The sequence below is a fragment of the Lepus europaeus genome, chromosome 4 (genome assembly GCF_033115175.1).
Source record: "Lepus europaeus isolate LE1 chromosome 4, mLepTim1.pri, whole genome shotgun sequence".
NCBI classification, from domain to species: domain Eukaryota; kingdom Metazoa; phylum Chordata; class Mammalia; order Lagomorpha; family Leporidae; genus Lepus; species Lepus europaeus.
This window is the reverse complement of record NC_084830.1, coordinates 6,892,638-7,180,995: the sequence shown is the minus strand read 5'-3', so window position 1 is coordinate 7,180,995 and position 288,358 is coordinate 6,892,638.

Sequence of the window (288,358 nt, the reverse complement as noted above, 5' to 3'; positions counted from 1 at the left end):
AATGGACGATGGCCCAAGTTCTTGGGAGTCTATCCCTTTGGATGGAGTTCTAGGCTCCTGGCTGTGGCCTGGCTTGGTCCAGCCTTGGCAGTTGCAGACATTTGAGGAGTGAAAGAGTAGGAGGAAGATCTCTCTTGCCCTCTGTTTCTTTCTGCACTGCTGAGTTTTCCAAATAACTAAAACGAATAGTTTTTTAAAAAGCAAAAATAGAGCTAATAACACCAGCAATCATGCCAAAAAAAGGAAAGCAGAAGAAAAATACTAATAAGTATAGAAGCAGAAATTAATGAGTTGAAAAAGAAGAAAAATAATTCAAAAGATTAAAACAATGATAGGGAAGAATCTATTTCAGTATAAATGGTGGTAATATTAAGTGGAAATACACAACATTTAAAATATTTATTGCACTTAATTTAAAGGCAGCAAAAGTGAGGGAGAGGGAGAGACAGAAGAGATCTTGCATCTGCTGGTTATCCCCCAAAATGGCCTCAAAGGTTGGGGCTGAGCCTGACCAAAGCCAGGAGTTCCATCTGGGTTCCCACATACAGGGGCCCCAGGACTTGTGGCATCTTCTGCTACTTTCCCAGCATCATTAGCAGGGGCATGGATTGGAAGTAGAGCAGCTGGCACCCATATGAGATGCAAGCATTCAATAGCTTAACTGCTGTGCCACAATGCAGGCCCCAGTAGACAACATTTTAAAGGAGTAGGCATAACAACAGAAAGAGAAGAAATTAGAATGATAGAAGCATGTGTTTCCCAATTCTGTGCAAATACAACGAAGACCTTGGGAAAGATTTTACTTTTTCAGAAAAACACACATTCTCAAAGTTGACATAAAAGAAAAAAAAATTATATAGAAGACACACATTATTGTTGGAAGACAACATTTTCCACAAATAAAACTCCAAATCTAGAGGATTTCACAGGGGACTTTTTCAAAGATTTAAAGAGCAGTAGTTTCAATGCTATCCAAATATTTCCATAGTATTAATAAAGAGGAAAACTTCTAAGTTTTTTTTTATCATGAAATAGCACTGATTCCAAAACATAAAAAATATTGCATAGAAATGAAACTACAGAAAACCACATTTATGGTGATAATACAAAATACTAAATAAAATATTAACAAGCAAGTCAATATCACATTAAGGAAAGCTCAGCACGAATATGTGGCATTTATTTTAATAATTCAGGAGTGTTCCATTATAATGCAATATGTCTAAATCATTGTGTTTATACATCTAAGGAGAGCAATCTTATGATAATCTTCATAGATGCTGAAGAGGCATCAGGCAAAATTGAATATCCACTCTTGATTCAAAAAAGCTCAATAAAACATGAATTCATATTTTCCTAACTTGATGAATGATCTTTTGTTCCAAAGGCATTCTCAGCATATATGAGGAAGTGCTGGAAACTTCTGCTAAATTCAGGAAAAAGACAAGTATGTGCATGCATCACTACTACAGCTCACCATTATATTAGATGTGCTGGTCAGAAAACACATATTCTAAAATTTGGAAGTAGGAGGTGAAATTATCATGAGTTTAAATATCTGACAGATTCATGGTGAATTACTGAAAATGAGGAAAAAAATACAATTCAGTAGAATGATTTAAAATAAATACACATAAAGCAGAGTCAATTGCAAATGTACACATTAACTGCTATATAATGTGAACTATTCCTTTATGATACATGATGGAAGAAAACAATCAGTGAACTGTGGCAATCTAGTGGCCCCTTCCATGTCTCCGAGCATGCACCTTCTACTCCTTTACTGCAGACCACGTTTTCAGGGAGAGTACCCCAGATCCCCTTCAGATGAAACTACATCCTCCCTGGCTGTGGCTCTGTATGTGCATGGTAGTAGAAACTTCAGAGCCAGAAAGAGTCCGCTTCCCACTTGTCAGAGCAAGCATGAAGGACTTGGAATGTCACAGGGAGTGCCTGGGCTGAGGGTATTGAGTTACTGAGACAGCAACGGGGAAGCCTGTAGATAGTCTGAGGTACTTGTAGAACAGTCCAACTGAGAGCTGCTGGGGTGCTGATTTTACAGGGTGGAGAACAGAAAGATTAAAAAAATACTAATGCAGTGAAATTGGTTATATTTGGGGTAATTTTTAAAGTTTATTTGAAAGGCAGAGAGACAGAAGGAGAAAGATCTTCCATTAACTGGTTCAGACTCCTCAAATGGTCACAATGGTAGGACTGGGCCAGGCTGAAGCCAGGAGCTTCATCCAGGTTTCCCACAAGGGTGGCAGGGGCCCAGGGACATAGACCATCTTCTGCTGCTTTCCCAAGTGCATTGGTAGGGAGCTGGATCAGAAGTGGAGCAGCCAAGGCTCAAACCAGTGCCCATATGAGATGCCAGTGCAGATGGTAGCTTAACCTTGTACACCACAGTGATGATGCCTGGGATAATAGTTTGTTTGAAGGTCATGGAGATCTAATTGATGTTATGTCTTTGATATTTGTCCTAACAGTATTATGTTTTTTTTTTTTTTGAAATTTCATCTACCCTTTATTTTTTTAACTTGTACTTTGGAAATTTATATTTATTAAATCAAACACATGGAATATAGTAGCTTTCCTCCACCCATAACCTCCCTCCCACCTACAACCTCCCTCCCACCCACAACCCTCCCATCTCCACACTCTCTCCCATCCCATTCACATCAATATTCGTTTTCAATTATCTTTATATACAGAAGATCAATTTAGTATATACTAAGTTAAGATTTCAAGTTTTCCCCCCACACAAAAACACAAAGTATAAAGTACTGTTTGAGTACTAGTTATACCATTAATTCACATAGTACAACACGTTAAGGACAGAGATCCTATATGGGGAGCAAGTGCACAGTGACTCCAGTTGTTGATTTAACAATTGACACTCATGTTTATGGCATTAGTAATCACCCGAGTCTCTTGTCATGAGCTGCCAAGGCTATGGAAGCCTCTTGAGTTCACCAACTCCTATCTTATTTAGACAAAGCCATAGTCAAAGTGGACGTTCTCTCCTCCCTTCAGAGAAAGGTACCTTCTTCTTTGATGGCCCATTCTTTCTGCTGGGATCTCACTCATACTGAGGACTGCACAGATCCTTTGTGGGGCCCTTGGGACAGAACAGACAAATATTATACCCACTGGGGCTAGTGCTCAGGCACTGATTGCCATCAAGGAAAAGAGCTCAGCTAAGCAAAATTACTTCCCTTCTGAAAAAAAAGAGGGAGAGAAGATTTACCACGCCAAACCTGGGTGTGTCACCTTTGGCCTACCCTTAACCCTGAAGAACTGTACAGAGCTCTCTCATCACACCTACCACAAGCCTCTAGAGACTCACCAAAGCAGACAGTCCACTTAATCTAGAGTCATAGTATAATGAGAAAAGCCATGACAGCAAGGAGAAAAATAAACCAAAGAATATCTCCACAACGCCAAGTAACAAACGCAGAAACTGAGGAAACAAGAACAAGGAAGACATCATGATGCTCCCAAATGAACATGACACTCCAATACAAGATTATGAAGATGACAAGAAAGTATTATGTTTTAGTAATTATTTTGACAAATAAGAGAAAGAGACTGGTGCTGATTTTGATAATCATAAGAATGATTCACCTGCTACCCTAAGTTGCTATGTTTCCTATCTCTGTTGCTGTTGCATTTACTTGTGATAGTTAGTGCTGTATATATTTAAAGATTTTACAAATATAAAAGAATATAGGTGATGCATCCCAAAGGTACAGTTCCAAGAAGACAATCACACTTCCCTCACTCCTCTGTATACCTCATGCCTCTCTTTCCCTCTATTGATCAGTTTGTGCAAAGCCATACCTTTAATACATTCTAATTTCATAAGCTTTATCTACTCCACTACTGAACATAATATTCCACAAGTAAGAAGGAAGACCACAGTTACACAGGAGTATAAGCAAAGGCTTAAAACAACAATCATATCTAAGTGACTATTTTATTCCCACACATTTTTTATTATATATTAACTTCCATATAAGAGAAAACATAGGATATTTGCCTTTTTGAGAATGGTTTATTTCACTAAGACTAGTAGTCTCTTGTTGCATCCATTTTATTGCAATAGATAAGACTCCATTCTTTTTTATGGCCTAGTAGTATCTCTTAGTTTATGTATACAACATCTTCCTTATCCAGTCATCAGTTGATGGAAATCTGAGTTAATGCCATGTCTTAGCTATTGTGATTTGAGCTGCAATAAACATGGGATACAAATATCTTTCATATGCTGATTTCATTTTTTTGGATAAATTCCCAGGAGTGGGATGCTGGATCACATGGTAGATTTTTTTTTTTCAGATTTCTAAGGGATCTCCAAACTGCTGTGTATAATGGTTGAACTATTTTACATCCCTAGCAATATTGTGTAAGGGATCTTTCCCCACAGATCCTCACCAGCATTTATTTTTGATTTTTGGATGTTGGCCATCCTAACTGGGGTGGGGTGATACCTCATAATGGCTTTTACTTATATTTCCCCGATGTCTAGTGATCCTGAGAATTTTTTTAATGTCTTTTGGCCATTTGTATTTCATCCTTTGAAAATTGCCTGTTTATGTCTTTGCCCATTTCTTAACAGGATTGTTTGTTGTTGAGTGTCTTGAGCTCTATAGATCCTGGGTACTAATCCTTTATCAGTTGCTTAGATTGGAAATACTTTCTCTCATTCTTTTGGTTGCCTCTTCACTTTGCTGAGTGTTTCCTTCACAATGCAGAAGCTTCTTAGATTGATGTAATCTCACTTGGCTGTTTTTGTCTTTATTGCCTGTGCTTCTGTATTCTTTTCCAAGAAGTATTTGCGTATGCCAAAGTTTTGCAGAGTTTCCCCAATGACTCAGTGATTTTCTCTAGTAATTTGCTGATATGGGTGTGTAGACTTTGATCATTGAATCATTTTGGATTCATATATGTATAAGGTGTAAGGTATGGGCCTTGTTTAATACTTTGTATAGATCCAGTTTTCTCAGCACCATTTATTGAAGATGTTATCCTTTCTCTAGGGATTGATTTCAGGTCCCTTGTCAACGATTATTGGGTGTATATGTATGGATTAATTTCTGGATTTTTTTTTTACTGTGTTCCATTGGTTTACATGTCTATTTTTGTGCCAATATCAGATTGTTTTAGTTATAACTGCCCTATAGTATGTCTTGAGTTCTGGTACTGTGATGTCTCCAGCTTTGCTTTTGTTGTTTAAGTTGCTTTAGCTATTCAGGGTCTCTATTGATTATCTCAATAGATGCTTTCTCTGCATCCATTGAGGTAATCATATAGCTTTTATTCTTCAATATTATCTTTACATTTATTGATTTGCATGATTTTTTTTCTAGATCTGAGTAGAATGTCACCAGTATGTTGATTGTGAATGTGTTGAATATGTAAATTGCCTTCAGTAGTATGGACATTTTGAAATTCTTCCAGCCAACAAACATGGATGGTTTTTCAGTTATTTCTGGTGTTCCTACTTTTTCTGAAATTTTCATTATAGCAATTTTTTACCACTTCATAAAATTTATTCCAAGTTATGTACATCTTGCTTTTTTTATTGTAGCTATTGTGGATGGGACTGATCTTACAAGTTCTTTATCAATCATGGCATTATCTGTGTATACAAAGGATATTTATTTTTTGTGTTGATTTTATATCTTACAAGTTTACCAAACTCTTATGAGTTCCAATAGTCTTTTAGTGGAGTCTTTTCATTTTTATATATAGAATCATGTTATCTGCAAACGGGTAATTTGACTTCCTTCTTTCTAATTGTATGCTTTTGATTTCCTTTTCTTGCCTAATGACTCTGGCTAAAAGTTCCAAAATTATATTGAATAAAAATGGTGAAGGCATGCATCCTCATTTGGTTCTGAATATGAGTGGCAGTGCTTTCAACTCTTCCCTATTCTATATGATGCTGGTTGTGAGTTTGTGACATATTGCCTTGTTTGTGTTGAGGAATGTTTCTTCTATATCCAATTTGCTGAAGGTTTTTATCATGAAAAGATGTTGTATTTTTATTGAACGCTTTCTCTTCATCTTGAAATAAAATGTTTTTTTTTCTTCAATTTGCTTGTTAATGTGATGTATTACGTTTACCGACCTGTGAATGTTGAATCATCCCTGCATACCGGGAATATATCCCACTTGGTTTGGATGAATGATCATTCTTATGTATTGTTGGATTTGATTAGTTTTTTGTTGAGGATTTTTGAATCTATGTTCATCAAGGATATTGGTCTATGGTTCTTTCTGTCATATCTTTTTATGGTTTTAGAATTAAGGCGATACTGACGTCATGGAAGGAGTTTTGGAGGATTTACTCCCTTTCAATTGTTTGAGTAGTTTGAGAAGAATTGGGATTAGTTCTTTTAAAATCTGGTAGAATTCAGCAGTGAAGCCATCCAGTCCTGGGTTTTCTTTTTTGGGAGGGTGCTTATTATTGATCCAACCTACGTCTTGGTTATTGGTCTATTTCTTTTCTGTGTCTTCTTGATTCGATTTTGGCAGGTTGTATGAATGCAGAAATTTATCCTGTTCTAAATTTTCCAATTTGTTGGAATATAGCTCTTTGTAGTTATTCCTGGTGATTATTTTTATTTCTGTGGTATCTGTTAACATCCCTTTTTCATTTCTGATTTCATTGATTTGGGTCTTCTCCCTTTTTTTCTGGTTAGTTGGGCCAATGGTGTATAAATTTTATTTTTATCTAAAATGTAGTTCTTCATCTAACTGATCTTTTGTATCTTTCTTGGTTTCAAGTTCTCTAATTTTTATTTATTTCCTCCTACTAATTTTGGATGTGGTTGATCTGATTTTTCTTTTTCTAGGACCTTGAGATGAACTGTTAGATCCTTTTATTTGATGCTTTTCCAATTTATTGATGTAGGCACTAATTGCTATAAACTTCCCTGTTAACAATACTGCTTTTGCAGTATTCCATAGGTTTTATATATTGTGTTGTCATCTTCATTTGTTTCCAGGAATTTTTAAGTTTCCCTTTTAATTTCTTCTATGAACCACTGTGAACATTCAGGAACATGTTGTTCAATCTCCAGGTGATTTCATATTTTCTAGAATTTCTTAAATTGTTAATTTTCAGCTTCATTTCATTTTTTCAGATAAGATACATGGTATGATTTCAATTTTTTTTAAAAAAAGATTTATTTATTTGAAAGAGCTAGAGAGAGAGGTCTTCCATCTGCTGGTTCACTCACCAGATGGCCACAATGGCCAGAGCTGTGCCAATCCGAAGACAGGGCCAGGAGCCTCTTTCGGGTCTCCCATGTGGGTGCAGGGGCCCAAACTCTTGGGCCATCTTCCACTGCTTTCCCAGGTCATAGCAGAGAGTTGGATTGGAAGAGGGGCAGCTGGGACTAGAACCGATGCCTATATGGGATGCAAGCACTGCAGGCCTGGGATTTAACCCACTGTGCCACAGCGCTGGCTCCGTGATTTCAATTTTTAAAAATTTTTGAAACTTGTGTAGTGTCATAGCATATGGTCTTTCCTGGAGAAATTTCCATGCACAAATGAGAAGAATGTGTATTCAACTGTGGGAGGAAATGTTCCATAGATAGCAGTTAGGTCCATGTGGTCCAAGGGGGTAGATTAGCTCTGTTTTTTCTTTGACATTTTTGTCTAGCTGATCTGTCCATTGATGAAAATTGGGTGTTGAAGTCCCTCATTACTATTGTGTTGGAGTCTGTCTCCCTTTAGATCCATTAACATTTGTTTTAAATAGCCAGGTACCCTGGCATTGGGTACATATATATTTATAGTCAAATCTTCCTGTTGACTTGATCCCTTAATCATTTTATAATGCTCTTCTTTGTCTCTTGGCAATATTTTGTGTTAAGATCTATTTTTTTCTGATATTAGGATGGCTGTGCCTGATCATTTTCACTTTATGTTAGCATGGGATATCCTTTTCCATCCTTTCACTTTCAGTCTATGTGTATCTTTGAGATGTGTTTCTTATAGGCTGCAAATGGATGGGTCTTGTTTTTTAATCCATTCAGCAAATCTGTATCTTTTATTTGGAGAATTTAGGCCACTTACATTCAAGGTTTTGAATGTTTAATAAGTAATTTTGAATTATTGATAAGTAATGACTTGTTCCTACCATTTTTTCCATAAATATTCTTACTGTTGGGATTTCATTTGTACTTTTACTGGAAGGTTTTCTGCCTTCACATTTTTTTTTCCATAATGATGACTATTCTCTGTTTCTGTTTATAGCACATCCTTAAGAATCATTTGTAAGAGTGGACAAGTGGTGACAAATTCCTTCAATTTCTGTTCATTTTGGAATGCCTTTATTCACCTTTACTTATAAATTAATGCTGGGTATGGTATTCTGGGTTGCCAATTTGTTTTTTATCGTAAGACTTGGTCTCTGTCTCTCCTGTCTCTCTAGCTTCTAAGGTTTCTGATGAAAAATCATCCATGAGTCTAATTGGGGATCATCTGAAGGTAATCAGACATTTATCTCATGCACATTTTAGGATCTTTGATTTATGTTTTACTATTGAAAGTTTGTCCATAGTGTGTCACAGTGAAGATGTTTTTCTGGTCATGTCTATTAGGAGTTCTATATTCTTCCTGTACTTGGATGTCCCTTTCTTTCTCCGAATACAGGAAGTTTACTGCTACTTCACTGAATAGACCTTCTAATCCATTCTCTCTCCATGCCTCCAGGACCTCCTAAGATGTGTATATTTGGTTATTTGCTAGTATCTCATAAATATCAAACAGTATTTTCAGTTTTTCTAAGTTTTTTTCTTCTTTTTTGATGACTGAGATATTTCCAAGGACTTATCTTCTAGCTTGGATATCCTTTCTTCTGCCTCACCATGTCTATTGTTGAGATCATCCATTGTATCTTCTACTTGACACACTGAATTCCTTTTTTCCTAATATTTCAATTTGATTTCTCTTCCATATCTCTCTTGGCAATTTTTTTTCATCCATATCCTGTATGGATTTCTTTATCTCATGAATTTGTTTCTCTGTGCTTCTGAGTAATCTTATGATCAATCTTTTGAATTCCTTTTTAGGCATTTCATCAATTTTTTCAGTTGTTGATTTTCTCCTCTGATGGCTTTTATCTTTGAACTCCTCCTCTTTGGCTTAGTGGAGTGTCTTCTCTTTCATTGGATACCCACAGGCATGTGCTGGGTGGGGTCAGGGAGCTCTGGTTAGTGCTCAAGTGTGAGGCCAGAGTCCAGGATGACACCTAGTTGGGTTCAGTAGCTCTCCTCTATTGTCAGTAGGAGGGGAGGATATGATCACCTCTCTTGTTGTAATCACAGCCTTACCTCCCCTCTTCCAAGGTGATTGATGTCAAGTTTAGCCCACAGTGGCTATAATGCCCACTCATTCAGGCACACGAACCACAGAAAGGATTTGTATGGTTCTCAGTGTCATCACAGAACCCTTTGCAATGACCCACCCCAGGCTGTTGGGTGCTCTGAGTCTCTCAGGCCAAATGCAGGGATTTCCCAGAAACCCAGCTATATCCACACCCTATCTTGCAATCACAGAATTACCACAGTGGTAGCTTGCAAGGCTCTCATAGTCAAGGGGTACAGAGGATCTGCTTTCAACCCTGCATGCCTATCCTGTCTATGGGGAGAGCAGATACATTCTCGGAGCCAGCTGCATGTGGATGATCTGCCATGGTAGTTTGAGTCCCAGGGCTTGTGATTGGATGGGGGAATGGGAACATCTCACAGTCTAAGTGGGTACCCAACCCACTGCCAACCCTTCAGGCCAGACTCAAAGTCAATGGGAACACAGATTTTTCCTTCTGATAAAACTCCCTAGTCTCATGTACCTCCGCATTTACTGGCATCAGATGGGCACATGATGCCATCAGGGACAAAATACCTTCTTGTGTGATGGGGTGAAAGAAATGTGCTTTTTTCTCACAGGGCCCCACTCCAGGCCAGACTCAAAGTCAGTGTGGTCTGCAAGGTTCTCCTTCAGGCAATATCACCAGTGACGGGGGCTCCCATGGTCTTTTCTCACCTGGCTCTCAGAAGCTGTCATCTCTTCCAGTCTCCATCTGCAGGAGTCCTGGGTAGTGTCCCTGCTCGCTGCTTATGTTCGTATCATCTGTGCTGCTCCACGGCACTTCTCTTATTCCTGTAAAATTTCCACTGCAAACTTTTTCTCCAACTGTCCCCTGGGAATGCATTTCCTCCACTTTTCTTCTATTAACTTTCCTTGGTCAAAATCAACATGTCTTTTCCCTATTCAACTGTCTTGGAATCCTTGCATGCTGGATATTATTCTAATTCTTGTTTCTAGCATGTGTCATGTCTTAAGTTGTTGATAGAATAAAAAATCGGGAGACAAAAAATCAAAAGTGAGTTCTTGGTTAGAAACTGATGTACTATATCTGGAAAGAAGGATGGAGAAGGAGAATTTTGATGAATTGCACCAGATTATGACCCACTCGTCTTATCAGTCCTTGCTAGTATGATCTGTTAACGTGCTTTGATGGTAGTGTTTTCTCTTTCATGAGCATATGCAACAGCTAAATTACTTTGAGGAATAAGAAAAGCAATGGCAGGTACATCCTCATGCGTGTTTGCATAAGAGTGCACTTTGCACTTGTGAATGAAGTTTTATGAGTAATTGCCCAAACATCAATGCCTGAACTTATTTTTGCCAAATGAGCCAGTCAAGATGGAAACTACAATTTAGAGGAACATAGATGGAGATGATTCTTGGGAAAGTCTTAGTTAAAACAGCACATCAAGAGAAATGTTCATTTGGGAAAGCAGAGTTTCAAAAATTGGGAGATCATAACCTTTCAGAGTCCTTAACATCCCAATCTTCTATGTTTTTCAGTATAGTTTTACTACCAAGCACAAACTGGCAGTGTAGTTTATCATCACTGAACTCTGCCACCTGGCTTAATTTCCTATTTAGCTTGGCTTGGTAATATCTGCCTAATGGAATCCCATCTAGTGATGCCTGCATTTCACAATGGATGAAGGTAATCGTGTTTTCAAGAGTCTAAGTATTACAGTGACATAAAAAGGTTCATTATGTCTCAGTCAGGAATATTAAACATCTGTGACCTGAGAGAAGAAATGGGCAGAGATGGAGTTTGATGTCTGAGTGAAAACTGGGTGATAAAAACAATTAGGACATTAATAAAGGAAGATTCTGCGTTCTTTAGTATCGCTGACCTTTCCAATCCCCATTGCCTGTCTTTGCACCATCTTTTTGATTGCTAAGCCTTCTGAGAGGTGAAAAGGATAATTCAAGAGAATGGATGAAAATTCATACAATTTCTTTGGCCAAGGAGCACCATCGCTCCACCTCATTACCTGGGAGACACGACGTCTGGTTTCCTAATCAGTGAACTACTGAATCATTGGCACTTATCTCTATGGTGTGAGACTAAGAGGACTGCAGAATTTGAATGACCAGTCTGACTCTTAACCCCCTCCAATGAAATCCCTTGCATCGTATCACAGACCAAGCTGCAGGGGCAGAAGGATCAGCTGTTGACAGTGAGATGGGGTCAGGCGCAGCCCTCTTTCCTTATTTGCTGGTTGCCGGTATGACCTGCTGCTGCAAGTTGCTTAACCTCTTGGAGCCACATTTACTCTCTGTAAGGAGGAGGTAATAAAATCATAAGTTGTGAGATCAAATGAGATTGGTAAACAAAGCATACAGAATAGCCCTAAGGGCAGTGGCAATTTAGTCAGCTTGAACTTTGCCTGGGAAATGCTCTTTCTGTATGAGGATATTGGCTCACTTTCTATTTCCCCCACATTTACACAGCATTGTTTGCTAGGTTCAGGAATGTATGCCAGGGATTCTAGGATAATTCAAATACATATTGTCTTCAATCTAATGAAGTTAATTCAAATCCATGAATGGAGATAATAAGGTTAAGTTCATAACTTTGATCCAAAGATGAGCCAGTTTTTCTATATTCTTAGTTTCTGCTATAATTATTTAAATTAACTTTTGTTATCTTAAACATATCAGTTATTTTTAAATGTGATTTTTGTTTTTTCTTTAAAATTTTCTGATTACATACACAGGTTCATGAAAGTTATAAAATCTAAAAATACATTTGAAAACAAGAGTAATTTTCTTGCAAAGACCATTACCTAAAGATATCTACTGTTAGAAGTCAGGTGTATAGCTTTCCAGAAATCTGAGACTTTTTTTCTGCAATATATCCATAATCATGTAGCTCTAGCTTATGTATGTGTATTTGTTAGAAAATGCAAAATTTTGGAAACAGAATCACACATTACTAACACAAAGCATTTTTTGCTCGATAGTATATCATGAATTTCTTCATAGTATGTTGTTTATAATTCTTATACTATATGAAACTTCGCAGCAAATAGTTTTATACATACTTCCTTGTACTTAGAAAATGATTTCCTTAAGATCAATGCAACTAGAATTCCTAGGCTAATCTTTTGTAGATGTTTTGTTTCCCAGAAGAAACTCCATGCAAACTTGCATACTTCCCAGCAGAGTATGTGCCTGTTTCTCTTCAATTTTAACGATGTTTGTTTAATGAAAGTCAAGAGAGAGTTCTTTCATCTACTATTCATTCCCCAAGGGTAGGCCACTCCAAAGTCAGGAGCCTTGAACTCAATCTGTCTTCCACTTAGGTGGCAGTGACTCGGCAATCTGAACCATCACTTCCTGCCTCCCCAGATGCATGTTGGTAGGAAGCTGGAGTGGAAGTGGTGCTGAATCTCAAATCGGGCACTCTTATATCGGATGCAGGCTTTCCAAGCAACATCTTTTTTTTTTTTGACAGGCAGAGTGGACAGTGAGAGAGAGACGGAGAGAAAGGTCTTCCTTTGCTGTTGGTTCACCCTCCAATGGCCGCTGCGGCCGGTGCACCACGCTGATCCGAAGGCAGGAGCCAGGTGCTTCTCCTGGTCTCCCATGGGGTGCAGGGCCCAAGGACCTGGGCCATCCTCCACTGCCTTCCCTGGCCACAGCAGAGAGCTGGCCTGGAAGAGGGGCAACCGGGACAGAATCCGGAGCCCCGACCGGGACTAGAACCTGGTGTGCCGGTGCCGCTAGGCGGAGGATTAGCCTGTTGAGCCACGGCGCCGGCCAAGCAACATCTTAACCACTGTACTAAATACCCACCCCTTACTCACAATTCTATTTTTTATCCATTCTAATTTCTGAAGATACTTAATTTTATTTGTTTACTATACGGCTAGATCATTTATTGGCCATTTATATTAACTCGGCCAATTCTGAAAATAATAAAGTTTGAAATCATTTTCTCAGTTTTCAAATAAGAAAATTGGTGTATTAGATGTTAGCATGAGTTAACTCAGATTTGTGTGACTGGTATGTGTTAGGTCTGGATTCATAATCGTGTCTCTTGCTGCAGTTTCTAATTTTCTGCTACAACTTACCCCTACACATCTGCTCAGGATGCCAGTTCCCAAAGCCATGATGGGTATCAGAGGGACTAAAGACCTTTATAATTAACATTTTCTCCTATATTTAAGAGAAAGAAAGCATCTGCCACTTTGAGTCCAGAATAAAGTGCTTGACCATGGAGATTATTTATTTATTTAGATATACTTATTTGAAAGGCAGAGAGAGAGAGAGAGATTGATCTTTGTTGGTTCACTTCCTAAACGCTCATGATACCCTGGGTGGGGTTAGGCCAAAGTCAGGAGCCTGGAACTTCATCCAGTTCTCTGATGTGGGTGGTAAGGGCCCAAGTGTGTGAGCCATCATCTGTGTGTGCATTAACAGATAGCAAGGTGGAACTTGGTCCCGGGCACTCTGACATGGGTGCAGCTGTCCCCAGTGGTGGCCTAACCTAGTGTACTACAATCCCCACTCCTGTACTTTGATGAATCTGTTTATCTTTTCTCCTATTAACCTATTGTCTGTTTCAGTGGATTCCGTTATAAGGTCAGGGAATTTCAAACCTCTGCAGAGCCAACCACAAGATATTGTCTTTTGGTTATTACTTGAGCTTTGGTTTCATATTTTGTGCTGTATTTTGTTTGTTATCCTCTGACTTCTTCGCTGGCCACACAGGAAGTGTTGGTGAGACTTGGCTGTGATCCCTGTGATCCAGGGACCTGTGATTGTGGTTTCATGCTATTCTTCTTACACTGGGTGATCTTCAGTAAAATTGTCTCAGAAAATGAAATAAAAACACCCTGTGGGTGGCATGGACCCAAGTACTTGGGCCATCATCTGCCATCCTCCCAGGGGGATTAAGTGGCAGATGGTCTCTTACATTTCCTCCTCTTATAAAAACAATAATCCTGTCAGATCAGAGCCTACCCCATGACTTCATTAACTTTCATGCCCTGCTTAAAAATCCTATCACAAAATATTGTCACATTAGGGATTAAAGTTTTGGAAGAAAATCTATATTCAATCTGTAACAATAAATTAATAGCAATGTGATCTTGGAAATGTTACTTCTTTGAATTCTGGCTTTGTGAATTATCACAGGAGAAAATGCATAGGAAGGCATTTTTTTTTTTGCAAAGTGATAACCCAAATCTTCAGAACAAGTTGTGAAATGTTCATTCAAATAGTGAAATAGTTTACATGTAGGGTGTTGACATTAGCATCTTAGAGATGAAAAGTAAAGGCTTGTAGTTATTTGACTAATTCACCTGATAATTTCTTCTTTCCCTACTGATAACTTAGTATGTTTTATTTCCACAAATTTGTGAACTTATCAATTTCCTTCTGTTTTTATTTTTTAAATTTTTATTTTTTATTTTTATTTTTTTATTTAGTAAATATAAATTTCCAAAGTACAGTTTATGGATTACAATGGCTCCCCCCCCCCATAACTTCTCTCCCACCTGCACCCCTCCCATCTCCTGCTCCCTCTCCCATTCCATTCACATCAAGATTCATTTTCAATTATCTTTATATACAGAAGATCGATTTAATATATATTAAGTAAAGATTGCATCAGTTTGCACCCACACAGAAACATAAAGTGTAAAATACTGTTTCAGTACTAGTTATAGCATTACTTCACATTGGACAACACATTAAGGACAGATCCCACATGAGGAGTAAGTACACAGTGACTCCTGTTGTTCACTTAACAATTTGACACTCTTGTTTATGGCACAATGAATCGTAGTTGGGTAAGGATTAGAACTATTATTGACAGCTCTGCCTCAGCTCTATTTCTGTGAAAAAAGTTATTTTTTTTTAGAGAGGACTTATTTGAAAGTTCGAGTTAAAGGGAGATTTTCCATCTGCTGGTTCACTCCCCAGGTGGCCACAGTGGCTGGGGCCGGGGTGGATTGAAGCCAGGAGCTTGCACCCAAACCTAGACCTCTCTCATGGGTGGCAGGGGCCCAAGCACTTGAGTCATCTTCTGTTTTATTCAGGTGCATTGGTAGAGAGATGGATTGAAGTGGAGCAATCAGGACTCAAACTAGCTCTCACGGGATGCTGGCATTGCAGGTGGCAGCTTACCCTCTGTGCCAGTGTGCTGCCCTCACCTTCCCTGCCAAAAAAGTGAGTTTTAATAGTGAATCTCTCTCAAGCTGTGGTGTGAGACTTAGCAGCATGAAGCACATAAGGGATTTAGACCAGTACATAGCATACATTAAAGGGTCAATAATACTAGCTACCATTTTTAACTTTCTGTGCTTCTTCAGTGGCAGTTACTATTGATTGCTTTCTTTCCTGTGTGTAGGGCTGTGTTATTCCATTTCTTTGCAAGTGTTGTAATGAGTCTTATTGTTAAACCGTAGGTTTTTATAATGTATCATCTGGAGATCAGAGTTTCCCATTCCTAGAACTTGTAGCTGATGTTTATTTCCATTGTTTGTCTATGAAGTGACTTTTCTGGGCAGAATCTGAAGTCTGTCCCTTTTCACATGAAGTTGCCGGATGCTGTTCCCAGCTAGCTTAGCAGTTAGCTAAGGAGTGGGTACAGATTTCCTTGGAGTCCTTGGGCAGAGAAGCCTTTCACCCTTTGCTGAGCCACTCTTCCTGTGCACCTGTTGTGGAGCACTTTCAGTACTGGAACTCTGCCTTTGCCTTTATTTCCTGTTTGCACAGAGCTGCAAGGTCAATCAGAAGTTGGAGATTAAGGACCTTCCTGGTCTGTCTTAGCCATGTGCACCTTCCTGCATATACACATAGCCTTCTGCATGCCCAGAAATATGTTGAAGTTTCTCAGGTTTCCTCACAAACACCTCAGTGACCACATTGTCCTTTCATGTTTTTTGGCTAGCCTCCACCTCCTGACCCCATCTGCTCCACAAACACTGGTGTCACTGCCACAGGCTGCTGAAATATTACACAGATTGTTTTTGATGAACATTTTGAGGACAGAATTTTTCTAAGTGAATACTGAGTTCGGCCAAATGAGCAGCCATATGAAGGGAGCTTTTGCAGGGAATTACCAGATAGGCCAAACAGGTTAATACTGGAATTGGACTTGTTGATGAACCCAATCCATGTTGATCCTTTGTGGATTTGATAGGCTCTTGTTTTCACAGTTACTGAGGTCAGAGATGGAAACAGGCAAGTTAAAACATCACAAAGCTCCCTATTCCAAAATTCAATTGTAACTGAATAATACCTCTTGAATTATTGCAAGTTATTTCTTAAGGTTTGAAAATGTTTATTTCACTGTATTTTTGGCACTGTTCTTGCTCCTCTCACTGTCCTGCTTGTGCTGTTACAGAAATGTCAGTCCTTTGTGGCATGTGGTCATACAGTATTTTCCAAATGTTGTGTGATACTAAAAGATATTTCATTTGATGAGGTTTCTATTCTAGAGTTAGAGATAACATGTAAATAGATGTTTTCCCACCTAAGTCACGTACTTTTGCCTCAACATTAATTTCAATGGTCTTGGTGGAAATTCCATGCCTGCTGAAGGTCCTACGTCTTGCTTTGTATCTCGTGGTATCTCCCGACTCTTCTAGTCTCATAATGTCATCCTAACCTGCAGCAGATCTCTTGGCCTATGGAAGGGTGCACAGATACAGGACAGAGTCAATATGCCTGGCTTCTCAACCGTCAAGCATTGGAGATTAGAGGTGTTACTTGCAGTAGCAAATCGGAAGCATTCAGTAGTTCAGCCGAAGATCCCTGTGGAGATCAGTCCCCAGGTGACTAGGCTGGTAACCAGCTCAGCAACATACATTTATTGGCTTTTCCTCCATCCCTGTCTCACCATCCCTTTTCTCCTGCTTCCTGTTTTAACTTTTGAGCTATTTTTTTTCACATATTTGTGTTTTAAACTTTGCTTCTAGAATAATGTAAACTAAGAAACCACCATGGTTTTAGGAAAAGCTTAATAGTTCCTCTTTACAACAGTTCTCAGTTTTATCTATTTGGGATGATATTTACTTAACAGAATTTATATTTTGGCCATTTAACCTTTTATTTTATCATTTGAAGGCATGTGGAATATGAACATGCTATTGAAGTATTAGTTTAGCAAGTAGAGATGTCTATCAGGGCATAGGGTATGCTTTTAGATGCCAACGGTCCAGAGAAACGTTCGGGTTTGAAGACAGTCTTAAGATATTAAAATGCTTTGGGGATTAGACAAAAACAAAACATTGTGATCCATTGATTCCATGTATATTTTTATAACATCAGAACTCATGTGCTAATCAAGGCATCATGATTGGCAAGGCTCAATCTGCTGTAGAAATGATAAATCTCTCCATGAGTTATTAGTTTATATTTTGATTTTTTTTTCATTTGAAATATGTGTAATGTTCATTCTATAGCACAATAGTAACATTGTGATTTTAATGCTTTTAAATGTCCCATGTTTTACAGTTCAAAATATTTTATCTTTGGGATGTTGGAATTATGTCCTAAAGTTGGCTTGTATGCATGTAGGGGTTTTCAGAAAAAATTCATGGAAAATGTATATTAAAATTATGCATGGGTTTCAAAACTTTTGCTTCATAATAAACATTATGTAATTCAATTTTCCATGAACTTTTGAGGTCCCCTCATGTTATATGCAGTAGTGACAACTTCTGGTCAGTGTCGCATAGTTTGGTAAGACCCCTTCCCCTTCCACCTGATTTTGGTAATGCTTCACTCTTCTAGATGATTGGTTGACTTTATTGCTTTTTTTTTCAGGCCGTGGGAGACCTTATCTGGACTTTTCCAGGCTGACATTAGATGAGTTGTCATGTTTTCTTTTTAGTTGAAAGTTGTAAGCGTGTTGGCCTGGGGCTGATAGTTGTTGGCTGGTTTTCCTGCCATGTGGAGAAGGCTTGACTGCAATGTGGTAGAATAAAGCCAGTTTCCCAAGAGAACTCGAGATGAACATATTTGGACAGAAAGACAGACTATTGCTGTCATTATCTGAGCTCTTACAGAGAGCTATGCCTGAGGCCAGCTTTGTCCCAGGACTTTCTGGTTGCTGGAGTTAATAATTTCCCTGTATTGCAACTTGTTGAAGCAATAAGCCTTACAATTCTATCACTTCTGAGTAAAATTCCTAACTTAGAGTGGGTTATAATCTGCAGTGTATGGTAACTACTGTGCTTGGTTCCGGCTCCCTTTGTAACTCCCATTCTTCTGTCTCTTACAGTGGAGAAAGTGTTAGGGGGTCAGGAAAACCTGAGGTTATGATCTGGTGCTCATGAAAAGTTGATAAGAGAAGTCTCCTGGGGTGCGAGCATGAGTGTGCACATGGAGTTACTCAAACCTGGGATTTTAATCCTGGCTATGTGATTTTCTAATTTTGTATCATTGAGCAAATTGCATGATCTCTTGGAACAATTTTCTCCGTGTAATATCCAAATTATACCCCTTAACTTTTTGAATTACTTTGACAATTAGAAATAGTTTGCTTTATAAGCTTTCCATATAACAGTATTTTGAATACCTCTTCAATTTCTCTTCCTTAAAAGTAGTCTCTCAATAATTACTCCTAAGTGTTCTTTAAAAATTTCTATTTGAAAAACAAACCAATAGACGAAACTAAAAGATTGTATCTGAGAATCTTTATCAGTTGATAGGAGATCCAGCAAGCAGAGGTCACAGGATGTTTTGCCTGGGGCATACACAATACCATTTCCATTTTTTGAACTCCCCGAAAAAGGACTAAATAGTGAATGGTAACATTTCTTGATCGTGACTTTATCATCTTACAAACCTGAAAGTTTCCTATTTGCAAGAGTCTGGGTGGATGCTGGTCTTTTTTCCTTCCCAAAAAAACAGAAAAAAGAAAAACAAAACTACATCCCCTTCACAGCCTCATTCTGTGGCTTAATCCTCAGTATCAAAGGTGGATCCAAATACTCCCACTCATGAGAGGGAAGCCATATTGCTGGGAACAGACTGCCAGCTCTTCTGTTTTTCCCCTTTTCCAATTAACAACCTCAGCAACCCTGGAGCTGCAAAGAGCACCTTTCCTCTTATAGTGCCTCTTCTACGCCCTCTGATGGCAAGTTAAAAGTGGGAAAATATTTACAGAGTTCATCTTGCTGGCTTGCTCACTCTCACTTTTTTCCAGAGCTGCCATTGAAGGATTAATTTATAGTTAAGAGGTAATTGATAGGCTGGCACCGAGGCTCACTAGGCTAATCCTCCGCTTGCGGCGCTGGTACTCCAAGTTCTAGTCCCAGTTGGGGTGCCAGTTCTGTCCCCATTGTTCCTCTTCCAGTCCAGCCCTCTGCTGTGGCCTGGGAAGGCAGTGGAGGATGGCTCAAGTACTTGGGCCCTGCACCCGCATGGGAGACCAGGAGGAAGCTCCTGGCTTCGGATAGGCACAGCGTGCTGGCCGTAGTGGCCATTTGGGGGGTGAACCAATGGAAGGAAGACCTTTCTCTGTCTCTCACTGTCTAACTCTGCCTATCAAAAAAAAAAAAAAAAAGGTAATTGATAACTGATATTTAAAAGTCACAAGATGTACCCCCTGTAAGTGAAAAAAATTAGTAAGACAACAGAAAGCAATTTACTCTGAAAAGTTGTCATTTTAAGTTGTATAGAAAGAGAATGCTGGATTTTTAATTTAGAAACATGAAATCAGAAAAATTTGAAGTGTATTTTCCTTACAATGAATCGTAGTTGGGTAAGGATTAGAACTGTTATTGACAGCTCTGTGCCTCAGCTCTATTTCTGTGAAAAAAGTTATTTTTTTTAGAGAGGACTTATTTGAAAGTTCGAGTTAAAGGGAGATTTTCCATCTGCTGGTTCACTCCCCAGGTGGCCACAGTGGCTGGGGCCGGGGTGGATTGAAGCCAGGAGCTTGCACCCAAACCTAGACCTCTCTCATGGGTGGCAGGGGCCCAAGCACTTGAGTCATCTTCTGTTTTATTCAGGTGCATTGGTAGAGAGATGGATTGAAGTGGAGCAATCAGGACTCAAACTAGCTCTCACGGGATGCTGGCATTGCAGGTGGCAGCTTACCCTCTGTGCCAGTGTGCTGCCCTCACCTTCCCTGCCAAAAAAGTGAGTTTTAATAGTGAATCTCTCTCAAGCTGTGGTGTGAGACTTAGCAGCATGAAGCACATAAGGGATTTAGACCAGTACATAGCATACATTAAAGGGTCAATAATACTAGCTACCATTTTTAACTTTCTAGAATATATATAGAGGTTAAATATTTTTGCTTTATAAAATCGTATTGTAATGTAATAATTTTATCATATGTATTGTACTCCTACATGTACTCCTGTAGATATTTAAGTCTTTATACACTTTTATCAATGAGTCATTGCTGTTAAAACTGTAAACCTCCATTCCATCTTCCATGTCCCTGACCTCGCCTTCTTTCTACCCTCTTATGGAAGGCATTAATGGACTGAAGAATCCTTTAGACTTGATGGTGCCTGGTTTGAAAACCACCATGGAAGAGGTTGGGATGCCACTGAGGGCTTTGGGGCAGCAGAGTGCATGAGAGCCGTGCTTCAGAAGTACCATGCTGGCGTCATGTAATGATGGCTCTATAGGTGGAGGAAATCAAGCTGGGAGACCGTAGAATTGTTTCCGTGTTCACTGCAACTAAGTTCAGACTTGAGGCTGATACAGGCATTTTGCAATACATCTGGGCTGTGGTAGGAGGAATGTCTGTTATATGTTATCTGAAGGGTAGGAGCTCTATAGCTGTTTACCAATCAATTGGCATCTAGACAAAAGCTCATGGTATGGCTTGGTGTTCTGTTTAGATTGAAAGGAGGATGTTCCCCTCACACACTCCCCCCGGTCACCCTGTACCATGCCTAACGTAGCAATGAAAAATCTCAGCTGATTCCTGGCCATAGGAGCAAGATATGGGTGAGAGCAGTGGCTGTGCCAATTCAACTGGGTTCTGTGAGTAAATGCCAAACCCAAAGCTGAACAAGCAGGACCTCAATACCCTCTGTGTAAAAGCTGTTAATATGATCACTCTGTGGTCAGAAAGCTATGACAATTTCAAACTCATGGACAGAGACTCCAGTGTTAGGAGAACTAAAATATAAAAGCCAAAATGAAAGCAGTAACCACCTCATATTTACCTGAGGATAGTAGCTGCCATTTATGGAACTCCCATGAGGGACCCTGTGCTTTGCTTATGTCATCTTTATTCCTTACAAGCACCTGCTTGGTCTAGTTATGTCAGTCCTCAGAATTCTTTAACATCTAGCTCATGCTACTTCCTCCAGGAAGCCCACTCTTATCCTTCAGCAGTCACTACTCTAACCTTTGCCAGGAAGGGCTTTCACTGAGTACTTCTCATCGCATTTAGCACTTCATTTAGGAAGTACTATTAATTTTTGGCAGTTATTACTTCCCTTCTGGAATATTTGTTGTTGGTAGCATATATGCTTGATGCATTTGTCTTCATGAGCATTGCATTCCTAAAACACCTAGCATTCACTTAATCTTTCAAGGGATCTGAAAGGTGCCAGAGGTACAAAGAGTAAGCACTGTGGAGTTAGTTTCCACTCATAGAGTAAGTAGGCATTTAACTCTTTTTTTTTTTTAAACCAAGAGTAATCCTAAACATTGAAGCTGAATAATGGAGAGTAAAAACATAGACAAAGATTTGGGGTACTGAGGTCAACATTGTGTTTGCATTTGGGCTTCCAATTGCTTGTTGGATGGTTGGACTGTAGGGCAGAGGATAGAAAGTGTTAGGTTAGGGGCCCAGAGGCTAATTTGAAAGGTCGTACTTAGCTACTGCCAGTGAACGCCTATGACATAATAGTTACTCAAGTGTCTGTTGACTGTCCTACTTTCCCTCACAACATGGCATTTCTTACTAAGCCCTTTGATACCTCCTGTGTGATATTTCAGCTCAAAATTTTGTGGAATGTAGGAATAGAATAAGAAAGCAATGTTTTTGAAGACCCATGTTGGGGATTTGATTTCCTCCCCTTGCCTGGCCTTTTCAGCTTTTGTTCTAACCATGAAGGCCTCCTTGAAGTTGACAAAGTTTGGGTTCTTGGTGGGACATAAGTTCAGGGCCTTACACACTCTATTTTTAATAGACAGGCATGGTTGGGTTTTTGTAAATGAAAAAAAATCAATAAAACTTTGATATGAAGACTTTGCTTTTTATATTTTTCCTCTTTTTTTTCTTGTACCTAAAGTCACTCTGTACCAAAAAAATTATGCCTGCAGATGAAATACGCTTTCACTGATGTTTTCTGATCTGTTCGATGCATCCCAGGTGCTTTCAGGGACTATCCTGCTGGCACTGGGGCAGGCATGTGGAAACTGAATTTGTGCATCTGTTGGCATTTTTGTGGACTCTGATTATTTTAAGGTATCTGTTGGAAATCAAAGTTTTTATGGTTTATTAAATTTAGAAATAGAGCTCATCAGATGAAAGAAGTCTCCCACCTATAGGACAAGAGCTCTCCCCCTAGTCCTGGTATCTGCCAGTTGTCGTTCACTTGGTGTCAAACTCTGATGGGTGAGTAGTTGTCTTTCCTGGAAAACCTTTGGTAGGTAGTCACTGTGTGCAGGACAAAGCCCAGGTTGCTCAGACTCCCTTCACGGCATCAACTAGAAGGTTTTGGCTTAGAACTGACAGATTGTTGCCGTGGATTCGTTCTGAGAGGAGGAGCGCAGTGGGGGCAAGAGGTGCAGAGTCACCACACAGACACCAGGAGTTGGGTGAAAGCGGGCTGGGTGCAAGCAGCCCTCAGACTTGTTTATTTCTGTTGGTACAGCAGCTTATATAGCCAAGGCAGCCAATCCGGTCAAGGGGTGGTTTATGCCCTAACCAGTCACAGCCTGTTGCCAGGCAGACTCTGTTGCCAGGTGGTTTTCCAGGTGGTTTCCAAAGCCATTGCTGGGTTACTGATGCTCGCTTGCTAGCAGCCATCTTGGCATGGCCTTCTCATTTCACCACAACAGATGGAGGGTGGAGATGCAGTGCAGGTGTTGACCGGTCAAGTGACCATGGATGAGTTTGACTGGTCAACTGACTATGGATGGGTCTCAAAGCTTCCCTGGATTGTAGAGTCCCCACTAAACAGTTTTGCTGGGCAAAAATATCTCTGAGCTCTTTTTGATTCCTTTTGGTTGAACGCATTTTGTATCTGAAATTTTCAAACTTATCTCTCAACAATACTTATTGGATGTCTACTATGTGCCAAGATATTCCAATACATTATACCTTTTGCTTTTCATATAGTAATAACAATTGTGTGTTGGTGGATGGGGAGCAGAGATCCACAGGCATACAGCTGAGGCACTGAAGAACAATGGCAGAGTGAGGGCTCTGATGACGTCCTAAGAAATAGTGCCCTCTTTTGCTGTCCAGCATCCAGTATTGTGAATGTTACCAAGCTGATGTGACTTAAGCAAAAGCAAGCCGAAAGGCTTCAATGCCGTAATTTGATGAGAAATGATGCTAGTGTTCGTTGAAGACAAGGAAACTTGTAGGTTTATTTTTTTGAAGAGACATAAAAATAAATATGCAAGGACAGTTTGGTTCAGTAGACAAAGTAGTGGCCACAAGGCAGAGATTTATCTGTTTTATTGCTCAGTATGCATTGAATAGATGCTATTTAAACAGGGATTCAGAAGCCTTGGATGTCATTTCTATTTCCCTCATAATTTATTATGATATTTATTATCACCTTATTACGTGGAAATAATTTCTAGGATCATAGTTTTCTCATTAATAAAATGAGATGGTTAGACAGCAGATAACTGTTTCTCATTCTAGATTCTAGGATCCAATGGGAGAATACTGTATTAGTAAAAGTTACAAATATTGGATCTGAAAGGCTGAGAGATAATATTTGATTATCTAGAATAGCCTCATTGTCTGAGGAGGCTGAGGGCTAAGGGAAACTGTCAATTAGCTCCAAAGCAAAGCTCATCCAACTCCCAGCTAACAGGAGGAGAACTTACGTTCTCTCTCCACACAAGGCTTTTATTTTGTCAATTATGGGTTGTTCTTGTGTTTTCAAATTCTCTTTCCACTTGGTTCTTTCCTTCAGTCAATTAATGTTTAAGTTTTTACACCTTTTAAAATAGCTCACTGATTTGAACTGACGTTCCCGCTAGTTACTTCCTTTCCTCTTACCTGTTTGTATCTGCTCTTTCTTTTCTTCACCTAATGGTCTCTCTGAAATCTGGCATGCATAGGCTCTAGCCCTCAGCCTTCCACTGACACAGCATTTGTCAGAGTTGTCTCTATTGATTATTCCACTGGGTCCTTCCTGGAGTTCCTCTTAGCATGGCTGCTGTATCCCCCAGGCTTCTCTTCTTTGATGCCCTCTGTCTCTTGATGTATCTCCTTCCACTTCTCAGGTGTTTGGGGCTGTACTTTCTCCTCTCAATATTAATATTCCACAGTGCTAAGCTTTCTATCTTCTCATTTAGACGTATTGAGCCTGGGTGATTGCATCTTCCCAGGAGCTCCAGCCCATGACACCAACATCTCTACCTCTGAATTTTAGGCTCTTACCCAACAGCCTTCTGTAGATGAGTACCTCTGTCATCACGTGACTGAAGCAGCCGAGACTCCCCTTCCCTTGGACCTCTGCTCTCCACCTTACACCTTGGTGAAAGGGACATTTGTCCCTCCATTGCCTGAGCCAAGACTGAGGCCCCATCTCAGGTGACTGGAATAATTGTTCCCCAGTTTAGTTGTTCACGACATGTATGACTCAAAGCCAAACTCTTTGTATGAAGAATTCAATGTAAAAGTCACAACCATTTGATTATGGCATTTTTGTTTTTCTGTTATGGACAATGTTCTTTTGACCCTTTGCAGTGACACTTCCATCAAGTTTCACTCTTAGCTACTTATGTCTCTGCCTGGAAAGTGCAGGGATTGAACTAGCTGACTCCTGCTGTCCCTTCTTACTCTAATACTCATCTTTGACTCCAAGGGGGAATAAAAGGCCCCTCCTCCCTGCTCAGGAGCATCCTAATAGTTCCTTCTCCATATACGCATGATGTTCTGTAACCATTTCTCCCTTTCTTGTGAGTACCCCACAAGGTACAGGAATATTCTCTGCTGCTGCACAGTTTATCCTTAGCATCAAGCACAGTATCTGGTATGTTCACCATAACTGTTTGTTGAATAAATAATTATATCCTTATTTTAACATCCCTTACATTTTATTGACTTTGACTCAGCCTATTTAAGTTGGAAGGAATTACCCACTAGTTTGTAAAACTAAACATTCACTTATCCTACAGTCTAGTAGTTTATACTCCTAGATATACACTGATGAGAAACACTTACACATGTACAGTAGAAGACATGTCCAATGATGTTAGTAGCAGCACTTCTATCTTTTTGTAATCCCACATAATTACCAATCATCCAAATTGTCACTGAAGAGGAGTAGATAAGGACATGCTGGTGTAGTCACAGAATGGAACATTATACAACAGTGAAAGTGAACAGATCATGGTCAATCTTAAAAACAAAATTTGGTTAAAAAAAAAAACGAGACCTATGAATGACCTGCAGTAAGATCAATTTTTATAAAGCTAAGATAAAACCAAAACTATGTACTATTTAAATAAAAGTACAAAACCCACAAAATTTGAAGTAATCATTATCTCTTAGGAAGTGGAGACAAGGGAACTGGATGAGGGAAATCTGATCAATGCACGTTCTTATTCATGGTTTGCGTGATGGCTATATGAAAGATCTCTGCATGACTAAATTATAAATGAAACAAATAGACATGGACAACTGATAGTGCTGTTGAACCAGCAATTATAATTAAACTACTTCTAAGTGGTTAGTCTTCACAATATTTACAGAATAAATATTATAAAAGTAAAATTCTGATTTTTCTGTTTTCCTATAACTCACATGACAGTACATCCTCTCTGTTACTCACCTCCCACCTTAATTTGTATCATCATGGTGCTTGTATTTAAAGAGACATGAATAGTCCCTAATGATCTATGGACTATTTAATAAGGAAAATATTGTATCTGTCTTTGTAACTATCTGTCCATCTATCCATCCACCCAACATGTCCTTTGCCTTTTAATCTTAGGCAACTGATGGATTTAAAACTTTTTATAAATTACTTGAGGGCAGGGATCACAACCTGTTTTTGTCTTTGTAGTAACTACAAATGCTTTTATTACATGAAGAATGGAAAATATGTAAGTATATGCATAAACTGCTTAAAAACACACATATACTTGTCAAATGATGGAATCTTAACAATTTGTTCTTAAAATGGTATTATAAATGCTACTGTTCATCCTTTTCTTATCCAGGTAAGAAAATTGAGGCTCAGACAATGTAATGAACCAAATCATGAACCCACAGTGAATTAAGAGCAGGTCTTGGAGGCAGCATCCATTGTTGCTAGCCCAGTAGTTCTCCATCCTGCCTGCATATTATAACTGTAAGGATCTTTAATTGCTGTGGGGTGGGTCCTAGAGATAGGTGATGAGGTCCCCAGGTGATTTAAATGTACAGGGACTTACTCAAGTCCATATTTTACTTATTAATCCTCTGGTGAGCCAGATTATCCACAGACACAACTAACATTCGACAGAGAATTGCTTCAGGTTTCCATGAGAGTACCAGTGTGGAGTGTGGAGTCTCTCCTACCTTGACCCCAAGCATGGCAGGACTCAGAAGAGGCAGAGTTACTGAAGCTGCAGGAGAAAGAATGGATTTCACAGGTGCAAGAAAAGAAACAGAGTCGTCTTGTACATGATGGCATTTTGGAGACTAACTTCTGACTTCTATGCTGTGCTATGGTTAAGTTAAAAAGAGAGTCTTCATAGATCTTCCATGCTTCAGTCAAGCAAAATTCCTGGGATGAGGAAACACTAAAGACTATTGTGCTTTGAAAATAAACCAGGCCTGCCTGCCTGCCTGCCTTCATTCTCTTCATAAGTCAGCCATTGAGTAGTTACTCCGTGCTAGGCTGTTGCTCTTCTAAGAGAGTCACAGATATGGAGTGCTGAAAAATACATGCTTGCTACCTCAAATGCATCTGAAATGAGTAAATTGAGAAGAGACACTCTTGTGTTGTCTCACAGAGAACACCAGAGAGGATCAATCAGCTTGGGTATGATTTCAAAGCAGGTCTCTAGCCGTGTAGTCACATGGTGTGTGTTTCAGCAAAATCACAAAATTCATATATTAAAGTAGTCTCCCAAATTATATGCTTTTGCTCTATGAAGCACACTTGTGCCACCGTAACTTTTCCCCACCGTTCTTTTCCTTCAGCATTGCTGAATGCCTGTTTTCTGATGCCCTCAGTGCTTGGAGGGTGGTGATTTGACACAGGGGTAGCACACAGGGCAAGTAACCCAGGGCTGATGGAGGAGACTAGATGGGATGTTTTGCTCAGTATAGTCCCATCTTGAGAGCCATCACCAATACATGAGTATTTTAAGTGCTCTTAGAAGTAATGAAATTGGAACAGTTCTGTTAAAACCTGCTTTTCTGGACTTATTTAATGCAGGATTAGTAAATACATTTTTTCCATCTTGATATTGAACGTATCAACAGTCCCATGAGCTAGTGTTCTGTAGAACACATGTTGAGGAGTCCTGAGCTAGGAAATGCATCTTGTCTGGCTTGGCAGAACCTGCTGCTGTTGGAGGGAACAGACAGTAGTGCCTGCATCAATTATTCAGGGACTGCTGTGGAGATACATTGTGGGTTGGGTTCTGAACGAGGTGCTGGGGATTCAGCAGGAAGCAGAAACAGCTGTTCTGCTTTCAAGGGGCTTACAGAAAAGATAGATAGGTGTCAGATAAAAGCAGAGAGATCTAGGGAGACACTTATAAAGGGGGCTGGGACGTAGTTTTGGCAGATTAAGAAAATTTCCTTGGAGAATGACAAATGAGGTACAATGTGATGAATACATAGGATTTCATCAGATGACGGGTTAGACTGAGGGGCAGCAAGAGAACTCGGGCAGGGGAATGGTGCATGCAACCACGCTGTGCATGCAGGACATAGTTGGAGACTGATGTGGGCTGAGAACCATTCTGTCGCTGGAGCATCTTAAGGATGTGATTATTCGTTCCCCTCTATGGATTACTCAGTCTCTCCATTCTGCTGACCTGAAGGCAGTTGAGAACTTGAGCGATGTGTTGCTTCTATGCCAACTGCTGGGCTCACCAGGCAAGGACCACATGCTCCTTAGAAAGCCTAGGTGCCCACTCTGCTCTTCATACCTGAATCGAGGAAGGACTTCCTTCCTTTAGTTTATTACCTATGTTCCACTGGAGGAGTACAAAATGTTGCTTTTTTTTTTTTTACTTAAAAATGTGATCTCATATAAAAAAAGCTGATAGTGGGAAATGAAAGAAATGCTCTATGCAGCAGAACATAGTGCAGTCCTTGGCACATAGGAGATACCCGTCACATACTTAGTTCTGAGGGACACATGGAGGAGAAGAGCCGGATTAGAACGAGGCGGGCCAGGTGGGGAAGGCGGGAAGCCAGGACACACTTAGATCCCCTGTAGTGCTCTGTGCCTTGCTCAGAAGCCTGGGACTTACCACAAAAGGGGCTAAGCTTCTGACACTGTACCCTTTCCTGCCTCAAGTATGGCACTTCCTGGTGTTACACTTGGGGGAAATCTTAGTGTCTCTATCTGGGCTCACCAGGGACCACAGCCCTCCTCTCAGTCTATCTCCTCTCGGTGTAGTTCCCCTCCCCTGTGATACCTTCCTATTTCCCATTCTTCTAGATGTTTCTTTGCAGACTGCCAAGCAGATGACATCACATAGACGCTCCCCAGAAGCAGTGAGCCAATGGGATCCCCACCCATGATATGCAGAAGACATTTCTATCTCAACACGCAGAGAATTGCCCTCTGCCTACTTTTGTTGTATTAGAGCGTTCTGATGTGAAGCTCTGACAGGGATCTGCCTCTGGCAACAAAGAAATGATGTACAAAGCCACGCAAACGCAAGCATGCAGTGTGGCCGATTTGGAATTACCTGGCTCCCCTTCTGCAGTTGTAGGGAGGACAGAACTGGGAACAGAAAACGGGGCTCCTTTTGCCTGAGCTCAGGCTCCTTCACAGTCCCACTGGAATCTGTGGGAAAACCCTGCTCTGCTGATTCTGAATCCTTGCATAGTTAAATGCATTGTACCATAGAGACTTCCCACAACCTGGGCCGTTCTACCCTGAATAATGTCTAATTATCTATTTCCATGGTTACTCTGAGAGATAATAACGTGTCCCCCAGCCCCCTAAACCATCATGAGGACTTAGGAAGCTTGTTGAAGGGAGAGCAAAACAAAACCACACAATTACCATATTCAAGCAAATAATCAGAGGCGAAATTGGCTACTGAGCCATATTATCTCTCACTAATTATCATTTTAAATGATGAAAAACTCTAAATGAATGGAACGTTCCCCACCCCTGTGCCGCACAGAGCACTGCTTTCCCCAACTCCAGGAACCAAGGGCCTAATTATTTGTACTTAACAGTTCAGCTCCATCTCCTTGGCACACATTCCATTTGTTGCTGTAAATGGGGGCTGCGCTTCTCACAGAAAGTGCGGTTGTTAAAAATAAAGCCCTCGCTCTCCCTGTCTCCCCGTCCCACTCCGAGCATGAAGAATAGCTGTAATTAAGAACAGCCCAATTAGTGGCCATAGCTCAAGCCCTAAACCTGGCAGGAGCGCCCCCTCTTTGCTTTGACTTCTCTGGGACTGGCATCCCACTCATCCAGAAATGCACCCCAAGTCACTCCGGGCTTAATAAAGCTTTATTTGTAACACGCCATGCATTTCCAAAGGGAATTTACATTCACGTGGTCAGGCATCCTCCTCAAAGGACTCCGAGTTGTTATTTGGATGGAAATGAAGACTGGGTTGTTTTAATCATATTTTATGATTTGATGCCTCACTTGGGCGGAGCATGGTCTTGGCACCTGTTGTAGACTAAGCTTCGTGCTAGGAGGTGGCTTTCCTGAGAAGCAATCAATATAATGTCTGTCTGACTTCTCACCGTTAGGCAGGGGGAGGTCGATTCATAAGCAATTGGGAGTAGAGTGTAGTAAATGCAGTAAGAACTGGGTGTTTATTGGTTTTTTTTAGGTTTATTTTGAAAGTTAAAGAAAAGACATACATACACATACACACACACACAGATCTTCTATCTGCTGGTTCACTCCCCAGATAGCTGCAATGGCCAGTTCTAGGCCTGGTTGAAGCCAGGAGTTAGGGGCTTCATACGGGATGCAGGAAGCAGTTTTTACCCATTGTGCCATAATGCTGACCCCAGAGCTGGGTAGTTTCTGTAGTGCGTGTGTGTGTGTGTGTGTGTGGAGATAAATAGGGGTAACTTTGGAGAACGTCGTAAAATAAGAACACTTTCCTATGCCCACCTCTGGAAAATTATGTCTGGCTTTCAACAGAGGAAGTACAGAATTGCTGTTGAACTCACGAGGCTGAGCATCGGACAAAGAATTTGAGATGTTTCTTGCTTGGCATTGGCTGTGCCAGGTGCTCCGTGTTTCCCAAGTGCCGCCAGAAACCCCTTCCACCTGTATGTCCACAGTCCTTGACCAACTTTGCAAGTCCGTTGTGCGTGGTCTTAGAGGAATATGGAGAGAGTCCCTGCTCCAGTGCTGGCTTTGCCAGTGACTAGCTGTGTGCAAGTTCCTCTCTGAGCCCAGTTCTGCTCCTATGTACGAAAGCAGTGAAATGACCCTTGCCTCAAAGATCCGTGCAAGGATTAAGTGAGCAATACCTGAGACTCAGGAGTGCAGACCTGCGGGGGTGCTTTCTTCTCTGCTATGGGGAGGGAAACTGCAGTAAATTAAATTAAGGAATCATACAGAGTGTGAGTTGTGTCAACAACATGATAGAAACGTGATCGAAACGTATTTTTGTGGCCCAAGGTTGAAGTCCCAGAGCTTTCCAGAAGGTGCGGAGGTCCAGGAAGGGAGAAAGACCAACTGCATACATGAAGCAGACCTGCCTGATGGGATGTTGGACTGCGAGCAACCTGAGGGCGGGTCCCTTGTCTTTGAATGTCCAGTGATGAGCATGGTACTTCTCGTTGAAAGAAACTGCAAATGGCTGAGTGGTCTGAGTAAATCAATATGAAAGGGCTTAAAAGGTCATGGTCAATATGCGATATTTCTAATTACATTTTTCCATAAACCTTTTGAAGCCCCCTCATAGGCGGTATTTTGGCACCTTCCATGGAAACTAAAGAATGTGGTCAATAAAGGATTGTTATCTGTTTGAATTAGTGTAGGGACGACTTGCATTATGTGTTATAGGCACTTTGTAATTGAGAGGTTTGTAGGGGTTATTTGGAGTCAGAACAGGTTTTTCATGTTAGATATCTCTACACTTAGTCTCTGTGTGGTCTTAGTGAGCCAAACATCAGTAACTACCCCAAGACTGGGACTAGTGGAGGCCCCGCACAGTGCTCCCTTGTAGGCTTTGGCATGGACATCCAGCGTCGCTACTGTTACCTCTGCTCCCTACCATCAAGTCGCCACTTTGAAGTTGGTTGCTTAGGTAAAACCACACATGGAGAGGCTTTTTTGTGTGCTTCCGTTGAGTTTTAGAGAATGAGTAGGGATTAACCAAAAGTGTCAGGGGAGAGGAAACCATGGTTCGGAGATCCTGGCTCATTCAGGGAGTTGGGAGAGGTATGCTGATAAAAAGATGGCAGTGGGGCTGGGAAGGTGGGTTGTGAAGGTACAAGGACAGCTGAGAGGACTGAAGACACATAGGTAAAGCTCGGGCATGACAGGTCTTGTGAGATACTAAGGGACCTTGGTTCAGACTGGGGCAAATAAACCTGTCTAAGGGAGCTCTGCTGTGTGCCAGGCAGTGTGCTCACCACTGGGGAGCAGTGGAGGGAGAAGATGTGGTTCCTTGTGCTTGGAGCACATGACCCCTTTTGGAACCGGCAGACAAGGAACAGAAAATTTCAGTGATGTGACTGCAGCAAGGGAGGCAGTTGTAGCACAGCACAGCAGAATTCTCACCAATGCATTGTGATGTGGCTACAACCACAGCCAGTTTCACAGCTGGAGACACAAGCTTTGTTGGACTTCCAACCTTGGGCTCTTTCTACTGCACAAACTATGCCAGATAAAACGCCCCCAGCTGTCTTCCAAACTGTGCTTCTGGTGTGGAATCTCTTGCTTCCAGGCCATGGAAATGCATACTCCCCTTCAGGTTGTCTGAGCTGTGGGGGAGTGGAGGTGGGGAAGTGTTATCTCTGCATGTCCGGCAGTGGCCAGGCCTTGGTGCCTTTTTGCCTCTGTCTCTCTTTGCCCCTGACAAACTGCCAGGCGTTGCTTAGCAACATCTCCAACCAGTCTGCATCCCAGCATAAATTGCTGTTATGCACTGAGAGATTTCTCCCTCCTCTCTTTGCTGCATTTTAAGCAAAGAGACATCCTAAAATAGGACATTCTTTTCAATTTCTTTTTTTTTTTTGACAGACAACTTCTGTGTAAATGTTGAAATCTGTGTTGTCTGTCAAGAGCAGTCAATCTGAAAACTGTGCAGATGAGAATGTATATTTAGCAACGGGTGACAAAGAGAGGAAGACATTGAGATGTCAATTATTCTGGTGAGTTAATACAAAAGCTGGGTATTTAAATCAAGTGGTTTAGGGGAGTGAAAAGGAAAAGAGACGGGCTCAGCACAGATCTTTCAGACAGTGCAGAGCTCTGTTTGGTTTGAATCCATCTGTTGCTAAGGATGTCCACAGTGTCAGCCTAACCCTGAACATTTCAACAAATGGATGTTCGCTCTGGATCCTGTAGGAAAAAGTCCTAGGCTTTTAAGAATACAGGATGGACTTAAGCTCCAGCTCTATGGATTTTTATATTTAGATCTTGGTAGTTTCATGTTAAAATATGGACAATTTCCTTTTTAAAATATTTTTAAAGATTTATTTATTTATTTGAAAGTCAGAGTTAGAGAGGAGGAGAGGCAGAGAGAGAGAGGACTTCCATCTGCTGGCCTACTCCCCAACTGGCCACAACAGCCTGAGCTATGCCAATCCAAAGCCAGGAGCCAGGAGCTTCCTCTGGGTCTCCCACAGGGGTGCAGAGGCCCAGGGACTTGGGCCATCTTCTGCTTTCCCAGGCCACAGCAGAGAGCTGGATGGGAAGTGGAGCAGCCGGGACTAGAACCGGTACCTGTGTGGGATGCCAGAGCCCCAGGCCAGGGCTTTATCCTGCTGCGCCACAGCACTGGCCCCTTTTTTAAAATTAAAAATTTAAAGCATTTATTTGAGAGAGAGTGTACTTTTGCCTGACAGCTTATTTCTCAGATGCCTACAGGAGCTGCAGTGAGTTAGGCTGAAACAGGGAGCCAGGAACTGAATCCAGGCCAACCACAAGGGGAGCAGGGAACCAACCACCTGAGCCATCACTTATTGCCTTCCAGGGTTTGTATTAGGAGAAGCTGGAACTGGGAGCAGAGCTGAGATGCACACCCAGGGATTATAATAGGGGATGTGAATGTTTCAGCCAGCACCTGAACTGCAAGACCAATTGCCATACCTTAATGAAAAAGAATTGGTATTTGAAAGGCAAGGAGACAATGAGAGAGAGTTCTTTCATCTTCTGGTTCACTCCCCAAATACTTACAATAAGCCAGGGCTAGGCTGGGACTGAAGCCAGGAGCCAGAGACTCAATTTGGATTGGTATATCATTTCATGTCAGATTTACTCTGCATATCAACTAGGATTCAAAAGTAGTTCCTATGTGACTGTGTGAATGTGGGCATTAAGGATCTTAACTAGCCTCTTGGCCACAGTTCTGCATTGGTCTACAGTTTGTGGATGCCCTTAGAATTTGAAAGGTGTATCTAGATGAGATTAGCGGTTGAATCCAACCCGTGAAGAGTCTGGAAAGATCAAATGGTGGAGGAAGGAAGAATCATCCCCTTTGCCTGAATGCTTGAGCTAGACCATAACCTTCCCTGCCCTTGGACTGGGCCTTACAGCCTCCACTGTCCTGGTACCTGCGGCTTTGGGCTTGGACTGGAACTGTGCCACCAGCTCTGCTGCCCTCCAGATTGCAGAGAGCAGAGCATGGCCATTCTTAGCCTCAACAAGCATGTGAGCCAATTCCTTACACTAAAGCTCTCCTTGTATCTTTCTCTCTTTTTCTCTGATTCCATTTCTCTGGAGAGCCCTAAGACATTTCCTCAAAGCCTTGAGGAAGAAGCAGCTGCCTAACACTTCCTTCAGACTTCTGATTTGCAGCACAATGAGAGGGTCCATTTCTGCTGTTTGAAGCCACCCAGTTAATTTGAGGCCACAGCTCCAGGGCAATGAGACATCCTGAACGCTTCCTCAGACTGTGTCATTGACCTGCAGCCTGTCCAGATCTGACTCATGCCCTGACTCTGCTCCCATTGGACCTATTGCACCTAACTGGCCAGTGAGTCCTGCCAATCCTCCCCACTCTGTGCCCCATTGCCACTATCCATTTGAGGTCTCAAAGATGGCTGCTCGGTGTACTGCAGCTGATTGCTCCCACCCCAACTTGTTCCCATGCCTGGCCAGGCCACCTCTACCCTCCTTCTTTGAATACAAAGCTGATCATATTCTGCTTAAAACCCTTCGTCAAGTCTCCTAACAATCACAAAAACCATATAAACTCTGTAGCATTCATCTCTTTCTTGAGTGTCCTATTTTTTGTTATTTCTAAAAAGCATTTAACTTGTCCCTATAATTCACTAATCCTTGTGCTTGGCCCTGGAATACATGGATGCATGAAACTGGATGTGGTTCCTGCCTCCATGAAGCCTATACCTGAGTTGAGGAGAAATAAATTATCATCCCCACAGAGAAAGTGAAGGAGGACAAGTTATTGATGGTCTGAGCATGATGGACGGGAAGTGATATTTCTATGTTGCTAACTTAGTTTAGAGACAGAATTTTCTCTGAGATAGTAGCACCTTCGCTGACAGGAAGCAATAGGAGGACTGAGGAGGGAGGAAGGTCTGGACCAGGACCAAGCTGACATGGAGGCAGCAGAGCACATCTGAGAGCCAGGTGGAGGTGGGCGAAGCTACAGAGATCCAGGAGGAGAGAGATGATGGAGGATGAAGGGCCAACCATATAGTATCCTGGGGGCCTGGGTTTTATTTTAAATGAAATGAGAAGCTATTGAAGGGTTTCACATGGGAGGTAAATCAATCAGATGTGTCATTAAATTCCACTTTGGCTGCTTTATGGAAGTGGACTGGAGGACGGTGAGCCTTAGAAGGCTCCCAGTGTCATGAGATGATATCAGCTCAGCCTGGAGTGAGGATCTGGAAGTGAAAATGGCAGGACCTGGTGGCAGGTGGTGGCTGAGGGGCTACAAAAAAGAACACCAGGAGATGGTCCAGTTTCTAGCTGAGATATGGAGTGGTTGGCCCTGTTTTTGGAGACACAGATGAGGGAGGGACAGGAGCAGGGTGAGGAATCGGCAAGGTTTGGTGTGAGCTTGCTTCTCCCTCTGGCTTTCCTCCTAGCTCTTCTCATCTTGTGTGATTGTAGAACAATTTGCATTTGTGAAACCTAGGCCCTCTTGCCTTCAGCACTTTCCACCTGTTGCCCTTTCTTCCTGGAAAACTTAGGTGGTGGTGTTGCTCTCTTGATGTGACCTTCCTCTGGAAAGCTTGCCTGGTTAGTCCCTCTTGCCTCTGCCTGGAGCACTGTGAACCTGCTTCCTCTCCAGGACATGCTTCTTGGAGCTGCGCTGCCCTCTCCCTTCATCCTCAGCAAGGCTATGTGTCCTTGCTATGAAGTCACTTCTCGGGAACAAATGCACCCCATGCAAATGAGTGGGAGGATCTATATCAGGGAATGATTTCCCAACACCCGCCCTGCACATCTGGGTATACATCATACCCAATCTGAACCCCAGCTACAACTACACACAAAATGATACAGTCCTGCCTGCCAATACCAATGGTTGCCAGGAAAGTGTGGTACAATGATGGGTGTGAAATGTTGGTGATTTGTAAGGCGCTGCAGGAAACAATAGGGTCCTAACAGTCCTGACTTTATTATTGCTGGAAAGCAGCATTCAGTTCATGAGTGTTTGAGAGAGAGACCTTTTATTAACTTATTGCATTGCCTAAGTTCATCCTTTACATCATGAAATAGCACAGGAGGGCTCTGGTGGACATGATTATCAGAGCAAAGTTTCTCAAATACTTTCATATGGACCAAGACTAGTAATGTAATGAAATTTTTACCTGTGTAAAAATTTGTGTGGCAAAACTGTCAATGTAATGTTGCCAACTTACCTGTTTTGGGAAGAAGAATCTTTACAAAATTTTTTTCTTATGATATGTGCTAGTAGAATACTAATTTGGTGTTTTCACCTCTATTGTTAGTATTAGAAAATCTTAGATACAAAAGTCGGGTCTATTTTTTTATGGTTTTCTTCATTTTTTGGAGATTTTTTAAATCAATTTTTTGTAAGTCCTGAAGAAAACCTAAGGGAAATAAATTGATCTAGAAGTGTGGATCTATTTGTTCTGGAAATCTGTGGAGCCTGGGAGTAGAGTGAGAAACTGTGATTTATGAGACTTTAGCTGGAACAGACCTTACAAGTTATCAATTTCCACATCCTCCCTAAGAGATGCTGCCATACCCTCAATAGTATCTCTAAAGTGTGTGGTCCATTTCAGTGACCAAATACTCATCAGCTTCTGAGGGCCACGGTTGTCCTTAAACTGGGCCCAAATCCTCCTTTAGCTCCTCCCACAGATTGACCTGATCAATCATGGAACCTCGGACTTTGTAAGCTTCTTCCTCATGGGAATTGCTCAAATACTGGAATTCATGCATCTCGCATCTTTTCCAAGGCCATTCCAGGAAATATATGTGAATGAGTTTAGCTCATACCTTCTCCTGTAGGTAGTTCTCTTCCATCGCAGCCTGTTTCCTCCCTCAGGGTCACTGGCAGCCCAGTGAGGATCTGTGGGAGGATGCACTGGCCCCTCAGGTCACAATGCTACATGCTCTGTCTGGAGTCCCTCCCTCCTGTTTCAGGTATCTTGCCAGATTTCTGTCTCTATTCCCGTTGTCTGAGGTTCTACTTATGATCTGTTCACTCTGAGGCCCGGCTCTTCGGATGCTGAGTGAGTTCAGCTCCTGTGGATTCCCTGAGATGAGAATTGATGTCATGATTAATAAAGGGGGTGCTTTCAAGGGAGCCCAGATAGAAGCAGGGTCAGCAGCATTGGGCCAGTCCCAGCTGAAGGGCTGAGCTGTGCTGGACACTGTAGGAAGCTCTGGAGTCAGACCTGGCCCCACCTTGAGACAGGCAGCTTTCTTTTCTTTCTTTCTTTCTTTCTTTTTTTTTTTTTAAAGATTTATTTATTTACTTGAAAAGCAGAGTCACAGAGGCAGAAGCAGATAGAAGAGAGGTCCTCCAACCAGTGGTTCACTCCCCAAATGGCTGTGAACACTGGAGCTGAGGTTCTTGTAGGTTTCTCACATGGGTGCGGGGGCACAAGGATGGGAGCCATCCTCCACGGCCCTACCAAGCCACAGCAGAGAGCTGGACAGGACCCGAACTGGCACCCACATAGAATGCTGGCTCTGCAGATGGTGGCCCTACCCTCTGCCACAGCACCAGCCTTGACAGGGAGCTTTCATACCCACCCAGTAGTCAGCAGGCAAAGGGCTTTCAGCTCTGTTTGTCCATGTGAGATGGCTCCGTTGGCAGAAGGGCAGTAGTTTCAAATGTGAGTCCTTGAGAGCAAAGCATCTCAGAAATCTGGGGAAGGGGCCAGAGGGACTGGGCAGAGCACCGTGAGCCCCTACCGCAACTCCTACTCACCCACTTGTCGCACCCACTCACTGCAGATCCAAACAGACCAGTCGGAGTGTACCCCTGGCTGTTTCTGGAGCCGTGCATTGCATGTGTGGAGCATGCTCCCATGTGCTGATGGCTTTCCCTAAACATACGGTTCTTAAGCCTGAACTGGACTCAGGTCAAGTACACTCTGACCTGATGAGCGCAGCTCATGATAATCACACCCTCTTCCTCCATCCATCAGTGCACTTGTGATGGAACTGTGTGTTTTTTCCCTTTGGAAAGGGATGTTTTGATTGCCTCTTATTCACCCCACGGGTGAGGGAGAGATCACCTGCCCTGAACAATACATGATGGCCAAAGCCAGAGCGCCTGACAGTGGACACACGAGACAGCAGGTTATTTGTCGTGCACTGTATGCAGAGCCCGAGGGAGGAGCACAAATACCTCCTACCACACAGAGTTTGCCCTTGTGGGAGACAGGCTGCGCAGGAGCTAGATGATGGGGTGACCCTTGGCTCCCGTGGGAGGAGGCGATTGGCTTGTATGAAGAGTTCCTCCTCTGACAGGGAGGGGAGACCTGTAAAGGTGGGGCTGGGCGAGGTGAAGCTGGCCTGGCTGAGACAGGAGCTCACACTCTCGGGTGGCAGTGGATAGGGAGCTCGCAGCAAGGCCACTGGGGGCCTGGGAGGCTCGGAGGTATGAGGTCAGCTGTACCTGAAGCTTCAGGCCTTCCAACACAGGGAGAGCAGCCGCATTTTGAACTTCCTGTGGACTAAAACATCTGCGTACCTTATCGCAGGTGGTGCGCTGATGACTCCTTGGCTGTGCCCTGGGCGGGGGGCGGAGGGGGACACTGAGGCACTTGCTGAAGTCCTGTGGGGAGCAGCAGTGAACCGAACCCAGGGCTCCAAGCTGGAGGCTGTGGGAAAGGGACCGGCAGACAGAACAGAAGAAACAAGAGGCTTGGATCCAGGCGAACGTCCCGCCGGAATGAGCATTGCTGTCAGCCACTTCAGTCCCTGCCTTCTATTACGGTTGTCAGGCCTGTGGCTGGCCTTTCCCATGGACCCAGGAAGAGAATGGGCAGCCCCAAAGGCACCGAGGCGGAGGAGCTGCTGCTCGGTTGTCTGTGTACAAAAGTCCATTTATATCTATAAAACAGTCCTGTAAGCACAATGCAAATTCCATTACTGGTGCACGAGGCTGGCTGGAATGCCTGGATGAGTCCTTAAGGAACACACTGTTATTATGCCGGATTTGTGATTTCACAGCCACGGAGGGCAGTGGCAGGGAGCCAGATTGGTTTTCTCAACATTAGCATGAGGCAAAAAAAAAAAAAAAAAAAAAAAAAAAAAACAACCTCACAAAACACATCATTGTCTTGTGTATGTATTTTTTTTAGTGCACAATATAGTATGTTTGGAAAACCTCAGTCTGCAGGAGACATGAACCTGAAGAGAAATAAATTCTGGCCCCTGCCAGGAGGCTCATACGCAGCCTGGTTAACGAGCTCTGCCCTGCACACATGTCAGGGAGCCGTGAAATGCTGACACAGAGGGAAACACAGGGAGCAAGCAGTGGACTTCATTTGTTTTTTCCCAGTGTGATTCTCCAAGGCTTGCTTGTTTGCTTTTAGTTCCAAATAGTCCCTTGAAATCGCCATAGGAAACTGTTTGTGATGAGAAATTCACCTGTTTTTATTTTTATTTATTTATTTTTTTTGTTAGAAGCCCAAGGACCTGGTTTAGATTGTTAACGGAATTGATTGGGCCTAAATATGAAGAAAAAAATCTGGCTTTGAGAATGATGAACTTGACTTTGGAGCTGTAGCCACCACACGGTACCTGTGGGTCAGGAAAAGAACAGCGTGCTATCAGACTGTTGGAACTGGACTCTGGCTCCCTTTCCTACCAAGCTGGTGGCACTGGGAAAGGTGCTTCCCTTCTGGGATCCTCATGTCTCCCTGTTTGCAACCATAAATAGGGTAATGGGAAGAGCCATACACAGGGTGGGGGATGAACAATAAATCAGAGTGGATGTGAACACACAAATGGAAAAGCTTGATGCAAAGGTCACTTACCATTACCATATCTGGGCCTCAGTCCCCACCTGCCAGGTGCAAGTTAGACCCAATTCTGAGGTGCTTCCGTGTCTAAGTTGGCCAGGTTAGTGAGAGGGTACATTGCTGTTTTATCCAACACACACGTGATGTCCTCCGTAGCTTGCGATGCATTGCTTTGAGGAGTGAAGCACCAAGAAGATGACGATAAAGTGCTTTCAAAGTGGCTTGAAACATAGCAGTTGGCCAAAGAGATAAGTAAATAGATCCCTGCAGGAAACGAAGGCCAAAAGGTCAGGAGGTTGGAGGTGTGCGATACGAGAATAGGGAGAGCAGGATGAATCTGAAGCTGCCTCTTTCCGTGTGGGAATCGGCACTGAGGCTTTGACCTCGTATCTGATTGGGCTGTGGGGTTCTGGAGGTCCAGTTATTGGACCCCCTCTTGGTGGCTTGGTCAGATATAGGCATGCCACATCAGAGATGGAGGCCTGTGTCCCCACGCTGGGTGACACCCTTGCTCAGCCTCCCAGGCGGGAGGGCAGGTTAGGCGTCCAAAGTGCAAGGATCAGTGTGTGTGTTTGAGTTAGGAAAGCGGATTTTTTTACACAGCACCTCATCACTACTGGGAGTAGGAGCTCTGGGGTGAGAGGTGGTTTATTACTAGGAATCTGTCTTTTATGAACCTTCTCCTCCTCTTCATCCTTTTGTGCAGGCTCAAAGTCTTAGCTGTGCCCCAGATCAAGGGAGATTTTCACAACCCCAGCCTGTGCCCCTGACCAATTAGGTGAGATTTTTGAGGGTGGCACTGGAGTATCAGCATTCTGAAAGCTCCTCTGGTGAGTCCAACACGCAGCCAGGGCTGAGAATACAGATGGAATACTCGCCTTCAGCTCCTGCATCCTCTGTTATGAGTCATAGGCTCCCTGTCGATAGCCTAAAGGCTCGATTCTGGAATCAGTGTTGACTAAGGCAAGTTCATCCCAGAGACCCAGTCCAGAATGGGTCTCGTTGCCCAATCTAATACCTCGGCTATCCATGCTCACCTCTCTGACATCATGTCCTGAGTTTATCTGCTAACTTACTCTGCTCCAGCCCTCTGGCCACCTTCTCATTCATTCAACACAAAAAACCTCTCACTTAAATCGCTCCTCCCTTTGGGTGGAGGTCTCTTCCCTCTGATGGTTGAATGGTGGCTGCTTTCATTACTCTGGTACTCAGATCACAAACTTGATGCCTCTTCACTCGCCCTCACACCCACACCCACCCCCAGGTACCCTTAATCATAATTACCTGACATCATTTTTTTTAAGATTTATTTATTTGAAAGGGTTACACAGAGAAGGAGAGGCAGAGAGAGAGGTGTCTTCCATACTCTGGTTCACTCCCCAGTTGACCACAATGGCTGGAGCTGAGCAGATCCAATGTCAGGAGCCAGGAACTTCTTCTGGGTCTCCTACATGGGTGCAGCGGCCCAAGGAGTTGGGCCATCTTCTACTGCTTTTCCAGGCCATAGCAGAGAGCTGGCCTGGAAGTGGAGCAACCAGGACTTGAACTGGCGTGCGAATGGGATGCCGGCACTACAGGTGGCAGCTTTACCTGCTATGCCACAGCGCTGGCCCTCTGACTTCCTTCTTGCCATAATAGCATTTGCTGTGTGAAATGACTCACTCACTTGCTGATGGTGCATCCCATTCCACAGTGGTGTGTGCTGGGAGTCAGGTCTTGTTCTCAGGGTCGTGGGCTAACTCTGGGGTGAGGGCACAGCCTCTCACAGAGATTCGTGAATATGTAGGAACTGGTGGATTGCTCCTGCTAGTCACTCAGGCTGTGAGTCTTGCAGGCACCTCCATCTCCTTTCTCACATCCTCTTCTCCCCACGGTGAGAATTCTGCCGCTTGAATCTAGGACGTTGTCAGGCACTCAGAGAGGCACCGGGAGTGTTAGAAATGCACTCTTCCCCACAGGAAACACATATCTCCTGGAAACATTTTCTTTTCCTCCTCCTGCATTGTCACTGCATCTGGGGGAAAACTCCAGACCAAAATGTTTCAATTATGAGCCGTTTGTCGGTTCTGCTGTATTTCCTTCCTTGAGGGATTCATTGACTTAAAATGGAAAGTCTCCCTTCCTGACAAGTCTTTAAAGGTGTTTGAAAAGCATGCCGGACCGTGGTGTGCAGATCACCCATTGCTCAGCGCTGCCTTGTCTCTCCATTTACCTGGCCCTGGGGCCTTCACCTTGGGCTCATGAGTGAGGTGTTCTCTAGAGCTCTGCACCTGAACTTAATGCTTGCGGCATGCTGGTCACAAATGAGGCAGAAAAAGAAAAGGAGCTAAAAGGAATGTTTCAAGCCTTAAGCCTTGACAAGGCAGAACCACCCCAGGCTGGACCAGAGCACGGGAGATGATATAATGACGCATAAAATCAATTCCAGCCACCTTCCCTGGACACACTCCACTATGCAGATGCAGCCAAACTCCACAGATTTCTCTTGCAGCTGTTTAGTTATTTGCATAACTCACTCTTACATCCTTCTCTCACAAGACCCCGAGAAAGTCCCTGAGCATTTTGTGCCTTGGGATAAGGAAACCACCAAGACTCGGAGCGCACAAGTGACCTGTCTATGGTCACCCAGGTGAAGGGTGTACAAAGCTATGGCTCTGATCTGCCCCAGTAGCAGCGCTGAGATGGACACGTGCTTTGAGCATATGTGCATGGGTGCCCGCATTTGGCAAAGGAAAGCAGCGTTGAAGGACTGAGATTCACAGCTGCAAGGTCCAAATCCCACCTGTGTCTCACCAGGTGGGTGGCCCAGAGCAAGTCCCTCCCCTTTCTCACTAGCAGCACCTTGAGCTGCAAGACGAAGCAGTCAGAAGTGTGGACATCTGCCGGCGCCACGGCTTACTAGGCTAATCCTCCACCTTGCGGCGCCAGCACACCGGGTTCTAGTCCCGGTCGGGGCGCCGGATTCTGTCCCGGTTGCCCCTCTTCCAGGCCAGCTCTCTGCTGTGGCCAGGGAGTGCAGTGGAGGATGGCCCAAGTGCTTGGGCCCTGCACCCCATGGGAGACCAGGAGAAGCTCCTGGCTCCTGCCATTGGATCAGCGCGGCGCGCCGGCCGCGGCGGCCATTGGAGGGTGAACTAACGGCAAAGGAAGACCTTTCTCTCTCTCTCTCACTGTCCACTCTGTCAAAAAAAATAAAAAATAAAAAAAGTGTGGACATCTGAGAGTCTTTCCTCTTGTTCTATTTTGTGTGTCTCTGAGTATACTGTTCTCCACCATTATTGTGGGGTCTTATGATTGGTATTACTTTGAAGGATAAAAGAATTAAATAAGAATGCCTAAACTGTGGTCAATTTTTGTAAGATTCTCCCTAGGTTAGGGGCTACAGTTTGCTGGGACTCATGATGTTTTATTTTTAAAGGGGAAATGGAAAGCAGTGTCGGAAGCCTTGGGTGCTACTCTTGCCAGCCAACGACCTCTCACAGCTTCTGTTTCCTCAACTGTGAGTTGTGTATTAATGGTCTTTTTTAATAGAAAGCTTTTATTTAATATAAATTTTGTAAGTATCAATGGTCTTAATATTGCCTACCCAGGTTTGTAAAATGACCAAATGAAATAATAAGCACACAAGTATTAGCACAGTGATGTCACTGCATGGAGGAAATGCAGGAAGGGTCTGGTACTGGGAGGGTTCCCTGCTCCTCCAAACTTCCATGTTGGGGATCTCGCTGGATGTGACACTCTTTGTTCTCCTCTTACTCTGCCCAGGCACAGCAGGGGTCTCTGTGTTTGGGGGATTGACAGCTCAGCCTGGACCTCACTTTCCCATCAGTAATTTGCTGGCTGAGGACACTTGCAGGACGCTCACTCTCTGTGTGGGGCAGGAAGCTGCTCACATCACTGTTGATCAGAACCAGGGGGGAAATGTCGGCACCATTCTGCAGCTTATTTAACAAGCTCATTTGGCTATACTCTAAGCCATGCCCACTAATTTAGAATTTTATTAAAAAGTGATATTTTGACCGCTCTCAGCTTTGCTGTTCACCTGACCTCTGTTGAGAACAGGAAATGTAGTTCATTGCTCCCCTGCTCTGAGACCCCAGCCCCAATCCCACTTGACCAGGTGTGAGTTGTTCCCCAACATCTGACTTTGAGAGACTTTCCTCCTCCTTTCTGGTGGTCTCCAGGGACAGCAGACGACGCGGCCTCATCATTCACTTACTCTGCAGTTCCATACTCTCCCTGACACACGCTCCTCCTGGAGCTAACCCACATTCCATAACCACCATTTATTAAGCTCATTCCCTCCAGGCTCATGGCACCGGCCTCTTTCAGAGGAAGATGAATACCTTGCTCACAATCACATTCTCCTTTTGTACAAAGTCACCCCTTTGTTATCGTTTGTTATTTAGAGTGATCTCCAGTAAGGCAGCTTTTGTTGGGCTTTCCCAGGTATGTTGGGATCTCAGATTCGTAGGCTTCTAGATTTAGATAGCAGGCCAGCCACCCTCTCTGAATGGACTTGGTGTTCCTCTAGGTTCTATGCATTTGAAGATGATGCAGGTATCCCTTGCCTGGCATGGCCAGGAGAACATACACACTGTCTACCTATTAGAGATGCACACACTTTAGATCCCTTTGTTGATAAACCAAGCCTTCCTAGACTTGAGCTCATCAACCATATCACAGAGCATTCCAGGACTGGAGATGGCTGGGGAATGAGAATCTGCATGTATGTTCTAGAGATGTTCCAGGGACCATCAACCTTCTGAGATGGGGCCTGCAGTAAATTCAGTTGTAGAACTGGGTTCCGTTAGTTCTTGTCACCAGAACGCTTTGCTTTTGTGGTGGATTACCCTGTCTTCCCTCAACGTAGCTCCGTTAGGAGAGGCCAGGTTGTGTTGTAGTAGCACCCATATTCCATTCTCAGTGCATAGGCACAGGCCCACAGGGAAAGGCTCTGCTTGGCAATAGTCATCCAAGGCCCAGAGTGATGACGCAGCCACGGTCTCAGGTATTTGAGATGTCACAGAGAAAGAGTGGGATGACTGTGCACAGGTCATTCCTTGAACCTTATGACTGAAAGTGACACATGCCACTTCTCACATTTCATGGACCAAAACAAGTCACATGGGCGTAGCTAAATTTATCAGGCTTGGAAACAGCCATCTCACAACATATCTGCAAGCCAAGAACCAGAATTATTTGATAAATAGAACTAGTGATTTCCCTCTCACTTAGCTCTTTCTATGCCCCGATAGAAATTCTTGATTTTCTATAAACCTTCCATTAAGATGAGGAAACTATCCAAGCATGAATTCTAATTTATTCAATTTAAAGAGACAAACTTTGACTTAAAGAGGGAAAAGAGTGTTCCAAGGTCACCCAGTGAGTCAATAGCAATTTATTACTAAAAACCAAGTCTTCTGGCAATTTTTTTCCCATTTGGTTCACAATGCCATGTCGACATACTGCTTTGTTGATTTAGCTTTGTATCCATTTGGGTTTCTGAATCAATACAGTTGTTAGTAATTTTAGCATGAATGGCTAGGGGGAAGTGATACTATGGTTGACTATTAGCATGAGAACTATTTAATTTAACAGCCCCCAGGGCTTGTACAATGGAAAAAAATGTTTTTCTTCATAGAGACAAGTGTCTACATCTCACAGCAATGCTATTGAAATGGCTAGTCTCAGAGCTTGACCCTCACACAAACCAGATACCTGTCCATCTAGCACAGAAGTGGGCACTTAAATTGGATATTCAATTGGATAATTTAATTGAACAATAATAGCAATGACATTGAAAGACCATGTGCTGTGTCAGTAATATTTTCATCCACCCTTTTAATCCTTGTGCTAATTTGGCAGATAGGTTTTGTTTGCCATAACTCATTGTTCCCAACATTGATGGTCACAAAGGCCAAATAACTAGCTTATTAGTGCTAGCTAATAGAAAGAGTGTACTTTATCACGGTATTCATTTCCTGAACTGAGGAACCCGGATTGAAGTTACAGTAGCTATTGACCTATTATTGTAGGTCAGTCTTCTGCACTGGTGGTGTGTAGATTCTGCAAGTAGAGAGATCTTGTCTGTGTTCTCACCACCATATCCATGGCTCTGGTCACTGTACCAGCTATATTACAAGTATTGCATAAGCAAGTATTTCTGTAGATCTGGGGGCCTGGGTCCCAGTCAGTGATGTGAATTTAACCTTCTTGGTTTAGTTACTTTGCTTTGGAAGCTAGGTTTGAGCATTGCTATTTCCTTTCCTCCATAATGCTATCTATTTTATTGTAGAATCCTTGTCTTCTGAACAAAATGTCTTAATTTGAATACTTTCACCTCTCTCTGTACCTTATTCTTGCCTTCTCTTGCTGTGTTCTTTTCTATCCTTGCTTATTCTCACTTTTACTCTTCATGTTTTTAATGATTAAGATACAGAAAGACCAACTCCTCAACTTGCATCTGTAGAGTGGCACCTTCCTGAGTGGTTTAATTCTGAAATGAAAACACACACCTCAAATGCAGAAAAGAATCCAGGCTTTGATGTGCTGTCTTGCAATCTCATTTGGTATATCTGCTCATTAGTGCACTGAAATTTCCTTTAATTATTTCATTCATCCAATTTTAATTTTGTAACTTAACTGTGGAATAGAATAATTAGGTTTACCCTTTCCAGTCCCTACCGAAAACGGATGCTGTTCACAATAGACGTTTTGCTTTGGAATGTCCAGTAACTTGCCTGCAGAGTAAGCATACCATCAATTAGTTAATTTGTCAAGTGTGTTTCGAGTATCTGCTGTGTGCCAGACGTTGTGCTGATGATGGTAATGCAATGAGTAAGATGCAATGTCTTCCTGAAAAACAGTCACCCCTTAGTAGGAGAGAAAGATACATCAACAGAAAATCATCATTCTTAGGTAACAATGATAAAGTGACAGTTGTGCCTGGGAGCACTGTTGGCTGTGATGGATGGACTGAGGATGGCTCCTAATTATCCCCTTCTGTACTCATGCCCTTGCTTAAGTGCCTTCCCAAAAGAACCTGGAACTTCCTTTTCACCAGCAGGAGACAGCAAAAGTGGCTGATGTCACTTGTGTATTTATCATACGTCTGAGTGTGATGTCCACCTTGCTAGTTGATTTTCCCTTGCTAGCTTTGAGGATGCAAGCGGCCATGTTGCAGGATGTTCTATAGAGAGGTTCCCAGGGTAAATAACTGAGGGTGGCCTTGAAATAGCAGCCAGCAAGAAAGTGAGGCTTTTAGTTCAACAGCTACAAGGAAATGGTTTCTTCCTGCAGCCACATGAGCTTGGAAACAGATCCTCGCCTGGTTACCCATATGATGAGAACCCACATAGGGCCAACACCTCGACTGCAGTTGTGAAGAAACCCAGCTAAGTCCTCACCCATAGAAACTGTGAGATGAGAACTATATATTGGTTCATGCCACCCAGTTTGTAATATATGGTTATGCAGCAGTCCATGGCAATACAATGTTCAGTGGAATCTCCTGGAGGAAGTGATGTGTGCATGCTATGTTTCAGGGAACATAGGTAGGAGTTAACTGAGCCCTCTAGAGAGGGAAGGAAGTATGTCAGGGAGAAGGACGTTTGAAACGGGCAGATCCTGGATGAAGGTTTTGGGCGAATAGAGCACTAGGATATCAGATGGCTTATTGGGCTGAACTATGTGTGACTGCTGATATTTGACAAGTTTTGGCTTTCAAATGTGCCCACTTCATGAAATCTGACCTAAGTCCAGTACTGCTGAATCTTAAATTTTGAGATTAATGAGGCCCTCTCAATACTCACCTTCACGCATCTAATGTATTTTTTTTTTGTCTCAAAAAATAAAGTAGAATGGTCTGCCTTCATGAAATCTTCTTCATTCCCTTGAATCAATTTAAAATGTTAGAATTCCTGTAGGCATGTTTGAGCTGCATGCACCTGCATTTCAAATGGTCACAGTGAAGGAGAGCGTCAAGCATCACAGTGTGCCCTCATCCTGAGCTTATTTCAAGCTGGAAATGTGGGCATCGTGCACATTTCAAAGGGGCTCACCATTGTTTAGGGAACTTAATACCCAGAGATCCTCTCCTGTGGGCCTACCTGGAAACTCACCCACATTCCACGCCCTGACCACCTTTTCCCGTGGGAGCCTACTCATTTTCCTCCTGCATAAGGCCAGCCCTTTGCCTGCATGTGACCCCAGGTCTGCTGCGTGTTCTCAACGTGGCTCACCATCACTTTCTCTCAGGTATCTTTGACCTTTTCCTACTCTTGGTATATGTCCTTTTCGTCTGAAAGATGGTTACCCATTTCTGGTTCTGTTGCTCCTGTATTTTGCAGACTTTTGAGCTTTCCCCCTTCCTCTTGTTCATCTCACTGGTGGTTTGGAAATGAGTGGTTAATTCTCCCTGGTTCTGTTCCCCATGTCCTCCTCTCTGGTCCCTCCCTTGGTGCCTCATGGTCTAGTGCTGGTTTCTGTGCCCCATGACCTCTGAGATTCGCTGATGCTGTCCATCCGGGTTATGCCACCCTTGCTGTGGGTGCCGTGGCCAATCACATTGCAGCTGCCTTTGCCCTTGGCTCCCACTCTGTCCAGCTTCCCCATTCTCCTTCTTTCCTGATTGGCCGCCTCTTTCTCCTGCTTCTGTCCCTCTTTCTCCTTACTCTGCTCTGTCTCTTGTCAAATGTGGCTATCCCTCCTCTGAGCAGTCTTTCTTGAGCAGTGTGCTAGGTGGGTCCTCCCCTCTCCTCTCCTGGATTTGGCCTCCACTGTAACAGATGACTACCCAGTGTGTGTCCAGTCCTGACCTCTGTAGACTCCCCACTTCAGGCTCATCTCCCAATGTGCCCCACGTACAGCAAGTTCTATCTCTAAAGAAACAACTTTCCACAGACACTGCATGCTGGGGCGCTCTCTGTCTTAAGTTCTTGCCCTTGCATGAACTATCCTTGCCCATCCCCTCCTCCTTACCTTGTTCTTTCCCTCTCATCCTTCAGGTGACTGCAATCAGGCATGGAATCCTCCTAGAAGCCTCCCTGGGCTCCTCGCCTGGGCTAGATAACTTCCTCCTTCCCACTCACATTTCCAGTTGGTGACATTGACTTTTTGTGTCTCCCTCTTGTTGCCTATTTGTCTGGAAGCTTCTGGCAGGCACAGGCTTTCCTGGATTTTGCTCTTGGATATTTGGAGACTATCACCACGCCTGCCATCCATCCATCATCCATCCATTCCTCCACATTTCTGCCCATCCATCTAGTAATGGTCTGACACCTACTCTTCACTTGATAATTTCCTAGACATTGAGAATTTATAGTGAATGAGGGATCCTGTTTCCAGAGCTCACTATGTAAAATTTCCCACGAGCTGGGAGTTGTGCTTGGTATAGGCAGACATGAGACTTTGGAGAAGTTCAGACAAGGTGGTCAGGGAAGACTTTCTAAAGCTGAGATAGAAATAAACTCTGTCAGGCCCTTAGGGTAGGGTAGGGGCTGAGAGTTCCAGGGAGAAGAACCAGCTATGCAAAAGCACAGAGCATGACTTGGTGGACAAAATTAAAGTGGCTGCAAAGTCTGATCTGATGTTTGAAATGGGATCTGTGGAGACCAGAGGCAGGAGAGCTCTTATGGCTATGCTGGTAGCCACTTGGAACAGATGAGGGGGCTCAGAGTGTACTTACGGGAGCCCCTTCTGCATCAGCCCTAGTGAGAGGTGATGGCACATGGTAGCTTCTGATTAAAAGCGCATGGACTGTTTTTTTCCACCTAGAAACCTTTTATTTAAGGTATACAAACTTCGTGCATTTCATATATATAAATTTAAGGACATAGTGATTTTTCCCACCCTACCCTCTCGCCTGCCCACACTCACACGCTTCTACCTTCTCCGTCTCCTGTTCGAATTCTTAATCTTTTAAAAGATTTATTTATTTTACTTGAAATGCAGAGTTACAGAGAGGGAGAGGCAGACACACAGATCTTCCATCTGCTGGTTCACTTCCCAAATGACTGCAACAGCTGGAGCTGGGCCAGTCTGAAGCCAGGTTCCAGGAGCTTCTACTGGATCTCCCACATGGGTGCAGGGCCCAAAGGACTTGGAGCATCTTCCACTGCTTTCCCAGGCACATTAGCAGGGAGCTGGATCAGAAGTGGAGCAACTAGGACTTGAGCCAGGGCCCATATGGGATGTTGGCACTGCATATGGGAGCTTAACCCGCTACACCACAGCACTGGCCCCTCATTTTTATTTTTTTACAACGATATAGTTATAAGATGGAATCAAACCGGATGTCCATTAACTGAAGATTGGATAAAGAAATTATGCAAAATGTACACTATGTAATTCCACACTGCCATAAAAAACGAAATCTTGGAAGGTGCCGTGGCTCACTAGGCTAATCCTCCTGCGGCGCTGGTATCCCGGGTTCTAGTCCTTGTTGGGGTGCCAGATTCTGTCCCAGTTGCTCCTCTTCCAGTCCAGCTCTCAGCTGTGGCCCGGGAAGGCAGTGGAGGATGGCCCAGGTGCTTGGGCCCTGCACCTGCATGGGAGACCAGGAGGAAGCACCTGGCTCCTGGCTTTGGATTGGCGCAGCGTGCTGACCGTGGCGGCCATTTGGGAGGTGAACCAACAGAGGGAAGACCTTTCTCTCTCTCTCTCTCTCTCTCTCTCTCTCACTCTCTCACTCTCTCACTCTCTCACTCTCTCACTGACTAACTCTGCCTGTCAAAAAAAATCGTGCTGTTTGCAATATATATATATATATATATATATATATATATATATATAACTGGAAGCTGTTATACTTAATGAAATAAACCAGTCTCAAAAAGATAAATGCCATATGTTCGCCATGATCTATGGTAACTAATAAAGAACTTATAAAAGTAATCTATAGAAGTGAAATTGACACTTTGAGATAGAATAATTTTGAACATCCCTTGTCTTGACTATAACAGTGTTTTTTTTTTTTTTCCTTACTATTTGTTGAACTCTTTACTTCATGTAGGGTTAATCTTATGAGTATAAAGTTAACTGAAAAAGCTCATGGATTTGAACAAAAATACCCGTCAGTGGTATGGTGGATGACAAGGGGCAAAGATAGACGTTGAACTCAGACCTCTAATTAACCCACAAGGTTAGGATGCTGGACTAGTAACACTGCTTTTCATAGATGTTTGTAACTTGAACATGGATATCTCTTTCAGACTGAAGTCAGCATGTGGTTTCCTTTTTTCACACACACAAAAGTAATCAGCTGTCAGTTCTTTTAAAAACTTTTAAAATTAATTTATTTCATTTGAGAGGCAGAGGGAGAGAGAGGGACACACACACATACCTCCCTTTCATGTGCTGGCATACTCCCCAAATGCCTGGGAACCTGGAATGCAATCCAGGTCTCCCACATATATGACAGAGACCCAACCGCGTCAGCCAGCTGGAAGCTGGAATTGGGAGCAGAGTTGTGGCTCAAAACTCAGATACTCCAGGATGCCTATTCCATCTGCCACCCTTCCCCCAGCAAACCCGTGTTCCTGCCCCTCACCTCACTCCACGTAGTTCCCTTCCTAACAGGAGGTGGGGTGAAGCTCGAGTTCGTAGTTTTGCTGCTGTGTTTCGTGCCTTTGGGATGTACTTTTGTGTTGGTTTGGAGTGACCACACTGACAGCAGGTTTCTGCTAGCTTAAAGTGACAGAAAGAGAACAGATGTCCCTGATTCACTTTTCTCAGTTTGCCCTGATCAGAAGCAATCAAGGTGATGGGGCTGCTGCTGAGATCTGTGGGGAAATCAGGCTTCCGCTGGCCTTGGCGCTGTCTGAGCCGGGAAGCCAGAGCATGCCTGAAGGCAGCCTGCGTCCCAGCTGGCCCGGATGCAGCTTCCGAAGACTGGTAATGAAGGCTGACTCAGCAGGGTGATTCAGAGGTAAATTTGTCTGTCTCTGGAAGTATGGGAAAGAATGAAGAGAAATGATATTTATGTTAGAGGTTATGTTCCTTGTGATTTTTTTTTTTGCCAAAAGTTCCGATGAAGTCTTTGTGTGTAGCTGCCTGGGGATGCCTTTCCAGCCCGTTTCCCTCAGCACAGGGTGACTTTGTGGGTTGGTATCCAATACAGCGACGTGGAGGTGGGGCCGCAGACAGGGAGGGCATGACATTTCTCCCTTTCTGCAGAGAAAATCCTTGCATTCACCCCTGTCCTCTGCTCACCTCTCTGACACGGCCACTTTTATCCTCCTGGTTCCCTGATTATGGACAGTTCACCTCCCTCGGGGCCTTTACACCTGCTGCTCCTTCTGCTTAGAGTGCTTTTCTTCTAGATCTTTGTATGGGGCCTCTTATTCTCTCATCACACCACAAATGGACTTCTCTTTAAAGACACAAGCTTTTCCTGTCTGAGGTGTCATTCTCTTCCTAGTCTGGTTGCTCAGCTCAGTCATTGACCTATTTTCATGGCACAAGGACTTGTTACCATCTGCAAGTCTCTTGTCTATTTCTCTGCTTGTTTATTCAATGCCTCTCTCCCAGGCTGGATGGTAAGGAGTTTATTTCCTGTGGATGCCCTAAGCCCAAAACCTAATTCACAGTAGTGCTTTTTATAATAGCTCTCAAATGAAAGCAATCCAATGGCCCATCAATTGATGAATGGATAAACCGAGTGAGATCTGCTCATGCAATGGAATATTATTCAGGCGTTAATAGGAATGAAGTACTGATACATGTTAAAATGTAGACACCCAAAGCTTTGTGTTAACTGAAACAAACCACACATAAAAATCACTTATTGAATGATTACATTTAAATGAAATTTCCAGAATAGGTGAATCTAGAGACAGAATTCAGATTAGTGGTGTCTCAAAGATTGGGGTACAAGGAGAAGGAATGGAAAGTGACTTAACAGATTCAAGATTTCATTTTTGGGATTATGTGAATGTTCTTGAATTAAAGAGTATAATTGTACAACATAGAAAATGCACTAGATGCCATTGTATTATATACTTTGAAAGAGCTAAAATGGTGAATTTTATGCTGTCTGACAAACAGCATTTGAGTGGACATAGCATTATTCCTGAGCAGAAAGATCAAATGATTTACTTGGAGACCCATGGATGACAAGAGTCAGGAATGCAATCCCAGTCTTTTGAGCAGAGCTGTTTTTTTTAATCTGTCTGTATATGGCCAGTCTTGCTGCATTACTTCTGACTCAATTTGCTATTGCACTTGCTGGGAAGGTTTTGTTGTCTCCTTCCTGGGTTCCAGTCTTTGGCTTTCACTCACTATTCTGCCCTGCACTGATTACCTTTACTAAGAAAGCAGCTCTTTACTATGTTACTTCCCCCTCTGTCTTCATGGCTCCCCAATGCACCTTTTGCTGTTTCTTAAAGATTTTATTTTTGTTTATTTGAAAAAGCATAATGAGAGAGAGAGAGAGAGAGAGGGAGAGAGAGAGAAAGAGAGAGAGAGAGAGGGAGGGAGGGAGGGAGAGAAAGGTCTTCCTTTACCGTTGGTTCACCCTCCAGTGGCTGCTGCGGCTGGTGCACCACACTGATCCGAAGCCAGGAGCCAGGAGCTTCTCCTGGTCTCCCATGCGGGTGCAGGGCCCAAGCACTTGGGCCATCCTCCATTGCACTCCCAGGCCACAGCAGAGAGCTGGACTGGAAGAGGGGCAACTGGGACAGAATCCAGCGCCCCGATTGGGACTAGAACCTGGTGTGCCGTCACCGCAGGTGGAGGATTAGCCTATTGAGCCATGGCGCCGGCCATATTCTTTTTTTTTTTTTTTTTAAGATTTATTTATTTGAAAGATAGAGTTAGAGAGAGAGGTAGAGACAGAGAGGTCTTCCATCTGCTGGTTCACTCCCCAGATGGATGCAATGGCTGGAGCTGTGCTGATCTAAAGTCAGGAGCCAGGATCTTCTTCTGGCTCTCCCATGTGGGTGCAGGGGCCCAAGGACTGGGCCATCTTCTACTGCTTTCCCAGGTCATAGCAGAGAGGTGAATCAGAAGTGGAGCAGCCAGGACTAGAACTGGTGCCCACATGGGATGTTAGTGCTTCAGGCCAGGGCTTTAATCCACTGCACCACAGCGCTGGTCCCAGCAGGCTATTCTTTAAATTGAAAATTTTGTGTTATCTGCAAATGAGGCTGACTATACCCAATGGGCCCAAAGTGCAGGTAACTTTCTTGAGTAGTTGTAAAGATTAAACAGAGTAATTCTGTATAACACTCAATGCAGTGCTGAAAACAACACTTTACATATTTCCTTGTCTTATTGTCCATGGATGGCACTGTGTGTGGATAGCCTGTGATAGCCAGGGCCATGCACACCTGGGTAGGGGAGAGCCTGTAGAGGCAAAGAGGGGCCTCAGCTCTGGCCCTGTGGTAGCCCCCTCCACAGTAGGGGATGAGGAGTTAGGGAAAGACTTTACAATAAATGATGAAGAGGTCCTACTTGTAAGAGGGAAGCATCGTCCTGGCTGTAGGAGGAGACTACCAGAGGGTGAGGTGAACAGTTTGTCAGTGCTGGTAGCATTAGGCGGGTCAGCCTCAAGTGTGCGGCCATGTCATCCGTGGAGAAGTTGACCCTGTGGAAACAGTGGCCCAGGCCCTACAGGCACATGAGGAAGGGGGTTCCTGGCTTATTGGTTTCAGTGTTCAGGGGGTGTGCTGGCAATATTGACTGTAGAGAGGGAGATGGCGTAATCTGGGGTGTGGACGTGTCGGATTGGTAGTGCCAAGGAAGTACTCAGGAGAAGGGTTGAGGATCTCCTGTTCAGGACGGTATCAGTATGTATTCAGTTCTCCCAGTGTGCGGGTCAGGAAGCTGGGCTCCCCACACAGTTAGGGAACTGACCATCCTTCTTCAAGGTAGTGGGACCATGATAAGCCACCAGACTGGTAGCTCAGATCTTTTATTGGGGTCCACGTGGCCTTTTGGTGAGGTCTTATCATCTGACTGCTATTTCTTCCCTTGTTCCCAGGTCATTGCTTATGCCTTTCTATTGGTCTAGGGATTCCCAGCTTGGGATTGCAGTAGAGAGAGATCCATGTCTTACACATTCTGGGCTTGGAAGGTGGCGTGAGGGGACATTGCACAGACATAGCCCAGATCAAATTGTCATGATTACCAGTCTCCCCAGGAGCAGGTGGAAAGCAGTTAGTGGACCTCCCTGTGTCTTTCAGGAGGCCAAAGCTACTGGCCTTGACTCAATGCACAGTCCAGCTTGACCTTGAAGGAAAGGCCTGATGGAAAGTTCTGAGATCAACCTTGAGCCAGAATGGCCTTCAGCTGCCCTTGGATTTGTGGCTCGTTCAGAGAGGGGCCTTGATTTTCTCATTTAACAGACATAGACAGTTATGTGCTTTACCTCTTCAGTGGCACTAAGGATTAAATGAGACAATACACATTAAAGGCTCAGCACTGTGTTCAGGACCCAGTGCATCCTCAAGTAGTGCTAGCAGGTGTTATTGTTAGTCTAGGACTTCACAGGAAAATGTTGGCGAGATTGTGCAAGTTGTAGGAAACTTGAGAAGTGAGAACCATGGTGGGACACCTGTCCAGCCCAGGGAGGCACTAGGTGTGCATGCAAGAGTGAGACTTGATATCGCAGAGTCCCTGAGAGGACAGAGCCAGCTGTGGGGAATGGGAAGCAGGGCACTGTTGGGTTCCAACCATGGGAGGAAGCTCTTCCTGCAGGTGGCATCTTTGTCAGATGGAGCAGTCACGAGCAGTCCGTCACGTGTGGAGAAGCAGAGCAGGAACACAGCATTTGGACTCCTTTTACCTTTGAAGGCATCTTGCTGAGTGACCACAGTGGTCCTGGCCAGCTCAGAATCAACACTTCGAGATACTTTTTCAGCAGGGAAGTGGTTATCAAAGCCTATTTTGTGGGAAAGAAGTCTGGAGAGAGCAAGGAATAAAAGGAATTGCAGGAATGGAATGAAAAATTTTATTTGGTGGTTTTCCTTGGACCAAAAACTCTTCTCGTTCAGCTCTTGTTTGTTCTACAAGAGAGGCAGCACTATTTTTTTTTTTTTTTGAGACAATCCTATTTATTCTGGATGATGTTCAATTATACACATACTTCAGGGGTGACACATTCTTAAGAACATCCAAAAATGTTATATTATGAAACTAACATGGCAGCACCATCTTAAAAGCCCTTTGCTTTCTGTTGCAAACCTAGTGGCAGACCACCAGCCTCTAGGAGGAGAGAGTAGGACCTGCGACTAACAAGCTAAAGCCCTCACTGCATTCCATGGCCTGTTTCAGTGATGATGCCAGAGTTCAAGTATCTGCTCCTCACAACTGGCCTTCCAGAGAGAATGTGTTGTTCTTGCCATTTGCTAATTAGCTCACTGAGGCTTGGAGCAGTTAGTAACTAGTTCTACGTTACCAGCTGGTAAGCGGGAACTCTAAGCTCCCAATGGGTTAGGGTGACTTAAGTGTCCACTGTTAACTATATTTCTGTGTTGGCCTGAAGAAAGATTTCTTAGCTCTTGTCCCCATCTAAGGGTGGGAAGAATAAAGAGAGTGGAGGGCTCAGATGGCTCCTGCAGAGTAGGGGCTTGGCTGGGGTCTTGTTGAAGGGGCAGCAGAAGGCCTTCTAGGTCACAGTGACTCTACTTTTCCAGGTTTAGGTGAGAGGAAGTTTCCTCACCCTTCGTTGAGCAGAGGAACATGAAGAATTTTTTTTTTTTTTTTAGATTTTTAGTTACTGCCTCATGTGCTACAGGAGGATGTGTAACTTAGGGTGGATGAAAAGGAGAGAAAAAATGGATTATAAAGAACAGGACAGAACTGGGAGTAGGCCTCAGGAGCACTGTAAGTCTGAGTTGTGATAACAGCAAGCAATGGCCTTTTAGGGCCATGGGATGAAGGCCTTGTACGCTCTAGTAGCATGACTTCTAGAACATTCTACCCTAAGGAACTTCTTATTTTTCTGCATCCCCCAGGCCTCCAACAAGTCCAAGGTGGCCAGTTGCATGTAAGGCTTACACAGCAAGAGCGTATCCTGCATAGTATCCTAAGGGGTTGACTTACATGAAGCGGGGATCATGACCAAGGACAGGCCAGAGATTGGTCACACCCATGTGCTGGTTCATGGGTGTGAGTTGCAGAGAGGTATGGGAGCCTGGCTTTTATCATGTTCCTTCTGTTGCCACTGGAAAAGCTCCAACCACAAGGACAAAGTAGAAAAGGGACTTTAGGGTTTGGGTAGACATGAGTTGTGAACTCCAATCAGCTATTCAAATCTGTCTCCAGTGCTGTGTCCCTCTGTATCTTCACTTTGCTCACTTTGTGAATCGGAAAAACAGGCATCCATGGCTTCAGGGTGAATTGATTGTGTGGTCAGTGTTCTGGGAGGAGGGGGGAGCGTACTGCCCAGTAGCTTAGGCAAAAGTTCCCAAGAGTGTTCTGATTGGTTTGATCATGTGTCCATCACTTTTGCCATTCATAGTGTCCATCAGATGGTACCCTCTGGTTAAGCAAATGTCACATGCCTATCTCTGAGGTCAGAAGAGCATAGCTACACACAAAGCATGTAGACAGATCAGTATTCCACTGAACGCATCAGGATGAGTCTTCAAGAGGAGATACGCTGTCCGTTTCTAACATGTAACATGCTTTTGATCTGCATTTTGGGTTTAAGTAGATTAATCTGGCTTGGTGTTCATTTGGCAGAGCACTGATGCTGAAAGCTACTCTAACATGAAGAACCCAGCTCCTTGGGCATAGCCCTGCTACTGTGAACATCTCTGCTAGCCTCTCGGCATGACTAAACAAGTGGTAGGGGTGAGACAGGAGAGTGTTCCTGTGGGTGGCAAATGACTATTTCAACTCGAATAAGAGAAGTAGGAGGGATGAAGTTGAGATCAGTGTAACTCTATTTATGAAGTGGATATAAAGGTAAAAAAGACTATTAATTGATCTCCTATTGGATGCTTACTGCTACTGTGTTTCATTTTGCTCACCCCTAAGAGACTGTCTTGACTATTAAGTGGTATGGTAACTATGCAGCCTGTCTTGGCACACTGCCCTACCTATTTGGACTGCTGTAAAATACCCTAGACTGGGTGGCTTATAAAGAACTGATCTTTATTTCTCACAGTCTTAGAGGCTGGATGCCCAAGATCAAGGTTCCAGAAGATTCAGTGACTAATGGAGACCTGCGTTCTGCTTCATAGAAGTTTATAGTGGTGTCCTTGCTTGGTGAAAGGGAGAAAACTCTGGTCTCTTCAGAACCTTACATGAGCACTAGTCCCATTCATGAGGTCTCCACCTTCATGCTTAGTTATCACTCAAAGATTCCATCAGACTGATGGTTAAGTTTCAAAAAATAAAATATGGGAGAACATTCACAAATCACATGCTAAATGTTGGAGGTAACATTCGTTTCTTTTTCTTGATGCTCTCTTCTGTGGTGAGAGGCATTCGTTACTCTAATGCTCCTGGCTTCTCTCCTACCAGACTGGCAATCTTGGGACAAGGAGCTTTGCAGCATTAGTTCTTGCTCTGTCTGTTTTGGGGGTGATGTCATTGATAAGGAGAGCTCTGTGACTCTGGGATGAAAATGTTATAGGAATAGGATATGAATGGAGGGGCTGGAGAAGTCTTTTTTAAAAGATTTATTTATTTACTTGAAAGAGTTACACAGAGAAGAGGAAGTGGAGAGAGAGAGAGAGATCTTCCATCCGCTGGCTCACTCCCAAGTTGGCTGCACCTATCCGAAACCAGGAGCCAGGAGCTTCTTCCCGGTCTCCCATGCAGATGCAGAGGCCCAAGGACTTCCATTTCTTTCCCAGTCCACAGCAGAGAGCTGTATTGGAAGCAGAGCAGCCAAGACACGAGCCACGCCCATATGGGATGCTGGCACTGCAGGTGGAGGCTCTATCTGCTATGCCACAGTGCCAGCCCCTGGACAAGTCTTTCTAATCCCTAAGTTTGGAATCAGAGACTTTTGTACTTGCAAAAAAAAAAAAAAGCTCATGGAAAATAAAATGAAAAGATTGTTTTGTTGAGGGAAAAATGGAAATCAATGCATAGCTTTTTCATGATCCATAATTTCCATGAACTTTTTGAAGATCTTCCACAGCCACAGAATCAATGATCAACTTTTGTTAGGAAACGAAAGTGGCATGGTGATCACCGTCTCTTTTATTGGTTAAAAAAACCTCTTAATTTATTCTAAAATTGGATGGCAAATGGAAGAGCTATAAAAAACCTTACAAGCTTTTATTTATTTATTTTTTCATTTCCTCCTCCAAACTGTTTGAAAGGAAGAGAAACCAAGAGAAAGAGAGAAACAGAATTCTGATCTGCTGGTGCATTCCCCAAATATCTATAAGAGTTGGGGCTGGGCTGGTTTGAAGCCAGGAGCTGGGAATTCAATTCAGGTTTCCCCTGTGCGTGGTAGGGTCCCAAGTACTGAACCATCGCTGCTGCCTCTAGAGCTCTGTGTTGTCAGGAAGCTGTAACTGGAGTGGTGTACTCGGGCACTCAGTTGGGGGATGCTGGCCTCATAACCACTAAGCCAAGTGCTGTCCCCTAAAGTTTTTGTTGAAGTGCAATTCTCCAGGATGGGTTTTTAATCCTATCGAAAGGAGCTGCACCTGTAGAACACACAGTCCTTATGTGATCCAACATATCTGTTCCCACTTCACCACATTTAGCCACACATGGTTTTAATTCCAGATCACACCAGAACTCAAGCTGTCTGTGGGAATCCCGACACACTCCTCTAGGTTCCCCAGTCTATCCCATCGCCTACCATTGCACACTTGTTGGAAGGACTTGGTCACAGGACGAGTTGGATTTTTTCAATTCAGTATTTCCCCCTCAGCCTCAGTCCTGATTCTCTTCCTTCTTTCTCTTCAGATCCAAAAATCAGCACTTTCCTCCTATTTAGCTCCCATCCTGTGGTGACAGCCACACTGGCAGGGCCAAACTCGCCCAAACTTCCTTCACTCATGACAAGCTGGCCTTCTTTTTTCTTCCTAAGACCTGAAGTGATTCCACCAACCTTGAGTGTGACACAGTCTGCACATGTGGACAGGGACTGCTTCAAACACTCTGACATCTGCAGTGAGGTGACCCGTCCATGTGAGTCTTGATATCTGCCAGGAAATTGCAGAGCACCTGCAAGCCAGCGGGGCTTCTCGGGTCTCTAATACTCGTGGTGTCAGCTGGGATCTGGGGCAGTGGAAGGAAGCAACACAAGTGGCCAGTGCTCAGCAGCTCGTGAACAACTGCGCACACTGTCCCTGAAGCCTAGTGGGCCACTTTAAATCTACACCTAATTTGACTTTATAATTGAAGTGGCAAGTGTTATTGTTAATATTACACTGAACCTCAGTGGTATGCAAAGAATGATGCTTTGGAACACTTCCCCTGACATCACTGGTGGGTTTGAGGGTGCTTACCGGAATGCAGATTGCTGGCACTGGTGTTTGACCTAAATGATAAGATACCTGTGTTCCACATCACATATCAGAGTACCTGGGTTTGAGTCCCAGTCCTACTTCCACCTCAAGTTTCCTACTAATGTTCATATTGTGAGGCAGCCGAGGATGGCTCAAGTAGTTAGCCAACCATATGGGAATTCTGGGTTGAATTGCTAGCTCTCCTGGCTATTTGGGATTTAGGGGAGTGAAGCAGTAGATGGGAGTTCTATGTCTGTCTATTTGTGTCTCTTTGCCTCTCAAATAATAAAATGCAGATTTCTGAGAATCTTTCTAGAACTAAGCAGAATTTCTGAGAGTAAAGAGTAGGGAGCCCAGGATATTATCTTTCTAACAAGTGTTCTAGTATTACTATGTAAATTAGTTTCAGAAATGCTATATTTACTTTTTTTTTTTTTTGACAGGCAGAGTGGACAGTGAGAGAGAGAGAGAAAGGTCTTCCTTTTGCCGTTGGTTCACCCTCCAATGGCCGCCGCGGTAGGCGCACTGTGGCCGGCGCACTGCGCTGATCCGATGGCAGGAGCCAGGGGCTTCTCCTGGTCTCCCATGGGGTGCAGGGCCCAAGCACTTGGGCCATCCTCCACTGCACTCCCTGGCCACAGCAGAGAACTGGCCTGGAAGAGGGGCAACCGGGACAGGATCCGGCGCCCTGACCGGGACTAGAACCCAGTGTGCCGGCGCCGCAAGGCAGAGGATTAGCCTAGTGAGCCGCAGCGCCGGCTCTATATTTACTTTTTTAATCCCTATTTGGGTCACAGAAATAATAGCAGTTTTTTTTTCTTTTAAAGGCGAGAACCTTGGGTTTTAGAGAAGAAAATTAATAGTGAATTCTTCAAGGCCATGCAGCCACTAAATGCAGGATCATGACATCTGCGTATCTTCCCAAAGTGCTTGCCCTGATCTCCCCATTTGGAGTGTTCTGTGTACTTAGGACTGTGTAAAACTCAGAGGCCTAGAAGTATAAAAAGGGTTTCTTTGAAAAATTTTTTAAGGTCAACAAATTTCATGTATTTCATGTATTTCATATATACAGATTCAGGAGCATAGTGATACTTCCTACCCTATCCCCCCTCCTTCCCCTTTTATTCTTTCCATTTTTATGGTGATCTCCATTCAGTTTATTTTACAATCACAAGATTAACCCTACAGCCCTACACTAAGAATCCCACAAATAGTAAGAACAAAACACTGTTCCTCAAGAGTAGTGACAAGGGCTACAAACAGTCATCCAATCTCAAAATGTCAATTTTGTTCATACATATTACTTTTTTTTTATACTCTGTTACCACAGATCAGGGAAAACATTGTCTTTTTGGGACTGGCTTACTTCAATAAGTAAAATGGTTCCATATTGCATCCATTTTGTTGGGAAAAAACACAGGATTTCATTCTTTTTCTGGCTGAGTAGTATTCCATGGTGTACATACCACATTTTCTTTTTCCAATCATTGGTTGATATACATCTGGGTTGATTACCTATTTTAGCTATTATAAATTGAGCTTCAATAAATATGGGGTATAGATAGCTCTCATATGCTGATTTCATTTCCTTTGGGTAAATTCCTAAAAACTAGGTTGCTGGGTCATATTGTAAATCTATTTTCAGATTACTCGGGTATCTCCACAATGTCTTTTACAATGGCTGTACTAGTTTATACTCTTACCAACAGTGGATTAGGGTACCTTTCTCCCTTATATTGTCACCAGAATTTATTGTTTATTGATTTCAGTAGGAGATCAATTCTAATAGGGGTGAGGTGAAACCTCATTGTGGTTTTGGTTTGCATTTCCATGATAGCTAGTGATCCTGAGCATTTTTATGTGTGTATTGGCCATTTGAATTTCCTTTTGCAAAATGCCTGTACAAGTTCTTTGATCACTTAACTGGATTGTTCTGTTGTGTTGTTGAGTTTCTTGAGCTCTTTGTAAATTCTGGATATCCTTTATCAGTTGCATGATTTGCAAATATTTTATCCCCATTTTGTGAGTTGCCTCTTCACTTTGCTGAGTATTTCCTTTGCAGTGTAGAAACTTCTTAGCTTGATGTCATCCCATTTCTGTTTCATTTTATTGCCTTTGCTTCTGGCTTTTTTCCTAAGAAGTCTTCACTTATACCAGTGTTCTCCTCTAGTAATTTGTTGGTATCAGGTCATAGATTGGGTTCATTGATCAATTTTGAGTTAATGTTTCTACAAGGTGTAAGGTAGGGGTCTAATTTCATTCTTCTGCACATGGAGATCCAATTTTCTCAGCACCATTTGTTGAAGAGACTCTCCTTTCTCCAGGGACTGATTTTAGATTCTTTGTCAAAGATTGGTCTGTTGAAGATATGTGGATGATTTCTGGGGATTATATTCTATTCCATTGGTCTATGTATTTATCTGTGTGCCAGTATCAGGCTGTTTTGATTATAACTGCCCTGCGATATGTCTTGAGATCTGTTATTGTGATGCCTCTGGTTTTGTTTTTGTTGTTTATAATTGCTTTAGCTATTTGCAGTCTCTTGTGTTTCCATATGAATTTTAGCATCATTTTTTCTAGATCTGAGAAGAATGGCCTTGGTATTTTGATTATGATTGAATTGTATCTGTAAATTGCTTTTGATAATATGAACACTTTGAAAAAATCATGTTCATGGATCAGAATATCTTTGTGTCTGCTAATTCTTTAATATCTTTTAATTTTCATCATAGAGATATTTCACCTCCTTCTTTAAATGTATTCCAAGATATTGAATTTTTTATAGCTATCATGAGTTGGATTGATCTTACAAGCTTTTTGTCAGTTATGGCACTATCTGTGTATACAAAGCTACTGATTTTTGTGTCCTGCGAGTTTATCAAACTCTTTTATTAGTTCCAATCATCTCTTAGTGGAGTCTTTTGATTGCCCTACTATAGAATCATTTCATCTGCAAATAGGGATAATTTCACTTCCACGTTTTCCAATTTGTTTCCCTTTTATTTGTTTTTCTTGTCTAATGTCTCAGGCTAAAACTTCCAGGACTATATTGAGTAGCAGTATTGAAAGTGGACAACCTTGTCTGGTTCTGTATCTTAGTGGAAATACTTCCAGTTTTCCCCATTCAATATGATGCTGGCTATGGGTTACTTATAATTTTTCTTGATTATGTTGAGGAATGTTCTTTGTATACACAATTTGCTGAAGCCTTTTATCATGAAAAGATGTTGAAATTTTTTTGACAGGCAGAGTTAGAGAAAGACAGAGAGAAAGGTCTTCCTTCCTTTGGTTCACACCCAAATGGCTGCTGTGGCCATGTGCTGCGCCAATCTGAAGCCAGGAGCCACACGCTTCCTCATGGTCTCCCATGCAAGTGCAGGGCCCAACCACTTAGGCCATCCTCCACTGCCTTCCTGGGCCACAGGATAGAGCTGGAAAGAAAGAGGAGCAACCGAGACAGAACCCAGTGCCCCAATTGGGACTAGAACCTAGGGTACTGGCGCCACAGGTAGAGGATTAGCCAAGCGAGCCGCAGCGCCAGCCAAGATGTTGAATTTTATCATATGCTTTCCTGCATCTATTGAGATAATAATATGGTATCTATTCTACAGTTTGTTAATGTTATGTATCACATTTATTGACTTGCTAATGTTGAACCATCCCTGCATACCAGGGATAAATCCCACTTGGTCTGGGTCAGTAATCTTTTTGATGTATTATTGGATTTGATTAGCTAGTAGTTTGTTGAGATTTTTGTTTCTACATTCATCAGTGTTATTGGTCTGTAGTTCTCTTTCTTTGTTGTATCTTTTTCTGGTTTTAGAATTAAGGTGATGCTGACCTCATAGAAGGAGTTTGAGAGGAGTCTATCTCTTTCAAATGTTTTGAATAGCTTGTGAAGAAATGGAATTAGTTCTTCTTTAAAAGTCTGGTTGAGGGGCTGGTGCTTTGGCACAGTAGGTTAATCCTCTGCCTATGGTGCCAGCATCCCATATGGGTGCTGGTTCTAGTCTCGGCTGCCCCTTTTCCAATCCAGCTCTCTGCTATGGCCTGGAAAAGCAGTTGAAGTTGGCCCAAGTGCTTGGGCCCCTGTACCCGCATGGGAGACCGGGAAGAAGCACCTGGCTCCTGGCTTCAGATTGGTACAGCTCTGGGCATTGTAGTCATCTGGGGAGTGAACCAATGGAAGGAAGACCTTTCTGTCTTATCTCTCCCTTTCGCTGTCTGTAACTCTACCTCTCAAAAAAATAAATAAAATCTTAAAAAAAAATCTGGTGGAAATCAGGAGTGAAGTCCTGGGTTTTATTTTGTTATTTTGGAGCATCTTTATTACTGATTCAATCTCTGCCTTGGCTATTGGTCTGTTTAGGTTTTCTGTCTATTCATGACTCAATTTTAGTAGATTGTTTGTGTTTAGCAATCTAATAATTTTTTCTGGATTTTCCAATTTGTTGGCATATAGTTCTTTGTAATAATTCCAGATTATTCCTTTTATTTCTGTGGTATCTGTTGATACATATACTTTTTTTTCATCTCTGAATTTATTTGGGTCTTCTCCCTCCTTTTTTTGTTTTCTGTTTTTGGTTAGTTGGGCCAGTAGTATATCAATTTTGCTTAGTTTTTCAAAAAAAAAAAAAACCAGCTCTTCATTTCACTGATATTTCCCTTTTTTGATTTCAGTTTTGTTTATTCTGTAATTTTAATTATTTCTTTCCTCCTCCTACTTTGGGTTTGAGTTGTTGTTGATCTAGGTCCTTGAGATTCATTGATAGCTCATTTATTTGATGCCATTACAATTTCTTAATGTAGGCACCAATTGCAATAAACTTTCCTCTTAACATTGAAACTTACAAGCTAGGGGATAATGGAGAGACACTGTCCAAGTCTTAAAAAAAACTGTTGGGTCTGGCATTGTGGCATAGTGGGTAAAACCACCACCTACAATTCTGGCATCCCATATGGCTTTGATTAGTATCCTGTCTGCTCCATCTCCAATCCAGCTCTCTGCTAATGTGCTGGAAAAAGCAGAGTATGGGCCACGTGCTGGGGACCTTGATATCCAAATGGGAGACCTGGAAGAGGCTCCTGGCTTCTGCCTGACCCAGCCCCAGCCATTGTGACCACTTTGGGAGTGAATCAGCAGATGCAAGACCTCTCTGTCTCTCCCTCTCTCTCTGACTTTTAAATAAGCAAATCTTTAAAACAAGAAGAAAACAAACTGTCAACCCAGAATACTGTATCCTGAAAAGTCCTCATTTATGAATGAAGGTGAAATAAAGGCCTTTCATAACAACCAGAAATTGAAGGAATTTGTTACCACTTGTCCAGCCTTACAAATGATTCTTAAAAGGTTGTATTACATACAGAAACACAGAAAATGGTTTCTGAACTCACATTATTTGTAATTGAATTGGGGATATTGGAGACATAGACATGAAAGGGAAGCAAAGAATTCGAGTGCTTGGTTTGAAGAAACCTTACTCCAGAATACCAGTAAACACAGTGAAGACTTCGTTTAGAACAATAATAACAGGTGTAGGGGCCACAGTGTTGGGCTTTTGCTGTAGGGGAGAGAGATTGGGCTAAACTCCCAACACAGCATGGGCAAGTGGGAAGTTGAAGCCGAGGAGCAGAGTGGAGCTCAGGGATGGAAAATGACTGGCACCCGAGTGAATGGGATGAATGAGAAATCCACCTATCGTGGAACCTGACTAAAGACAAGCTCAGGAGAGCATCACCTGGGGGGCCATGGAAGATGTTGGAAGATGGAAACCCTGTTCTGACATCGGAGGTGATCAGATGCTCATGAGTGGGGGGTTCTTGCTATATTGACTTATCTGGGTTCATTGCTGAAATTGGATTTTACAAGGAAGTGCAGAGATGGGCTTAGGAGAAGATTCTAGAAGTTTGGTTAAAGGCCAAGCAAAGAATCTTTGTCAGACACAAGTTCACAGATAAGGGGAATACATTGGGAGTCTCTGGAACTTGGAGGAAGGCAAAGTGACCTGGATACAATGGATAAAATTCCAGGTAGACCAAATTCTAAAAAAGGTGGGATTTGAGATTGACACTCTAGAACAAGTCAGATTAGTAGAGATAAGAAGCAGTGGGGAAGAATATTCCAGATGGGAGGTAGAGGATTATTAGCAAGTTTTAAAGCCTTGCAGCCAGACCACATCAGTCACACAGCTGGCAGACTGTAATAACTTGGGCCTGGCTTATTAAGCACATTTGAAAATTGGGTGAATTGCTTGATTTGGTAAAAAATTACATGGTACATTTAATCAGGCCTCCTTTAAGGAACAAATGTCATTAAACACCACTTAATTACCTGCCCCTGCAGCCTGACTGGGTGAAAATTATATCCTTGGCAAACTACAAAACATTTTTAAGGTCAAATATGGGGAATAAAAATACCACTGGATGCCCTCTGGTAATAGGCCCATAAAAGCTTGCCTCATTTTCATTCATTGAAAAGATTCATCCTGTTTGCAGCGAATCAGAACCTGATGGGTCTTCTGTGGAGTAGAATCTTAAGACCCAGGGTCATTATGCTGAAGGAGTGAGAAGTAAAATAACCAGAAAAACACATTCACATTCAATAATACACTTGTTTATCAGCCTGCTGATTTGTAATGGGAATACACATGTCTATTTGCTTTGTTAACCCAGCATACTGTGGCACATCCTAGCAATCCAACCTCTGGCTATGCCCGAGACAGAGGAGGCAAATCCAAGAATATTAAGGAGATAAAGTGCACAGAGTCATCATTTACTGCATTTTTTTGGAAAACTGAAAATTTCTAAGTGATGTATAATAGCCACACAGAAATTGCACAACTTAACACATGTTCATAAACCAAAACCACCTCAAAACCTGCTCCACCAGATAAAGAAACAAAGCATTAATTAACAAGGGGCCTGCTTGCCCTTGTAATCCTCTCTTCCCCTCATTCCCTGAACTCCCTACCCTGTGGATAATTGCCATTCTGTCTCTCCTGTGGAAAGATTGAGTTTCCATGCATCCATATTTTATGTGAGTGGCATTGCTCGGTTTGAGATCCTTGGTGTCTGTTGGTGAGATTCATCCATGTTGCTGTGTGGTTATAATTTGCTCACTACTATTGCTATTGAGTGTCCACTGGGTAGATATTTCATAACTTATGTACAGAATGTTAATGGGTATTTGCACAGTTTTTCTTTTGTAGTTATTATGAGTAATATTGCTATGAACATACCTATGATGAGTGCATGTTTGTTTATTGGGGGTTTATCTGCATGAGGTTCCTGTGGCTGAGAGTCTGCACATATTCCAGTGGAGAACACATTATTTCTCTCTCTCTCTCCCTCCCCCTCCCTCCCTCCCTCCCTCCCTCCCTCCCTCCCCCTCCCTCCCTCTCTCTCTCTCTCTCTCTCCCTGTCACACACACACACACACACATCCACCCAAAGGAGTTTCTCTTAGTTCATGGAAATGTGTATTCCAGAACTATGCATATATTTCTTTTGTACCAAAAATAACATAATTTAATTCTTTGTATTTAAACTTTTGAAGTGTGTGTGTATGTGTGTGTAAGAGCACTATGATACATGTATCAGTGTATGCATACTGATAGATGCACATGTAGTGTGTCTTTGCATATGTATGTGAACTATTATTACACTACTACCTCTTGGAGTGCATATTCTAGCTTAGGTTTACTAAAGGCAAGGGAAAATATGTATCAGCACAGAAAAATTTCTGTGTATCAGCTTAACAAAGGAAAGAATACTGAGCTCAGGGGGGCCTGGATTCCAGCCATTTAGGCTGTCTGGGCCTCAGTTTCTTCAAGGGGAAGCTTTGTTGATTCAAGACTATTGACCCAGAGAATTCGGCTTTCTTTAGAGCCTCACCCTACAGTTACTTTTTTTTTCTTTTTTTTTTTTTATTTAGTGAATATAAATTTCCAAAGTACAGCTCATGGATTACAAAGGCTTCCCCCCACACAACTTCCCCCCCACCCGCAACCCTCCCCCCTCCCACTCGCTCTCCCCTTCCATTCCCATCAAGATTCATTTTCAACTCTCTCCATACATAGAAAATCAGTTTAGCATATATATAGATTTCAACAGTTTGTCCTCCCATAGCAACACAAAGTGAAAAAATACTGTTGGAGTACTAGTTATAGCATTAAATAACAGTGTACAGCACATTAATGACAGAGATTCTGCAAGATATTTTTTTAAAAAAAGATTGATTATTTTTCTATGTAATATCCAATTTAAAACCAAGGATATTTTTTTTCATTTTCAATTATCTTTATATACAGAAGATCGCTTCAGTATATACTAAGCAAAGATTTCATCAGTTTGCACCCACACATAACCACAAAGTGTAAAAATACTGTTTCAGTACTAGCTATATCATTACTTCACCTTTGACAACCTATTAAGGACAGGTCCCACATGGGACGCAAGTACACAGTGACTCCTGATGTTGATTTAACAATTTAACACTCTTGTTTATGGCATCAGTAATCTCCCTAGGCTCTAGCCATGAGTTGCTGAGGCTATGGAAGCCTTTAGGGTTCGCCGACTTCGATCCTATTCCGACAAGGCCATAGTCAAAGTGGAAGTTCTCTCCTCCCTTCAGAGAAAGTTACCTCCTACTTTGATGGCCCCGTTCTTTCCACTGGGATCACACTCGCTGAGATCCTTCATTTAGGTCTTCTTCTTCTTCATCATCTTTTTTTTTTTTCCCCCCAGCGTGTCTTGGCTTTCCATGCCTAAAATACTCTCATAGGCTCTTCAGCCAGATCCAATTGCCTTAAGGGCTGATTCTGAGGCCAGAGTGCTATTTAGGACATCTGTCATTCTATGAGTCTGCTGTGTATCCTGCTTCCCATGTTGGATCCTTCTCTCCCCCTTTTTTTATCAGTTAGTATTAGCAGACATTAATCTTGTTTGTGTGATTCCTTTGACTCTTAGGCCTATCAGTGTGATCAGCTGTGAACTGAAATTGATCACCTGGGCTGGTGAGATGGCATTGGTACATGCCTCCTTGATGGGATTGTATCGGAATCCCCTGGAACTTCTCTAACTTCATCATTTGGGGCAAATCCAATTGAGCATGTCCCCTATTATACATCTCCTCCCTCTCCTTTTCTCGCTCCTATATTTAACCGGGATCATCCTTCAGTTAAGATTTAGACACCTCAGAATAATTATGTGTTAATTACAAAGTTTACATAAAAAATACTAAAATGGATAAAGTGTTACATTGTACATCAACAGTCAGCACCATAGCTGTCAAGTCACTACTTCTCATAGTGTCCATTACACTCCCACAGGTTACCCTTTGGTGCTCAGTTAGTTGTCGCCAATCAGGAAAAACAAATGATATTTGTTTCTTTGGGACTGGCTTAATTCACTTAGCATGATGCTTTCCAGATTGCTCCATTTTGTTGCATATGACTGGGTTTCATTGTTTTTGACTGCTGTATAGTATTCCATAGAGTACATGTCCCATAGTTTCTTTATCCAGTCTACTGTTGATGGGCATTTGGGTTGGTTCCAGGTCTTAGCTATTGTGAATTGAGCTGCAATAAACATTAATGTGCAGATGGCTTTTTTGTTTGCCAATTTAATTTCCTTTGGGTAAATTCCAAGGAGTGGGATGGCTTGGTTGTATGGTAGGGTTATATTCAGGTTTCTGAGGTATCTCCAGACTGACTTTCATAGTGGCTTAACCAGTTTACATTCCCACCAACAGTGGGTTAGTGTCCCTTTTTCCCCACATCCTCTCCAGCATCTATTGTTGGTTGATTTCTGAATGTGGGCCATTCTAACGGGGGTGAGGTGAAACCTCATTGTGGTTTTGATTTGCATTTCCCTGATTGCTAGTGATCCTGAACATTTTTTCATGTGTCTGTTGGCCAATTACTTTAACTATGTAGGAAGCAGTCAAGTTTTTTTATCCAACATTTTATTAAAGACAGTGTCTACTTAACCTAGAATAGGATTCTCTTTTTTAATAGTATAATTTGCTCTTTTATTGCCTTTTCTTTTATCTACCAACAAAGACACTAACAAAAACTTAGCACCAAGATTAATGCAAATAAAAGCAGTTGTCACTCATCAATGGAGTAAACTCAGCTATCAAATCGTACAGATTATCCCAAAACAACTTCAGCATAAAATACTAACAGTAGTAATATGTTGCTTAACCAAGTGCCACTGCCAACAATTTTTTCCAATCACATAAGCTTACAAACCTTTTACTCCTTTGCAATTAAAAGCCCTGTTTCCTAGGCCACTGCTTCAAATTTAGGCCTGAAGCAGAGAACTACATTGTCTCATACATCCATAAAACCAAATTTAATTACATCACCATTAGAAGAAAGGTTTCAAGGGATTCCAACAGAAAAAAAAATGAAGGTGGCTTAACATCACTGACCAAAGCAAATTCACTACCTTATTGAATATATTATCTGGTATAATTCTATTATGTTTGCTCTTATAGCTGTAAGACCTATCTTAATACTATAATGTAGTCTACTTGTCATTCATTTAAAGTTATTTATCAGTGTATTAACTTCAAGATTCTTGGAAAATAATTTTCCACGGCTGAAAAGTTAACCTAGATTTTCACATTACTTTTAGCACCAATATTAGTTTTAGCACCAATTTCTCCAAACCATTTTTTCAGAGCCAGCTATATATATTTAATATATATATATATATAATATTAAAGTATAGTTTAATTTCTCTATAAAAACAAGCATGTTATACCCAAGGACAAAGAAGGGTTGGCTGGCTTGAACTACAAATACAGTATAGCATGCCTTGCTATTACCCAGATTCGTGATACATCTACATTGCACAAGTCATCCTACTCTCCCGGCACTGCTTATAAAGTTAATAACAATTCTAAGCCCATGCTCACACTACCCACCAAACAGAAAATTAAAAGTCTTTACTCTCCTTGTGGGAACCTGTCTAAGACCTAAGATACCTCCAGGTAGCATGTTTTGCATGAATAGAATAAGGTTCTGACATGATACTCCTCCACAAAGAAAATGTACTAATTGCAATCAGCAAAACCCAGCCATTAAATATTTGCACATTTTTATGTTAATGCAAAAAGTGTTTGCCATCTCTTCTGGCCATTGCCTCCCTGTCTCATGTCTCTTCCTTCATAAAAATCCCTGGTGGGTATGTGTGCATATTTTGCTTCAGTTTTGAGTGAGTTGACTAAGTCTGGACTTCTGTATACTTCATAAACTCTAATCCAAATGATACAAACTAGAAAATTTCAACACTAATTTTCCTTTTAGAAAGTCAAGAAGATTTCAAATGATTTGCTCATGTGTTTGATTCTTCTGCCCTGTTTGAAAAATGTGGAAAATAGGACTTCCCTGGGAAGGTTATTCTATGAGTCAGATCACAAAATATCTGCAAAGAGTTGGGGTCAGGGACTTCATGTAAGAGATTGCAATCACTTGATCACTTTTGAGGTTAATCCCTTTCATAATCAGAGTTGACTTTTTTTTTTAAATCATAATCTGGCTCAATCTCACTGAGTAGATCAATCCTTTTTCTGGACTTTATAGTTCTTATCTATAAAATGTGGTTTTGGAGTAAAATTATTTCTACCTCTAACTTTATTTTTTCAAATATTTATTTGAAATGCAGAATTAGACACACACACACACACACATATGCAGAGAGAAAGCTTCCATCTGCTGGTTCACTCCCCAAGTACTGCAACAGCCAGGGCTGGGCCAATCTGAAGCCAGGAGCTAGGAGCTTCATCCAGGTCTCCCACGTGGGTGCAGGGCCCCAATCACATGGGCTATGTTCTGCTGCTTTCCCAGGCGCATTAGTAGGTAGGTGGATTGAAGTAGAGCAGCCAGATGTTGAACTGGCGCCCATGTGGGATGCTGACCTTGCTGGAGGTGGCTTTACCTGCTATACCACAATGCTGGTCCCCAGCTCTAAACTTTATTTCTCAAACTTGGAAATAATTTTAAAAAATTCAGTGAAGGATGTGATAGATGACAGAAGGATTCTGATTGCAATATTTTCTTGACTTTTGTTAGCCTTTGTCATAACTTGCATAAGAAGATGATGCTCTTGGACTTGACCACTACACTTTCAGTCCTGGATCTGTGGATGAGCAAATACACAGCAGGACATCTCTAGCTTCCCCAGTAAACTGTGGGCCTGGGGAGAAGAGCTTACTGCCACACTGCTGAGCCATGCCCGCAGTGGTATATATCATTTTTTCACCAAAATTGACAGTGGCTAAACATATCCTTGCCCTGGAAGGTGAGACAAGGTGCAAGAGATAAATGTAACATAGAAGAAAAATGTCATGGGTAATCATAAACATTGCTAACATCCTGCATCAAAACTTCCTGTAGGGCTGGATACTTATACTATTTCTTTTTTTTTTTCTTTAGAAAATGTGGGGAAATTAGTTACATGATGGTGCCCAGGGGAAGTAAGGTGGGCGGAATCCAAAGTTGTTTACCACTAAAACTGATTGGCTTGCAACATCAGGGGAGGTAACAAAACTAGTAACAAGTGTATAGACATATGGCTAGTCCTATAGAAATCCCCCCGTAAGGTGATTTTTTAAGTGATTGGTTGGTCCTTAGCCCTGCCCCAATGACTCTGCAGTTTTGTGCTATAAAAGGTTCTGTTTCTCAGGAAGTAAATGAGTTCTTGCTAGACTTGGGTCTTAGTCCACCCGTACAAGGATGGACTGGGTCCGAGGAAAGGTAAGTGCGCCGCTCGCCCGTTCCCCAGCCTCCCTATCCCGGAGACAATTAGACGCAATGGGGAGCCAAGTCTAGCAAGGACTCATTTACTTCCTAGCTTCCTAGCTAGGTTGAGATATAGACAGATGTGATATAAACAACTTGGAAGCTTGGCCCTTAAGACACCTTGCAGGACGCAATGGCCTTCTCTTTTCCTCTCTCTGGTCTCCTTGGAAACCACGTGTTACAGGTGGTATAGGTGAAATATGGAAGGCACTGTGACCCCATGTCACCACTTAAAACAGTACAACTAAGAGCTACCTGACCCTCATAAGACCATGGCATGAGTGAGGCACAAACTTTTATGTTAACCCACTGAAATGTAGCTTATACTTATTGTTTCAGCATAGCCTGTCCTATACTGTTTTATATAAAGCAAGTGCTTTGCTTTTTTTTTTTAAGGATTTATTTATTTACTCAAAAGTTAGTTACACAGAGAGAGGAGAGGCAGAAAGAGAGAGAGGTCTTCCATCCTCTGGTTCACTCCCCAGATGGCCACAATGGCTGGAGTTGCACTGATCTGAAGCCAGGAGCCAGGAGCTTCTTCCAGGTCTCCCATATCAGTGCAGGGGCCCAAGGACTTGGGCCATCTTCTAGTGCTCTCCCAGGCCATAGCAGAGAGCTGGATTGGATGAGGAGCAGCTGGGACTAGAACCAGTGCCCATAGTGGATGACGGTGCCTCAGGCCAGGGCTTTAACCCGCTGTGCCACAGCGACAGCGCAGTGCTTTGCTTTCCTATCAGAGTGGATGCCACACATATTCTGGTGTCTTTTGAAAACAATTTAAAATGAATGATGTCCAACATGACATTTCCAGGATTCTATGGTCTCTCTGCACATCAGTTTAGAGGCATATCTGTGCTAAATGCTTATACCCCTTGGAAAATAGTAGATGTATATTAAATTAAAAACAAAATTGTAAGATGAATGAATGAAAGAAAGCTAGAGTGATGGAAAGGTACTTAGAAGATATTTGGGGTTGTGATAGAACATGGGACGTCCTTGTTTCCTGGCCAGAATGAAAAGAATTTTGTCTTCTCTCTTGACTTTCATGTCCGTGACCTCCAGATACGAGTTGTTGGAGTGGACAAGAGTCCAGGTCTTTACATGCTTCATCGTCAATCAGTGACTTGGAGAGAATTTTTTTTTTAAAAGAAAATAGATATATTTATATAGAATATATAAAGCACAAAAATTAGTAGTTTTACATTTGCTCTCCCCGGGGGGTGGGGGAGAGGGGAGGGTTCTCACCTCCAGCCGGCTCCCCCGTGCCCCACACGACTATGTACAACCCCATGTATAAATAGATAAATACCCCCCACCCTCCCCGCGCTGACACTAAGCTCCCCACCCCGCACCATCACCCCTTCCCACCAGACCAGCAGCAGTTTGGTGACCTTAGGGTTCCTAGCTCCGCTGAATTCAGCAAGAGGTGCCTCTTGATAATACTGTTCTTCAAGGCTTTGATTTCAAACATTACAACCATTCGGGAACTGTGTCAGGAGAGCTCTTAATGAATCAAGACCCATTTGAAATAAGCCTATTGTTGCTTTTTGAATCCTTTTCTTTTTGATGCCCTTTCATTCTGGAGAGGTAAACTATAGAGTGTTTATAATTAATTCCTCACATATCTTGTTCACTGAAAATTTATTAAGAGTACCTGAGGACAGCATTTTTGTTGTCTACTGGGAAGAAAACTAGGACTGACGTTTAAGCAGTCTTGGCTGTGGGAGGGAGAGGAGTTGGCAGAGACAGGGGTTGTGTGACTCAAGGGTGTTCTGGAGCATGTGGGGCTAAAAGTACTTCCTTTGCAAAATCAGCTCTCAGAGACTGTGTACACAGAAAATTCTACTTTGAAGAGTTGAAGGAAGAGGATACTGGTTTCTCAATAAGAATGGGAAGAACAAGCGTAGGTTCTCTGATCTTAGACTATAGATTTGTAGTAAGATGTATAGAGTAAGGTGTATACTTTTATAATATTTTCCATCTTCAAATCTTGTCATGACATGGCTGCATATAATGTGCACAACAAACCTAGGAGATAGGACTTTCCAGCCTCAATTTGCAGATGAAGCTGAGGAGTGTCTGCCCTCATTGGATGGGAATCCTAAGCTCGTTCTAGTAATATATTTAATCATGGTTCGAGACTTTCCCTTTCACACCATCACCATAAACAAATACCATAAATAACACCACCACCACCATTACCGTAACCATCTCCACCATTACTACCATTGTTATGCTCTCATTATACTGTCATTACATACTACAACCAACACTGTCATCACTACCACTAATCACCATTTTGTTACTATCCCTATCATCACCAACCAACACCACCACCATCTCCACCATCAACACCAGTACTACCAATATGACTCCACTAACACTATGATTAACACTGCTATGCTCATAATCCTTACTACCAAGACTAGGAGCACTACTATTTACTACTATACTGCTACCATTACCACTACACCAACATCACCATCACCTCTGTCACCACCACCACAACCATCACTAAACTAGACATCAAGAATTCTATTATCTTGGGGCTTACAGGTGTGTTGATAACTCTGGTGATAATAGTGATGATTTTTGTACTTGCAATAGGTTGTCTGAAGACAGAAATGTTCTAGTTGGACTCCAACAGTCTATAGGAGAAATGCTGTACATTACTTTTCAAAGGGAATATTTATGAGAAAACCTCAAGAAGGAGAGTGTGATGGGGTGGCTAACTTTGTGTGTCAACTTGACTGGGCTACAGGGTGCCCAGTTATTTAGTTATCCATTATTTATGGATGTATCAATAAGGGTGGTTCTGGGTAAGATTTGAATCACTTTTGAATCAATAGACTAAACAGAACAAATTGCTCCCCCAAGTTGGATGAACCTCATGTAATCCATGAGAAGCCTGAATAGAATAAAAGACTGAATGAGAAAAAGTTCTTTCTCCTTGGCTACTGAGCTAGGACATCAGTTTTCTCCTGCCTTTGGACTTGGACTTGGACTGGAATTTATAGCATTGGCTTTCCCAGATCACTGACTCAGATTTGGACCACAGGTATCCCTTTGGCTATCCTGGTCCTCTAGCCTTTATACTGGATTGGTTTTAGGCCATCAGCTCTTTGTGATCTGGCTAGCTGTCTGCAGGCTTTGGACTTCTCAGTCTCTAAAATTATGTGAGTTGACTCTGTGTGTGTGTGTGTGTCTGTGTGTCTGTGTCTACTAATCACTTATTGGTTCTGTTCTTGGAAGATCCTAGACTAATCCTACAAAGTTAGCATAGCTCCCTGTGCACTGATGTTAACTTACCTGAAGGCGACTCAATATCCATGTAAATCTTGTGTACTGGCACAGATGATTCCCATCTGCAGGGATTCTGAGCTATGTACACACATTTATTCATCTCTATCTCTCAGATCTGTCTTATCCTCAATTCTGTTTTCTTCTAATTTAACTTCTCAATTGCCTTCTGTCAATCTTTTTTAAAAGATTTATTTATTTGGGCCAAAGCACCTGGCAATCAACAAGGAGGAAATGCCACCTTAATAAGGTAAATATAGGCAGTTGTAGCCTTCATTCAACTGGGGGATTTTATTGGAGGGATAAATCCATGGTCTCCAAAGACTTTGAGTTTGGCCTGCAGGGTTGGCAGGGAAAAAGCTGCCCCCTTAGGCCCATGTACCAAATCCCTCTCCTCACTCTATCAAGGTATCTGTTGGCTGTGAGGCCACTGTGGATTTGCCCTGGGCAGTTGGTTTGCTTTGGCAGAGAAGGGCTGGGGTTGTACTCACACAACATGCCATGGCAGAACACTAACCAACTTCTATCAGGCAGGCAGCTGGCTATGGGAGTGTTGCAGCTCTCGCCATGGATGAGGAAAGCTTGCAGAGCTGAGAGAGGATCCCTGATCTCTGTTACTGTGGGAATTCTGTGAGTGCAAAGGAGTATGTGGTATAACTGGGGATTTAGATAATCACTGTGTCTGGCTTCAGAGGCTCAGAGATCTCTGAGTACATGGGGTGGGGCATCACAGAGGGTTCTATGTCACATTGAGAAGCACACAGATCCTTTGTGCAGTTCATGCAGCTGCGTTGGGTGGGGTGTGTGGCCACTGTGGGCTAGCCCTGGGCAGTCGGTTTGCTTTGGCAGAGAGGGGCTGGGACTGTACTCACACAAGCCTTACGTGATCATATCCTCCCACCTTCTGAAGATGGAGGAGATCTTCCATGCACAACTGAGATGTTGCTGTAGACTCTTGCCCACCTTTGACCACTGGCTAGTGTTCCCTGGCTCCTCCCTACACACACCTCTGGATATCCACTGAAGGAGAAGACACTCCACTAAGCCAAAGAGGTATATTTCAAAGCCAAAAGACTTCAGAAGAGAAAAACCAAGTGTTTCCATAAATGCCAAAAAATAAAAATACAAGAAATATGTACAAGGAAGATAATATCTCTCCCAAAGGAACACAACAGTGCTTCAATATTAAAATCTGAAGACACAGAGGTTGATGAAATGCCTGAAAAGGAGTTCAAAAGAATGACCATAAGATTACTCAAAAACAAAGAAGCAAATACATCAATTAAGAAATCCATACATGACATGGATGAGAAATTTTGTCTAGAGATAGAGATATCAGAAAGAAATCAAATAGAACTCTTGGAAATGAAGAATTCAAAGTGTCAAAAATACAGTAGAAAACCTTAACAGACTCAATGAAACCAAAGAAATTTAAATCTTCAGAAATATCTCAGGTGAAAAAAAACAAAATAGAAAAACAGTGTTCAAGATGTAGGGGATACTATCAAATGACATTAAAACATACATATCTTAGGAGTTCCTGAATGTGTGGAAAGCAAGAATTAAATAGATCACCTATACAGTAAAATAATAGCAGAAAATTTCCCTAATTTCGAGAAAAATTGGGGCATCCAAGTATAGGAAGCACATAGAACTAATAGATATTATAGGAAAAAAATCTTCACCACGCCATATTATAAGTCAAACTTTCAAAAGTAAAACAAAGTTACTAAAGTATGCTGTAGAGAAACACCAGATTACCTTCAAGTGACCTCTATTTAGATTGGCAGTTGATTTCTTCCATCAGAAACCATACTGACTAGGAGAGAGTAAAGAGACAGTCCAAATCCTAAGAGAAAAAAAGTCAACCCAGAATGATGTACCCAGCAAAGCTCTCATTTATAAATGAAGGTGAAATAAAGACATTCCCAAACAAATTAAAATAATTTCACTATTCCAGCCTTACAAATGGTACTTAAGGTTGTGTTACACACAGAAATAGAGAAAGATAAATAGCATCATGAAAGAATGAAGGCAGAAAATCTAGTAAAACTACAAAAAATCTAAAACAATAGGAACATTTATCAAAAAATTGCAGGATCAAGTCTTTATCAATGCTAACCTTGAATGTAAAGCACCTAAATTATCCAATTAAAAGACACAGCCTGACTGAATGGAGTAAAAAAAAAAAAGATTATTTGCTGCCTCTATGAAACACATCTCACCAACAAAAAATACACACAGACTGAAACTGAAAGGATGGGAAAAGATATTCCATGCTAACAGCGAAAAAGAGTGTATCCATCCTAATATTAGAGAAAACTGACACACTGTTAAAGACATTCTGTAACAATTAAGGGATCTGTTCAACAGCAAGATGTGACTATCGTAAATGTATATTTACCCAATGTTAGGGCACCTGACTGTTTAAAACAAATGTTGATGGATTTAAAGGGAGACATAGATTCTAATAAAATAATAATTGGGTACTTCACTGTATTTTCATCAATGGATAGATCAACTAGACAAAAAATCAACAAACAACAGTTGATCTATACTATATGGATCTAATTGATATCTACAGAACATTTCATCCTACAGCTACAGAATACACATTCTTTTCTTCAGTGCATGAATCTTTCTCTAGGAACGACCATATGCTAGACCATAAAAAAACAAATTCAAAAACATTGAAATCATACTATCTCTTCTGAGCACAATGGAATGAAGCTGGAAATTAACAGTTTAAGAAACTCTAGAAAGTATGGAAGCAAATGGAGACTGAACAACATGCTCCTGAATTAACAGTGGTTCATGGAATAAATAAAAAAGGAAGCAAAAAAAAAATTCTAGAAATGAATGAAGATGGGGCCAGCACTGTGGCATAGCAGGTGAAGCCGTTGCCTGCAGTGCATGTATCACATAATGGCACCGGTTTGAGTCCTGGCTGGTCCACTTCTGATTCAGATCTCTGCTATGGCCTGGGACAGCAGTGGAGGATGGCCTGGGTCCTTGGACCACTGGTGCTTGTGTGGGAGACTGGGAGGAAGCTCCTGGCTCCTGGCTTCAGACTGGTGTAGCTCCGGCCGTTGTGGCCAGTTGGGGAGTGAACAAGCAGATGGAAGATGTCTCTCTCTCTGCCTCTCCTTCTCTCTCTGTGTAACACTGACTTTAAATCTTTAAAAAAATAAAGATGACAACACAACATATCAAAAGCTACAGAAACAGCAAAGGCTATGTTAACAGTTTACAGCAATTAGTGCCTAGATCAAGAAATTGGAAAAATATCAAATAAATGATGTAATGATGCATTTCAAGAATCCAGAAAACCAAGAACAAACCAAACTTCTAATCAGTAGTAGGAAGAAAATAATTAAAATCACAGAATAAATAAAATTGAAACAAAAATACAAAAGATCAGTGAAATGAGAAGCTTTTTTGTAGAAAGTAGATATATCATTGGCCCAACTATCCAACAAAAAGCTTAAATTAATAAAATCAGACATGAAAAAGATGTAATTATGGATACTATAGAAAGAAAAGGAATTGTCTGGAATTACTACAAATAGTTATATGCCAAAAAATTAGAAAATTTAGATGAAATAGATTTCTGGACATATAAAATCTAGCAAAATTGACCCATCAAAACAAAACATAAATAGACTAATAACCAAAATGGAGATTAAATCAATAATAAAGAGCTTCCCAAGAAAGAAAATTCCAAGACCAAATGGCTTAACACCTGAATGCTACCAAACTTAAAGACCTAAATCCAATTCTTAAACTATTTAAAACAACTAAAAGGGAGAGAATTATCCAGAACTACTACTCTGAGGCCAGTATCACGTTAATTTTAAAACCAGACAAAACATACAAAAAGAGAACTATACACCTATATCTCTGATGAACATAGATGCAGAGGCTGGTGCTGTGGCGTAGTGGGTAAAGCCATCACCTGTGGTGCTGGCATCCCATATGGGTGCCAGTTTGAGACCTGGCTGCTCCACTTCCAACCCGGCTCTCTGCTATGGCTTGGGAAAGCAGTGGATGTTGGCCCAAGTCCTTGGGCCCCTGCGCCCATGTGGGAGACACAGAAGAATCTCCTGGCTTTGGATTGGCACAGCCCCAGCCATTGCAGCCATCTGGGGAGTGAACCAGCAGATGGAAGATCAATCTCTCTCTTCTCTCTCTCTCTCTCTCTCTCTCTCTCTCTCTCTCTCTCTCTCTCTCTCTGCCTCTCCTCTCTTCTCTCTGAGTAACTGAATTTTTAAAAAATTTATTTTATTTTTTTTGACAGAGTTAGAGAGGTCTTCCTTTTCCATTGGTTCACCCCCCAAATGGCTGCTACGGCTGGCCCACTGTGGCTGGCGCACTGCACCGATCTGAAACCAGGAGCCAGGTGCTTTCTCCTGGTCTCCCATGTGGGTGCAGGGACCAAGCACTTGGGTCATCCTCCACTGCCTTCCTGAGCCACAGCAGAGAACTGGATTGGAAGAGGAGCAACCTGGACAGAATCTGGCGCCCCAACCGGGACTAGAACCCAGGGTGCCGGCGCTGCAGGTGGAGGATTAGCCAAGTGAGCCGTGGCACCAGTGATGTGTAACTGACTTTCAAGTAAAATAAATCTTTAAAAATTATTTTAAAAAGAACATAGATGCAAGCATCCTGAAAAAAGTACCAGCTAATTGAATCCATGAGCACATCAGAAAGATCATTCACCCAGACTAAGTGTGATTTATCACTGTTATGCAGGAATGGTTCAACGTTAGTAAACCTATAAATGTGATATATCACATTAAAAACAGAAGAATAAAAACTTTGCAATTAGTAGGTATGGAGAAAGCATTTGATAAAATACAATATCCTTTCATGATAAAAGCCTTAAGCAAATTGGGTATAGAAGGAACATACCTCAACACAATCAAGGTAATATATGACAAACCCAAAGCCATCATCATATTGAATGTGGAAAAGCTAGAAACAATTCTTCTAGGATCTAGAACCAGACAAGGATGCCCACTTTTACTATTCAATAAATCTTGAAAGTTTTAGTGATAGACAGTACAAGAGAAAAAGACATCAAAGGGATACAAATGGAAAATGAGGAAGTCAAATTATGATGTTATGGTCCTATACTTAGAGAAACCAGACTCCACTGAGAGATTATTGGAACTCATAAGTGTGTGGTAAAGCTGCAGGATATAAAATCAGCATGAAAAAATCGATAGCCTTAGTATACACAGTGCCATGGCTGAGAGAGAACTTGTAAGATCAGTCCCTTAACAATAGTTACAAAAAATATAAATATCTTGGGATAAAATTAAACAAGGATGTGAAAGTTCTCTGAAAAGTTCTCTACAATGAAAATCGGAAATCATTAAGGAACAAAATAGAAGACACACAGAAAAAATGGAAAAATCTTCCATGTTCATGGATTGTAAGAATATCATCAACATTTCCATACTATCTAAAGCATTCTGCAGACTAAAGGAAATCCCAATCAAAATAGCAAAGATGTTCCTCTCAGATCTTGAAAATGACTCTGAAATTCAAATGTAATCACAAGAGACCTTAAATAGTCAATGCAATCCTAAACAACAAAAAAAAAAGCTGTAATCCTAAACAATAAAAATACCCGACTACAAGATATATTACAGGGCAGTTATTATCAAAACAGCTTGGCTCTGGCACCAGAACAGACATGCCAACCAATGGAACGAACAGAAACCCCAGAAATTAATCTATACATCTACAATCAATGACTCTTTGACAAACTAAAGTCACTCTGGAGGAAGGACAGTTTCTTCAACAAACGATGTTGGGAAAACTGGATCTCCGCGTGCAGAAGTATGAAACAAGACCCCCCCCCCCTTTTTTTTTTTGACTTGCAGAGTTAGACAGTGAGAGAGAGATAGAAAGGACCCCTATCTTTACACAGTTTGCAAAAATAAACTCACAATGTACATGCATCTAATCTTAAGATCTGAAGCCTTCAGATTTCTAAAGGAACACAGAAGGGAATCTCAGCAAGACATTGGCATAGGCAAAAACTTCTTGGCTAAGATCCCAGAAGCACAAGTAATAAAGGCAAATGTATAATATGGAATTATATTAAGCTAAGAAGCTTCTGTTCTGCAAAGGAAACAATAAGTAAAGACAACTGGCAGAATGGGAGAAAATATTTGCAAATTATATAACTGATAAAGGATTTACAACCAGGATATATAAGATATAAGGAGCTCAAGAAACTAAACAACAACAAAATAAGCTATCGGATCATGAAGTGGTCTAAGGATATGAACAGGCATTTTTCAAAGGATGAAATACAAATTGCCAATAGACACATGAGATGCTCAGGGTCACTGTCAGGGAAATGCAAATCAAAGCCATAGTGAGGTTTTACCTCCATCCAGTTAGAATGGCTTTCATACAGAAATCAAACAACAAATGCTGGCAAGGATGTGGGGAAATGGTACCCTAATCCACTGTTGGTGGGAATGTAAACTAGTACAGCCATTGTGGAAGACAGTATGGAGATTCCCCAGAAATCTGAAAATAGATTTTTCCATTTGACCCAACCATTCTACTCCTAGGAATTTACCCAAAGGAAATGAAATCAGTATATGAAAAAGTTATCTGTACCCCCATGTTTGTAGCAGTTGAACTCAAGACATACATTCAATAGAGATGTTAAACTGATGAGTAGATAAAGAAATTATGGTATATGTACACTATGGAATACTACTCAGGCCTAAAGAAGGATGAAATCCTCTTTGGCAACAATATGAATGCAAGTGGAAACTATTATGCATAGAGAAATAAGCCAGTCCTCAAAAGACAAATACCATATATTTTCCCTGATTTGTGGTAACTAATATGAAAAGTACAAAAAATGTGATGTATATGAGCTAAATTAATGTTTTGAGATATGATTGTTTATAGAACTTGTCAATACTCTTGAGAAATAGTGGTTTTTCTATTTACGGCTTGTTGAATTCTTTTTTTCGTGGAGGCTTAAGCTTAGGTTTATAAAGAGAATTGAAAGTATGGCATGAAAACCAAAATAAAAAGAAGGGAGGGCAGGAAGTATCATTATGTTCTTAAAACTATATATATGAAATACGTGAAATCTGTTTCCTTTATATATAGATAAAAATGTTTGAAAGGCAAAATGACACAGAGAAGGAGAGGGGAGACACAGAGATATCTTCCATGTGCTGTTTCATACCCCAAATGCTCCCAATGGCCAGGACTGCTTCAGGAGCCTAGAACTCCATCCAATTTTCCCACATGGGAAGCTGAAACCCAAGTACTTGAGCCATAATCTGCTGTCTCCTAGGTGTGTTAGTAGGAAACTAGATCCGAAGTGGAGGTGAGATTTGATCCCCTGCACTCTGATATGTGATGTTGGAGTCCTCAGTGGTGGCTTTTCCCCCTGGGCGATAGCATTGTCTCCATTCTCTCCTTTTTTCTTCTCCAACCCAGCCAGGGTGCAGGGTGGGAAAACTTGCTTTTCAGGCACTGAGACTCCACTCAGCAGGGAGAGATTGTGTTCCTTTTTTTGTTGTTGTTTCTTTTCTATCTGTGGCATTGTTGCTTTAGTGAGGTAATACACGTGGAGAGTAGTTCATTTCTAATTGAGGTAGGTTATTTAGGACAGCAGCTGTTGCTATCAGAAGTACACCAAGGCTTACACTACAGAATCAGGATTTACTTTGTAATCAGATCCTTTGAGATTCCTCAGCATGAAATTTGAAAAGCATGGCTCTAGGTACCTGAATGGTGGAAGACAAATGGTGAAAATGCCACAAAAAGCTTTGAATAAACCTAGAATTTCAAAAATATTTGCTGCATAGACAAGAGAATTTAGGCTCTGAGGGGGCAATCATGTGCTTCATATCCTGCCCTATGGGGAATGATGCAGCAAAATGAGACCCTGGACTTCTGCCACCAAACCTTGAGTTCTTTTCATTATAGTTTCTGCTTGCCACTGCCCAGGCCAGACATGGGTCCTGTGCTCTAGAATCTACGGCTTTTAGGACACTTTTGCAGGCAGGAAATTTCACAGAGCATCCAGACCCTGAATTCCAATTCCAGTGCAAAGCATAATAGTTATGGGGTGTTAAGATCAGAGAATTCTTCAGCATCATCACTCCCATCTGTTTCCTCTTTTTCACAGCATCCTAGTTATTTCATTGCTGGCTTGAATCACTGTCTCACATTATTGTATTTGATTGCTTTCTTCTTCCTCATGGCTTCTCCACTAGAATGTGATTTCATGGGGCCATGTACCTTTTTATCTGTTGCTATGTCCTCAGCATTATCACACAGAATATGCCTAATATTCATTTGTAGAACAAATAAAATTAAAGTTCTAAAAGTGAACATAATTTATTAACATCATTTGTTCAAGTCACAGAGGCAGGAAATTGTCTTCCAGGTACACCTGAGATACTGTATATGCACAGTCCCTTATGGTGGGATTTGTTTTTTTCTATATTTCCTAAAAGGTTGGTTCCCAAAGGATAGGGATAGTTAAGAGCCCTAACAAAGGATCTTTCCACAAAAGTGAGCTGGTCTCCCTACCAAGCTGGATATATTGATACTTGCATGACCTTTCATTTTATTATTTTTAAATATTTATTTTAGAGCCAGAGAGATAAGTCCCATCTTCTGGTTCACTCCCAAAATGCCCACAGTGGCTGGGGCTTGATCAGGCTAAAGCCAGGAGCCAGGAACTCAATCTAGGTTTGTTTGTTTATTTATTTATTTCTACTTTTTAGATGCAAGGAGAAACAAAACAGGAAGAGAGGAAGAATTTATTCATTTATATTGAGCATCAATTTAAGGATAGACATCTTTCTACCCAAAATCATTGCACAGAATCCATATAATTACCTCAAGGTTTTACTGAATAGTCAAATGGCAAAGAATTCTCATCTAGAAAGTAGCTTATACGTGTTCTGAAATCAAAATGTGTTTATTCCAAACTACATTATTTGTCATATGCCACTGTGTCTTCTCATTTCTTCTTATTAAAAGAATGGATCCCTATTATGGAATGCTCAACAAAATCTCCATATGTTTTGCTTGAAGTTTCACCAAAAGAAAAATAATCAGAAAGCTGACTTCAGGTCATTTTAATGACCTTTATGTTTTACCTTGGGCCTCCCTCTGCTCAAACTCTGGTACCTTATCTTTCTCCTGCCCCAGGTACTTGATCCCTAACCCTGGTTGGATCTTCACCATGAAGAGAGCCACTGTCACCTCGACTCTTGGCTTCTCCAGCAACAGAGGTCATTTTTTTCTGCTGCAGAAAGACTTCTAATGGGAACTGATGTTGAGTTGAGTTTCTGGTGGACAATGGGTTCAATCTGAGGTTTATATTTGGATAGACATGGGTCTGCTTATCAGCTCAGTCTTGCCTTAGCTGTGACATCTTGAGTAATCAGGTTATTATTGCAATTCTCAGATTTTCCTCTGCAAAATGGTAGAAATACTTGTGTAGTAACCTGGATTGAATGGTTTCCTCAGGTATAAGTGGTCTGCCGTGCCAGTCCCCCTCCCAAGCCCATGCTCCATGAGACTCGCCATTGACATTTCCCTAGGATTTCACAGTCTTGGGGAAAAAGACCAGATACTCCCTGAAGTTTCCATTGTGTTCTGAATAGAGAGGATGCCAATTATGGAGAGCTAGAGAATAAAGGCTTTTGCCTGCTGCTTTGTATGATGGGATTTGTTTGGATGAAGGATGTTTGAAGGAAAAGAAAACAGTCACCCTATTCTTAAAAGGAGTTAGTTTTCTTTGCTATGCAAGTAAAAGAGAAGGATGGTATCTTTTGGGGCATGTGGACAGTAAATATAATAAGCCTGTAGAAGAAGCAACCATGACAGGACCTAGAGGACTTAACGAAAGGAGTGTTTTCAGGAACTAGAGCAAAACAAGGTGGAGAGAAACAACTCAAACTTCAATCCTGTTGAAATAGAGGGTATGTTACTTATTTGAACACAGGTTTTCTATTTAAGATGTAAAATCTTATTTTTGCTAAATAGATAAGAACTAATTTAGAGCCTCCTAAAGATTACTTAAGACACAAGAGTTGTTAAACAGAATATATAACATCAAAACTGTAGTGATGATTGTGGAAACAAACATTAAAATATTTTCAAAAGACTCCCAAATTATTGACAATTTCATTTGCAAATAATTGCTGTGCATAATATGAACAGAAAATTATATTTTCTTAAATTAGATCTAAAAATAATGGCAAATAATTTTTATGTAAAGTTAATTTCTTCTTTTGATTTCAAATATGCATGCGGATTCAAATGAAGCTTTTCTAGTCTACTTCCAATTACCTCGTGTTCTTGGAAGTACAGGCAGCACATTTCCATGCTTATAGATGGGAAATTTGCACTTCTTACTAACTTGGACTGTTTTCCCCTGGGCAGTCTCAATTAATGAAGTTTTACTCGACTTGTCGTATAGTGGCGGATTTATCCACTGGAAAATTAACAGAAAGACAACCTGAGGCCTTTTAGGAGTAATTAATGTGTTTGGAATGGCTGTGGCACTCTAACTGCTGCTTATAAAATGTACAGTCTTGTTGCTTCATTACTGGACTGATGCGGCTTTGGTCTGGGTGTTGGGCGAAGGGCAAGGGGAGAATGGATGCTGATTAATAATTTCTCTATCCGGGCAGACCCTTTCACGCCAGCCCTGCTGATTTGTCTCCTGATGCTGTGCTCAAGTCTGCTTAGGATCTACAGCAGATTTATTTTGGCTCTGCTGATATGAGCAACGTCACTGGGCTCAATGAATAAGCATTCATGATTGGCTATAAATTACTTCCTTTCCTTTCTCTAGATAATAATAGATTATTTCACCACCACTTCTGGGGGTGAATTATGAAGGAAAAGTTACTTCTTTAATCGGTAGCACATCTCAGCATGAAGAGGTTTGCACATCTAATTCTCACGTTTCATAAAAAGGAAGGATGGTTTTTGATTTTGATTTTTTTTTCTTTTTTTGATATGGTAAACTTGAATGATTGAGTTGTCTGGGCCTGGTGGAAAAAACAACCTGGGGTGCTTGTTAGAAAATCTGGGAGTTTGCCAGGGTTGCTCCTCACTGCCAATAAGCTGTGAGAATGGCTAGAAATCTGATTTTACTGAGCCTGTTTCCGGATTTTTCAGTCAAGAGCAGTATATTTGCTTATACCTTAAGTTATTTTGAGAATCAATGAAGACAGTAATAATACCTCATAAGAGAAAAATTGGAATTATGTAATTGCATGCATTTATGTGTGTATGTATATGTGTGTTTAGATAAGTATACACATTTTTTTTCCTTGAAAGTATCCATACAGGAGTATCTCTGGAACATCTACTTGAAAAAGACATAGGGAATTGAAAAAATTTGCAGTTATCTCTTAGTGATAATAGTTACTATTAATTAGCCCTAACTGTGTGCAAAGAACTGTTAAGTGCTTTTCAAAGATTAGCTCTCTTGCTTCTTAGAATGCCTGGGTCATTTGTTATTTTAATTGCCCCCATTTTACAGAGGAGGAAATTGAGGCTGAGTTTGCGTGCACATAACAACACATAGCAAGACTGTGACATAGTAGGTTGAAACTAAGGGTGTTGGGTCACCCCCTGAGCTCTCATCCCATGTAGTAGACCACATCTACATGAGTACTATACAGGAGCAGGCACTCTGTTTATAGTTCCTTGCAAATTTCACACATTCATGCCTTCTATGGTCATCTATTGTTTCCTATTAATACAAATTGCTTAAACAGATAAGTGAGGAATCAGTACATTGCGATCTATTCAATGTAGAGAATCATATTTGTTAGGGTGCAAAGAGACATCAGTGTTAACCTGGTCTCAGTAGTTCAGGCACAGAAGGCATTGGGGGGAAAGAATATATTGACTGAGTTAATGGGGACGTTCAGGGAATATATCATTTTCAGGCATGGGTGGATCTGAGGAGGCAAATGACATCACCAGGACACTTCTACAGTCCCCTGTTGGCCCCACTTTCCCATGCATTCAAAGGGAGTAACATGATTTCTCCTCCAATATTGAAATGTTCTTCCTTGAGGACATTGATCTGTTTTCTGTTAGCCATTTTCCCATGTCCGAGACAATAGAAACAACTTCTTGTCTTGGCAGAGGGGAGCAAGTGTACAGATTCTAGATTGGAGGACTGTCAAGGGTGAATTGACAATAGAAGGAAAGCATGGGGGCTGACATCGTGGTATAGCAGGTAAAGCCCCACCTGCAATGCAAGGATCCCATATGGGTGCCGGTTTGTGTCCCAGCTGCTCCACTTTCAGTGCAGGTCCCTGCTATGGTGCTTGGAAAAGCTGTGAAAGCTGGCCCCCGTATTTTGGCCCCTTCCACCCACTTGGAAGATTTGGACAAAACTCCTGCCTTAGACCTGGCTCAGCCCTGGTTGTTACAGCCATTTACGGGGTGCACTAGTGGATGGAATCAATCTCTCTCTCTCTCTCTCTCTCTCTCTCTCTCTCTCTCGCTTTCAAATTAAGTCAATCCTTAACAAAAGAAAAATCACCTTCTGTTCATCAAATAATGGAAGCTGAGAAGGGAGAAGAGATTAGGCTCGGCAAGGAGAAGGTACCTTTGGCAGTTTCTCTCACATCCAATGTGCAGCAGTGAGATAATTTTCTGTAAGTGTTTGTGTTAACATCTGTGCTAACAACTGCCACTCACCTGATGGATGGGGCGACCCGAGAAGGAGTCAGCTCAGGAAGAAAGACATCGATCTATCCTGGAATACATTTTTTCTCATGCGAAGACACTAACACTCTAAGTGGATGTGAGTTCATTACTCATGTCTGAAACCTGGAAAATCCATGCCAACAAAGGGTACCACTGATGGGCCTGGAACAGGCACAGGGTCTAAGATGAGAAAAATCTGCCAGGGTTGCTGCTGTTTATTTTGTAATGTGAAAGAACCTTGCAAATATGAGACCTTAGTGGTTTGCTGAGACCACTGACTGGAAGGGTCAACCTACTTGAAGGTGATACGCATGGTTGGAGAACTCTCACCTAAAGAACCAAGTGAGAGTGAACTGCGCAGGTGGGACTGAACTTGAATGGGCAGCCCGTCGCTTGTATCACAAGTGCAGCCCACTTGGGATTCTAGGACTAATTTTGTATTTGGGAAGTTTGCCTTTCACCTTTGCAACCATTATCTTATAAGCAGGTCTCCGTGGCAGGAGTTTCCCAGCTGGACTCCCAGTTTCCTGTCTTGCCCTGTTCCTGGGGTAAAGGTCAAGGGTGCCTCAAAAAGGGATCTTTAAAATAGCGGATAACAGGAGAAGTGGGCCAGGTAGAAGCTCATTGCTGATTTGAACAGACTAAAGTTAGATGTATATGGAGGACATGCGGATGAAGCCCCCAGCAGCTCTAACACTTAGAGGCTTGTAGCTTAGGGGAGAGGTGATGTTGCAGGAGTGACTAAGAAGCTAGGGGGGAGGCCGGCACTGTGGCATAGCGGTTAAAGCTGCCGCCTGCAGTGCCTGCATCCATATGGGCATTGGTTCGAGGCCTGGCTGCTTCACTTCCCATCCAGGTCCCTGTTAATGGTCTTGGAAAAGCAGCAGAAGATGACCTAAGTCCTTGGGCCCCTGAATCCATCTGGGAGACCCGGATGAAGCTCCTGGCTCCAGACTGGCCCAGCTGTGGCTGCTGCAGTCATTTGGGAGCTGAACCAGAAGATGGAAGACCTCTTAGTCTGTCTCTAACTCTGCCTTTCAAATAAATACATTGTGTCAGGGCCAGCGCTGTGGTGAAGTGTGTAAGCCACTGCCTGTAATGCCAGCATCCCATATGGGTGCCGGTTCAAGTCCTGGCTGCTCCACTTATGATCCAGCTCTCTGCGATGGCCTGGGAAAGCAGTGGAAGATGGGCTAAGTCCTTGGGCCTCTGCACCCATGTGGGAGACCAAGAAGAAGCTCCTGGCTTTGGATCAGCCCAGCTCCAGCCATTGCGGCCATTTGGGGAGTGAACCAGTGGGTGGAAGGCAGACTCTCTCTCTCTCTCTGCCCCCCCCACCTCCCTCCTAGCCACTGCCTCTCTGTAATTCTGCATTTCAAATCTTCTTTTAATAAGCTATCAGTGTTTAGATGGTACCAAGGCAATTATAAGGGTCTTCAAACAATTTGTGGAATAAGTATATTATGAAGAAACTCTGCATGAACTTCAGAATTATTTTGTAACGATACACATTCGGCTTTTAACTCCATTTTCCCATGAACTTTTAAGCACCCTTGTATGTCTGTGAGAAGGTTAGGGAGCTGACATAAAATGGAAAGGGAGGTGTTGGGTGGATGCCTAGCAAATATGAACCACTGAGTTAATGCAAGGACCAAGGAGAAGTAGCTGAGGATTGGATGGAGGGCACCAAGACAGAACAGCCTCCCACAATCTGGGGCTGGAAAGGACGTCTGAAAGGGGACATCGCAAACAGTTTCCAATGCCTGGGAGGGCTTGGGCTGGAACTTAGCAAACAGGAATGACAGTCTCAGTGAAAGCAATTCCCCGTGGCCAGCTGCAGGACCTAGGGAGGGCTACTCCTCTCTGAGCAGATTGCAGCTTACTGAGCCCCTTACTCTGCCTGTGACATGAGAAGACAGTTATTGGGGGAGGGGGAGGTACACATTCTGTAACCCTGCTCTTTCTAAAGGCATAGTCAAACCTGGAAGGGTAGTCCTTCAATTCCTGATTTCCTGTGCCCAGAAGCTCATCACTTGGCCACCCTGGCCGTCAGAGATTCACTCTGTGATTGACTTCCTAACCGCCTACAGTAGCCAAGGCTTGCTAGGCTGAAAACCTCAGAGGGAGGAACAGATTCCGAGTCTCCCACATAGTGGCTCATACCCATCACTTGCTGCTTCACATAATGGGCATTATATAGAAGCTGGAATCAGAAGAGGAGTTGGGAACCAAACCCAGGCACTCCAGTTTGGGATGTGGGAGTCCCGAGAGACAACTACTGTGCCAAATGTCTGCTCCCAGATCCATGTTTTCACCAAATTGACCTGCGTAGATCCAAATACCTGCTCCATCATTTTTGAATTGTGAGAACTTGCGTGTTTTTTTGTTGTTGCTTTGTGTTGTTTTTTGTTGCATCATTTTTATTTGTAGAGCAGAGTGGTTAGTGCGTTTTACTAACCTCGTATGGATTTTTTAATGATTTGTTTATTTACCTGAAAGAGTTACGCAGAGAGAAAAAGAGAGGTCTTCCATCCGATTGTTCACTCCCCAGATGGCAGCAATGGCTGAAGCTGCGCCGATCTGAAGGCAGGAGCCAGGAGCTTCTTCCAGGTCTCCCACGTGGGTGCAGGGGCCCAAGGACTTGAGCCATCCTCTACTGCTATCCCGGGCCATAGCAGAGAGCTGGACAGGAAGTGGAGCAGCCGGGTCTCGAACTGGCGCCCATATGGGATACTGTTGCTTCAGGCCAGGGCATTAACCCACTGCACCACAGCGCCAGCCCCCCTCATATGGATTTGTTACAAGGTTCAAATAACCTAAAATCTCTTATTCCAAGGCCTAGCATAGAGCTCCTTATTATTAGTTATCAATAATTACTATTATACACTTTGAAAATTTTATTAATACTTAAATTATTATTATTAAAAATTTACTCTGTTAGAATCTGTATAAGTTGTTGAAGGTATAGTTTTGCCTTTGTTCAATTCTACAGTTTCTGACAGAATATAGAATGATGATGGAGAGGAAATATAAACCACTAAACACAGTTACATGTTATAGGCACTCTGCTGAAAATGAGTAGGCAGTTTTTCTTCATGGAATTATTAACATAAAATAGGGGTCTTGTTACTGTTTACGTAGTTGTAGTAATTATACTTCTTAGCCATAGTTACTCTACCATTGTTAACATTGAGTGTGCTGCTGGAGAGGCACAGAGGGAATGCACAAACTCGGCACTGAAAAAGTTTCTTCTTGCTCAAGAAAACATGTGCAAAGGAAGGGCTTTCTTGAGGGTTCTGGTTTCTTGATCACCCTGTCATTCAATATCTTGTCACCTGGAAGCTGATGGTGGTTGTTTTTAACAGGTATAAATACTGTTTCCAATTGGCTTCTGGTCACTTGTAACTGGATATTTTTTTTTTCAGCACTCTAACATCCATTTTCATTTTAGAGGAGGGCATGTTAAGAATGCCTGGGCTATTAGAATTTCAGTCAGTATCAGCTGGATTTTTTAAAAAGATTTATTTATTTGAAAGAGTTACAGAGAGAGGAGGAGAGGCAGAGAGAGAGAAGTCGTCCATCTGCTGGTTCACTCCCCAGTTGGCTGCAATGGCCGGAGCTGCACTGATCTGAAGCCTCTGGATCTGGAGCCAGGAGCCTCTTCCAGGTCTCCCATGCGGATGCAGGGGCCCAAGGACTTGGGTATCCTCTACTGCTTTCCCAGGCCACAGCAGAGAGCCGGATCAGAAGCGGAACAGCCAGGTTTCAAACTAGCACCCAAATGGGATGCCAGCACTGCAGGCAGCAGCTTCACCTGGTACACCACAGTGTCGACCCCTGGATATTCTTCCTTAACCTCAACTTCATTCACATCTTCAAGATTCAAATATTATTGATTGATTACTCACTATCCCTCTATTTCTCCTGAATCAAATATTTTATTTGCTTTTCATTTTTGTTTTAAAAATAATTAAGCATGTATCTAGTGAGTTGAAGCCAGCATAAACATGAAAATATTATTAGCAATTATTGATTTGATTGCTCTCATAATATGAAAAACACAGTTTATAAACCATGATTTAGAATCTTGTTTGTCAGCTTTTTTCAGGAAAATATCATAAATGTTAGATGCAGCAAATAGTTAAGTGAATAAATAAAGAAAATATTTTGCGGGGAATGAAGTCAGGTTTCAAGCTTGGAGTCATCTTGATTCTGAATCCTGAAATTTTGTTCTCCATCACGACAAACCCAGCTTTCAGAACTGTTTTGCTAGTGTCCTTTCTACTGCACAAAAGGGCCTCTCTTGCGGAGTTGGGCTACGTATGACCTCTCCCGAGCACTGCAATATTTCTGCACTTGTACTTATCTCGTAGTTGTGCAGCATGATCAAGTTGATGAAGTCATTTTATGTTTACAACCAGCATGCATACAAAGAGATTTCTTTCCAGAGGGTAAATCGAGCCTTTGCTGAAAACCCTCAGGCCTATATGTAGTGAGAGAAGCAAGGCAAACCCATTCTTGTAACTTAAAAAGTAAGTTCTTGTCTGCCAACTAGAAATGGTCTTCTAATGTGCCACATCCCACATGCATTTGGATTTAATTTGTTTGCTTTTTCTTAGTGATTGCTCCTTAATTATTGCAATGTTGAAACCACTTGTTCTGTCTGCAAAAATATGCTGCAGTAGGTGGGGGAAGAAGAGTGGGTGAATACACCGCCTGGGACACTTGGGGAACAGCTGCAAGAGGAGGGTCCAAGTGCTTGGGAAGCACTGAGTCCGGGCAGTTTAACCCCACAGCTTTACCTTCCCAAGGACATAGGACTGGTGCCCAAAGATGACTTCCTTTATCTATGATCTTTTGAAAAATGGTGAGGTCATTTTTTACAAAGATATGATGAAATAATTTGGGTTAAACTGATTAGAATTTATCAGCAGAAGCAAGAAGATGCAAATTCCACTTCATCCAAAATCAAGCATGATCTCATTCTTGCTTCACTCACCCATTTCAGTTTTCTTGAGATGAAGTGGTGGGACCTTGAGCTCACACTACCGATTCAGTTTCTCTGTTAGTGCTGTGAGACAGTTTCAGAGGATCCAAACAGCATGCAGTCTCTAATCCCCAAATCCAAAATTTGAGACTTTTTGCCTGCTTATATGCTCAAGAAGCTTTGGGTTTTAAAACATTTTGGATTTTTGGATTAAGAGTGTTCAATAAAGTCTACACAAATATTTTAAAATCAGAAAAATGAAACCCAAATTTGAAATATTTCCAGTCCTGAGCATTATGGATAAGGGGCACTCAGATAGATTCCACTGGAGCTTCGGCCTTTCCTTCATGGACAGCAATGATGAATGACAAGGGTAATAGCTGAAAGTAAGTTTACACATATTTCGAATGGATTGGTCACACCCATTTGTATGGGGGGGGGCAAGTTCAGTAATTTCTCCAAGGTTATACAGCTTGGAATTAAATTTAATGTATGACTTCTTTCATCAAAACACGTAATATTGCAGGTTGGGTTTACAACTACAATGAGCTTGGTGGGAGAATGCTCATAAGAACAGCATCTCCAAAGGAGCAAGGGAGGCAGGATTAAACAAAGAAGTGGAACGTGAAACAGTTGCAACTGCCAATCCCTGGGGGAGTTTTTGAGGTAGAATTGTCCTTGGCAATGTCCGGGATTCAAGGGGCCAATTTCTGATATCGAGTTATCCTTGGGGAAGATGAGGCAGCTCCTTCTGGCTGAGGGCAGTACTTGAAGAGACATTCAGTTGAAGACACTAGATGCAATGCTCCTGCAGCTGGGGGATGGGTATCTTGGTCCTAATTGGAGTGGTGGGTGGGTGAGATTTGGAAATTGCTCCATAGCATCTGCTATAGTCTATCTTTCACAGCACTAATTTCTTTGTGTAGTTTACTCACCTTATCTGGGAACATTTCCTTGTGGGTTCTTGTGCTATTTTTGACTTGGGAACGTTATGAAAAGATTAACAGGACACAGCATAGTACCCTAACAGTGCCTACCTGATGCAGCTGGTCTTGCAGTTGTAACTGGTACTCATTACTTTCCATGTCTGTTGGTGATGCTAGTCTTTCACCTTCAGTTAGCACACCTGCTCGTCTAAGGGACTAACAATGCTCTGACCCAGACCTCATCCCTGATCCTTTATGTTACCATGATTTTTGATGATGTGGATGCTATATTCCTCTCTGTTTGACAAGTCCAGTGTCTTCTAGGGATAGTAAATCTTGTAAGACAAGTGACTCTTCCTCATCTGCTGGATTTTCAGCACATGGAACTTGAAGATATTCTGGCTGCAGTAGTAGCTTAAAATTTACTGGGAGTCTTGCTGTATTCTTGATGTAAATGTTTGTTTTTTGTTTTTTCCTGTGAGAACTTGACTCTCTAGAATGACAGTGCCTAGCATTTGGGAGTTGGAAACAATGAAACAACACTGAGAATGATGGTAGGAAAGGCTGTTCTACTTCTACCTGTTGATTCCTGGATCTATGCATATTATTACATTGCTTTAGTTGTATTTATCCACATACCAAATTATCACATTCCTAGTATGTAAACAACATCCATTTTTAAAATTTTATTTGAAAATGTTACAGGGAGAAAGAGAAACAGATTTTCCATTTGCTAGTTTGCTCCCCAGAGGGCTTCAATGGCTGGGGCTGGGCCAGACTAAAGCCAGGAACTTTTTCCAGGTCTCCCATGTGGATGCAGGGGCTTCCTGCATACTCTACTGCTTTCCCAGGTGCATTATCAGGGAATTGGATTGGAAGTGGGGTAGCTGGGGCATGAACCAGCACCCATATGGGATGTCAGCATTGTAGGCAGTCACTTTACCCACTGCACCACAACACTGGGCCTGACAAGATTCCTTTATCTCACAGCTTCATAGGTTAGAAATCTTACTGGACAGAGTTGATTCTTTGCTATAGATCTCACAATGCTGGAGTGAAGATGAATGGCAGACTGGCCTCTTACATGGAAGTTCTAGAGAGATTCTTCCAAACTCATTCAATAGTGTTTACAAAATTCAATTCCTTAGAGTTGTAGGGCAATGCTAATCTTTAACCGTTTCTGTAGCTATCTTCAGGTCATTCTGACGTTGTTTCTCCCAACAACAATAGTGCCTACCTTACTCCTTAATGACTAAACGTCACCATTTGACATCCGTTCTACCCAGACTATCACTTGCATACCCAGTGTGACAGAATTTGGAGTTGTATCTCCTATTGTCAGTGTTAGGCCATAGAAATGGTGGGGGTGCTTATTTCCTTCTCATCAGTCTATTTATTTATTGAAAAGGTTTATCATTTATTTCTGGAAGACAGAGTTAGAGATACAGGGAGAGAGGTCTTCCATCTGCTGATTCACTTCCTAAGTAGCCACAATGGTAGGGCTGAGCCAGGCCAAAGCTGGGGGCCTCATAAGTGTCTCTAACATGGCAAGGGCCTGAGCACTTGAACCATCTTATGCTGCCTTTCCTGACAATTAGAAGGGAACTTGATCAGAAGTGGAGCAGCTAGAACACAAAGTAGTACCCATATGGGATGCTGGTGTCACAGGTGGGGCTTTACCAACTCTGTCATAATGCCTGGCTCTCATTTATATAGTACTTATCATTTTGATCAGTAGCCTATCCTCCACTGAAATATAGAACCAGGGCTAGTTGGTGTCTTGTCCAAGAGGATATGTAAATTCAAATAGTCTCACTCCATTGAATATTTTGGTCTATCGCAGGATCAAACTACCACAGTATTCCTTCCATCATCTTACAGTTAGTTTCAACACTTATTTCATCATCTTAAAATGTTGTCTTAGTGTGTAGGTATGATTTCCTTCCCAGATTATTGATATCTTGTGCTATAATATTTAACATACACATGAACATTTTCTTATCCAACTCTATGGTCACCCCTCCCAACTTGATCCAGCAGCTTCAGAATCCAGTCCTAAATGTACATACTCATGGCCTTGATATTCCTTCAACATGTGTTATCTTTACTGTTTTAGCCCTTCATCCTTTCCTTATCTGGACTTGCTATTGATCTGTAGACTGAGAAGAAGTGGGGGTCGACCTTGAAAGGATCCATCCTGTTGCCTATCAGAGGCCTCTGCACCTCATTCAATAATGAGGAGATGCTTGTAGGATGAAGCGAGTCAGTTTGCAGGCCCTGAGAGTTCAGCAGAATCTTAGGAATTCAAGATTTTCAAGATCATCAACTGAGCTTGCAATCATATCTCAGAGTCCCACTCCCAGTTAGGACCTGACCTCGACATAGCAAACATTTTGGGTTTGAGAATTCAACCCTCTGTGGAGCTCCTCTACCCTTGGAAATAAATTCTCTGTCTTGAGGAGGTGAAAATAACTTCAAATGACGTCAAGATGGTCTTCTAGCTTCTCCACTTTCAAAAATTGGTGATTGGTCATCCTCAACTCATTATCTTGTTCCAGTGCCTCAACAAATAGGCCTCAGCAATAGTGATCAATTACCCAAATCCTTAGAATTGCTATGGTCTCTGGAAACTCCTAAACACCTGAGCAATTGTGCAAGATATTTCACTCCCTTTTACAATCATCCTACTTCCCACTTTCACTGTAGAATAAAGTAAATTGAAATTATGTTTTTGTAAAAATTCAAAAAACGAAGGAGAAGGCTTGAGGAAAGGAGAGAGGAAGGAAGGAAAGTATGCTTATCTTCTTAGAATTGTATCTATGAAACACTTGAAATCTGTTCTTTTTATATCAATAAAATGTTAAAAAAATTGCACTGGTACAGAATACAAAATTATCTTGCTCTACCTACCACCAGGCATGGAATCTTTGCTGCCTACCAGCTAGTGAATGATTTGCTCCTGAATCTCATTTTAGAATCTGTTTCATAGAGCCACTCCAGGCAACAACTGTCTTTGATAAAACTCACTGGGAAAAGACTCTTGAGCCAGATTTGGGTGCAGAAAGTCTATTGAGAAGAGCTCTCAAGAATAATTTCTAGAATGAGTAGGACATAGAGTGGTGAGAGGTTAACCAGTGATACTATTGCAACCAGAGTTCAGTGGATCTTATGGGAGATTTTGGAGCTGAGATTTGAGGCACGGGGTTCAGGACTTTGTAGCTACATGTTCAACTGTCATTGTATGATGGCTACTGCCAAGAAAGGAACTTGGTTTTGGATAAGGTGATTCCTTTTAGTCCTTGCCAGGGTTTCAGCTGTTAGAAAGCAGCTTTGGTCATGAAGTTGGTATCTGAACAGAATGTTATGCTAGGTGCTACATCCTATGAATTCAGTTCCCAGATATGCCATGGAACAAGACCTTCAGTAGATCAGTTCTTTCTGTATCTCAGGTTCCTCTGTATTAAGCTGTGTGTTTGCAAAGTTGGAGTAGATAATATTTAAGTAAGTAACTTTCCCCCAAATATAACTGAATAATTTTAACTTTATGGTTTAACTTCTAGGGACAAATTATAAAGTGGGAAAAATTGATGTGGCAGACTCTTATAAAGGTTCTTTTGAGTCACTCAGTATCTTTGGGACTTTGATCACATTTCACAAATTCTGCCTCACTGTTACCATCTATAAAGTGAGTAAAATGATATTGAGTTTACGAGGGTATCACAAGATATAATTGAGATTAATTCCTCACACTATTCTATCTTCCTCACTTTCAACAATACTAAGTAAAAATTTTGGTTTGTAATTGTTTGCTTTATTTTAACACATGTGAATTTTCTTTATCCAGTAGGTAGAGTAGATGTTTTAATACGTGTATGACTTGCACTGCCATCTCCCCGTCTGAGGCAGGTTATCTAGCCACTGCACCTCCCTCTTGGTGATGAATTACCTGACACAATTGCCATGGGAACATTTCCCTGATAGTGTATCGCTCTGGTATTATGCTTGGATGATTTTGTTTGATGAAACACAGACCAATGGCACGTCTTCAGAGGGAAGCACTCAGGTGGGACCAGGACTCGACTTCCACAGAAGAGCAGGGCAGAGAACCAAGGTGGGAGAGGAAATGGGCTGAAGGACAGACTATGCTGCTTTAGGGGTAAGAAAAGCACGCATGTAGTGATATTCACAGAAGTGACCTTTCTCGAGGCAGAAGTCTAGGCAGCTGCCACAATGGAAGGAAGATGATCAGGCATCCCAGAAGGGAATCCTAGACCTAGACAGGATTTTGATTTCAGCTCTTCCCCATAGCTGTAGCTATTCTGTGCCCCATCTGAGAGTGCATACCTGACCCTACACTCTCTCTGAACTAAGGACTGGGTCTGTGAATTACTTAGAGAATTTACAAACTCAATGCATTGGAAGGAATACTTCCTTTAAAAATAATTTTTTGTTTATTTATTTGAAAGGGAGAAAGAGAAGGAGAGAGAGATTGCTTATTTACTGGTTCCCTCCCCAAATACCTGCAATAGCTGGGGATGGGCTGGGCTGAAACCAGAAGCTAGGAGCTCTATCTGGGTTTTCCACATGGATGGTAGGAATCTGAATACTTAAGCTATTATTGCTTCTTCCCAGGGTATAAATTGACATTCTGATATGGGATGCAGGCATCCCAAACAGCATCTTTTTTTTTTAAGATTTATTTATTTATTTGAAGGCAGAATTACAGAAAGAAAGAGAATCTTCCATCCACTGGTGAACTTCCCAAATGGCTGAATCAGCTAGGGCTGGGCCATGCTGAAGACAGGAGACAGGGGTTTCATCCAGGTCTCCTTGGTGGGTGCAGAGGCCTGAGGATGTGGACCATATTTGGCTATTTTCCCAGGTGTATTAGGAGGAAACTGGATCAGAAATGGAGCATCTCGAACTCTAACCGGTGCCCATATGGGATGCTGGCACTATAGGCAGCAGCTTAAGCCACTGTGGCACAGTGTCAACCAACCACCATCTGCTTTTAAAAAAAAAAAAATCCAAAATAGCATCTTAACTACTGTACCAAATTGCCACCATGAGATCACTTACTTTGGCATGAAATAGAAACAACTTTCCTATGCTGATAATTTAGCAAAAAGTTTTCAACTCTTTTGGACCTCAGTATCTATGGATGGTAGAGATGATAATACATACTGTGGGAGCCAGTGCTATGGTGCAGTGGGTTAACGCCCTGACCTGCAGTGCCGAAATCCCATATGGGTGCTGATTTGAGACCCAGCTGCTCCACTTCCAATCCAGCTCTCGGCTATGGCCTGGGAAAGCAGTAGAAGATGGCCCAACTCCTTGGGCCCCTGCACCTGCATGGGAGACCTGGAAGAATCTCCTGGCTTCGGATTGGAGCGGCTCTGGCTGTGGCAGCCAGTTGGGGAGTGATGGAAGACCTCCCTCTCTCTGTGTAACTCTGAATTTCAAACAAAAAAATAAATCTTTAAAAAATATGTACTGTGAAGAGATACTGTCAGAGTTACATTATATCAAAACATAATACACCTAGAAAATTGTATATGGTCCATAAGCTATCTTCTATTATTAAATCACTGGCCACTTCCTCCAGATCCTTATCCTCGGAGACCTTTTATAATAACATTTTAGCCTTTGAACAGTTCTCCTAAGTTATTGGATCTGATTCCTGTCAGTGAATTTGGTTCAGACTTGCTTTCCCACCCCCTTACAAAGCTTGTTTCTGAACCTTCAAGTGTCCAGACGTCTCTCTCTGACATGCCTGTAGACCTGGCTTTGTGTACAACCTAGCGAAGACGTCTCCTGCAAAACGGAAATATTGCACCACTTGTCTCATATGGTCCATTGCTTCCCTTTATTGTAAATGTAACTACGATAGCTGCTCTCTGCCTTGCTCTGTACATGGCACTACATCTGGAATGGTAGAATTAGTTCTTCAGAACTATCTATCAGCCTCAAAGGGCAGGTGGAATTCCATATAATTGCCTTTTCTTCCAGCTTAGAAAAATGATCAACATGGATCATAGAATAAGACATATATTCAGAGCTAGATTTTACTATTATTTCTTTGTAAGTCATTTTACACCAGCTTACATTGTTGTTAGGGTTAAATGTGATGGAAATAACAAGGCAATTTTTCTTGAGCTCTTTTTTAACTTTTATTTAATAAATATAAATTTCCAAAGTACAGCTTATGGATTACAGTGGCTTTTTTCCTCCCATAACCTCCCTCCTGCCCACAACCATCTCATCTCCTGCTCCCTCTCCCATTCCATTCACATTGAGATTCATTTTCAATTATCTTTATATACAGAAGATCCATTTAGTATATACTAAGTAAAGATTTCATCAGTTTGCACCCACACAGAAACACAAAGTGTAAAGTACTGTTTGAGTACTAGTTATATCGTTAATTCATGTAGTGCAACACATTAAGGACAGAGATCCTACATGGGGAGTAAGTGCACAGATTTAACAATTGACACTCTTGTTTATGGCGTAGGTAATCACCCAAGGCTCTTGTCATAAGTTGCCAAGGCTATGGAAGCCTCTTGAGTTCACCAACTCTGACCTTATTTAGACAAGGTGATAATCAAAGTGGAAGCCTTTTGAGTTTGCCAACCCCAACCTTACTTAGACAAGGTCATAGTCAAAGTGGAAGTTCTCTCCTCCCTTCAGAGAAAGGTACCTCCTTCTTTGATGGCCCGTTCTTTCCACTGGGATCCTGGGATCTCACTTTCAGAGATCTTTCATTTAGGGTTTTTTTTTTTTTTTTTTTTTTTTTTTTTTTTTTTTTTTTGCCAGAATGTCTTGGCTTTCCATGCCTGAAATACTCTCATGGCTTTTTAGTTGCCACCAATCAGGGAGAACAAATGATATTTGTGCCTTTGGGACTGGTTTATTTCACTCAGCATGATGTGTTCCAGATTCCTCCATTTTGTTGAAAATGATCATATTTCCTTTTTTTTTTTAACTGATGTATTCTATAGAGTACATATCTCATAATTTCTTTTATCCAGTCTACTGTTGATGGGTATTTGGGTTGATTACAGGTCTTAGCTATTGTGAATTGAGCTGTAATAAACATTAAAGCGCAGACCACTTTTTTGTTTGCCAGTTTTATTTCCTTTGGGTAAATTCTAAGGAGTGAGATGGCTTGGTTGTATGGTAGGGTTATATTCAGGTTTCTGAGGAATCTCCAGACTGACTTCCATAGTGGCTTTACCAGTTTGCATTCCCACCAACAGTGGGTCAGTGTCCCTTTTTCCCCACGTCCTCTCCAGCGTCTATTGTTGGTAGATTTCTGTATGTGAGCCATTCTAATGGGGGTGAGGTGAAACCTCATTGTGGTTTTGATTTGCATTTCCCTGATTGCTAGTGATTCTGAACATTTTTTCATGTGTCTGTTGACCATTTGGATTTCCTCTTTTGAAAAATGTCTATTGAGGCCTTTGGCCCATCTCTTAAGTGGGTTGTTTGTTTTGATGTTGTGGAGTTTCTTGATCTCTTTGTAGATTCTGGTTATTAATCCTTTATTGGTTGCATAGATTGCAAATATTTTTTCCCATTCTGTTGGTTTTTTCTTCACTTTCCTGTTTCTTGAGCTCTTTCTTACGGTTTACCAGCCATTGTAGTAAACTCATCACACAAATTATTTATTTTAAACCTCATAAAATCCTAATACTCCCAATAGGTAACATCTCTATTATTCCTATTTTACAGATGAGAAAGAGTAAAAGTGAGAACTGAGAGATAGAAACACAGATGTCAGAAAAAGGAATTTGTAAGGAGGGGAAAGAAAAAGCTTGAATAGAAGGACCTGAGATGAGAAGCCATGGGCAAGCATTGTGGTGTTGCAGGTTAGACCACTGCTTGACACTCCTTCATTGCATATTGGAGTGCCTGGTATGAGCTGAGTGTTGTTCATGTATGAAGAACTTAAGCTTTAACTTCATCTTTTGTCTGGGGTGGACAGTTAGGACTGTAGAATCAGTCATAAGTACAAGTGATTTCACTTTGTAAAACTCTTTTTCCCTTGATTCCAAGTCCACCAAATAAAGTGTTTAGCTTAGTGGCAGATTGACACAACCTGCATGGATCAGCTGGAATCATCCACAGTGTTTATTAGTAGTCATATGTAACCAGATCCTCATCCATGAAAGCGAAACCAGTATGTTCAGACTTACAACACGAAGATATTGTGTTACTAATGTACTTTGTAAATTATACAGTGTCTGGAAACACACACACACTCAAGCATTTTTTTGGGAAAAGAGCCTTATATTTTATAAAATGTATGTAGTGCACTATTTAACAGTTACAATAATCTTTATAAATAGCTATGTTTCCCCCGGTTCGTAGATGAGGAAACCAATTCAGAGAGAGAAGTGGTGTGAATAAGATGACACAGTTTAATAGATACAGGAAGCAGAACACAAATATAGGCATTGGAAACTCAGGCTCCAAGTCCCAAGTTTCAAAATCTCGGCTCCCTTTTTAAATCTCCTATTCAGCCTTGATGATTGGTCATCTTTCATGCAGATGGGGAACATGCTGAAAAATGACTTGTAATTCTTGACATGTTATCAGGAGAAAGAGTGGCAATGTGGCCCCTCATTTGCAGCCCCTCCAGGTGCTGTGAGCAGACATGGTCCCCACCTCTGCACTCTTTCCATAGTGCTCAGCATTTTGATCAAACACACCCGCTGGGAGTATACACTGGGAGGCAATTTTGCCAAATATCCTTTTTAGCAAATGATTTATTTACTGCCGCTGGAGCAGCATTTTCCCCTAATCTTTCTCTGGCCCTCTTTGTTGCTTCCTGTCTTTCTTGTTCATTTCTCGCCAGGAAGTCTTTATCTTTGCTGATTTGGGGCCAGTACATCTTCTTCCCACAGAAAATCTGAAGCTAATGGGCACCCAGCAGAAAAGCAAAGCTTAGGGATACTTAGCACAACTGTCTCACACTGTAATAAATGTTATTTTCCCCTTCAAATTCCTAAATGGGATGCCCCCTAATGACTTCTCTTCCTCTCACAGAACACACTTTTTCTCATATATATATATATCTTTCTCCTAACTAAGCATAATTCAATAAAACTTGGATGATTTTGGAAATAGGAAATGATTTTGGTAATAATCATCAGTGTGTTTTGGTATTTCCATAGTGCCCTTGGTACAATCAGCTCTCCAAATTAGCAGTTTCCAGGTCTATGGATTCAATCAGCTGTGGGTGAAAGATACTAAAAAAAATCATGTCTGTACTGAGTATGTACTTGTCATTATTCCCCCAAACAATACAATGTAGCAAGTATTACATAGCATTTACATTCTATGAGGTTTTACTACAACCTAGAGATGACTTAAGGTACACAGGAGGGTGCATGCAGGTGCACTGCAAAGGCTAAGAATTTTCAATAAAGGAATTGAGCATCTTCAGCTTTTGATATCTGCGGGGGACCTGGGACCATTTCCTGCAAATACTGAGGGATGATTGTTTACCTATCTGAGAAGCTGCATTTGTGAGAAAAGAGGCCACATTAGAGGCTTATGAAAAAGAGACCGAGAGCACTGAGCCACCTTGTATTTTGGGCTCAAACATTGAACATTACATCTTATTTTTATACATTCATAGGATGATTTGGCTAGTCAACTGTGAAGGTAGGACTAAAGTCTATTGAAAACCTTGGATATTTTCCTTTCTATAATATTGCTTAACAGGTTGGGAGTATGGTCTTGTTTATAAGGTCTGGTGATGACTAAGTAGTTGGACAAGAAGATACTGTGCAATAAATAGAACAATACCTGCCTCACCCTGGAATATTTTTCTTTCCTGTGTTCATGGCTCAACACTCACACCCTTCAGTTCATTGCTCCAGAACCATGTTCCCACCAAATACATCTCTGTTCAAATTGCCTCTCCAGTGCTCAGTATCCCTTTCCTGGTGACATTTCTCTGAAATATTTATCAATATCTGATGCTTTATATTTTATATTTATTTTTTACCCGCTCTCTTCATTTCTAAAGTGTAAGCCCCACGAATGACTTTTCAATTTTGTTTGTTCACTACGGCATTCCCTATGCCCAGAACAGTGACTGGAACAGGGTGGATTTACTGTGACTAGTTGACAAATGAATTAATGGATAGCCGGCGCTGCGGCTCAACAGGCTAATCCTCCGCCTTGCGGCCCCTGCACAATGGGTTCTAGTCCCAGTCAGGGCGCCGGATTCTGTCCCGGTTGCCCCTCTTCCAGGCCAGCTCTCTGCTATGGCCAGGGAGTGCAGTGGAGGATGGCCCAGGTCTTTGGGCCCTGCACCCGCATGGGAGACCAGGAGAAGCACCTGGCTCCTGTCTTCGCTTCAACGCGGTGCGCTGGCCACGGCGGCCACTGGAGGGTGAACCAACGGCAAAGGAAGACCTTTCTCTCTGTCTCTCTCTCTCACTGTCCACTCTGCCTGTCAAAAAAAAAAAAAAAAAAAAATTAATGGATGGATGGGACCCAGAGCTCTGTCCTAGGTTCTGACTGCGTCAGTGTTAAGCACAGAACACAGGAATACACACAGATAGGTTTGCATGTGAACAGCTACTGAACTAACTCTCCTGAGTCTGGATGATTCTTGTTGAATATTTGACATAACGGCGGAAACTATAGTCATTCTGTGAAATCTTGCCTTTTTGACTTTTATGTCTGCAATTATTTTGTATCTGGCTTTTTGACCTCAAATGCTAGATATTTTTGTCATCTCACCTTCCCTTCAGAACGCCCATCCCTTAGCCTGGTGCTCTGAGTCTCCAGCTTTTTATCCTGTTTTTCGTTTTCTCCATGTCAAGCTATCATCTAGCCTTCAATAAACCTTATGCCAAAGGCTATACAATTATAAAGCAAAACTCATTTTAGTTAAGTGTCCTGAAGAACACCTCTTCCTTTACTTTCTTAAGATTTGAAAGGCAAAATATCAGAGAGAGATAGAGACAGATACAGAGACAGACACAAAGAGAGATCATGTGTCCATTGGGTCACTCTCAAATTGGCTACAATAATCAGTGCTGGGCCAGGCGGAAAAAAAGAGCCAAGAACTTTATCTGGGTCTCCCATGTGGCTTGCAGAGGTCCAGCCACTGCCTTCCCAGACACATTAGCGGGAAGCTGAATTGCAACAGGACAATCAGGTCTTTTTTTTTTTTTTTTACAGAAGATCAGTTTAGTATATATTAAGTAAAGATTTCAACAGTCTGCCCCCACATAGCAACACAAAGTGAAAAATACTGTTGGAGTACTAGTTATAGCATTAAATAACAATGTACAGCACATTAAGGACAGAGATCCTACATGATATTTTTTAAAAATTAATTTTCTATGCAATTTCCAATTTAACACCAAGTTTTTTTTTCATTTTCAATTGTCTTTATATACAGAAGATTGATTCAGTATATACTAAGTAAAGATTTCATTAGTTTGCACCCACACAGAAACACAAAGTGTAAAAATACTGTTTTAGTACTAGTTATAGCATTACTTCACATTGGATAACACATTAAGGACAGATCCCACATGAGACATAAGTACACAGTGACTCCTGTTGTTGGACAATCAGGTCTTGAACCCACACTCTGATATGAGATGCCCGTGTTGTGGGCAGTGGTTTAAACTGCTGTCATGGAGAACAGGTCTTTCACATCAGTTTTCTGTTTTTACTAACATTCATTTCTTTTGTTTGTGATACACAGAAAGCCAATTTTCATAAGTTTATAGACCAATTTATTTGTTCAGGTCTACTAGATTTGTATTGTTTTATAGTATGTTTTATAAACCTCAATAAGTTTTAAAGAAGAAAAGACCTACTCTCAAAGATTTGCATAGTAAATTAATTTCCATCTCCTTCTCAGTATCCTTTGGGCTTATCTCCACACCTCCTGAGAATGAGACACTTGTTTGTCACACCTTAGTCTTGCAAAATGATCACATTGTGAATAGTGCTGTAATAAACATGAGGAAGCAGGTATCTGTTTGATATGCTGATTTCATTTGGACATAAACCCAGGAATGGGATAACTAGACAATTTGGTACATTTTATGTTTTTTGAGGCATCTCCATTATTTCACAATATCTGTATTTATTTGTATTACTATCAGTAGTGTATAAGAGTTTCTCTGTTTACTAACATGTTTTTTTTTTTTTTATCTTTCTGATGATAGTTATTCTGTCATGAGATGCGTTTGTATTTCTCACCTCTTATCTTGATGACGTATTTAGCTTTCCTAGTCTGGATCATCAGCTCTTTCTTCCAGACCGCGTTTGTACTTTTCCTACATACTTGTAATCACCTTGTCTTATCTGCCTTTATTTAAACATTAAAGCTTCCCATGAACCGTTCTCCAGTGCCACCTTGACCTATAGTAGAATGTCTAAAATATAGATGGTTGTTAACCAAGGAACTATTTAGCACATATTTTTCCTTTTTGCTAAAACAAGAAAGGGAGAGAAGGGAAAAGTTAAATAAAAAAGATAATAAATAGGAATTTTTTCAAAATGTGCAAAAACCAAAACAAATGCCTTATAAAACCACCTGAGAAACCAGAACTACAATATGTTAGAAAAAGGAATCTACAAAAAATCTACTGCTAACATCATGCTAAATAGTGCAAGATTGGATACTTTCCCCTGGATATCAGAAACAATACAAGGATGTCTACTCCTGTTATTCTTGAGGTTCTAGTAATGACAAATAGCCAAGAAACAGAAAGAAAAGACATTAAGACTGGAAAGGAAGAAGTAAAACTATCTCTTTTCACAGATGACATGATTTTGTATATAGAAAGTGCTAAAGAATACATGAAAAACTATTAGAACTAATAAATGAGTTCAGTAAGGTTGCAGGATACAAGATCAATACACAAAAATCAATTGCACTTTTGTACACTTACAGTGAACTTTCCAAAAATAGAACAATTCCATTCATAATAGAAAATAAAATTAGCAACTTATACTATGAGTACTTCAATACATTGCTTAAAGAAGTCAAAGATGGAGTTCAATGGAAAAACATATTCATTGATAGGAAACTTGACTTTGTTAAGACGGCAATTCTCCACCAAATAATTTGCAGATTCAGTGACATAACGAAATTTTTGTAGAAATTGATGAGCGGATTATAACATTCATATCGAATTACAAGTGACCCAGAAAAGACTGAAACCTAAAGAAAAACAGTGAAGTAGGAGGGCTCACATGTTTCTATTTCAAAACATACCATAAAGCAGTGGTAATCAAGACAACATGGCATTAGCACAAGAATGTGGTGCATAGATCAAATGAAGTAATATTGAAGATGTCTCTTAGGAAGACTGACTGCTTTGGATAAATGTCTAGTAGTGGGATTGATGGATTCTGTAGTAGCTATATTTTAAGCTTTTTGAGGCAATACCATACTGTTTTCCATGATGACTGTACTGATTTCCATTCCATCAAGTTCACAAGGGTTGCCTTTTATCCACATGCTCACCAACATTTGTGATCTTTTACATTTCTGATAACAGACCATCTAACTGGAGTGAGAGGATATCTTCTTGTGGATTTGGTTTCCATTTCTGTGATGACCAATGATGTTGCACATTTCTTGTGTACCAGTTGACCACTTTTGTGCATTCCTTTGAGAAATATCTATTTACGTCTACTATCCATTATTTGTATATTGCTATTGAGTTGTCTGAGGGTAATAACCTCGACAGATGAGCAGCTTGCAAATACTTTCTCCTATTCTATAGGTTATTCTTCATTCTGTTGTTTCATTTGTTGGGCAGAACTTCTATAGTTTGATGAAATCACGTTTGTCTATTTTTGCTTTTCTTTTCTGTGCTTTTGGGATCTTATCCAAAAACATTTGCCACTGCAATGTGCTGAAACATTTCCTCTGTTTTCTCCTGTGGATTCAAAGTTCCAGGTTTTACATTTAGTTATATAGTCAATTTTGAGTTGATTTTATTTTGTATGTGGTGAGAAATAAAAGTCTAGTTTCTTTCTTTCCTTTTTTTTTTTTTTTTTTTTTTGCATTGCAATATCAAATGTTCCCAGCACCAAAGGCTGTTTTTCCCCCAGTGGATGTTCTTGGCATCATTTTCAAAGATCAGTTGACTGTAGATGCTTTTAGGGTCTCTTTCTGTTGGTCTATGTGTTTACTGTGTTAATATTATTGCTGTTGTATGGTAGTTTATTTTATTTTTTAAAAAAGATTTATTTATTTATTTGAAAGTCAGAGAGGCAGAGAAAGAGGTCTTCCATGCGCTGGGTTCACTCCCCAATTGGCTGCAACGGCTGGAGCTGTGCTGATCTGAAGCCAGGAGCTATGAGCTTCCTCCAGGTCTCCCACGTGGGTGCAGGGCCCCAACGACTTGGGCCATCTTCCATTGCTTTCCCAGGCCAAGCAGAGAGCTGGATTTGAAGTAGAGCAGCCAGGTCTTGAACTGGTGCCCATATAGGATGTGGGCACTGCAAGTGGCAGCTTTACCTATCACGCCACAGCTCTGGCCCCATATAGTTTTATTAAAGTCAAGGAATGGTTCCATGAATTTGTCTATTTCTTCTAGGTTATCAAATTTTTCATGTAATTGTATTTATTTGTATAAATTTGTATAAATACATATCCTTTGTATTTCTATGATGTCAATTATAATATCTTCATTTTCATCTCTGAATTTATGTACTTGAATTGTTTCTTTTTCTTAGTTTGCTGAGTTGATCATTTTTTTAAAGAATCAGTTTGTTTTATTGACTTTTTGCTTTTTTAGAAATTTATTTATTCAAAAGGCAGAGTTACAGAGAGAGGCAGAGAAGAGAGAGAAGTCTTCCATCTTCTGGATCCCTCCCCAAATGGCTGCAATTTCCAGAGCTGGGCTGGTTCAAAGCCAGGAGCCAGGAGCTTCTTCTGAGTCTCCCATGCAGGTGCAAGGGCCCAAGGACTTGGGCCATCTTCCACTGCCTTCCCAGGTCATAGCAGAGAGCTGGATCAGAAGTGGGGCAGCTGGGACTTGAACTAGCACCCATGTGGGATGCTGGCACTTCAGGCAGTCGCTTTACCAGCTATGCCACAGTGCCAGCCCCTGTTTTTTTTTTTTTTTTTGTCTCTATCACTTATGTGTACATTGATTCTAGTAAGCCCATCACACAAAGGCTAAGGTCTCTGCTTGATACTGTGGTGAATCCAGAGACTCTGTCCACAGATACTGGTCAAGGACGGGGACCGTTGTGTCTGTCCTGTGATGGCTTTCTCTGTCCAGGATGGTCCCAAGCCTCCATAACTTTGGTTCCTTATCACCTGCTCCTGGGTGGAGGAAGAAAGTAATAAAGAGAGCCCCCTTGCCACCCAAACTAGAACCAGGCTGGGTTAGACTTAGGTTTCACAGTCACTGGGTTCTACAAAATTTTGAGGATGTACATTAGGCCCACTTGATGCTCACCGTGATCTATGCCAACAAGCTGTCTCAAGGGAGTGCAGGTCTCAGCTTGATGCTGGGGAAGTCTTGGGGTTGTATCTTGGCTCATTGGCCTTCAGGGAGAAACTTTTGGGCTTTATCAGATGCTGAGCCTCATGGAGGTAGGCCTGGCTCTGAGCTCCATGGCTGGGTCCTAAGCACTCTCTCCTGGCCTACTCTATAGTGGCTGGAATTTTACTGTTACCTATCAGCAGTTGGAGGAGAGGAGTTGGATGCCATCTGGGCTATGGAAGGTGCAGATGCCCAGTCTACAGGAATGAGTTTGGGGGCAGAGCCATGGGGGTTCTGTCTGACTTTGACCTTTATTACAGTAGGCATAGAACTGGGTTTCAATTGTCTCTCCCTGGCTCAAGCAGGAGATGTCTCTTCAGTCTGTACTACATGGAGCTGGAGGAAGTTTGATACAAGCACCTCTTTCCATCCTGCTTTCTTCAATGAAACTTTCCTGATATCTCTCATCTTGTTACCATAGCTCTTTTGAAGGTGACTTGGAATATGAATAAATGTTCAAATTAAGCATCTATTTACGCTCTGGTCATTTTTAAAATCACCTTTTGCTTCATTGGAGTCAATACATTCATTAGTTTGTCTTCAAGTTCAGCAGTTCTTCTATTTTCCCTTATCTGCTATTAGCTTACCAGTTTTCTGATTTCTGGTGGTTTCCTTCTAGAATCCCAGTTTTTACTTATGTGTTGTTTCTATTTCATCATTGAGATTCCCCATGCATTCACTCACTAAGTCCATATTTTATTTTAAATCCTTAGCCATATTTTATTTCTGAATCCTTTAAAGTCTTTTCTGCTATTTTTCTCCTTCCAATGATTTCTCCTATTAGCTTCTTTTTATTAATGTCATATTTTCTTGCCTTCTCACATATATGGAGAGTTTGTTGTACGCTGGCTCCTGTGAGTGTTATATTGTGAGAAGTCTGAACTATGTCATATGCCTTTAAAGGAAATACAGCTAAACTATTGACTGCATCCCCTCCATTCTATCATACCAACTTTCTGTAAGCAGGTTTCTGTTTTATTTTTTTTATTACTAGTAAATGGCCCTTATTTTAAGAGAATTTCCCTTATTCCTAAAGTGAAGCTATTCTGGGATTTCAACTTAATATCTTGCATACTCAACGAATTCTCTGAACTCTGCTGGCCCAGAACTCTGTTATCTCCTGATAGCTCTGTGAGCTCTAGATTGCTTTAGCTTCCAGCCCTATAGCAGCCACTGTTCAAGAATGTCATCTAGTTTATTGCTCTGTATGTCCAAACCAGCTTCCTGTGTATGTCCAGGCCAGCAATGACCCCTTTTGTGTACAATTTCCTCCACTTCGTCAGACTTCCCTCAAATTCCAGGGTCCCAAAACACTTGTCTATGCCACCACAGCTCAGCTCATCCTCTTAGTTCTGCTGAAGTTCCTGAGCCCACTCCATGGTGCAGAACGCAGGAGGACAAGAATCCTTACATCCTCTGACTGAATTTTCTTTAAAAAGATGTATTTTATTAATTAGAAAGACCTATCATCTATCTATATCTATCTATCTATCTATCTATCTACCTACCTACCTATCTATCTGTCTTCCATCTGCTGGTTCACTCCCCAGATGGCCTCAATGGCTAGAGCTGAGCTGATCTGAAACTAAGAGCCTGGAGCCTCCTCTGGTTCACTCATGTGGGTACATGGGCCCAAGTACTTGGGCCGTCTTCCACTGCTTTCTCAGGCACATCAGAAGGGAGCTAGATGGGAGGTGCAGCAGCTGAACTCAAACTGGCACCCCCATGGGATAGTGGCCCTGCTGTCTGGGAATTTAACCTGCTGTGCCACAGCACTGGCCTTCTCTGATTGGATTTTAGCTTCTTATTAGGACCATAGCCTTGCTCTGCCTCTTACCTAGTTCTTTTTTATAACTTTTATTTTATGAATATAAATTTCCAAAGTACAGCTTATGGATTACAATGGCCTCCCCCCCACCCCATAACTTCCCTCCCACCCGCAACCCTCTCCTTTCCTGCTCTCTCTCCCCTTCCATTCACATCAAGACCCATTTTCAATTCTCTTTATATACAGAATATCAGTTTAGTATATATTAAGTAAAGATTTCAACAGTTTGCACCCACATAGAAACACAAAGTGAAACATACTGTTTGAGAACTAGTTATAGCATTAAATCACAATGTACAACACATTAAGGACAGAGATCCTACATGAGGAGTTAAGTGCACAGTGACTCCTGTTGTTGACTTAACAAATTGACACTCTTGTTTATGGCATCAGTAGTCACCCTAGGCTCTTGTCATGAGTTGCCCAGGCTATGGAAGCCTTTTGAGTTCGCCGACTTCGAACTTCTTCTGACAGAGTCATATTCAAAGTGGAAGTTCTCTCCTCCCTTCAGAGAAAGGTACCTCCTTCTTTGATGACCTGTTCTTTCCACTGGGATCTCACTCACAGAGATCTTTCATTTAGGTCATTTTTTTTTTCTTTTTCTTTCTTTATTTTTTTTGACAGAGTGTCCTGGTTTTCCATGCCTAAAATACTCTCATGGGCTCTTCAGCCAGATCCGAATGCCTTAAGTGCTGATTCTGAGGCCAGAGTGCTGTTTAGGACATCCGCCATTCTATGAGTCTGCTGTGTAACCCACTTCCCATGTTGGATCGTTCTCTCCCTTTTTTATTCTATAGGTTAGTATTTTCAGACACTAGTCTTGTTTATGTGATCCCTTTGATTCTTAGTCTTACCATTATGATCAATTGTGAACAGAAATTGATCACTTGGACTAGTGAGATGGCATTGGTACATACCACCTTGATGGGATTGAATTGGAATCCCCTGGTATGTTTCTAAATCTAGTTTTTAAAAACATTTATATTATTTATTATCATCAACATTTACATCTTATAGTTGTTGGTATGGCAGTAGGTATGTAAATTTCATAACAATTTCTTTCATATGCATATGATAAAGCCACCCTTTTTGAAATTCTTATTTTCTTCGAATCTATTTCACCTCTAGAAGTTTGAGTGTATTTTATATCTGCCCTTTAGTTCTTGATAATCTTTTCTTCTGTTATGGTGCCCTTTAAAAAAGAATATATCATATTCAATGATTTATAATCATTATCTCATAATTCCAGTAACTATAAACTTTGAATTAAATTTGTTCTTTTAAATTTCTGCTGATTCTCATGCATTATGGTTTGCTATCATCCATGCTCATTGGATTTAAAATTTGAGACCATATTCGATCTTTTTTATAAATATATTTTGATTCATATATTTTTATAAATACCTTTTTTTTTTTTGGACAGGCAGAGTGGACAGTGAGTGAGAGAGAGACAGAGAGAAAGGCCTTCCTTTGCCGTTGGTTCACCCTCCAATGGCTGCCGTGGCTGGCGCGCTGCAGCCGGCGCTGAGCTGATCCGAAGCCAGGAGCCAGGTGCTTCTCCTGGTCTCCCATGGGGTGCAGGGCCCAAGCACTTGGGCCATCCTCCACTGCACTCTGTGGCCACAGCAGAGAGCTGGCTTGGAAGAGGGGCAACCGAGACAGAATCCGGTGCCCCGACCAGGACTAGAACCCGGTTTATTATTTATTTTTTATTTTTTTTGACAGGCAGAGTGGACAGTGAGAGAGAGAGACAGAGAGAAAGGTCTTCCTTTTCCGTTGGTTCATCCCCCAATGGCTGCTGCGCCTAGCGTGCTGCAGCCGGTGCTGAGCTGATCCGAAGCCAGGAGCCAGGCGCTTCTCCTGGTCTCCCATGTGGGTGCAGGGCCCAAGCACTTGGGCCATCCTCCATTGCACTCCCGGGCCATAGCAGAGAGCTGGACTGGAAGTGGAGCAACCAGGACAGAAACCGGTGCCCCGACCGGGACTAGAACCCAGGGTGCCAGTGCTGCAGGTGGAGGATTAGCCTATTGAGCCACGGCGCTGGCCTATAAATACCTTTTATAAATATATACTTTTATAAATATCTTTTGATTTTTTAAAAAAATATTTTATTTATTTGAGAAATATAGTTGCAGACAGAGAGAGGGAGAGACAGAAATGTCTTCCATCCACTGGTTCACTCTGCAAATGGCCACAATATCTAGAACCAGGCTGACCTGAAGCCAGGAGCCGTGAACTACTTCCTAGTCTCCCATGCGGATAAATGGGGCCCAAGCACTTGTGCCATTTTCTTCTGCTTTTCCAGGCCATAAGCAGAAAGCTGGTTTGGAAGAGGAGCAGCCTGGTCACAAACTGGTGCCCATATGGGATACAGGCTCTGCAGGTGGAGGCTTAGCCTACTATGCCACAGCACATATTTGATCTTAATGTATTAAAGTCTGCAAGGCTAACACTGAAGAAAATTTCCTCAAAAGTGAACATTTTTCCTCTGGATTCCAGGGTTTGTGAGCAGACAGAGTTCACAACCTGACAAAGTCTTGTCTCAATTCAGGCCCCAGTGGCTTTATCACCCTCCTCAACTTTGTCCCCTAGCTCCCCTCTGAAGAGCATTCAGAGACTGGCACCTGCCAGCAGGCAGCACCAGCTTCATCTACATGCCACTTCAGCTCCCGTTCCTTTTATCCTTTCTGCAGATTAGATGAGAAAATATTCCCTACATGTTGTGAGAAAGTTGTTTCCTTAAGGGATGTGTCTTCTTCAAGATGGCTTCTGTGAGAGCATGTGTGAGGATCATTTAGTCAGCAACAGTGCTGGAAACAGACATGCTCCATTATCTATGTTCATCTGCTTTTTAATAGGATGAGGACTCATATGTCATGGTATGCTATTTGCATTTATAGAGAGCAGAATTCAAGGTTATAGCTTTGATATTTGCACACATTGGACAAATATATATATATATATATATATATACATATATAAAATATAAATATATAAAATAAGAGATCAAAAGAAAGGGACTTTGATGAGTCTCAGAATGAATGGGGAGCCAAAGGGAGAAGAACACCATTGTAAGAAGCAGATACTCACATGAAGTCTATCTTACAGCAAGACAGATAACTGGAGAGTGAACTGCTTCATCAATTTGGGCTTCACATTTGGTGTGGTGCCACATGTGTGTTTATCTGAAGCCCAAATTTATGTCCTCAGGTTAATATGTATGCAGAAGTAAATCTGCAAGTACTAAATATATCACTGGAGAACTGGGTGAGTAGAGAGTGATCCAGTTATGTTAGGCTGTTACTTGAAATAATGACAGATTAAGTATCTAAAACAATTTTTTAAATGAATGTCTATAGCCAAAAACTTACAATTACCAACAATGAGCCTAGAATTTAATTGTCTATGTGTTGTCTGAGGTTCCAGAAAGTTCCATCACAAAGAGCTCTTTCTATTGAGTGAAGGAGCAGGTGAGTAATTGATATACCTGATGTATCTCTGAATGTCTGTCTGCCTGGTTCTCCCACCTAAGTAGTCTACGACTGTCAATAAGGATGGAGTTCCCAGGGCTCAAAGTTGAGAGGAAGTCTTCATAATGAAGCAAAAAGAACACAGGGCTTGGGATCAGACAAAGATGACTTTAAACTTACTCTGTGCTCCTGAACTTGGGAAATTTGCTTGGTTACACAACTTCATTTCCCTCACCTGTATTATGTTTAGAAACATCTTCCTAGCTATAGAATGGTGGTAATAAGTAAGGTCATATACCTTAAACTGTTCTGAAAGCATTCCAAATGCTACCAAAATGAACAATAAGCAGAACATTCATTCTCCTGAATGAATGCAGTCATAGAAGCTTTAAGATGTACTAGGTCAATCTTCTTGGGATTCCTAGTTGCCAGGAAAATGGGAGAGAACAATTTTGTTTAAATTCCAAGGTAACTGAGGAGAGTCTGAATCAGAAATAGTTTAAGCATATTCTTTCTCTGTAAATTAGGTTAAGCACACAAAGTTAAAAAATTAATTCCTCATTCTGATACTTTCTGGAGGGTATTTAACTACTGGGAGTTATGATTCTAAGAGCCTCAGGCTTATGAAAAATGTGGTCATTTACATATTGGACCTCAGAAACTTCTCCTTCCAGAGCTGCTGCTTTGCGCCTTACTCATGCCCTGAGGGTTGGAAAAACCAAGTTATTCTTGGCCAAGCGAGTTGTGTTTGTTAAAAACAAAAAATATATATAAAAAGGCAAAGCAGTAAAGGACACAAAGCTGAAAGTCTGAAAATTTGATGCAAGTAGTTAGCTGAACTCTGCCTGCCAAAAGCAAGTTTGGCCTTGAGCCCGGACAAGGAACATATGTTCTGGTTGGTTGGATCTTCCTTGGCTCTTTGCTCTTTCATGTCTGAGAATGCAACACCTGGGCAAAAGGGCTTGAGCCACTTTGGCTGGCCGTGGGGCTTTTTCTACATTGCCTTCTTCCTTCCACTTTGAAAATGCTCACCTTTCCCAGGTGCCATGGATTCCATCCAACTGACCTGCAATGAGCCTCCTCTGTCTGAACCACAACTTGGAAGGATAATGTATCTTACTTTTTTGGGTCACTTTCTTCCCAAATGCTATTCTGTGATTTTCCCTTCCTGGCTTTATGCCGTAGTCTCCTAACGCATGACACTGTGTCCCAAACACCCAAACTATGTTGCTCATGCTTCTCTTGGTGGTGTTGCTAAGTCCAGTACTGCCTGGACCCAACATTGACTTTGACAGCTGGATTTCCATCTCAGTTCAAGTTCTACTTGCTTAGGAATCATCCCCAATAGCTGGCAGTTGTAAATTATCTCTCTTCTCCAAAATGCAACCACACTGTTTCTCACATATGGAACTTGAACTTTCAGCTACACCTTATCTCACAAGTCTTCTGTGAGCAAAGAAGTGTGCCTACATGATTTGTTTTCTGTATTCTCACTGGTAGTCCATGGCAGCACTTCCATCAGATGCCTCTTCAACACTACCTTCTCTAATAGAATCGGGAATAATACCTTTTCCCATTTCATACACTGAGCTCCTGCACATGTTGTATATTTCTTGAATAATCTTTCATTCATGTGTTTGGTTAATTTCTACTCATCCTTCAGATTCTAACTCAATCATTATTTACTCAAAGACGTTGTCTCTAGTACCTAGTTATCAGACCAGGATTTCTGTCTTGTATCTGTCTTTAATTACACCTGTCTTGAGGTGTTTTACCTTGCATTGCAAGCCTCTCAGCTGCACAATGAAAGGGCGTAACTGATTTGCTTATCATGCTACCTCCAGCATTTACTATGGTGCTTGGCATATAAGTTATTTTCAAAACAAATGAAATAAATGATCCACAAGTGGAAAATAAAATTTTATTGAGTCAATGAATGAATGACGAGTTCATCGAATTTATTATTTCTCTTAGTGACCGTTGCAGGGCATTTCCATCTTGGTTGCCCAAAGAGCTTTGGTTCATTTAGGAAAACGCAACCAAGAGTTGTAGAGTTTCCTAGCTCTTACAGACCTCCTGATGCCATGAAATTGCTCTCTCTACAGTGAAAACAGCAGGCATCAAGTCTACAAGCCTGCACATAAAAGGATCCATTATCCTCTGAGCCAAATGTCACTGCTGGAATGGTTTCCAAGTGTTGCCAAAAGAACATTATTAATAACAGTAATGATAATAATAGTGATCATAATAACACATATTAAATTTTAATTTATATGGAACCCAAGCTGCACCACTCTGGGAAGGAACCATTCTCACAGCAAAGGAGGAAAGAATAAAGCAACATTCTAAAGGAAAAAATATGATACAATTTGGGCCCATGGCCAGGCTTAATCTGCTTTGTGGGAGAGGAAAAAGAAAAGGACCTCAATAGGTTTTGGAGTAAGTCAGACTGGATGTGAAAATTTCTAGTTTCAGCATTATGATGGAGACCGGTAGATATGTATGCATTAATCTGATTTTAAAATAAGCATTCTTTATCATTTAAAACCAAAGTATGTGAAAGTTGGCCCTGGAAGCCATTTGAAGGAAAGAATACTGAACTGTCTCGAGGTATTCTGAGTTGATGTCTTCACAGGTTCAGCGCTCAGCAGCCCAGGCAGACAGGGGACAAACATTTGGGGAGTCAAAAAGATAGGGAAGATATTTTGGTGGTTGTTAGGACATTTGAATCATTTTCAAACATATTAGAATTCAAAGACTCTAACATGGTAAAAGCTAGAAAGAGCAATTGTTTTAATTCCCTGGGGCAACACTGTTAATGTTTATAGGATGGGCCTTCGAAGTCGGAGATTGGCTTTGGTTTGCACCTTTTCTGCTTATTGCGGGATCTTTCGTATATCATGCAATTACCTAAATATCCATTTTACATTATTAAACTGAGAGCAATAATAGAGTATATTAGGGTTCTTCACACACATAAATGCATACACACACATATAGGCACATACACTAAGATGGGAATTGGCTCATGTGATTATAGAAGTAGAGAAGTGCCACAGTCTTGCAGCTGAAAGCTGGGGATATAACTCAGGGTCCCTAGGGCTGAGAATCATGGAGGTTGATGGTATAGGTCCCAGTGTGGGTAGAAAGCGTCAAGAATCAGGCATGCCCGTGTCCAAGCAGAGGAGAAAGTGGGTGTCCTTGCTCAAGCAGAAGCAAATTCAGATTCCCTCCACTTTTTTGTTCTAATCAGACTAATAAATGATTTCCACCCACATTTGTTAAGCTGATATTTTTTTTTTCTCAACTGACTGTTTCTTCCTGAAGTGCCCCCACAGATGTGCTTGAAAATCATGCTTTACCAGCTATTTGGGTATTCCTTAGCCTAGTCAACTTCACATATAAAATTTTATTTATCTTTTATCGATTTATTTACTCATTTGAATGGCAAAGTCAGAGTCAAGGAGAGACAGAGATTGTCCATCTGCTGGTTTACTCACCAAATAGCCACAGAAGCCAGAGCTGGGCTGATCTGAATTCAGGAGCTTCATTGGAGTATCCACCTGGGTGCGGGGGCCCAAGCACTTGGGCCATCTTCCAGTGCTTGCCCAGGTGTGTTAGCAATGAGCTGGATTGAAAGTAGAGCATCTGGGACTTGAACAGGTGCCCATGTGGGATGCCTGCACCACAGGTAGTAGCTTTATCCACTATGCTCAGTGCTGGTCTGAACACATATGAATCAACTGACACATAGAGATTGACCTCCAAGGTTAAAAAGTGCTAATTGAGTATTAGTGTATCTCATTCCATAGCAGTTTGTAAAAAACTGTAAAATGGTTTACAATTGAAAAAAATTAAAAACAATTAAATAGACGTCTCTGTACAGAGATCTAAGATTAAACAAACATTTGCAAAGTAGGTCTATGTAGCCATTTTTAACTTGAATGAATGTGCTGGCAAACTGATTTTTGAAACTCCGAGCATGTAAGACAGGATTCTTCTCTGTTTTATGAGTGGTGTGGGATTTGGGGGGATATCTGGGGCAGATGATTAACTACTTTAATATTAATCATTATGTAACACTTGTTCCCAGGCCACCACCTCCCCCAGGATGAATGATAATTCAAGATGTCATTCTTGCTATCATTCCTTTCATTGAGCTAAATCTCAAATCTATGAGCACATTCTGATTGTAATCTATAATGAGTAAGGAACATGTGGATAAAAAATATACATGCATATGCCCAGATAGTAAACTATTGAAATAATATACAGTTAAATTGTCTTCCTACCTCATCAAACCTCTGATATCCCTTCTCATTAGTGGTTCATTGTACCTTGCTTATCTATCCATAGTTCTTCTTTGAAATTATCTTAAAATCCAATTTAACTGACTTGACTACAGAAACACTTTACAATCTATCAAAGTATATTATAACAGTATCTGATATTATTGAATACATATAACTTGCTGCTTTTGAAGTACTTTATATGCATTATTACATTTACTTTTTGCAATATCAACTGATTTACAAACTGTATAGCTTGAGTCAAGTTCCTTAACTTCTCTGAAGAGCAGTATCCTCCCATGATACATGGAGATAGCAGGGCTGATCCATATGGTGTCTGGCACCTATAGAGGCTCAACAAATGTAATTATGACCTCTTTCTCATGCCTTGTGTCCACCCTAGTACAAATAAGGTCCATTTCAAATTATCTTGTGTTACATGGGTAGGACGATCCTCACAATTTCAATATTTTGGGTTTTATTCTAGATGAACAATCCTTATATATATAGTATAATTTCATTTGCATTTTTATAATATAGAGCTGTTAAATTTATCATTTCAAACACTAGGTTAAAAGTTTTTTGTTATCTTTTTACTCTTTTAAAAAATCTCTAATGTTTTCAGACTTATGGGTGCTACTAAGAAAAGGACATTTTGATTTGTTTATTGATTTTTTAATTATGGTTTGTGAAAAAAAAAACTGTTTGGGGAATTCTTTTTTCCAAGCTGAGATACTAAATTTATTTTAGATTTGTTTATTTTTTACTTGAGAGACAGTTACACACAGAGAGGAGAGGTAGAGAGAGAGAGAGAGAGAGAGAGAGAGAGAGAGAGAGGTCTTCCATCCATTGGTTCACTCCCCAGATGGCCATAATGGCTGGGACTGTGCCGATCTGAAGCCAGGAGTTTCTTCTGGGTCTCCCACGTGGGTGCAGGGGCCCAAGGAATTGGGCCATGTTCCACTGCTTTCCTAGGCCATAACAGGGAGCTGGATAGGAAGTGGAGCAGCTGGGACTAGAACTGGCACCCATATGGGATGCCTGTGCTTCAGGTCAGGGCATTAACCCAGTGCGCCACAGCACCAGCCCCTGAGATACTAAATTGAGAGGTCATAGACAAACTCAAATAGCAAAACCAGCATCCCCAAGGTCTGACTTTGAAACAAGCAATCCATAACTCTGGCTAGCCTTTTGAGCTTAAATATTTGTCCCATCATTCTCAGCAAAATTGCAAACTCACCATTGATCAAGTTGTGCAAGTCCCACATTGAGACATTTGAAGTCTGTCAATAAATTAATTTCTGATTTGTGGACCCTTTGACATAAAAAGTCTGAAAAATAAGTAAAATAGGACCATTTATAAAGAATGGGACCATGAAGCAACATGCCCTCCTTTAAGAAACTCGAAGAAAATTCTCTTTGGCTCACAGGAAGCTGCTGGGGAACCCTGTATACCATTCCAAGAGGCTTGGGTTTATTTGTTAGTAATGCAGAAGGGCTGATATATTTGAAAGCAGAGAAATTATGTGATTAAATTTACATTCCACTAAAATAAGTCTTTCCAGACTTATTGAATAGATTAGATAAATATTGAAATAAGTATGATAAAATATTAAGTGAGCTAATATTGTGAAAATTAGATCCTTATTTATAAAATTAAATTGAACTAGTGGTATATTGGAAAAGAGCTGCCTGAAGCCCTAGGAGGGTTGTCATGAGGATGTTGAAAGAGTTGGTGTGAAGAATGATAAATAATTCATAGAGGTTAGTGGTAGTAAGGACAAAGCAGCAGAGGATGGGTGAGCAAATATCTTTGATGTGAGGTCCATGACTACTAATAATTAAATGATATTGAATAGAGAGGTCATTTATGGAAGTGAGGGGATAAGGCAGAGAGGTCAGAGATGGGAGGTGAAGGCTCAGACCGCATTTGTGGCCCTTAACAAGGGCACCTGGGGAAGATGGGGCCCGTGGATATGGAGAGCAGTTGAAATGAATGAGAATTTAAACACTGCTTAGAGGAGAATGCGATAAAGTGGATTGTGGAAGCATTAGAGACTGAGACCTAATATGTAATTATGGGTCCCACGTGGTTAAGAATGCATTGCATACATCTAGTCACTTAACTTTCTGTAATAAATTTGAGACAGGTCCTTTTTTTTTAATTTTTAAAGTTTATATAAGGTGAACAAATTTTATGGGTTTCATATATACAGATTCATGAGCATAGTGATGCATCACACCCTGTCCTCCCTCTTGCCTGCCCATGCACCCACTGCCCCTCTTCCTCCCTTTTTTTATTCCTTCTTTTAATTTTTACAATGACATACCTTCAGAGGTAGGACCCATTATAAAATCCACTTACAGATGAGGCGGCTAATTCATAGAGATGTTTATTATTCATTTGATGTCTCAATTCAACATCAGATTTAAGCAATCTAGCTCCAGAAGTTATACTCTTAATCACCCTACCTGCTGCTTTTCAGTATAAAGATGAAAGTGAGCACAGGCCTTGGTTGCAGTGGAATGTACATTAGCTAAATTGATCAAAAGACTACATGGAATAAACCCGCAAGATTTCTGCCCAGTAAATCATGTGTCATCAGTAACTCATTTAAGCTCCTTATTCCTCAGTTTCCCTATTTTTTGAGTAATATTGTGTTTTGAGTTTTTTCTTTAGTTTTATATTTTCTTTATTTATTTGAAAGACTGAGTAACAGAGACTTGGAGGGATAGAGATCTTCCTTCTGTTGGTTCGTTCACCCAAATACCTGTAAGAGCATGGACTGAACCAAACTGAAACCAGGAGCAAGGGAGTCCATGTGGGTCTCCTGTGTGAGTTGTGGGGACCCAATTCCTTGGGTCATTATCTGCTACCTCCAAGGCAAATCAGCAGGGAACTGGACCAGATGCAGAAGCAAGCCTTAATCTCAAACACTACAATATGGGATATGTGGGTCGAAAGCAGTGGCTTAATGCATTGTGCCACGAGGCCTGTCCCAGAATACAACCTTTTAAAAATTTTAGTGAGCCCTTAACTTTATATAGTTACTTAAAGAATAAAATTAGTGTTAATTGCAAAATGTCAAAGAACAACTAGTGGTATGATTTTTAAAATTATTTTAATTTCATTTATTAAATGCAAATTGTTATAGCTATATTGGAAGGCAGCATTGTATATTGGTCAAGATCATGGAGTTAGATGACAATTGCCTGTGGCTGGCATTGTGGCATAGTAGTTAAGCCTCTGCCTAGGGAGCCCACCCCCCACATGGGCACAGGTTCGAGTCCTGGATGCTCCATTTCCCATCTAGCTCTCTGCAGTGGAAGCAGTGGAAGATGGCCCAAATGCTTGGAACCCTGCATCCATGTGGGAGACCTGAAAGAAGCTTCTGGCTCCTTTGGATCAGCCCAGCTCCAGCCATTGTAGCCATTTGGGAAGTAAACCAGAGGATGGAAGATATTCTCTCTCTCTCTCTCTCTCTCTCTCTCTCTAACTCTGCTTGTCAAATAAATAAATAAATCTTAAAAAAAAAAGACAATTGCCCCCTTTTTAAAAAGATTTATTTATTTATTTGAAAGAGCTACACAGAGGCAGAGGCAAAAAGAGAGAGAGGTCCTCCATCTGCTGGTTCACTCCTCAGATGGCTGTATTGGCCAGAATTCTTCCGATCCAAAGCCAGGAGCCAGGACCTTCCTCCAGGTCTCCTACATGGATACAGGGGTCCAAGGACTTGGGCCATGTTCCTCTGCTTTCCCAAGCCATAGCAGAGATCAGAAGTGGAGCACCTGGGACTTGAACCTGTGCCCATAGAGAGGCCCGCACTGCAAGCAGTGGCTTTACCTGCTAGACCACAGTGCTGGCTCCAGGTTGCTTGGTTTTAAAGCTAACCAAATCCTGGAGCAAACTATGTGACTTTGGGCTAATTACTTGATCACATGGTGATAATTTTCTCTGTTTCCTTAATTGTAAAATGTTGATACAAAAAGTATATCATAGAGGAATGCAAGTACTGTATAAGTGTTTTTTAGTACTTAAAATGTGTATTTGTGTTTTTCCTTATGTTGAGTTTATCTAGGAAAAAAATCAGCTGAATCATAATGTGTCCAATATTAGTTTGCAAAATTTATGTCTAATAAACAATGGTTGAGTGCTGTTTGAAAAAAAATGCAGAAATTCTGTTAACTTTTCCATACAACTTATTTTTTTAACTTTATTTAGTAAATATAAATTTCCAAAGTACAACTTCTGGATTATAGTGACTTTTTCCCCCCATAAACACCCTCCCACCCACGACCATCTCATCTCCCACTCCCTCTCCCATCCCATTCACATCAAGATTCATTTTCAATTATCTTTCTATACAGAAGATCCATTTAGTATATACTAAGTAAAGATTTCAACAGACTGCACCCACACAGTAACACAAAGTATAAAGTACTGTTTGAGTACTAGTTATACCATTAATTCACATAGTACAACATATTAAGGACAGAGATCCTACATGGGGAGTAAATGCATAGTGACTCCTGTTGTTGATTTAACAACTGACACTCTTATTTATGACGTCAGTAATCACCCAAGGCTATTGTCATGAGCTGCCAAGGCTATGGAAGCCTCTTGATTTCGCCAACTCTGATCTTACTTAGATAAGGTCATAGTCAAAGTGGGAGTTCTTTCCTCCTTTCAGAGAAAGGTACCTCCTTCTTTGATGGCCCATTCTTTCCACTGGGATCTCACTCACAGAGATATTTCATTTAGGTTTTTTTTTTTTTTGGCCACAGTGTCTTGGCTCTCATGGGCTTTTTAGCCAGATCTGAATGCCTTAAGGGCTGATTCTGAGGCCAGAGTGCTGTTTAGGACATCTGCCATTCTATGAGTCTGCTGGCCTTACAACTTATTTTTAAAAAGCACTGATATCAGTTTCCTTGTTTTGAAATGGGTGCACTATCGAGGTTGTCATGAATTGACACATATAAAACACTTAGAGAAGTATCTGTATTTGGTACTTATTAAATACTACATCTTAATTATTACATGGAATAGTCAATGAATATCTCCTGACTTAATTTTTTCTTATAATTTTATTCCAAATGTGGAGACCATCATTTATGTTATACCAGTTTTTACTACATAGTTGACTCCTAAAATCTTTCATATAGTTTTGTGAAGAAACGTTCATTCTCTCTGTTGAGTATGGGTTATCTCAGTTATTTATCCTGATATACATCTGTACACTTAGAATCAAAATAGCTTAATATGGTTCTTCAAAATCTTTATTTCTTGTCTCTTGTGTTGGAGATAAATATTTCCAACTCTCGTATTCTGTGTTTTTCTGTTTTTGTTGTTGTGGTTTCCTCTTTTTCTGTCATCTTCTTCTTCAAATTTATTTTGAGACTAATTTTTTTGGTGCATAGAAGCTTACAGTTGTTTCATGACCTTGATGAGTTTTTCCTATCATGATTTTGCTAGTTCTTTCTACTAATTTTTGATAGATACCAGTTTTGCCACACCAACTTTTTTGATTCATATATTTTCCTGGTATATGTTTAATTTTATCATATAACTTACTCTTCAGTAAATATGCTAAGTGCGCTGCCTACTTTAAAACTCAGACTGGGCAGTTATTGTGGCCAGAGGTAAGCCACGCTTGGGGGGGTCCATGTCGGAATGAATGTCATCGAGTTCTACTTTCACTTTTGATCCAGCTTCCTGCTAAGGCACCTAGGAAGGCAGCAGAAGGCTCAAGTACTTGGGCCCCTGCCACCCAGCTGGGAGACGTGTTTGGAGTCCCTGGCTCCTGGCTTTGGCCTGGCCCAGCCCTGGCCATTTCAGGCCTTGGGGAGTTAACCAGAGGAGGGAAGACGGCCTCCTCTCTTTCCTTTTCTCTTTCGCCTTCTTTCTGTCATTCTACTTTTAAATAAATAAATAAATAAACTAAAACTTCAAAAACTCAGCTCTTTCAGACCTTTAAATCACCTCCTAAATCCAAATCCTCCCCAAACTACAAAATTCCAATATAATAGTCCGCTGGCTGCTTCTCACAAAATTCCAATATAATAGTCTGCTGGCTGCTTCTCACATTTCTCATACTTTATTTCCTACCAATCCCCTCTTCACTCTCTGTCCGTTCAACTATACTGACCTCTCTGTTGATTGGGAACATGCCAGAGAGTTTTCCTCCAGGGCTTTTACACCTGCTTTGTCCTGTGATGTGGATATTTTTCCTGTAATGTCCTTAGGCTCCTGTCTTGTGTAATTTACTCCCTTCCCACACAGTAATTCCTCTGATAGGCCATTCTTGGCATTTTTTATCTAACACCACAAGCTTTGTACTCATTTACCCAGATTTATTTTTCAAAAAGACTGCACTTTTTTTCCCTCCTGGAAAGCTGTAACAAGTGACTAGGTGGATGAAAACAATAGAAATGTATTCTTTTGTAGTTCTGAAAACCAGAAGTCCAAAATATAAGTGTCCTTAGAGACAGGATCCCTGTGAAGGCTCCAGGGAAAGAATGTTCCCTTGCCTCCCTAGCTTCAAGTGGTCAGTGGCCATCGTTGGTGTTTCCTGGCCTGTTGGCTGTCACTCCAGTCTGTCTCCCTCTTCAAGTGGCTTTCCTCCGTGTGTGTGTGTGTGTGTGTGTGTCTGTGTTTCTTCTCCTCCTCGTGAGTCACCAGTCATCAGAGTTAGCACTCATCTTAATTGAGAATGGCTTCCCCTTCATTCAACTGATTTCCTTAGTAAAGATCTTACTTGCAAATGAGTTTACATTATGAGGTTCTTGGTGGATGTAATTTTGGTGAGACATTATTCAATCTACCACAATTTTATTCACATTTAATACTGTGTATGTATTTGTTCATCTGCTGTTATTTCACCCTACTAAAATGTCAATTCTATGAGGGTAAAATTAATATCTTCTGTTTATTGGTTATCCACAGTGTTATTTGATGGATAATCAATGTCTGTTGTATTAAGACATTCTGTTTCAGGTATGAACACTGTAAGCAAGGTATTTTTTAAAAATAAACCTGGATATCAAATATTTGGTACAGTTAGGCAGATATTTGTTATTATTTCTACATCTTACCTTGCATTTATATTTTATATTTTCATTACTTTGTATCCCTCCTTTTCTCACCTTCTGCTAGAAAGACTGGATTTCATCTAAATCTATTTCCATGTTCTTTGTTGGAAGTTAAATAACATACATTGTCATCATTCCATGGCCAGTGCTGTGGCTCAACAGGCTAATCCTCCGCCTTGCGGCGCCAGCACACCGGGTTCTAGTGCCGGTTGGGGTGCCGGATTCTATCCCGGTTGCCCCTCTTCCAGGCCAGCTCTCTGCTATCGCCCGGGAAGACAGTGGAGGATGGCCCAAGTGCTTCATTCCATGGGTCTTTTCAATTGTAACAGGTGTTCTTACACAGTCTAAGTTAATACTTGTATTCTCCTTTCTCATAATACAATTTATTGTATAAGCCCCAAATTGTTTGTAAACTTATCCAAAAAAATCCTCATAATTTTTATGCTTGCAACTACTGCTTATTTAAATTTATGCTATCTGATATGGGTCACTAGGTTTTTCAAAATACATAATTTTTAGAAAAACAAGCATGTTTAGGCTAATAGACTTAAACCAAGATTCAGATATGTTCCTAAAAAGAGGGATATTAGTAGTTTATCCCCATAGAGAGAAAAAGGATGTCTGATAGACTAATACAAAAATGAATTTTCCTAAACCCTTAGTTTTACTCTTTTTATTATATTGTGCTATTGCATTCTACTCTTTCTTCTTGCCTTCAAATCCCTTTATCCTGAAATGCATTTTTAATATAGCATCATTTAGTAAGAGCTTGTGAGAATTTATCCCAGACGCCCTTCTGGGGCTGTCACTGTTGAACAGCTGCACTGAGTTGGCGCGTACTTCGTCCATGTTTGTAGGGCATCATCCATTGCACGCTGGTGTCTGTGTGGTGATGAAAAGCCACCGACTGTCTCTCAAGGGTCACACAATTTCAGCTAGATAGGATGGTTCAAGAGACCTGTTGCATACCATGGTGATTAGAGTTAATAAAATGTACAGTGTTCTTGAAAACTGTTAAGAGATTTTAAATGATCTGAACCCCAGATACGTGATGTAATGGAATATGTAATATCCTGGATTAATCTATAGGTATTTTGCTGGTTGTTTTCCTTTCATGCTCTGCAGTTATTTTGTCTATGGTGAAACTAGAATGTCTTTGTGTTTATCTTGCTAATAACACGTCATTCATCAAACTGGAGGCGCATTTTTCTTTGATGATGAAAAGCTTCTCATTCCTTTCTCTGCAAATGAGCTGCTTCAATGCTATTCTCTCCCTCTGAACACCTCTTACATGTACGTGGGACTTTCTTTACTTCCACCTCCATCTCCCCACTCCACTGTCCAGTTTTCTTAATTCATGATGATTTAACCGCGTAGTTCAGTTTAAAAGATCTTTCACACTGAAATGTATTTCAATCATGTCTAATTTAGGTTATGCCTATTCTATTTAAACTTAAATAACTGTTATTGTAAGGTTTTTTTGGAGGCATTTTCAAAGTTACTTGTTCTTAAATTGTTTTATTTTTAATATTTATTTTATTATCTATTTTTAATTTTTATTTTTATCTATCACTGTCACTTTAGGTACACTTATTTAATAGTTTTTTATTTTTAAATATCTTAATTATATATGTTTACTTATTTTTAGGTTTCTATTCTATATTTTTATTTTTATCTCAATTACTTTAATTATATTTATTTAACAGTGTCTTATTTTTGTTGCTGTTGCTGCTATTTCCAGTTCTTGAGGAATTAATTCTCATATTCATTATAGCTGATGGCCCCATCATGACAGCTTATTTCCTTATGTAGTTTTAATCTTTTTTTGAACTCTAAAAAATAGGTTTCCTTTCTTCTCTTTATTTTTTAACCTATGGAGGCTGCTATGAGGAGTATCCTAATTGCTGGATTTTCAGTGACATTAGGATAGCTTTTCATGTTAATTGTGATTTTAGTAGCACAGGTCAAGGTTTTAGTTTCCTTTGGAAAATTTTATTCACATCCAATGCCCTTGCCAGGGCTGAGCTTCTGACAGCACAGTTTTCGTGGGAGAGATGATTCGCCAGGAACAGGCTCTAAGCAAGGACTTGGCTTTCGTGGAGCTAACACCAAGTTTCCTGTATCTTCCTGGATAGCAAAACCTTGGTTCTCATCACTTATGACATACATCTTGGTCTGAAACTTGAGGCTTGTCGTGCCTGCTTTGTTTCTCTAATTACTAGTTTCTAGGAATCTCTCTTTGTGTTCACTTCTGTGTCTGTGTGTTGCATTTTCTCAGCACATCTAGAGTTTTAATAACAGGAGAGGGCATATATGTATGATTTTAAATTGTCCAGGTTGTTAAAAGTATTTTTATATTTAGGATGGTTCCAAGGATTTCACGTAATGCTTATGTAGATCTTCAGATTTCTCTCTGGAGAGCAGCAGGAGAGATGATGGCAGTCTGAGAATTCCCCCTGAAGAACAATGGACAGCACCGCTGCTGGTCAGAGGGGTCTTGTGCTGGGTATTCTATGAAGCCCTCCTGTAACCACAAGATCTTACATTTTCTTATTTACTTTCTGCATTAGCTTATTTTAAACTTATCTGAAATGAGCAGGAGTTTCTTGAAATGAGAACAGTGGCGTTAGCACAATGAACACAAGCAGCGTGCAAAGGATGATTTCCAGGGGGTTGGGAGACCTCAGTTAGCATCTCTGCCTATCAGATACGAACGTGGCACCACTCCTCTGCAATGGTTTCAAAAAGCAGCCCGTGCTTCTGCTTCCCTTCTCTCTCTACCCCCTGATCTGGGATAAGATTGGACATTTGGTTGTCCCTTGTTTCCCTTCTCAAGAGTATGTATTAACTGACAAATCTATAAGAACAAAAAGATATTTTTTGAGAATTTTCCTAAAATTTTATTTTAAGAATTTTTTATTAATATAAAGAGAACAAATTTCATGTATTTCATAGGCACAATTCTAAGAAGATAACCATACTTCCCTTGCTCAAACACTTTCCTTTTTCCATTTTTTTTTTTAATTTTTTAAGATCTATTTATTTGAGAGTCAGAGTTAGAGAGATAGGTCTTCCATCTGCTGGTTCATTCACTGAAGCCAGGAATCCGGAGCTTCTTCTGGGTCTCCCATGAGGGTGCAGGTGTCCAAGGACTTGGGCCATCTTTCGCTGCTTTCTCCGACATTAGCACTGAGCTGGATCGAAAGAGGAGGAACCAGGACTCAAACTGATGCCACAGGCAGAGGCTTAACCATCTATGCCACAGCAATGACTCCTCTACTTTAATTTTTATAAAAAAGTAACCTGAATCCGCTGGAAGAGGGGCTGTTCCTGCTGAACAAGGTGGCACAGTTGAGCAGTCTTTTCATGGTTCCCCAGAAACTGGATTTCTGCCACACCCGACTCTTCTCTGGCAAATGCCTTAGTGTCTCACCAGGACAGTAACTCTGTCCTCAACCACCTGCAGCCCAGCAGTGTCATTTGAAAGAGCATGAGTAGTTATACTAGGCATATCTGTTAATTTGATCAGAGTGAATTTTTTAAAGAAAATTCCTCCTGAAATGTGAAAAGATGTGAACTGTTTCCCATTAAACAAGAGAAGCTTTCGCTAGGTATCTGGAGAGGCCGGGAGCCAACAAGCTCCTGCACAGCTGTGCAAACAGTATTTGCGCAATCTCTTATAAAGTGGGGACAGAAATGAGGTTAAAGGACTCCACAGCATCTAATAAAAGTGGCCGGTGGGTTTCATAACACTAAGATTTTCTGTACCCAGCAAATGCTCCAACTGGTTTCCCTGAGGACAGTAAAGTGAGAACTGAGAAATTGTTCCCGATATCTGTCTCCAGCAAGACTGATATTTTACCTTACATATTTATTCTCATGTTCTTCACGTTCAACCAGCACATTTTACCTGAATGAAACGCTTCTCATTAGTTCCTCCACAAATGAACTCCTTGAATGCTATTCTCATCATTTGAACACCTCTTAGATGTATAAATATATATATTTATATGTATGCATTATATTTCCCACTCTCCCATGCATGCTTTGGGCAATGGCATGTCAACACAAGTGTTGCGTGCGAGTTGGAGGAATGTTCCCAACAGGAACATGTGTTTATTCATTTGTTTCTTTCTTGCTGGGAGATGCGATGGCTGGTCCTTGAGCAGCCACCTTGGGTTCTGAGATGGAAGCTGTGTGCTGGGTGTGATAGGGCAGCAAGGCAGAGGAACCAGGGTCCTGACAAATTTAACAGATTGCTAGTGTACTGTGTTGCCTTTCTCCATCCTTCTTTCGTAAGAATGATATGTTTTCATTTTGTTTAAGTCTATTCTGGTTAGACAGTTGAGATAGACTTATTTCAACTGATGGATGTTCTTTTAACTGCAGGTATTGTCTTGCTCCATTTCATCATTTCATAGCATTCAAAAAGAGGGCTGTCTCTTGCCCTCTGCCTCTGATAAACTCAAGAGATTGCTCTGTTGGTGGATCCTCCAGTCCAGAAAAGCAGCATTCTGTTCTTCACAGTACTGGAGTAGTTTCAACGTGAAGGCTGCAATGGGGTCATTAAGCAGTTATTGAACACAGACATTGTACATTTTTCATCTTTTTTTTTAAGAACAAAGAGCTAATTAAGTTAGAGTAACATAGATTTAAAATATACATTCCGTTAATGGGGAATAGGTCTCAATGCAAATTTTACAACTAATTTAGAAAGAATGCCATTTTGAGAACAATTTGCCACGGTTTCTACTCTCCCCCTCTATCCCACCTTGGCTTCAGACTAGGGATAACTAGCACTTTAATTACAAACTAGACAAATACAGTGCATAAAATCTTGTTTAAGAGTTCAGATATAATGAGCTTTCAGAGAGCATTGGGGAAGAAAATGATCATTTATTTATATGGGTTTTGCTCCTGGGCATTTTGTATTTGTGTTTGTTTGGTGTACTTGTCTGTTGAGTTCAAGGTACTGTTTCCAGTATAAGGCCAATTCTGTTTCCATATAAGGTGCCAAGCAGTCAGTCCTTGTGAAGTATGCTTGTAGTCCTGACCTGGATGCAGAATCCTTCACCAGCATCTGGAAGCCAGAGCAGTGCAAAAGCCACAGCCATGCCCCATCTTCTTTCTTGCCATCAAATTACAATGACTTCTTGTTGATAAAAGACAATGACTTCTTGTTGATAAAAGACGATGCGTTGCCTCATGATCATTTAGCCAGAAAGCTGACTTGTTCATGTTCCTCGCTCTGCTCATCCCTCAGTCTCACCTGCATGAATAGCCTGTTCAGTTTCTGAGTGTATTAGTTACTCTCAGGAAAAGAAAGGTAGTGGTGGGGGAATGCTTTCGTATATCGTCAGGTTGGGAGTATGGGGGCAGTTTAGGCTGTCCCATCTAATGGAGGCAGTGTGAGACACCCCAATGCACTGACATATCATCTCTCTTTTCTTTTATACGAAGATACTTTCAAAAGTTCATGGAAGGGGACAGTGTCATCTCATAGCAGGTTAAGCTGTAACTGCTATCCCATATGACCACCGGTTCGAGTCAGAGCTGCTCCACTTCTGACCCAGCTTCCTGCTAAAGTGCCTGGGAAAAGCACTGGAAGAGGGTCCAAACGTTAGGACCCCTGCCACCCATGTGGGAGACAAGGACAGTGTTCCAAGCTTATGGCTTGGCCTGGTTCTGCCCTTGCTGTTGTGATCATTTGGGGAGTAAACCAGAAGATGGGAGACCTCTCTCTCACTCTACCTTTCAAATAAGTAAACAAATATGTTTTAAAAAGTTCTTGGGAAGTGGAAATAAGAAATAAGTTTGTTTTAACCAAAACTTTGAAGTCAACACATATGAAGGGTAATGAAAACATTCACCAAAAACATGTAATGAAAAAATGATACATAGAATTAAATTTTTTCTAACTCTATTATTTGGAGCAGGATACACAGCAGACTCATAGAATGGAAGATGTCCTAAACAGCACTCTAGCCTCAGAATCAGCCCTTAAGGCATTCAGATCTGGCTAAAAAGCCCATGAGAGTATTTCAGGCATGGTAAGCCAAGACACTGAAGACACTGTGGCAAAACAAAACAAAACAAACAAACCTAAATGAAAGATCTCTGTGAGTGAGATCCCAGCGGAAAGAATGGGCCATCAAAGAAGGAGGCACCTTTCTCTGAAGGGAGGAGAGAACTCCCACTTTGACTATGACCTTGTCTAAGTAAGATCAGAGTTGTCGAACTCAGGAGGCTTCCATAGCCTTGGCAACTCATGACTAGAGCCTTGGGTGATTACTGATGCCATAAACAAGAGTGTCAATTGTTAAATCAACAACAGGAATCACTGTGCACTTACTCCCCGTATAGTATCTCTGTCCTTAATGTGTTGCACTATGTGAATTAACGGTATAACTAGTACTCAAACAGTACTTTACACTTTGTGATTCTGTGTGGGTGCAGTCTGCTGAAATATTTACTAAGTATATACTAAATGTATCTTCTGTATAGAAAGATAATTGAAAATGAATCTTGATGTGAATGGGATGGGAGAGTTGTGGGTAGGAGGGAGGTTATGGGAGGAAAAAAGCCACTGTAATCCAAAAGCTGTACTTTGGAAATTTATATTTATTAAATAAAAGTTTAAAAAAATTTAAAAAAGGAAATAAAAAAAGATTTTTTTGCATCAAAATCAACATATTTTAATTGCTTTTCCATGAACTTTTTGAAGTTCCCTTACATTATTGAAAAAGAACTACTTATTTTTTTCTTTCTTAAAAAAAGATTTATTTATTTACTTGTAAGGAAGTGGGAGGAAAAGAGAGAGGAGGAAAAGAGAGAGAAAGAGAAAGAGAAAGAGATCCATCTTCCATCTGCTGGTTCACTTCTAAAATGGCTGGAATAGCTAGTGCTGGGCCAGGCTGAAGCCAGAAATCAGGAACTCCATCCGTCTTCCATATGGGTACAGGATTCCAAGCACTTGGAGCATCCTCTGCTACTTTCACAGGTGCACAGGGAACCTGATCTACAGTAGAGCAGCTGGAACTCAAACCAGTGCCATTACAGGATGCCAGCTTTGTGGTGCAGTGGGTTAGCTGGTGTTGCAGGTGGTGCCTTAATTTGCTGTGCCACTGTGCTCGCCCCAGGAGAGAACTACCTCTGTCTTGATTGTTTTTGCATCCTCAGGTCTTAGCCTGATGACCAACACATAGCAAATATTCAATAAGTATTTGTCAAAATAACAAATCCCATATCTTAAAATGAAGTGTAGGCTTTTGTGCATGACGGTCAAGTTGCTTCAAAAATCTGATTTCAATCATTTTGCCTCATTTCCTGCTCTTGCCTGACAATTGCCAAACAACACATTGAAATCCTCAGTTTCCCAAGGAGGCATAAGCTTGTATACTCCATGCATTTACCAAGAATACCATTGCTAGAGTCATCTCTGTGCAGACTTTCCCAAATTCAGTAACTACTTGTGGAAGGAATTTAATAACAAATACTCAAGGGGTAGTTACTCTGTGCCAAGAGCTGCCCACAGTTCTGAGATAATGTTCTAGGGTTAGCAAAATTCACATCAAGAATCCCAGCTATTCAATTCTTCAAGAAGAAAGGATGAGCTTCTGAGATGGGGAACTAATAGATCCAATAGCTCCTTTCTTGGTACAGCCAAATTTCCTGATTCTTTCTTCTCCCTAATCACTTTGGGTTCTGATAACTCCGACTGCTATGAGTTTCCTGTTGAACTCATCCTGTCTCCAGCCTCTGTGCTATTACTCCCACTTTCCCCCTCTGGTTGCTATATGCCCTTTTGCCACAACTGCTTGGGCATGTTTAACTTGATCTTAAGAATTAGACAAATAATCTTCATTCTGGAAGTGTTGCTGGTCCCCTTTGTTTGATTTAAATGGCTCTCTCTGTAAATATGTCTTTTACTGCTCTCACCACACCTAATGGCCTGTTCATACGTTCAATCTCCTTTCCCTCACTGACTGTAACAAGGAAATCTACTCTGCCTTTCATTGTCTGCCCTGTGTAGCTTCTTCAACTCTGATCAGATCCATCTGATCTCACCCTTGAATTCATAGCTGCTTCTGTATTCACTTTTTAATCCTGTCTTAACTTCTGCATCCTTCCTTGCTAATTAGCTCCTGTGTCTATGGTAACATGGTAGGTAACTTATTTATTAGATTTGCTTCTCCAAACAGAATATAACCAGTGTGAACACTGGTATTCCTTGTCAATTTTGTTCAGTGATAAACTTCTACTGCAATTATCCCGAACACTGACTTGCATGCCATAGATGCGTAATAAGTATTTAGCAAATGAGTGAATTTCCTATGTGTGCTTTTACTCTTGAACTTACAAAGCAAGGGTACATTTTGCCTTTTGACTACTTTCTGCTAGACAGTCCTTCCACAATTTGGTGCACCTGCCGATCCCCTTGCTCTTTTTCTCAGATTCTGCCCATAGACCACCCTTTAGATGTACCCAGCAATGGCTCCTCTTTAGGACTTCAAATGACACCAGCCACTTTTTTTAGAATTATTTTATTTATTTTAAAGTCAGAGTTACACAGAGAGAAGGAAAGGCAGAGAGAGAGAGAGAAGGAGAGGCAGAGAGAGAGAGGGAGAGAGGGAGAGAGGTCTTCCATCCACCAGTTCACTCCCCAAATGACCGCAATGGCCAGAGCTGAGCCAATCCAAAGCCAGGAGCCTGGAGCCTCCTCCAGGTCTCCCACACGGGCACAGGGCCCAAGGAGTTGGGCCATCTTCCATCGCTTTCCCAGGCCATAGCAGAGAGCTGACACCAGCCACTTCTAATCCCTGACTATTTGAGGAAGTTTCTCTCATTGTAGAATAATACCACTTCCATGAAAGCCAAGGTTCCAGTTGCTTTGATTTATTCTAAGGCCAAGCAAGGAAACGTCTGCTTCCTACTTGGAATGCATAAGCTTCCCTGGGAAATAAAGACGTGATGGCTTAGATTCATCACCACAGAGGATGCTGGTTGCCATATCTTTCTAAATAAGTCCACATTTGGGCAAGTCAGTTAAGGCAGAATGGCTGGCTTCAAGCTTTCTGGCTTGAAGGTAAAGTAATTCTCTTTCTCTTTGACTTAGAGTGTCCAGAGACCATTGAATCTTACCAACTCTTTGTTTCTTTAAGGTGGTATCTGTACAACTTGTACACATAGAACTAGCATACACACAACTGGGCCACCTGTAGTTGGAAGATAGAAGAACTATGGCTACATTTCAGAGCTTTAGAGCCTAAAGTTTGTGATTTCCCCTACTTCTATGAGGGTGACCATTGATATGAGAATGCAGCAAATAGTTAAAGACCTTGTATTCTTGAGTCAAATAATAAGGAAAACGAATTTGATTCATGAATACATATATTCATTTTCTTGGCAACTCAAAGAATAAGAGAACTCTGCTTACAGAAGGCTCAAAAATCACTTTCATTAATTCATTCATTCATTCACTTGACAAGCATCTATAGAGTGTGGCATAGGCCAGATGATGCTTTAGATCCTGGGGTGAAAGGCTCAATGAGTCAGTCAATGTTGCTGCCAGCAAAGAATAATTGGGAAAAAGGTACAGCATTTTCTGGGCACAGCTGTTTTATGCCACATACAATAGTGCCTCTATTGAGAAAATGGGCTCAATCCCAAGTACTTTGAAATGATAATTCTACTTTTAGGGGAGTTTATCTTAGCAAAAATTACAGATTGTTCAACCATATAGCTATCAGGAATGTTTTGCGTAGCATAACTTATGTTAGTAAGAAGAGACTTGCCAAGCTGTCCAGTAACAGGGAGAAAGTTAAATAGATGGTAGCAGATTCACTGAATGCTAGATTATAGCTGCATTGTGCAGGATATACAGTGCAATCCCAATTTGATAAGAAAAAAAAATTATGGCTCTCCATAAGTAGAATAAGAACAAGTACACTAAAACATACTGGCTCCAGTTTTAGTGGTTTTCATTGTTTTGTTGGGTTAGAGTTTATACTAGGATTTAAATTATCTTTTCAAATGTATAACCTGGAGAAAATGAACTAAATAACTTAAGCTTTAGACCCAAAATAAGAATAAAGGTGAGCTTGTGGACTGTTGTGAATTTTAAATGAGATAACATATACTAAAATGTACGTGGCATAATATCTGGTTCAAAATTAGAAGTTTATAATGATGCATTCTAAGGTATCTACAATTAATATGTATTACTTCATTAATCAGAAGAAAATTCAATCAATATTTATACAGAAAGGGTAGTGTAGCAAGTCTTACAGACAGGCCTTCTGACAAGTGATACAACAAACGTCCTTGCTACGTACCTGCAATGACGTGGGCGGTCCATGTTAACATCACAAGCACACAATAGCCTTGCTATGGGAGGAGTTGTCATAAGAAGTTTTATCTTTCACTATAGGAGTCGCCAGACCTTGTCCCTGGAACCCATGAGAAAGGAGGCTCAGTGGACAAAGCTACAGCCAGTGGAGATACGTCATCTCCATTTTGGAAGGGATGCTTCTATGGAGGATGCTGCACTATGAGGTTGTGGAGTCCTCATTGACTGAAGGTAATCTCGCCATGCACGGGAGCATGTGTATCCATTAGGGCTGAGAAGAATTCTGCTGGATTGCTTCCCTCTGTTCTCGCGTTCTTGTTGTAGATCCATGAAACACCAATTTTTTGTTTTGCTTTGTTGCTTCCTAGAAACTGCAATAACCACACCTGATTCTTACCCATATTTAAAGGTAGGAGGTTTGGGACATTCTGATTCTTGCACATTCCCACTCACAGGAGCATCATAATCTCATGGTGCTCCTGCTGGCTCTGGGTATAACTCTGCCATACCAGGTGGAATTCTTCAGCAGTATTTTATTTACTATATTGCATAGAGAACAGCCTTGGTTCTGCGATGGGAGATGCTGCCTTCAGATCTTGACCATTTTACTCTAAAAAGGGACAAGCTTTGCAAATTTGGGGGGCTTGAATTCTTTATCTGTAAATATCAGTGAAAAACCATTCACTATAAGATTTTCAGGGAACTCAAATGAAGACTGACTGGGGAAATATGACAAAGTGTGGTCTGACAAACTCCTCCAGCTTCCCCTTTTCCTCTTTCATCTTCCCTTTCTTCCTGCCACCTCTCCCCAAATTTCATTTTTTGTTTCCTTGAATTTCCCTAATAACGACAGTGATCTCTTAATTTTGCCTGTATTTTTAAAATTTGTAAATATATGATGTTATACTTTTTTAGTTGATCCTTACCAAAAAATAAGTAACTATGAAGTGTAAAAGAAAAATTCATCCTGTGAAGGAGGTGGTATTGTTTCAGTTTTATGGCTGAGGAAACCAAGACCAATGGAAATGAATTCGTTTGTCTGAAGGTACAGGCAGGGCAGGAGCCAGAAACCTGGACCAATCCCACTGTTTCTAAGATTAAAGGAGATACTTGATGTCTTCACTAAATTAAAACTGTAGGAAAATATAAATATAGGGTTTTTAAAGTGGGCTGCATGTATAAATGACTGTTTTTTTTTTTTTTTTGACAGGCAGAGTGGACAGTTAGAGCAAAAGGTCTTCCTTTGCCGTTGGTTCACCCTCCAATGGCTGAACCAAAGGCAGGAGCCAGGTGCTTCTCCTGGTCTCCCATGGGGTGCAGGACCCAAGCACTTGGGCCATCCTCCACTGCACTCCTAGGCCACAGCAGAGAGCTGGACTGGAAGAGGGGCAACCAGGACAGAATCCGGCGCCCCAACTGGGACTAGAACCCAGTGTGTCAGCACCGCAGGCGGAGGATTAGCCTATTGAGCCGCGGCACTGGCCAAAATGACTAGTTTTAGAACATGGAAAATATATGTAGTAATTTTTATATTGTTGAGGAGAAAAGGCTAAGATTTAAATTTGTGAATCTTTGAGTGACAGACTGTGGCTCTATGGCCTTTTACCACTTGCTCCTCTGCTTTGCCGGCATGTTCAGTCATGTGGGCTAGTGGGGAACATCCTAGTAGGAAATGAAACAGGAGCTGGCCGGATGCTCTGGCAAAGGGTGGCGGGTAGACTTTTCAATTAAAATAAATCATGGTAATTGAGTCATCACATGAATGCAGGTCTTGATGGCAGCAGAAAGAACATGTGAATATGTTTTGAAAAGTTACCTTATTGCCTGGAGCATGAGGTCTGAAGTGATACCGTGCCGGCCCCCCATGGGTTGCAGAAATTGCATGAAATGTGCTGTGGCCATCAACAAGCTAACTGAGCCTCACGTACAGTATTGTTCATTGGGCCCCAGGCCAAGCAGCCAATTTGATTATGATTTGGCAGTTGCTGGGTCTCTGAAGCAATGTCAAATCTGCCCCAATCACAAATGAATATCCTATCATAAAACAAAAGAGCTGGAAAAACAACTATTCCAACCCCTTCACATTTTACAGATGAACCAACTGAGTTGCTTAGAAAAAAACAGGGAATTGCCATGTTGGGGTTTTCATCTGTCCACCGTTGCTCTGATGGCTTAGGCATGCCTCTTCATGTGTAAATTATTACAGCACTATCTCCTTCTCAGAGCTGAGGGAGCTAGAAACACTTAAAATACTGAAAGTAGAGGGCCTGGCACACAGCAAGAACTTCATATATAGCAGTTAAAGCAACTTGCTCAGGGACACACAGCTTGGAAATGCAAACCCAAGGTTTGGGTCGTGGCTTTTGGCTCTAAATCAGCACTATTTCTGTGACCTCCTCCTAGCTTCACAAAATCAAACATTACAAAATATTGTGGCTCAGTTTTGTGGTTTAGGTAGCCTGGGGAAAGAGTGGAGGAGGGATGTGTCTGTGGGAGGGAAGGTCATTGTAAAGCCATTGACTGTGGAGCTGAGAAGGGGCTTGCTTCAACTCTACCTAAAAAGCTCAGAAAAACAATAGTCGATTGTTAGTGCCAAGGACTCCATTCCCTTCTCAACAGATTCTGAGCCCTTCTGGACTTGCTTTCAGGGACTTGCTGACCTGGTTTTCCTCAGTGATATTCCTCACAGCTTCAGGGCAACCCCTCTTAGGGGCCTTGCTCCTGACTTTAAGCCACTAACGATGGAATCTTAGGTTTTGGCCAATTACTAGGAGAGTATTTCTGAGAACGCTGAGCTGTGTCTACACCCAATAATTAGGCCAACCTTGCTTTGTGGTTCTTGTGGCTCTTCTGACATCTCTGACACTCTCTGCTCCAATTAACCATAGTGATTCATTCATTTAGTCGCATATTCAGTTACTATATTATGGTCCTACAAGATTCTATGCATAGCTATTCACCTAAGACAGAAGTATGAAGTAAATCATCCTAGTTAAGGAGTGTGCTGCAATGTAGTGAGTACAAACCTCTATGGGCTATAGAGGCCGTGCCTGGCGCCAGGGCCCTTCTCAGGCATATGGGAGAGTGGATTAAGGGACAGGTAAGATGGGTGAAGGCTTAAAAGAGGACCTGGAAGGAAGAACAGTCTACACAGAGACAGATGCCTACAAAAAAGGTGTGAAGTTGAAAACATAATACTGTATATTTCATAATTTTTAGTCATTTCTCAGAGATATATAAGATATGCAATAGATTAAAATATTGACTCATAAGAACTTAAGAGGCAGGCAGGTTGAGTTAGGCTGTGAGCCACACCCTTGGAGTTATTCAATGTGACAATCCAAAGGCTTTCTGTTCTAGCAGAAGGATTTCTGTTCTAACATGGGGCTTTTCTCCCAATGATAAAGGTGAGAGAAATGTTCTAAATGTAGAAGTTAAGGACACAGACTCAAAGATTGGACTACCAGAGCTGTATCGTTGTTCTACTGGTGCTGGGCAAATTAACTACTCTCTGCCTTGGTTTCCTTATTTTCAAAATGGAAGTAATAAAAGTATCCCCTTCATGGGTTGGTGTGAAAATTTAATGAGCTGGGGTAGGTAAAACATTTAGTTATACTTTTCATCTCATGAGACTGTATTAGTATTGCTACCATTATTATTATTCATACACTTTTAGAAGAGAAAAGTAGGCAAATTCTAGATGATTCATCTTGTAATAATGAGGAAGATATATTGGAATGATGGGAAAAGTGGCACAGAGATTATTAATGAGAAATTGCAATCATTTGGGGAAGAGAAAACGAAGATCTAAAGCTTATCAGAGGTGCTTGAGTGGAATACAGAAGGCTAGTTAATAGTTAATGCCACCTTCATTAACTGACGTATCAAGGAACCTCTTGAACTGAGGTATATATTAGCTTTTGTTCTCCAGAGAAACAGAACTGTCTATCATTTGTCTGTCCATCCGAGAGAGATTTACTATGAGGAGTTGGCTTGTGTGCTTATAGAGGCTATGAGGTTCAAGATCTGTAGTTTGCAAGCTGAAGATCCATACAAGACAATGGTACAGTTTTAGTTAAAGTGCAAGTCCAAAGGCCTGAGAACAAGGAGAGTTGATGGTTTAAGCTCCAATTTGAATCCAAGTTCAAAGGCTGCAGCCAATGTCTCAGTTCAAAGATGATTAGGCAGATTGAAAGAACTATTTCCTTCTCGGTCTTCTATTCTATTCAGGCCTTCACTAGATTGGATGGGATCCATTCACACTCAGCAGGTGGAGGAGAGAGGAGGGATATCTGCTTTACTTAGTCCACTGACTCAACTGTTAATTTTGTCCAGAAGCACTGCCACAGACACTCCCAGAAATAATGTTTAAACAAATGTATGGGCGTCATATGGCTCAGTCAAGTTAACCCCAGGGATCAAGCTACCTCATTTCTTGGTAGTTAACACAGTAATTGCTAGCTATTTCTCATGAGTGCAGTTTGGCTAGGTCATAACTTACCTAAGATTAACTTGGCTGGGCCCTCTCATGTGTCTATGGCTCTATTAGATATTTACTGGCCCAACTGGTCTTGGTTTATGCAGCTCTGTTTCAGATATCCTTCATTCACCTCCTTGGACTTAGGCCCGGTGTATCTGAGTCCTGGAATAAGAAAGTGTACTGAAATATGAAAAGTTTCTTATTGTCTAGGCTTGAAACTAGAGCCCTGTTGATTCTGCCCATATGCCATTGGCAAAGCACAACATAGGAAAGTGTTGTCCACTCATGATGAAGTTATGCCAAGTGTAGAAAAACCAAGGACAGCTATTCAACCCACCAGATCTAAGATTTGACTTTTTTTTTTAAATTACTAAGTATAACTTAATGAGTTAGATATGGGTAGTTAAGATCTATAACAACTTCTTATCTAATTTTGAATCTTCTTTTTTTTCTATAATATATCTGCTAAATATATTTATTAAATGAATAGGGGAAGCCATGGATGATGGATTCATGATGAGTGGATGAATGAATGTATTAAGTTGTGACTGACACATATTAATTTTTCAAAGGAATGTTTAAAATAAATTTTGTTCCAAATATTTTTGGTACATAAAAATCTAAAATATTCATTTATTTATAATGTATGTATCAGGGACAATGTTACTCACTTTCAGCTAAATTATATCTTTCAATTCTTGCAGACCACATGGAAGTCAGACATTTTCACCATTTCAATGAAAAGAAAGTTCAAAGGCAGAACATTTAAGTTATTTGTCTAAAGAAAAAGAGCTAATAAATTGTAGAGCTGAGATTAAAAAAACCTCTGGGTGACACAGAGATTATGTTTTCACAATTCACAACATGTTATGACCGGTGTATATGTGATGAGAATATGATGAAAATTAATGCATATAGCTTATGAATGGGGCTTTGTTTACTTTATGCTGTTTGAGAACTTGATACCTGGAAACAGGAAGTCTTTTTCTTAGATTATATTCTCATATTAAAGTCTTCTCATCTCTCTGCATCCAATTTTCACAGCCTCCGAAAATAGGTCTTAGAGTCAGACAAGTTTCATTCTACCTTGAACATTCCATCAGTCTGTACACCGGGTGGTGTTTTGAAAGTGGGAAAAGGTGTTCAGAGCACAGAGGAAACTGGGGACACTTCAGATAAATGTTCATTAATTGAGATGGTCAATGTGCTAACTGTGGAGATGAATTGTGGACTTCTATCTTTAAAATGTGAGACTATCTATGAGATACACAGCACTATAATGTATCAGTGCTTTGAAGGACAATTCTGCAAGAGTCGTGACTTTCTTCATTGGGTATCATTACCTAGTCCCACAAATTCTTTCATATGTTCTTTTTCTCAATGTGGGAAGTTAGATTGGGCCAAATGTTATGTAATGATCCTTTCTGGCTTATCTATTTTCTGAATCTAGGTCTAAAAATGTACAGCACGATTTCTGTAGTTGGGCTTCATTTCCTGTGTGCAGTATCATTTACCTTCCTCTATTCTTGGCAAGAAGATTGGAGATAATGATGAAAAGAGCCAAGTGTACTCCCTGGGGAAGGGTTTTGGCAGCAACAGCTATGACAGTGAGCTGGTGGATCCCTAGACAGGAGGGAGCAAGATGAGAAGAGGTTCAAGACTGTCAGAAAGGCAAGGTGCTGTACCAAAAGGAATGGACAATGCCTCCTCACTGGTCCTGGGGTTCTTGGCATTTTTCTGAATAAGTACAAAGAGAGGAAGGCAGGTGTTGGGAGCCACAGTGCAAGTTGCAAAGGTGTAATGAACACTTGCTGCCTTAGAGCCTATTAATGCCAAGAGCTCATCTTGGCTGGAAGAGTGGGATACCGTTGGAGGAAAATGAACAGAATTAGACTTGGTACCATCCTTGAAAAGACCTTATGCTAGTGTCAACCAAGGAGTGAGCAACAAAGGAGTGTTGGTAATCAATGTTAAGGACAGGATATGTCATAGAACACTCAAATTTTGGGATCCATATTGGAATACTAAAATTGCAGTGTTTGTGTGGCTATTTAAAAATCTTGTATCACTCTTCCGCTCTGCATCAATATCCTGCATTATTCAGACTTACAGGAAAATAGGTTAACTTTATTTGCCACTGAATATATTTCCATAGTAATAAGTGGATTTTCACTTCTCTCCTGAAGAGGGGAGACTATTAAATGAACAATCCAGGACTGAAGCAGAAGTGATATAATCGACAAATTTGAGAAGAGAAATCAAGCATGTCCAACTTTGTCTCTGCTCTCCCCTCCTTAAAATTTGTATGCCCATGGAAAGGGTGAATTTTCCACTCAAGCATGGAGTAAGTTCATCTGGAGATACAAGGTAGGTAGGAGAATGGTGTTTTAGTCAGGGTAGGCTAGAGCATGTTGCAATAACAAATGTTCCAACAGCATTAGTGGATTATAGATGCCAAAACATTTATACATTGGAGGTCAACTGTATCTCTGTTCCACAGTGCCCAGGCGTATAGAAAGCCTCTTTCTGGAACATAGTTGGATGAATGTTGTCTCTCCAAAATTCATTTGTTGAGACTTTAACTGTCAATGTAATGGTATTTGGAGATGGGGCAGTTGGACGATAATTAAGATTAGGTTATGGGTATAGGGCTCTAGTGAAGGACTAGTGACCCTTTAAGAAGAGACTCCAGAGAATTTTCTGTCTCAATCTGTGTCTCTCTCTCCCTTTCTATATATCTGAGGCCCAATGAGTCACAATGCATGAACGGGCAACCTCACGAAAACCTGACCATGCAGGCACCATGATCTTGAACTTCCAGCCTCCAAACTGTGAGAAAATGCATTTGTGTTGCTTAAACCATACAGTTTATGGTATTTTGTTATGACAGCCTGAGCTAAGACCATGGTATTATGGAAAAGAGATGAAAATACAAGGCAAATCACTATTTTTTTAGAGCTTCCACTTAGATGTTTTTTTTCTCATTACTTTTATGTAAATATTCATCACTCCCTAAAGTCATATGGGCAAGCCTAAGGTCAAAGGGGTTGGAAATCATTATCTTTTTGCAGGCCCAAAATGTTTGTGAAAATTCATGCTGTGTATTGAAATCAGGGTGTGAGATCTTGTAGTGTCTTAACCATGCCAGTACCAGATAAATGGATCTATCTAATTGGCAAGTATAATGAGACTTCATACCTGAGTCATATCCTCTGAACCATGTCGATCAATAATTAAGTTGATATTTTGATCTGCATTGATTTTATATTTTTCAATTAGGAGAGAATGCTATGCTGATTGTCTCAAACCCAAATAATTTGGTTAGAAAAAAAAGTAGGATGAGGAAGAAATATCTCTCATTTCATTTCAACTGAGTACCTGGAAATATATCTGGGATTTTGTTTATTTTCATATAGAATCCCTATAAAATAGGTATAATTTTTAATTTCTGAAATGTGAAATAGAGGCACCAGGATTTTAGGTAAGATGCTGAAGGAATACAAGTCTGTCTGTTACTAGCTAAGCTTGCATAAGCTGGTATGTTAATCACAGGATAAGGATAAAAACAGTGAAATGCTAGAACTTAGTTATTCCACAAGATATTATTGATCTTCTATTCCAAAATCCATCCATTAATCTACCTACTTATTTAGCCAACCAATATTTATTGAGCACCAACTTTGTATCAGGCATTAAAATAAGTTCTTGGTGGATCCCTCACTCATGGCCTTGAAGACTCTTCAGAAAGATGCTGACCAAGTAATTGCAAATATAACGAATGCCACAAAGGAGAAGAGCAGGTATTGTGTAGCGAATTCATTTCATAAATCAGGAAAAGCTTCTGAGCAGTGGTATTTAAGTTGCAATCTGCTGGTGAATCACAGTGGACTGTCATGAATCCTGCAAGGATCTCTGTAGCTACTTCTTTCGTCTAGTACATTGTATTTGAGGAACTGAGGACTGGATTATTCTTGTGGATTGAAGTCTTCTTCCAGCCTTCCACATCTATCTCCCATAGGGGCACAGCAGAGCTGTCAATGGAGTGATTCTCAGATTGAGTGATGAGTGATTTCCATTCTAAATTCCTCAGTTTGTTTTTCATTAGTCAGAGACTTGAGTTGAGAGAGACAAGATCAAATAATTCATTTAAAATAGAATTAGACATTATTTCAGCCCTTAAGGTTTCCTTTGAAATATTCTTGACCATCATTTCTATCCTCTCCACATTTTCTGTGCTTGTCTAACTTCCACTTTAGGTCTCTGCTCTTCCATCCCTTCCCGCAACCTTTTTTGTCTTCAATCAAGGTTGTGTAGGGACTCTTCCAAGGCCCCACATGGAATCCAGTGCTTTGTACTGTGGCAGTACATTTCAATACTGGTAGTATAGTAATATCGCTTGAGACAATTTCAGAAATACCGAGTCCCAAGTTCCAGGTCCAGATTTACGATACTGATTATCTGGGATAGTCTCTGGATATTCAACATTTCTAAAAAGAAGCCCAAGGGATTCTTAAGTGCTTCCAGCATTTGGACACCTTGCAATCTATTTCACACCATTTTTCAAATTCCTTCTGACTTATAATTCTCCTCTGCCTTTAACCTTAAGTTACCTGAGTATAGAGCTCACAGGTTGTATGCATCTTGGACTCATAGAAGTTAACATGTCTGGGTGGGTGCCCCATATGTATCTGTTGAGGGGATGAAGGATGAAGAGTGACATGGTTCTCCAATGGCCACAATGAAATTGCTATCCAGATTTCTTGCATTGAAATCTTTGAGATTTTTCTTGAGGTTCTTCCTACTACTTTTGATATTTGTTTACATTTCTTGATATCATCTGGGATTTCAGTTTAGCTTGATCTACCCAAGGCCTCCAATCAATGTTGTATTTGGGGTATCTGCCCTATTTCCCCCTTCCAACATCCTATTCTCCAGATTTCATTTTGTAGGGTAGCTGATTAATTCATTCACATAAAGCTGAGAGCAGTCGGCAGTCTGTTGGGAGTAGGTATATGCATGTACAGGAGAACATTATTCCTGGAGTATAGAAGCTAGGTTTGAGTCCTGGCTCTACCACTTATAAAAGAGAATTGAGATATTTAATGTAAAAGAATGAAAAAATGCAAATAAACCAATGGTAGCTGAAGAATTATTCTTTACTATGTGCTCTTATTTGTTTTGTTTAGTTCCCAAGAGTGCCAAAAGAAGTAGAAATGGACATATATTCTTGGGGTGATAGATCTGAATAAGACTCCTGGCTCCGCGTGTATATTAGATTGGTTCATTCACAGTGTGTTAATTAATAAATTGCATGTTGTTCATCAACAAGGCCCTCTTCCTCCAAACCTGGATTTTCTTTTCCATCAAGTACTATTAATGCAATCCTGTATCATGTTCCTTACATGGCAGTTGACAGAGATGGTAGAGTAAGATGGTAGACTATATGGGCTCTGGAACCAGAGTATGTATTGGAGCTCAGCTTCCTCAATTACTGGCCATGTGGTTTTACCCATGTCGTTCACTTCATATTTTAGTTTCTTCATTGGTAAACAGAGATAATGTTACTCTCAGTAGCAGCAGGCTACCATAGGATTCAAAGTTGTTGATTTAGGTGAATTCTTAGCACCAAGTCAGTAAAAGTAACTGCTACAGTACATATGAGCTGTTATTATTATGCTATTCAATTGAATAACAGTTGAATTATTATTGAGATATGCTTTATCATCTACCAAGCAGTTAGAATAGAAGGTTTTGAACTGACTTTGGTTAGGATAGGCATGATCAACACATTAAAATTGGCCCAATGTGTTTATGAAGCGTAGAATGATTCATGAAACACTTCTGTAAACAATGCTCAATTGGGATAGGAAGAATCGTACTTCCTTTAACTCTCACCTATGCTCTCTACAACTCATTTGTTTGCTGGGAGACATTGACCAAGGCTTACCTGCTCAGAGCCTCACCTACAGTATGGACACATCCCTTCTTTTCCCAACACAGGATGATTCTTACAGGGATTGCAGGAGGTAACAGAGCTTGAGTTTAATAAATGCCAGTTCCTTCCTTTAAAATGAATGTGTATACAAAACATTTCTTGTATTCTAGTAAAGCATCAGATGAGATAAATCAGAAAGTCTGTTTCTCTTGGAGCATCCTTGGCTTCTCAAAAAGCCATTGTATTCACATAGCAGAGGCAGCTGCAGCTCTCTGAATAGCAGTGAATTTGGCCACAGAGGCCACAGCAGGGCAGATGAGATACAGGAGCCATGAATTAACAGGGGCATGAATGAGTTATTCAGTAATGAGTGTATTTAGGCAGCAGAGGGTCTGCACTAACTTGTTAATTTTGCCCAAAGGCTCTAGTTCCTGTTAAAGTCTTTGTGGGCCAGCCGGAACACTCAGGGCCCTGAGTAACAAAAAGGGCATTTCAAAAATTCTTTGACAAGAGAGAATGAAAGGATTTTAAGACACAAGGATAATCAGCAATCTCAAGCAACTTAGAAGTTATCCACACCAAACAGTTATTCTCAATACATATGCAAAAGAAACTGGACCTAAAGGTAGGCGACTCACACAAGGTCACACTATGTCTTAAGTCTTTATAATGCACTGAGCACATAGTCTATTACAGATTTGGGGCTGGATGTTTCTGATAAGGTGAGAAAAAACAGTCTTTATTCCTTAGAGCTGCCAGAAACAAAAAGCAAGTGGGTGATAAACAGATCATTATAGAAATGACTTCTACCATGCGAGGTACTTAAATTGAAGTGATTGTGATTTGGATCATGATCAATGTGACTGATAATGTCTCTTGGTGTTTCTAAGTTTTCTAAGTTGCTTGTTTCCCTAAGAAGCTGGCCTGTATTGATTAGTTAAAATGATTCTTGCTGAATTCAGTTGTTGGGGTGACACTCAGACATGGAGGTAAAGAAAGTGAGATCAAGATGTTTACGCTTTTCTTGTAGAGATACATCTAGGATGGGCTGCATTTTCAGACAGAAGCCCAAGGAGGCCTTTTCCATAAGACTTGGGACTATAGCAGTTATTTCTCTAATCCCTTCAGGCCTGTGGCTGGCTATAGCCCCACTGTTGCTTGACCATAGTACTACATGGTATTTGTGGTCTTCCTGTACCCAGCCTTCTATTTACCCTGTAAGAAACCCGTTACTAAACTCTCATCAGAGTCTCCTACTGTGAATGTGTCCTCTGTTTCCTGATGGGGCTCTGAGTGCCGAAATATCTGGAACATTGTCTGAAAGTGGAAAGGGAAGAAGAAAAAAAAGAGGTTGGAGATCCTGTAGTGTAGTACATTGTTGGAAATAGCATTAGTGAATTATGAGGTAGCATGGAAGAATTTGGTCAGGGCAACTCGAGTATATATGAAATAACAGGATCATTAGGATCAGATACTTTTACAGGTGAGATTTTAAGGAAGAAATAATTTGCACTATTCTCCAGAGAAAATAAAAAGGAAAAGTTATCTATTTTACGAAGGAAGTAAAATCTTGATTTTAAAAATTCAACAGATACTATCATTAAAAAGTTGTCATTGATATCTTGTAGTTTCAAGAAACAAAGTATGATAAAATAAAGTTTAAGAAGGCAAGAATGGCTAAATATCAGACAATCCTCCAAGTAAACTCATGTATGAAAAATAGATATCCAAGTGCTGGCGCCCTGACACAATAGGTTAATCCTCCATCTGTGGCACCTGAATCCCATATGGGCACCGGTTTGAGTCCCAGCAACCATCTATCCTGAAGCATTTCTTTCCTTCAACTATTGTGTATTTTTTTAAAAGATTTATTTATCTACTTGAAAGTCAGAGTTATGCTCACAGAGAGAGAGAGAGAGAGAGAGAGAGAGAGGTGTCTTCTATCTGCTGGGTTCACTCCCCAGATGGCTGCAATAGCTGGAACTGAGCTGATCTGAAGCCAGAATCCAAGAGCTTCTTCTGGGTCTTCCATGTGGGTACAGGGGCCCAAGGACTTGGGCTGTTTCCTACTGCTTTCCCAGGCCATAGCAGAGAGCTGGATTGGAAATGGAGCAGCCATATATATATATATATATATATATATATATATATATATATATATATATAATGCTTATTTTTTAATTCATTGGAGAAGCAGAGAGTGAGCTCTTACCTACTCAATGACTTCCCCAAATGCCCAGAACAGTTCATGTTAGGCTGGACTGAAACTGGGAGATGGGAATTCAATTCAGATCTCCCATGTAGGTGGCAGAAACCCCAAAACTTGAGTCAGAGCTAGGGCTGGAACTCCAACCCAGACATTCTGATTTGGGATTTTGGCTTTTCAACCATGAAGGTGGATGACTTGTGTGCTTATTTTAAATTCTTGCTCTACTGAATCTTCAACTTGAGGTGGTATATGACTTCTGGGTTCTGAGTTTGCTTTTGAGGTATTTATGGGGTTCTTGTCATCTTGAGCTAACACTACCTGGAAGCATTTTCTTCTCTGTCTGGCAGTGGGTATTGAAGAAGACTAGACCCTGCTCTTGTTCTCTGAATTCTAAGTTGAAGGAAAGGGACTAGAAAATCATCCCAAGGGGGAGACGACACGTACTTCAGACTCACCTTGAACATGTTTGCTTTCTCCATCATTGCAGACACAGTGAGGTCAGAGATTCACTTCTAAACCTGTAGGAAGAAGCAGTTTGGGGGTAGGCACCTTGGCAGTAACCCATCCATCCCAGGAGTTAGATAGGAAGGGATGGAAGAGTAAGTGCTAGAGGCTATATAGTCTGTTCATGAATTGTCAACTCCTCAGCCCAGCAGGTCTAGGGAATCACCTTGTAGTTTATTGGTCTACAATCTTATCTGAGTTGTTCAGGTAGGCTAGATTTAATTGTTCCATTGTCTGGGTTTTAGAAAGAGAACGTTGTGCATCCAATGAGTATCATGTCTCAACCAGTGGCATCTGAGGCAGCACACTTTAGTCAAATCTTATTTTGCAGTGAGACATATGAATGGTCAAGTGAAGTGGGATTAATAAAGCTATCAATGGAATTTGATTCAGGTGAGGTTTTAACATCTGAGAAGTTCAGATTAGGCCACATTTTGCCTCAAAATGTGTTATCAAATCTCTCAGATTTCAATTCTTTCTGGTTTTCGGTACAAAGTAAGCAATGTTAACCCTGAAAAAGCTAAATCTGGAGGCAGTTGCAAAACTACTTTTGTTACCCAAGCTCCCCCATCTCAGCCCGAGTGGCTGGTTAACTTACTGAATATCAGAAATGAACTCTTGCTTGTCAGATTTAGTGGCTTGTTAATCCATCTGACAGATACTTAAAAAGAGGTCCTTTTGATAAAAGTAAAGATATTCAGAATTTGCGCTTGATTTTCAGAAACACTTTGATGTAGATGAATAGGTTGTGTAGTGCAAGGAGGCTTGTGTCCTTCACCCTGCGGGATACCTTGTGCTAATGGGGGGAACCTTTTTTTTTCCAAGGCCATTTGGATATTTATAACATCATTCCTGGGTCATATAAAATTATCAGCTTGAAAATTAGCCTGCTACAGATTTATTGAATTTTGAGTCCCATCTGCTGTTGCCTTGGCAGGGCCAGACCAAATGGTTTTGAGGGCCTTATGTGGCTGTAGGCTGAATGTTCCCTACCCCTAAAGGATGCCCTGTGAGTCCTGGGTTCCCTTGATGGTACAAGAACAGAACCCTGCACCTAGAACCTTGACATTTGTCTCTCAAGTCCTTACTTCAGGAAGTGTTCACAGTCCCTGAGAAGGAAGGCAGGCCTGGCTTTTCCTCCAGCTTTCAGAACTCGTCGTAGGACTCTGTGCTGTCTTTCCCAGTGCCAGTGGTGTTCAGAGTTCCTGTCGACAGTTGCCAATTCACTAGCAGCAGAATTGAGGCAGCCCTCTGCTGGGGAGCTAGGTGCCGAGCAGGTAGTCAGGGAGCAGACCCGGAATCTGGCCAAGTGTGGACAGTATTGAGGTGACGTACATGGCAGGTTCGATCACAGAGATAGAGCCCGAGGGGCAGCATGAAGGGGGTTGGTCACCCAGTGCATGTCCCACCATCTCATCCCTGCTGCCAGTCAGGGCTGCCTGTGCGCTCCTGGTGCTGCTTTGGGCTTCAGGAGCCTAGGTCTGAGGTGGAACGTGGTGGTGTCTGTGACCGGACGGCTCCCTGTGACTACAGAAGGAATTCCAGTTCTCTCTAATAGGTGTGCTCCATTTGCTAGGAGTGCAGCTTCTAAAAAAACTCCTTTTGTACCTCGCATGTTAGAGCACTGAGGAAACTATACCACCGTGGAGTTGTGAAGCACTCAGCACTGGCCTGGCACACACCATATGCTCAGGAAACTTCCATTGTCTTTCTGTCCGCCCTTTCTCTGAAGGCATCTGGACTGGTTGGATTAAATTAAATTCAGTGTGAATATTGCATCTGCCTGGAAGCCTCCTTCCTTTCTTCCTGTGAATTGCCTGCTGCCTGGCATGTATTTACTTCCTTCTGGGGTTTTAACTTCAGCCAAATCAAAGTCATTGAGAGAAAGGATGCTGCTTGGGAGAAAATGCAGCAAGAGTCACAGCTGAGATTCTGCTTGTCCACTACAGCTGCCCGAGAAGACGGAGAAACAAAACATCTCTATTTTCTGAAATGCACACTCAGTGGAAGAAAAATAAACTGTGTGCGGCCTATATATAATAATTTTCAATTTGAGAGAGGTGCTGACCTGTAGCTGGCTAGTGTAATGGAAAAATTTGATTGTTCTGAATCTGGAGAAGAAAGAAGCCCAGAAAAGTTGCCAGAGGGTGGAGTAGGAGGGGGCAGGCTGTTCTGAGCCCCTGAGGTTGCTGTTGTCTGGTGGCAGGACAGTGTGAGTGAGTGGATGTGGAAGTGCCATGTCCAAAGCATTGCCACTGCAGAGCCCTGGCATCCTCAGAAGGAGCCTTTAGGACACAGCCACAAAGCATGAAGGGAAACCAAGGATTCAAGCAGCACAAAGCATCATGGTTGGGGGGTTGGAGCTGAAGCTTGGCAGACCAGTTTAAATTCCAACTCTGATACTTACTTTCTGGTGACCTTGAGCCAAAATTTTTACCTTTCTGAACCACAATTTCCTCAGCTGGAAAATAGAATCTGAAGTCTACCTTGCAGAATTGCTTTGAGGTTAAATGCAAGAACACAGGTAAAATAGCTTATTGCCTGGAGCGTAGAAAATGCTCAAGCAATTATCCATTTGAGAGTCTGTTCATCACAGGAGCCTGGACTCTGAGGATCAAGAAACCACAGAGTAGAGTCAGATAGCAGTCACATTCAGGTGTGCCTTGGGAACCTCCAGTTGCCTGGCAACTGAAGACCAAATGAGGTTCCTAGAGGGCACCCATTCCCTAGGGAGTATAAGGCTTATGGATGGACTTTTGTCTACCTTGCAAAAGGAGAGCAAGATTTTTGAAGGTAGAGTACATCACACACAGTTGGTAAAGGAGCAGTGGTCTTGACCTGTCTATCCCAAAGGCTGAGTTTCCAAACCCATCAGCAGGTAAATCTTCAATTAATTCAGCAAGACTGCATTGCGTATCAGAAGGAACCTGGGTCCTGAGGTTAGAAAGGCAGAGGTTTGCAGTGAGCTCCTTTTCTTCTTGTTTTTAATTTCACATACACTCATTAAGACTAGCTCAGACCAAAGTGTGAAGGGAGCTATGGCTGAGTGGATGGGGGTACAGAAACGGAACGGAGAAACCTGCACCTGCACAATATGCATAGAACATTAGGGAGAAAGAGACACAGGCAAATGCACATGAAATGAGGTGCAAGTTCAGAGATGGAGGGATCACAGGGGCTTATGGACTGTGCCAGGCCCAGCTTAGCATGTTATATTCCAGAAGGCTTCCTGAAAGAGATAATGCCTGAACACAGTCTTAAGGGATGAAGGGGATTTGGGATTGGGGGTGGAACTGTTTAAACAGTCAGACACTCTATCTTTTTGGAGCCCCATTTTCCTGCAAATGAAATGGAAATCACATCTATCAGGGTCATAGTGGGCACTGACATTCAAGTACATCAGAGATGCCATTTCACTGAACGCTAGTAGCTGTGAGCATTAACTTAAAAGGACTTTGATTATTTGAGAGATGGAATTGTATTTCAGTGTTGTTATACAAGTAGATTTTTAAAATCAGAGCGGTTAAACACTTTTCATATGCAGTAAGACCTCCTTATCTAAAATATCTGCATTCATGGATTCAACCAATCACAAAAATATCTGAAAAAAATTGTATTGAACAATTATAGACACTTTTTCTCATTTCCTACAAAATATAGCAAGTCAACTATTTACATGCAATTATATTGCATTATGTATTACAAGGGATATGAAGATGATTCAAACTATATGAGAGGCTATACATAGGCTATATGCAAATAGGATGTCTGTTTCTATAAGGCGCTTGAGAATCTGAGGATTTGGGTATCTGCAGGGGGTCCTGGAAAACCAATCCCCCGTAGGTACCCAGCGATGCTTGCAATTATTACCCATTTTTATTTTTCTTGAATTTCCTGCTTCTGCCATCAGCATCTTAAAGCTGAAGCATTAGAAGTCATTGCTGAGCAAGGAGTGACAGGTACAATATGAAGTAGGTAGGTTGGAAGGAAGCATCAATAGTTATGGACTCTGGAGAGTTACAGGGCTTACAAATCCAGGCCAGGACATACCAAACTGAATTTCTATGAAATATTGTGGCTTTCCTTAATTGGAACAGATTTCTGGGCTTGTTTTCCCCTTCACCATGAAGACGGTCTTTTTTAGCTCTGATTATCACACACTCACTCTTTAAGCATCTGCTCATGTCTCCACATAGAAGGCCTGCGGTGGCTCTGGAAACCCAGAGGTGGAAGAGGCATTGTCTGTGCCCTTATGAATCATTCTGATAGAGACGATTGACATGTGAGGAGATCCCGTTGACATAACATCTGAATTTCAAATACAGGACCGTGCCAACTATAGGAGGAGCATTAGGTATCCACTGTAGGAAGTGAGGAAGGTCTTTCTACAGAGAGTGTCAGCCTGGTCTTGACCTCACATTTGTAGCTGGAAAAGGGCTATTGTATGTTCCTCTTTCTTGTATTTATTCTTCATAATTCCTTGATCTTCGTGCAAGATTCTTTATTTTATGATTGGAATAGGAAATTCACACAAAATACTTGGGTTTTACTAATATATCCTGGATATTCAAAGCACAGTGATGGAACATGACATGGCATTTTTGCTTGCAGGAAAACCCACTGTGTGCATCTATTTTCTGTGTATGACAGAGGTAGCATGCTGCCCATCATTGGTGCATGAATCCCATCATTCAGGCACCACAAACTTATTTTAGTATGTCCTATGATTTGAACATCTCCATCAAAACTCATGTTGAAATTTTAAATGTCATTGTGACAGTTTTGAGAAATGGGGTATTTCTTTTAAAGATTTATTTATTTTAAAGTCGAAGTTAGGCAGAGAGAGAGAGAGAGAGAGAGAGAGAAGAAGAAGAAGAAGAAGAAGGAGGAGGAGGAGGAAGGGAGGGAGGGAGAGAGGGAGGAGACAGAGAGAGAGAGGTCTTTGGTCTGCTGGTTCATTCCCCAGATGGCCACAATGGCCGGAGCTGTGCTGATTTGAAGTCAGGAGCCAGGAGCTCCTTCCAGGTCTCCCACACTGGTACAGGAACCCAAGAACTTGGGTCATCTTCTACTGATTTCCCAGGCCACAGCAGACAGCCAGATCAGAAGTGGAGTGGCTGGGACTTGACTGGCATCCATATGGGATACTGATACTGGAGGCCAAGGCTTTACCTGCTACACCACAGCACCGGCCCCGAGAAATGGGATCTTTACACAGTCACTAGGTCTTGGGAGCACTGCCCTTATGATTAGATTAAGGCCAGTATTGTGGGAGTGGGTCAGTTAGAAAAGAGAGTTCAGCTTTCTCTTCCTCTCTCGCTCTCTCTTTCTCTCATATGGTCAAATATGTGAAATAAGATGGAAAATAAATTTCTAAAGTTCCATTATTTAAAATTTTTATTTATTTTACTTGAAAGGGATAAAATGAGACAGAAATGCACAAGGCTCCCAATTGCTGGTTCATTTCCCAAATGCCCTAAACATCTGAGGCTGGGCCAAATTGAAGCCTAGAACATAGAACTCAATATTTCTCACTTTGGTGACAGGGACCCAACTACTTGAGCCATCATCTGCTGCCATCCAGGGTGTAGATTTGTAAGAAGTTGCAACTGGGAGAGGAGCCAGAACTCCAACCTGAGTTCTCTCATATGAGATGTGGGCATCCCAATCAGCATCTTGATCTGGAAGCTAAATACTTATTTTATAAAATTTTTTAATTGATAAAGCTGAATGTATAACCCTATTTGACTAAGTTAAAAAAAAAGTTCTAATGAGAAGAAAAGAATGACTTTCTTGGATCCTATGATCTGAATATGTGTTATTCCCCCAAATTGCTGTTTTGGAATCTAATCCTCTATGCAATGGTATTAAGATGTAGGGCCTTTGGGAGCTTATTACGTCACTAATAAGCTCCCATGCATGAGATTAGTGTCTTTAGGGAGGCCTGAGCAACTGTTCATCCCTTCTGCATTTGCGAATGCATCAAAAAGGTGTCATCTTTAATGCAGAGAGCAAGCTTTCCTCGGTCACCCAGTCTGCTGTTGCCTTGGTCTTGAACTTACTGGCCTCTATAATTATTTATTTTTTGACAGGCAGAGTGGACAGAGAGAGAGATTGAGAGAGAGAAAGGTCTTCCTTTGCCGTTGGTTCACCCTCCAATGGCCACCATGGCCAGTGAGCTGCGGCCGGCGCACTGCGCTGATCTGAAGCCAGGAGCCAGGTGCTTCTCCTGGTCTCCCATGGGGTGCAGGGTCCAAGCACTTGGGCCATCCTCCACTGCACTCCCTGGCCACAGCAGAGAGCTGGCCTGGAAGAGGGGCAACCGGGACAGAATCCGGCACCCCGACTGGGACTAGAACCCGGTGTGCTGGCGCCGCAGGCAGAGGATTAGTCTATTGAGCCGTGGCGCCAGCCAACCTCTATAACTATTTTAACCTGAATGAACCAAGACCCTTAATTGGAGTTTAACGTTAGCATTCTAATCAAATTTATGATTATAAATGTTGACCCAAAAACAATCATTATCTTATAAATCTGTAGCAATGCAAAGTGGTATGGAGTTAGTCCATAAGACCCCAGTTCTAGACACTAGAGCGCAGGTGTGAATAATATTAATTCAGCTGCTTTTGGAGCTTGCGTACTAATTGGAGTGATAGCAAACAGGTAACTGGTCTATAGGAGTGGGGTCAAGAAGCCAGTTGAGATACTCACATTCCAAATCGGAGTACCTATATACGATACTGGGACACAGCTCCTGATTCCACCTTCATGATGTTGCAGACCCTGGGAGGCAATGGTGATGATTTAAGTGCTTGGGTTTCTACTACCCATGTAGAAGACTTGGATCAGATTCAAGACTCCTGGCTTCAGTCCTGCCTGGGGAGTAGGTGTGTGGGTGAGGGTGACTAAAGGAATTTTGGGAACAAACCAATAGGTAGGAACTCCCTATCTCTGTCTCTCAAATAAAGAAAATATGTGTAAAGGTTTTAAGAGGTACAGCACTAAAAAGACATAGAAATTACTAGTAAGCACATAAAAAGATGTTCAACATAATTTGCCACAGAGGATATATAATTTATTTATTTTTAAATTTTATAGTTCGTGGGTATTTTGTATTTTTTAAGATTTATTTAATTATTATTTGAATGGCAGAGTTACAGAGAGGCAGAGGAAGAGAGAGAGATGGAAAGAGGGAGGGAGGGAGGGTGGGAGGTCAGTCGGTCTTCCGACTGGTTCACTTCCCAGATGGCCTCAGGGCTGGACCTGTACTGATCTAAAGTCAGGAACCAGAAGCTTTCTCTGGGCTGCCCACACAGGTACAGGGGCCCAAGGACTTGAGCTATGTTCCACTGCTTTTCCAGGCCATAAAAGAGAGCTGGATCAGAAGTGGGCATCAGGGACTCGGACCGGCACACATATGGGATGCCAGCACTGTAGGCGGCAGCTTTACCCGCTATGCCACAATGCCAGCTCTGAGAATATACAATTTAAAATTCCAAGATATACCACTTCAAAGCTGTAGAATAGTTAAAAAATTTTAAAAATCAACAATTCCAAATGTTGATGAAGTTTTAAGTATCTGAAATTCATCTGGACTCATCAATAGATGGGACACAAATGAAGAAAAAAAAATAGTGATTGCGAAGATAGGTGTCAAGAGACTTCCTAAACTGAAGGGCAAAGAGAATCATGAACAAAATAGAAACAGATCAGATCATATCCATAATAGTTCCAAAATTAGATTAACTCCAATTAGATCAGTGAGAGAATAGTTAAAGAAATTGTAGTGTAGTTGCTGTTTCATCCAGTCTGGCAATCTGTTTTGTATTTTCTTTTTCATTGTATTTATTTATTTGTTTGTTTATGGAATATAATTTCATGCATTTAATATATACAAATTTGGGAATATGATGCTTCTTCCTCCCTCAACTTCCTCCTACCAATACTCCCACATTTTTTCCTCTACCCTCTTACTTTCCTACTTATTTTTTACAGAGATAAATTTTAGTTAAATTTTATACTCATAAGATAAACTCTACATTAAGTAGAGAGTTCATCAATTAGAATGAAGAAAAAAAGAAGTAAAGAACAAAAACAAGCAAGAAAATCACTGTTCCTCAATAATCAAGGCAAGGACTGTTCAAAATCATTGCATCTCAGAGTGTTAGTTTCACTCACATAGATTATCTTTTTTTTAACAGGCAGAGTTAGACAGTGAGAGAGAGAGAGAGAAAGGTCTTCCTTCTGTTGGTTCACGCCCTCAAATGGCTGCTACAGCTGGTGTGCTGCACCGATCTGAACCCAGGAGCCAGGTGCTTCTTCCTGGTCTCCCATGTGGGTACAGGGGCCCAAGCACTTGGACCATCCTCCTTTGCCATCCTGGGCCACAGCAGAGAGCTGGACTGGAAGAGGAGCAACCAGGACTAGAACCTGGTGCCCATATGAGATGCCGGCATCACAGGTGGAGGATTAACCAAGTCTGTTGTGTCTGGTTGTCCCTGTCTGTTTATGACTAGCTTATTTCACTAAGTATAATGATTTCTGTTTGAATCCATTTTGTTGCAAATGACAGGATTTAATTATTTTTTACCACTGTGTATTATTCTATAGTGTATATATACTGTAATTTCTTTTTCCAGTCTTCAGTTGATGGAAATCTGGGTTGATTCCATATCTTAGCTATTGTAAATTGACCTGAAATGAACATGGAGGTACAGATCACTCTTTCATATACTGATTTCTTTTCCTTTGTATAAATTCCTAGGAGTGGGAAGGCTGGGTCATATGGTACATCTGTATTCAGCTATCTGAGATATCCCCATACTATTTTCAACAGTGGCTGTACCAGTTTACATTCCAACCAACAGTGGATTAAGAGTCCCTTCTCCCTATACCTTCAACAGCGTCTGTTGTTTTTGATTCCTGTATGAAAGCCACTCTAACTGGGGTGAGATGAAACGTCGTTGTGGTTTTGATTTGCATTTCTCTGATGGCTAGTATTCTCAGTATTTTTTCATGTGTCTATTGGAAATTTGAATTTCCTCTATTGAAAATGTCTGTTCAGGTCCTTTGTCCATTTCTTTCTTTTTTTTTTTTTTTTTTTTTTTTGACAGGCAGAGTGGATAGTGAGAGAGAGAGACAGAGAGAAAGCTCTTCCTTTTTGCCGTTGGTTCACCCTCCAATGGCCTCTGCGGCTGGCGCATCGTGCTGATCCGAAGCCAGGAGCCAGGTGCTTCTCCTGGTCTCCCTTGCGGGTGCAGGGCCCAAGGACTTGGGCCATCTCCACTGCCTTCCCGGGCCATAGCAGAGAGCTGGCCTGGAAGAGGGGCAACTGGGATAGGATCCGGCGCCCCAACCGGGACTAGAACCTGGTGTGCTGGCGCCGCAAGGCGGAGGATTAGCCTGTTAAGCCACGGCACCGGCCTGTCCATTTCTTAATTGGATTACTTTGTTGTTGTTGAGTCTCTTGAGTTCTTTATACATTCTGGAAGTTAATCCTTTGTCACTTGCATTGTTTACAAATATTTTCTCCCATTCTGTCAGTTGCCTCTTCACTTTGCTGATTGCTTCTTTTGCAGTGCAGAATCTTCTCAGTTTGGTATAACCCCACTTATTAATTTTGGGTTTGATTGCCTGTACTCTTGGTGTCTTTTCCAAGAAGTCTTTTCCTATGCCAGTGTCTTCTAGGGTTTTCCCAATATTCTCTATTAATTTGATGGTATCACGTCACAGATTTAGGTCTCTGATCCATTTTGAGTGGATTTTTGTGTAAGATGTACTCTATAGAATACTACACAGCAGTAAAAACGATGAAATCTGGTCAATTGCAATAAAATGGAGGAATCTGGAACACATCATGCTGAGTAAATTAAGCCAGTTCCAAAGGGACAAATATCATATGTTCTCCCTGATTGGCAACAACTAACCGAACACCAAAAAGGAAACCTGGTGAAGTGAAATGGACACTATGAGAAACAGTAACTTGATCAGCCCTTGTCCCGACTGTTGATGTACAATTTAATACTTTATCCCTTTTAGCATTTTTTTGTTCTACTTAATACTATTGGTTGAACTCTGTAATTAACACATAATTATTCTTAGGTGTTTAATTTTAACTGAAAAGTGATCTCTGTTAAATATGAGTGGGAATAAGAGAGGGAGGAGATGCACAATTTCTGACATGCTTAATCTGACTTGCCCCAAATGGCAGAGTTAGAAATGTGACAGGGGGTTCCAATATAACCCCATCAAGCTGGCTTGTGCCAATGCCATCTCACTAGTCCAAGTGATCAATTTCTGTTCACAATTGATCATACTGATAGGTCTAAGAGTCAAAGGGATCACACAAACAAAACTAGTGCCTGCTAATACTAACTGATAGAATCAAAAAGGGAGAGAATGATCCAACATGGGAAGCGGGATACACAGCAGACTCATAGAATGGCAGGTGTCCTAAACAGCACTCTGGCCTCAGAATCAGCCCTTAAGGCATTCAGATCTGGCTGAAGAGCCCATGAGAGTATTTTAGGCATGGAAAACCAAGACACTCTGGCCAAAAAAATCCTAAATGAAAGATCTCTGTGAGTGAGATCCCAGTGGAAACAATGGGCCATCAAAGAAGGAGGTACCTTTCTCTGAAGGGAAGAGAGAACTTCCACTTTGACTATGACCTTGTCTAAATAAGATCGAAGTCGGCAAACTCAAAAGGCTTCCATAGCCTTGGCAACTCATGTCAAGAGCCTAGGGAGATTACTGACACCATAAACAAGAGTGTCAAATTGTTAAGTCAACAACTGGAGTCACTGTGCACTTACTCCTCATGTAGGATCTCTGTCCTTAATGCGTAGTTCAATGTGAATTAATGCAACAACTAGTACTGAAACAGTATTTTACACTTTATGTTCTGTGTGGGTGAAAACTGATGAAATATTTACTTAATATATACTAAATTGATCTGTATATAAAGAGAATTGAAAATGAATCTTGATGTGAATGGAAGGGGAGAGGGAGTGGGAGATGGGAGGGTTGCGGGTGGGAGGGAAGTTATAGGGGGGAAAAGCCATTGTAATCCATAAGCTGTACTTTGGAAATTTATATTTACTAAATAAAAGTTAAAAAAAAGATGTGAGATAGGGGTCTTTTTTCATACTTTGCATGTGAAGATCCTATTTTCCCAGCACCGTTTGTTGAAGGGACTGTGTTGGCTCCAGGAGTTGATTTTTGCTCCTTTGTCAAAGACAAAGTTGATTGTAGATGGATGGATTTATTTGTGGAGTTTCTATTCCATTTCACTGGTCTACACATCTGTTTTTGTGCCATTGCCAGACTGTTTTATTCTAACTGCCTTGTAGTATGTCTTGGAATTTGTATTGGGACATCTCTAGCTTTGTTTTTGTTGTTTATGAGTGCTTTAGCTATTTGGGGGTCTTTCTATCTGTCTTTTGTTTCTTTAAAATAGTTTTATCTCATATAATTTTGTTAAATAGATTCTCTTTATTGTCACTATTGTCTCCTCCTCCTCCTCATTCCCTTCTTTCATTTCTTCCTTTCTTCTTCTCTCTCTCTCTCTCTCTTTTTTTTTTTTTTTTGACAGGCAGAGTTAGTGAGAGAGAGAGACAGAGAGCAAGGTCTTCCTTCTGTTGGCTCACCTCCAAAATGGCCACTATGGCCGGCACGCTGCACCAATCTGAAGCCAGGAGTCAGGTGCCTCCTCGGGGTTTCCCATGTGGGTGCAGGGCCCAAACACCTGGGCCATCCTCCACTGCCCTCCCAGGCCATAGCAGAGAGCTAGACTGGAAGAGGAGCAACCGGGACAGAATCTGGTGCCCCGACCGGGACTAGAACCCGGGGTGCTGGCGCCGCAGGCAGAGGATCAGCCCAGTGAGCCACGGTGCCGGCCTCTTCTTTTTTAAAATATTTATTTAGAAGGTAGATCATACACATAGATAGAAAATGCACTTTAATCTGCTTGTCTGCTCCTCGAATCCGTGCATCAGTCAGAGCTGGACCAGACCAAAGCCAAGAGCCAGGAATTCCATCTGCATCTACATGTTGGTGGAAGGAACCCAAATGACCGAGCCTTTATCCACTACCGTCCCTGGTACATTAGCAGAAAGCTGGGTCAGAAATGGAGGAGCCAGGCCTTTATCCAAGGCATTCTGCTATGGGATGTGGGAATCCAGAGCAGTGGCATAACCAACTGCACCACAATGCCTGTCCTTTACTCTGGTTTTGTGTATAGCATTTTTGATAATTTCATTTTATCTGTTCTCATACTAAATTGATTATAATCCTTAAGCATTTGAATGATTTTGTTAGTTTACTGTATACTTTTAAAATAACCTGAGTCTATGTTTATGTAGCACTGTCCTGCTTTAAGCATGTGTGCAGGTCGCTAATTAGAGAAGATTCCCAATATATTGTCTAAGATCCCTCATAGCATTGCTGCCACTCATTTCACATATTCACAAGTACATGACATTACTACCCATCTACTGTTACTTTTATTTCATAGAGTTAAATTTTAGGTTAATTAAATGTGTAAAATTAAAGATTTAACTTTTTTTTTTCAAATTCTCTGACACTTCCTTTTTTTGTGCGTAGATACAAGTTTCAGACCTATGTAATTTGCCTTCTCTCCAACAAACTTTCTTTAATACTTCTGCTCCCCTTCTAATATTTCTAATTATTTTAAATTGTCCCACACTTCTTGGATGTTCTGTTCTCCTACTTTTACTCATGTTCTTTCTTTTCATTTCACTGTGGGAAGCTTCTGGGGACCTGTCTTCAAGATCGCTGATTCTTGCTTCATTCATGTCCTGTCTGTTGATGAATCCACCAGTTATATTCTTAATTTTTATTAATGTTTTTGATTTTAAACATTAAATTTTTGTTCATACTTAGAAAGTCTGTCAATCTGTTTACATCATTCATCTGGTTTTGCCTGTTGTCTTTCCCCCCCACTAGATTCCTTAATATGGTAATCGGTTATTTAAAATTTGCTGCATGATAATTCCAATATGTGTTTAATTTATTCGTGATGATGCTTGCTTTCACTCTTTTCACTATTATTTCTTGCCTTTTTTTTAGCTGGCCTTATAATAATTTGCTGAACATTGGACATGATATATCACCTAAAGGAAATGAGCTCAGTAACACTTTCGTGTAAGCGTTTTATGTTCATCTTTCTAGAAGTTGTGCTATGTTTAATACTTGCTGCCTCTGTTGGTACCAGAGGCTTCACTTTTCTCTGTTTTGTGTCTTACATATTTACTTTGGACTTCCCTAAGTCCTCTTCTTTAGAGAGCATTCTACCAGCTTGTGTTGAGGAAAGCAGTTTCAAAGGATTGCCTACACTCTAGTGACAGCATTGATGGAGGGTTAGGTTCCAATACTTCATCTGATTAGCTTCCAAGGGAAAGCAAGATGGAAAAATACAGTTTGGATGGAAATATGCATTTTTATAGGGAATAATGCCAGAAGAAGAGAGAGTGTGCAGCAAAATGAACAGGTGAAACCAATGCAGAACTTACAGAGAGGAGGGTGATGCAGGGAAAGAAGCAGAACTAAACTTGAAAAGACAGGAGAAAAGTAAAGTATAGGATCTTTATGTGGGAAGTAAGGGACAGAATCAATGGGAGGAACAAAGAAAAACCTGGGAGCACACATTTCAAGGTTATGGATTAGTGTAGTCCACAGGAGTCTGGTTCATGGAGAGGAAATTAAAGTAGAAAGTCCCAAGTTTTGGAGCTTTGGAGGTTAGAAAATGGTCTGTGTTGTATACTTTTCTCCATGCCTTGTCAGAGAATGAACCTCACCTGCTGTCTTTAAACAAAGATTGATGATGAATATAATTCAATTCAGCTGCTGTTTATTGATTGCCTACTAGATGGAATGCATTGTACCTAGTACTGTGGGAGCTAAGGAGATGAATGAAGCAGGGAGCCTATATACACGTGTAAATAGAATAGAACAGAAAATGAGAGCTTAACAGAGCCACCATTAGCCTGCTGTGAGTCATGCCTCAGTATGGTACTTTAGGGAAAGTTGGAACGATGTGTTACTGGATTTGTGTTAGGAAAGATGTGTCTGGAAGAAGGGGAGGGGATGGATTTCAGGCAGAGAGCCACATGAACAGACATATGAAGGCAGGAAATAGTGGGACATTCTCAGATCCCATCCATCTCTGACCTTGCCTCCACGGTCAGGTAGATGTGACTTTGCTGATGGCCTCCCCAATGACACCATCAGGTTGAGTCATTCTGTTCCTGTGTCCCCCACAGCACTCCTTCCATCAGATATTTTTCCTGTGGCAGCCCTTACAGCACAGTATGAACATTCTCCAATGATTTGATTACTTCTTCATATTCTCACTGAGAATTTTGCTTCTTGAAGCAGGGACTGCCTGGACTTCATTGACCCATTTATTCTCCAACTGACATAGTGCCTGGCACAAGCTGGAGCTTCAAGATTCTAAGGAGGATCTTGCAAGCCTCAATGGAAGAAGTTTTGTTTTGTACTAAATAGGCAATGGGAACCTTATAAGTCTGTGTGTTTATGCAAGGCATCATGGGTGGAAAGATTTGGTGCTATTTACATATTTACATGAGAGATGAGTAGGTGGAGGAAGTGTGGGGCCATTTGTCCATTATGCTGTAATCATAGAACACACCGTTGCTCTACACAACTCTGAATTTATGGTCTGGAAGCTAGTGAGATGATGGTGTCACTTGGAATGATCAGAAAGCATTAAAATGTCATGAAAATAAGCCAGCTTAAGGATAGAAGGAGGAATTTTCTTGGGATTTATTGATCAGATCAAACAGAAATAAGTTTATCTTAATAACATGACCTTTTCAACACAAGTAAGTACATTCATATAAGTAATGGATCTGTGTATGTACTATGCTCCCCATTGCTTGTTAAAAATGCTGGACTTTCTTTGTGGGCTGAGTGAGTTTTCATTTGGATGGTATGGGAATAGTAGGCTGAAAAATTATCACCCTACAGAAAACATCTCTTCTCTATTCCAGGGCACATGGTTCTCTCCTCCAGGACCCCTTCTTGCCTGTACCAGTTTTTTGGAAATGGGCCTGAAGGGAAATGGAAGATCATTTGGTGGAATCTTTATTTCAACCACATAGCTGAGACTCTTTTTAATTGACTAGCCTAAAACATCAAAGACTGTTAGTGGTAGAACTGGATATAAAATTACAACTGTATAAGGGTGAGTGTTCAGCTTAGTGGTTAAGTCAGTGATTGGGATGCCTATATTTTGTATTGGAGTGCCTGGGCTTGGGTTCTGTAACTGCTCCTGATTCTAGGTTCTGGTTAAAGTGCATTCTAAGAGGCAACAGTGATGGCTCAATTAGTAGAGCCACCCAAGAGGGAGACTGTGATTGAACTCCTGGCTTCAGGCCTTTGTGAACATTTGGAAAGTGAATCAGTAGATAGGAACTCTGTTAGTCTGTGTCTCTCCCTCTGTCTTTTAGATATATAAATATAATTTTAAAAATGCAAGTGTACAGACCCAGTTACTCAAAACATTTAGTCAAATACATCCACACTAAAAGATGATGACAATAATGTGCAGCTAACTCAAAACACAATTTGAGCCATTAAATATATAATGGTGTGTGTTATAAAATTTGTTAATATAATTCTTTATTTATATAATTGTTTTATAATTTGTGTGTCATACACTATCAGAAGGAGTAGGCATCATGCAATAGACTCCATGATTGTTATTCCCATAAAATAAAGATAATAGATGCCTTGCAATTGGTATTTTCACTTAAGAGATTTTATATATACATATAAAATATCTGTATGCATTTATATATGTTTGTAAATCACATTATATGTGAAGGGAGGAGAGGAAAAAATGGTACTGCTGTAGAATACACGGTACCCATCTCAAGTCTATGTTGAAATCCTAACCCCAAAAAGTGTTGCTTTATGAAGATGAGGCCCTTGTGAGCTAATTAGGCTTAGATAAATTTATAAAGGAGGGGTCCCCAGGAAAGCATTAATGGTTTCCTAAGAGGAGGAAGAGATTTTGCTCTCCTCAGTATTTGAGGACTCAATTATCACCGAGAGCCAAATCAGCTGATACTTAAAATCTGTACTAACTATCCTCCAGAACTGTGAGGAAATGTCTATTGTTTAAGCCACACAATCCATGGTATTCTGTTCGAACAGATCAAGCTAACTAACACAGAGACTGACATTTTTTAAAATTTATGTATTTGACTGTTAGAGTTATAGACAGAGAGAAATAAAGAAAGGTCTTCCTTCCATTGGTTCACTCCCCAAATGTCCACTACGTCTGGCACTGCGCCAATCCGAAGCCAGGAGCCAGTTGTCTCTTCCTGGTCTCCCATGTAAGTGCAGGGACCCAAGCACTTGGACCATCCTCCACTGCCCTCCTGGGCCACAGCAGAGAGCTGGACTGGGAGAGGAGCAACCAGGACTAGAACCCGGTGCCCATATGGGATTCCAGCGCCACAGGCAGATGATTAACCAAGTGAGCCATGGTGCCCGCCTGAGACTGACATTTTTGACCACCTGTCTGATACCAGAAGATTATGTTAGAAAAGTTAGCTGTCACTATATTATTAGACATTACTTACATTTTAATGTGAAGTGACTGCTTAGAAATATTAAGTAACCTTACCAAGGTCGCATATTGGCATGCTATGGGAAAACACAGGTTCATCTGATCCCCTAAGATGTTTCTCTCTCTCTCTGTCTCTCTCTCTCTCTTTCTCTCTCAGGTCAGAGCTTCTTGCAGAAGTCATTCAAATATTGAATGATAATACTTCCTCATGAGTGTCTTAAAGACGCCTCTAGAGAGGGTCACTGGCTTTGGTAGGTTCCAGGTGGTTTTATGGCCTGACTTCCCTTCTGGCCTCCCAGGCTTCCTTATCGCTCACATCTCACTGTGTTCCTGTCTATCTACAGCAACTGTAGGTTTCCTTGTAACTGGGGTGATCTGTGGGCTTGTCCTGCGAGACCCACACACTGTCGAGATGGTGGGGCAACGTCATTCTTCAACAAGAAGCACTGGAAACAGTTTTGATGAACACGTCCAATTATTAACAATCAGGCACAAGCTTTAAAAGGACAGGCAGAGAAGAACAGTTAGTTCAGGGTAGCAACACTAATTCTATAGAATAAAACAGATACTTGTGCCTCTATGCTTCTCCAATCAGCTTAAAGGTCATGTAGCCTAAGTAGCCTTCCAGGTGGTCTTTATGAGTCTGGGTTTCACCCTGGAGCTGTTTACCTAGTTTACAATCACAATGCCCTTCAACAGGAAGTAGGGGTGGGAGAAATGTGCCTGGGGCTTCTGCTGCCTGCCAGCAGTCAGATCATGTGTGGGTCCCAGTGTGCTGAGCCTCCGACCTGGGTCTTTCCTGGGAGGCTTGGTGTGCCGTGCGCTCTTTTTTTTTTTATTATTAAACTTTTATTTAATGAATATAAATTTCCAAAGCACAGCCCATGGGTTACAATGGCTTCCCCCTCCCAAATCTTCCCTCCCACCCACAACCCCCCCCCCCCCCGCTCCCTCTCCCCTTCCAATCACATCATGATTCATTTTCAGTTCTCTTTATATACAGAAGATCAGTTTAGTATATATTAGGTAACGATTTCAACAGTTTGCCCCCATATAGCAACACAAAGTGAAAAAAAATACTGTTGGAGTACTAGTTACAGCATTAAATAAGAGTGTACAGCACATTAAAGACAGAGATCCTACATAATATTTTTTTAAAAATTAATTTTCTATGCCATTTCCAATTTCACACCAGGTTTTTTTTTTTTTCATTTCCAATTATCTTTATATACAGAAGATCGATTCAGCACATAATTAGTAAAGATCTCATCAGTTTGCACCCATGCAGAAACACAAGTGTAAAAATACTGTTTCAGTACCAGTCATAGCATCACTGCACATTAGACAACACATTAAGGACAGATGCCACATGGGATGTAAGTACACAGTGACTTCTGTTGCTGACTTAACAATTTGACACTCCTGTTCATGGCGTCAGTAATCTCCCTAGGCTCTAGTCATGAGTTGCCAGGGCTATGGAAGCCTTTAGAGTTCGCTGACTTTGATCTTATTCCGATAGGGTCATAGTCAAAGTGGAAGTTCTCTCCTCCCTTCAGAGAAAGGTACCTCTTTCTTTGATGGCCCCGTTCTTTCCACTGGGATCTCACTCACAGAGATCTTTCATTTAGATCGTCTTCTTTTTTTTTTTTTTCTTTTCCATGGTATCTTGGCTTTCCATGCCTACAATACTCTCATGGGCTCTTCAGCCAGATCTGAATGCCTTAAGGGCTGATTCTGAGGCCAGAGTGTTGTTTAGGATGTCTGCCATTCTATGAGTCTGCTGTGTATCCCACTTCCCATGTTGGATCTTTCTCTCCCTTTTTGATTCTATCAGTTAGTATTAGCAGACACTTGTCTTGTTTAACCTCCTACATGGGCTAGGCAGGCAATCTCATAGCCAGGCACAGGAGCACCTATAATGATGCTCTAATATTTCTTCTTATTCTTCAATGATATAACTTTAAAACTGTTAAGTCTTGGTGTCTGTGTCTGCTGTATTCCAGAGGTTATAGGTCTGTTCCTTTTGCAATACCGCCAATGTGCTAGAGAGGTGCTCAATCACTTTCACCATAAAATCTTCAACAGATTTCTTAAAAGCACACTGTGCCTTGTCCTTCAAGCAAGTGCAGTGGGAAGGGTTTTTAAAAAATCCAAGGCTTTTGAGTTAAGAGAATGACTCAGCAATCCCCTTCTATTCCAATACAAATGGTCTCCATTATGATCCATGTCTTCTCCATGATGCCTGTTCTAGGCAAACCTGGTTAAACATTGTGAATGCCCATTTGGATTTTGAGGTTTTGATATAAATTTTTCAAGTCTTGAGGCAAAAAATATTTCTTATAGAAACAAGGAAATAAGAAGTGTGAATTATTTTGTAAATAGTTGTGTATCAAGCCCATTATTACTCTTGAAGACAAGGAGTCTGGTCATTTCATTTATAGCTCTCTCCAACTACATTTCTATAGCAATTAACTGGTGGATTAGTTGATCTTCTTTGAAGTTTTCAATGCACTTTTTTGAAGGGGGTTATTTGGAGAAATAAAGGATGATGAATTCTTGTTTACAGAAAGGTAGAATTGTCCCAGAATAGGGGTACTCACTACTGCTGAATTCAGACTGTCAATGCCATTGGGCATTTGATTGTTAAGATTTGTAGTTGCTTTTGGTATTGTGATGAATGAGATCTAAATTGAAATGAAAGGAGATTGCAGCTTGCTTGGTCTCTTGAAATTAATAATGGACCATGGCAAGATGGTAAGATGGGAAACGGTCAAGGGCTTGGGATTGTATGAGGAAAGAAAGTAGTGATCACTTGAAACTAGGAGAAGAGACCTGTTTCTTTTCTTCTAAAAACAGCACAAATCAAATTAAGAGGAACAACACGGAGCATTGGAATTGGGTTTGGAGGTAACCTGGAAGTCACCAAAGATGCTTGCTTGCCAGTAGTATTTCACAAACACTTTAGGTCCCCAACAGGTGCCTTGGAGCAATTGTAGCACAGTGGGAATGAAAAGAAACTGGGCTTCAGATATCTCCATCTGTCAACCAAGCAGGTGACTTGGAACTGTTTAATATACTTGATTCTGAGTAAGATTTTACTTCATTTAAAAGTTAGTTTCTGTTACTGAAGAAAGTTTTGGAACTAATGATTTTGTCCAAAATATCCAGAGTAGCTTTGAAACGTTATACACATTTCCTGAACTTGCAAAGTATGCTCAGTGTACATAAGAGGAGTGCTGGGAGGGGAGGGCCTATTTGATATTGAATTCTTCCAGAAACAGACCCCAAGCCTAGAATCTGAGTGTAAGCAATTTTCTACAGAAAAGCTACAAAGAACTAGTAAGAGAATGGAAGGGCAAGATAGTGAAGAGAAAGAAAGGAAGATTGTAACTTCAATGAAGTCTTAGCCTAAGTTGGACCCACAGGGAGCCATGGAGCATAAATAACTCCTCAGAATTTAGTCTGGGGCAAGGAATCTTGGTGTTTACAGCCCAGCACCATCTAAGCATTGATTACAGATTATCCCCAGTAAGAATCAGCCCCTAGACATTTGTTCCTTTTCTTGTAGGTATTTTGGCTACCATTGCCTAAGGATGATCCTCTGAAGAAGGTCACAGTAGCAGACGGAGAGGATCATAGCACACAGAAATTGAAGGGTAGGCAACACGTACTGGCAAGGGGATTCAAGGTAATTGAGTGGTACCGAAAGTGTCCACTTATGGGCTTCTTGGATTGAGTTCAATCAGGAAGAAATAACTGCCTCCCCTCTATCCATATCTATCATAGATATTTTATATCTTGTCTGCACAAATATTTTATTGAGCATTTAACTCATTCCTTTTTTATTCTTATTTAACTCAATTACCCTTTCTTGCCATTGAACTTTCTGTTTGTTTCTGTATAAGAGCAGTAGATTGGTGCTACAAGGAATTGGCTTTTGCAATTGTGAGGCTGGCCAATCAAATCTACAGTTCCTGGGCCAGGCAGTCAGAAGTTGGAAGAGAAGATGATGACCAGGAACTAAAGCCCACAGGCAGAACTGATGTTCCTTGTAGACAGGGAGGAGTCTCTGAACTCAGGGAAGATCTAAGCCCTCTTTTACCATCTCATATCCAATAGGTCAGGCATCTGAGGGCAATCTCTCTTTTGATTAACTGAAGTCAACTTATTAGGGTCTTATGCCTTTGTAACATCCCCTTCTGGAAGATAAGTCACAGCGAGAGGGGCTATGTCTGCTGAAGGATGCCTGTGGCCTCCCGACCTCCCACTCTCAGATCCTAGTCCTAACCAGAAGATATCAGAAAGTAAAATCTGGTGCCTCTACTCCAATCCAGCCAAGCTGATGCAACAGAAACTGTTGCCATTTCCTGATCTTTGAGGAGTGTGTTGCACTCCTGAAACAACATATCTCCTGATTAATGGTTTGCAGAAGTCCTCTCTAAACCCACCAGCCACCAAACTGTTCCTGAGGAATAGCTCAGAGAGGGCAGCCTAATGTTATGAGAAGGCGTGTATCAGCAGCTGAAATCTAAGTTCTTGTCCTCGGTCCTGGTGCACAGCATGAAAAGCTGAAGATTGCATGAGTTGCATATGAGAAGAATAAGTTGAAGTCAAATGGTGGTGTAGAGTGAATGCCCATCCATGAACTAAATCACTTATTAAGCAGCCATGGGCTGCCTCATTGGTTCTTCTGGACATCAGTTTCCTCCTTTGTAGAGCCGAATGATTGCATGGCATGATCTCTGAGGTCCCTTTAAGCAGAGGCAACCATTTACCTCCTCTTCTTCTTCTAGTTTCACATCACTTAGAACTGTAGACAGAGTGCTAGAGGCTTTCCAATGTATAGGATATAATTCTGAGGACTGTGGAAATAAGGGAGGTGCTAGTGAAAGAACCAACATTTGTGCTGGGATTTCACATTTGTTATTTCATTTATCCTTATAACAACTTATAAGACTGACTCCCTGTAAGCTTCTGCCATCTGTGTAGAATGCACACTTTGGAATTTATAAAATTATTTGAAATATTGCTTCAGGACCTATCTATTGTGATTGCAGAAGAATCATTGTCATCTCTTTTTTTGTAGTTAAATTTTCATTTATATAAGATGAACAGATATTATGTATTTCATATAACACATTTAAGAGCACAGTGACACTTTCTACCCTACCCTCCCTTCTGCCCATGCTCCCATCCTCCTTCCTTTCTTATTCTTTCTTTTAATTTTTACAATGACATACTTTCAGTTTATTTGATAGTCATAAGCTTAACCCTCCACTAAGAAGTTAATAAATAATAAGAAAAAGAAGAAAATAAAATATTCTTCCTAAACAGTAGAAACAAGGGCTGTAAACAGTAATAAAAATCTCAAAATGTCAATATCACTCATATATATTACATCTTTTTGTACTCTTAGTTACCACAGATCAGGGAAAACATATAGTATTTGTCTTTTGGGGGCTGGCAAATTTCACTAAGTATAATAATTTCCAGTTAAATCCATTTTGTTGCAAATGACAGGATTTCATTCTTTTTTATGGCTGAGTAGAATTCCATAGTGTATATAAACCTCATTTTCTTTATCCAGTCATCAGTTGATGGACATCTGGGTTGATTCCATAACTTAGCTATTATGAATTTAGTTGCAATAAAATAGACAATTCTTTCACATGCTGATGTAATTTTGTTTGGGTAAATTCCTAGGAGTGAGATGGCTGGATCATATGGTAGATCTATTTTCAGATTTCTGAGGATTCTCCATACTATCTTCCACAATGACTTTACCAGTTTTCATTCTCACCAACAGTGTATTAAGGTACTTTTCCCCCATGTTCTTGCTAGCATTTACTGATTTTTCTATATCTGTATGACAGCTATCTCATTGAGGTATTTATTTGCATATCATTGATGACTAGTGATCCTGAGTATTTTTTCATGTGTCTGTTGGCTATTTGAATTTCATTCTTTGAAAAATGCCTATTCATTATCTTCTTCCTAAAACTCCCTCTGCACTAATTTGCTAAACAGTTACTTGTAGATACCAGGTAGCTAGAGATCATAACTCAGATCCATTCAGCTGTTCAGAACTTGAGGGATTACCTTACAAAAATGTCAGGACAACTTGGTTCCTCATAGCAGCCTGGATGTTTTAGACAACTTGGTAATTGCTTTGACATCTTGAACATTCAGGGCAAGGCTACCATGCTTAGTATTTCTTCATTTCAAATGGGGATCCTAGCCATTGGTCCCAAGCAGTGTCCTCTGCTATGTATGGGGTACTAGAGGGCTCTGTGTCTCAGCCCCTACTCTGCGTGAAACAGTCGCCCTTACAAGCACCCAATCTCTATGTTCTGTCCAGGTCACCCCTGATATTCCATCTTTCATTCTGTCGAGTTTCTCCATGAGCACTTGTTCCATTATCTTGTGGTGGCATAATAAGTTTAAACTGAGGTTTCTTGAAAGATTTTTCCATCTCTTAATGTCAGGCTATGCATCTTATGATTTTCTTCCCTCCCAAATGGTCTTCTGCTCCTTTAAAAATTGGTCCAGGGTCCTGTATGCTGAGGCATCTAAGTGAGGGACAGATGCCATGGTGCTATGGAGGATTCTGTTTCATCCTTTTCTCCAGTCTGTGAACATCTATGTGAATATAGATCCTTACTCAATGGTATCTTCAACGCATTGCTTGCTGCTGGAGAAAAGAGATATTGGAATAATTTTTGAAGTTCTCCTCTCATGCCACATGTAGTAATTGTGAAGAAACTGACGCATAGATATAATGTTGTTCCAAATATTATTACTAACAAGTGGTAGAAGCAAAATGTGAGCTCAAGATTCTCTGAAGAAAATGTCTATGCTCTTTCTGTTACAACTTATTGCTTCTCTGGATAAAGAAAATGATGCAATATTTGGATTGCCATTGGGGAAACCATGGGTTGATTGTAGAATCAGCAACACCACCTTAAAACCTGGAAAATAAAATTAGATGGCATTCAACACTTACCACAGATCGACAAGCCCTAAGTGGTGGGACTCTAACTGTTCAGTTACAACTTCAAGGAGGACCTGGGACCCAGCTAATCCTTGAAGACGGGATAATTTGTAATAGAAAAGAACACTCAGGAGAGTCAATGCAGGTATAGTTGGTTAGAGGGTACTGCAGCCTCATAGACTATCAGACCCAGAAATGCCTTATCTCAGATCAGATAGGGTAAGAGTTGAAGTTACTTAGCTGGGTGCACAGCTAATGTCTGCCTTAGTGAAGGATTCAATAGTGCCTACCCTCTGTGTGGAACTGTCACACATCAAGTCCTATTTGATTCTCACGATTTTCTCATAGCAATTATTAACCCTGTTTTTTTCAGATGGGAGAATTGTGGCTCAAGCATGCTAATTATGCCTAATGTTTTCATAGCCTTAAATCCTTGTAGTTCATAAAGCACATTTAATTTTGCCTTTACTACATCCCTTTGAGTATTCAAAGAAGATCTTTATCCTTTCTTTTATTGGAATATGGATGTTTTTGGATCACTGACAGTGTGTTTTCTGAAGCTGGGGAGCATTAATTAGCTCCTGCAAAATTACTGATGAGTCCCTTTGCTTACTTATCAGTAAAACACACACCACCTATTGTGCTGCTGACCTGAGCATCTGGATTTTTTTTTAATGTAAACTGAGTATATCTTTTCCTGATTGGAACTTCAAGAATTTCTCCTTCTAAATGTGGATTTATGCTGGACCCTTGTTTCCCTCAACAAGTGCTATCTAAGACTGATCAACTCGAGTTTCCAGGAAGAAACAGCAAGACTGCGTTTGCTCTGTCTGTCCCAGGTGAGCAGTCTTGGTCCTGTAGGGGGAAGATAGAGCAGGGAGTTTGCTGAAGAACTGAGCGCTCTTGCTTTCACTCATTCTTAGTCAGAAAAGAAACCAGGTTGTGCTGGCTGTGGGCATGATGTAAGAAAGGGACCTTCTGTCTGAGCACCATAGTGTAGCCATCTGGTCTCAGAGGAAGGAGATTTGCATTAGTCTTGGTTGTGTGTCTCCTCCACTTGGAAGGCTACCAGCTGGGATACAGCAACCTGAGATCAGGTTAATAGTTGGTAAATCCCTTGAGCAACTTCAAAATGTGATCCATTCTTTGCTTTATTCTTTCTTATTCCTTAAACATGGATCCCATGTGACATGAAGATATTTTGGGGAGAATTTAGGGAATAGACTATGTAAAAGCTTAGAATAAACTGTGATACATTTTGTAAGAGAAACTTGAGAGTAAAATATGGCTGGGGGAAGAAAGACCTGCCAGGGTAGATTAGTAGAAACTAGAATAATCCCCAGAATGGATTAGTAGAACCTATAAACAACATTCACAAGGAATTTGTGGATGAAGAAAATCCCCCAGGAGGACGACTGCCTATTCTGTCAATCTATAGACATGGGGGTGGGCAATTTTCTAATTTGACTATTCAAGGAAATATGTCTTTAATCTGTTTCCCTACATGGTGAAGTGGAACAGACCAATAATATTTTGAGTTAGGAATAACAATAACAATGATGCTTATTGTTTCTCATAATTTTGTTTTACATTTATTAGTTCCTTTAATGCTTCTAACAGTCCTTTGAGGAAACTGAGGCATAGAGAAATTAAATGCCTGGCTGAGCGTTCTAAGTAACCAAGGCGGGAGTCACGTTCTTAGCCACTTTCCGTTTTCAGAGGCAGAGGCTGATTTCCAGCCCAAGTTAGGGTTACAGGAGGTGAGTTGGGCTGCAAGGGTTGACTGTAGTTCCTTCCTCCCTTTTAATGATGAAAGAAAGGGTTGGATGAGGCTCCTTTGATTCCTGTCATATGTCTGCTTCATTGTTTGAGCACCTGCTGCCTTGTCTGAACATCCTAGTTCCTATGACCCTCTCCATCCATGTATTCCAAACCAAACACACATGGGCATACACACACATATGTGTGCATGTGTATATGTGCATACACACATATTTGCACAAAGACATCTTCTGGTGGTAAAATGTCACTGCTTGAGCTGTGACACAGAAAGTAGGATCACATGTGTAGTGACTGATTTTTTTTTGGTTTTATAGGATTTCAAAAGGTTTGAAAGGATATTGTTGGTGACAAATAGGTATTTTTAAAATGTCAAAGTCTCTTTCAAAATGGAAGCTTCTCTTTTAATAGACTTAGACTGATGAGTTAAATGCAATGCTGCCTCCCAGCTCCCACTCTGGCCATTTCAAAAGGCTGACATGGGCTGACGTTTTCCCCAGAAACACTACTCCAGTGACAGAGTTTTCAGGTAAATTATATGGAATTATATGTTGGACAGAGGGAGAGACTCTACTACTCAGAAGTAAAACAGCCTACAAAACAAATTACAGGGTTGGTGTGGCATGGGGCCTGCAGACTGATGGATGTGCTCAAGGACCTCCGTTCTGTGCTGTCATTTAAGTCTCTGAACTCGAGTTTGCTCATCTGAGAAACATGGCACAAAATTCCTGCTTTCTGCAGATGGTATGAGGGTAATTATTTGTTCTAGATTTGTGCTGAAAATATAGCTGAAACACCAAAGATGGTGGTTGATGTTACTATGAATTCTGCTTTTTAAAATGGAATAAAGATAATAGAATACACTTGTAGGAAATTATTTGCCAAGTACCTTGAGGTTGTGATAATATTCATGTGATTTCCTAAAACTCCTATTGATTCCAGATGTTAGTCTAATTAGCATTCACTGAACATTGTGTGGGCCTCATCTTCCTGGTAACATCAAAGGAGCAATTCCCCATTTCGTGTGAAGAAACTCTGGTCACTGCCCTCATGCAGGTGCACGGAAAGTCTTGGTATTCTGAATCTCTGCCAGGTGCTGGATGGCCCAGGGTAATCCTAAGATGTGCCTTGGAAGTTCATTGGATGTCCGTGACGTTGCAGGGGAGGTGTCATTTCTGTGGATGTGAGAATCTCATAGTTTGGGTTCAAGGCAGGAGTTTTCAACCCTGTGATTCCATACCATCTGAGACATCTCTAAACTGCTGAGGCCCAGGCGGCACCTCAGTGTGAATTTCCGGACATGGCACTGCAGTGGCAGGGTTTTTAGGGCTCCCATGATATTCTCTTGTGCACCCATGCTTGACAGCAGTGAGTTTTAGATCTGTGTGATTTCCACATGCACACCTCCAAGTCTCAGGGCTTTCTCTCATGGGAGGCCATGAGAATCACCTGGGGTATTTGTTAAACGCACTGATTGCAGGGTCCTTTTCTGGGGAGTGAGATCCTTTCCATCTGGGATGTTTTGAGACTCTGAATTTTAATACTTGAAGGCAGGTGATTCTTCTGTTGGGCGTGTTGGGAACACAGCCTTGGGCTGAAGGCTTTGATGCTAATTCAACAGCAAGTACTCCTCCAGGGGAAGTTGTGCTTGGTTACCAGCAGTCTACTTGGTGGGTTGAATAACAGGATTGTGGAAGGGGCTTTGTTGATCACCTTGTCTTATACTGTCACCCTTGAGGAAACCGATGATCAAATGGAAGAGATTTCTCTGAGGTCACATCGTAAATTAGCTCCAGAACAGGCTGAGTCCAGACCTCCGTTCCCATTCTGTGCTTCCTCCCTTGAGGCCGGGCCAGCTCTGCAAACTTGAAATGATCAGGCAGCTGGAGCAGTCAGCGTTTCAGAGTAAGCCAAAATTGCTTTCCCTTAATATATCCTTATGATGTGGAGGTTGGTGCTAAATAAGGTCCCCAGAGGAGCACAAAGCAGCGTTTCCCCTCAGGGTCCCACCCGATGGACCAGGCTAATCTATTTTGGTGGACAGCTACCCTGTGCTCAAGCACCAAAAGCCTTCATCTTCATTATTAACTCATTAATCACCATAACCAGCAATGCCATTTGAAGCCACAAGGAAAGACAGCCAAGTAGGGTCACACTGGCGTTGGTTTCATGTGCTTCAGTAAAGCACCATCTCACAGCTAATTATTAAGACTATAACTCAGAGAATGTCAGCCCTGATGGCGTGTGGGTTTTCCACCAGTGCATGCTGTAGGAGGGAAGGGTTATTGTCATTAGTGCCTTTGACTGAAGAAAAGAAAGCCATGGAAAAGTGGCATGGGGAAAGGACCTGGGTATAGGAAAAGCCACTCCATTGAATCATCCTTGAAGGGGTCAAGTTATACATCTGGTGCTTCCCTCTCGGGACCTCCCTTGCTTCATTTTGGGAAATGGCGTGATTTCATGCATGTTCTTGCAGTAACTCATGGAGATGATTTGGCCAATGAGGTGAAAGCACTGAGCATGCATCTTATACAGAATCAAGAGGTTGTATAGCATTATCTTTCAAGTTGATATTCATTAGATATATCTTAGAAATTACTAAGCAATTTTTAATAAAGAAAGTGTCCCATATCGAGCAAATGTAGAAAGAGAATTATTAGTATAGTGCTAAGATTCCCTGCCAGAGCCACTGAAAATCCAGTCCCACCCAAGTCACTTTGAGCAATTAGTTCGATGGGACCCAACTATATTCTCCTGGGAATAACACTTAGTGACCATAGGCTTTTGGGTTCCTTGGGGATTGCTCAGTCCTGGATAGTTCCCTAAATATCTTATCAAACTGCTCTCAGTGGTGGTAAAATGGTTGAGATGCCACTTGTGATGGCCACATCTCCTATCAGAGTGCTTGGGTTCAAGTTCTCTACTCCTGATTCCAGTTTCATGCTAATGTATACCCTGGGAGACTGCAAGTGATGGCTCAAGTAGTTGTGTTCTTACCACTAACATGTGAGACCTGGACTGAGTTCTGGGCTGGTGACTTCAGCCTGACCTATACCTGACTGTTGAATGCATTTTGGTGTGTGGACCAGAAGAAGGCAGGTGCTTCTCTCTCTATCCTGCTCTCTTCTCTCTCTTGGTCTTGTTCTCTTTTCCTCTATCTCTCCTCCCCTCCATCCCTCAAATAGCAATAAAGAAATCTTTCTTAAAAATATGTATTTTTATCCATTTGAAAGGCACAGTTACAGAGAGAGAGAGAGAGAGAGAGAGAGAGAGAGAGAGAGAGAAACAGAGAGAGTGAGCAAGCACCATCTTCAGTTTGCTGGTTCCCTCCCCAAATGGCTGCAGTAGCCTGAGCTGGGCTGATCTGAAGCCAGGAGCCAGGAGTTTCCACCAGGTCTCCCACATGGGTACAGGGTGCAAGCAATTGGGTCATCTTCCACTGCTTTTCCATGTGTGTTAGCAGGGAGCTGGATTGGAAATGGAGCACCTGGGTCTCTAACAGGTGTCCATATGTGATACTAGTTTCACTGGTGGAGACTTAACCAGTTACACCACAATTCTGACCACAACTTTTTTTTTTTTTTTTGGTAATAAAACCTTCTTCCCACAGAATTTTATTTTCTGTTATTTTATTTACCCTTATTTCTAGTGACATTTATTCCTCCTGTAAGTTGTTAGCAGGCACTGATTGGGCTGGTCAGCCCTTAATATGGAACCAGGCATTCTATGAGTGTTAATTCTCTTTGCATTTTTATAAATTGAGGAGATCGGATACACAGAGCCCATGACCACGCACAAACACTTCCTATTACATTCCACATGGGTGTGCCTATGTCACTCCTTGCCCCCAACCTCTGAGCAAAACTTGAGCTTGTTGCCTACCCTTCTGAATATGCAGGGATCTTTAGAAACACATCAGTGGCAGCACATGCCACCTTGAGAGAAAAAAGCCCTGAGTTGTCTGTTGCCCTCTTCACAACATGTGCCGTTGTGAACAGGATTGTGCTACTCATCTCAGCTTCCACACAGAGCCCGCATGTAGTGTGTCCAAAGTTACATAGTTTTTAATGAGTAAGTATGTGTGAGTGTGTATGTGTGTGTTTACTGCTTTAAATTATTGTACAAGGGGCTGGCATTTAGTACCGTGGTTACGATGCCACATAGGATGCCTGCACCCCATATTGGAGTGTCTGGTTCAAGTCCCAACTCTGCTACTGACTACAGCTGCCTACTAACACATACCTTGGGCAGCAGAGGTGATGGCTCAAATATTTGGGTCCCTACTACCCATGTGGGAGATCTTATTGAGTTCCCCGTTCCCAGTTTCAGTCTGCCTCAATCCTGGCTATTTTCTACATTGGTGAATGAACCAGCAGAGGGGAGTATTCCCCACACCCCACTCCCCTTTTCTCTTCCTTTACAAAAACAAAAATCAATCAATGCATTATTGTTACCATGGTTTTTGTCTTTAGAATGGCTTTGTTTTCTCATTTTGAGGGACAGGTGTTTGTGTGTTAAAGTCTAAGCTTCATGGAGACAAGAAATTAAATGAACGAGTGAAATATAGGATGGCTGACATCCCATTAATATGAAGCAGCGTCTTTTGGCTTCTTGGTCAAGGACCGAACACACATCCCAAACTATTCAATGTCTTATTCTCCTTTTTCCAGAATTTGTGTATAATCAGCTAGAGAAGCAAATTTCTGTGTTTGAACTCAGGAGGAATGAGAGTTAGCTTAGGGAAATGAAAGAACAAAAGGAAGAAAGAGAATAATGGAGTCTCTATATATTTGTTCAAGGCTCTTTCCAAAAACATAATTATTTTTATTACCTGTCCTGTTTTAACTTATATACAACTTTATGGAATCAGTTTTCTTATTTGCATCACTTCTTGGCCTTTTGGCTAAGATCAAATGTAGTTTTCTTATTTGCTTCATACATTTTCAGTGTCTGTCACATGGCATGCAAATATTAATTAAATGAAAGATCCACTACTTCCTTAGGGCTTATTTTCCATGTGTCTAGTTCCATGTTGTGTGTATGTGGGGAAGGCACCCCAGCGTCTTCCTTCCCAACTGAGCACCCCATGTATGATCCAGTGTCAGTGGAGCACCCACTTCTGTCTTCCTGAGAGCCAAGTGGAGTTGAATCTCTCTGACATCACTGAGAATGGTAATTTGTTGGCAGCAAATTCTAATAGTCATCTATACACTGAGTGTGTCAACAAGAGTGGATGAAGGGGTTGGTCACATAGCAGACAAAAGTCCAGGGCCTTTCTTCTCCCCTTCTGCCAATTCCATGTGTCACCAATGACCAGCTTGGCTGGTTTGGTCACTCAGCATCCTTAGTTCTAGTAACTGTTACTTTTATGGTAGTGATTTGGATGGGACTCAACATCATTTGGGTTCAAGCACAGCAGATTATTGTTTTTCCCGGACACCTTGTCTGCTATAAGGATGACATCTGATATAATTAGAGGCACAAAAATTTGGACAAACTTCCGGAAAAGGAATTTTCTATTTGTAGTATTTGACTTGAGAAGATGCAAGACTTGAAGCTGCTGAAGCCTTCTTGTGTCCCAAGCATATTCTTGTCTGAGCAAGGTGAGCACATGCAAGGAGGCAGAGCTTGGAGATAGAGAGGAAATGAGTAGGTCCTGCCTAGTTCAAGCTGCCTGAAGATCTCCCTTGAAGAATGAATTACTTGGCAATTTCTTAAGTCAGTTTGGATCAGGATTTCTGCCATTTGCAATTGAGAGAGTCCTGATTGATATTCTAAGCAATCTACTGAGTATTATGGTGGTTTTTCTGTGTCTCAAGACTGGGAAAATAGAATATCTTGGATAAGAAACACACATATCCTGGTTGCTAAATTGGAATCTTTATCATGGGATGATATATTGTTATTCTTCTGTTAATTTAGTCAACGTCAGGCTAACACCCAAGTGGACCATATCCGAGTAGGCTGAAATATTTTTATTCAGGATCTTCAAGGCTATGAGCCATAATACAGACTGTGGTAAACTTGTTGATTCTTTCACTTGTGAGAACATCTCCTGCCTATATCTACAAAACATACAATTACATACAATAAATCAACTATCCTCATTTCCATGTTTTATATCCATTGGTTGAACCAAGAATGGGTAAAAATATTTGGAAATAGAATTCTATCTGAACTGACCACGCACAGATGTTTTCTTTTTGTCATACTCTAAACAATACAGTATAATAATTATTTACAGGGTGTATTAGTCTGCATTTCATTACTTTAACTTAGAAGAACTTCTAGGGCAAGGAAAAGTTACTTTAGCTTACAGTCTGGAGGTTACAGCTCAGGATTAGGTGGTCCCAATGGCTTGGCATCTATGGAGGCTGGTCATAATGAATAAGGAGGAATGATCACATGATAAAGCAGGGAGTTAGGACAGACCTGAACTCAAATAATCATTAACCCTCTCATGGAAACCACCCTCCAAAGGTAAGCCCCCAATGACCTAAATATGTCCCACCTTCTTGCCTCCCAGATTTCACAATTAGATGGATTCTATGCCCTTAATCCATCAATTTTAATATTAGGATATCAGAGTTTAAACAGTGCAAGTCCTACTTAACCCATAACATGTAATATTTGCATTATATTAGGTATGATACTTAATCTGGAGGTAATTTAAAGTATATAGGAAGATTGCATAGGTTTATGCAAATAGACCACAATTTTTCATAAAAGACTTGAGTGAGGATTTTGGTATCTGTGAAATAATGAGGGACAATTATATTTGAACACTTATATAGCTGGTATCCTATGCTGAGTACAGTGGACTAGTTACTTTAAATTCAACATAAATGCCTCTATTTATAGGAAAGCTTTATGGACATTATTTTGAAAGCCTGAGTTCTGTTTCATAAGCTTGTCCTCTATGACTCGGGCTGTCAGTGTTCTGCACACCTCTAAGCGACTGGTGGGGCAGCAAGCAGCAAGGAGCCCTTCTGTACCTGGAGGTGTACATCATGTAGAAAAGGGACTCAGCAAAGCTCCAACTCTCTCAGACCTGAGGAGTGTATCTTCATCCTCCTTTACACCCAAGGAACCTTCTCTCTGTCTTCCTCCTGCTGAGTGGGCAATGAACAGCCACACTGGCAGAAAGACCTCTGGCGACTGAATGTGCTTAGCGTTGAAGCATCTGTACAACAGATGAAAATCTGCTGATCTTTCAAATGATCGCCTTGATGCTGCCGATGGTCCAGATGTATTATCTGAAAACCTGGAGAAGGATGAGTGGATTTTTCCTCCTTTTAACCTGATTCTTTGGCACTTTACAAACTGTCCTAGAAAACAGAAATGAGATTGTCAGTCTCCTTAACTCCTTTTCTTCTGCCCCCAACGTCCTTATGGGTGGGTTTTCTCCTTTATTTAAATTTCTTCGTGGACTCTGAGCCCAAAAAGTGTCAAACTGAAATACTGTGAGCTAGTTTAATCCCATACTTTCCTCTGGATTTATTTGAAAGCCTTAGAATTGAAAGATCTGTAACTATCAATCAACTCAGATATGTTTCTCCATATAGATTTTCATCATTGGTGCAGCAACAGACCCAAATGGAAATCCTGTGAGCTAATTAAAATTGTATTGTCTGCACTTACACCATTTTTAAAAGCACTTATTCAACATCTCCAGTGGCTAGGAACTGTGTTAGGCCTCTCTGAGCCAAGATTCCCACTCTCAAAGACTTCATACTACTGGAGATGTGCAAAACTTAGCTTCATGTAAGGCATAATGAGATAAAGGCTTAAAAAGCATTCAGGCCAAGAGTGTGGGAGCCCAGAGGCAGAGGCTTGGAAGATCAAGGAAGGCTGTCCACGGGTGGCGATTTTGTGTTGAGACTTCAAAGATGAGAAATGAGGGAAAGTGAGGAAACCTGAAAATGCATAGGATGCTGAGGACAAAACTTGCAGACATGAACAAAGATCTTAGGTGTCAGGATAGGAGGGTGAATAATTCGGGATGAACCTAAAATTCATGTCAAGAAAGAACTCCTTAATGCTGGTGTGTGTGTTTATATTTTGACTTTTGTGTGTGTGTGTGTGTGTGTTTTGAGAGATGTCTGCACAGGACAAAGGGGAAACATTGCTGGGTTCTCCTTTCAAATGGCTCTGGCTTCCTCTTATCTCCCCATGAACCTCCTACCTGTATGTACTGTGAGTACATTCATATGTTCTCTTTTAAAATACTTAGGGGCTGGCTTTGTGGCATAGTGAGTAAAACCACCACCTGTGATGCTGGTATCCCCTATGGGTTCCAGGTCCCAGCTGTGGCACTTGTGGTCCAGCTCCCTGCTAATGACCTGTGAAAATCAGCAGAGGATGGCCCAAGTGCTTGGGCCCCTGCCACCCATGTGTCTCCTGGTTTCTGTCTAGGCTAGTCCTGGCCATTGTGGCCATTAGGGGTGAACCAATAGATGGAAGATTCATATTCTCTCTCTCTCCCTCCCTCCCACCCTCCCTCCCTCCCTCCCTCCCTCCACATCCCCAACCTGTAACTCTGCCTTTAAAATAAATGAATATATCTTTAAAAAATTCTTAGGCTTCCCTGTCCATCTGCTCTTCTTTTTGCCTGCAAGTGTTGTGTATTCTGTTCCTGCTCTCTGGAATGCTTTCTTCTTGTCCTGCCACCTGGACTACACTGTCCTCTCACACTTTACAATTCAGTTCAAGACCACCCCTTCTGGGATGGTCTACAAGCAACTTTATATTCTTCATTCTGCATATTCTCATGAATCTATATAGTCAAATCCTTCTTAATGTAAGTAGTAACAGAAATAACATAAATGTAACTCAAACTTGTATAGTTATAAAAATGTTCTAAATGTTGTAATTGTGGCAACAATGCTTGCTCTCTCTCTCTCCTTCTCTTTCCCTCTCTCTCTTTCTCTTTCCCTCTCTCTCTTTCTCTTTCCCTCTCTCCCTCTCTTTCACTCCTTCCACCTTTTGGCTCTCTTTACCCCAGCTTCAACCTCAGCAAGATTTTTGAGTGTAGAGACAAATTACTCTTGAAAATGCTAAAAATTCATAGTACTTTCAAATCAAAATCCTAAAGCAGAATGTACATAAGAATGCATGAATTTCACATTTTCACTGAAATAAACTTTTAATTCCATTTTCCATGAACTTTATGAAGTTCCCCTGTATAAAACAAGCATTATGATGAGACCTTGGCTTTCCCTGGTAGATTTATATGTCAAAAATTAAATCATGTCTGCAGTCAGGGGAACAGATTTGTTTGCTTTTTTAGTCCCTATCAAATCAGACAGAATGGATTTCCCCCAGAAAATGCGTCATTAGGAGAAAGGATGAAGGACAAATTGTATAAGCAAAAAAAGATTAAAAAAACCCTCATATTACCACTCTAACAATAACATCAACTTAATGGTTGGTTTGCCAGTGTTATCTCTTTCTGTACTATGGCCCTTGAAGGCAGAGATGGAGGCTAGTACATCCCTGTAGCAGGATACCAGATATATGTGAGTGGAGGCCCTATGAATTGTGGTCCAGTGAGTGAGTGAGTGAATAAGGAGGATAATAACAAACATGCCAGTGACAAAACGGGTCAGGTAATATCATTTTCATTGCATACTTTTATTCCATTATCTCCAGCCTGGTCTACCTCAATAGTCTTAATTAATCTCTGTATCACCAAGCTTTGCCTTCTCCAGTTTATTCTTTACATAGCAGCCAAATCAATGTGGAAAAATGCAAACGTGATCATTGTATTCCTCCTCTTAAAGCCCATCCTTGCATTTGAGTTATTGAACATTTTTTTTTTTTTTGGCAGGGACTCCAAATCCTTTATGATCTGGCTTTTGTCTGCTTACCAGCCCTGTATTTTGCTATTCTCATTACCCCTAATACTAATTCCTGCCTCCATTCATTGCCAATCACAGACTCTTGTGTACTTTACAGTCCAACCAATCTCAGTTATTTTCACTTCCTTAAAGGTTCCAGTTCTCTCTTGATCCCAAGTCTTTTCTATTCTCCTGAAGTACTCTTCCCATTCTCTTGCTCTTCCCCTGGCTGATTTCCCTGGCATGTTTCAGAGCCCAGATTATACATTGCCTCATAAGTGAGCATTTTATGCCTTCCAACCACCATTATTTCTGGGCTATCACAGAACCCCCTCTCCTTCCTATAAAGACACCTGTTATTCTCTACTGACCTGCTTATTTCCTTATCTGTACCACCTGATATCTAGACTGTATGCTATAAGCACATAGGATATGCCTGTTTTCTTCACTATTATATCACTAATACCTAGACAGGATAGAACACTGGGGATGAATGAGTGAATTCACTGAGTCTCAACTTTCTGGGCTTGAATGCTGAGAAAATGTGAAAATCTCTGTGATAAGGTGTTTAGACCAAGAGCTATGGTTAAGATAGCTTTCCCATTCATTGGGAAAGAGATCTGTTGATAGGGTTTGGCTTTGGAAAATACATTGGCACCAACATTCCAGTCTACTAAAACATGGGCTTCAAAGTATACCTTAGTGAATAATGACAGTGACCATCAAAGTTGAGTTGCAGATTGTCTGGTGCTTTGTCATGGTCTGGGTTGGATTGCAGGAGCTAATGCTCTGATCATTACTTACAAGGATTTTGGAGTTAAAAATTTTAGTCGTAGCCTGACTAGAAGGATTTGTGTGGTTGTTATTTAGGGAAAAATGTCCCTTTTCAGCACCTTGGGGGAATCGACCTTTACTGGTCTATAGCTTCTGTGGAAATCTCATATTCGTTGCCAGTATTCGGTTTACTGTGCAACCTAATTCTACTCAATGAGACATAAGAGAAAGGCCTGCAAGGGACTTCATTTCCAAATTAGAAGACAGAACTTTGAAAGTGAGAGCTCTTGGCACATCCACCCTTTTCTCTGAGAGGGTTGTAGAAGCTCTTCTCTGACATAAGCCAATAAACACGGAGAAAAAGAGGGTCAAGGCCCTGAGGACAGCTGACCAGGAGGATTAGAAAGAGTTTCAGCCTTTGCTAACCCAGTTAATCCTCCAAAGAGAAGCTCTAGACTTGTGGTTCTGAGAGATAATTTAATGTCTTCTTTATTGCTCAGAGCCTCTCTAAGTTGGGTTTTCAATTATCTGCAGACAAAAGCAATCCTAATGGATACATATGGAGCCAATGAGGTTAGAGCTGTTACATTATACCAAAAGCAAACCCAAAAAAAGACTTGCTGATTGAAGAAAACAAATGATCATACCATGATGTGTTTTTATTTTTTTATTTTTTGTGACAGGCAGAGTGGACAGAGAGAGAGAGAGACAGAGAGGAAGGTCTTCCTTTGCCGTTGGTTCACCCTCCAATGGCTGCCGTGGCCAGCGCACTGCGGCCGGCGCACTGCGCTGATCCGAAGCCAGGAGCCAGGTGCTTCTCCTGGTCTCCCATGTGGGTGCAGGGCCCATGCACTTGGGCCATCCTCCACTGCACTCCCTGGCCATAGCAGAGAGCTGGCCTGGAAGAGGGGCAACCGGGACAGAATCCGGCGCCCCGACCGGACTAGAACCCGGTGTGCTGGCGCCGCTAGGCGGAGGATTGGCCTGTTGAGCCATGGTGCCGGCCTACCGTGATGTTTTTAAATTTACTCATCTGTCAAATGGGGTAAATGCAATTGATCTTGGGAAATGTAATGGGGAAAAGTTGGCGCTAAATTTTGAGACACTAGAAGTGGTCATTTAAATCTCAGTTTTAAACATATGCATGAATGTACCATTGTTTAGTCTCTTTCATGTAGACTAATTGAAATTCAAATTTCTGGCAATGTTACACAGGGAAAAGAGCAAGGACACTGGCATTATGTTTGTGTTTGTATCCCAGATCTTTTGCATAACAGGTTGTATAGCCTTGCCTTTGTTCAGGTCTCAGAGGCTTACTTGTAAAATGGGAGTGATAAATTCTATCACTAGGGGGTTACGAAAGCAAACCAGCCAGTATAAAGTTTCAGTAAGATGGGGGATACTTCTCAGAGTTCTACTGTACAACATGGTGACTCTAGTCAACAACCATGTAGTATTGTTGAAAATCTCTGCCACTGTAGATTTTAACTGCTCATTGACAACAAGATGAAGAAGAGCAAGAATAGAAGCAGAAACACTAATTAGGAGGACACTGGAGAGAGGACGTGGTGACTTGGAACAGAATAGCGACAGTGAAGGTAATGAAAAGCAGTCAGAATATGAAAATGTATTGAAGGGAGAGCGGAGAGCATTTTCTCATAAATTCAAAGTGAAAAATAAGAACAAGAAGAGCAAGGGTGATTCCAAGGTCATCGTTTGTACTATAATTCTTTTCCCTTTAAACTGGATAACATGAGCATACTTATTTTCCCATATAGACACGTTCTTTGGCTTCCAAAACAGGCTGTACTTCTCTGGATCAAAGACTGTAGTGTCTCCCTGTGTATTAATTTTCTTATCCATAAAGCAAAGATAATAATGGAGATTTCATGGGATTTTGTGATGATGAAAATAGTGCATATAAGATAGATATTATATGCTAGATATTTTTTGATGCATACCTAAATTTTGTTCAATAATTGTTCACTATTATTTCTACTATTTTGTTTTATTATTTTATATGTAGAAAATTATTCATGTTGAATGCCAAGTGTGGAGGAGGTGGGCTCACAGCCATCTGTTCCTGATGGGGCCTCTGCCCACCTACTTCCTGGCAACCACTCTTGGCAAGGGAGGGGGAAAACATAGGATTGGTTGGAACCCAAGGTAAAAATCCAGTAACATTGGACTAGGGAGTGGGACCTGACTCCCATATGAACAGGGCCCATAGTTTTCTCTTTATTGCTCTTCTTGTGTCTGTGTGGAAAGTATATGGACTGAGGCTGGACTTGTTTGTTTGGACCATGAGCAGCCAAGATACTCTCCTGGTTGCTTGTAAATAGCAGTAGAGTTATTCAGAACCCTCCCATGCCTCAACCTCTTTGGCTGTCTGACTCAAATGCAACTATTCTGAGAAATCTTTTGGAAGACATGACCCTGGCACATGACCCTGGATCAAGTCCTCTTCTGCACACCTGGGAGCATTCACTGTCCCTTTCTTCTGCCTGCCTTGCAGAAAATTTCAAATTTGAATCAGAGCATGGTCTCTTTGACACTCAAAAGGGAAGAACAGGGCCTCATGAAAACCAGATTTGCTTTTGCCTACTTGGGTTATGTTCTTTCCATTCCTAACCACTTTCTTTAAATGATGGGTTTTGCCATCCTGGAGAGAAAAGGCGGCCCTCACCTGAGATTCAGATGAGTTTAGCCATCCTTTGCTTCTTCAATGGGAAGGCCAGGGACTCAGAGCCTATTGGGAAAGTTTAGTTGGTTGGTAGGCAAGGGAACAAAGAAAGGAGAAAAAAAGTGACTCCCCTGCTGTGATGGGACAGCATTGAATTAGTATGGCTCCACAGTGGTGGGAAGCCCACCGACTGGTTTACAGCTGGAAGATACTGGTTCTGGCTGGTATTCATGTCAGTGAAGCTCAGTAAATGCTATGTGGGTTACTTGTGGGTTGTATGGGGCAGTTGTTCAAGAGACAGCTCTCAGTAGGGCTCTGAATTAGGTGTGCTGAGGACCTTACCTGGATGAGTGGGACACAACTCCTTGCTCTTCCTCCAGAGATAACGAGCTACCCAGCAGTGAAGCTAAGGAGCATCACTGTGGAGTTCCATTCTGAGTATGTCGCTGATCTCCCTCTCACAGGATAACGGTAGCTTCAGGTTTAGTGCAATAACAGTGAAGTCCTAGTGAGATGAGCTCAGAACTGGGTTTGAACTGAAGGGAGCATTGCTCACATGGCAGAATTCATTCCTGCCTTAGGTGAACACAGTGATCATGTGTCTGACAAGGACAGTCTGGGATAAAATTGTCAAAAGACCTATCTGGCCCATAGAGTTCACCCTCTCCTCTGATTCTCTTTGATCCAATCAGCATATCTACTCTGTTTTACCCCTGGTTAGCTGCTTCTTGAATGTTCCATCAGCCTGGGAACAGTGGCATCCTGAAGGTAAGGAGCTGAGGCATTTCTGGCTGGAAGCCCTCTGTGCCTCTGGCTTGTGCTAGTCTCAGCTCAGACTCAGGGAGCCTTTGGCTGCCCTAGGTGAGTTTCACTATAGCTCTTTAACTACTCAAGTGGACAACACTGTATGGCCCCAGGCAAGTTATAGGATGGGCTTGGGATTCATAAATTCTCTGATCTCTCCCTGCTTTTACATCTTGTGAATCAAAGTCATCTTTTCTATCTTAATGCTTCCAGGCATATTGATATTTTCTACTTTCTGGCAAAAACAGACTGGGCAGAGATGCCACACTCTTCCTTAGGAGCTCCTTGTAGATTTTCAGTTACTTCTCTGAGAAAATCAAGTAGTTCTTCCTCATGTTTAATTAAGATTTCACTTGTAGGCAATTTCCTTCTGAGTAGATTTTGTGAATGTAGAGAACAATAACTAAATGCCTTTTTCATATACAGCATTTATATGCTCACATATACAAGTTAATTTTCTTTTACAACCCTATATTTAGTCCCATTTGGGCCTCATTTCCATGCATTTGCATGTTGATATTCATATTTATGTAGATACATTCCTGAATTCAATAGAAAAGAATATCCTACACAGAAGGTTGAAAATGACAATTTATTCAGAGAGCTTGATCCTCAGATTCAAAAGAGGTTCTTTGGGCAGGATTGCCAATTTAAATACCAAGATACTTTTTCTGTACTCTGTGCTTATGAACTAAACATTCTCATTTGTCTTCTGCCTAAAGGAAAGCAGAGGTAGAAGCCACACTGGGAAGATATCCCCAGGCCAGACAATTCTGATGAATGACATAGGGACTCTAAGATGGGTCAGGTGTCTGGGAGGAAATGGCACACCTGGGTGCCAGAAAAGTTTCTCCTTTGCCATGTGGATATGGATGCCTCTCCTGAAATATATTGTTCCCCAAAGCTACCATTGGTCCCTGATCTCTTCTAATGTATGGTATGGTTTCCATGTCTAGAACTTAAATGGAAAGAAGCTACATTGGTCTGTTATGAGTGTAACTTAATTCTCACAGTATATGAGTTAGGACATAAAATTGCAAGAGGTAATGCATTTTTGATGACCTACCGTGTGATAAGATATGTACCAATTCATCATATGTTGTATTTCTGTCTTTTAAAAATGGCTACATTAAGAAATGAGATTATTTTTGATTTTCAGATAGGAAACCAAGGTTCACAGAAGGTAAGTGACTTAGTTAGGCCAAGTAAATGTCAGAACCAAACATTGAAATTAGGTCTGTCTGATCTCAGATCTCATATTTATTTCTGCTTAATCAGTTCCAGTAGTTTGGAATGAAGAATATGTTGGATGCCTTTGAAGTGAAATATTTTGAATAACCTTTCTGCTTATTCTCTTTGGGTAAGCCTTCTCAAGATTCATGTTCAGACCAAGTATCAAAACATCGCATGGCATCACATAATAGCATACAATTTTTATGTCAGTTAAAAAGTAATAAACATAAGTGAAAAAAAGATTAATGTTACAACAGATTGTCATAATTTTGTTTTGTTAGAAAACAAAAGCAAGTAAAAATGGCATGTTAGACTTTATTGGGAAGTGTAATTCCAGGGTGATGACAGAGGGGGAACGGAAAGCAAACAGGAGGAGGCAGGTTACCAAGCTGGCCAATGTTGCAGGAAAACACAGCTGTATGGCTGGCACAACGGCAGCACTTCACTGCAGAGCTGGCAGCAGAGGAGAAAGGGGTGGTTGTCTCCCAGCTCCTTCCCGTCTTCTGTCTCCCCACAGGGTTCAGTTCATTTGCAATTCCCGATCTTGTTGCCTAAGCCCTCCAGGTAGCTACTGAAAAAACCAGGCCTGTCTTCTGGTGAAGTCTTGCATCTAAAGTCAGAAGTGGCAGGAATAATCAGAGCATCTGAGGGTCCCCTTGGGTTGGACCTGGATATGTGAGGTATAGTTGCAGGCCTGTCAGCGTGCTGCCAAAGCTAACCCTCAGGCAGCAGTATTAAAGGAGTGGGATGGCAAGAGCTAGTGTCCTAAGCCTGGAGTGCCGGTGGCCTAAGGGAATGAAACTAAGGTAGTATCCATGAATCCACCTGCTGTGCCACACAGATGCATTTGCCATCTTGTTATACTTGGAGTTCACCCTGGATTGCCAAAACATGTTATTTTAATGTCTTGTACTTCTTCAAGGTTGTGGTCAGTAGCAATCTCCTCAGAAGTCTTAAGTAGGATTAGGAAACCTGGTCACAGTCCCTGGTGCTGCCATAGAGCCTGGGGCCATAACTGATCTTCATCACCTCACTTCCCTGGGACACATTCAGGATCTTCCTGTTTTAGATTGCTTGCTTAGTGACCAAGATGGGCATCGGAAGGATCTGAGTCCCTAATTCCTATCCCTTGACAGGTCATGACTCCAAATGATCATTTTATGTAGTGTCCAAGAATATCAAGGACACCACAGTGAACACTTGGTATTCACATGAGCTCTTCTAGTTGTTCATTGCAGCAATCCTGAAAACCGGGGTCAGTTTCAATCAGAAGTTCAATATCTACATTCATTTCCTGCTGGTTTATTGGCATGGGGAAGCCAGAGTGTCAAGCTGTAGTCACACATTTCTATTTAGTTGTTTACTTAGAAGGGGAGATTAAACCATTAGAGTCTAAGGGTGAGAATGCAAAAGACACAAATTCCACAGGTGAATGACTGGGAGTAATGGTGGAAGGGCCACCTCTACTTTCCAATGTATGATTACTGTACCCATATATTCTATCTATTGAACCCTAAAGTGGCCATTGTTTAGCATGGGAGTATGTAATTTTTTTTCTGTAATGGGTTCAACAATAAATATTTTAGGCTTAGTGCATCATGCCATATCTATCTTAGTGACTACACATGGCCACTTTAATGGTACAGCACCATAGATAATAGAACAGAAATTGACACCACTGTTTTTCAGTACAATATTAGGCATGCAAGTTGTACTTTTGCTAACCTGTGATTTATTCAAATATCATGGAAGTCAGTGTTTAAAATCACTGTTTCCAGGTCTGCTATCTGAGTTGATAGTTCAAGTCTTCCAGCTATGATTCCATCTGGATGCCAACTTCTGAGTAATGGGATACTTGGTTAGACCAGTAGATCTATGGTCATGATTTCATTGTCAAATTTAACTTACTTAAATGTCTCTCTCGTTCTGAGGAAGTATAGGATGTGGGCCAGGCATTATGTATGACCTTGAATGGTTGTGCTGGAAGAGATACTATAGTTGAAGAAGGAAAATTAATATTTGAAGGAAGTATCAACTTCTCACCCTCATGGTGGAGCATGTCTGATATAGCCAATTCCACACATAGTGACTTACTAATCACTCTGAAGAATTATAACATTTAGGGATACTGTGCTGGTCTCTGCTGACACTTGGGCATCCAGTAATGGTAGTGGCTATTATAGGTTGAAAAAACTCATGGTGTTAAGTTTCTGTAGAAATTCCATTCATGTGGCCATATGTACTACAGTCAGGGACCCATTGAACAAATACTGCTGTAGCCAGGAAGAAAGGCTGGCCCTCATCCATGGAGTGCTTTGTTCTGTCCACTTGGTTGTTCAGTGCCTTTATGTTGTGAAAGCTCTCTGGTGAGCATTAATTTGGAAGATAAAGATTCATATCTTTGTAAACATTTCTACTGGTCTATTTCCATACATCTTTTCAAGATTATTTTCCCAGTCTTCTAGTCATATGCCTACAAAGTCCCTGACCAATTGACCAAGCCATTCATCATAGCCTAGGAGTCCACGTGTATCCATACTTTGGTCTGCTTCTCCCTAGATGCAAGGTGGAAAAGTTCCCAAAGGTCATTTATCTGCCCATCTTCCTCTTCTCTGTAATTCTCAGGGCCACCCCAAGGTAAGGTCATAGTGAAGTCTCTCGGTTGGTTATAGGAATACCCCACCAATATGCCACTAAGACACAAAGAAGAAACATCAATGTTGTCATATAACACATAGTTTATATGGCTGTCTAGGCCATCTTTGATGAAGTTTTCTCATGCTCTGTGGATCTGTTTCAGCTGGTTCTAAATATTCCTGTACACCACAAATTAATCACGATCTGCTGGTCTGTGAAAATTTATAGATGTGACACCCAGTTTGTAACAGGCTGGTCAGATGCATATGCGCTTGATTTTTCATGTTCATGTGTATTCTCTGCCAGCAGCTGATTGTCAAATGGTGGGCAATTCTCTTGGCAGAGGTGGTAGCATTGCTTCAGAATTCTAGGACTCTGCACTGGGACTTTCCAGTGTGGCTTCTCAGATACTCCACACACTGTCATTCTCTAAGGATACCACAACACCATGGGATCTGCTTCGTTATAAAGCTCAAGGGATAGAGAAGTTTGCACTCATTTCTGGACCTGCTACCGAGCTCTCTTTCTTATTCTTGGCCCCAATTAAAAGTAGAAGCCTTTGAATTACCTAATTAATGTGTCAGAACAAGATTCCTAAGGGAAATACTTGCTACCTTCAAAGGAAAAAGGAAAAAAAAAAAGCATGCCAAATACTGTGCTGCTTTTTAACTGATAGAAATTGCAAGTTGAAATAAACCTGATCTTTCATTGGTAGGAATGTTTTGGTATACCACACAAAATTGGGCCTTGGAACCTCACCAGCATGGTAGTGAAGTGAGTAGTCTGAGGCGTCTTGGATTTAACTCACATGTAGCTCATCAGGACACCTGTAGTACTTGCCATCTCTCAGTCTGATTAGCAAAAATCTTTGTTGCAATGAACCAGTTTGAAATCCGAAGGAATGTCAAGCTGATCAAGTACCCTATAGAATATTCTTGACAACTAGAGAGTTAGCAAGACCTTGAGGAAGGAAATAGTGACTTTCTATCCTTGCATGTAAAGGTAAATTTTAAATGCAGAAAACATGCTGCAGAAGCCACGTGGTCCACTTTGGAATTTACCTGTGAATGGGGATGAATGTGGCTTTTTACTACATCTGTGTAGGAAGTGATGAAAGGAGCCACAGCCATTGTGAATCGGGTTAGGCCCAACACAAGCATGGGGGCCACAATGGCTCCCATAACTGCAGCAGCACTGGAGACAGGTCTAAGGGTGGACCTCACTCCAGCTACGTTTAAGAAGGTAGGCCATAGAAGAGGGTAGTGTTATGGATTTTCAATGAGCAAGCAGCCAAGACCTAGACACTAAGTGAGGCTTAGTAAATCCTTGGGGCATGTTAACTGGATCTAGTTTGCAAGGTAATAATTAAACTAGCTTTTATGAGCTTTCTCCTCCTGTGAAAATGTCATACTGAAGCACATAGGCTGTTAGCAAGATGCTGTCACCCCTGCCTAGCAAGTGCTGCACATAGATGTGTGTCTGAACACCAATTCACTTGTCCACAGAAACTCTCTAAGAGCAGTAGCTCCTCTGCTGCCTGCAATATCACCTCTGTTTCTGCTCCCAGCCAGCCAGTAATGTGATTATTGTTTCAATAATTAACAGCACTTCCATTACCTGTTGATTTAGTCCCAAGGGTTTTAAATAAAATATAACTGTTTGAACGAGAGTATTTACCCTATAGATTTGTTGTGAATATTAAATCAGATAATGCATGGGAAGTGCTTAGCAGAGCGCTTGACACATAGCAAGAACTCTGTTTGCAGTATTAGTTACTGGCATCATCATTTAAGAAGTTACTGAAAACAGCTGTTGAAAAAGAATCTTTCCATCTTGGTACGATCTTTTCTGAAGTTTCCTGATGAGTCTTTGAAGTGTCCACAATGTTTTCTGGACAACATCTTCCAAATACTGCAAAGCATTCTCTTGACCCTATTTCCCCACACCCTGCCTGCCTCCTCTTGTGCCAGTCGCCAGCTACCATCCCCACTAGCATTTGTATGTATTCCAACGTCTGGATTACAGTGAATTCTCTTCATTTAGCAAGTTGCTACTTATTCCTGGGCTGGATTTTAGTTCTTTGAAAATCTCCTGCTTACCCTAAGGAAACTGGACTTTCCTTGTCCCTCTGGCCTTACTGAATCTTGTCCATCACCTTATTGCATATGTTTAAGTTCCATCTGCTCTAACTGTGAACTCCATAGAAGCAGGGACTTATGCCAAGATCTTCAAATTCTAAAGAAATAGTATAAGACTTCACATAAAGCAAGTTTACCTTAAATATGGAATAGAATCAAGAAGTGACTTTATGATGCTATGCACAAGTCTGTGACATCCAAGACGTTATTTTTTTTCTGCTCAAAAATAGGGAAGATAAAAGACATTGTCATAATCTGGGGCAAACCCACTCTACTTCAAAACAATGCTGACTAAATTAAAATGACAAACTGAGGCATGCAGGTCCAGTCTATAATTTAACTCTGATTTCAGGAAAAAGAAGTGGAGAGGAAGAAGTGCTATTTGTTTTTAATATAATGTTAGTTATATAGACAAAAGTTAACAAATAGTGCTAATTAAAAAGGGAAAATTGAAATAGGAATCAAATTACTATAAATGGTCTTCATTAAATTGACCCCAGCTGAAGTAATTGCTAATCAATTCACTTGAATTTGGCCTTTATACTATGAAAGTTAAAAAAATGTTAAGAATAGAGAAAAACACAAAATAGAAAAATCTTTCATGTTTGTTGATTAGAAGAAATAATATCACTAAAATGTTCATAGTACCCAAAGCAATTTACAAATTCAATGTGATCCTAAACAAGGACATTCTTCTCAACTCTAGAAAAAATGATCCTAAAATTAATAAGGAAACTCAAGAGACTCCAGTACCTAAAGCAGTGTTAAACAACAAAATCCAAGCCAGAAGCATCATAATACCATATTTCAAGCCATACTACAAAGCAATTATAGTCAAAAAAGCTTGGCACAAAAATAGACAAGTAGACCAAGGAACAGACTAGAAATCCCAGAAATTAAGCTACACATCTACAACCAGCTAATCTTTGACAAATGATCTGAAATCAATCCCTGGAGAAAAGGATTTGTCTCTTCAACAATTGGTGTTGGGAAAATTGGATCTCTGTATGCAGAAGTATGAAACAAGATTACCTATATTATACCTTATACAAAAATCAACTCAAAATAGGTGACAGACCTAAATCTTTGACCTGACACCATCAAATTACTAGAGAGGAACTTTGGGGAAGCTCTGTAGGACAGTGACATAGGCAGACTTCCTGGAAAGACTCCAGAAGTGCAGGCAATAAACGCAAATATAGACAAATGTAATTACATCAAGCTAAGAATCTTTTGCAAAGTAAAGGAGACACTCAAGAGAGTATCTTAAGTGGAAAGCAACAGACTTGAAGAAGATATTTGCAAACTATGCATCTGATCAAGGATTAATATGCAGAATATAAAAGGAGATGGGGAAATTTAACAACAAAGTAAACAATCCAGTTAAGAAATGGTCAAGGGGCATGGACAGGCGTTTTTTAAAGCATGAAATACAGGCCGGCGCTGTGGCTCACTTGGTTAATCCTCCGCCTGTGGCGCCGGCATCCCATATGGGTGCCAGGTTCTAGTCCTGGTTGCTCCTCTTCTAGTCCAGCTCTCTGCTATGGCCCGGAAGGGCAGTGGAGGATGGCCCAAGTGCTTGGGCCCCTGCACCTGCATGGGAGACCAGGAAGAAGCACTTGGCTCCTGGCTTCGGATCAGCGCAGCTCCTGCCATAGCGGCCATTTGGGGCTTGAACCAACGGAAGGAAGACCTTTCTCTCTGTCTCTCTCCTCACTGTCTATAACTCTACCTGTCAAATTAAAAAAAAAAAATTAAAGTATGAAATACAAATGGCCAACAGATACATGATAAAATGCTCAGGATCACTAGCCCTTGTGGAAATGCAAATAAAAACCAAAATGAAGTATCATTTCACTCCAGATGGAATGGCTATTATCCAGGGCCAGTGCTGTGGTGTATGTAGGCTAAGCCTCCACCATAGGATGGCATCCCTATGGGTGCTGGTTTTTGTCCCAGCTGTTCCTCTTCCGATTCAGCTCTCTACTTATGGCCTGGGAAAGCAATGGAAGATGGTCAAGTACATGGAGCCCTGTACCTGCATGGGAGACCTAGAAGAAGCCCCTGGCTCATGGCTTCAGATTAGTTCAGCTCTGGCCATTGCAGCCATTTGGGGAGTGATCAAGTGACTGGAAGAAGACCTTTCTCTGTCTCTCTCTGTCTGTTGCTACCTCTTAAATAAGATTTTAAAACAACAACAACAAAAAAAAAAAAAACACAAAAATGAGTGGCCATCATCCAAAACAATAAATGCTGGTGAGGATGTGGAGAAAAATATATCCTAACATGCTATTGTATATATATTATGAAAGACAGTATGGAGATTCCTCATAAGCCTGAAAATGGATCTGCTGTATGACCCAGTCATTCCACTCCTGGGAATTTAGCCAAAGGAAATGAAACCTGCTTGTGAATGTTATCTGTACCTCCATGTTTATAACATCTCAATTCACAATAGATAAGATATGGAATCAATTCAGTTGTCCATTGACTGGATAAAGAAAATGTGATATGTGTGTGTGCATATATATATATATATATATATATAATATGATGGATTGCTTCTCAGCCATAAAAAGAATGAAATCCTGTTTTTCACAACAAAATGGATGCAATTAGAAACAATTATTTAGTGAAATAAGCTAGTCCCCAAGAGTTGTTGGATGTGCACTGGGGTGAGGGGGCAGATTGAGGCAAAGACTCCATGCAGGGAGTATCTCAGCACAGATGTGCAGAACTGTAGAGTTTTGGAAGGAAGTTCCAGTGGTTCGTGGTTCTGTATGGAAGAGAGGTGAGATACAGTGGTGAGAGAGATGGCAGAGAGTGTCATGTAAGGAACTTTTCCCCCCTCATTATTCTAAATAGTTTGGATTTGATTCCAAGTTTAGGCCTTGGGGGCATAGCCCATGAGAGTTTCGCAGGCACGGAAAGCCAAGACACTGTGGCAAAAAAAATGACCTAACTGAAAGATCTCTGTGAGTGAGAGCCCAGTGGAAAGAATGGGCCATCAAAGAAGGAGGTACCTTTCTCTGAATGGAGGAGAGAACTTCCACTTTGAATATGTCTTTGTCTGAATAAGATCGAAGTTGGTGAACTCAAGAGGCTTCCATAGCCTTGGCAGCTCATGACAAGAGCCTCGGGTGATTACTGACGTCATAAATAAGAGTGTCAATTGTTAAATCAACAATGGAAGTCACTGTGCACCTGCTCCCCATGTAGGACCTCTGTGTTGTACTATGAAAATTAATGGTAAAACTACTACTCAGATTTTATACTTTGTGTGTCTTTGTGGGTGCAGTCTGTTGAAATCTTTACTTAGTATATACTAAGTTAATCTTATTTATATAAAGATAATTGAAAATGAGTCTTGATGTGACTGGAATGGGAGAGGAAGTGGGAGATGGGATGGTTGCAGGTGGGAGGAAGGTTATGGGGGGAAAAGCTGCTACAATTCAAAAGTTGTACTTTGGAAATTTATATTTGTTAAATAAAAGTTGAAAAGAAAACAAAGAAAAATGCTCAAAAAAAAATTCAGCAGTGTCTAAGATGTAGTAGGGAGGAGGAAACAGAGAAGTACTTAATTTGGAAATCTGTGGCTGCTAACCACTCAGTCCTCCTTCCCAATGGATTCTAATCAATTATGGAATGTACTTGAAGATCAAATGCAACATCACTTATTATTGCCCCAGCCAATTCTTATGCACCTATATTCAGGCTGTTAGACAGTGATAACTCAGGGAGGCAGCTCAAACCTAGTAACTGACCGTCTTCATACCCAGCTCCAAGCCAAAATGACCAATCACACATGGTGAAGGTATAATTCACTAGGAAGGTATGTGTCTAGTCCGTAGACTACAGCCTCTGCTTTTGTTCACTTATCCAGTGCATGGTGTGGTCAAGGGCTGAGAACGTGAGCATCAGACTTACCCCAGGGTTGGCTTATCAATGCAGTGGCCCCACCCTCAGCTCAGGAGGTCTACTACACATCAAATGGCCTGGTGTACATCAGGGGCTGAGGCCCATTATTCAAATGGGTCACCCCCTTTCCCACAGGGCAGAGCAGCAGGTGGCAAGGGGGCTGCATAATCCGGGGGTATTCATGCCAATTCTACTCTATCCTGGGGGTGAAATGGAGGTTTCATTCTTACAAAACCTGAATTATTGGGAGGGAAGAGAAAGGAGGAATAGGGGATGGCTACCAGTTCCCACCTACCAGTGTGTCCACACACACAAAGCCTAACAAGAAACACAATGCACCAACAGCATCAGAGACTATGAAGCCCTAAGCCAGGAAATGCTGCTGAATGAAGTAGGGGGCACCAAGCAAACTGCACCTCTGTATTTGCATGGAAACCTCATCCTTGGAATCTGCCTTCCTGGCTTGTGCTCCTCATGTGAGCAGCGGCAGCTCAGGTCACTGCTCTGGGCCTCGCATTCTCCATCCACAGAAGAAGCAGTTTAGGACTGATAACATGCAAAGTCCCTTTCCACAAACATGCTTCAGCTTGTTGATACTTCTTCCCTGAGCCAAACTTTCAAATTTTCTTCCATCAAAAGCTATGCCACATAAAACTTAAATGACCAGGAACCTATTAAAAAATTAGTAGCTGCAACCCCAAGGAAATGAAAAGTTTAACAGCAGTGCAGCCAGAGCTGGTGTTTAAATGGGGAGGAAGCCTTCACATAGAACCTTTAATTGGTAACTGGGGCTGCTGGAGTTAGGCAGCTAACAAGCTAAACAATTTTGATGACATAAAATTAACACCAAGACATAGGAAAAGCCTGTTTTATTTGCTATTTTATGTGTTATGTGACAATTTAATTAAACTTTGAAAGAATCCAAGCAGTTAATTCCTCAGAGAAATACCCAATAATGACATTCAAGCCTGTCTCCTATGGCCTTAGGAAAGGGAGTACTTTTTCCTTTTATAATGCTATAAATTCTACTTTTACCTTGAAATTAATAAATGTGATTGAATAGCTGTGGCCTTGCCTGGCCCCCTTCTTCTTTCTAGTCCGGGGGTTGACAAGGTCATTTGGGTCTCTGAGTGGAATATGGTGAAGCTAATTTGAATCACACTTCATGGTCTGGATAAGGGATCTTCAATATATGCTGCCCTCAAAAATCAATCAGCTGTAGAGGCTGGATGTGTGGAGGGATAATGGAGCCACTTTTAAAGATCGGGAAGCTACTCTTGGAGGAGATATGAAGAATTTATCTGTAGCACATCCATTGCATTTGCAGTTCAGACAATCAAATTGGACTTCTCAGATCATGTTGGGCGTCCTAGAACCTGGAGGTCAGGAGGAAGAATTGGCTGCACGGGCATGTGTGTGTGAATAGCAGATGGCTGATGTTATGAGAGAGAGGAGAGTCTACACAGGTGGGTTGTTCAGGTACGGAATATAAGACATAGGAGTGCTGCTTCTGCAGGAGCTTTGAGGTTGAAGGAATTGGGCTGGAAGAGTCCCTCGTTATATAGGAGTTGATGGCAAAGAGAAGATACTTCTTTCAAGATAAGAAAAGCCTGAGAATTACTTCCTGAAATTGATGAGAAAAATCCTAGCAAGTGACAAAGAGATATGTTGCACGAAAGAGAAAGAAATTTAATGTAGACCCCGTAAGTACAATGACTGGCATTGATGGTGTAGGTAGAAATGACCCCAGCTACCCTGGGTGACTGCATGAGTCAATTTTTAGTCATTACAACTAAATACCTGAACTAAGCTACTTATGAGAGTAAGATGTATTTTGGCTCCCAGTTTTGGAGAGTCACAGTCCAAGATGAGATGGGTCCCATTTGTTCAGCCACCAAGTGAGGCCAGAGGGTGGCAGTGACAAGATGTGTGGAGGGAGGACCACTTGGTAAACCAGGAAGAAGAGAGTCAGTGGGCTCAACTCAGCTTTTATAACTAAACTTCTTTCAAGAACTACCTTCTGGGGGCCTTAGGACCTCCCACTGGGTCTTCCTCCTAGATACTATAATTGAATTATATAAACATGGCTTTGGACATTAAACACCTGCATGAGTTCAGAAGCTATATCCTATTCAAACCGTACCAGTAACAAAGAGGGCTGGAAGATAGGGTGATCAATGGGAGCATTTTAGTAAGAGCTAAAATGAAGGTTAGATTGCTCAGGTCTCAGAGCCTTCATCTACTAAGGAAGGGTCTAGAACATCTGCCAACATTAATAGGCTTGGATCAGAATTAGGTTAACTTGACAACACCAAGATAAAATTTTCATCAAATTGAATTTTTTTTTTCAATTTGAATAGGGTTGTAGGTACCTGATAATGCTGAATACATACACAGCCTAAATGGAATCTAAGATCTTGTGCATGGCCAGCATTCAATAGCACTCAATGAAAATTCACAGATGATAACTGTTAGGTTTTCAACATATTTGACTTTGGCTTATCTTGTTCCTAATTTTCTCTTTTTAGTAGCTCTCAACAAAATATTAAAATAAAAAAGGGAAAGTTATTTCTGAAAGACCTACACTGTGCTACAATCTTTTATTAAATAGAGTTGTTTATTTCCTTGAGGGGCAGAGAGACAGAGACAGGCATACTTAGATCTTGGATATACTGGCTTACTCTCCAAATGCCTACAAAAGGTAGGACTTGGCCAGGCTGAAGCCAAGAGCTGGAAACTCTATCTGGGTCTCCCAAATGTGTGGCAGGAACCTAAGTATTTGACCATCACCACTTGCCCCCCAGGTCGCACAATAGTGGGAAGTTGGACTGGGGAGCAGGGCCTGGACTTGAACACAGGCACTCGGATATGGGATGCTGGCATCCTAAGCGATGTCTTAGCCACTGTGACAACACATGCCCTGCAGCTTTCATTTACATTGTCTTAGAGTCTGCAGCTGTGCTCCAGGATTTCTGGAATTCTTAGAGTCACACAGTTAGCAAGCAGCATATCCATGATTCAAACCACTCACGTGTTCTCTCCAGTTAATTTTAATGATTCACGTACTGTCTTACATAATAAAAGGTCTTTAACAGTCATTGAGTTCTTATTATCTTTAAAGGTTCTGTCTCCCTCTCTCTACATCCATTCCAACTCTAATTTTCCACATTTCCAGGAAGAACTGACCATGAATTTATTACTGGCAATAACATGTGGGTCTCTCTCAGTTCACAATAATAGTTTTTATTTCAATGCTGAGGAAATACTGGGATGGGAAAAAGAAAAGTATGGAAAAGTATGCATGAGGAAGGATTTAAGCACCATGAGCAATTCTGAAGAACAATGAAGGAAGAGTGAGTATGTGGTTAAAAGGCAAAATACATTGAGGATGAGAAGACATGGCATGGAGAGGGGCATAGAGAAGGGGCACTGAGAAACAAGGGCATGGAAAGGAGTTAAGGACAAATGAGAAGGGCAGTGAAGGATTAGAATTTCCAGCCGGGTGGCAACTTCATCCCCAGCACTGTAAATTCTTGCTATTTGGAAGTCTCAGCAGGCCCGGTCTGTGAAGATAGGGGGCAGTCTGTTGGATGTTCAATGATTTATAGCAAGTACACGAAAATGCCATTAAAAACTAATTTGTCACCGACAGGCTAAATGATTTGCAAACATCTGCTCTGCAACAGGACTGTATTAGGAGGAACATTTCTAAGGGTTGAAGAGTTCTTCTAATGTGGATATTGCATAGGGGAGTTAAAGCACAGACACTAGCATTTGGGTCACCACTTTGTCTGAAAATGATTAATTAGGGTGGTGCTAAAATGTTGTGTTTTGACCTCCCTCATTCATGAGCTGTAACTTTCTCTAGATCTGGCTACTGTCCAGCATGAAATGCAAATTAAGACATGGCTGTCCCCTACTCTAGGGAACTGGTACCCTGAGACACCTAAGTATCTTAGAAGTGGTAAGTCTCCACCTTTAAATTTGCTGGCATGACCTTCTATCAAACAGAAAATCCCAATGCAAATGAGTTCTCCATCTAAAGATGTTCATTTATTCTTACCTTGGGCTTGACAAGGGCTCCTATTCTTAGATTGGCCTTGGTTACCTTCCCCATTCTTCATGCAATTTTATTACAGATAGTCCTTAAAATTGTGATTCCAGGTAAAAACCTACATCTGTTGATGTCTTTCCCATACAATGTGCTTATCTCTAAGTTAGCCTACAGCATCATTGATATATTTCACCAAACTTATAGCTTCCATATGTTATAAGTTGATTTGTATTCCCCAAGAAGATGTCCTGATGTCCTAATCCACAAGTATCTCACAAGGTAACCTTTTTACAATTGGGGTTATTACAGATGAAATTGATTAAGAAGTCATATTGGAATAGGGGGAGGTCTCTGGTCTAATATGAATATTGTTGTTAAAAGCAGAGTACAGGGGTGCAAAGGGAGAGGAAGGGCATGTGATGATGGAGGGGAGAGATTGGCATCATGCACCTAGCAACCAAGTAATACCAAGGACTGCCAGCAAATACCAGAAGTTAAGAGAAAGAGGAAAGGATTCTCTTCTACAGAGTTTTGAGGGTGCATCAATCTGCTAACACCTTGATTGTGGAATTATAGCCCCCAGAAATGTGAGTTCATGTATTTCTATTGTCTTAAGGCACCCACTTTGTGATATTTTGTTAGTAAAGTCTTAGAGAATGACATCTTTTTTTTTTGCTTGAAAGTGTGTGTGTGTATATATATATATATATGTATGTGTATATATTACATCATATATATCATCGTATATATATATATATATATACACACATACATCAAGGGGACTTGCTTAGTTAAGTACAGACACAAATTGCAAATAGAGTGTGAGAACTCATCAATCACTGGGTGATGAGAGTCAATGGAAAAATGCTCCAACCATCCCATAATTTGGTGGGGCAAATTGGAAGTGGGTTCTACAGTTTTCAGAGGGTCCCCGGAGGGCCTGAGCTCCAGAAAGAGGAGGTGTTGGTGTGAAAAACAAGGTGGAAGCAGCTGAAGTATAGGGAAGTAGTTGGACTGTAGATTAACTTTGGAAGTAGATGCAGTACAATTTCTTGATGGCAGGTGTGAGAAACAGAGCTCACGGGAAGGGATGACACTATAATTAAATTAGCTAGGAAAAGCTGCAAGAAAGTAGCTTTGCATGTCATTCTTTGTTGAGCAAGTTTGGAATTGGTAACTTGGTTTATTTTGAGGTTGTGTTAAATTAAAAAATGCCCACAAATTTCTTGCCATTCCTTCCATCAAGAGGAGTTTAAGTCCCCTTCTGAATGGACTTTGCACTTGTGACTTGCTTTGGACAGTAGCACATCAGTAATTTTGAAACAAGCAAGGGTTTTTAAGTGCTTGTGCACTGGGACTTTCCCCATGATCACAATGAAAGGAATCTGGTATAATTTCCTGGAGGGTGAGGAGCCCCAACAAGCAGAAGCCTGATGCCCCAGCTGACTACCAGAACCAAATGTCAGACATGAAAATGAGGACAACTTGACCATTTCACCTGCACCTGAACTCCACTGACTATAACTACTTGAGTGAGTTCAGGGAAGATCAGCAGAAGAACCACTAAATAAAGCCACAGAATTTATTGACATATTGATTTGGTATTTGAAGTCATTAAGTTTTGGTGATGTGTTATGCAGTAATAGACAATTAGACAAATATCCATCAATCCTTAAGGTTCATTTCACTAGAAATCACACTGAACTTTACTCTCTGTAATCCCAGCCACAGATTCTACATTCTTGCAAGTAGCTCATACGCCTGTAGTGAAAATCTATTTTCTTCTCATTTGGATGGTACCTGTATCCCATTCAGAGATCAGCTTTTACCTCATAATATCCCTGAAGGCTTCTATAGAAAATACAGCCTACTGATGTTCCGGTAATTACTAAGATTTGGTGGAGGGCAGTGGAAATTCAGTGGGGTCAGAGCAACTAGCAGCTTTGAAATAATCACAACCAACATCCCTCATTTTACAGATGATAAAGTTGAGTCTCATAATGGCAGTGTGACATTGATCAGTGCATTACAGTATACAAAGGTCATTTACAGTTTAGATTTCTGGTCCTACTTATCCAATAGCTGTATGTCCTTGAGCAAATTTAAATTTCCTATACTTTATTAATTTTTAAAATGGCTTAATAATGTTTGCCATATGTTTGTTCCATTCTATAAGATGATGCCCTTATGATATTTAGCATAATACTTGGCAGGTGATAAATACTAAAAGATATTCCATAGTCATCTTTTTAGATCCGGGTACTAGGCTAAGTGCTGGTAATACAGAACATAAAATAGAAAAAGTCCTTCCCTCCATTTAGCTAATATTCTAGTGGGAGGCAGACTATGCATCGAGAAAGCAAATACATGCATGTATGACACAATGTTTGATAGTGATGCTAACTATGATTAAGAAAAATTAGGTGGGATGAAGAGCTAAGGAGAGGGTGTTTATTTCCATAAGTTGGTTAGAGAAAGTCTCTATGAGAAGGTCACATTCGATGACATCCAGGAGTGGGAGGCGTTATCATCACCATCCTCACCATGACCATCGCTACCATCATTATCACCACCATCTTTCTTGCCCTCTTCCTCTTCATGCTGGAATTGGACAACGGCTTTTGACGCCCTAGCTAACACTCTTTGGCAACATCATACTGCCTCCTGCTGACTGAGTATAGAAAAAAATTATAAGCAACTGGCAACCCCAGTCAGGAAAAACTACAAGAGTAGGTCAGTAAAACTCAATCCCTTTTCAAATTGTGTAACATCTCAATGTTCGGAAAAGTGACCAGTTTCGATTCTGCTAGCCTTGCAGCATGATGGTAGCTTGAAAATGCTACTCTGGATTTTTCTTCCTCCTGCCTGGGGTCCCCAAAGGGATTAATCACTGGAAACCAATCAACCAATGTGGCACAGCAGTTAGGAGCACAAGACTTGGACATAAAGAGACCTAAATTGAATCCTAGTCACATCACTTCCCAGCTGGTTGGTGTTGAGCAAGAAAATAAATGTGGCAAGTGAGGTCCATGAATGCAGGTCATGCTCATTTGGACTCCTTGGTGCTGGTCAGTATATCTGTGACTGAGTGACTACATGCTCACTTTTTGCCTTTATACTTTAATTTCCATATTCTAAAACTGGGAATGTTAATACAGACGGTTTTTGTGAATTTACAACATGGTTCTGTAATGCTTAGTACAGTGCCTGGCATATAGTAAACTATCAATGAATAAATAGGAGGGATAAAGTTAGGAAGGCCTTTGGGTATATGTACAGAATAAAATGTCTGCCACAGCCCAGAAGATTCAGTACAGGTTGTGTGAGGAAATGTCTACAATCTTTACATGAAAAATAGTTCTGAATTAATGACATTTGAGGAGCATCACTGGAATATTCCATGAGCTGTGCTTCATGTGTTGATATCTATAATTTCATCAGAGACACAATACACAATAATTATCCAATTTATAGATCTGATAGAGCTGGGGATTGAAACAGGATTTTAATCTGGAAGCTGTGGAAGTGGTATTGAGTTCTAGAACGGATCAGTTTTCACGTCAGTCTCCTAGACTGAATATCACATCCTAAGTGGAGCTGGGCCCTTGGCATGTTCACTCTTGTCTGAGTGCTTTTGTTAACAACCTACCCCTTGGTGTTCTTCCTTTGGTGGAGAAAAAGAGAATAACAATTTTATTCTACTTTCCGGAATCCTTCAGAGAGCCAAACAAAATTTTTAAAGCACTTATAAAAGCAAAGAACTACATGCAATAGTATTATTATAAAACAGAGATAATGATTCATACCTTTTGTGATTTTTAAAGTACTATTACAGGGTAATTTTTATAATGACTTTTTTCTTCCCCCAAATACATTACATATGCAGATTTTAGACTTCCTAGAATCTGACGTCCAGTTGCAAGAGGTTAAATGTCCATCAGCTATCAATAAATCCTTAACTAGGCTTTGAAATTTGTGTAGGACATTTGTATGCACTTTCTTATTTGTAATTCATAACAATGCATGAAAGGATTGCTTTGATTATTTCTAAAGCAGCTGAGGAAATCAAGATGGAAGGAGATAAAACGACTTGACCAAGGTTACACGCCTCAGGGGACAGTCAGCCCTCTGTCACAGCTGTCTCGGTTCCTGAAACCACAGCTGCCACCTCTGCGATGCCCCACTGGCCTCTCATATGCCCAAAAGGCTTAATTAGGACAATTTGTGGTAATGTCACTTTACATTATTTTGTTTGCTATACTACTCCAAACAGATTCTGAATGCAGATATGAGGAATAATGGCTTATTTTCATTTTTTGAACAAATATTTTTGCGAAAATAAAGCCATGGGCCCTTTAAGGGCATATTGATCAGAATGCATTGTGAAATTTAAGACTGTGCAAAGATGAGATTATGTTAACTGGACTCTGAAGGATTTTGAGGACTTAATCAACGGGATTAATACCTGGCAGATAAGGAATTCTTTCTTCTTGGAAGTGGGGAAGAATTGGTTTGAACAGTAAGGTAAGCTGTGCTCCCTGGGAAGCTGATGGCAAAGGGATGTTTCCACCTTTCCCTCCTACTTCAGGTGGGATTTAGCCAATGGGAAGCATCAGGAGGCAGTGGCAATGGTGAGGCAATAGAGTTGAGGATACTTATTTCCCTGTGATATAGTTGGTAGTGGAGTGCTCCTGTTTGAGGTTCCTGTCAGGGGCCCCTCGCAGAGCTATAGTGCAGTTACAGCTCCCTGTCGGTTCAGTATCTACCCTGTCTCCTCTTTCCCTATGGGCCTAGGGTGAAAATTACCCCTATAACTGTTGTCTTTAGCCCAGGATGCTTCATCACTCTTTTATTACTTTTATTTTTGCAATAGCTCTAGCATTGCAGACATTGTCATTCTTATTGGACATGGCAACTGTTTCCTTTTGGAAATAACTCATGATGGTAGAAGAGGGATGCCTCAAATGCATATGCTTTGGCCTAGCTAATCTCTCCCCTCCCCAATTAAGGTGAATAGGCAGCACAACTTAAATGCACATTACAAATAGTGGAGCTCAATCCATTTATTTGAATGCATCAGTGATGGACTGAGGTTTCCACATGAGGCAACACTTCCATCAACCAAGCTTAGTTAGACAGCAGGAAGAATGTCCACCAGGGCTGTAGTGCCCAAGTGGCTCATATCTGTCAGATACTATCAATAGTCTTGGGCCCAGAGCTCTTCAATCTAAAAGCCCAGGTTCTAAGAGAAAGTTATAAATAATCTTCAAAAGTAGAAAGGCCACCTAGGAATTGGTTAAGTAGTGACTGAAAATAGAGTAAGGGACAAAATCCATGGCCATTCCTATGTTTAAATCTTATGTATATGATTAAGTGGACATTTTCTGTTTAATAAAGTTTCTCTTGTGATTTAAACAAATATGAAAGAGAGAAAAGAGATGCTCCTTAGTTATGATGTTTTGTAGTGTGCCCACTGGATGAGTGACAATATCCAGAACACTCTTTCCTGGGTATTTCAGATAAGCCACGGGAGAGTCTCTTGTGCAAGATTTGGAGGCAAGGTAATCAGTGCTCTCAGTGTTCCCTGGACCAGGAGATTTCCTGGGCATGCAACTGGTGCTGGGCAAGCAGGGACAGTTGATCAACTTCTTGAAGGGGTGGAAGTGAACCAATAACTCACACAGGTTGTCATTTACCTGCTGGTTCACCTTGAAGGTGCCTGGTAGCATCGGAGACATTGGCTGCTTCATCTCCCTCTGCCTCTTCCTTTAGCTACTCCAACCCCTGTGCACAGAGCTCCCTGGAGGTGGACATCTCTGGATGGTGCAGCATCCAGATCTGCAGCTCACCCCTGTAGCTCAAGCATGTCCCCATTCTTGCCCACTTCTCAATCACCTTCTCTTCCTGCTCTGCGGCACTCAAGCTCCTAATTCAGATGCCAAAACAATAGAATTATCCACACCTGAGATTGCATGAAGTCAGAGTTCTACAATAAACCCAAATACTGTATATCTCTGTGCATAATCTTCTGGGGTTGTTTCTCTGATTGAACCCCAACTGATAGCTCATTTCCTGAAACTCAGGAAGTGAAACTAAGTTTGCTTAGGAAAGCCATTTGTGCCCTCACAACCATGATACACACACACACACACACCTTTCTCACCTGTTGGCAATGGCTGTAATTTCTATTTTTAACCTATAGGGCAGTAATGTATTGGATGGTCACAGTAACATTACAGCAGATGAATCTAGGAGGGCAAAGAGGGCCAGAATCCAAAATGAGTCACCTCACTGCTCAAAATATGTTCCCCAGATATCTGCAGGCCTAATTCTTTACTATGAATAGTAGGGCTCCTTCAGATCACATCCTTCCATGTTTGCAGCTCGTTATCTCTACATCTCTTATCCTCACCTCATGCCCCATGACAGATCATTCACTGTCCCTTCTATAACTGTGACTCATTCTCTCTGAGTGGCAACAAAGACACATACAAAACAAAAAATCTATAGCCCTTACTTACAGTATCAGTTATCAGTTAAAATAACCAATGTGTGACGTAGGTGGTTTTCTCTTTCAGTATTGTTTTCCCTCACTCTTGTCTACCTGCTGAACTCTTAATGGTTGTGAATTAAGCCTCCATGACTTCCCAGGCCCATTTAGGGGCTGCTTCTTCTGGGCTACTTTAGAGGAACTCTCACTTCTGTCACTGTTACTAATTAAGAGTAGTGACAAAAGTGAAATGAACTATTCCCATGTACTGGGATAAACTCCTTACATCAACTCATGTACTCTCCAAAGAAGTCCCCAAGCTGTTGAGTGACCATCACCATTTTATAGATTAGAAACATTGAGCTTCAGAGAGCTCGGAGGCTGGTGTCTATTCCTGGGATTTGAATGCTCTCCAGAGATCCAAGGGACCACCTGAGCCATCTGTTTTGCATCACACTGTGTAGTCATTACCTGTTTGCCTGTCTGCACTTCATGTGGTTGGTCAGTTTCTAGGCAGTGAGCAGGGACCACAGAAATTCATTTTCATTTCTGAAATTTGTGTTGTTGTGACTGGCACAGGGTAGGTATTTGATAAAACTATGTAGAGGAATACATGAATGGGAAGACTGATGGAGGAACAACTGGAACTGGCCTAAGAGATTGTTTTGTCCCATTGCCTGTGCCCAAGATAATGCAGCTTGGTAGGGCAGAATTGGGCTGAAAAACTACATATCTGGGCTTCCAGTCTCCTCATCTTTGATGCTGTAACATAGCCTCCTGTCACTCAACGATAAAAGGAAAGGGGAAGTTTGTATATAACATCACACCTAAACACTGCAAATAGTTACTTCTCCCAGTTAATACTTTATGGCTTCAAATGACTCTATTCTTACACAAAAATATATGCTGACTTTGATAATTAACCGACTACTTTTAGCTATGTGCTGTGTAAAAATATAAGAAGAAAACACATGCTGGGATTTTCCATTTTCTCTGTATTATTGTGCCTTACTTTTACTGAAACATGGGAATCAAATTATCTGCCTTTTCCATCAAACCACAAAACACTTGGCCAATTAATCTCTGCCCTGAAATTTGTTTTTCTTAGTCTAAATCCATGTCATTATGCATCTTTCAAAGCCTGAAAATGAAATAAAAGTGGAGACCAACATATATTTCAGTCCTCATTGATCAACAAAATGATTCTAAATATATTGGTTATAAAATAAATGCACTAATTCTGCTTACTCTTCCTTTTTTCTTCACAAAGAAAAAGCAGCGCCTCAGGGGACCTGCAATCCTGCAGCTCTCTGCACTTGGAACATGTAATGAGTTTCAGACATTACCGCATTACCCAACCAGTAAGAAAACACAGTTCCCACCCTCTGTACAGGAATGTGCATTGAGCATGTCCGTGCCAGGGACCAGGTGCCAGCCAATCAGAAGCTGGTGACAATGAGGCTGCCTTTATTGGTTTACTCTCCCAATATTGCTATTTTTAGTACTTCACTGATGTCACAGCACCTCACTAATCAACTGCTGGGCAAATTGCTGGTCATGTAGATTTTTTGGAAAAGAGCACTGTACCAACAGCCATAATAACTGTATTCCAGAATTTGCTCTGCCACAAAATAACTGGGTGACAATGAAAAAGTCATTCATCTTCAAGGCCACCCCAAGGTTGCTCTGATAATACAAGGAAATAAATACAAGTATTAAGTTTTTGTTTTTTAACCAATAAGTTCTGTTTCCCTGTAACTAGACTAGCCAAATACTTCATACCCTATGGTCTGTGGATTTCCTGAGATTTGGGAACTGATTCTTGGAGTGGTTGAGTATTTGGTGAGAATTTTAACATGTCATGTTCTTATTTAGATGAATATTTATGGAAAGCTAAAAGTATCTCATGGCATCTGTATGACTAATAACCAAGTTCTTCCTGTAATTCAGTCCCAGCACCAGCATTTGTATTAACTATGTCAAGTGAGAAATCTTAATTGTCAAAGTTTGGCTTTTATTACTCTGTTTCTCTTAGGGATCCTTAAGAGATCATAGCATGACCACCAGTGGACTGGAAAGCATGTGTCTTTCTAACATTTGCTGATTTTCTGGAGTAATTTTGCCATTCATCTATGCTTGACACATGTTTTATTGAACACCCATGGCAAGGCAGGCACTATTCTAGCCACTGGGGTAACAATAGTAAAGGAGATCCTCTATTTCCTCTGGACTCTCACTCTGGCTGGGAGATACATTTATTCTTTGAGAGTTACTGGACGTGTGATTTTCAGTTAGAACACTCTTAAGGGGCAGATGTTTAGTTTAGCTTTAAATTCCTCGCCCATTGCAGTGCTGTGTTCAGTCCCTTGGCTCTGGCTCCTCACCACAGCTTCCTGCTACTGTAGACCCTGGGAGCCAGCGGTGATGACTCAAGTAGTTGGATTCCTGCATCCCAGTGGGAGACCTGGATGGATTTTCCAGTTCCTCTCCTCAGCCTTGAACCACCCTTTGCAGTTGCAGGCATTTAGGGATGTGAAACCATAGATGCGAACTCTCTTTCTCTGTTTGCCTCTCAAATAAAGAAGAAGAAAATCATTTTTAAAACCCTTTACACTACAATTCAGTGAATCAGTCTTCCAACTTAGCATTACTTAGACGCTAGCCAACCTTTTGGCCCACTCACTCTATAGTCACAGAGACCTGTCCAGGGTCTGAGAGACATAAGCAATACCCTCACTCACGTGTGAAGACTGTCATGAGAATGAAATGGTTATTTGGAATAAAATGGTCTTGAAAATAAATGTTTATGTTTCCTTGAAGTCAGGAACAACTTCCATTCAGTATTGATATGCATTAAATTCTATTTTTCCAGAAAAGGACTTAAGGAAGTTTACAACCAAAGTCATATAGTAAAACAGAACTGATTGAACTCAGAAAGGACAGTAAAGGAAGAGCATTTGTTCAGGTTACAAGCCAACCTGGCATGGGGTATATTGCAAAGCGCCACGGCCTTGCTATCCTCTAAGCTGGATGTTATCTGAGTTCCAGTGCATCCTGTGGTGTGTTTTATGACTTCTCTGAGCCTTCGCTTCCTTCTTTGTCAGTTGATTAGTCACTTCTACTTCAGATGGCCTATTAGCATTAAACTGTATATATAAAAACCCCCAAAAGAGACTTCTGTTTTCTGATTGTGCGTGTAAGAAGACGGCATGTTGTGCAGACTGAAAATTCAACAATTCTTGGATCTGTAAGAGAGGTGAAGCACAGGGAAAAACACTGCCCCCAAGGTTGGAGATACAGGTTCAGACAGGGAGTCTTGGGTGACTAGAGTAGGAAGCAGGAGCAAAACCTGTGCAGGGAGAGGAAAACCTGAAATTAAATTGATGGATTGCTAACGGCTCAGTGGGGACGAGTCAGAGGCTTAAGAACCCTAAGGGACCCAGCTATTATGAGAGCCTGATCTTTTGTGAGTTTCATGTTCAGGAGTTGTAGTAAATATTTGAGCAAAACCCCTTCATGATTCTGCCAGGCAGAAAGGAAGAGGGACTGTGATCAGATGGGTGTTCTGTTCTTGACAAAGCCTGTCTTTAGGAGAAACGAGTTGACCAGAGCCTAACCTGCTGGGGTTAGGCTGGTGCTGACCTGGAGGAACAAAATAGGCAACCCAGCCTATGGTGGGCATCCTGTCCCACCCAAGGCAAGAAGAAAAAGCAAACGCCTATGAAGTCCACTGTCCAGGGCTGAGAGCTCACGGAGAGTCTCATCATAGGTCTGTGGAATGATCTTCCCTCTCCCATCTTACTCCTCATTACTGAATGCCAATCTACCACGGCTCATTTGAATATATTGTTTTTATAAGGATGGGGTTGAAAACATTTGTAAAAGAATAAAATGAAAAGAAAATAAGAATTTTCTGTGAACATTCAAAAATTTTTAATAAAGTTGTTTAAAAGTGCCATCCTTGTCCTTGGATGGTCTTCCTGAGTGCCCTAGTTAACATTTCCTAAAAATTGCCATATGATTCATGTTTCAGAAAATAATACTCCACTATGCAGGCAATAGCCATATGCATATTAGGTACCATGGACAAGTAGTAGCAGGAATCTTTATAAAGAAAACATTTACATGTGTGTTCACACGCATGTGCATGGGCAGACATGCACATCCATGGTATTTATGTTGCACCAAGTAGAGGCATTCTGAGAAACTGCTGAACTTTCTTTTTTTAAAAAATTTATTTATTTATTTGAAAGTCAGAGTTATGCAGAGAGAAGGAGAGGCAAGAAGAGAGAGAGGACTTCCATCCACTGGTCCACTGCCCAGTTGGCTGAAGCAGCTGCAGCTGCACCAATCCAAAGCTAGAAGCCAGGAGCTTTTTCCAGGTCTTCCACAAGGATGCAGGGGTCCAAGGGCTTGGGCCATCTTCTACTGCTTTCCAAGGCCGTAGCAGAGAGCTGGATCAGAAGTGGAGCAGCTGGGATTTGAACCGGTGCCCATATGGGATGCTGGCACTGCAGGCGGCGGCTTTACCCACTATGCCATAGTGCCAACTCCTAAATTGACTTCTAAGGTGAGGCCTAAGTCTTGAGACCTAAAAGCAGGGGAGTTTGGGAAGAGAAGGCTGATCAAAGGCCTGGAGAGGAGGGCAGGAGAAAGCTGGAGGTGGTCGCTCCTCAGAAGGCTGTGCAGCAACATTTGGGCTTCCTCAGAAGGAGAGCAGGACACGTATCAAGTGTTTTGTGTCTAGAGAGTGGCGTGATCAGATGTGTGTTTTACCAGGATGACTCTAGAGACAAAATTTCCTGAAGCAGAAAGAGAGCAGAGTGAGGGAGGACCATTATCCTTACAAGGTTGTTGTGTGTTGTTTAAAGGAGGAGAGTTTGTCTCTGAAAGGCTCTAAGAGTTCACATTACTGTGATCATTATGTGGCTCTAGGGACCCCACCTTCTACAAGAGAGGTGTGGGGGGGCTGATTGCCTATGCTAAAGCTCTGGTCAAAACTTTAGTAACAGAAGGGGTTCATTTGTGGTTTCCTTTTCTGTGATAAAGATAGGATAACAGCAGAAGAGAGGAAGAAAAAAATAGACCCCCAAATTGCCCTCCATTTTGTCCCCCTAAAATGAGGATTTTTATGTTTCTGCATTCATTTGCTGGCTTATTCAAATGTCTAAAGAATTTTAGACCATTACAGTCTCACTTTGGGGCCTCAGCACAATGATTTTTTAATGTTGCTGCAGAGCCCCTGAAAGACTATTTCTAATACCTGCCTACTATTCCCTCAGGTAGAAGCTCAGTCGTTTGAATGAGCTATTTTGTTCTTCCTAGAAATTTTTGCTGTTATAAAGTAATCCGTCCAACACATAGCATGCCCTACTTGGAGGGCTATTTTCTTAGAATAGATTTCTTCCAGTGTTAATAGTGGTTTGAAGATCAGGATGCTTGCACCTTTTGGTGCCTATTCTAATTGTCTGGAAGGGGCTTTCATTGTTCAACCTCAAAAGTCACTGGGGCTTAGGAAAAAGAATTCGCTGATTCTGAGCAAGCACCACTTAGCAGGCACTCTGTGTTCCTGAACTCACTGTGTCTTCACAACAGGTTCACCTGGTGTTGTATGTTGACACCCTACAGCATGCAGGGAACTTTGTGAAATGCAGTTAAGTTCTGTACCTCACGTAGTCATGGACTCTGCTCAGTGAGGAAGATTCTGGTATACATTTTACAGATTAGGAAAACTGAGGTACAGAAAGTTCAATAATGTCTCAAATCAAGTGCTTAGAAAACAGCAAGGCTTGTATTTGAAACCTAGAGTAGCTAACTTCATAGTCCTTTATTTTTATCACAATTCTAAGTGGTACCCTCTCCTTTCCTGTTTATCATGAGGTTCACATTTGCAGAAGAATCAAAAGACATGAGTAGTGAAGATACCCTAAAACTAGAAGAGTTTGACAGTCATCATTCCTATCTGTTACCCAGCCCAGATGTCAGGACTACTGTCTGTTGTTTATGAACTCCATTCATAGAGTAAATTCCTGGGAGGTCCACACATCTGAACAGGAGGCAATTTTGGAAGCATCTATGTGAAAGAGTCAAGCATTTCTGTAAGCCCTGGCTGCCTGTCAACCATTGATTAGTGCAGGCAATAGGGCACCAGCACATCTATTAGCTGGGAATCTCCAACCTCAGCGGCTGGTGGAGCATCAAAGCAATGCGAGAACATTTTTAGTTTGGGTGAGAATGGTGTGAAATGGCAACTCTGTGTAATTACATTGTGAGTGGAGTTTGCACTGGATTCAGAATTGGAGAATAGAAAGGGTGCTATGTAATCCATCTGTTGCTATTTAGCTTGCCAGAAAAAAAGTATGCACAGAAGGCGAGAGAAAGGAAAGCCACAGGGACTTGGTGATAAATAACCTCCTGTTGCTGTTTTGCCTGATGTCATGACACTTCCAAAAAGACTGGGCCTTTGTTAGGAAAAGACAGTAAATTTATTAATATACAAGTTTATTTGCATCTGTATCTTTCTAATTCTTTGTGATATGTAAGCTTTTCTCTCTGGTGTATTTGAAGTGTAGGGTCTTTCTTGCTTCAATCCAGTGCATGTCAACAAATTGAACACATATTCTGGGCAACAACTCTGGCATTCTGGGATACATACAGAACTGGGAGCATAGCTGGAGTTTAGGAATCTGAGGGGAACAAAATAAGGGCATAGGGGTGGCTAACCCTTCCTATGACAGCAAAGGGAGACAGAAATTAATGAACCTTCTACAAAAGTGCAGAGACAGGCTTCTTAGGCATTTGCCAGGGAAGGAAGGAGATTGTTACATGCCTATAGGAAGGCATGGTTGGGGTGAGGAATTGCAAACCCTTTAGGGGTATTAAATAATAAAATGTGCAGCAGTAACACTAGGAATCTGGAAGAGGTGAGAGGGAATTGGGAAAGAGGATGGGCTGAGAATAGGAGGGGAATAGGCAGTGTGTAGATGGACACGAGACATGGGATGACTTTTTAAGAATTTCTTTGTATCCTAGTAGCAATTACTACATACTATGACACAGCACAATGACTTAGAAGATGCATGCATTAGGAAGACAGGGTGAAGCCCAGCAAGGTAACTGTTTAGCCATTTTTTTATATTAGGCACTTTATTTCATCTCTTTGAGTCTCTGTTTTCTCATCTTTTGCTATGAACATTAGCATTTATCTTGCAAGGCTGTTCTGCCAGACAAAAACAAAGAAATCCAATGGCATAAAAGAAACCAATAGCATTCCTGGCACATAAATGTTAGTGTCTTTCCCAGAAATTCAGTTGGTGCCTAGTAAATTTGGACCACATATAATTTTATTAAATAAATACAACAAAATCAAGATTATCATAATTAAAGAGATGATGTAGAGAAATCTTTTATCACTTAAGAAAAATGTATTTTGCAAAAGGGAAGAGAATGGAAGGTGAGATATGAAACATGACAGAGGAGTGAAAGGAAGGAAGGAGAGAGGAAAAAAAAGATATTTCATGGCAGGTACTGCTGATTCAAAACAAGGGAGAGCTTTACTTGAGCATATGCTGAGGGGCCAGGCTAATAGAGACCCAATCAAGCAAATGTCCTTTGTGAAGTGACCCTGCCGGATGAGAGAGAACAAGTCAGAGCCCCTGTCACAGGTTCTTGTGTTCATTCTTTTTCTCTGTCCCCTGAGTCAGGGAGCAATAATTCTTTCTAAGCTGGCTCCTGTACATGCAGTTAATTTAGATCTATTGAGTTTGCAGGGATTACCTTGCTTCCTTTGTAGTAAATAAAGCTATAAACAGCTGGTGAAATTGATTAATGGCCCCAGGCAAGTTGCAGCATTTAATCAATGACAAAAACTGTTCATTGGGTACAGCCTAGAGTAGAGAGGAGCCCAAAAGGAATCACAGACTCTGAGGGTGGTGGGAGCTTCATCCAGCAGGTTGTAAGTAAGTTTAACTTACCCAGTCTGGGGGATGGCCTCACACATTTCCTTTATGTTTTTTTTTTTTTTACTTGACTTGAGATTATTATTTGAATTTCTGTTTTAAAAAATTATAATTGCATAGAAAACATGAAGAGAGATGCAAATAGATAAAAAGACATTCAATCTCAAAGAAAGTAGTTTGATATTGTCATTTTTGTATCTTGTCACTTGTAGTGTATGAATATTAAGTTTTTTATTTTGTTCCCTTAGGATCATAGAGGCTGAGTCAGAATGTAAATTTGGCCAGGTCCAACAAACATAGGGTGGGGTCTGCCCAACCCTCTGACTTCAACTCTTGGTTATCCTCTGCTTACATATGAAATTCCCAACCCCTCTATCTCCTGGTTGCTTATCAAATACCTACTAGGTTTTCTCTCAATGCTAGCTCAGGTCTTGTTTCATACTTTGTTTCAAATTCTCTTCCCATGTATGCAGCTGGATGATTTCATTACATCTCCAGAAGTTAAAAGCTCCTCCTTGCCCCAGTGTGGATTCTTCTTTTTTTTTTAATTTATTTTTTTATTTTATTTTTTAAACTTTTATTTAATGAATATAAATTTCCAGTGTACACCTTATGGATTACAATGGCTTCCTCCTCCCATAACTTCCCTTCCACCCGCAACCCTCCCCTCTCCCGCTCCCTCTCCCCTTCCATTGGCATCAAGATTCGTTTTCAATTCTCTTTATATACAGAAGATCAATTTAGTATAAAGATTTCAACAGTTTGCACCCACATAGAAACACAAAGTGAAACATACTGTTTGAGTACTAGTTATAGCATTAAATCAAAATGTACAGCACATTAAGGACAGAGATCCCACATGAGGAGCAAGTGCACAGTGGCTCCTGTTGTTGACCCAACAAATTGACACTCTAGTTTATGGCGCCAGTAACCACCCTAGGCTGTCGTCATGAGTTGCCAAGGCTATGGAAGCCTTCCAAGTTTGCCGACTCTGATCATATTTAGACAAGGTCATAAAAGACAGAGTGAGGATAGTAACCAATGATCCTAAGAGTGGCATTAACCAGGTTTGAACAATTATACAGCATTAAGTGGGGAAGAGGACCATCAGTACACACAGGTTGGGAGTAGAGCCATTGGTGGTAGAGTAGAGGTTATGATTACAAAGGAATGAGGCCCAAGTGCACTAGACAGGGCCTAGAACAAAGGACAGAGTCATTATTAGAGGAGCTAAGAAAGGTGCTGTCTAAGCTACAATGAAGTTTTCTGATTGAGAGGCAAATAGAACCTGATAGAAGGGGCTTGATAATAATCTGGTGGGCTTTAGGCCTTGTAAGTTAAGAGGCCCAGGCCTATCTATCTCTTCACATGGGGCATATCCTAAGGGAGGTGTGAACCTCCTAAGGGAAGGCACTCTGTTGACTTTCATTACTTGGCTGGCCTGGGAGGAGAGCTGGCCAGGTAAAGGCAGGTGGCATCTCTAACAAGAAATTGACAGTTCTGCCTGCAATGTTGCTGACCCTACTTGACCATCTCCTCAGCTGCAGTGGTCACTTTGGAAGTTGGGCTGAGTGAAGGGCTTTTCAGCTTAGAGCCAATAAGATCTGTGGCTCTGACCTGGGCATCCTTCGACTCCAGGGCAGGTCCATTTCCAGTGATCCAATTCTTGGCAGAACTGCCAGGGCTCTTCACAAGTTGACTTCTGCTGAAGCCCAGGCTTACCACATTGAAAGCCACTGCAGTAGACTGGCCTGTTGGGTCTCCTTGAGGGCAGATCACTGTACAGATCAGCCATTAATAGGCCTGCCACCCATTGCTTCTGATGCCTAGCTTTCTTTTCCTCCTGGTTTGTGTTAAAGCAGACCAGAGGATGCATGTCAAGGGAGTGCCCGTGTCCCATCTCTAATCTTCGGTGGCCTGAACTACAAGTCTATAGTCACAGGCATGTTCTGTAGTAGTTTTTCTAAGGTAGACAATGCCCATGAGGAAAATTATATTCTCACTTAAAAACTTTCTTTCCCTTTGGTCTGAAAGGGAGGTTTTTTCTACTTACTGTATACTTCGCTGATGGCGAAGTGAATCTAGCTATGAGATTAATATTTAAGTTCTTATTTTGGCTATGCTATTACAGAAAAATGTTAGCCATCTCTTTTATAAGGTCTAAAGATTAAATTGTGCGTCCTACAGATTCCTTCATAATAGAATTAGTTTCCTACCTTGAAGAGAATAGAGAAATGAAAGAACAAGTTGGGCTTAGAATAGAGAAATGAGGGAGCAAGTCCTAGATCACTTGCTGACAATAGCAATATTACATGAATACTTAGCAAACTGTTTCAACCCTTAGATAAGAACTTAATAAAACATTTACCAGAAGGTCCAATGCCTTCTATAAATTTTAAGAATCATGTATTTGAAAACACCTCTTAAATATCTAACATGGTGTAGTTTGATTCTTCTAATTAAACTACATTGAGATACTCTATAACCAGTGCAGATTCTTCTACATCTAGATACTCTATAATTCTCTACTTCCACTTTGCTGCAATGATTACAGTTTGGATGATTTTGCTCCAGGTCTTTCTTGCCCACAGACTGTAAGTTCCCTGATGGTTGAGAACATCTATTGATTCACCACTTATGTGCATTTTCGGTCCGAGTACCTGGATCATCACTGAATCATTGTGGACAACTGAATTTAATTACAGGTACATAATTTTATATTCTTCCCTTTCCAGCTAGCATGACATCATAAACAGCAGACCGCAATGATGTATTTGATTGGTTGTTTACTATTCCATCAAATAGACAGCTTGTTCTGTCATCCCCTTGTAGCTGGGCCACTGAATTTATCCTTTATTTCATGCTTGTAAACAATGTTTACCTTCTAAACACCCCATTTGAAAAACATTTCTAGGCAAATGGTTTAAATTGAATGGTGTCTTCTTTGTTAAACAGAAACATAAACATCAAAGTACTTGTCAAACAGTGTACTGAAAATTCCTGTCAGAGTAAGTGAATTTAGAGAGAGAAAACTTAGAATGTGATAGGAGGTATCCCAGGTAAACAACGTCTTTTAACCCAGTTTCCTAAATCCAATGAGTTGGGAAAAACTCAAATTCTGACTAAATGGTGAAAAGTCACTACAGATAATATAAATTTGAAAAGCTTTAGCTGTGTTCCAGTCATGGTTTACTTACCAAAGACGGGCATGCTGGGTTTAGCAATCAGGCCAACATCATCAACCTCTAGTCAAGATAATTACATCACATTCTATTTGTATAGTTCAGTGCCTGGCCCATAGAAAGCATCTAATAAAATAGTAGCTGTCGTTGAGATTATGATGATGATCATGATTGGCATCTGTCAGCCTACTGAACTTGGCCACCTGCCACCATTCTGCAATTTCCTGGATCCTGACACCTGTTATAAACTCTGGGAGCTCTTCCTGACAACACATCTTGCAAAGGATAATAAGGTCCTCAACAAAACTCAGTAACTCCCCTCTCCTTAGGTGTATTCTATTATTATGCAAACATTCTGAGAGTCCTTTGGAAATTCGAATGCTTCCAATTGGACACATTAGTTTAAAAGGTATAATTGCTTATAATTGGATTCATAGTCAATATAACACGATGCTATTAGAGCGTAATCAATAATCACCTTATGGAGCAATTCTAGCTCAATACCATCTCCTGCCCAGGCCTCTGATCAGTTAAGATTTGACTGCATATTGGATAACATCCAGCAAATGAGGTTCATGGCTTTGCACTCAGCCTGTGATTACTGTTCTATTTTTCCATCTGTTTCAGCAGAAAATTGTTAGTCACATACACCAAGAGCAGCAGCTCTGTCAGGTGTAGAAGCAGGTGAGTCAAGTCCCACCTTCTATATAGCCTTAAGGCTCCAGAGGCAAAGAATGACTTCGTTGATGAGAATACCACCTTCATACTTACTTATTTCTTAGAGTTCATGTACAGTATGGCAGAACATTGATTTTGAACCTTTGTCTGCAGTACCACAATATTAAGACTTATCCTAGTTCAGAAACTCCATGCCAAAGAAAGAGGATCTGGTTCCCTCAGCTCCATCACTCACACCCCAGCAACCTCCTCACACAGGGGTAAGGATATAGCTCCTTAGCTTTTCTACATTTATTCTTGCTCTACCATTCTCTTTTCTTTTTCCAACCTACTGTTTCTTAAACTCTTCCCAAAGAGGACTGGCACAAGGGACAGAGAAAAGAGATTGAGATCCTAGCTCTAACATTAACAAGTGCTATGAGTCATGTTCTTTTAAAATCTTATTTGTGATTGTACATATTAAAACTGTACAAAATGATGTGTTGATGTACATATATATGCATAGTGAAATGATTCTCACCATCAAATTAACATACCCATCAGATTCCACAGTTACCTTTTTTTTTTTTTTTTTGGGTGGTGGTGATACGAGCACCTAAAACCTAATCTACCAAATGTACAATACAATTTTATCAACCATAGTCCTCCTGCTGTATATTAGATTTCTAAACTTGAAAATCTTAACTAATTGCAAATTTTCACCCTTTGACCTACTTTTTCTTATTCTCCTCCCCCCCCCCCCCCCCCCGCTACTGGTAACCATTCTACTTTTTATTCTTCCAATTTTCTTTTTTGATTCTGCATGCAATTGAGATGTTGCAGTATTTTTCTTATACTGTACTATATTATTTCATTTAGTGGGATGTCTTCCAGTTTCATCTATGTTGTTGCAAATGACAGCATCTCTGTTTATAGGGCTGATTAATGTTACTAAATATGGATATATGTATAAGCACAGCAACATTGTATGTATGTATACAATGCTGCTTCATATATGGATATGTGTGTGTGTGTATAAACTTCTATTTCTTTAGCAATTCAACCATTGATGGACACTTACATTATTCACATATTTTGGTTGTGAGTAATGCTGAAATGAATATGATAGTGCAGATATCTCTTAGAGATACAGTTTTCAACTTGCTACTCAGAAGTAGAATTTGTCAGATCATACTATAGTTCTATTTTTAACTATTGTATGAATGTCCATACAATTATTCTAAAATGGCTTTATGAATTTGTATTTCTGCTAACAGTGCATCCACATTCTCATCATTATTCATTTTTTTTTCGTAATGTCCATCTTAACAGGTATGATGAGGTGATATTTCAGTGTGTTCTTGATGTCTGTTTATTATTATTATTATTATTATTTTGACAGGCAGAGTGGTCAGTGAGAGAGAGACAGAGAGAAAGGTCTTCCTTTTGCCGTTGGTTCACCCTCTATTGGCCGCCGCAGCTGGCGCACTGCAGCCGGCGCATTGTGCTGATCCGAAGCCAGGAGCCAGGTGCTTCTCCTGGTTTCCCATGGGGTGCAGGGCCCAAGCACTTGGGCCATCCTCCACTGCACTCCCGGGCCATAGCAGAGAGCTGGCAGAATCCGGTGCCCCGACCGGGACTAGAACCCGGTGTGCCGGTGCCGCTAGGCGGAGGATCAGCCTGTTGAGCCACGGCGCCGGCCCTGTTTATTATTATTATTTAACTCTAACCATAACCCTAACCCTAACATTTAGCGTTCACTCCGTGTATTTATTGTTTTAGATACCACAAGGTAGGATGGAGTCTCCAAACAGGAGCATAATTTAATTATTATTTATGTAAAGACAATAGATTTATTATTATATAAAAATAGATTCATATATATATATATAATTTTAAGCAAATACGTCTCACCTTCTTCTTCTCCATCCCTTCAATTTTCTGATAGTGATGTTGAACATTTTTTGTACACCTGTTTGCAATTTGTATGATTTTTATTTTTCTTCTTAGAAATGTCTTTTCAGGTGCTTAGTTGACTTGGGGGATTGCTTCTTTGCATGGTTATTGGGTTGTTTGGCCAGCTATGTTAATGAATGATGCCTTTATTGTGGTGTTTGGATGTTCTTTACCCACCTAAAGTGTTTTATGATTCTTCTTCATGAAATAATCTGTTTTTGAAGGCAATATTGATGCCTTTCCTGCTTTGATCAAAATTGTGTCTAATATTGGGTGGATTTGAACTTTGACGATGGGGCATTATTGAAGACAATGACTAGCATCATGGACATCTTGGGATATAAATGATTTTGTTATATAACCTACCCTTAACATAAGAGATTTTCTTATATATTTTTGATATGTTAAATGGGTCAAGGAAAGCCAATTGATGAATAAATCAAATGACATATTACTTTTAAAGCCCCTTGTATGAGTGCAATTTAATTCTTAAGGCAGTGGTAGTGGTGAAGTCAGACCAAGGATAAAACAAGGCACCAAGATCCAGCCTTAGCTTAGCACCTGATATGTTATTATTTATCAAATGAGAGAAAAAAAATAGGGAACCTACAGAGTACAATTCAAATATGCTCAGTTTTAGAATGAGATTGAAGCAGGAAAGGCCATAAAATTGCTTGTATGGTACTGACTATATGACAAATATCATGTTATGTGTCAGAACACATTAACTCATATTGTCACAACTCACTTTATATTGCAAGTTTTGTTCCATCATTCTAAATTTATAGATAAGAAGACCAAGACTCAGATAGGTCAACTAACTTTTTAAAGATTCATCATGGAAAATAACCAGCAGGATCAAAGTGAGTTACAGAAATGTATTACCCTAGTACTGTGGTCTTGGGCGGTGGCATGGGGGCTTGACCACCCAAATGTCTGTGGACCTAACAGCTAATTTTCCTGGGGGAATTTGTATGACTTTCCTAAAACCCTACCATATACCCTGGCTCCTGCCCCAACATTTTGTTTCTTCTGTCTTCTACTAGGTCTGAAATGTTCACTCTGATCTTAGTTAGTTGCTTGGGGTGTTTAAATTGCAGCCTAGATCTTGCTGGTCAAATCCCTCTGGTCCCAGCTTCTGTGTAGTATACCACCTACTCTCACATGTGGTCAACTCCTGAGGAATTGATCAAGCAGTGCTCATGGGCTTGGGGAGGAGCCCACCTCCTCCATCTCTGCTTCTCTCTTCTGTCAACTGTGTCCGATTCACCCTTCTTGCTATCAGCCTGAGGCCCACACATTTCATTGGAACCTCTACACTGAACTGTCATCCAACCAACAAGGAGGCCATCACTACAGGAAAGTTAGTTCCCTTAATTCCTAATCTATTCCAAATTTTTCCACCTGCCTTTTGGTTTTATCTAATACACATCACATCACTTGTCAGAGTAACAGTAAAGATTTTTGTGCTCTTAAAAATCACATCTTGTTTGGGGCAGTGAATAGTTCTTTGTGCCTATGGAATCCTGGGTAGAACACTTACTCTCAGCAAACTTGGTTAACCCAAATCTGCAGTGAGGATGATCCCAGATTCTTCTTCCTCCAGTGATGGTGAGCATGAGAGGTAGAGGGTAGCTGCTTATAAAATGGTGACTCTTCTGTGGTGGATGTCCTGCATTGCTCTTCGCTGGGGCTTATGTTGCTGTGGTGGTGGTGGTGCTGGTGACCTCTTTTACTCCATTTCTGTAAAGTCAGCCTCATCACCCATACTCTCCAACCTCCTAGATTTACTTGGACCCAAGGAAACAAGTCTGACATGCACATAAGTTAATTAAGAAACCTGATCAAAGGAGGCAGAGGTAGTTAGGAAAGAAAAAAAGAAAGAGATTTCGGTTGAAAGTGTAGTGGTTAATTACTTGCTCTTGATTTATAATGCCAAGAGGGTCCATCAACCAGAATATAGAATGAAGGAATGAAATAAATTAACAGTGAAACTCCGCCTTATGTTGATTCTCTGTAATAGACGAGAGTCCATGTGAGTAATTAATAGCAAGTTAAGAAGCCAATATACTCAGCAATTGAAGAAGTTTTTGTAGAAAACTTTAAAGGATAATAGTGGAGATTCTGGAGGAAGCCAGGAACTATTGTCCCAGGAGTGAATCACTGTTATTAACTCCTGGGAAAGTCATGGTTCCTTGACAAGAGTGGTTATTGTGGACTTGAGAGCAGCTCAGAACTGCAGAAGTAAGGTGAACGGAGATCTTAAGATGTGAGACAGAATCTGAATCCTCCCCTCTTTGCTCTGTGAGTTTGGAAAAGCAATTAACCTCTCTGAGCCTCATAATTTCAGGTTAACTACAGCTAACATTGTCCTTCACCTATGTAGATGAGGGGCAATGTATACCCCATCTAACCTGCAAAGCATTTGTGTGGACCAAATGGAAGAAAGTGCTATAATTTGCTAAGAGCCTTGAGTTCTCAGCAGTGTTGATGAAAATCCTGATGAGAAGCCTCCGTTGACTCCCAGATGTTACAACCTTAGGGACAATAGCAGAGCCAGTTTTTCTAAACCAAGTACCTTTCCACTGGCTCCCTGGTGCTGCAGTTTATGCTTGGTGACAGCACATCTATCATCGCTGATAGCTAATGTGGTCCCCCCCCCCCCAATTTTCATTGCATTGCTACTGCATTTCCTATTGATTAGCTGAATATTTCATTGTTTAGTGTAATCTGCTCCAGTTTCTTTTGGGTGCATGTCAGGTATTAGGTAAATGAGATCTAACACGTGTTGAGTTGTATGTAATGCCAGGAGCTGTGTCTTTCCTTTTGCACTACATCCTTAAATCAAAATCATGAGATGTCTCTCATTAATCCAATTTCATATTTCAGGAAAGTGAGGTATGTCCAGAATGATATAAATATTAAATAAAAGAGCCCAGAGTTAAGACCGTATCTATTTAATTCTGTTTGATAAATAAAGTAACACTTATGTGTTTAACCTTGTTCTGTTCAGATGAGTCATGTTTTAAACATTTTATAAGAAAGAAATGATGGCTTCTGTAAGATTATATTTCAATACCCAATGCTACAACTTGAATCTTCAGCAAAAAAAAAAAAAGTTTTATTCTATGCTAAAGGTGTATTCAGTATTATAAAGGGTTAGCCTAACCCACTCTCCATGCTTTCTATCTCAAATTAATAATCAGTGCTAGTAGAAAGATCCTGAGCTAAGCTAAATAAAATGCTACTTTGATTAACAAGTGCTGGTGGTGTATTTGCACACCTGCATGGTTCCCAGCACCCCATTGGTAAATGTGTACGGTTACTATTTTCAGTGTTGTTCACTATGTGTGAGTGTGCTTTCTGCCAGAAGAAGCTCTGGCTTTGGGAAGCAGACATCATTCTACATAGAACTGGTACAGACACTGAGGAGACCTCCTTCTCATAAAGGCCAAGACTTGAGTGTGATGTTCAAATCTGAACACACTGATGAGATAAAGCAGTGGTTTCCAGAAAGGAGAAGAAATAGAATGACTCTAACAAGCAATGCTGGATAGCTGATGCCAAAGGCAATACTTTGGCAAGCATGCAAGAATTCTGTGGTGGAAGTAAGAGATGTTGTGTGAGTATGCAATGAGGGGTCTGTATGTACATACATAAATACATACCCCTTTTCTCACTCTGTGTCTGCTCCAGTGTTCAGTGTGACATCACTGAGAAGTGCTAGAATAGGTTCCACATGTGGGCTCAGCAGGTGCAACTGATGTGTTCTCTACATTGAGGCATGTCTCATAGGCAGTGCTTAGCTTTCCTGTTTGTTACATAAATAAAAATCGGTCTATATGCTTGAAAAATGTCTTTTTCCATATCTCTTATTTAGCCATCCTTGTGAGAAACATTAGAAACTTTATTCCACAACCCTTAGTTTATGGAGAACACGCGCACGCACACACACACACACACAACATATCCCCTGGGAATGACCATTGATTTTCTTTCTAGAATATTTAATAAGCAACTACTATTTACCACACTCTGGAAGAGGCTTTGAGGTTGAAAACAAAACATGCAGTCTAACTGCTCCACTGTACTCAGCTCACCATTTGGTGTGCGTGACATAGCAAGACAGAAGCAAACGTAAGCCATTCATTTACAACCAATAGTACTAGAACAACAACAACAACAACAAATACTAAAAAGGATAAAGTATTACATTGTACATCTAAAGTCATTCATTTACAAAACACTGTGATTTAGTGCTCCAAGCGGAATAAGGGTAGGGACATGGGGAGGGTCTTCAACTTACTATATGTGAGGACATCCTACAGATGAGAAACTGGCTTCATTTAGTATGTAATTTAAAAAAGCATGAAACAATTTCAAAGACATTTCTAGCAGGATGCATGCAGTCACCATGTACTGATGGATCATGGGGTTATAAACTGTCATGTCTCCCCAAGGGAATTCTGACGAGTTTGTTCTCCCCTTTAAGCCTTGGCTTTCTTCCAATTTAGGTTTTACATCTTATGTCACATAATTAAATTACTTGTGAGTGTCTGTTGAAGTAAACTAGATTATATGCAAATATTGATTTTTCTTTAAAACATAAGTATTTTAATTGCTATAGAAGTTGTTAATAATGTAGGTATTAGTTGTTAAATAATGAGCCAATGAAGAATAAGATTTATATAACTGCCATATCTAAGCAGAAGTCCCTTTCTTTCTTCCCTAATTATCACTGTTATCAATCCATATTTGTTGTCATTATGGGTTTACTGCTAAGGTTTTAGCTAATTTCATCCTGTCTCATTTTCTTGTTTAAATAGCATTAAACACATCCTTCCTATGTTGCAGAATTTCTCAGAGTGTTCATACATTTATCAAGTTACCCCTCACCACTCTCTTTATCCCTCTTCCCACTGTCTCTGCTACATTATTCAATATGACGTCATTGAGAACTGCTGGGTGAACTTCTTGGTTATGGCTGCCTGAAGGTCTCTGGAACTGACACTTTCTATAAAAACTAAATTAGTGCAGAAATATTTGAATTGGAGATAATGCTCCGGTGTTGAGATGAAAATGTGAAGAGAACATGAAAAGGGAAGTTCTTACCATATCTTGTTCCCCAAGCTGTAAACAGTTCTCAGGAGAGCAGGGAATTTGTCAGTAATATTTGGAAACAATGATGGCTCAAGCTAGAACAAGGGTAATGTGGAAGGAATGAAAGTTCTACATGATAATAGGGGCAGGTCACTTATAGTGTGTCCTATAGAGCAAGTGCTCAGTAATCCAATTTAGTGAATGAGAATGGGATGAGTTTACAGTTCTTTAATGGTTACAATGAAATATACATATAGCACCTATGTTATTTCATAGAGACATTCCAAGAGATGGATTCCTTGCTTTGTTGATATTCTGCAGGTTTGGAAATTATTAGTGCAGAGTTGTTGCTTCACCAGCATCTCTGGGATCACCCAGCCTTCTCTGGGCATTTTAAGGCCATGGGAGTCATTCATTCATTCTTGTGAATCTATTAAGGATCATGCCATAGCTGTGCCCTGACACTTTCTCCTTCCTGACTTGCTCTAGTTACCCACCTGTTGGCAGAAGGAGACTCCGCCTTGAGTTCCCCATCTGCTTGCTGTACAGCTTGATTCTCCAGCTTGGCTCTTTCATGTCTATTCATCCAAATTATTGCACTGATGACTCTCAATTTCTTTATAGGTCTTAGTATCATGCCTTTGTGTAGCTCCTACCATGCTGCCTCTGAGCTTAGTCATCTGATCTTTTGGCTATTGGGATTAAAACCAACATGATGGCTGCCAATTTGGAATCTACCTGTGGACCCACATTTTGTTCTCATGAGACATCAACAGCACGGCTGTTGTTCCTCTTCCAGCCCTTGCTTGTCTCTAGTCTTGGCTGTTTTATTATTTCCAGGATTTATGGAGTTTGATCTGTCTGCTCTCCTAGCCCTGCTTTTGATCTCGAGGAACCATGGCTGTTTTTGTGGGGTTCTATAGACCATATCTAATAGCAAAGCCCCTGCCACATGCTACAGAGAGTGCCTCTGGGCAGGATCCTGGGCTGGCTGGAGAAAGAGCTCAGGGAACATAGTTACCTCCATGGAGTCTAGTTGATACTGCCTCTGAAGTTCAGTTGTTATGGGAAGCAGAGGGAAAACAACATCAAAACAAACTCCTTTCCTCCCATGAGCTGGGGCCATGTGAACTATGAAGCAAGGTTCCAAGCAAGGCAGAAAGGCCCAGGGGCTGTTTAATCAGGCCTGGCCCCCAGAGGCCCAGAGGTACCACCAGGGCATACTTAAGGAAGGCATGACTGACTTTGGAGACAAAAGTGGCACCTGAATTACCAAACATGAGGACAACTTGAAAATTCTAGCAGCATAAATTGAGTCATATGGTCACAAATGCTGAAATTTGGTGACACCAGCTGGAGTGATGTTTTCTGGTATCAAATATCAACCATCGAGTTGATAGTGTTTAATGTTGATTAAACATTTTAATATAATTCAAATGTAACAGAATCTGTATAGCTTTCCAGACATTCCTCCAAAGGGCAAAGAGGGAGAGATCTCAATTCAGAAACTTGTCATAAAGGTAATTCTCTGCAGAAATCTGGGTAAGATATATAAACACAAGTGTAAGCACCTAGCTTTACATTCTTTTCAAATCTGAATTCATTGTGTTTTATTTTATTTAACTTCTCTCCATGTTCGGGCCATTTAGAGACAGACCTGTGAAAAGTATGGTGCAAGCTCATTCAAATTTGAGTATCAAGTGGGCCATTTAATAGTATGTGACAATTCAATAGAAGGAATGCATTCCAGTGTTCTACAACACAATGGCGTGACTAGAGCTCATGATGAACTACTGTGTAATTTATGAAGGACTAGAGGAGAGATGTCCCATGACTCCAAACATATGGAGATGATGAGGTGGAAATGCTAATTATCATGATTTGATCACTAATTGCTGCATAAATGACTTGATATGTCATAATGTGCCCCATATACCTGTACTATTATTAAATAGGACTCAAGAAATGTATAAATTCACATGGAAAGTAAAATAAAAAACGCTAGATTATTAAAACAATATATGGCATTGTAGAAGATATGTTAGCATCGGTAACCTGATATTCTCAGAAAAATGAAGAGCAAAATTTTCTCATAGAGTGACTCCAAGGATTGAAGTAGAATTACAAAAAATAGGAATAAATACAGTGTCCACTGATATGGTGGGAGATACTTGTTACTATCACCAGCCTGGGAATTTTAAAGCAGCTTGCCACTTACCCATCCTTTACAGGAGGCACAATACAAAAAAAAAAGAAAAACAAAAATAAATAAACAAATGCAGAATTCTGACCTACTCGCCAGGCCCAGGGCTCCTCACTCTGGATGTCTATTTGTATGACTGCCATGTGGCTGACTTCTTTCTCATTTCACTTGAGTACAAGAGCTGAGATGATCAATCACATTCACCCATAACTGAGCTGAATGGTGGCGGCTTGGAGATGAATGGCTGAGGAGCATAAAGAATAGTGACATTAACATACACATATATGAGGGACACTTTAAAATTGCTTTCAGGAGAAAGGAGGGAGAGAAAAAATCAAACCCTCCTGGTGAAAATTGTAAAACATGCTGACTCTTCAGAGGCAGAAGAATCATACCCCCAGCTGATGCTATTCATAATGAATTATAGGGTGGTGATTTATTCATACCAAGGTTTTAAGAAACTTGCCAGATTGATGAAAAATGCATAGATATGCACTTTAGTCTGACGCCAGACTTAAGACAGAGAAGAAAGAACCAATTTGGAAATGTTTGGAGATGGCGGAGCTGACAGAAACCTTACAGAATAGTAGAGTGAGGAGGGACAAACATTTTACAATAGGAAACACACAGGCAGTGTAATCTACATTTCTTCTGAATTTCCTTAATCATACATTCTCAAATCATGATGAGCCATAAGGATCCCAATAGGTCTAAAGATAGACATAATGAGGAATCTGAAAGAATATAGATTTTGGATTAAAGCTGGCCTGATTCAAATCTTGGTTCCATCAGTTTCTAATGGTATGACTTTGGGAAGTTACTTAATCTTCCTGTCCCCAATTTCCTCATCTCTATAAAATATGACCTATTGGTATTTGCGTAAAATGCGTAAAAACTTAGAACATTTCAAACAGGCTTGAGCTAGAGACTTCGACATAAAAGTTAAAATCCAAACAGAGGGATTTTGGAACCCAAGTATTAGTAAAGCAATCTGAGATAAAAATCACTCAAGGGCTGACCTGTAAGAAAGGCACAGACACCATCAAAAGTGTAGGAGAGGACTTATGGATAAATTGGACTTCCAGTGCATAGTGTCACTCTCGTATTCTCTCTCTTTTGGAGATTTATGTGTGTGTATATGGATTGAAAAACTATGATACACAGTCAGCCAGTGCATTATACTCCCCTGGACCCTACCTTATCCCAGAACACTGTTCACTACCCAAGTCAAACATGGTTGACAGTTCTCATGTACTCATGTGCTTTTACATCCATAAACAAAAAATGTGATGTAGTCATAACTGAGATATAGATATAAATATATTTGTGGATATATGGATGCATATATGTTAATAGATACATTTATGAATATATCTGTAGATGTAGGTATAGGTGTAGAGGTAAAATGTAGTGGGATGTATGCATAGATGTTTCAGTGAAGATGTAATTGTAGATACAGCTTCAGCTATAGTTTTCATTGTAGATGTAGGTATAGATACTGATGTACCTGTAGGTGTGGTAGAGATATAGGTGTGATTACAGATATAGCTGTAGGTTTAGGTGTCTATATAGGATAGATGTAGACATTTCCTCACTGGCACTCCACCTTTCCATTTTCAGTTTCTTTTATATATCACTCTCATTTTTCCATAGCTTTAACTATCTGCTTTTATCTTTGGGATGTTCCACAGCACTATCAAAAGATATAATTTTATGTTCCAAAACTGAGTTCTCCATTGTTTAAGTGAACTATAATTAATTTTCAATTCCCTGCTAAAAGACAATTTTATTTATGTCTAGTTTTTATCACAAGCAAGGTCACAATGATGGCTTTTGTAGTTGCATTTTTGGAATATGTGTCTGTCAACTGATTTGATGAAGTGAAATTGTTGGGTCAAATGTTGCAAGCATTTAAAACTTCTACAGATATTGACAAAATTTAGGCCTTCATTCAAATCCCCAGTGAATGGGCTGAAAAGCACAGTACTGACATTCTGGCAACTGATGATAGTCATTGCAAAGATGGCTAGAATTCCTTTTTTTATTTTTCAGTTTATTTTTCAAAACAACTATTTATTTATTTGAAAATAAGTATTACAGAGAGGAGGAGAGTGATAGAGAGAGCTCTCTCTGCTGGTTCACTCCCTAAATGGCCGCAAGGTCCAGGCCTGGGCCAGGCTGAAGCCAGGAGCCATGAGCTTCATCCAGGTCTTGGGACAACCCCTGATGCTTTCCCAGGCACATTAGCAGGGAGCTGTATCAGAAGTGGAGCAGCAGGGGCACAAACTGGCACCCATATGTAGTCGGTGGCATAACTCACTATGCCTCAGTGCCAGTATATTGTATATTTTGATAAGTTAATACTTAGTTACCCAAAAATCTTCTGACCACAATTGTCATTGAGCTATTTATTATTTCTCTTATTTTGGAAGAGAAGGAATTAGTCCATTATTCTCAACCTTTTAGTATAATAGCTCTGTCTACATCATATTCTAAAGATTTACTATTGAAAAATATTAGCTTAATCTCAGATGAAGCTCTCTGAAAAATGCAAATATTAAATAATACAAGTGATGATTATATGTGGCTAACTTTGACAGAAATAACTACTTATGTAAATACACATTTTTCATTATTTTAGATGTGTCAGTGGTACCTGCATTGAATATATTTCTTGTACAAAACAAAATGCTTCTTTCTAAATATTCCTTTGGAAAAAAAAATCCTTTCACTGTTAGGAAATAGCTTGCAGATTTTAGACCAAATTAAACATAAAATGACAAAGTTCTTTCCGGATGGTTTAACGGTTTCTTTTTTTCTGATCAAAGGAAGCTTAGGTAGCTGGCGAGGTTGTATGGCTTCTTCGAAGTTACACTGTGTAACCTCAGGTGGCCTTAGGTGGATGTTTACTTACACTATAAGAAGTTTTGTACATGTTTTAAAATTTACATTTCACTTTGAGTCGATGCTATTCACTCCTTAAGGGGCTTAGCAAGGTTAGAAATCCAGGAGCTAGTGGTTCTCAAGATATGCTCCCCCCAACAGACAGAGCGTCGGCAGCACCTGGAGCCTTGTTAGCGTGCAGATTTCCAGTCCGACCCCAGACAGAATTCATCAGAAATCTTGAGGTAGGTCCCGGTGGTCTAAGCAGCCCTCCAGGTGAGCTCAACACACCAAAGCTTGACAGCAGCTGGAAAGATTCCAGCAAAGATTGGGGCAAAGCCTGGGCTCCTGCCTCCAACCTCAGGGCTTCTCTAAGGCAGCCCTAGAGCCTCAGATCTCCTTGGAGGTGTGTGTCTCAGCTCAGGCCTTGCTGCCTTTCACATCTTGCGAGAATATCGCTCCTCATCTGAGCACTGTCCTCAAAATTTTTCCTTTCCATCCTCCAAATGTGAGAAGATGAAGCACAAGAAAAAATAGCTACAGGAATATGTGACTTTATACAGTGATTATATTTTCCACCCAATCAGAATTATCTAATTTTTCAGTCTATTATTGAAAAAAAAAATCCCCTAAGAAGTATTTTATCTCCTTCACACTTTTAAACAGGAAATTTGGAGTTAGCCAAAAGTTAAATATGACTCCTTAGCAACACCGACAACTTTGTGGCTATATTTACAAATTGCCTTTGACACGAACGTTTCCAGACACTGTTTGTCAATGTTCTAAACGTAGATTTAAACAAGGTATTTGGACATAGATTAGAGGTGGTTTATCCACAAATGCAAATGACACAAAGATAAATGACAGGGGATTTATGCAACTCCCTTTGACATACAAGGTGTGAGGGGACAGTAAAATGTCCTCACACAGGTGTTCCTGTTGTGCTTTCTATCATATAATTTTGGAGGTGAGAGTCCAGAATCCTGTTTGCTTGAATCCTTTGTAGGAGCTACTCAGTGGCCTCCTCTAGAGGATGAAATGTAAATCCCCAGCCAACATATGAGATTCTCCAGAGTCAGCTGGTGCATTCTTGGCCTACAGCACTTTTAAGTGTCCTCTCCTCTACTCTCCCCTCCCCTCCCCTCCCCTCCCCTCCTCTCCCCTCCCCTCCCATCCTTTCTCCTCTCTTCTCTCTTCTTCTTTTTTGTCTTTTCTCTTTTTTCTTTTTTTCTCTTAATAATGTTTTCTATATTCCACCGAGTTTATACACTTTTTTTGTCGAACATATAATAATTATTAGATTAAGGCATTTATACAACTTGTACTGACCGAATCACAGTAATTAGCATTTCTGTCCCCTCCTCATTTCTCTGTGTTTGGAGCCTTGACTCCTGTTTTCTAGTTCTTCTTGAAATATGGAATAGGTTATTGTAAAGTGCAGTTTCCCCACCTTCCTGTGGTGCACTAGAACCTGCTGCTTCCATTTACCTGTGTTTTGGTACCTGTCTTCCCACCTCCTACTGAGGGAGGTGCATCCACCTTTCTGCATTGTTTGCCGGTTACTGGGAGGGACACATGCTCATACTCCTCACTTTGCCAATAGAATGGACCATCACCTGCTCTGTGAGCCTGCAATCAATTACCTGACTTTCTCCTGTTCACTTTCACCCCTGATCAGAGCTAGGAAAGATTAATCATCCCATCAGTGGTCTAGTATGACACTAGGATGGTCTAGTATTCTCAAAGTAGAAAATATCCTATTATCCATTTATGTCTCTTATTTAATATAAACACTTTTGGAAAAGGAGCTTGTCTTAATTATCATTGATTCCTCAGGAACACCATATAGCAAAAGTTCCAAATTTGTTTATTGGATATAGTAGCTTCTTGAGAATGGTAGGTAGAGAATTTAATCAGAAATCAGAGTTAATACTTAGCATTGTTCTCAAGATGATCTCTCCAACCGTCTTGTTGCTGAGAGTTCTTGTTTCATCAACAATAGAATGGGAGGTGGCCAAAAAGCTAGTTCATCAAAGCACCCAATTGTTTCTATTTTTGTTCCATTAACTGATTTGACCCATTTGGAAGCTTCTTACAGAACAAAATTAGGAGACAATTCCTGTTAGTACGTTAGCTCACTTTGTTCAGTTTGTAGCTGGGGCTTTTCACAGAGAAATGGTGAATCGTAAGTGTTGATACAGACTGGCAGAGTTTCTTTGGGGATGGTCTGGTAAGCAACTCGTGAAAGAGACTTCGGGACCAGGGGAACATTTCATTGCCATTCAGTTTAAGTAAATCCAGATGTACAGAGTTGTAGAAGTTTATAATGAAGGGTTGATAAGCACACACATACATACACACATGTCTCTATTCAGTTATGTACTCGTAACACCTAATTGAATGCACCATAAATGAAAGTATACATGATTTACATAAACTGGTGACAGTTTACTGTCCACTATGGACATCCCCTAAGTGCCTCAGAACCAGAGTACACATCACCATCACCCATACACATGAGTGACCTCCATTCATTGCCCCAATTGCATGGTGTTTTGCTGTACCCACATATATCATATTAGCAAATCTACTTGTATACCTAGAACTTCCCCACATTACTCACATCCCATGCACAGGTACTAGGTATTACTCATACAAAAGCACAATACATAAATATTTACACATCGCAACAGATGAGCCCTCACGTTTTGATCAAAACCACAAATCTCACATCCATATTGATGCCACGTAGCCAGGTGCTATACAAATAGATGCAATCTGTGCCTCTCCTCAGTCGTTACACACAGGAGGACTCACATTTATGCCCATAAACACATGCACGCTTGCTCACCCATGCTGGTGCTACGGATGTACTAGCTGTGTCATGCACAGGTAACAAGCAAGACGGATGGGCTTTTGGAGGCAATGGTTTTGGACAATCACCTACCTTGAATATGAGACATCTTTGTGACTGAATCACCTGTCTTGCAGGGGACTCTCTGCAGGTAGAAGCTCCTGAAAACACACTGATAGTCATCTTTGTTGCCACCATGATCATCACTGCCCCCTTCATTATGTATTTTAGCTCTTTGAGCATGTCAAGTGAATTATAATGTTCTGTTCTTGTAATTGTATTCAAGATGGGGATGCTGAGGGTCTGAGAAAGGAGATAACTTTGTTAGTGTGACACAGGGTCCAAGTGACCATCTGCTCCCTGGTCCTATTGGACCAGTGATTCTCAACGGGAAAGAGGAGTGATTTGCCCCCAGGGGACACTTGGCAACGTGTTATAACAATTTTGGTTGTCACAGTTTTTAGGGGAGAGGTTGGTTGCTACTGGTGTTTAGAGTGTAGAAGCCAGAGATATTTCAAACATCCCATGATGCACAGAAAAACTCCCAGAAAAACAAGCCATCTGGCCTCACATGTCAGTAGTGCTGAAATCGAGAGACCCTGAGATTGACCCCTGTGGCTTCCTAACTGGCGTGGGGAGCTGGGAGGGAGCTGCCCAGCCTGGCTTCCAAATGGGCCACCTGAGCTTGTGCCCTGGGTAAGACTGAAGGGCAGGAATCATGGTGACGCATAGATGACTCCTCCCCATCAACGTTATTTCTACACCTGCTACCCTCTAAGAAGCGGGGATTTCCTAAAAATAGGACTGAAGCCTCTTGCATGTGAGTCATGGCTGAGCTGGTGAATAACTGCTTTCCTCTGAAAGTTACAGGCTTTCCTTTCAAAAGCTATTAAAAAGCAAAACCAGGAGGAGCAAGTACCAGTTTATCCTTGCATGATATGAATCAGCCGGACAGGACTGGCAGAGCTAAAATACATCTATCGAGATCTCCCATTCAATCAATTAGCAAACAGAAGGGAGGGTAGAGGCCTACAAAATTCCTAACAGCCTTCCGCAACAAAAGAGCCCGCCATTCTGGAATCTGAGCCCTCCCCCTTATTCTTTATTTTATTATATTTCTCGGCATTGAAATCTATGGGAGTCAGAGGAACTAGACCATTTTATAGGAGAAGAAACAAAAACAAAATCTAGTTGTCATTTTGAAATTGGAATATGGCCCCTAAAATGATACTGGAATTTGGGATGCCATACAATATCACCATGTGCTCATTAGTGAATTCCCAATATTAATAATCCTATGTAGGTCCTTGCCTAATATTCAGAGAAGAATTCTGAATACCGGCATAAGTGAACGAGGCAGCGTGGCATGTTTTAAACTTTGTATTCAATGAGAGAAATGTATAGGAGAGTGAAGGCCCTATCTAAAAGGAGAGAGGATTCTGGGTTCATACCGAGTACCAGGCGCCAGCCAAGTAGAGGAGTATCTAGGCCAGGAAGCTTGGGGCAGGTGGCCCAAAGGCCACGTGTCCTGGCGCAGGGCTGCACAGACCCACACTAACAAAAGGCCAGAAAGGAAAGAAAAAAGGGCACACTGTGTCCCAGGCTTTTAGTCCACGTTCAAAGGGGAGTGGTTAATTAACCTGATTGGCAGGTGGGCACACAGGTGTGGCCAGGTAGGGCCATGAGGTCACACAGGGGCGTGGTGAAGGCATGGTCTTCCAGCTCACAAACCTAATCAATTTTACTCCATATGCCTGCCTACGGCAAGTTGTCTCACTAGAAAGTTTCTATGAATGCTCTTAGGCCTGTAGGTGAAAGAATATCCCTTCTATGATCTGCCATGGACCTGATGAGATCCACTTTGTCCAAAGATCCAGTCAGCTGTGTGTTTACTTCCAGGCAACAGGAATGCTTTGTCTCAAACCAACCACAGTTTCTTTCCTTTTGGGTCTCTTCATAACTCAGGAATCTCAACACATAGCGTGGAATAACATGCCTTACTGACCATTCATACTGTCACAGTAGTCAAATGAGGTGGCATGGATACTGTTCATGTTTTATGAGTGATAAAATCAACTGAGGCCATAAGTTTGATCTCACCCTCTCAAGTTGCAGGAGAGGAATTAGAATGCTGGTCAGGAATTTGAGGATACCTAATTTCTTATATTAATGGCACTGAATCAGAGGTTAGCAATTTATTTGTATATTAGAGTAGTGGGAAGCTTTATAAAAAATGCCTGTGTCCTACACTCAGAAGTTCTCATATATGCGTGGGGTTACAGACTGCTATCAGCATTTTAGGAAGCTCTAGATATTTCCAAAGTTCATCCATGTTCAGAAATCACTATACTAGATATTTATTTATTCAAGAGGTAGAGTTAGAGAGGGAGAGAGGCTGCGGCAGAGAGATCTTCCATCTGCTGGTTCACTCCTCAAATTGCCAAAAGGGCCAGACCTGAGCTGATCCGAAGCCAGGAGCCTCCTCCGGGTCTCCCATGTGGGTGCAGGGGCCCAAGCACTTGGGCCATCTTTCCCAGGCCATAAAAAGAGAGCTGGATCAGAAGAGGAGCAGCCAGGATGTGAACCGTTACCTGGCGCTGTAGGCAGAGGCCTAGCCCACTACATCACAGCAGTGGTGCCTATACTAGATGTATTATTTACTATATTACAAATTAAGAAAGTGGCTCTGGCCTTCCAGGAGCCATTACAATGGGACAGTCAAGATTTGAGTCCAAACCATCTGACATAAATCTCCTGGTCCTCATCCTGTATTCCCATGACGGTCTCTAGCATCTGTTGGGCACCTTGTGACTGGCATAGGACTTTCCTAGCTAACATCCATCTGATGTTCACAAACACTGCGAAGTGGGAGCAAAGTGAGTTCCTTGTCATTGTTCTGCTACTGATAAGAAAGTTTCAGTATTTTTAATTTTCTAAAAGTAGTACTGGCTTTAAATCCTATTCTTTGCACTCTTAGCTCACAAACTTCAAACCTCAGGCTGTTATCTACACAGTGCTCTGAGGAATGATCATAAGCAAAATATAACCACAGTCCATCAGATTCCCCTGACTTTGGAAGAGAAAGGAAGACAGGCACAGCTTTTCTTTGTTACCCAAGGGGGAGGGGTTGGTCATCATCAGATGAGGTATACCGGAAATGACTATATTCTGCTATTGCTGCCCTGTATGTATGGCCAGTGCTCTATCCTAAGGTGACCCAGTGATGGTACAGACTGGGCCACAGAAGGTGGAGACTGAGGGTGAGTGTCTGTTGTCCCTGGAGTGATTAGCTTCTAAAGGGAATACAGCATGTGAAAAAGAAAAAAAACAAAGGCTGTTTATTCAATTTGCTGTAAGAACATAACTAAGAGAGAATTTGAGTGACTGAGCCAACCTTCAAATTTAGAACTTCTTGAATTTTCAGATCTAGTGAGAGGCCACGCAGGCCAGAAATCACATCTCAGTGAAATAATGCAGTGCTGTGGACCTATGGGTTTTGTTGATTTGTTTTCCTTTTATTTCTCAGCCTTTTTTTCCCTTAGTAACTCTGTGTCTTTATTTGTAGTTATGGGGAGCATGGGGGAGCTGGTTATGGCAATCATGAATCCTTCTGAACCAAGCTCAGAGTGGGCATCAGACATATGTGGATGAATGTGTGTGTGTGTGTGTGTGTATATATACATCAGTCCAATATCTTTTGAAAATCCTATGTGAGGGGAGTTTAAAAAATCAGAGCCAGAAGTGATTCTCACATAAGAGTCTCAAAAGGGCAGGTGACACTTGCTGCCTGAACCAGCTGATCAGAAGAGAGTGAGAATCCAGCCACACCAGGGTGTAGAGTCACAAAACTGCACACTAATTCCCTCAAGCTACCTGGAATGAGATATAGATTAAAACAAGGCCTCATAGAGCAAGCAAGAGGACATGAGGATCATAAGGACAGGGCCTCTTCTAACTGGAATATCTAAAGAAAAAGGATCAGTCATTGCAAATATACATTTTTATCTCAAGTCAGAACAAGAAGATTAGGGACTTTCATGATTTTGATAAAAATAATCTCTTATTTTGCATAGTTTTAATCTTAAATTCATAATGGCCGTTGCCACAGCTCAATAGGCTAATTCTCTTCCTGTGGCGCCAGCACCCCGGGTTTTAGTTCTGGTCGGGGCGCCGGATTCTGTCCCAGTTGCCCCTCTTCCAGGCCAGCTCTCTGCTGTGGCCCAGGAGTGCAGTGGAGGATGGCCCAAGTGCTTGAGCCCTGCACCCCATGGGAGACCAGGAGAAACACTGGGCTCCTGGCTTCAGATCAGTGCGGTGTGCCAGCTGCAGCGGCCATTAGGGGGTGAACCAATGCAAAAAGGAAAAACTTTCTCTCTGTCTCTCTCTCTCTCACTGCCCACTCTGCCTGTCAAAAATATATATTAAGTTCACAAAAAATCAAAATCAAACTTTAATCCTAAAGGTAGCTGAATTAACACTGCTGGTAGATGTCTAACTCTAGTTGCTCAAGTGGAGGTTGGGAAATTGAACAGGAAAGAATTGAACCTCTCTTTAAAGAGTCACACAGTCACTCTCAGAGTCACATCTCCTTCCTTTTTTATTTTTATTTTATTTTTTTTACCTAGGCACCTTATTATGTCACTCTGCAGAATCATATAGGCCATATGTGAGAGGACTTTCTTTCATAGATTTATTTTTTATTGGAAAGAGTTACAGAGAGGCACAGAAGGGAAGAAAGCAGGAAGGGAAGAAGGGAGGGAGAGAGTGAGAGAGAGAAAGAGAGAGAGAGAGAGAGAGAGAGAGAGAGAGAGAGAGAGAGAGAGAGTGTCCAGCACCTAGTCCAGCACCTAGTTCACTCCCCAAATGAGCACCATGGCCAGAGGTGGGCCAGGAGAAACCCAGGAGCTTCATTCAGGTCTCTCATGTGGGTGGGAAAGGCCAAAACACTTGGGCCGTCTTCTGCTGCTTTTCTCAGAGCATTGGCAGGGAGCTGGATAGGAAGTGGAAAAGCCAGGACACTAAATGCGCTCATTGGGAACGCTGGCATAGCAGTTGGCAGCTTTACCCACTGTGACACAATGCCGGGCCCAGAAAGGATTTCCATTAGGCGCCTGGATGTCCCACTTCACTGCAGCAAATTCGACAGGAGACCGTGAGTCCTTGGCCTTCTCTTTAGTTTTTGTACCTTTGGGGCCTGAGTGCCTGGCAATCCCACATGCCCAGCGCATGCTTCTGAATAAAGGAATTCCAGGAAAATGTGATCACACGTTATGCTCTTCATTTAATCAGCACTTGTAGCCATGGCAATCAGCGTGGTGAGTTCTACTTTTTAAGACAGCAAGCACAGTCCTTGGGTTTCTGTAGTGAATGCATGCGTCCGTGTCACAGCAAAGGGCCCAGAGCAGTTGTGAAACATCTGTTTTCAGGTCCTTCAGTAAAGAGAGTGTTCACCAGCAGGGCAGTTTGAGAAGATGGTTCAGCGGGTCAGGAGATGGATTGCTGTAGCCACATTACCTTTGAAAAAACCAGAGGCGTCAGCGAGCTTTTACAATGTATGTGTGTGGTTGGAAGGCTCGGTGACATGACGGTGGTCGCTTTCACTGGCATAGCATTAGACCTTTTCTATCCATTGAGTTTGAAATTATAAAAATAATTTTACTCAACAAAATATCTTACAACTTTGTTGTTTAGGGTATGTCAGTGCTCCCTAAATGCCACATGATTATGTTAAAGACAGTCAAGATCTCAGAAGGACACTTATTTGCTTGCTCTAACTTCAACAACACCTGCCCTGGGGAACCTTCATGGAGTTCTTGGCATGATCCAGCATTATTTTACTTGTATAACTTTTATACTTTTCAAAAGCTTTATTGAAGTATACTTGATAAACAAAAATTGTACATGTTTATAATATAGGAAGGGTCTTTTAAAAGTTCATGGACAATGAGTTACAAAAATATATGCATGGATTTAAACTTTTGCACGAAAATAAATTTAATTTCATTTTCCATATACTTTGTGAAAGTACCCTAATATATCCATCAACTCCAAAAATTATTTTTTTAAAAAAAGATTTCATTTATTTTAAAGGCAGATTTTTTTTTTTAACAGAAGGTGGGGGAGAGGGAGGAAGAGAGAGAGAGAGAGCAACGTTGGTTTACTCTCCAAGTGGCCACAACAGACAGCCAGGGGAGCTAGGCCAGGCTGAAGCCAGGAGCAAGAAACTTCTTCTGGGTCTCCCACATGGATACATACCCCAAACACTTGGGCCACACTCTGCTGTCTACCCAAACCATTAGCAAGGACTCTACTGGAAACAGGTGGGACACAAACTGGTGCCCATGTGGGATGCCAGCACTGCAGGCTGAGGCTTAACAAACTGAGCCACAGGGCTGCCCCCACCAAATTATCTTGTATTTTTTGTTTATGTGTGAGATAAGAACAGAAAATTATGTTTATTTTCTCTAGACATTTTTAAGTACAGACTAATACCATGTGTTGACTTTAGGTACGATGGTATGTCCTGTAGCAGATCTACCTTCGGGCCGGGACTTTGTACTCTTTGAACAGCCACTCCCCATTTCCCTTTGCCCCCACATCTGCTTCTACCTTTTAGACTCATGTAAGTGGAACCATGAGATATTTGGCCCCTGAAATTCTGGCAACTGGAACTTTGCCTTCCAGGGAACAGATTACCAGAGGCTTTTCTAAGAAATATAACCTTGTTTGACCATAACGACCTAAATTTTTCGTCCATCTCTATGATGGAAAAATATATCACAAACTCAAAAAATAAAAACAAATATCTGTAATAAAGACTTAAATAATAATGAGACCATTATAGATTTAAAATACTACAGGAGTCATGAAATCTAAGTAGAAATTTTGGAGCGTAAGCTTGAGAGAATTTCCAGTGAAGCGAAAGGAAAATAAAGAGTTGGGGCAGAGAAGAGAAGACATAAAACAAATATGAGGATACTGCAAAAAGCTCATGGAGGGGCAGATATTTAGCTTAGGTGGTAACGGTGCCACTTAGGATGTACATGTCCCATATTGAATGATCTGGAAAATGGGTGCACTATCTGCCATGTTACTTTCTTTAAAAAGTTAGTTACTACATATAAAGGGTTTAGAAGAGTCCCTGGAGTGTTATTTAATGTTGATTATTCTCATTACTATTGTTGATGTTCTGACGCTTAAACAGCCATAAGGCCATGCTAGGATGATGTTGCATGGAAATCACACAGAGTGGAGTGGAGAGGAAACAGAATCAGAATCTAGCCCAGCTGTTAACTCTGGCTTTTGAAGATTTTAATCCTATACCAGGCATGGAGACCTACCTCTCTTCCATCAAGTGAAAAAGTTTTGACTATCACCTTTTCAAAATCATGACTGAATGCTGGATTCTCGTCAACCTGGTGCTGGGTGAGAGGGACAATAGAGTTTATATCACAGTGTTTCCATCCTAAGCTGGAGTTGTAGGTGGGGTCACAGACCTCACTGGGCATGCTGTGTAGTCTAGGTGTCACATAAGTGTTTGGGGCAAGTGACAAGAAGCTCTGTGACCATGAGATAGCATCACTTTTTGGTCATGCTGTGAACTGCTTTCATTTTAGACAGAGACAGGAATTTGTAACTTCTTAAGACTTCAGGAGTGGGGCTTCATTTTTTTCTTTTATTAAAAATAAAAAGCTCCAAGGCCAATAATATTGAACATTGGGTGTCCCTTATATGATCTGGGGGCCTTTCCAAGCCACACTGAGCAATCGTGAGCAATAAAGGAAGCAATTATGAATCTCGCCCTGTTGGATACGCTTAGGCTGTGATTTATGGCTGTCGGAAGTCTGCTTCTCTTCCTCTTGAACCCACAAGAACAGGTGCCAGAAGCCATTCTTAGTCACCCCTCCTGCCAGATTTTATGTCAGGGCATCACTCTTCATTCAAACCTGGCACCTGTACTAAAAACATTTATATTTGCCAGCCACAACAGTCCTAAAAATAACATCCCACAGGGCTCCAAAACATTAGAACTCTATAATACTGAATATTGAGCGATCCTTTATGCTAGGTTATATGCTCAGTGCCTTATAAATCACCTAGTTTGTTTCTCAGAATATCCCTAGGATAAAGTTATCATCAATTCCATTTTACATATGAAGAAACATGCTCAAAGAAACATGTTAACTGACTCACCATTAATCTCTGCTCTCTCTGTGTTAGATCACATGTTATGGACGTGTGCTAGACTTTGTGGAAGTTATGTAATGATTCTATGACTTCATTTCTTTGTCTTTAATAGCCACCTCAAAATATATAGTGAGGGTTAAGTACGATTTAATAAAACATACTTAACATATATAAATCTCCAATAACTATTATTTCTGTCCTCTCTCCCCAACCCCTCAACTTCTTCCTTCCTTCCTTTCAGCAGTGTATATGGAGCCCCTGTGACCCATACCATGTACTGGTACATACAAGACAGATCCCTCACTCTGCAAAGATGTATTCTATTCAGTCTTTACCCTGGCACAGAGAAATTCTTGCTAGCTAAATATCTGAGAAATTTAGCTGCTGCTTCTACTTGAAAAAAAAAACAGAATTGACTGCATGGAATCTAACATACAGAACTAGATTTTAATAATAGTAATGGGCTATCATGACATTTGTCCAATCAGTGCCATCACAGAACACACTGTAGACTTAGGTGATCTCCTGTCTGTATTTCTTGCAAACAAATCTGTTGTGTACCTTGGATAATTTTAGAATTAGAATTAACTTTGAATTTGTTGGCACATTACAGAAAGGAAAAAGTAAAGAAAAAAAGAGACATCAAAATTAAATTAGCTCTTGATACTGATATTCTAATCTTAATATCAGGTACACAATGTCCACACACCCACACAGCCAAGACATAATCAAATTACCAATAATAAAATATGTTCCTTCAGTTTGAAATGATTACTCATTAGTAAATGGATCTGGGTGGGAAAAATACTCTGTGTCCTAACTACATTTATGCAAATAGACGATACCAGCTGCCATACTCCACTAGCTTTAGGAAATGTTTCCTGGTAGGGAGCCTATTCTTTCTAAAGAGATACTTTGGGCCTATAAAATTATGACTAGGTTCCTTCCATTAAGGTATACATAATATTGGCCAGGAATGGGCACAAGACAGTCCCCCTCGCTGGGTCAGCATACTATATTGGAAAAATATGTAAGCTGTAACAGGAGGTCAAGAGAATGAGGGTGCATGCGTGTTTATTCTTCTTAGTGAAGGAAATGATGTTGGAAGGAAGGAGAAGAGAAGTCAATTCAGGCAGGGAGACTGTTACCACAGCTACTTCTCTAAGAACTGAGGGGAGGAATCTCAAAGGGTTTCTACTTGGTATGACAAGCCTCCCAGGATGCCCCACCTACTTCCAACAGCAGGGAAGAGAACTTTTTATTTTTTTAAGATTTGTTATTTATTTTGAAAGTCAAAGTTCCAGAGGGGGAGAGGGAGAGAGAAACTATGGATTTTCCATTGGCTGGTTCTCTTCCCAGATGACTACGATGTCCAGGGCTCGGACAGGCGGAAGCCGGGAGCTTCATCCAGGTCTCCCATATGGGCAGCAGAAGCCCAAGCATCTCCCACTGCTTTTCCCAGGCCATGAGCAAGAAGTTGGATGGGATGTGGAAGAGCTTGGATGTGAACTGGCATCCATATAGGATGTCAGTGTTAGAGAGATGTCCCAAAGAGACATTTTTTTAAAACTCTTTTCATTGCTTAAGGAACTTTGGATAAGCAAAGAATTTTCCATCTCAAACCTGTGTTTGCTTTCGTGTTGTCTGATTTTCTAGTTTCCTTGGACCTGCTCTTTTGTTCCCATCAAGAGTAGACTGGATAAAGAAATTATGGGATATGTACTCTATAGAATACTATACAGCAGTAAAAAAAATGAAATCCAGTCATTTGCAACAAAACTGAGGAATCTGGAAAACATTATGCTGAGTGAAATAAGCCAGTCCCAAAGGGACAAATATCATATATTCTCCCTGATCAGTGACAACTAATTGCGCATCTAAAAGGAATCCTGTTGAAGTGAATTGGACACTATGAGAAACAGTGACTTGATCAGCCCTTGTCCTGATTGTTGATGTACAATTTAATAGTTTATCCCTTTTAGTATTTTTTTGTTCTACTTAATACCATTGGTTGAACTCTTTAATTAACACACAATTATTCTTAGGTGTTGAAATTTAACTGAAAAGTGATCCCTGTTAAATATAAGAGTGGGAATAAGAGAGGGAGGAGATGTACAATTTGGGACATGCTCAATTGGACTTACCCTTAATGGTAGAGTTAGAAACATGCCAGGGGATTCCAATTCAATCCCATCAAGGTGGCATGTACCAATGCCATCTCACTAGTTAAAGTGATCAGTTTCAGTTCATAATTGGTCAATAATGATAAGATTAAGTGTCAAAGGGATCACATAAACAAGACCAGTGCCTGCTAATACTAACTGATAGAATTAAAAAGGGAGAGAACGATCCAACGTGGGAAGCGGGATACACAGCAGACTCATAGAATGGCAGATGTCCTAAACAGCACTCTGGCCTCAGTATCAGCTCTTAAGGCATTTGATTCAGCTAAAAAGCCCCTGAGAGTATTTTAGGCATGGAAAGCCAAGACACTCTGGCAAAAAACAAAAGGACCTAAATGAAAGATCTCTGTGAGTGAGATCCCAGTGGAAAGAACAGGGCCATCAAAGAAGGAAGTACCTTTCTCTGAAGGGAGGAGAGAACTTCCACTTTGACTATGGCCTTGTCTAAATAAGATCAGAGTTGGTGAACTCAAAAGGCTTCCACAGCCTTGGCAACTCATAACTTGAGCCTAGGGAGATTACTGACACCATAAACAAGAGTGTCAAATTGTTAAGTCAACAACAGGAGTCACTGTGTACTTACTCCTCATGTGGGATCTCTGTCCTTAATGTGTTGTCCAATGTGAAGTAATGCTATAACTAGTACTGAAACAGTATTTTATACTTTATGTTCTGTGTGGGTGCAAACTGATGAAATCTTTACTTACTATATACTAAACTGATCTTCTGTATATAAAGAGAATTGAAAATGAATCTTGATGTGAATGGAAGGGGAGAGGGAGCAGGACATGGGAGGGGTGTGGGTGGGAGGGAAAAGCCATTGTAATCAATAAACTACTTTGGAAATTTATATTTCCTAATGAAAGTTTAAAAAACAAACAAAAAACAAAAATGCAAAAAAAAAATGCTAAGGGAGCAGTTTAGTTATGGAATTTGAGAAATAGTAAGGAGTCTGATGTGCCTGAACAGAAAGAGGAGAAAAATAATAAATGAATCCATAGAATTGAAGGAAACAACACAAGTTCTGTAGGATCAGGTCCAAGATCACCTTCAACACTGAATGAGATACAAGCTTTTAGATGGACTTAAGTAGAAGAATAACTGCTGTGTTGGGAAGAGACTGAAGGGTTGGATATTTAGCCTGGAGAAGTTAAATCTCTGGTTAGGATGCTGATGACCTACATTGGAGAACTGGGTTTGACTCTGGCTCTAGCCTCTGGCTGCAGTCTCTTGCTGAAGCTCATCCTGAGACGCTCAAGTAACTGGGTCCCTGCCACCCATGTGGGAGACCCGGGTTGAATTGCCCAGCTATGGCTGCTGTGAGCACATGAGGAGTGAGCCATTTAATGGGAGCTCTCTTGCTGTTTTTCCTCCCTGTCTCTCTCTCTCTTTCTCTTTGTGTGTGTGTGTGTGTGTGTCTACCACTCAAATAAAAAAGACAACAAACCCATATTTTAAAAGAGGCTAGAGGAGAACAAGGACAGAATGATGAGAGACCCTGTCCCAGAAACACCTGTCTGATGTTTTTCACCCAGCAGGTAGGACATAGAAGGAGCTGGCCTAAAGTCAGGATCTAGCTTGAACTGTTAGGATCAAATAAGTCAAAGCAAGAGAGGAGAAGTAAGGCTTAAGTCACAAGAGAACTCAGAAACTGTGCTCTAAGAACTACTTCATAAATAGTACCAAACACAAATTTCCAAGCCAGTGCTCAGCATCAGATTTGGATGAGATGAGAAGAGATCAGGAGTTGGAAGGTGGATATCTTCTTGACAAACTCAGAAGTCATTTTTTTCCGGTTACTGGACACCCCTTACCACCATTAAGTTTAGCAAATTAACCTTTATTGCAAATTATTTTGCCTCTCTGAATTCTGATTTTTTACATATTTGGGAAAATCATTATCATTATTATTTTTTGAATGAACTATAACATTGCATTTCACACAATTCCCATGAGCTACCTTGATGCCACTCATTAATCATGACTGCTGTTATTAACATGAGCCATTTGGCCCAGGAATCTGTCACGTACAGGAAAAGTCTTACGAGGACATCTTTTTTCCTTGGGAGAAACTTCAAATCTTAGAGAATTTCTCCTATTAGTTTTTCTTAATAAATCATAAATTTTTGACAGAGAGAACTTGAATTTACTGAATTTTATCCTTGAGAACTTGGTTTTTCACTCACCCAGGAAACGTTCCATTCAGAGATGAATTTTCTAGCCCATGAGGAGCAGAGTGTGGATTTTGTGGTCCTGAAAAGGAAGCAAGGATCCTTCTTTCTGAGCTTCTGTGGCTTCCGAGTCAGTCACACCCAGTGACTCCATAGTCAGGCACAATCATATTCCAAAGGCAGTTCACAGCTTGCATTTGCAGAGGGTCCTGTGTTGTCTATACAAAACCCTGGACGCTTCTATCTGGTACTGCAAAATGGATATAGAATTTGGGGAGGAGTCAACAGGATTGAAATTCTAGCATGAAAATTGGGGTGTGATTTAGTTGTGATGCTTCCCGGCATGTGAGTCAACTTTAATTGCTCACCAGGAATCTCAGTATCTTGTGTATAAAATAATAATTTTACTTAATTAAATGATTATTGTATGCATTGAATGAATGCGCATTTAATATGTATAAAAAGAAATACCAGCATATACAGAAATATCTTCAAAAGAGTAATTTTAGATTCACTGGGACAACATAGATTATTCAGTATCAGTATATAGTGTTGGGACAATTGTTTAAGCATGTAGAATTATAAAGCTGATTTGCAAATCATAGTATAGGCTGGAAAAAATTAGGGTGGATTAAATATTTAAATATAAAAATGAAATCATAAATATAACAAAAATAAATGTTTTATTCATTCTGCAAATATTTTCTACATCTACCAAATACCTTTATGCGTTGTGGGTATTAGTGGTATCAAAAAAGATAAAAATCATATCTTATTTGTATGTAGTAATAAAGACACAAAATTAACAACAATATGCCAGTAAAGTAGGAAATTAAAGGTTATGGAGGGAAATAGAACAAGACAACTGGGTTTACTTGGGGGACATGTCACCTTTTAAATAGGTTTGTGTCACACAGGCAGGTGTTGTGCAAAATAGGTTAACTACTTTTACAAGGCCTCTTGCAAAGCCTGCCCCATCCCACATCAGAGTGCCAGTTTGAGTTCCAACTGATCTGCTTCTGATTTAGTTCCCTGCTAATGCATCTTGGGAGGATGATTCAAGTGCCTGGGCCCCTGGCAACCATGTGGGAGACCCTAATGGTGTTCCTGGCTCCTGGCTTAAGCCTGGCCCAGCTTTTGATGTTACAGGCATTTGGGGAATGAATCAATGGATGGAATCTCTCTCTGTATCACAATGTCTTTCAGGTAGATAAAAGTAAATAAATCGGTTTAGGGGCCTGTGTAGTATTTGTAGCAGGTAACACCACAACCTGTGATGTCGGGCATCCTATATGGGTGTCAGTATGCATCCCTGCTGCACCACTTCTGATCCAACTCCCTGATAATGCACCTGAGAAAAGCAGCAAGGATGGTCCAAGTGATTGGGACCCTGCTATCCATGTGGGAGACCTGGAAGAAATTCCTGGTTCTTGGCTTTGGCCTGACCCAGCCTGGTCATTGAGGCCATCTGGGGAGTGAATCAGCAGATGGAAGATTTCTTTCTTTCTCTCTCTCTTCCCCACTATAACTCTTTCAAATAAATCTTAAAAAACAAAAACAAAAAAACACAACTTAAAAAAGAGAGACGAAATAGACAATACCCACATTTAGAAGAGAATGCAGATTAAATAAAAAACAACTAAGCTTGTCACAAGTCTGTGAGGATGTGAGGAGAAGGTAAATTTAGGTCAACAAATGAAACAAGTGTCCGAAAAATCAGCTGATGGGAAGAATGCTCCATGCAGATCAAAAAGCAACTGGAAAAGTCTGAGGGTGGGAGTAGTGCCTTATAATTTTGAATGTGAGAAAACTTTTTAGCTATGACTCCAAATTCAGGAAAAATCTCTTAGTAAAAAAAAAGAAACCCACTGCAAAAAAAAAAATAAAAAAGTACAAATTAGGAATGAAGGGGAAAATCTTTAATCCATTTTGTAAAATAAAAGGAAGAATCTTTTATACAAAGAAGACATGAATAAGGAGCTTAAAAGGAACATTCTGAGACGTGTGGAAAGAGGCTTAGCCTCTCTTACAAGATGTAGAAGTTAAACGTGTGTGGAGGGCTGGCGCTGTCACGTCGTGGGCTGAGCTTCCTTCTGCAGTGCTGGAATCCCATACGGATGCCGGTTTGAGTCCTGATTGCTCCTCTTCCAAACCACCTCTCTGCTATGGCTTGGGAATGCAGTAATGGATGGCCCAGGTGCTTGGGCTCTGCACCCAGGTGGGAGACCCGGAAGAAGCTCCTGGATTCAGAACAGTCCAGCTCCAGCCATTGCAGCCATTTGGAAGTGAACCAGCAGATGGAAAATATCTGTCTATCTCTCTATTTCTCTCTCTGCCTTTCAAATAAATAAATATTTTTTAAAAAGTATATGAAGTTACTAATTTTACCTATTATATTATCAAAGGCCAAAACAGTAATTAATGCACACTGTAGTTAAAACAATTCTATGGGGAAACAGATTCTTTAGCATGTTGCTTGGAAAAATGTGGAGTATTCATTGGAATTATAAATTATTTTTTTTATCCAGAAATTCTACTTATAGGAATTTACCCTGGAGTGTTAAGTGCTCGTGTGAAGGATGATCTGTGCATATCAATATGCACTACAACATTGTTTGCAGTAACACAAATGGGAAACCACATATAGTCATGTATTTTCTTCAATAGGTCATAGTTAATTATGATCCTTTAATCACAATTTACATTGCTATAGTATAGAATAAGAATATTGTTGGGGCTGGTACTGTGGTGCAGTGGGTTAATCCTCTGTCTGTGGCACCAGCATTCCATCTGGGTGCCGGCTCTAGTTCTGGCTGCCACTCTTCCAATACAGCTCTTTGCTGTGACCTGGGAAAGCAGTAGAAGATGGCCCAACTCCTTGGGACCCTGCACCCACGTGGGAGAAAAGGAAGAAGCTCCTGGCTTCAGATTGGCACAACTCTGGTCGTTGCAGCCAACTGGGGAGTGAACCAGCGGACGGAAGATCTCTTTCTCTCTGCTGCTCCTTCTCTCTCTGTGTAACTCAGACTTTCAAATAAATAAATAAATCTTTAAAAAAAAAGAATAATGTCAATGTGAAATTATCTTTTAAATATATTAAATTTAAGAAAACATATTGTATAGTATGATATTTTCATTAACAAAAGAAGAAACATAAAATGACATATAAAATAAAGCATTTGCTCTACTATGCATCAACTCCAGAAAGATGCATAAGAAACTATATTAATAGAGGTTTTTTTGTTGAGAGAGGAACAACAAGAAAAAGAGATATTTTCCATTCTACTGTTTTACTCTTTGATTTTGAAACAAGTTAATAGATTACTTATTCAAAATTGATTAAACCATATAATTAAGTTTAAAATACAGCATTCGATTTGTAGCCACTATTATAATTATTAATATTAAAATTGAGATTAATATTATATATCTTGAGTTATAGTGGGACTCTGAAGTTAACTGTTTGGATTCTGGAAAGTTTACCAATAATTTAAACTTTTCCAACTCACAAAATGATAACTTTTGAGGCCATTTCCTCCATTAGCATCATAGTGACAAGAAAGGAGTGGATACTTGAAGAACCATGTGATATGTGCTGGTACTGGAACTGTTAAAATGAGCACCTTAGTAACATAAAATACTTTTTTTCCCCCATTTCAGAGATGAGGAGTTTGTAGGAGCTTAAATAACTTACTCATGACCTCAAATCTGTTGGATGTTGTTGACACCAAGTAGCTAGGGAACTCCTAGTTGGGCCCCTCACAGTCTCGGAAGGGTCCCTGTCTTCAGCAAAAGGCTAATATCTGGGTGGAATGTGTAGCTTATTTTTGGGAAAGGTGTGGCGACTTCCAGGAGTTAGGGATTCATTTATTTTTTCTTTGTTTATTTTTTAAAAAGATTTATTTATTTAAAAAGTGGAATTACAGATAGACAGAGGGAGAGAGAGAGCAAGGGCTTCTATCTGCTGGCTCATTCCCCAAATGGCCATAACACCCAGAGCTGGGACAATCTGAAGCCAGTAGCCAACAGCTTCCTTTGGGTTTCCTGAATGGGTTGGGGCCCCAAGCACTTGGGACATCTTCCACTGCTTTCCCAGTTCACAAGCAGAGAGCTGGATCAGAAGAGGAGTAGCCAGGATAAGAACCAGCACCCATATGGGATGCTGGTGCCACAGGTGGAGGCTTAGCCTGCTATGCCACATCTCCAGGCCCCCTTTGTTTAGTTTCACTTCCATAGACTGCCATGGCAACTGTAAACTCATGGCATGAAGAGACTGATTCTCTACTAAACTATACTCATTTTAATAAGAGTATAATTAAACCAAATGTCTGGTAGCGTTATCTGGATGTCTCCTCAGATGAAACTAATTTGAATCTGTTCCTTTGCCTGAATCTTCTTTTTTTTTTTTTTTTTCCCAGTGGGCCTCCTGATGGGTGGAGCTGGGCCTTGCTACATACTATCTCAATAGGACTAGGGCAGGGGCTTGTGCTTCCAAAGCTCCTGCTGCTACCACCATTTGAATAATAGTTTCTATTCTAAGAGATCCTGTTCAAGCCTTTGAATATAATATACATTTAAAAATGTTATGTCAAAAGTTTAAAAATAAAACAAGGAAAGAAAGGGAGATGGAGGAGAGAGAAGAAGGGAAAAGTCATAATTTTAGAATTGTATCTATCAACTACATTGAATCTGTTTTCTTTATTTTCAATTCTCATGCTAATGTGATATTAAAACAGTTAAAGTATCACATTGCAGTAGACAATTGTATGCAATCATGACTTGTCAAGCAAAAATATTAACAATAAATTATGAAAAATAAAATTTTAAAAATTTTAAAAAATTAAGAGGCAGGCACCAAGTAGAAGATAATACAATCCTAGGCTTCTTTTCTTCTTTAGCCCTGCTCATGTTGGAAAAATGAAAACTGGCAACAATAAGGATCTGACCTATTAGACCTGTGACATATTGTTGGTCAGGCCAATTTGCTGACCTTGTCCTTCAGGAGAGTAGGCCCACACTTACCACTGAACAATATACAGATATGCTTTTTCTCTCTTAAATCAAATGCCTACTGCTGACATATCGCTTAGACCTGGAGTTCAGCCCACATTGGTCCAACGTTTGCCATGATTTTTTCCAAAATTCTTTGAGTTTTGTTTATGAAGCTACAATGGGTTAGTTGGCATGCCTGATTATGAAAACCCACTGCAAAGAGAACATATTCAAGATGGAAATGGGCTATACAAGTCACTTACCTGTAGAAACCATGGTCAGAATACAATGAATGAATGTGAGATGTAGTTTATGATGGGAATGCAATGTCAGAGCGTGAAAATCAGTTCTGTGGGTTTTGAAACACACAGATCATGGTGGAGAATAAGAGCTGGAAGTAGGGATAGAAAACACAAAGAACAGAAATAAGACAGCCTGAAAAAACTCATTTTACTTTGGCATTTGCCATGATTTTAATATAGTTAGTGTAGTGCAAAGTTTCATGTTTTGAAATTAATTCCCATTGTGAGGCATTAAGAGAGTGGAATCTTAATCCAGCTATGGTGTTTAGAGGTAGATCCCTTGGGAAGTGACCTAGTTTAGATAAGGCCGTTAAGGTAGAACCTCTGTGATTGAACTTTTGACTTTTAAAAACAGAGAGGGAGACCAGACTAAGGAACATACATACACACATGTGCTACCCAGCTCTAGCTGTGTGCTGCTCTGCATTATCTGAGGATTTTGCCAGCAGGAAAACTATCACAGATGAGGACCCTTGACTTTGCATGTCCTGAGTCATGTGACTAGACAAGCCTCTTCTCTTTATATAGTTAGCCTGCCTTAAGTCTTTTATTTTAGTAGTGAAAAATGGGCTAATACACCACTGATAAAATATTATGTTCTGACATTTCTATTCCAGTGGTAAAGATTTAGAGTGGTAACCTAATTCCATATGTATCTCCCTCCTGAAATTGTCAATTCCTAATTCACTCCTATCTAGAATAAAATTCAGATATCTTCATGTCTTGCTAGCAGCTCAACATAAATGATAAGCAGGACAAGAAGGAAAAATGCAAGTTTGATTTCAGGGTTGAAATCAGTTGTAAATAAGATTGTGTGAAGAACTTCATGTTTCTTCATCAAATTGTAAGTTGTACTTTCTAAATTTATATTTAAAAAATAAAAGTTTTAAAAAATTGTAAGTCAAGGTTGACAACAAATGAACCAAACTGTAATTCCAAGGCCAATTTTCAGACTCAAAACAGCATCACATTTAGTTAGAGCAGATCTCAATAAAAAGGTTTATAATGTGCATAACACAAAGACTCATGTATGGATTTACAGTAGCTCAATGCCAAATTCACCAGTGACAACATTGGCTGCATGGGTAAAGAACAGATCCCAAATTGAACTGAGTCGTCATTTTCTTCCCTCTCGTTTATCTTCAGGTTTTATTTTTTTAAACTTTTATTTAATGAATATAAATTTCCAATGTACAGCTTATGGATTACAGTGGCTTCCCCCTCCCATAACTTCCCTCCCACCCTCAACCCTCCCCTCTCCCGCTCCCTCTCCCCTTCCATTGGCATCAAGATTCATTTTCAATTCTCTTTATATACAGAAGATCAATTTAGTATATAGATTTCAATTTAGTATATATTAAGTAAAGATTTCAACAGTTTGCACCCACATAGAAACACAAAGTGAAACATACTGTTTGAGTACTAGTTATAGCATTAAATCACAATGTACAGCACATTAAGGACAGAGATCCCACATGAGGAGCAAGTGCACAGTGGCTCCTGTTGTTGACCCAACAAATTGACACTCTAGTTTATGGCGCCAGTAACCACCCTAGGCTCTCATCATGAGTTGCCAAGGCTATGGAAGCCTACCAAGTTCACCAACTCTGATCATATTTAGACAAGGTCATAAAAGGGTGAGGATAGTAACCAATGATCCTAAGAGTGGCATTAACCAGGTCTGAACAATTATACAGCATTAAGTGGGGAAGAGGACCATCAATACACACAGGTTGGGAGTAGAGCCATTGGAGGTAGAGTAAAGGTTATGATTACGAAGGAATGAGGCCCAAGTGCACTAGACAGGGCCTAGAACAAAGGACAGAGTCATTATTAGAGGAGCTAAGAAAGGTGCTGTCTAAGCTACAATTAAGTTTTCTGATTGAGAGGCAAATAGAACTCTGACAGAAGGGGCTTGAAAATAATCTGTTTGGCTTTAGGCCTTGTAAGTTAAGAGGCCCAGACCTATCTATCTCTTCACATGGGGTATATCTGAAGGGAGGTGTGAACCTCCTAGGGGAAGGCACTCTGTTGACTTTCATTACTTGGCTGGCCTGGGAGGAGAGCTGGCCAGGTAAAGGCAGGGGGCATCTCTAACAAGAAATTTACAGTTCTGCCTGCAATGTTGCTGACCTTACTTGGCCACCTCCTCAGCTGCAGTGGTCACTTTGGAAGTTGAGCTGAGTGAAGGGCTTTTCAGCTTAGAGCCAATAAGATCTGTGGCTCTGACCTGGGCATCCTTCGACTCCAGGGCAGGTCCATTTCCAGTGATCCAATTCTTGGCAGAACTGCCAGGGCTCTTCACAAGTTGACTTCTGCTGAAGCCCAGGCTTACCACATTGAAAGCCACTGCAGTGGACTGGCCTGTTTGGTCTCCTTGAGGGCAGATCACTATACAGATCAGCCATTAATAGGCCTGCCACCCATTGCTTCTGATGCCGAGCTTTCTTTTCCTCCTGGTTTCTGTTAAAGCAGACCAGAGGATGCAAGTCAAGGGAGTGCCCGTGTCCCATCTCTAATCTTCGGTGGCCTGAACTACAAGTCTATAGTCACAGGCATGTTCTATAGTAGTTTTTCTAAGGTAGACAATGCCCATGAGGAAAATTATATTCTCACTTTAAAACTTTCTTTCCCTTTGGTCTGAAAGGGAGGTTTTTTCTACTTACTGTTTACTTCGCTGATGGAGAAGTGAATCTAGCTATGAGATTATTATTTAAGCTGTTATTTTGGCTATGCTATTATAGAAAAATGTTAGCCATCTCTTTTATAAGGTCTAAAGATTAAATTGTGTGTCCTACAGATTCCTTCATAATAGAATTAGTTTCCTGCCTTGAGGGGAATAGAGAAATGAAAGAAAAAGTTGGGGTTAGAATAGAGAAATGAGGGAGCAAGTCCTAGATCACTTGCTGACAATAGCAATATCACATGAATACATAGCTAACAGTTTCATCCATTAGATAACAACTTAAGAAAACATTTACCAGAAGGTCCAATGCCTTCTATAAATTTTAAGAATCATGTATTTGGAAACACCTCTTAAATATCTAACATGGTGTAGTTTGTTTAACCAGTAAACTTAAGCACAACCATATAAAATGCTTTTAGTTTCTTTCTACCAACAAGTTTAAAACACATGTTGCAGAGATTCAGGTCACATGAATTAAAATGTATCTTTGATTAATTTTAGTGGCTTAAATTTATGGACAATCTTATCTATAAGTCAATTAAAATAAAATTCTTAATAAAATTTTCCCATGTGGAGATACAATATGTACACACATATAACATAACATAATAGACCAATATAGCAATTTTAATAATAGCTTTTAAAATCTTTAACTCTTTTTGTCGATTGCCAATTGATTTGAATTGCTTTTTGTTTTTAGTAACCTCAGTTAACCATACTTTCTCTCAGTTGGTACTGTTAATACATTATTGGCTTCGTCTGTTTACAGAGCCATCCCAAAGTACTGAATACAATAGAAGTGGCTGGAAAAAGTCCATAGGAACCTATAGGAGGACAGCTAAACACAGAACCAACAACGCTTTAGTTTTATGAGCAGCACGTCATATATAACTATGGATGACAAAAGACTTTAAGTTGCCATGTTTAAAATTATAAACTCGTAAACCAACAAGAGGCACTTGCTTACTTCACAGTATTTTTGAAAGCACCTGTAGGATTTTACAAGTATTTAACCCTTTGGACTTCTGGGGCTTTCTCATTAAGATAACTATCATGTCTAGTAACACAAGATCATTAGACTTTTTAATTCTCAAACATTTGTATTAATAGCATGTTCCATTATAGAAACTTAAAATTTGGTACCACGGCACATCTTGACAGTACTTGACAGTATAAATAGCCTGATTAGTTGGTGTCTCTATAAGATGAGAGAGATATGTCCTTCGATTTTTTCAGTTGGGCCCAAACTGGAAAAACCAAAGTCCAAGATTTACTGGAAATTTTAGAGTCCAGATTGTTTGGAACTTTGATTTTTTGAATGCCTGTCAAGAATGCCAAGAAGGCTCAAAATCCAAAATATCTGGTTGAAATAAGATTCCTTAAAATCATGACATAACATAGACCAAATTTGATCGTTGTTACAAGGTGATTATTCAAATCTTTGAAAATAAGCACATATTTAAATAACCCTTAGCTCTTAAAAATTCAGCTGTTTTTGAACAATTAGAATTTAACAGACATCAAGAGAACATAATAGATTACATTAACACATTGCTTTAACAGAGAATAAGATTTCAATTCTATGTCAAAGAGAAATTGAGCTTCCTGTGATCTTTTGCTGTGAGGTTTCCTTCCTTTACCTTCTTTCATATTGATAACCATGTTTCTGTGTTTCTGTGTGTAACACATCTTTAAGCATCTTTTGCAGGGCAGGACGAGTGGCAACAAATTCTTTCAATTTCTGTTTGCTATGAAAAGTCTTAATTTCACCTTCATTCACAAATGAGAGCTTTGCAGGATATAATATTCTGGGCTGGCAGTTTTTCTCTCTTAGTACCTGGGCTATGTCTCGCCATTCCCTTCTAGCTTGTAGGGTTTCTGATGAGAAGTCTGCTGTGAGTCTAATTGGAGATCCTCTGAGAGTAATCTGGCGTTTCTCTCTTGCACATTTTAGAATCTTTTCTTTATGTTTCACTGTGGTGAGTTTGATTACAACATGTGGTGAGGATCTCTTTTGATCATGTTTATTAGGGGTTCTATGAGCTTCCTGTACTAGGATGTCTCTGTCCTTCTCCAAACCTGGGAAATTTTCTGCTAGTATCTCACTGAAAATGCCTTCTAATCCTTTCTCCCTCTCCATGCCTTCAGGAACTCCTAGAACCCGAATGTTAGGTTTTTTAATAGTATCCTGTAGATTCCTGACAATATTTTTTAGATTTCTAATTTCTTCTTCTTTTCTTTGATTTGACTGTTTCCTTTCCTGTTCTCTGTCTTCTAAGTCTGATATTCTCTCTTCTGCTTCACCCATTCTGTTTTTAAGGCTCTCTAATGTGTTTGTCATTTGATTTATTGAATTCTTCATTTCATTATGATTTCTCATCACTATCACAGTTTCTTGTTCTGCTAGTTGTTTCATTTCATTTTGATTCCTCCTTAATATTTCATTTTCACACAAGAGATTTTCTATCTTGTCCATTAAGGATTTCTGTAGTTCAAGAATTTTCTTTTGAGAACTTCTTAATGTTCTTATCAATTTTTTGAGATCCGCTTCTTGCATTGCTTCAATCTCATCATCTTCATAATCTTGAATTGGGGTGTCTTTCATTTGGGGACGTCATAGTGTCTTCCTTGTTCTTGTTACCTCAGTTTTTGCATTTGTTGTTTGGCATGTTGGAGATATTTGGTTTCTTCACTGTGGTGTTTTTTCTTGTTACACTATGGCTCTATATTAAGTGGACTGTCTGCTTTCGATGGAGCGTTAGAGGCTTGAGATGAGTGTGGCCTGAGAGCTCTGTTTGGTTCCTCAGGGTTGAGGGTGTGCCAAAGGTGACATTCCCAGGTTAGGCATGGTAAATCTCTCTTTCATTCTTTTTTTTTTTTTTTTGATTCAAAAGGGAAGTAATTTCACACAGCTGAATGTAATTGGAGGTAGTTAGCAGGCAAATGATATACCCACAGGAGCCAGAGATCAGAAGCTCTTTCCCAAGGACCACATAGGGAATCTCTGCTGCCCTCAGTGTGGGCTCCAATTCTCCTGCAGTCTCCCACAGGGTTGCCAAGTTAGATGCTAATCTCCTGTTATTTCACCCCTCCCCCCAGAGTCAGGTTTTTCTGCTAGGCTCAGGGCTGGTGCAGACCTGAGGTCGCCCTGTTTATGACATATGTCCAAAATGGTGCCTGCTCTTTGTCTTTCTCACCTTTGAGGGGTGAGCGGAGAGAGAGAAACTCGTGTCCATATCGGTCACATTTTTTATTTTCTCTCTCTCTCTCTCTTCTAGTAAGCCTGGTGAGCTTTTCCCCACGGAGTTTCAAGCCTCGTTCCCTCTAGCCTCCTCTTTCCGCTTGCCCGCTGGTGTCTTGGGCTATTGAGGTTCGGCTCATCTCCCGTTCCAGCACTGGTGTGTTGAGTCTGCCGCTGGTGTCCCGAACTTGGGCTCCCACGCTCTCCACGCAGGTCCACTGTGAATCACTAGTTCCAGAAGAGTTTCCTCTGCTGTTTCTTCACCTACTCTTCCTTGACCCTGCGGTATCTCCACTTTTATTAAACTGTCTCTTCCTGGACTATCAGTGTGCTCCTTCAGGTTTTCTTATTCCAGTTGGTGCTTCTCCTATCTTTTCACTCACCCTAGCAGCTAGATGGGATTTCCTGTTTGTTTCCAGCTTTTTTCTTCATTAGACATGTTCAATATATCACCACACTTACCTGTCCCTGCCTCACCTAGGCTTTTCATATTCATGCCTTTTCCATACTTATCCTCATCCCCATGCTTCTAATTCCTATAACAATACTCAGGGGAACTGCAGCAGTCTTTGGGTGGGTCTCCCCATGCCCATGTTCTTCCTTTCCCCAACTTCTGCTGGCTCATCATTAGAGGAATCCAGTTATGAGGTAGGCAATGCATGCTATGGCTACTCAATATCTTACAGCTTTTATTTAAATTTCTAAGCCTGTACATTCATACAAAGCTTTCCCATACGTATTAAGATCTTGAAAAATGCATGTTTTATGGTAAGCATATAATAGATCATAAATTGACATCATCATCTTCATCTTCTGTGTTTCCTCACTAGTCAACAAATTTTCATGTTTTACATTTAATAAAGAAAACAACAGATACATTGAATATGATTTTTAAATATTTCTATTTATTTATTTGTAAGTCAGAGTTACACAGGAGAGAAGGAGAGGCAGAGACAGAGAGAGGTTTTCCATCTGCTGGCTCAGTCCCCAACTGGCTGCAACGGCCGGAGCTGCGCTGATCCTAAGCCAGGAGCCAGAAGCTTCTTCCATGTCTCCCACATGGGTGCAGAGGCCCAAGGACTTGGGCCATCTTCTACTGCTTTCCCAGGCATAGCAGAGAGCTGGATCAGAAGTGGAGCAGCTGGGACTCAAACTGGTGCCCATATGGGATGCCAGAATGCAGGCAGCGGCTTAACCCCCTGTGCCACAGTGCTGGCCCCAGAATATGCTTTTTTAAAAATATTTATTTATTTATTTATTTGAAAGTTGGAGTTACACAGAGAGAGGAGAAGCAGAGAGAGAGAGAGAGAGAGAGAGTCAGTCTTCCATTCGCTGGTTCACTCCCCAGATGTCCGCAATGGCTGGAGCTGTGCCTATCCAAAGCCAGAAGCCAGGAGCTTCCTCTAGGTCTCCCAAGTGGGTGCATAGGCCCACGGACTTAGGCCATCTTCTTACTGCTTTCCCAGGCCATAGCAGAGAGTTGGATTGGAAGTGGAGCAGCCGGGTCTTGAACCAGTGCCCATATGGGATGCCGGTGCTTTAGGCCAGGGCGTTAACCCGCTGCACCACAGCGCTGGCCCCAGAATATGTTTTTTTTTTTTTTTTTTGGACAGGCAGAGTGGATAGTGAGAGAGAGAGAGAGAAAGGTCTTCCTTTACCATTGGTTCACCCTCCAGTGGCTGCCGCAGCTGGTGTGCTGCGGCCGGTGCACCGTGCTGATCCGAAGCCAGGAGCCAAGTGCTTCTCCTGGTCTCCCATGGAGTGCAGGGCCCAAGCACTTGGGCCATCCTCCACTGCATTCCCGGGCCACAGCAGAGAGCTGGCCTGGAAGAGGGGCAACCAGGACAGAATCCGGTGCCCCAACCGGGACTTGAACCCGGTGTGCCGGCGCCACAAGGTGGAGGATTAGCCTATCGAGCCACGGCGCCGGCCCAGAATATGCTTTTAAAAGTTATATTCTGGGGCAGCATTGTGAGGTAGTATGTAAAACTACCACCTGGGGTGCTGGCATCCTATATGTGTGTAGGTTTGTGTCCTGGCTGCTCCACTTCTGATTGAGCTCCTTGCTAATGTCCTGTAACAAACAGCCAAAGGTAGCTGAAGAGCTTGTGCCTCTGCCACCCATGTGGGAGACCCTGATAAAACTCCTGGATCCTGGTTTTGAAGAAGGCAGGCATACAGGTTAAAATTGTTAAATTTATGAACTGGAAGACCACGCCTTCACCACGCCCCTGTGTGACCTCATGCCCCTAACTGATGCCTTTGACATGCCCCTGTGTGGCCTCATTCCCCTACCTGTCCATACCTGGGTGCCCACCAGCCAATCAGGTTAATTAACCACTCCCCTTTGGAAGTGGGTTAAAAGCTGGGACACAGTGTGGCCTGGCCTGCTCTTTTTCCCTGGTGTCTTGCTAGGAAGGGGCTTGCTGTAGCCCTGTGCCTCCAGGCCTAGATGCTCATCCATGTGGCTGGTTCCTGGTGCTTGGTACAAACCCCTATTCACCTCTCTCTCTTAAACAAAGCTCTCACTCTCCTATGCAACTTTCTCACTAAATAAAAGCTTAAAACGTACCATGCTGCCTCGTTTATCTGTGCCGGTATTTAGAATTCTTCTCTAAATATTAGGCAAGAACCCTCTCGGGCTTATTAATATCAGGGATTTAGTAATAAGCCCGTGGTGAAATCGTATGGCACCCCAAATTCTGATAGCACATGTGGCACCCTGGATAGCAATTCTGGGAAACGTTAAGGGGCCACATTTCAGGGTAAATTTTAGGGGGTCTTGTCCGATTTCAGCTTCAGCATGGTCCAGTGCTGGTGACTGTGGCCATCTAGGGAGTAAACCTGTGCTTCGGAAAATTTTTCTCTGTCTTTCCCCCTGTTCATTTGATATTCAAATAAATAATAAATATATTTAAAAATTTTACTCAATTTTTTATTCTGGAGTACCATGACTCACTTCTTGGCTTTACTTCTCATGGAGAGTCATGTTCATAATATAAATGACAAGGATATATGACCTTCTGTGATTCGGTTCCATTGACCTCTTTAGCATTATCTTGGGATATTTCCTTTCTTTTCTACATGTTGCTGTACTGCAAACTTTGTAACAGTGCCTAAAGTCATTGTGATTTTGTGGCTTCATTATTTTGTCCATAATTCCTAGCTATACGCTGAGAGTCAGTTACCTGATGACAAGCCCTCATGTTAGGCCAGATCTGCCTCTTTAGTATTTTCATGAAACGCCCTGGAGATCTTTTCCATTGTCCTGATCTTATAATTATCTTTCTTTGAATCTGACTCCAAAACTTTGGCTCCAAACCCTTTGAAGGCCAGGGTCTTATGTTGACTGTCCATGTGCTCACCAGTGCTGAGCTCAGCAATTGGTGTATGGCACAGCCTGCATATGCATTTGCTGAATGGATGGCCAGAGACCGGGAGAGATATCCAGGCAACAGTCTTTTCAAAGGCTCGGAATGCAAAGACAGGTAGGTGTAGGGAAGTCGAATTCAAGGAGCTCCCACCATGCCCAGACACAAACGCTTCCCAGTGTTGTCACTGAATTCCCGCAACAGATCGATGGGTTAACCTTTCTCTTCACAAGTTCTCAGCCAAGGAATCAGTGTCAGTGAAGGTGCTGTTTTTTAAGATTATATCAGCAGAAAATGGCTGAGCTGGAATTCAAGCCCAATGTGTCTGACCTTTTTGACATATCATACATATTCTAGTCCAATACCCAGAAATACTAATTTTCCTGCCTTTTTCCTTCCATTTCCTGGTCCCTTGTCCTTTACTTGGCCATGTCCTCATGACACTTATGTGGCAAAAATCTAATTCACATCATTTTTATTTATTTATTCTTTTAGGCATGAGGCCACTGGAGTCCCAAATCCCAGGACATCTGGATGACGACTCAGTTCTAGCACTTCTGACAGACTACAGCCCCAGCTGAGGGTTTTTCTTGAGGCTGAAGTGATTAGGAGATACATGTGGTAGACCGAGATAAAAAGAAAGATATAGGCCGGTGCTGCGGCTCACTAGGTTAATCCTCTGCCTGTGGCGCCGGCACCCCAGGTTCTAGTCCTGGTCGGGGTGCCAGATTCTGTCCCGGTTGCTCCTCTTCCAGTCCAGCTCTCTGCTATGGCCCGGGAAGGCAGTGGAGGATGGCCCAAGTGCTTGGGCCCTGCACCTGCATGGGAGACCAGGAGAAGCACCTGGCTCCTGGCTTCGGGTCAGCGCGGTGCGCCAACCGCAGTGGCCATTGCGGGGTGAACCAACGGAAAAGGAAGACCTTTCTCTCTCTCTCACTGTCCACTCTGCCTGTCAAAAAAAAAAAAAAAATACAGTGGCCGGGGGCAGGCCAGAGTCTGAGAGGAACTTGGTAAGAAAAATCCTCACACTTTGAGTCCGTGTCTGGACAAGACCCATGTTTTAAGTGGCCCCCTGTTTCAAAGTCAGACAGAACATTCCAAGAGCTTAAACGATGCCTTAATTGTGTTGGGCAATTTAGATGCACTTAGAAGTGACAGCACCTGTTCAGCTGTGTTCAGCTGTGGCTGAAAGGAAAGTATCATTTATCAAACTGGCTTCCAAACTGCTCTATTTTGTGTAAGCACAGGCTACAGGTACTCATCAGTGTCCTAGCTGAATGGGGTGGAGAAAGTTTCTGAGTGTGGCCGCAAGGAAAAGCGTTTGCTTGCCTTTCAGTTGAAGCCTGGTGAATGGAAGCTCTTACATGCTGTGATCCTTTGAGGGACTGAGGCTTTTTAATCTAGGCCTCCAGTACGTTTTGGAAACCAGCGATTAATTTCCCGATTGCTGCAGGGTTGTTTTAGGATATTTTTTTTCCCATTTTAATTTTATTTTAATGCTGAGGTACTGCAAGCCTCTGTAAACAAAGTAATCGATCAATGGCTATCAGCAGTTCTTGTGAGAGGGCAGAATAATTTGATGGATTTCAGACCACAGGAAAAAAATAGAGCAAGCAAGTTGAATAAATTAATGGGCATTATTATCAGCGGAGATGGAGGCTTTCTCAGGTGCTCTTAAAGGAGCTCAGGCTCAGTCTCTCAGAGGCCATGGAGGTGACAGTGTATAGAATTTTCCCACGCAGGGCCTCTGGTTGCTCTTGGAATCTGCCTGCATTTGTATTTGGGCTCTTCCTCTGGGTTGCAGGTGGTGGATATTTGAGAAATATTTCTTCTTCTTTTATTTTTTATTTTATTTTCGCTGAGCCTGGGAATGCTAGTGCTACAAGAAGCTGTTTGGGTCTTTTTGACTCCATTCCAAGAAAGGCTAAAGGTTTTAGTTCTAGAATAACATGGTTTACTCAAGGCGGCAACTGCTTATCCTGAGAGCCAACTCTAAAGTTCTAGTTTACCACCTTGAGTCCAATGCTCTTTTCTTCCATAATAGTTGTCATGCCCAGGTTTTATTTATGGGCTTGTAGCTCTTCCACCTTCTCCCTTCTCTTTTCCCTGGCCCAAACTTCCTTTTGGTCCCTGTTTAAATTCCCCCAGACACAGTTTTTGTCCATAATAGGACTGGGCAGTACTGAGTCAAAGTTCAAAATTCTTTGATATTGGTCCATTGTTGATTAAAATACTCTCTTTGCTGTGGCATTTAAATACTGTGCATAACTTCACATGATGTGAGCCAATCCCCTACTAATCATGATGTATTCTCCGTATTCCAGGTAACACACTTTGGCTCTGTGTTGGTATGTGAGTTGGCTCATATTCTTCATCATTGATACCTTCTACCCATGTCATTTGTTAAAATTCTATTTTTCCAGACACATATTAGATGACATTTTCTGTCTGATCTCTACACACCTAGCCTTCCTGTGCACAGTCTCCCTTGCTTGTTCTGTTTCTGGAATAATCTTAGGGTCCACATATTGATGGAGGCAGAGCCATATAATAGAATAATTGTGGGTCCCTGAGTCACCACTTAATGAGACTTTTCTCTACCCAGAACAATCATTTTGGATTTTATAAAAGCGAGCAATAGAGTTCTCCTTTGATAGCCACAAAATTTGGGGATCTGTCTTGACTAACACAAAACAATAATGAACATTAGAACAATGCCAATAGCTGTGTTCATACTGTAGTAGCCAAGTCAAGAGGTTGTGACTGAGGCTCTACTATCAATAAAGTTGAGGTGACTTGTTATCTGTCTGTTTATAGAAAGGTTTGACAACCCCTACTCTTGTGTTTGACTATGGAAACAAATAAAGAAAAGAGAGGAAAAAGTAAATTTTGATGGCACTAAGAAATTTGTACTTTACCCACCATATCTGACATAAAAGGACAGTAATAGGAGCCGTTCCGTGAGATGTTCTGAGGACAACATGAGTTAATGTACAGAAAGTAGGGAGAATAGTTCCTGGGAAATCATGGGCTTCAAGAACTGTGTGTCATTAATAGTACCTTGAAAGAAAAGAATGGAAAAGTAAAATAACATATAGCAGATGTGTTTCAAACCATGTATTTACTTGAAGTTTGAAGTCTTCAGCTCCTGCCTCTACCAGGACAAGGTCTTCAGAAGTGGGGAGAGACTGTGAATAAAGCCTTTCCATGTCCCCTTTCGTTCCAAAGTAGTGTCTCAAGTGAACTTCATTTATTCACTTGAGGGTAAATAGATCAAGTTACTCTTAATAAAACATTTTGATGATATTTAGGGTATGTCTGACAACTCTGAACTAGTAAGTTACACCTGCATACTTCTTCTGTTGATACTTCCTAAAAATCACTTGTGTTTGTGACAGTTGTGCTTGTGGTATTTATACATTTAATTAACTACTATGCAAACAATGAGATATGAGTACCAGGATAGAGAGTTGTTTCTATGAAAATGAATTTCAATGATTTGGGAAAGCTTGAGTTGTTTTAAAAATATAGTTAAATAAATCAAAGATGTGATTATAAATTAAAAATCTGAAGTTCATATTCTTATTGCTTTCTAACTGTCTTTCATTTTTACTCTACTTTCAAGAAACTAATATTGGAATCAAGGACCATATATTATGAATTTGATAGATGGAAACAAGACGAGGAGGAAATGTAATCAGTCCAGGACTCATTCAAACCAAGGCTTTGGCTGTACATCTTAACCTTGGCAAATGAAAGCACATTTTTATATTGAAGTTAATATGAAATATTTACAGTGTGTATGTATCATTTTTATGAATCTCTCTTTAACTGATTCTTTTGATTAATTAACCAATTATGGTAGCCCTATTTTATTGACTACAACATATTCCAATGAATTTCATGACTCTCTTAAGCCACTGTTCCCCTATGAATTCAGCCCCGATAGATGCTCCATTTCTCTGGCCCTCCCTGGACTCCTAACCTGGGCACATCTGTAATAGAGCAGCTTCAGTACCTTTGGTCAATGTAGGATTCTTGACAGCAGGGCTACAGCTTTTAGCTTTGTTTATCAGGAGCCCAGTCCCAATGCCTGGGATGTTTTCACCCCACTACTGTGCAATTAATTCAACTGATGATCTCCACGTGGATGTGTAGTGACATTTCAATCACAGAATATCGAATGTACAATTTACACCTTCCTTAGGTTTTCTCATTTGTTAGTGACTCCAACTTTCTGGTTCTTCAAGCAAAAAGACTGCAGTCACCCTTTGTTCTTCTCTTTCCCTTACCACTCACATCCAATCTTGCAGCTTACTTTGCTAACTCCTCTGTCTTTATACTATCCAGATTTGACCACTTACCACTTTCACTGCATCATCATGGTCTAAGACCCTTTACTCAATAATTCTATAATCTGTATCATTGCAATAATCTCTTAAATTGTCCCTCTGCTTGCTAACTTGTCTTCTTACTGTCTTGCTCCCAAGACACAATCAGAATCAATTAAATATAAGTTAGAACATATTATCTCTTTCATCAAAGAGTGTCATAGCTCCTCAACTTTCTAAGAGTGAAAGGTGCTCAGTATTTTAAATGAATGAATAATAGATCCTATTACAACCATTATAGCAACTCCCATAGTAATAAATATAGCTATTATTATAACTGTAGAAGTACTTCCTGTATTTCTCAGAAGAGATAGCAGCAATGATAATATTAGAGTATAAATCACAAGTCTATTTGGCTGCCTCACATGTAGCCATGGGAGAGCCATGCGAGTACCATGCCACTGTAAGGAGCAGGGAGAGAGAGAAGTGGAAATTGAACTACCTTGGATTTCACAGCAGGAAGTTTGAATTTTCATCATGGCCAAAGTGCATATCTCCAGTCCCCATCCCATAACTTATGGAAGATAAAAAGATGATCATCTCGTTCTCCAAAGATTACTAATGAAATTAACAAAATAGAGGCCAGATAATTATTGACTAAGTGGATAAGGGAATAAATGGAATAAGTTATCTAATCATGTGATATAATAAAAAACAGTAAAATTTGCTACCTGTGAAATTTTAGCCACCTTGATAGTAGATTTTATGCCTCTTAATCCTTATCAGGTCTTAGGATGCCTAACTTTTAAAGATAGGGAAATTGAATATAATATATTCAAAGTAATTGAAGCATAGTTTCATGAAAGAGCGTGAATTTTGAAATCCACCTGTGTCTAAATCCCTGTTCTCACTTACATGCCCTTGGAAAGATTAATTATTTTTGTCTCTCTGTAAAATGATAATATCAATACTTCTGTTAATGAGTTGCCATGAGGATTGATTCATAAAATGACATAGTGTCAATCAAACCCAATGAATGGTTGGTATTGTTATTTGCTAGTTTCACCCAACTGGCATGCTAAAATTGGGCTTTGAAAACAGTTTCTTTTTAAATCTACATTAGGCTCTTGGAGAGTGTTTTGGGGCAGTTAAGATATCAATTGGGCATCATTGAGTAAAGCAGCTTGAGGGTGGGCCTGTCCAATTAGCTGAAAACCTGAATAGAAGAGAAAAACAAGCCTCTTCAAGCCAGAGGAAATTACCCAGAAGTCTCCCTTCAGACTTCATCTGGACTCTAAACTCCTGGGTTTACAGTCTCTTGGCTTTTGGGTTTGGTCTATATCACTAGCTGTTCTCCATCTGTAACTTGCTGGCCTATGGTGCTGATTTGAACTTTCTAGCTTGCATGAACGGACAATTCTTTATTTCATTATCTAAATATATTTATTATACATTATCTCAATATATAAATATTTCTATTTCTCTGGAGAACTCTATTAGGTAATACAAATTTCTTCCCCAAGCTCCAGATATTTGGGACCATGGGACCTTCAAAACTCATCCTGAACCGATCCTTCGTTCTGCTTCTCCACAACCCATAAAAGGTGTTCTAGACTTTCCAAAACCAGCCCATTAGTTCCACACATTCATGACTTTGGAGTATTCTCTTCCATCTTCCTCTTCTTTCTAAAATGGAAAATTCCAATTCATTTTGTAACACCCAATTCAGCTTCTTCCACCAAAATCTGATGAAATAGCATCCATCTCTTACTGCCTGCTTTTCCCTTCTTGGCACAGAGAATATTTCTTTTTCAAAACCAGTTCAGTTACATTCTTTGTGATAAATTTATGCATCCTTTGTACACTATCAACACACTGAGGGCAAGTGATGTGTGTTAGTCAATTTTCTTTCCACTCCTCATGGTGCCAGCTTCGTATCAGGTGCTGCCTGTTAACAAATGTCAATGATTTAGCAGAGCTTGGCACTTTAATATCTCCACTGACCCACATGTGGACATGCCCAGTGACCAGTCACCATCACTGTTGGATGTCTACTGAGCTTTTATCTCCCACTCTACCTGCTCATAATTTCAGTTGCCAGTTACACCTCTGTAGCCCCTGAAACCTGTTTCCATAATCTCCCTCAGCTCAGGAAACAGTACCACCATCCAACCAATCGTTTGGGCAAAATATTTTGTCATCACTTACCCTTCTATTTTTCTCACGATTCACATTCTGGTTGAAACCCCTCTGACTCTACCGCCCAGTTGTTCCAAATTTGAGCATGTCTTACCAAATTCTCCATCGCCACCTACCCCATCATGTCTGAGAAGGGCTGGCATCATGACCTTAGACTGCCATCTCCTTCTTACTTCTCTCCTCTGCACAACAGCAATCTGATAATTTCAGACGGAAACCTGTTCAGGGCTGTTCCCACAACACCTTCTAAGGTTCCTCCTTTTTTTCCCATAAAAATCCCAAGTTCTTACCATGGTTTAGGAAGCTCAATGTGACCTGCCTTTTGCTTTTCTCCAGGGTCATCATCCACCCTGTTTCTCCTGTCATCTATCTCCTGCCCTGCTCCTGCCAAAGACAGGCCATGGATTCTCCCCTCAGGAAGTACAGTTGCTCCCTCCCCAGCCTAAATATCCTTCTTAGAGCTTTCTATGCCTTGCTTTTGATAACTTGAAATTCAAACTCAAATACCACCTTTGTAGAAAGGCCTTTCTTGGGCTTTCTCTAACTGTTTCCCACCCGTCTTATCATTAAGACCTTTTAATTTTATGAATAGCTTTAGCTATTATCTGCCATGATATTAATTTTTGCTTATGTTTGCTCCATGCCTCAATCCCATGACCACTGGAGTAGAAGCTACATGAGATCAGATACTTTGTTTAAAAACAAACAAACAAACAAAAACAGGTACACAGTAGGTATCCAATAATTATTTGTTGAATGAGTAAATTTAAGGGATGATCTTTATTTATTGGGTTTGGATGCTTGGTTTGAGTGGCTATTTTTTTCCTCTATAAATGTGTTCAACATATTTTTGGCAAGAGAACACAAGAGAGTGAATATAAGTCAGATGATATATGGTAAAATGAGAAAATAAAATGGAGAAACTGCTGAGCTACTGAATAGTGAACCTTAAGGGGGAATTTTCTTATTTTCAATATCTTTATTTCCTGGAACAGAAATAGAATATCTTCGTTTGGAAAGAAAATCCCAGTGGAACTTGCAAAACATGAAAGAGAATTGCTTTGCCTTTTTGGGTTTTGTTTTGCATTGCATTGCTTGGGTGTAGGAAAAAAATGGTTTCTGTGCATCTTTATTAGGTCAATGTTTGCAATAACATTATGCTCAGGGCAGCAGGGAGACACCAGGAGAATTGAGAAACGGCGCTGGGCAAGGCAAAGCTACCAGTTTGTTAGAATACTCTGAGCCTAATGTTTCATATTAATTATAATAGTTGCTGAAAATAAGTGAGGAATTCTTTGTTGTCCTGCATTGCACACATCCTCTGATTTGGTCCCGTTCAATTTTCATGGCTCTGGATATGGTAATAACTTTATCATCATTTTGTAGGTGAAGAAACTGAGACCCAGACCTCTAATTTAATTTTCCAGTTCCCCCAGCTTGCAAGATTCTCTGCTTTGCATTCGCACTAGGGTGCCCTCACTGGGTGTTTCCTTCCTCCCAGGGGTTCTACAGCACTGTCTATATCTCCCTGGGTCCAGGCTCTCTTTCTCCCCATTATTCTTCAGACCATGGAGAGTCTTCATGCCACACAATGATTACTTGTGCTCACTGATTGCTTCTGTACAACCAGCAGCAGGGCATGTATTGCTGTTGGTGTCCAAAGCCCTCTAATGGTTCTGGAGTTTAGCAGAGAGAGCTTGAGCCTTTAATTAGGATGGGAAATTTGACAGAAGTATTGAGAGCTTGAGGATAGGTCTTGGGCCTTGTTCATGTTTGTATTTCCAGTGATTAATGTGGTACAAAGAAAAGAGTACATGTTTTTTGGTTTTATATTTTCCCATTAAAGCCCTATTTTCCTTTCTTTCCCAAAAATCTTTTTGTAGCTTATGTGGATTTACTGTGAACCCAGGAATGCACACTGGGAATAAACTAGTTATGGTGCACACTAGGAATGGTACATTTTCTCTCCATGGTGCTTTACTGACAATAGAAAAATTGTGTAGTGTGAGAGTTCTGGAGTCAGACTTTGTGAGGTCATTTTCCAACTCTTTCACTAAGTACCACTAAAGTCTTAGGTGTTACTTATATTCTCCAAGTTACCTCATCCATAAAATAAAATAAATTATTGATGCCAGCCTTGTTTCATAGTGGGTGAAGCTATTACCTGTGATGCTGCCATCCAATAAAGGTGCACGGGTTTATGTCCTAGCTGCTCCGCTTCTGATCCAGTTCCCTGCTAATGATCCAGGAAAAGGAGCAAAAGATAGCACAAGTGTTTGGGCCCCTGTCATCCACGAGGAAGAACTGGATGAAATTCCTGGCTCCTGGCTTCATCCTGGCCCAGTCCTGGCCATTGCAACCATCTGGGGAGAAGATTCTCTCTCTCTCTCTCTCTCTGCCTCTCCCTCTCTCAGCATGCCTCTCTCTCTTTCTCTCTCTCTCTCTCTTTCTCTAACTCTGACTTTCAAATAAATACATCTTCTAAAATGTAGTACATACTTCATGAGATTTCTTTGAATATTCAATTAGTCAATGCCTAGAATTAATTAAACAGCACCTGGAATGTAAAAAGCACTTAATAAATGTTAGCTAAACTGATTTTTGTACTTAAAAAAAACTTCTTAGCAACTCACATGCATATCCTTGTGTTATGGATGCTATTATTAAGCCACAGGAGGTTAAATAATTTATTCAGATCTCACATCTTAGAAGTAGACAACTTTGGGTTTGTACCAGCACCATTTGCTTCTAGCACTGTGGTACTCAACCTGGAGCGTTTCGTTCCCCACAGAACATTTGGCCATGCCTGGGGATACTTTTGATTGTCACAGCCAGTGGGTGCTGCTACTGGTATGTAGAGGCTTAAGATATTTCTCAGCATCCTACAATGGTCAGGACAGTCCCCATCAGAAATAATTATCCCACCAGATTGTCACTAGTGCTAAGGTTGAGGAGCCATGTTTTAACCAAGCATCCACTAGCTTGATAAACCATTGTATTAATATCATAATATAATGATAAAATGACCATGAGAAGACACTCACAGGCAGTATTTAAAACCCTGATACGCAAGGGACCTGATCAATGTCAGCTGATTGGAGTCTGGTATCATGAGCAAAGGTGATCCTAATTAGGTCCAGTGAGGGCACCAGTTTGTAGAACTTTCTCTGTAATGAAACTCCCACTAACAGTGCTGTTGTTTGGGGAGAAGGTTTCTAGTTTATTGTTGTTGTTTATTGATTGATTTGAAAGTCAGAGTGAGATGCAGAGGAAGAGAGACAGAGACAGATCCTCCAGCCACTGGTTAACTCCCCAAATGCCAATACCACTGAGGGCTGCGCCATACCAAAGCCATGAGCCAAGAATTCCATCTGAATATCCCATGTGTGTAGCAGGGCCCAGGTCCTTGGGCTATCATCTGTGGCATTCCAGGCACATTAGCAGTGAGCTGGATCAGAAGCAGAGGCAGCATTCAATCCCAGGCATTCAGATGTGGGATGCAGGAGTCCCAAGCTGTAGCTTATCCCGTGTACCAGAATACCCATTCCTCATTATGCTCTTTTTCAATTTCAAAATATCCATTATCCTTTTTTTAAACTTTTATTTAATATAAATTTCCAAAGTACAGCTTATGGATTACAATGGCTTCCTCCCACCCCACCCCATAAACTCCCTCCCACCCGCAACCCTCCCCTTTCCCGCTCCCTCTCCCCTTCCATTCACATCAAGATTCATTTTCAATTCTCTTTATATACAGAAGATCAATTTAGTATATATTAAGTAAAGATTTCAACAGTTTGCCCCCACACAGTACCACAAAGTGAAAAATACTGTTTGAGTACTAATTATACCATTAAATCACAATGTACAGCACATAAGGACAGAGATCCTACATGATATTTTTAAAAAATTGATTAATTTTCTATGCAATTTCCAATTTAACGCCAAGTTTTTTATTTTCAATTACCTTTATATACAGAAGATCGATTCAGTATATACTAAGTAAGGATTTCATCAGTTTGCACCCACACAGAAACACAAAGTGTAAAAATACTGTTTCAGTACTAGTTATAGCATTACTTCACATTGGACAACACATTAAGGACAGATCCCATATGAAACGAAAGTACACAGTGACTTCTGTTGTTGATTTAACAATTTGACACTCTTGTTTATGGCATCAGTAATCTCCCTAGGCTCTAGTCATGAGTTGCCAAGGCTATGGAAGCCTTTGGAGTTTGCCGACTTCGATCTTATTCCGACAGGGTCATAGTCAAAGTGGAAGTTCTCTCCTCCCTTTCAGAGAAAGGTACCTCCTTCTTTGATGGCCCCATTCTTTCCACTGGGATCTCACTTGCAGAGATCTTTCATTTAGGTCTTCTTCTTCTTCTTCTTCTTCTTCTTTTTTTTTTTTTACCAGAGTGTCTTGGCTTTCCATGCCTAAAATACTCTCAGGGGTTCTTCAGCCGGATCTGAATGCCTTAAGGGCTGATTCTGAGGCCAGAGTGTTGTTTAGGACATCTGCTATTCTATGGGTCTGCTGTGTCTCCCACTTCCCATGTTTGGTCGTTCTCTCCCTTTTTGATTCTATCAGTTAGTATCAGCAAACACTAGTTTTTTTGTGTGTGATCCCTTTGACTATTAGACCTATCAGTGTGATCAATTGTGAACTGAAGATGATCACTTAGACTAGTGAGATGGCATTGGTACATGCCACCTTGATGGGATTGAATTGGAATCCCCTGGCACGTTTTTAACTCCACCATTTGGGGCAAGTCCGATTGAGCATGTTCCAAATTGTACATCTCCTTCCTCTCTTATTCCCACTCTTATATTTAACAGGGATCACTTTTCAGTTAAAATTTCAACACCTAAGAATAATTGTGTATTAATTACAGAATTCAACCACCAGTACTAGAACAAAAAAATACTAAAATGGATAAAGTATTACACTGTACATCAATAGTCAGGACAAGAGCTGATCAAGTCACATTATCCTTTTTCAAAGAATGGTATTATTTTTAAAAATATGAGGTATCTTTAAGAAGCTCATGAGAAATAAGTAGTATGAAAAATGCATGGATTTCAATTTTATGCATGAAAATAAATTTATTATATCATTCCTTTTTGTATAAGTTTTTGAAGTATTATGCATAAATTTATTAGATGTCATTTACATAAAGTATATAATTTGGGTGGGCATTTGGCCTAGTAGTTAAGACAGTGTTTGGGATTCTTGCATCCCATATTGGAGTGCCTGTGTTTCAGTCCCAGTTCACTCCCAATTGGAGTTTACTGCTAATGTACATCTTGGAAAACAATAGATGATGATTCAAGTAGTTTGGTTCCTGCCACCTGTGTGGAAGATCTGCATTGGATTCCCAGCTTCTGCCATGGACTTGGCTCATTTCTTGGATCACAACACCAAGATTACACTGTGATATTTATCATAGCTGTAAATCATTAATTCAGAAACTTATGCTTCTTAATGTTTACAATGTAAAACCCATGATACAAACAATGCTTACCCCTAGCACCTGGCAAAATCTAAAATAAATCATAGGTGTATTTCTATGAATGAATAAATAAAATATTCAGGTCAGAATTTGGAAATATTAATAGGAAGTCTAGAACAAAAGATAAGAGTCTTTGATTTTTAAGTTGAATTAGGTAATATTGAATGTTTAAGAGCCCAGGATTTTTTTTTTTTGAAAGGCAGAGTTAGAGAGAGAGAGAGAAAGGTCTTCCTTTTCCATTGGTTCACCCCCCAAATGGCTGTAACAGCTGGCGTGCTGCGCTGATCTGAAGCCAGGAGCCAGCTGCTACCTCCTGGTCTCCCATGTGGGCGCAGGGTCCAAGGGCCTGGGCCATCCTCCACTGCCTTCCTGGGCCACAGCCGAGAGCTGGACTGGAAGAGGAGCAACCAGAACTAGAACCCCTGGGGTGCCGGTGCCGCAGATGGAGGATTAACCAAGTGAGCCATGAGGACAGCCTAAGAGCCCAGGATTTGAATCCAATGTTCATTCATTGAATAGACATTTGTTAAGTGCCTGTGATATGCAAGGAATGATGAGCCTGGAGGAATACATCTGAGAAACCATGTAGTGATAGTCCTGGCTTTGAGTTCTGGATTTACTGTTCTCTAGATTTGCGAAGTTGTCTAACCACTCTGTCCCTCAATTATAAATGAGTAAATGGCCTTTCCAGTGGAATTGTAAAGAGAAGTAAATAACATCTGGACGCAGAGGATAATCGGTAGGTGAGTAGCCTCATATGCGTGTGGTGGCTTTAAACTATATTCACAGTGGAATTGTAAAGAGAAGTAAATAACATCTGGACGCAGAGGACAATCGGTAGGTGAGTAGCCTCATACGCGTGTGGTGGCTTTAAACTATATTCAGACATAGTTTCCACCAAGAAGTTGGATCTGTGTCCTCCCTTCTTGAACCTAGGAAGACTTTAGGTCTTCTGTAACTAATACAACATGGCTGGAATGACACTATGCAATTTTCAAGGCCAGTTTAGGAAGGAAGATCCAGTTGTTCCTGCAGTTTTCTCTGAAGATGTTTACTCCGGAGACATTATGAGACCACTCTAGTGGAGAGAAGATAAAGAGGGACAGACCTGAGAGCTCCATGTGTTCCAGTCCAGGTGTGTGAAGGCAGATGCCAGAGCATTCAGATACCACTTGATGACCGCTTTCTTATTGATCCACATGAGAACCTCTCTGATGGACCCAGTAAATTCCAGGTTTATAACCAAAATAAATGACTGCTATCGTGATAAGTCATCGTTTCAAAGTGATTTTTTAGGTAGCAAAAGATGAAGCAAACAACATTGTTGTATGTTTCAGCCAGATCTGATGTCCAGGTGGTGCTTTGGTGTCACAGAAGCATGGGAATCTTACATACAGTGGCAAATACATATGCTGGGAAAACAGGGTGGTTGGGTGTGAAAACCATTGCCTGATGACACACAGGACTCTGCTCCTTGAGCAACACAACTATCCTAACACCTTTCCTGCATTAGAAAAGGAAAGTAGAGAAGAATGAGGTGGGGCAGCTGTTGCAGAAGATGAATCTAGATCACTAAATTTGAGTCAATTTTTAAAAAAAATCTATCATGTCATATTCTAAAGATGATTGAAGAATGGACTTTTGGGAATTTTGATAAGCATAGTAACAATTAAAAGGAAACTTGTGAAGATTCAAGATGCTGGGAACAACACCTTCAGCACATTATCTCACAAAATCCTGAGTCATAGGAGGTTGTAATTTGGAATCATAATTACATAATTAATGTCAAAGAAAGACGGTGGGATGTCAGTCAACATGTTCCTGCTGCTGTTTTTTTTCTCAATTATTTTAGAAATAGAATATAATCACAGCCCTAATCTTTTGCTTTACTTCATTCTTCCAGTGAGAACTTAATGTAATCATATAACACTGCAGATACCCACTTCTTATTAATGATGAAAACAGCTATTTTTATCCAATATCCAGAGATTAGTTTCATAAGAACCTGGGACCTATTTTCCATTTCTTCTGTTATAAAGAGAATACGAAGAAAAAAACATTGTCGAGAGATAAAGAAAGATTTTTCTAAGGCCATGATCTTCTCTGAAGCAATCAAGTGTTGGTAGCATATTAGGCATCAGGGGAAACCACAGATGCCCACATCAGAAAAGCAATCTTTCCTCCAAGCTCTTGACATTTGGCTGTACCTTCTGACCTTTGGATAATGCTACTGTGTGAGTGGATGTCATCTACCATTGAGGGTGTTTATTTTTACTTATTTCTTCCAGGAGAGAAAATGCCATTCTTTGTTTAGACTGTCTGCTCCCACCTGACAAGGAACAGTTGCCTCAACATGACCCCAGAGGGCTGAAGTATCATAAATGAAGAGCAGTGTTTTTCGAAATCATCAGTTACCCAGTTTCCCTAGCTACTTGAATTATTGATGGCAGATTCGGCATATGCTTAGCAATGCCTGAAGCTATTTTGGATCTTGGCTAGACAATCTGGGAGAAATGTTCCCAGATCCAGACACCTGCCTTATGGGAGTCATAGGTGGAGGTGCCACAGCCTTGCTGAAAATTGTTGGATTTTAGAAGTGAAGTCTCAGGCCGGCACCGTGGCTTACTAGGCTAATCCTCCACCTGTGGAGCCGGCACCCCAGGTTCTAGTCCAAGTCGGGGCGCCGGATTCTGTCCTGGTTGCCCCTCTTCCAGGCCAGCTCTCTGCTGTGGCCCGGGAAGGCTGTGGAAGATGGCCCAAGTGCTTGGGCCCTGCACCCGCATGGGAGACCAGGAGGAAGCACCTGGCTCGTAGCTTCGAATCCGTGCAGCGCTCCAGCCCTAGTGACCACTTGGGGGGTGAACCAACGGAAAAAGGAAGACCTTTCTCTCTGTGTGTGTCTCTCTCTCTCACTGTCTAACTCTGCTTGTCAAAAAAAAAAAAAAAAAAAAAAAAAGGAAGTCTCTATCTCTGAGAAGCCATAGATGATGTGCTGTCATGGTAAGCCGTGGCAAGTCTCTGAGAAGTCAACGTCTTCACAAGTGTCTACCCATTCACTAATTCATGAAATCCATGGGAATAGAAGATAATTAGAGGATCCAGCATCAGCTGTCACTGACAGCTATGTAACTTTATAGAGTCCTTTGGGCCCCTTTGAGAAATGAAATGACCTCAATGTTATTGAGTCACTAGTATGGGCCTCCTGTTGGAACTGGGAGGGCAGCATGTATAATACCTCTATTCTCCATGTTCTCAACCAGGTGAGGAATAAACAGAAGTGTAGATTGGGGTTCTAGTTTCAAAACTTACTCTTCGCACTCACTGTGCAGAGAGCTGGGGAACTCAGTTTATAAGCCAGGCAGTTAGGCTTCCAACCCAGATTCATTCTCCCGGTAACTAGACTTCTGGAATGGGCAGCCTTATGCTGGCCTCTGTTGCCAAGTTTTGTGCCTGGCCAAGAGCAGTTGAGGCCTCTAGCTATCTGTTGGCAGTAAGTTGTCAAGAAAAAGAGAGACTATTTATGGGCTAAGCAAGCTCGAGTTTTTCTTTGTACACATGCCAATGATATGTTCCAGACTTCACTGCAAGAACACTGAGCAAGACATAGGGAAAAGAAACCTGTGAGTGATGTGATGGTAGCAAATTTTCCTCCACCTGGGGGAAAAACTCCAGTATGAGGAAGAGGCATTATTTCCTGCTTGTCAACATACAGTTACCTGAGTCACTTCCTGTCTGGTATTTCATGGGGCTGTAGGGAGGCTTAGAGACAATCTAAGTGTATGTAAAAGCACTGTGCAAACTAGAAAATATTTTACAACCATTAGATGGTATTAAATATTTACTTCCCAGAAGGCCTTGTGCACTAGGTCTACAGAGAATAAGCAAACAAAAAAGTAAATTCATACAGTTTTTTTTTCATCAAATTATTTGGCTGCCTTTATGATTTTACTAAAAGTATGGTTACCCCAGGTAACTTGAAAGGTTCAGATCTTATCTGTACTATTTATAAGCTTTGTAACTTTGAACAAATTGTTTCTATATCTCAGACAATAAGAGTTTTAGGAGTGTTGTAGGAATTAATAATATAAGCTTAAAGTCATGCAAGCATATAGTGAGTAAACAATAAAAGATAATGATGATTATTAATAATAGTATAAGAGTCCAAGTGCTAAACATGAATCAGGACTGTACTGCTCTGCTGAAAAACCTTCAAGCAGTTCCTGTTGCTCTTAGATTAAAGTGTACAGTATAGTCCTTGCAAGACTTAACACCTGCTGGCCTCTTCTTCCTCAGCTGACATTCCTTTCCCTGTTCAAAATACCCCAGACACACCGCTGTCAAGTGTATTCCTTGATTGATCTAAACCCACTTCCACCAACTCCTTACCATTTCTTCAGTGTAGAAGACTTTTGTCTGAGTCCTTTCATGCGTGGAGCCTTCTTATGCTTCAGGTCTTTTCTTGGGCCATGTCACTGGAGTGGACTACAATGAAGGGCCCTACACATAAGCCATTCTCTCCTAAAGTCTCTCCTATTTTCTTCATAGAATTTTCTAGAATATGAATTTTTTAACCATTTTTTCATTAGTATCCCTCACTAGAATGTAAATATCAGGAGGGCAAGGGTTGTGTCTGTTTTACTAATTTCTCTGCCTGTCATGTATCTTCTATTGGACCTGGCCAAAGTAAGTATACAGTAAAATTATGTAGATCAAGAGACTGGGAAGAGCATGGTCTTCAGACATAGGTGGCCAGGATCTGAGCTTGAGTTCTGCCACCTGCAGCTGTTGAAACCTGCCAAGTCATTTAATCCACATTGTCAAGCTTGTGTCTCCCCAGCTGAAAACAAATGAGAGTGTGTACATTATATTTATGCAAACCTGAATCTTAATAGCCACAGGTGGGAGCAGCTAAAGTGTCTGTATGTGAATAAATGGATAAGACAATGTGGTAGATATATCTGTGCAATGGACTATTATTCAGTCTTATAAAGTAAGGAAATTCTGACACACACAGCAGCAGCATAGAGGAAATTCAAAAACAAAATGCTAAGTGAAATAAACTTGTCACTCACACACACACACACACACACTGTATGATTAGATTTAAATGAGGTATACAGAGTATTCAATTTAAAAAATCAGCATAATGGTTTCCAAGTGCAAGGAAGAGGAGGTATTGGGAGGTTGTCTTACAAGTCCAATTTTGGTTTTGCAAGTTAAAGTTCTGGAGATTGGTTGCACAGCAATGGGGATATGCTTAACACTGAAGTATAGAAAGGTAATAGTTGAGATGACAAATTTTATGTGTCTTTTTTTTAAAAAAGCTATAAAATAATTAAGAAAAAGTGCTTTTTAAATTTACAAATGAAAGTTGGATGTTCAAAAGCCTCATGGGGAACTTTTGAGTCTATGCTAGTAAACACCTCAACTACCCAAGGTACTAAAAGGCTAAGAATGAGATTTAAATGCAACAGAGTTATCCATTAAGAAAGGGGCTATTAAAACTGTTACTAAAAATCATATAGTATAAACTTATAATTAAATTATTTTAGAAACAAATATAACAAAAATAAGATTTTGATGTATTGATACATTTAATGCCAACTATACATAAACAAAGCGCACTTTCATTTATTAAACATTTGAAAAACTCCTCACAGCATAAGCTAGAGAGGTCATTTAGCCTCATTCCTTTTCAGCATAAGGCAACACACTGCATAATGTCCTAAAGAAAAAAAGCTTCAGGGAAAAGAACCCAACATCTGCTCCTATGAGTTGTCACATCCCCAGGCTTAATAGCTGTTCTTTGTCCTCCTACATATTTGAGGGCTTTTTTTTTTTTCTTAAATTATGTATATATGTAAAATTGGAAGTGTGGTGAAAATATAGTGTTGGAGACACTGTATTCTGCTATCTTAAGCCTAAACGCTGCTTTATTTGTTCATAATGAGGTCTGTTGTGCCTTGTTCCCATCCCTTCATCACTCATCTTTTCCTTGCTTGAGGGCCTTTCTTCTGTAACTACTATCTAAGGCTTTTGCTGGTCAGAGAATGATCCAACCATAAGCAGGAAGAGAGACAGGAAAGAAAGCTAAGGAGCAAGTACCCTGAAAATAACCCCCAGTTGATGGTGGCCAGGAGGAGTGAGTATATTTCCTATTGTCTTCACCTAAGGATGAGATGGTTCAATTCAACAATAGGTTCTGTATGGTCTTCTGGGTCCTTAGTGTTTTAAGCCCTGCTTGTCTGCACTGTGACTGTTAGTGCACCATGCATGGATTCTCTGCCATCTTCTTTTCAAGACATTACCTTGAGGTCCTCTGAAACATTAGCCTGTAGAGGGAGATCAATGTTTTCTGGTGGAAATCAAGCTGAGTGTCACCAAGTTTTGCAAATCACGAGGATGTGATTAGCGATTTATAGGTTCCAGTTGTTCCCACTCTGTACACCATAGCAACATCTGTATATCATGGAATAAACACTGAAGGTGTTTGTATATGTGTGCTTGAGTATGTGCCTGCCTTTGACAATCAAAAATTCACAAAACTGCAGTGGGACTGATTTTGTTTTATTTTTTGCATTTTGTTCTTTAAAAAATTTTTTAACAATTAGCTGTCACTTCTATTTTAACAGTGTAATTATTAAAGTATAATATTAATATGATTTGCGTTAGAGGCAACATAAAGTATTCATTTGCTTCTATGTATGAGGCACACTGTCACTGAGGTCTCTCTTTATGCCTGTGGTGAATAGAGGCTATGTAAGGAAGCCTCATGTTACAGTGGGGTTTCATGTTTTTACTAATATCAAGAAGCACACATTCTAAAAGAAATTAAGTTCCACAACTACAAAGAGGACATGATGATGCTTTTTATGGTTTCAAGGTTCCCAATAAATAATGCATTTGAATTCTGTAACCTATTTTCAGATTCCATCAAATAATATGTCTTGGTCCACAACACCTCCAGTTAGCTGGTCAGGTAGACCTGGGGCTAGGAACAGACCTGGCTGTGCACACCAGGTTGATTCACAGGTCGAACAGCAGTGAGCATCGGGCTGGGCAGGAGCATGGGGCATGTTTGTGCTCACAATTATCCCACAATTCATGGCAGTGAAGAAGAGTACAGATCCTAGCTACAAGAAAAAATGGAGAATCAAGGGCATGTTTTATTAAAATCACAATTAAATATCGCTTTTTAATCCCCAAATTAGCCAAAAAAACCTGGAAGTACTAATTCTTAGCAAAGATATGAGGAAATTACAATTTTCATACTCTGATACTGGAAGAATAAAATGATATAAACTGTAAGGACAGCAAGTGCTAGCATTACCAGATATTTCCTTACCTAGTAATGTTGAAGACGTATGTAATAGTTCAAGACACAGAGACCCACACACACTTACATCAACTGATATGTGTAAAAGTGTTCATATTTTTTATCTTCAATTCTCTTCCTTATTCAGATTTGAATAGGTGGTCTGTCATCGCAGTCATTGCCTTCTAGACCTAATGATGCATACTTGTTTCATAAATAAAGTTTTATTGAGAAACCAAACCATGCCCATTTGTGTACACATTTTCTATGGATGTTTTGATGCCACAATGGTAGAGTTCAGTAGTCACAACAGGGAGTGGTTTACAAAGCCTAAAATGTTTACTGTGTCACACTTTACAGAAAATGTTTGCTGATTCCTGTACTATCTCCTCCTGTTGCAAAAATGAAGCCAAAAGAAACCGGGGTACAAAGTTTATGCCTCTTCTCACTTGTACCACGTAGCCCAGTGTGTCAGGGGAAAATGCACAGTTGTGCATTCTTAACCCCATTTCCAGTCTTGAGCAGTAATTCTAGTTGAAATCGTGGTATCAATCAGTGACACTGTTGGATTCTCTGAAGGTGTTTTCTCTCCCATTCCCCTAGATGAATATTTTATATCTTCAATCCTCAAAAGCCTGATAGCCCCTCTATGTTTGTCATTATTAATAATTTCGCTTATTTTCTATTAATGTAAATAAACACAAGTAAATAGAAAAGAATTTTTAGACTCCCAGCAGCACATGCACTATGTGTGTTGTTAATTAGTTAATGCTGTGTAACAAACAAATTCAAAACTTAAAGTAGTAATCATTTATGATTTTACAGACACCTACAAGTCAATGGAGTGGTTTTGATTAAGATCTAACTTGAATCACCAGATGAATGGGCTCCTTCAGTATGTGATTAGCTGGTAGCAAGCTGTGGTAGCTCTGTCCTTTGTGACTCAGTCCCCCTTGTCTCTCCAGCACCTCCAGTGGTCAAGTCTAAGCATACTGATATCATGCTGGGGAGGAACTAAAACACAGAACATTTTCAAACTCCAATTTACTTCAATTTGCTGCTGTGCGTTTAGCTAATATAATCATGTAAGCACAAAGTCAGTGATGGTGTAGACACAAAAAGCTGTAAAAAAAATCAAACCCATAAATACATGACAATACAACTATGTTTCTAGTACCTACCCTGGTCCAAACTATGATCACTTTTGAAATTGATTCTCACCTTGGTCCAAACTACCATCGTCAGGGAGAGAAAGAAGGAAAAGTTTGTTCAGGACAAGGAAGTGAGGTAGAGAAGCTGCTTTAGAAAGAAGTTAGCTCAGGTAAAAGGGAGTCAATGTTAGAGGGCAAAGCAATGGGGAAAAGACCCCAGGGGGCATTTCAGAGATCATCAAAGAGCCTTTCCCATCATAGACCCAACAGAGGCCCAGGATGCAAACCTGTTTCACAGGTCTTCCAGGGTAGAATTCTTTTAGGAAAGAACCCTGGGGTGTTCTGTTTGCAAAGGACCAGCTCCAGATTCCAGCTTGCTGGGCAAGTGCATCCAGGGTATAAGTGAGCCTCATTTTACACCTTGGTGTTGTCATCCACATGACGGTAGTTTTTCACATCATGTTCATGGCTACCTCTGCCTCTGCTTTTCCTCAAAGGAAAGCCTGCCTAGGCAGGGTTGTACCATAGGGTTGGAGTCCCTGACTCAGGCTCCTTGTGGGTGACGCTAGTAAGGCACCTGTGCGATACCTTCTCTTCCAAGTTTGAGAGGGTAATGAAGCCAGAATTGTTCTGGAGCAGCAAACAGATTGCTGTTAGAGAAAGGGGGAAGGCTTCATGGAGGAATTCACAGCTTGGAATATATGAGGATTTTCTGTTACTGAGAATAGAGGGGTTTTTTTATATTGAGAATTGAAGGGAGGGGAAGTGGCGTTGGAAAAAAAAAGACAAGGATATGGTTTATCATTATTGATATCTATTAATATCTATTAATTGAACTCAAGTGTTTATACTTATGAAGTGTATATAAATATCCATACAATGTCATCATATAAATATAAATACAATTTCACAATCATATATTAAGAATCTTGGGGACCTCATGTCCATTCATCCATCCTTTTTTCCTTCCTCCCTTCCTTCCCTCCCCCCATTTAAATTTTATAATCTCAGTAAATTAGAGGCAGCACATACAAGAATATTTCTGCAGTCAGCCACAGACTTTTTCACACTAATAGAACAAATACAAACTATAAGCAGCATTGTGAAAATTCAGGCATTGTTTCACTTCAAAATGCAGATGAACAACTTACAGCTTTCAGAGAGTTTTGAATTTTGAAAATACAAATAAAGAACAGCATGTGTAGATCTTTTGGAAGAACTTGACCACAGAGAAAGACAGCTGTGGTGACTGAGATAAGTATCTTGTAAACCACTTGGGGTAAGAATTCCCACAAAAGAATGTGAGCCCCACATCCCACTTCCTGTACCATAAATTTGTTTCTCCCTGCTTTAAATAAGCCACAAGAATTAGGAGGCCCTCTGGAGAAATCCAAGCTGTCACATGGTAATTAACACAAATAGCAAACTTCACATGGATGGATTATGCCTGAAAAATCATCTTTGACAGAGCACATCTAAGCATCCTAGGAACCGATGACAAATATGTGTTCTCTCTATCTCTAATGGTTTCAATTGCAAGATATTTCACAAACAAGATCAACAGAATACCAATTTGTCTGACAAGGGAGAAAAAAATGGGAGGCATGTTTTTCTGACTATTTTCTTTCTTGAAATGTCAAAGATTTAACTAAAATCTGTAGTTCTTTGGCTTATTGTTGAAGTAATTCTAAAAGCATGGCTTAATACACTGAGTTCTAATATGGTTAACATGATTCAAGCAGCAAACAAACTTATCAAACTCATTTGGAGAAAATTTTTTGATGTATATTAAGGAATCATTGCAAAGGAATTGGCTAGCATAATAATGCTAGTTGCTCATTCCAAGGTGGTCTAGATCATCTGGGCTTCAAAGTTTTTGCACTAAAATTAACAAAAAATCATCTGTGGATGATAAGAACTCTTTAATGAGTTTGTTTTAATATCCTGATCTCACCAACCCACTTATATGCATTGTCATCTTTCCCTACTTGGAGTAGGAATTGAAGTGGACATGTTTCAGGTCCTTGTGATAAGTGATTGTGTTGGGAAGTCTACACAGAGTGGTCAAGAGCAGGAGAATCATAAGTCAATTTCTAGCAATGATCCTTGCAAAACGAAAGAGTAGAATGAAGTGAGCTAAATAGCAAAGGGTGGTGATGAGATGGCATCCTGGAGATATGGTTAATGCTTATGAGCTAAGAGGATTTGTAATACAAAGAAAGTGGAAGAATTGCTTTGTGGAAAGCTCTGCATTTGGAGCCAAATGGATATGTGCTTGAAACCCACTCCCCTGCATTAACTGTGATTTTGAACAAGTTATTTAAACATTCTGAGCTATGAGCCAGGATGTCAAGAATAAAGAAAAAAAGTATCCACCTGCTATCATTCTGAAGATTGAATAAAAATACAACAGAGAATCTGGCATACGGAATACATTTGATGAAAGCAGTCTTTTTTTATAGAATGATGGTATTGGTTTTATGATAAAGAATCACAATGATGATTATGAGTAGAAGGGCTAGAAATACCCAGATGGAATTTAGTCCCCTGATGGTCTGGGATTTGAAATGACCACCAATTCACTGTCTGGCAACTTTGTAGCACATGGAAGTCTATAACAACTGTGCTGGTGAATGCATATCAATTTAGGAACATAAATGTTGGTCGAAAAGAAATGTTGATTGATTCACTGAGTTGGCAATCAGATCAAATTTGCCCCTTTAGTTTGTGCTATAAA